At 41.5% G+C, this 246,494-nt stretch overlaps 1 protein-coding gene across 1 annotated transcript; it reads right to left on the bottom strand.

The window, feature by feature from the left end:
• Positions 1-92,860: 92,860 nt before the first annotated feature.
• NRP2 (neuropilin 2) lies at positions 92,861-216,834 on the bottom strand. Its single transcript, XM_042463439.1, has 15 exons — positions 216,818-216,834; positions 199,018-199,199; positions 190,555-190,785; positions 189,288-189,443; positions 184,578-184,747; positions 182,169-182,324; positions 162,938-163,082; positions 160,062-160,411; positions 156,955-157,099; positions 148,525-148,641; positions 143,674-143,826; positions 119,264-119,526; positions 116,793-116,889; positions 108,736-108,780; positions 92,861-95,783 (listed from the first exon to the last, which is right to left on the bottom strand). Coding segments are annotated over exons 1-15 (2,493 nt in total). The 5' UTR covers positions 216,820-216,834; the 3' UTR covers positions 92,861-95,502.
• Positions 216,835-246,494: the final 29,660 nt, after the last annotated feature.

The following is a 246,494-nucleotide window of genomic DNA, read 5'->3' on the forward strand; positions in this document are numbered from 1 at the left end:
ATGTAAGCGGACTGCAAAATCTGCAAAGTGTAAGATGACTTCTGTCTTTTCTTTGGTGACGCATGTTCCCTCTTTTTCTAGCAACGCCATGAGCATGCAACCTATGCCTATTCCGTTGTTCAAACATCACACCTGCCAGATTATCCCTGTTTGAATGTTCTTACAAGAAGGAACTTGGCTGTTGACTGTGATGTGGTGGGGGGCAACCCCTACCCTGAGCCAAAGAGCTCAGTTTAGAGAGTGGGATGGACCTGTATTCTGTGCTGGTCCTGCCTCAGCACCCCAGCTAAATCAGTTTAGAATCCATAATATGATATAAAGGCAGAGAGCTGCCGTCTGCAATTTTAATCTCTCATTGTCATTTAATGTATTTCTGGCCGTGTATTTTAGTGGCATGGTTCAATGGGTTGGACATGGCAGAATCAGCTTCTTTTTCCCTACTACCAAGCCCCGCAAGGTCTTGGATCTTGCCCTCTTTTGTGAATACAGTAGCATGAACTTATTTTTTTAAGTTATAGTATTTGCGTTAAAACAAAGGCAACAAGGGAGTCTGGATTCCTGCCTTCTTTTGTTAGGTGTACACTCAAGTGCAGGTTGTCCCCAGTAACTCCTTGTGCAGAAAAGGACTCCTCATCAGCAGTTTCAGATGAAAAGTAGGGCTGGCTGTGTCAATGACATGAGTACCCTCTCTTCGGCTAATGAAAAGTCCTTATGTTGTCTGATGATCATCGGGTGGGAGTTGGGACAATTATGTGTGATTGTGCACTTGCCCTCTCTGCTGCTGCTTAGAGAGATAATGATATTTTTCAAAATTATTTTGAAAATTTCACACCACCACTGCCAACTTGATTGCATGCCCTTAATTTAGGCTGGGGCTATGCCACATGAATTCTGTGACCCCCTGTTGTCTGCTCACTTGCATCAGGGCTAGCATGCTACAGGAGCTGAGTTCACTGGGCTATGGATCAGGAAATTCTATGTCCAAGTCCTGCTTTTGCTGTGAACACACTTGGTGGTCCTGGCAAAGTTACTTCTTCCCTGCCAACTACAATTCAGGCAGTGTGATTAGATGTCATAATACAGATCTACCATGTGTTTCAAGGATTACTGAAGGAATGGATTACTGAACCTTTAAACACTCTGCATCCAGCATAGAGTAATGGTTTGAGTGTTGGACTATGACTCTGGAGACCAGGGTTTGATTCCTGGCTTAGCCATGAAACCCACTAGGTGACCTTGGGCAAGCCACATGCTCTCAGCCTGAGGGGAAGGCAATGGCAAGCCTCCTCTGAACAAATATTACCAAGAAAACCCCATGATAGGGTTGCCTTAGGGTAGTGATGGTGAACCTTTTCAAGGCCGAGTGCCCAAACTGTCACCCAAAACCCACTTATTTATTGCAAAGTGCCATGTCTCTCTGGCTTTCTAGCAACAAACTCTGGCAAGCACTGTGCTGGGGTGACGGCACATGTGCCCACAGAGAAGGCTCTGAGTGCCACCGCTGGCACGCATGCCATAGGTTCGCCATCACTGCCTTCGGGTCTCCATAAGTCGGAAATTATTTGAAGGCTCATAACAACAACAACAACAACAATCAAGGGTGAGAAATTTGCAGCATGTGGACTATATGCAACTGCAGCAGCACATACAAACATGGCTGTGGTCCTCCTTCTAAAAGGTTTTGATGTGTTTTAAAACATTGCCCCCAAATGTCACAAACTCCCCTTGGGGTGTATGGGAGCCAGCTTTGCCATGTTCTCCCTCCAGATCATTTGGGGCCCAGAAGAAGTATTTTTTCCAACAGAAAGTGACTTGGAAACTAACCAGAGAAATGGCCTGCAGAAAGCTGACATGCGGGTGATGATGATGATCAGCCAGAATCCTGTTGGGGAGTTACAAATGCATAAGTCACTAGTAGTGACTCCCACTCCAATCTCTCCAGTTCCCACTTACTAAGAAGCAGCTACTGTAATCAACTGGAGTCTGTTCCCATGTTGCTCAGGAAGCATCTGATTATCATTCCCACCCCTCCCATGGGCAATCTAGTGCAACAGTTAGAAGCAGCATATTTGTTGCATCTCCTCTTAGCTCCAGAGATCACTCACATGAGGGACGTTTAGATTGTCAGTCATCTGCTTCCCAGCTGACAGAAACAGAACCCAATTAATCACAGTGGCTGCTGGCCAGGAAATGTGGATTAGGGAATTTTATGGTCCCTATATATCCCCCTCTGAATAGTCCTTGCCTAAGGAAACCCTATGAAATTAATATGGTCTCCATATGTTGTCAGGTGACTGGAAGGCACACACACAAACACACACTCATCCCCTAAACTAAGTGCTACATAGGGATCATGAATACAAAACAGTCATCATGAGTGCATAACACTATGCTACACAGTTGTAATTGTCCAACAGGATTTAGGAAGATGATGATGATGATGATGATGATGATGATGATGATGATGATGATGATGATGAATATTTACATCCCACCCTTTTCCCAGTTTGGGAATCAAGGAGGCTTACAACAGTTAAAGCAAACCATGTTAAAAATTAACAACATACAAAAATTTAAAGGCATCATAAAAACTGAAAACATTGAAAACAAACTAAAACAACAACAAATAAGAGTCCAAATTCTGGCCTATTTCCCCTGAAAAACCAAGTCTTAAAGGCCTGCCAAAATATAATGTTTATCTGCTGGCAGAAATACAGTACGGAGAGTGCCAATCCAACCTCTCTGGTTCCCCTCAGAGGACCTTAGGGAACATTGGGGGGGGGGGGGTTCAAAGAAATACAAATCCCTTTTGGGGGTGCAGAATGGATAGCCAATGATGATTGGTAAGAAAAATGATATGGTAAGAAAAACAGACAAAAGAAAATGAAAGAGAATGAAAAAGAGAGAATGAGAAAAGGGGGAAAGATTGGAAAAGGGATCCCATATTGGTGCTAAAGATACTCTTGAACCTGGCAGATCCTGAGGCATAATGCTGCCCTTGGATCTGAAAAGCCAGGGGCTTAGGTCTTAACTCACTGGCAAACATATTGTCCACAGAAATGAGTTTACCCATTCGTTTCACATGCCTCTAAACCAGCAAAGCTACTCCATGCGCCCCAGGAAGCAGCATCTCCATGCAGAACACTTTCTGGATCAAGTCCACCACTCCACATGTATGCAAGAGCATTCTCCGTGGTTGTTTCCCTTTGTTAAGTGAGGACCGTTTGTGCAACTGGAGACAGGCATCTAGCCATTTCAACGCAGACCCCCTGCTGCGGGGGTGGTGTGCATGTGTCTGTCTGTGCGTATGTGAATTAAAGCTGACATCTGTTCAGCACTTGTGCTCAGAGTGGTCTCTACCTTCTGGAGTTTTGTGCTACAAGTGAGAAGGCAACAGAACAAGTGTGAAGCCTCACTTCAAATGTAACAACTAATAAAACAAAAGCCAGACAGGAAAGCAACAGTGGATTGTACAAAATAATACTCCATAAGTCTAAAACAGCTTTGCATAAATTTCTGTCATTGTAGATGCTTTGTGAAAGCCTGGATCACCATAGGGGACATACAAACATGTTTTTCATTTTCCTTTGGTACTGTGGGCCAGGCAAACTTTGGATAAGCATTGAGGAGTAGGATGTAATCTGCATTAGGTTTAGCTGTTTCAGGTTATGGATGTGGTTAGGATTTATGTTGATTTATGTACAGTGGTTTTTTTAAAAATTTGTACTTATAAAACAAATAGTATTTAACACTATATGCAAATGAGAAGGGCAAGTGCCAAACAATATAAAGAGAGGAAATTATTGGGAAGGTGGTGGTGTCAACAAGAAGCAAATCCTAATCCTTTGAACCACTGCATCCTTCTGTCATTGCCTTTTGAGTTGCCCTGACCTCTAGGAGGAAAAGAAACAACCACCTGATCTGATAAACAGGCTTGGAATGATTCCTTCACAATGAAATTTCCCTGCTTTACCTTGTGGGGCCATTTAAGTGTGCTCATTTTAAACTCTCTGCGTTCATCTTGTTAAACCTCCTCTTATCACCCCAAACATTCCAGATACTGTAGAAACTTGGAGATTTTCTTTTCATTTAGTTTGAAATGCTCTGTTTTAACCTAACTGCATTATAGCCTACCTATCCAAAGGTAGCCAAGTTCGCCATCTGTGTAGGAAAGTACAATAACACCCAAAATCCACAAAACAGTGATACCTTTATTGGCCAACCAAAATGCACAAAATACATGTTGCAATATTTTGAAGACTAAGAGCTTCATAATCCCCCCGTATGATTTTTCACATCTTTGTCTTATGAAGAAGCCCAGTAGCGCTTCAAAAGCTTGCATCATGTGTTTTGTGCATTTTGGTTGACCAATGAAGTTATCGCTGTTTTGTGGATTTTGGATCTTATTGTACTATATCCTACATAGAGTTGTCATTGTGGTACACATTTACCATGCTGTGACTAAAATACACAATATAGGCTTGCCAGGTCAAGACTATTCTAGACACTCGGATTTCAAGACCACAACCTGGAACCTGGAGATGATGAACCTGCAATGTCACAAGACACAGGCTGTGGTGATGCTACAAATGGGGAGCCCCTGGTGATGACATTAAGCATAACACATTAAGTATCAACTTCAGTTGAACCACAAATGTATATACTACACACTATACAATATTTATTTTTTAAAAACCCATAAATCTAATGAGGAAAGTATATAGATACACATTTTCACTACAGTCCCCTCTCCCTGAGATTCCTTCCAACCATCCCAAGAACTGTCAAAGAGGCTCTAGTAGGCCCTGGAACCCAAGATGAGGCCGGGAGATCTAGGAAGCCTATGTGCAAAGCATAGTCCACTGAAAGCACACCTAGAAGATCAGCGAATGTGAAAATAAAGATAAAGGGAAGAGATGTGAAAAAACAAAAGTCTGGAGTCACAATACATTTGTCAGGACACTGTTCAACCAAACTGAAATGTGAAATAAAGCACAATAATCTTCTATATGTCTACTGAGAAGTCACCTCTAAGTCTGAGTTTTTAGGTAAGTGAAGACAGCATTGCAATTTTAATCATTGCAACACATTTCCATTGGAGTCAGTGGGATATTAAAGGCTACGATCCCATTTTATGTCTTTTCAGGAGCGAGGCCAGCTGAAGTCACTGGCTTTCTAGGACATATGATTCATCTGCATCACTTCATTCCTTCAAACTTTAACCTAGCTGCAAGTTCCATTGACCATGGCAGCAGGACTCAAACTACTCACAGCTACTCTTCTGAGAAGGAAAAAAATGTATGCCCTAATGAGTGCTTGTTCTCTTTCCCCCACCCCATGCTTTTTTAAAGACTTGAGAGCATTTCCTTTGTTCATGGAATAGAAGAAAAACTGGCCTCAGTTCTCATCTCCCTTGACACCTTCTGAGCACTAGTGATGCTGTCAAGCCGCAAAAAAAGAGCGAAAGTATCTAGCGCTGCAATTTAAAACCTAGTCCTTAAATGGCTATAAACTGCCCCAAATTAAGAATGCTGAAAGGTGAACAAGCTGTTCAGTGATTTAATTATTAGCAGTGTACTTCAGCAACTAGTCTGCAACACAAGGAAGCTTCATGCTGGGCTGTCATTTCTCATTGTACTGGAACATTTGGGGTCCCCCATCCTTCAATCAATCCCCCCCCAAAAATCAATGATACAATTTTAAGCTTTTTTTTAAAAGCACAAACTAATACTTTATTGCAGTGGTACTCAAACTGCGCCCTTTAAGGGATTTTGGACTTCAGCTCCCAAGAGCCTCAGCCAGGCAGTGCCACAGTAAACATGGAAACAGAACAATACAAACAAAAAATCAAAGAATTCCTGGATCCTGCAATATACAAAAAGCTGAAACATTGAGCCACCAAAATCACCAGAAAAATGAACACTTTGATCAAAAACTGTGGCCCCAATCCGCCGCTTCTCTTTGGCCTGGAAAAGGGGTGCCCTTGCACCTTAGGTGCCAATGGCACTCAGGTGCTAAATAGGAGAAAGGGGTGGCCGCCGTGGCCCCTTTCTCTTCTGCATCATTGGTGCAGCCATTTGGTTGCCATGCCAACGATGCGCAGGCCCAAAAGGAGCTCCATTTTGGAGCTCCTTTCTGTGCCTCCACCAGGCTTCTGTAAGCGGCCTGGGGCGGCGCGGACCCATCATGCGAGCACTGTGCCATTTGGATGTGGCACATGTGTGACATCATCATTATTCACGCTGTATGGATGGCACCACATAACGATGGCACCCTCCACATGTACTAGGGTTAGGGAGTGTGTGGTTGGTGCGTGCTCCCTAACCCTAGTATCGGCAGGAGCACGCTGTATTTGGGCAGTCTGTACTGTTAAAGAGTTTGGCTACCAGTCCTGAAAAACTCCAAAATCAAGACCCAGCAAATGCTAATGAAAACAACCCAGGGTGAAGGAGGTTTCCCTGAAGACAATGAATCATTAAGTAAATGGACACCTGAGGCCTTGCCATTCAGCAACAGAACAATACACAGATCAACACGTAAATCACTTCCCCTCAACCAACAGTATATATACCCAACTTTCTTGCAAGCCAGCATTCTCTGAAGATGCCAGCCACAGCTGCTGGTGAAATGTCAGGAAGAAACTGTTCTAGAACATGGCCCTATTGCCTGCAAAACCCACAAAACACTACGTCACCCAGTGGATTTACATGGCTGAGCAGGGATTTGAACCCTGTTCTCCAGGGTCCAATGCTCAAAGCCTTACACTACACTGGCTCTTACTTGGCATACAGTATATACCATGTCAATTGGAACAGTGTGGGGCAATGGGAGATACAGCGTTAACATGAAGATGAAGTACAAGGGAAGATGAGTTCGATGCCTGAAATCTATCTCGCCTTCCATTCACCCTGTTATCCCAAAAGAACTGAGGGTCGACCCAACCATACCACAGACCCTCATATTGCTCCTTTGCAATGCCAAGTTTACAATCTGTTGGGGGATGAAAATGCTGACCTGGTTTGTTTTATGGAAACCTGGCTGGGGGAGGATAGCAGTGTGACCTGGGCTAAGGCCCTCCCAGCCGAAGATACCATTAAGGAGCAGGTGAGGGAAAGTGGGCGAGGGAGGGAGTCACCTTGGTCCACAAATCTATCTTCACCCTGACCAGGAGACCTATCCGGATCACAGATCACATCAAGTGTATCTACCTGACTCTGAAGGCTAAGGACAGTCTGGGGATTCTGTTGGCATACAGTCCGCCCCATTGCCTAACAGACTCCCTGGCCGAGCTGACACAGCTGGTCTCAGTGCTGGTGCTTGAGTCTCCCAGGCTTCTTGTCCTGGGGGACCTCAACATCCCCTTCGAGTCTGGCTTATCAGATCTGACAGGTGTAGCTCAGGAGTTCATGGAATCCATGACTACCATGGGCCTGTCCCAACTAGTCTTTGGTCCAACACATTGTTCTGGTAATACATTTGATGTGTTCTTTAGTATGGATCAGGAACATCCATGGGTAGAGGTAATTCATACTTCTGCCCTGTCATGGATGGATCATTTTCTGGTCAAGGTGGGACTGAAGGCCACTACCCAGATCCCCCTCAGGGGTGGAGGACCTATTAGAAAGGTCCGCCCTTGAAGGCTGATGGAATCCAAAAGGGGTTTATGCTTGGTAATGATGGCGATTCTGTTGACGCCTTGGTTGATACTTGGAGTAACGATCTTACCAGGGCTATAGACATTATCACGTCCTTTCTAGCCTGCTTGAAATAAAAAACCATGGTACACACAAGATCTTCGTAAAATGAAGTGGACTGTGCAACGACTAGAGCGCCACTAGTGGAAACATCAACACTTATCTGACAAGACACGCCATAGAGACTGTTTAGATTTTTATGGAATGGCAATAGATGCAGCTAAGAACTTGTCCTGTGCGGCACGTTTTGTGTCTGCAAGGTCTTGTCCAGCAGAGCTGTTCAGGGTGGTTAAAGAGCTAAGACAACTGTCTTCCACCTTGAACCTTTTATTGGAACTAACTAAAGCCTATTGTGATGCATTTAATGACTTTTTCTCAGATAAAATCTCTCAGATCCGCATCAATCTGGATATGGGCATTATAACAGAGATTATAAGAGAGGTGTCCAGTGACTCCAAGGACTATATTAGACTGGATCATTTTGAGTTTGTAAATACCAATGAAGTGAACAAGCTGCTAGGAAGTGTAAGGAGGACAACGTGCTCTCTCAATTCATGCCCATCACGGTTGACTGCCCAGGGTGGGGATGCAGTGATAACACTACTGCAATCCATAATTTATACATCCTTCAGGGAGGGGAAATTGCCATCAAAATTAAAATTGGCAGTGGTTAAACCGCTTTTAAAGAAACCCTTCCTGGAACCCCTGGTGAGAATCAATTATAGACCAGTCTCCCTTTTACCATTCTTGGGCAAAGTGATCGAGAGGGCAGTTGCCCTCCAGCTCCAGGCAGTCTTGGATGAAGCTGATTATCTGGACCCATTTCAAACTGGCTTCAGGGTGGGATACGGAGTGGTGACTGCCATGGTCACCTTAGTCGATGATCTCCGTCTGGGTATCGATGGGGGAAGTGTGACCCTGTTGGTACTCTTGTACATCTCAGCGGCCTTCGATACCATTGACCATGGTATCCTTCTGGAACGCCTGAGGGAATTGGGAAGCAGAGGCTCTGCTTTGCAGTGAATCTGCTCCTACCTCTCAGGCAGATTCCAGATGGTGATGCTGGGGGACAGTTGCTCTTCAAAAAGAGAGCTGACATCTGGCGTTCCTCAGGACACCATTCTGTCCCCCCTGCTGTTCAATATTTACATGAATCCACTGGGTGAGATCATCTGGAAACATGGGGTGCGGTGTTATCAGTACGCTGATGACACCCAAATCTATTTCTCTACATCTCCGACTGTTACAGTGACTAAGGATAGCATCTCTCCTCTGAATGACTGTCTTGGGTCAGTAATGGGCTGGATGAGGGAAAAGAAACTCAAGTTGAATTCAGAGAAAATGGAGGTACTTGCGATAGATACCCCAAGTCTGGGGAAGGAGATTTGCCAACCAGTCCTGGATGGGGTCATACTTCCCCTAAAGAACGAAGTTTGTAGTTTGGAAGTACTCATCGCTACAGTTGTTATTTCAAGTGGATGCGATGGCCAGGAGTGCTTGGTACCAACTCTGGTTGATACGCCAACTGTGTCCCTACCTGGGCCAAAAGGACCTTGAAGCAGTGGTACATGCATTGGTAATCTCTTGTTTAGATTTCTGTAATGCGCTCTCCTTGGGGCTACCCTTATACAAAGTTCGGAAGCTGCAACTGATTCAAAATGCTGCAGCCAGCCTGGTCACTGGTACATCTAGGTTTGACCACATAACACCAGTGCTAAAATCTCTTCTGGCTCCCAATTAGTTTCCAGGCACAATACAAGGTGTTGATGATTACCTTTAAAGCTTTATATGGCTCGGGTCCGAATTACTTGTGGGAACGCCTCTCCCTAAATAATCTACTCCGCACACTCAGGACATCCGGGAAGAATTTGTTGGAATACCGTAACACTTGATTAACCACAATTTCCCATAGAGCATTTACTGCCGCAGCCCCTAAATTGTGGAATAGTCTGCCGGAAGAGATCCATCTTATTACCACCTTAGATGCCTTGAAGAAGGCACTTAAGAGGGATCTCTTCCGGCAGGCTTATCCACCGGATTTAGTATAGGAGACTATGCTTAAGGTTCCACCCTGATTATGATTGTATAAATATTTAATGATTGGATATTTTAAGGAACTAATAGGAATGTGTAATTCAGTATTAGTATTTTATAGATTGCTTTTTTGGATTGTATTGTATTATTTTAATGATGTAATCCTGCTTCGATCTTTGGGAGAGGTGGGAAATATAAATAAAAATTATTATTATTAGGAGTACTAGTAGTATTAGTATAGTATAGTATAGCAATTATACTAGATGAAGAAGCGGTGGTTAAGGGGGATGATCACTTCCCTCCATGCTTCATGCAGCCCTGCTTCTCAAATGTGAGGTTCACCCAGCAGAGCTTTGGGAAAGTTTAGTCAGGGAGAGGTTTCTAGATTCTTTGCCAGGGGCCCTTTTGTAGTTGAAAAACAATACCCCTCTCACTCATTCTGTATGATCAAGGCAGCTTTGTTTGAATCTCTCTCTTTCTCTCTCTTTCAGCGTGCAGAAGGCCAAACAGCCATTTTGGGTCCTTCCACCTCCAAATGAGCCACCATTTTTGCAGAACCAGAAGTGATATTCCTCTCTCATTTTGTTTTGTTGTTGTTCTGTGCCTTCTAAGTCTATGTTGACTTATGGTGACCCTCTCATTAGATTTCCTTGGCTAGATTTTTTCAGAGAGGGTTTGCTATTGCCTTCCTCAAAGAGCCTGAGAGTGTGTGGTTTGCTCCCAGTGGGCTTCCATGGCTGAGTGGGGATTCCAACTCTGGTCTCCCTAGGTCCTAGCCCACTCTCAAACCATTAGCTATCTCTGTGATGACCAAAAATGTACATTTTCTAAGTTGCAGGGACTAAAACATTAATTGCCACATGTTTAGATGTCTAAATATGTGTCGTTTGCATTCTTTTTGTGTATGTGTGTTTATGTTTATGTATTTAATTAACTATTGGATAAAATTATTTACAAAAATTGAAATTATTTTGCAGGGGGGGATACATTTGCAAGCATGGTGGAAACACACTTGCATGTGTCACTACACTACAGTCACAAGATCCCACCAACAAATACCAGGTGCTGTAGGAAAGAACTGCCAAAACCACATCTGAGGATTCCTTGCCTAAGAAAACCTAATGAAATTCATGGGTGGCCATAAACTGACAGGTCACTTGAAGACAGATGCAGACACACACACACACAGAGAGACACTACTAACAGCCGAGAACAGTTGTGTAGAAGAGGAGAGTTCAACAGATGTTGTTTGCCCTGCAAGATGTTGCTGTGGAAATCCCATTTTCTGGGAAACATACTATTACATATGCAATGGTTCTGTTTTGTCCTCTTATATCTTGCCATCCATTCATTTGTTTATTTGTAAATAAATTTAAATATTACACCTTCATTCTCCTGTCAAGAAAACCAACGCAAACCAGGATAAGCCTTGAACCTGAAAATGTAAAAATTTCCTTTTGTGGCACATAATCGGCTCCCAAAGGAATGTATAATCTTAATTGAAAACAGGGTGTGAACATGCATGCAGTTCTCTACCTCCAATGTGGGGCCAAATGCTAAAACCACAGTTTTTCCCTGTTGAAACAGTTGTTGGAGCTTTTTTGCAATAGTTGCCAGGCAACCCACCAGGAGCTGGAGAGGACAGCACTGCACAACCAGCTCTAAAGGAATGGCTTCCAAGCTGAGACTACCCAAGTCAAAAGATGGGAGATCACTGGCCTCAAAAATTATTTATCTGTTTCACAAGTACATGTAAGCACAAAGGAAACCTTTAAACATGGGGACCTGGTGGAAAGATGAAATCCCTTGGAAAGATTTGCTTTATGATGTACCCAGACAGCTGATGAGCTTCTGATGAGCTTAATGAGGAAGGGAAAAAAAATCAGAAGAGGCTGATATTGATAAATACCCTCTGCATAAATCAATATGGCTATTGATTCAGCATTTTCTGAACTTGGAAATGTGGAACCATAACCTTGAAAGACGGCGGTCAGTCTGGCAAAGTGTGGAAGTTTAAGACGCCTTTCTTACCTGAGTTGCATCAGTTACTACACCTCCCCTAAATAATTTACTCTGCCATTTTCTGAATATGGAAAACAGCAGCACACAGCAGACACTGCTGTCTTTGAGTTTTACGAGGAGCACAGAAAATGTAATAATTCAGCCCCTGGTGAGAGCCATTGTAGAATAATGGTTTGAATGTTGAACTATGACTTTGTAGACAAGGCTTCAATTCTCAGCTTGGCCATGAAACCTTGGGCAAGTCACAGTCTCTTGGCAATGGCAAACCTCCTCTGAACAAATCTTCCTAAGAAAATCCCATGATAGATTTGCCTCAGGGTTGCCATAAGTCGTAAATGACAACAGTAGGGTCACCTGAAGTCAGAAATGACTTGAAACACACAACAACAAAAACAACAACAACAACTGATACAAAGACTAATCCTGGCCCTGAAGCCTAGGGATAGTCCCCCTAATGATACCAGAAGGAGGCTAGAATGGCTGAAACATCTGAAACATGGAAAGGTTAGGCATTCTGTGGATTTGTTTTGGCCCTGTTAACAGCTGACTCCCTAAATATTACTATGGACTTTATCACACGGTGAAAATTGGGGAAAATCGAGGGTTTAAACAGATATTATGTCATGAAAATCAGAAAATTGTGTTGAAGATTTTCACACACGTTGAGATTAAAGAGGACTTATCCCGGCAATAACCAGGTAATAAGCAACAAATCATTCACAGGAAAATCCCATGAATGATTTGTTGCTGGTTATTACCTGGTTATTGTCGGGATAAATCCTCTTTAATCTCAATGTGTGTGAAAATCTGCAGTATGATCGTGCGATTTTCACACGATAATGTCTGTGTAAACCCCCGCTTTCCCACCAATTTCCCTCTGTGGAATAAAGTCCTATGTTTTAATAACCTTTTAAAACTGTTTAAAACTAATCAATGAAATGTTTTTAAGTTAATGTTTTTAATACAGTTGTTTGTTTTGTTTCATTAGAAAATCCTTTTGTATTAGCCATTGTCTTTACTGTATTCTGTTTTAATTCATATTGTTGGCCACGTTGAGTTCCATATTGGGAGAAAGGTGGGATACTACATACAATGGGCCCTTGGTATTTGCTGTGGTTCCAGGATCTCTCGTGGATATCAAAACCCATGGATGCTCAAGTCTCATTAAATAAAATAACATAGTAAAATAGTGTCTCTTATATAAAATAGCAAAACCAAGGTTTGCTTTTGGGAATTTTAACTTTTTGGAATATTTTCAAGCTGTGGATGGTTGAATCTGTGGATATGGAAGGTTGACTGTACATGCATACATATATACACCCCAAAAGGATTTCTACCTCTGACTTGTTTATATGTTCAGCCAAGGTCTGCTTCCGTTTTACATGGTGTATGCATTTGCCATATTTGCACCTGTGTTTCCAGTGAATAAGGTAAGGTGTGAAGGAAAATGCCTAGCACTTTCCAGGCAGCCCAGGGAGAGAGAGGATGGTTGGTGTTAGCAAGGTCTTGTTGCCCAGGGAGCCCAGTAGCACTTTTTAACTTTCTATTGACTGAAATGCATCTTTCCTTCATGCTTTACGATTTTCACCATGGCAACACAACTGTACACAAAGTTTTCACAAAAGTGGGAACATTATGTACAGGTGGGAGTTCATATTATTGACTGTTCTCACACAACAAATATTTCTAGACACAGAAAACTGGTACGTTACAGTCAAGATTAGGTTCAAACAGAATCCCTTTTAACTCAAAATACCAATTTCTATGTGCAGTTGGAGACTTTTGTTGTTGCAGTATTGTTGTTGCTGTTGTTATGTAGTAGTTGTTTTGTTAAGAATTCAACCCTATCACCATTCATCAGCAGACATAATGAAGCCAGATATATGTACTACCTCAATAGTGGCTAAATTTAACAAGACGGTGGGAGATACATGAAAACATCTATTATTATTATTATTATTATTATTATTATTATTATTATTATTATTTAAATTAAAAACAGCTGAAGGGAAGGAGGAGCTTATTTCAATCTAAATTGCCCTCCCCAGTTTCCATTTGTCCATGGGGAAAACATACAGGTAACATATAACACCAACAAGCTCTTAAGGCTACAATCCTACTCACACTCATGGGATGAGTTTTTGTGTGGAGGAGATGTAGAATCATAGGATTTTATCACATGCAGGGCAGACGTGGTCAAAATGTCATCCAAACGTTGTAGAAGTGTCAGAGTCTGATTATGCCTGATGCTTCTAAAGTGTAATTGAGGCTTCCCATCATGGAATGGTTCACAGGGAAGCCATTTTCTTAAAATGACTCCTCCTGGCTTCCTTGTGAATGGTTCCATGATAATTCCATAGCGGGAAGCCTCAATTACACTTTAGAAGCACCAGGCATGATCACATCCCTGGCACCTCTGCAACATTTGGATGATGTTTCAGCCATGTTTTGCCCTGCATGTGATAAGGTCCATAGAATCATAGAGTTGGAAGAGACCTCAAGGGTCATCCAGTCCAACTAACATGCAAGAATAACATAATTAAAACATTCCATCCAGCCTCTGTTTAAAAGCCTCCAAAGAAGGAGACTCCACCACTCTTTGATGTTCCACTGTCGAACAGCTATTACTGTCAGGAAGGTCTTCCTAATGTTGAGGTGACAAGCCTCCTCTGAATTAATCGTGCCAAGAAAACCCACAATAGGTTGAACTTAGGGTTGCACACAACAACAGCAACAACACTGAGATTTCCTTTTACATATTATAGATCATATACATCAACACATCTTGCACACTTACATGTATAAATGGGGAAACTTTAAAACCAACCATGGTTGCCAAGGTAAGACTAAACCAATGGTTTTGCCAACTAAATTAAGGGGAGAGAAATTACATACGAGAGAGTGTAAAAGTTGAACAGTCATGTGTGTTCCTAATAAAGTTTACAGGGATGGAAAGAACCCATTTATTTTATTTGTATTGATATGAAGTTGCTTTAAACACCCAGCTTCTGTACACATGGCTTTCCTCTAACATAGACATTTTTCTGTATGCTTTTCTTTAATATCTCCCAGGGTTTTTTTTACCACTTTTGAGCCTCAAACAGCATTGCAACATTTGAGAAGGGAGAAGCAGTCACCAGGATCACTGCTCAAATCTGCACAACAGTCCAGGAAGTGCAGATTAGGTCGGCACACTTAAAAATGCAGCCAAAATGAAATTCTCTCCCATCTCCTGCTATTACATTTCCTTGCTAAATATTTTCAAACCAGAAAAAAACTCCCTCAAATACTGATTCAGTATCAAGCAATTAAAATTGATTAATTTATGCAAAACAAGCTGATTTTATGTGCAGTTTGTTGATTTGTGTGTAATTTGTTTCGGAGGCTGGATTTGCTCTCTCTCCCTCTCTTATTGTGCACGCGCATGAGTGTAAAAAGAATAACTGTGGCTGTCTGTAGTTTCCTGATTCTGCCTCTTCAGGAACACCCTTCAGGTATATTGCAAACACCCAAGAGTACCTGACTGAAACTTGTTAATGTATTTTCCTAGGCTTCCCAATCACAGAGGCGGCGGCGGTGAGTCAGTGCCTCTCCATGCTATGCATTTTATCAGCATTATCTCTGCTTCATCCTGAGTATCTGGGGGAATCATCATAACTTATTCCAGAGTCAGGATACTGAATCTGTTCAATTTCAGCAACATTGCCGCATTCATAACCTTGTCATTATCCAGGAGACGATAACGTAAGGCAGAGTTGTTCATTTTTTAAGTCATTGAGCAATGTCTTGGTTATCATACTCTGCACTTCCATAAATATCACATGCAGAGAAGTCTTCTTGCCTCCCCAGAATCACCTTCTGAATTTTCTGCTGGAAGGGTGGGTGGGGTGGAGTGGATGGGGGGGGGGGGGTGTGCCATTGCACAAGGACAGAATTCACTGTCAGCACCGTCCCTGAAAGAGGTCACAGTTTTCCTTGTTTTTTAAAAAACAGCTTGGCCTCAAGATTCCCACATACTGTGTTGTTTTCAAAAGGCACACTTTGGCATATTTTGAAGATAGCATCTCTCCAAGATGACAGATAGGGTGTGTTGAATGTTTTTTTTAATCACAGTGCCCCAAAGCTTAGAACCCACCCCAGCCCCCTCCACCCTCTCCACTTTTGTGTATGACATTGGTGTGCTTTAATGAACTTTATAGATTAGATCACTGATGTGAAGCTGGATGTTTGAAAAGTGGTCAGCAAGGCTAATTAATCTGGTCCAGGTACAGAGCCCGTTGCTGATTCTGAGCCCCTTCTGGATTAACTTTGATAGCACTCTTGGACTTCAGTCAAGTGCTGAGCCTGTGAGCATGGTGTGCTGCTAGAAGAAGCCTATGGGGTCATTCAGATGTCATTTTTTTTAGCGTGATGATGCAAATAACCTTACTCATGCATTCCAGGCTTGTTATTCACATTATAGAACCACATCAGTGTGCATCTCTACGAGTCCAGGTGCTCACACATGGAAGCATTTGAATAAAGATGGAGTTGATGATGTGAATGCATTCAGAACACATTCAAGGCATGCAGTGTTTTATCTCGGGTCTATTCACGTTAGTTATCCACGCTACTGACAATGCGGATCATTTTTAAAAACTCAGAGAAAACCCCGATATCGATTATCCTGGATTAAGTGGGTTTTTGCAGCCCCCTTCCCCCCAAAAATCTTAAACAGGTGCATTTGGGATGCATGTGAACAATGGAGATTCAAGCCCGATTCATCCTGGATTATTTTCACAGTATGAATAACCCCTAAGAAAGGTATGCCCAACACTGCTGCTCTCACCTTCAATACAACAGGCACTATTTAGAATACAAAACCCTCACATCCAGCCCTGGTTTTACACGCATGTGCACAGACACACACACATGTATGTGACAAAAAAGTTTACATTTGCCAGTCAGAATGGCAAATTTGAAGGTGCATCCCCTGTGTTTCCTTCATATCTCCCATCCCAATTTCCAGGTTGGTCTCAACAACAGCCCTTGTGAGTTGGAGGAAGCCTCCCCTCTGGTCTGAGTTGGAACTGGATCCAATTCCAAGCCTCTTCATTTGGTACAAAAAAATAAAAATAAAAATCTGACACACATAACTGCTATAAGATAAGCTTTCTTGATTGTAAATTGATGCAACACATGCTCCATAGCAAAGCGTCACAGACTTTCGCTGATAGGTTCTGGCAGCCTATACTTTCCAACATTTCACACATGAAAACTGGGACACATGTGGGCAAGTAACATCAGAGTGCAGTCGAGATGCCAAAGGCTATTAGTGAGGAAGAACACCCAAGCTGGCAATGGCTGCAGCAGTTTGTTTTGCCCTGAGCTTACTGGGAAAGGCAAGACTCTGCACTTTCTCCTCCTCTCCCCTTGGATGAATTAACTGAGTGCGAGCTCAGTTTTGCACTTTGAACTCAGTTTGCAGCAATTGAAGCAAGCTGAGGACAAAGGGGGGGGGGGAAATGGGAGGAGGAGATAGAAAACAGGGCATTTTAAAAGTAGCTGCAAAGTATAGTGACAGAGGACTAATTAGGACTGTCCCTGGCAAATCGGTTGGAGGCTATAGCATCCACTACAGCAAGCAGTAAAATCAAACCACCAAATCAAAAATTCTACCCAGATTATTCCAGGGCTAGTACTGTGGGTCTCTGTGGCTGGATAATGAATCCTCTGGGCTGGGATGCGCTTACACACACACAAATGTACATACTGCAGTACACCTCCAGCAAGGCCCCTGAAAAATGAATCCTTGAGGTTGTGAAGGGAAGTAGAAAGTGAATTGCTCAGGTGTGATCCTACTTTTGTACAGATAGCTATGAAAACAGTATAAGTGAGTTGTTAATAGGAAGGTTTACTCCTCCAATCAGTTTCCAGTAGCCTCTGTATCCTAGATCTTCCAGGCTAAACTGGAAGTACAGTGGGCCCTTTCCTTATGCAGGGGATCCGTTCTGGATCCCCCCATGTAAGAGGAATTCCGCATATGCTTGTGACCCATTGAAAACAATGGTGTGTGTGTTTGTGGCGGCGTATGCACCATATGTTTGACTGTCATGCAGCTTCAGTGTAAGCTTGAAGCCATGTACAGTGTGCCCATGTACGGTGTAGGCACACTGTACTGAAAGAACTAAACACAAAGTATATTGAAACATGTAGAATCAGGATTAAACATGCAACATGTAGAAGACATGCACATGAAACAGGAATGCTACTGGAAAGTCTCTGCTGTATAGCTCTGTGCAGGCTGCAAAGGAAAAATCCTCTCACACAGAAGCTGCCATCCACATAAACAACTGCTGAACTGCCAAGTACTCACAAAGAAGACATTAATCTTGGTTCTGATATATTCAATAGACTATCAAAGTGCTTCGCTAAACTCCTATATACAACCATCACCAACCTGAGCATTCAGCTTACTCTTATACAGTGTGCCCGTGTTATATGCGGGTGCAGTTTATGTGGATTCCAGCATACGCTGGAAGCCATGATGGAAATGAGGGAGGTGTGCGCTGGAAGAAAACAATGGCGTGTGCTCCCGTGCCATGCGCCCCGTGCGCCGCCACCACACCTCCACAGGTATGAGCCCCATTCATTTGAATGGGGCTTGAGCATCCATGTTTTTTCCTTTACGCGGGGGATCCGGACCGGATCTCCCGCCTAAGGAAAGGGAGGACTGTATACACATCCCCTCTTGGGGTTTTGAGTCCTTCCCCCTCCTGAGACATCATCCAATTTCTTGTCACCTGACAGCTGTGACTCTACAGAATTGAAGCCTGCTGGTTTCACCTCCTGCCCCTTGGTCATCAGCTTCCTGTGACTCCGGATTATCCAAATGCTGAGTCATCATGTCAGCCACCTGATTTCAGGTTACATTGTCATCTTTGTCCCATTTCCATGCTATAGTTATATCTCTAAAATTTTCTGTCCTTCTGGTGCCACTGGGCATCTGTTCATGTTTGGCCTTGACAAGGCTAGTGGCATTCCCATAGCTGATGTCACCCAGTGGAGGGCTGCTGGAGGAGCAGTGGTGGCCAAAAGGGTGCATTTGCCCCTTCTCCTTCGTCACAGCGGCAGCCTTCTCCTGAGGAGGGAGATGCTGATACAGTGAAACCAGGAGGAGAGTACTCACTCATTCTCATCCCATAGTGGGAGGAGGCCCCAACTGGGTGTCACCCTTCTTCTGAGGTGTCACCCAGTGAGGTCTGCACTCTTCATACCCTGTAGTGATGCAACTGGACTAGGCTGACAAGGATTCTAGAACTGAGCTGCCTGATAACAGAGGGTCACATCCACGTGTACTCTTCATCTTTCCCAAATGCTCCAGCACACTGAGGGATGTCTGGGGATTGCACAGATCTGGCACACTTTGGTCATCTGAATGCATATTCTGCATGACTGTGGATATCATTTTGGAGGGTTGACCCAAAGCATTTTGCTGCCTGAGTCAGAGCAGCAACTGACACCCCTCTCCCAAGTTATGATGCATCATTGTTTCTGAACACAGGTGAAATTGCTTTAATCTTTAAAGTTTAAAAGGACATTTTGTTCTAGATCAGCAAGCAGGGAGAACATAATTCACATAACATAATTCACATTACTATGTCTCTTGCTTGGTTTTGCCTTAGTGCTAAAGGTATAGGATCCTGAAATTCAAGGAACTGAGATAAGGCCAGAGATAAATATTTGCAGTTAGATGGAGAATGTCATGTGGATTTATGCATGTTTTCCCCCCCCCCCCCCCCTCTGCTTTCTCAATTGACAGATTTAGCCATGAAGAATTAACTCATCTTGCTAACTTGCCTGCTCTGATCCATGTTGGAGGAACTCAAGAGGAAAGCTGGGGCAGAGACTACTGTTTCACCCACCCATTCTGCCATCCATTGCCCCCAGCATCTGCCACCACCTTAGGCAGCTACCTCCCTTTGCCTAATGACAATACCTTCCTAGGTGGCATTCCAGTCCAAGTTCATTTTTGAGACAGAGAATCCCATAAGAGGGAGCAGGCAGGAAACCCTGACACTGCCTATCTGCATTCATGCCTGCACAACATAGTGAAACAGGCAGACAGGTCACAGTATTCTCCGTTAGACTGAGATATATTACCTTTCTATAGGGATTATAGCAATTATAGATAATGTTTGAATCTGTACGTATATATCAGGACATGTTAATTTTAAACAAATTGGTTTAATCGTTTGTCCTCGTCTTTGGTGGTACATTAGCTCTTTGGGGAGGGCCTGAAGAAATCTCAGAATGGGAGTTTTTCTCCAGTTTTAGTGGCTCATCTCTTGAAATGATTGTGTGCAAATCTCTAGCTCACCTAGTAGAGCAGCATCTTGCTCCATTATTGCAAGGTTTAACTGATGTGTTGCTGCAACTTACAAAGACTCTCTGGGAGAACTGATGTATTTACTTACTTAGCCCCCCCCCCCCACCTTATTCATTGCAGTGCCAGGGTCTTCTCTCCACTCTGTTCTGCATCCACCTTTTGGCTAGAAGCAAGTAAACTAGATTGAATGTTCCTTATTCTGCCTCCTTAAGCAATTAAGAAGGAATAGTCCCCTTGTTTCATCTTGAGACTTGTTTGCAGTTTAGATCCTAATGTTTGATGACATCACCAGGCTTCAACCTTGTTAGCCTGGGGACCATCCCTAGATTTCAGGTTTTGTCCCAGAAATCTCAAGGCATGGAATGATCCCAACCTGGCAGTCTTACCTATACATGCATGCTAGTTTCATTTGTCTTAAGCCTTTTCTGCTTTACTGCCAAGGTGATTTCCTACCTAGGCAGTGCTCAGGACTACATTTAGCTAACAGCTGCTCAGAAAAGGTGTGCTGTGCACCTTCAGATCATTCACAAGGATGGGAGAAGGACCACATGGTTTCCACCAGCTTTTTCCTGTGATCAGAAGCTATTATAGCATTAGGCACATATTCAACAAGAAGCATATGCTTCTCTTATGTCTGGTGTATATACAGCTGCATTCTCATATCTCATACTCCTGTTTAGTTTTTCTGGAAGAGCAATCAGCCTAATGGTTCTCTTTTCACAACCAGCAGAGCAGAATAGAATATTTTCTTCATCAACGTTCCCACCTTTTACCACTTTCTAAAATGACCCTGATCATATTACAGTACATATTGAAAAGTATGCATGGAGTGCATCTATTGCAGCTACTGAATGAAGGTTAGCCAAAAGGTCCTTCAAACCCTAAAGGCAGGGTAATTGCATGGGTCATCCCCAGTTATTCCTTGCTGTTGGAGAACAGAGCTGTCTCTGTTCCACACAACGCACTAAGCCTCATAAGTTGTTCTTCTGCCTTCAGGTGTGGTGACACATACTGCCCATACTGCTTAGTTAAAATGCAACTGTCCTTTCCAGTTGGATTCTGTAGATGGAACATGGTGGGTGCCACCTTGTCCTTTGTTTCATGCAGCAAAAATGTCTTGTCCTGAGCGTGACCAGCTCCAGGCTTTAATACTACCTGGGAGGGATACCATCTTACTGTAATATAAGTTACAAGACCTCTTTGAGGGCTCTCATTTATAAGGTTGCCATATATCAAAGCTCAACTGATGTCACATAAAAACACAAAATCTAATGGAACTCAGAAGGGCTTGCTTTTGAGTATACAGTACTGCACTGTAAAAGCCTAAATATCATAAAGGCACCAGATCTTGGAAGCTAAGCAGGTTCAGCCCTGGTTAGTACTTAGAAGGAGGATCGCAAATGAATACCAGGTGCTTTAGGCTATATTTCTGAGGAAGGAACTTGCAAAACCACCTCCAAGTATTCCTTGCCTAAGAACACCCTATGAGGTTCATGGGGTCACCTGAAGGCACACGCATGCATGCGCACACAGATATCAGAACCTTGTTAAGTTTCAAGTTATATACAGGCATGTTGAAGTAAATATCCTCTCTTCCTCATATCACAGTGGTGTATGTGAGGTTATTTGATCATCACAAGAGCCTATAAAATAGATTCGGCTGAAGGTCAATAGCTTGCCTGGTTAAAATAAGTTAGGCTGAAGCTCAGTAGCTTGTCTGGAGCCCAAGGTTGTATGAGTTTGATCCCAGACAGGGCTTCAAGGTCCACTCAGCCTTCCATCCTTTCCTAGGTTGGTAAAATGAGTACCCACCTTGTTGGGGGCAATTTGCTTACACATTGTAAACCACTTAGGGAGTGCTAGTTAAGCGATATAGAAACGTACTTGCTATTGCTATTGCTATCTTCATCTGAGTTGAGATTACTGAGATCCATTGTTCCTTCACTCTGACATCTGCTTTGCAGAAACTGCTGTGGCCAAGCCATAATCTCCAGGATGGTTACTTACCAAGTCACCAGAGTCTGTACTCGAGAGCAGGTGGGAGCCTCACATGTAGACAAGTATCTTGGCAATCCAGCTCCTAATGCTAGGAAGTTAAGGGGCATGAGAAGCATAAACATGGAGTTTTCTTGGCAAGCTAGCAAGGAAGGGATTTAGAACAGAACTTCTGCCCCACTCCTCCAAGGAGTGCCAAAGAAGGCACTCAAAAAGTACAAGTGGTCATGTTTTGCTTCCTCGACACACGATCAAGGACTACTGACAGGAGGAGAGAAGAACAGTACTCACACTATTTTGCTTAAGAGTCTACTTTGAACATGAACTAGTTCTTCTGCAGTCTTGCCCAACTTGTGCCTGCCCAGATGTTTTGGGCTGTATCTCATACCACCTTTTGGCATTCATCTTGCTGTGTGTATGTGTGTGTGTGTGGGGGGGGGGCTTCAGGGCTTGGGACCCAAAACCTCTGGAAGGCTGCAGGTTAGTGGAGGATGCTCCGCTGCATACTTATCATCAGGTTACATCCACCCAGCTAATGGCAAACATGCTTTCCTGCATTGGCTACTAGTCCCATGCTGGGGCTAAGGGTCTCTTCTTGTCAGCAAATCCCTCCAAAAAGAAGCTTACCCAGTGGAACTATGAGCTGAATATTTTAAATTATTCATTGTGTGTATTTCTGCTGCAGGTTTCACTCTGCTGCAGTTTGTTGTTATTATTCCAGATATCCTTGCAAAGCAGCAGAGTTGCCTGTTGCTGGTGAACCGTGCTAGGAATGCCTAACCATGTCCCTTTATCACTGCAGGATCTAAAAAATTTCCAGTGGGCTGAGGATTTAATTGTGCAGCCGTATCCCTGTAATGCAGAGAAGTGGTATTCCCAATGTACAGAGATGGGAAGCCCAAGTATTCAAACTAGCTTTTGTGCACATAGAGCGCATGGGGATTCAGCCGGGTATTAGAAACTCTGCATTATTGTTTTTGAAAGGGTATTTTCAAATTCTGTTAAAATAATTGGCATGAACACACCCAGACTGGCTGAAATGTCCCAGCTTTTGTTCCTGTTTCCCCCCATTTTATACTTGGTTAAAATAAACCAATCTGAGGAGCTGGTATAAAAAGTCTCTGATCATATTGGGAGCTGGCAGAAAATATTCTGGTATAAACAAAACATGCATAGAACTCCAAAACAAATTCAGAATAACAGGAACAAAACCTGAGACTATCTGGCCTTTGTAATCAGTCTGGATGCACGCTTATGCAGATTTAAAAGAATGGCCTCAAAGGTCAACACTGCATCTACAGTGCATCTATATTGTAGGAATAATGTGGTTTGACAGCACTTTAAGTGTTGCAGAACTAAACTATGGAATCTTGGAATTTGTAATTTTACATAGTCTTTAGCCTTCTCTGCCAAAGAGGTTTGTGGTACCTCATGAAACTACAAATCCCAGGATTCTGTAGGATGGAGCATAGCTATTAAAGTGGTGTCAAACTGCATTATTTCCACAATGTAGATACACCCAAAGACTTTTGGTCTGGATGCAAGCCCTAGCCTTCCCAATCAGTACAGTTCCTTCTTTTCTTCTGGTCTAAGTGATAGAAAGACCATGGCCAAAGATCCAGTGATGGAGCAGGCAGACTGAGGATGGAAGTGCATTATATGATGGAAAAGTGGGGGCAAGAGAGGTGAGAGAGATTATCACAGCCAGGCTACCAGTGCCACTACCACCAACATATTAGGTTTCCTTGCTATCAGTATGCTAGGGGTACCTCCCTTTGCCTGAGTCTTGGCCGAAGTGGAAAAAGCCCCATCCTTCTTTTTTCAGATGTAGGTACATATTTGACATATGGAGTCCATGAAAGTTTGTCAATATTTCTCTGGCACTACAAACCATACCGAAACATAATCCTACTGTTGCAGCCACACAAACCTTCATTGCCCTACTGTTAACAGCCCATTAGGTAAAAACTGGGGGCCAGACAATATTTAAAAATAATAATTACAGAACAAATTAATAAGGAGACCCAGCAGGACTGGTGGGCACCAAAGTCAATATAGGCACAGTAACATCTAAAAAATCCCACACAACCCAATTGAGAATAATCCTGAATTTATATCTGGTGGAAACCTAGTAGTAATGTGATAGCAGTTTGCAACAAGGAAAGCCCATAGTTGGCAGAAAGGGCAATATATGGCAATATTAGTTCCACTGAAGACAGTGGCGCTTACATCTGAGTAGACAGTGTATCAGGTAGGATTTCATAAAACCTGAAAGGGTAAAAGTCATTGAAAAACCAGCACTTCCACTGTTGTACCTTCATGTTGGACTGCCCCAAAGTCCTTGAACCCCTAACAAGCCCCATTGTAAGAAAATTGATACAAAGAGCTTGTGAGTTAGTGTCCAGACATCTGCATCTACACTGCAGAATTAATGCGATCTGACACCATTTTAACTGTGATGGCTCAATGCTATGGGATTCTGGGATTTGCAGTTTTGTGAGATATTTAGCCTTCTCTGTCAGAGCGCTCCAGTGCCACAACAAATTACATATCCCAGGATCCCATAGCATGGAGCCATGACAATTAAAGGGGTATCAAACTGTATTAATTCTGCAGTGTGACAGCAGCCCAGAAAGGGAACTTTTTCTCAGAAGCAATGAGAAGTAATGCGAATTGTTGCATCCACCTGATACGAAACAAGGCAATCCTCTTCACTCCCCAGGTTGAGGCATCTTTTGCAACTACATGAAGGGTATTGTGCAGAGTATCACCTGGTTGGATGTGCCCACTGTGTCGGTGTCTGTGTCTTCGGCTGTTGCAGGCCTTTGAGGAAGTTGTCTCAGCTCTGTGTATTTATAGGATCCTGTCTTCCAGCTACCTAATGCTAATGATACAAACAAGCAGTATTTATTGATTTCTCCCCCACCCCTTAAATAAATTCCCAGCGTGCGTTTTCATGCAGAATGATGCCATTTGCAATTTACTGAGAGGGGTTAATGGAAGAGGAGACCCTTTCCCCCTCTTCTTCTCCCTGGACTTATAATCGCGCCCCCCCCCTTCAGTTTGTTTACGCTTCTCTATGCAAAAATTGGATTTGCTATTGGAAAAGCAAAAGTGTTTGTGTATTTGAAGTTCAGAAAAATCAGCATTCAGGTCTATATCGCATTTCCTTCGCCAGTAAGCATATACGCCAGGGATTGTTTTCTTCATTGTAAATGTTTTTCCTTCTGTTTTTCAGAGCATTGCAGATGGAGGCTAAAGATCTCTTTCCAGCTTAGATTCAACTAGAAAAGGGGCTTAGCCACAGCCAATTTTTAATGCATCTTAGCCTGTAATTTTTCATGGTTTATTTTTATTTTGTGGGTTTTTTGTTTGTTTAGGTTATTCAGGCTGCATCTGCACTGCAGAAATAACACAGTTTGACACCACTTTAACTGCCATGATGCCTTCTTATGGTATCCTGGGATGTGTAGTTTGTTGTGGCACCAAAGTTCTCTGACAGAGAAGGCTAAATAGCTCAAAAAACTACAAATCTCAGAATTTCATAGCATTAAGCCAGGGCAGTTAAAGCGGTGTCAAACTGCTTTATTTCTGCAGTGCAGATGCCACCTCTGTCATCACATACGTTGTGGTAACATTGAAGCCAGTAATTCCCAAAAAGTGATACCCAGGAGGCTCCTGTCGCAGAGCGGTGATACTGGGGTGATGGGAGCATGGCAGAAGGTAAGTAGTGTGATAAACTCCATAGTGAGGCAAGTAGTTGCAAAACCAATGAATCAAATCTTCTATCAATTTATTTTAAAAAAATATATAGTTCCCAAGCTGGGCTTCCCGGGCTGCCGCTTGCATCACTGATGATGTACAGATGATTGACGTGCATTTTGAAGTGGTGCAAACTAGTGGGGACGACAATTGGGCCAAAAAACATGTGATTACAAGGGGATAATGAAATTTACCAACACAGAGCAAAGGCAAATCGGAAACCGGTTTAAATGTAAGTGGGAATGAGACCCTCGTCTAAACAAGTCTTGCCAAAAAAGCCCCATGATAGGTTTGCCGTAGACAAACTGGAAATGAAGGCACATAACAAACAACAATTCTTGGCTTAAAGCAGATTTACACATAATGGTTGCAGATCCGTGTCTTCAAATGGAGATTTCCACCAAACACCTCTAAACTCTGTGTGTGTGTGTGTGTGTGTGTAAGAGAGAGAGAGAGAGATATTTCAAGTGGAAAATGTTGTGTTTGTGTGTGCAAAATGTTCACCCATGAGTCTCCCTCCCCCAAGCCAGGGTTACATCTGAACATAGCATGAAAAGGTTACTCTTTGGACTTCGGCACTCAGAATCCTCCAACCAGTGTAGCCAGTGGCTATGCTGGCTGAAGATATCCGGGAGCTGAAGTACAAAACAGTAACTTCCCCAGGCTCTGCTTGCGGTTTTGAATTGGGAGAAAAAGTATTTGAGAGGTAGGTCTGGGCAGGAAGGAATGGATGGGGGGTTGTAGCGCTGGCTTCCCATCTGCCACTTCTCTGCTTGCAAATACTCTTCCCCTCAAACCTTACAAGTGTTTAGCCCTAACCCATGTTGAAAGTTCTTGATCTGTCCTCATCCTAGCTCACTCCACCTTCTGAGAGGCTCAATGCACTCAACTGTTCTCATTTGTTTCCTGGGCCAACCTTCGTAGACGTTTTGACCAAATATGCACTCAAAAGCAGTTCAGACATTTGACTCTCTATTGTGGCTTTCTTTGCACATAGCTCGCTCTTGTATGGTAATCAAACGCCCTGCCAACATTTCCCCCAGTTCTGTACACCAGCAAAGGGAACCAGATGCTTCTTGTTTTCCTTCAAAATATATTTCAGTGTTGGTTTTGTTTAGTGTTTCAGGGGATTGGCTATAAGACAGCTTTTAATAAACCTGGCCTGGATTGCACTGCATTTCCCAACATACTAATAGTTTTGGCTGCAAGTTCCCCATCTTGATTTAAAATCTATCCTCATCCTTCATACAAATGAGCCTCCCAAAAAATAAAAACCAGGCCAATTTAATTCATCTCACGTGTTTAAATCAGTTTTCATTCAGAATAGATGGCTACATTTTTAAACAGGAAGGGGATGTGGAAATAACTAAGTTTCAGCTTATTTCTCTTACACATCAGCCAACCAGCAACAGGGAGAGACAGAGAAATCTTTCACCCTGCTTAGATTTGTTTCTAACAGCAAAAATGGTGATTGTTGTAAAATCGTGTAGTATAAATTCTGCTAAACTGTGTAACATTTGGTAAAGAGTTGAGAGCCAGTGTGGTGTAGAGTACAGGACTATGACTCTGGATAAAGCAGGGTTCTAACCCCCACTTGGCCATGGAAACCCACTGGGTGACACTGGGCAAATCACACTCTCTCAGCCTCAGAGGATGGCAAAGGTAAAGCCCCTCTGAACAAATCTGGCCAAGAAAACCCCATGAAGGGTCCACCTTAGCTGCAGTGCCATTCTATGGAATCATGAGATTCATAGGGTCTTTAGCCTTCTTTGCCAAAGAGTGTTGCTGCCTCACAACACTACCAATACCAAGATTCTGTAGGATGGAGCCATGGCAGTTCAAGTGGTGTCAAACTGCATTATTTCTACAGTGTAGATACATTATGGGCTACCATAAGTCAGAAACAACTTGAAGGCTCACAACAGCAACAACAAAGAGTGGAAACTAGGGACTGGTGATACTGATTGACATTTATAGACTCACTTTCTGACTTTCAAACTTCTAGTCAAGTGTTAACTTTGGATGCGATCATAACATAAGGCTTCACCATAGTGGAACTACAAAATATCTTCCTCCTCCCCTCCCAAAGGGCTCACCTTCCTCCTGAACTCCCCATAGTCATGTAGTGGCCAGTAGAGAGTAGATGACAGCTGAGAAGCATTTGACTGTTTGGCCACAGGCAGACACACAACTATGTCATCTTCCAGGACCTCTGAATGGTCATCAGGAAGTCGTGGAAGATGCCTTCATAGTTATATGTCTGGTTAAAGTCAGATACCCAGATACTTCTCATCCCACTGTCTCCACTGATCACTTCATGGTGGGCAGGGGACGCAGCAGCAAGATGGCTTGTTAGGAAGGTTTAGTGATTTCGTGGGGGGAGGAAGGAAATTCCAGCATTGACAATGACAGCAAGAACAAAAAGTGTACACAGGTGTATGTTGGATTAAGGCTGCATCTGCACTGTAGAAATAATGCAGTTTAACACCACTTGAACTGCCATCATTCCATCCTACAAAATCCTGGGATTTGTAGTTTTGTGGGGCACCAGCACTTTATCACAAAGAAAGCTAAATATCTTGCAAAACTACAAATTCTGGGATTCCACAAGATGGAGCTACAGCAATTAAAGTGGTGTCAAACTGCATTATTTCTACAGTGCAGATGCACCCTTAGTCTGTTAATGTCAGCAGCAGGATGCCAGCCATTGTATTATATTAACAGATGTTAAAGGTTGCAAGGAGCCATGTGAAAAATAAAGCATGTAGTCTATGAGTCTTCAGGAGCCTAAACCCTGGTTCAAGAGAATACCCATTTTTCTTCCTTCTGCCAAAGACTTTCCTGGCAGACTCTCCTTCTCATAGGGCCATATCAAGAAATTCTGAACTGGAGTGGCCTGAGTTTAATACAGGTATCCACAGAATAGTTCAGTGAAAACTAGCTGAGCCTCTATCCCTGCAAATACATTGCTAAATAGCTTCCATAGCCTTCACCAAGAAATTAATATGTGTGCAGGCAGGGCAAGTACAGTGCAGGAAGAAGACCCAAGGCCAATCTGTATCTGCTCTAGAAAGGAATGCCATAATCTTCACAAATAAACATCAAGAGAAAGGAAATCCTTCTCAAACATGGAGATCAGGGATGCTGGAAAGATCTGTCATGGAATCTGCTTGTACCAGATTTCCTTTATTCCAAAGCAAGGAGCCTCCTCATGATGCCACTGTCTTATCTCACTGGAATCTGTGACAGAGCAGGAAGGCTCTGCTGCCCTCCAAACATATGGAGATATTTATATCTATGCCTGTGGAAAATGCCACATTAATTTTGAAAGTTATGGAAGATGATGAAAGAGATGCAAATAAGAGGGAAAGGAAAAGAAGCACATTTTTACATACACAAAGGGCTTTGTTTTTCGTGGCATGTAGAAAAAAACATATTTATTTGTGTATTATTTTCTACCCAAAATTGACTAGCATGGAGTAAAAGATTCAGAAAGAGCACATAACACACAACGAAGTGGATGAGAGAACTTGACCTGCTGAAACTAAGTGAAATGGATTGTAGTTGTTTCGTTCATCTTTAACAGAGACTCTTTCCAGGCCAAAATAATTATAAGGGTGAAGAATTATCCCATATTACATTCTTAACAGGGACAGTTGTGTTTCTGCATCCCCCCAACACAAAAACACATTTTATTTTTCTTGCATTATCTTCTTCATTCCAAATTAAGATGTGTTTGTATTCATGATGGTTCCCCAAATACAGTGTTTTCTTTACACGAAGCAGCATTTTCTGTGCACAAAATAATGGCTGTGATCCTAGATCAGTTAGGTAACTATCTTAGGTGGGGTACAGACAGGCAGAAAGAAACAGCTTCAGGCAGCCTATGAATGAACCATCCACACTGAGCAGATAAAATGCATCTTCGAACCGTTAAATCGCTGCATTAATTTTTTATGCTTCCGTTCTGTGCCTGCAGATGATCGCAGAGACACCGGAACAATGCTACAAAGGCCATATTCCTTTGTGCCTGCACATGATCGCACAGACACAAGAACAATGCTACAAAGGCCGTGTTCTCACCCACATCCCTATGACCCTATGCATTATCGCAGTGATATCATTCACATCAGTACCAGGAGCTAACTGATAATATGGATGCCATGTCAGCTGTGTGGCCTGCACTGGCACTAACCCTACAATCTATAGGGAAAACAAGCAGTCAGCACTACACTTCTCCATTATGCCCAACACGGAGAAATGCTGGCAGTGCATAGAGTAAATGGTGTGCAGATGCACAGGAAGAAGAAGAAAATGGCGCTGGAATTTGAGTGGGAGTCCAGCTGGGAAGTGAACATCAAATTTATCACTATCCACTGATGTAACATCCGGTAGGTGAACTTTCAGCATCCGTTTATTCATACTGTGCATGCTCTTCCTCTCATTATAAAGTAGCCACACCTCTTAAAATGCATCCCTGTGACGATTCATTCACACAAGGAAATATGAACCTTTTCAGCTTAAGAAGCATCTTTCTAGTCGGTGCATTTAGATATACCTGCAAAGCTGCGCATTTTCCAGGAAGGGGCGATAAAACCAGTTTCTTTTTAATCCCGCTTCCCCCCTTAAATCACATTCTATCTAGATTCAATCCCACTTTGAGACATGAGTTGTCTAAATGCCCTGCCTCCAGGTGGGATTGAATCCAGCTTATTTTGACTGTCTGTAACCCCCCCCCCCCAGTTACATAACTGAGTAGCAGCTCCTGGCTTAAACCCCCACAGTCCCAATTTACTGGGCAACAACTCCTGTGAGAGAGACAGGCCTGTTCTCCTGTCAGTTGGGAATGTGGCAGACTGGTGTTTCCACTCCCCCTTCTGTGAACAATCTCCAGTGCAACAGTTAGAAGCAAGATCCTTGTAGTAATTCCTCCTCACACTGGAGGTTGCTCATGGGGAACATCAGTTGGCTACATCCCAACTGACAGAAAAACAGACACCTGTTGCTCACAGCAGCTGTTGTCTGGCACATCTGGATTTGGGGATTTTCATGATCACCTATATATTCCCTACTCTACTGAATACAGAAAGATCATGAATATGAACCATTTGCTAATGTGTAATTCTAGGTTACCCATTCATAACTGCAATTGTGGATTCTTGCTCTTTTTCTATGCAGAAATACTATTTTCTGTGCAGAAAAAAAATGAGCTGCCTAGGTAGAAACCAAATGGTGTGGCTTGCACAAAAATCTCATGTGCAAATTTTACACAGTGTAAGTCCTGAACTGTGACTTGCCTTTGAAAACTGCACAGTTCTTAAAGGCTTCCTCACAGCAAGAAGAATATTGCTACAGTGCGTCACTGCTAGGAATGGGAATACTGTATATAAAGGATAGACTGAAATGAATCAGACATCAGGAATGGGAATTTACAAAAACAAGTTGCAGAACATGTTAATCTTCCTGGATATTCCATCTTAGACCTCAGAGCAGTGATCCATGAACAAAAATACTACAAATGAAGAATGGAAAGAGAAATGACAGAATTGGCATAAATCAACAAACTGCAGTCCATCAGCAGTGGGTTGAACAGGGAAAATGGCTTCCTGGCACACTACTCATATTATAACACTAGTTAAACTACCCCAGGCTCATGGGGGCTCTCTTGGCCAGTTCATCAAATCTTCTTTCTTGTTCTCACAATACATCCCAGTACTCATTCATATGGTTATCTACTAACTTTGGCTTTAGGCAACATCCTTGCCTTGTCTAACAACCACCATACAGTAGTTAAAACTGAAATTGCCTCATCTCCATACCTACAGAGTTTTGCATTCCTATAGACATTCTCACACACAGCTTGCTGTATAGGGTCTGTCCCTGGGCTAGCCACTCCACCCCATGTATCTGAGGAAGTAGACTCAAGTCTATGAAACCTCACACTACCAAGCTCTGTCTTTCAGTTAGTTTCAAAGGTGCTGCCAGATCCTTTTGCATTCTGATTTTCAAGACCAACACACCTATGTTTTTAAATTCAAAAATATATTTAGTGAAGAATAATATCCCTACATTGTAATAAATAAAACCAGCCAAAACACATTAAGACATATGCAAAATGACCAGAGATAGGGGGAAGGAATAAGAGGAAGAGAGAGAGAGGGAGAGAGAGATTCCTCTCAGTTTCTATTTTACTCATAAAAAACAGGAACACACTACTGACCTGTTTGGTTCAGGTACAGCAGAGAAGGAGTGGGAAATTTTAAACATCAAAAGGAGCCTTTAAGATCATCCCGTCCCTCTGATCTCTCAACCAAGCCCTTCCATTTCATCTCAGTGATTTCCACATTCCATCTGGCCCACCCAAGAGAGCAAAAACAGTTCCTATTTCACCGGAACCAAAGGGTCAGGAAGCAGCCTCTTACTTGCAAACCCTTTAACAGTCACCTCCCCACCACAACTAGGAAGGGATTTGCCCCCGTTTCCAGCCCATCCGGCCCAAGTTAGCTGGCCTTGTAAGGTCAAAGAGGGCCAAACATGTGTGTTGTGTTGGGGTAGTCTTGTACTGCATCAGGCTAGCAACTACTGAATGAGACTGTTGCCACTATTTAAGAGACGTTTGTGATGCTCTGAAGGTGTACCTCCTGAACACATACGCAATAAAAACTTCAGAAGAGGTGGTTTTTTAAATATATATATATAAATGGCTTGTGATGAATTGAGAAATCTGCACTTAACTCTTTTTTTTCTTAAATTAGAGATTTACTATGAAAAACTTTGGAAACCCTTATTCTGAAGGCCAATGCAATTTACCATTTCCCAAACATCAGCACATTTTTAATAACAGCCTCCCATAGAAAGTGGTTTTTTTTTTATAAAAAAAAAGACCTTTTCTTTTTTAAAGACTTTTTCTGTAATTTCTCTTGAAGAAGGTTGATTGGGTCTTATTTCTGAGAATTAGATACATTATGAAGAACTCCCTTTATTTTTGTCTTTCCTTGATCACAAACCTCTCCCACACTGGATTCACTGATGCTCTTCACGGTGCTGTAATATAATATTTTATTACCCTGAATGATAAATTTGGTTTTCCTTAAGCTTCTGTCCCTCCCTCATTCTTTTGAGATGCTCAGTACACTCCCTTACTTTTTATCTAGTAATGTGGAGCTATTTTTCAGGAATCATTTCACAGTGGATGCGTGTTCAGTACAAGTTTGGCCAACAGGAAGAAAGGGAAGTTTACTTACACACACAGACACACAGACACAAACACACACACCTTCTTAAGTTCAGAAATTTCTTCGTAGCGTAACAAGAAATGACCTCCCCAAATTCAAAGTCATGATTTGCTGTGTCCTTGTTGTGCTTTTTATTAAAATGGTATCACAACAGTGCTTGAAAAATCTGGCTTTACTGATGCTTCACTTTTTCCTTCAATAAATGCATTTCAGGCTTATATTCCCTCTCCCTTCACTGGATGTGTAAACTGCGGGACATGTTTCCATATACATTCTCTCTCTCTCACTTTCTCCCTCTTAAATCCATATGGCCTTTGCTTAAATTGCCCTCATTTCTATCTAGGCTAAGAGATGCTTTTGCTTTTAGAAACTTTTCACGCTGTAAGTTCATAAAGCTTCCCTACTGGAGAGGTCTGGGAAGGACATGATGGTCAGGATTTCATGCTACAGTGCTGGATTATGCTGAGCTATAAAGGGCTCCTCAGCCCAGTTAAGCACCTTCCCTGCCTTTCTAAAATATGGCTTTGAAGTCCGCTTGGCTGTCACTGTCCTTGAAGAAAGCTAAAGGGCATTGCCACCGCTGCTTCCTTATTCAGCATGGCAGAGGGAATTGATGATGCCTCCTCATATTTCTTTTTCAGACCCTCACGTAACCTGAGCTGTCCTGTCAAAGGTATACAAGGGGTTCTAGCATTTCCAGATACGAAAATACTTCTTTCTGTGCATTGAATGCTCATGGCAGTATACATTAGATTCAGGAGCAAAGCTTGTGCAAATATGCTGGATTTTCTCTATGGCTCGTGTGGTGGGGCTACATATGGTCTATTTTGGTGAGGTCTAAATCATTCCAAGACTGTTGCCACTATGATCCCGGTGATGGATGTATTTGTGAGGAGGGGGAGAAAGAAACAAGAAACTTTACCTTCCTGGAAACCTTAAGAGCAAAGTAATTCTTTTGGAAATATCTTTTCTATAAAGAAAGAGATGGAAGGCTTAGTTTTAGTGAAAAGTTTCTCTGTGAGTGTGAGTTCATTTCTAGTCACTTCTGGTTACCCCTGCTCTTGGGTCTAGAAGAGAACCAAACAATAATCCAGGGAGCAGAGAGAGATTTTCTACATGAGACGGCTATGGCTGCTCCAGCATTATACCAGAATTAACAGATCTGCATACCCATTCATTCACTGCCACCAATCTGATCTTTCCCATTAAACAAATGAGGTAGAATCATAGCATTGAAGGAGATCTTGTAGGCCATCTAATCCAACCCATGCCCCATCACTAAAAATCTCTATAGCTTGTGGAAATCCCACTGTACAGTTGTCCCAGTGCTTGTTTGTCTAGCCTCTACTTGAGGAACTCAGATGAGGAGGAGCTCACTAAAGCCTAGGTAGTTGTTCCCATCGTCAAACTGTTGTTACTGATAAGATATTTGTCCTAACATTTCTACCCACATTTTCTGCAGAAAAATACCACATGCAAGGTGGTATCTGAATATTGCAGAAAATATTCAAAGTGTAAATAGTCTTTGAAAACTGCATTGTGAAGAAAATTCCTAACGTTATGTGTTGTTTCCTTCAAGAACAAACCTAGTGAAGGACTGCATTCCTACTTTGGACATATCATGAGCAGCATGATACTGGAAGGTAGTAAGAAAAGAGGAAGCACGCTTTAAAGGTGTGTTCATTCACCCAAAGCAGTCACAACCTTGAACTTGAAAGACTCATGCAAAGCAGCTGATGAATGGGGCTCTTGGAGGTCTGTAATTCAAATTGTCACCATAAGCTGGATAGCAAGTAACAACAAAAGTCTGATACTATGTAGATATTTAAAAATTAACTATTAGTGTGAATTATTAATGGATTGTTTAATCTTGGTATATATTTACAACTTTGAGACATTGAGACCATTGTATGATGGGTTAATTAATCAATTTATTAAAGCTATAACTGTTGTGGAGTTGTAACAATTAATTAAACTGCAACTGTAAAATTATCTCAAAATATTGTTAATTTGTATTATGTGGCCTTTTTCTGATGCTTTTGTAAATCACTTTGAGTACAAATCAATACAGTGGTGCCTCGGGTTACGAAATTAATTCGTTCCGCGGCTAATTTCGTAACCCGAAAAACCTTCGTAACCCGAATTGCCATAGGCGCTAATGGGAAAAAAAGCCGCGGCTCTGCCGCGGCTCCATTTAAACAGCGCCAGGGTTTTTTCGTAACCCGAAAAAACCTTCGTAACCCGAAACAATAAATCCCTATGGGATTTATTCGTATCCCGAAAAATTCGTAACCTGGGTAATTCGTATCCCGAGGTACCACTGTATAATATTGGTGCTGATGAGGCTGACCACAGACACAGTTGCTTAATTGTAGATGCAGGATGCCAACATTTGTAGAATCATATGAAAGCTGTACTCATTGACCATCTGCAGCCAGTGCAGCTGCTAAAGGCACAGAAGATTTGAGTAGATAAAAGATGGTAGAGAAAGGGATAATGAAGATGCACAAAACATCTTGGACTTCAAGTTGTCACCTTTGCATTTGATACAAAGAATCTAAGAAACCCAACAGTCGGTTTTCTATCTACCAAGCAATTTTGAAAGGAGTGCTTTGCATATGTGTGTTCGTGCATATGCAGGTGCATGAGCATACCCATTCATGCATGTGCATGCATGCACACATGTGTGAATGTACACACACACACACACACACACACACACACACATTCTGGTCAACACTCTCTTTGTTCTACATTTAATTTGGGTAATATGCAAACATGGTTGCCTGAATTTGGAAAACTAGAATATGGCAACTGAGGGGGTGATGGGAAGAAACCTGTAGTGCCTAGAAGGGTCATGAGAAGAATCAGCAGACAGAAAGACAGAATGAACACTGAGATGGAAGTTAAGACCAGTGAGAAAGAAAAAGATGTGGAGGATGGAGAGACGTCGCATTGGACTTTGGGGGCAAAAGAGGTTGCCAAATGAGTACAAGGGTGGAGAGAGAAAGAAAAAACAGCGTAAGAAAAAAAAAAGAGTTGCTGGGGCACAGCTGGGACTTTGGTTGTTGTTTTAAAAAAATAAAACTCAAGCAAAGCAGGTACATTTGCTAGTGATCTCTAAATGTATTACTGAACAAACTCCACCAGCATGGCCAAGGGTTCAGATTACAGAGAACATCTGGTAGACACCAGCTGTTTACTCATGGAATTACTTCATGTGAATTGGAAACTATATGTTTAATGTAGCCAGAAACTGCATTAACCTTGTGGTGCAGTCACATGCCCCTGTTGCCTCTTCTTCGGCTTCTGACTGACTACAAATCTGGAGATGTTTTACGCATGTATTTATGGCTGCTTATCTGGATATGCCCCCTGCTACAATTCTGTGAAGGTCCTTTAAATTTTATTCTTCCCTTCTCAAGTCTGTCCCTTCTTGTTGTTGTGCACCTTCAAGTAATTTCTGATTTATGGTGACATGAAGGAAACCCTATCACAGGCTTTCCGTGGCAGAATGTGTTTAAGAGGGGGTTTTTCCTTGCCTTCCTCTTAGGCTGAGAAAATGTGTCACCCCATAGGTTTCCATGACTGAACGAGGATTTGAACCCTGGTCTACAGAGTCATAGTCCAGCATTCAAATCACTCCACCATGCTGGCTCTCAGTCTATTCCAACCCTGAACTATCCCTCCCACTTTTGTGTCATCCACATATATAAGGACTTAAATTAAGTCATTCATAGAAAAAATTAAGAGATCAAAACCTCTTTCCAATTTGATGACAAAGTATTGATGAGGAATCTCTGATTTTTCCAGCTAGCTCTGAATGACAACATCATCTACTACCCTATACTCAACGGGTTGTTAACTAAACTATTATGAGGTACTTTGTCAAATGCTTTGACAAAATAAAAACATATCTCCACAGTATTTCCTCAGCCCACTAAACTGCTGACACAGGCTAGTACCCTATTCAGTAATTACAATGTAAGTCTGACATATGACATAATTATTCCAGTTCACATTTAATGCTGTTACATTATTGAAACATCTGAAAATGCCCCGCAAATCATACATTTAAAGGCTTTAGTTTCTTCCCCCAAAGAGTCACTTCCAAGATGCTGGGGATGTGTGTTCAGCCCTCACCTGGTCATGGGTGTGCTGGACAGGCATGTGCAACTGGATCCAGTTGGGCCAGGAGAGGCCTGGACACATAAGATTTTGGAGGGTAGCATCAGGAGATATCATAGCTATGGATCCTGTTACAGGATTCCATTTGTGATTGTTTAAAAAAATGAAGAGATGCAAGTAATTTGGCAGGATTTAGGTAGAGGAAGAACAACATTTAAGGGGTTCTGGACAGAATATTTCTATCAGACATAAAGTATAAAGAATTGCCCTCCCTCCCTCCCTACACACACACACACACTCACACACACATTTCAGGGGTTATACGTAGCTCTCATTCATTTGAGAAGAAAAGGAAAAGTCCCCATGAGAAATCTTAGAGCTGATCTTAATGAATATTTCTTCCTTTCTCTTCCCTTCCACTATAATTTCTACACAAGTTCCGTTCTTGATCTGATAATCTCCAGATATGTTGCAATTTGCCATTCTGTCTGGGGATTATGGGGAGTTGTAATCCAGGAAATCTGGAGGAGAGAAAATGAGAGAAGGCTACTCTATGGCCCTGTTTCCACTGACCTATAACACGGATCAGGAGGAAGGCCATCTATATACAATGGTCTCACCGTATCAGTGGGCTAGCCATCTGTGGACTCGGGTTCATGTGGATCACCCTGTCCCATATTAGCTAATGGTGGCATGCCTGTGGGCATGCTGATGTGGGCTTGTGCACATCACCACCCATTGACTAATATGGCTTGAGCTCCTGCATTTTTCCCATACAGAGGGATGGCGTCGGATGGGGCAGAACCAAACCCCTGTGGATGGAAAGGACCCATGCTGTACATCATTAGAGGCAGCAAGGTAAAAACTCATGTTCCTTCTTGATGGATGTTATTATATTTGGAACTTTCTTTGGTCATCTGGCAAAGCCTGATCCTGATCATGTTTCACATTTTATATAACTGAAACAATATTTTGTTTGGGTAAGTATTTAACAACTAGAAATAAGCACAGATCTTTCTTAATTTGTCAAAGATTAACTCTCTCTCTCTCTCTCTCTCTCTCCCCCTCCTCTATATATAATGAACAAGAGGCTGATACTCTTTGAACAGTAGATTGGCTTTAAAAATACCCCCAATACTATGTATGTGGTTCAAATTGCATCTTTTGGAAAATGTTATGCAAGAAGAGGAAAGTTAAATAACAAACTCTTCCTTTACTGCAATTAACATGACCACACCTCTGGATATTATTTAAAAACCTGGAAGTGGTTTGTAAACTATTCAATGCAGTCAGGCTACAACTTTAATCATAGTCTAATCAGATGGTCTAATCACATTATACATTTGAAAATGCTGGTCATTTTGGATGGGAGGACTTAAGATCCAATTTTTATTTATTTTTTATTTTTCTGTCAATGAACTCTATGAAGGAACCGGTATGATTGACTCAGTGGTCACTAATGATTTATTTTGTTCATCATACATACTAATGGCATTTAGTATGACTGAAGTGCACAACAATGTTTATAACTGGACAGTAGTAGTCTGTGCAGTATTATGTGTTGCAACATATAAATGAGGTGAAAATAATAAAAATGTGTATATCTTCAAGCATCCATTGGCGAATGCTTTTAGCCAGCAAAATACTGTTTATTTAGAGTGGAGTATTAATGAACAAAGTAAATTTTAAAATGCTGCCAAAAAGGGCTAAATTTTTAAAGAATCACACACACACACACACAGTTGCAGCCTCTCTTGCTCTTCCACAGTCAGCTGCTTTCTTCCCTCAACCTTGCAGTGTGTGAAAACTTTAAAACAGGAAAAGAAAGAAAGGAGAGCGAAGTCATTCGAGAGCAAGGAAAACAAATAAACTTGCCAGATCAAGAGACGGTTGTAACAAAGTAGTCAACCTCCTCCCCTTCCTTTAAAAACAAAAGCTGAAATGTTAGTAGGAGCAAAGGGGAATCAGTTGCTGTAACAAAAGGTAGAAAGGGTGCTGAGGAGGCACATGGGTGTAGCTTTACTCTTCAGTGGATGTTCCACAAGGCTCCTTTCTCTCCATGGCCTGGTAAGCAAACAACAAGATCAGACAATTCTTGTGCCAAGCAGGAGGACCTACAGTGTCTGCCCCTAGCTTCTTCCTACGTCTCTATGAGAATGGTTCCTTGTTTGTTGTTGTGTACCTTCAAGCCCTTTTCTGACTTATGGTGACCATATGGCAAACCTGTCACAGTGGTTTTCATGACAAGATTTGGGCAGGGGAGCTTTGTTTTTCCCTCCTTCTGAGGCTGAGAGACTGTGACTTGCCTAAGTTCAACTAGTGGGATTCCACTGCCAGGCAGAGATTTGAACCCTGCTCTCCCGAGTCATAGTCCAATGCTCAAAGCACTACACCACTCTGGCTCTCTGAGAATGGTTTACCTAGGGACTAAAAGAGGAGCATGGACAAGGAGATCCCACTGGTTGAAGAAGTTCACAATCACAACTGATACACCTGCAAAAGTGGACCTGAAACCTTCCATCTACAGTTAGCTTTCCATTGCTGTAAAACTGATATCAGTTCAGTTGTTGGGCAAGCAAACACCAGATCTCATGCTCAGAGCATTTGTTTGCTACCTGTGTAAGAATATTTGGTATTTATTTCAGCAGAATGGAATAGGCTAGTCTGTTGAGCTTGTTGTTGTATGCCTTCAAGTCATTTTTGACTTATGGCGTCCCTAAAGGTAAAGGTAAAGGTATTCCCCATTGACAAGCTTGTCAAGTCGTGCCTGACCATAGAGGGGGTGTGCTCATCTCCATTACTAAGCCAAAGAGCCAGCGTTCAGGGACTACTCTGTGATCATGTGGGCAGCATGACTGCACAGAATGCTGTTTATCTTCCCACTGAAGTGGTACCTATTTATCTACTTGCATTTGCATGCTTTCGAACTGCTAGGTTGGACTAGTGATGGGAGCTCACCCCATCATGTGGCACTCAGGCCTCAAACTGCCAACCTGCCAATCTTGCAGTCAACAGAGTCAGCGTCTTAACCACTTGAGCCACCCTAAGGTGACCATATCATAGGGTTTTCTTAGCAAATTTCTTCAGAAGGGGTTTGCTATTGTCATCCTTTGTGTAAGTAATTACTGTGGATGTCTGCAGTAAGGTAAAAAGGAAGGAACTAACACTGAATGTTTTGGGAAACCAGTCAGAGATAGAAGATAGATCCTTGAGCTTGGTTACAAAAGCAAAAATTATCCTCTCCTGTGCCTTGTTCCAGTTCATATTACTTGTTATGGATGCCCATGCACTTTTCTTCCACAACTAGCTGAGATCATTCCGTCTATTTTTTAAAAAGTGTTCAATTAACTATATGGCTCTTTTTAATTTATTCAAATTTATTATTTTTATTTACTTATTTATAATTTAAGGCTGAAATCCTGCATCATCAGGCATAACTATGGTGATGGAGCTCCACTGTTGTAGTTACATCTGATGACCCACCTTGTCAGCCTGCCAGCATCTCAGCTGAAGGGTTTCCAAGGTGCTGCAGATCCAAGGCATGGCAGATCACCACAATCCTATATGATGTATTACACTACATAAAAGTTTTTCTTAGTTTTACCACTGAAATTGGATATTTCTGAACTAAGGGAGTCACTAGATTTGGCAATATGTCACAATATGACATGAGATTTGGTTATCCCTCAAGGGCAAAGAAATACTGGCAGGAAAGAGGAGAAAGAAGGGAGGTCACTGAACAAACCCATTAGAAATGAAGTCACTATGAAGGAAGAGGATCAGGAGACTTGTGTTTTGCCCAGAGATTATCTACGGTCCAAGGAGCCTCTCATCATCAAATGGTGGGTTGAGGTTCCTCCCCCTCTCCTTGGGTCATAAATCTCCAGTTAGCATAGCCATCAAAACAAAAACCCACCTCCAACATACTGTTGCAGCACAAAAAGTAAATTTCTCAAGTGTTGGCTTCCATCCGTGCTCTGTATTTTTATTGCAGATTACCTCAAATGTCACAAAACACCATAATCCCACCAAATCTGCCCTGTATAGCTTTTTCTACTGTTTTCACTGTATGGAACGATGGTCTGAATCTGAAGTCTTATGAACACAAAGAATGGACCTTACAGCTACTAATCTAGACAGAGTCCTTTGCTCTGCAGGCTAGTTTCCAAAGCAACACACCAGTAGTAGTAGGATACTTCTTATCAAATGAAAAGTGACAGGTGGCCCTACCCCCTTTTGGAGGGGTACTTCCCTGGTTTTGGGGGTCCCTTTCATGGATTTTGGAGGTTCCACTCCTATTCTCTGCTAGTGGTCGAGGGACCAAATTCTGAGAGGGCCACACTTGATTTCAAAAACCACATTTTGCACAGCAATGGTGGCCACTAATTTTTTTTGGGGGGGGGAGTTTGGAGTGCAGGAAGGGGTCCCACAGATTCATGGGACACCCTTAGGGAACCCACAGAATCCTCACAATCTAGGGGACACCAGGAATGGAACCCACCCACCCAGAATCCCTCAAAGGGAAACCCAAAATATGTGCAAAATTGGCCACCCTTTTTGAATATGGGGTTCTGGAAGGGGTTCCACAGATTCATGACAGGTTCCCAGGAAACCCCAGAAACCTCAGAGCATAGAGGAGAACATGAGAGGAGCACAAAAAAATCCCTAAAAGAGAACCACAAAACTAGGACTAAGACCAGTGGTGTCACCAGGGTTGGTGCCACCTGGTGTAGTAACTCATGGTGTCACCCCTCCATTGACTTTCTCCCATACCACATCGTACAGAATCCTTAGTAACTCATGAATTAAGTTTAAATTTAATTTTTTAAAAACAAACAAACCCGGGGCCTCTCATTTTATCTCCCGCTGAGCCTCAACCCATCTCTTCAGTTTTAAAGAGACACTGGTGAATGCTACAGCCGGTTTCTGCCAAAAGACAGATGTGGGGGAGCAGTGGTGTCACCCCTCTTAGGGTGGCACCTGGTGTGGGCCACAGTCTCTGGACACCCTTATTGACGGCACTAAGAGTGTGTCTCAAAAAAGATGGCAGGGTCATCTGTCATTTTTTGTTTTATGAGAAGTATATTCCCAATGCTGCTCATACCATATGGTAGGCCCACGCCAAGGTATATTGCTACCAGAGGCAATGGAAAAGACAATACCTTTCTGTGTTCCTTATGCAAAAGACAAGCAGGCTGGCTGTTGAAGCAACTTCAGTGTTGGTGACAGTGTCCTCCACTGTACCTTCAGACAGCAGACTAATTCAGGGCTCTGTTCAAACAACAAATTTACAGCACTATGATTCCACTTTAACTGCCATGACAACATTCTATGGAATCCAGTTAGACTTCTCAGCCAGGGAGGAACTCTAATGCCTCACCAGACAACATATCCCAGGATACCATAGGATGGAGCCTTGGCAATTAAAGTGGAATCATAGCACTATAATTGTATTGTATGGGAGGGTTGCAGAATGTGCCATATGAAACACACAAATTTGCCATTCACAACTGCTTAGCATGAGCATGAGGCAGGTGCCACTACTTAACAGTAAGACCAATTCTGCTAGACAGATATAACTCTTCACTACTGTAAAAAGAACAAGATAAATCTGGAACCTATGACCACTACAATTGAATCACTGAACCATGCTAACAAGTTGTGCAACATCAGATAGTTAGAATTCCACAGATAGTAGTGGAATAGTAATAGAATTCCCATAGTAGAACAGTAAGCACCAAATCAGTAAGGAACCCTGCTGTGCTGTGTCTAATGTATTTACAATGTATTTACTAGCTTACTTGCTAATTAGCTTACTTGCTGTTCACCGCTATGATCTTTGGAATAGCAGTATATAAATAAAACAAATTCTTAAAATTATTACTATCACTGGCCTAAATCCTCTAAAGGCACCAGATCCCATCTGATCTTGGAAGTTAATCAGGGCCAGCTCTGGTTAGTATTGGTATGGGAGACCACCAATGAATACCAGGTCCTATAGGCTAGATTTCAGAGGAAGGAACTGGCAAACCACCTCTGAGTATTCCTTGCCTATGAAATTGAAGGGGTTACCATAAACTGACAGGAGACTTTAAGACTCATAAACACACAGTACCAAGACATCACAGAAAGCAAAAAGCAATCAGAGATTTTGAATTTGCCCCAACTGGATAATCCAACTGGCTCTACAAATGAACCGGGCAAGGGTTTTTATGGCAACAAGAAATCAGAGAAGCAAAGCTTGCATTGCTTGTGTGATGTTTGCCGTGATGGAAACCATGGCTGGATTTTTATTATTATTATTATTTTATTTTTTTAGGAGGAAAAGCCAAGTGCTGCCACTGTTTGTTTGATTCATTTGAATATTTGATACGATTTCTTGCCTAGGTGACAAGGAACTAATTAAAATGGGAATGCGACAAGATCTTAGGAGAGAGGAAGCGAATGAGCACCGAAGAAACACAGGCTGGTCTACCTGCACCTGCTAGCAATTAATTACTGCTCCTTTCATTAAACCAAACCTTGGGTTTTCACCCATTGTCAAGTTGTGCGGTTCCTGGTATTTGGTTTCATTTTAAGTTGGGTTTTTTATATATATATAAAAGCGAAAAACACACTAATCTTTATCAGGTAAGAATCTAAACAGTTAAAGAAAGAAAAAAGAATGTGTTTGTTAGATCATAATCAGCCGTTGAGGGTGCTTTTTAGGGAACAGAGCCGAGTCTCAGAGCAATCTGAACACAGAGAAATTGCTTTCATTAAAACGTTAAGCCTTTGATTACTGTTGTATCACATAAAATCAGCTCCTATCATTTGGCAGCTGGCATTAGGAGGCACTGGTGGCACATTGATTCCTTCCCTCCCCCATTGCGGGTAAAAGTTCTGTCAGTTGAGGAAGGAGGGCATAATGTTAGAGGGCTTTTAATTTTATTCCTTTATTTTGCTCTCCCCTCTCCTCCCCCCCCCCCCCCCCCGGTCAATGAACACTAGCACAAAGTAGAAGCCAATTCTGCCTTGCAACCTAAATGAAAAAGCTTTTAGGCTTCATGAAGTGCAGATATCGCTCCTCGACACTTCGCCCAAGCCATATCCGAATCTATTAGACTTTAAACAGAGCCAGCGAACACAGCTGCTTTGCCTCTTGTTTTTCTATTACCTGCCTTTTAGCTTTCCCGTATAGTGGTGAGAATCCTGAGCCAAAGTGATTTACAGGCTGTTATAGAAGGACAGGTCTGACACTGATTGAGTCGCTTATCTTCCTTTTTGTGGCCGGCCTGATGACAGGCCTTCCCTCAGGTATCAATCAGCACATCAATTCTTGCAGCCTAGGTGAGGGGGAGAGCTGTCGGGGTCACATTTGACTGTCATATTCATCTAAACCATCAGCTGCCCCTCATTGCTTAAAGAGTCCCTCTTTTTGCCACATACAGGCAAGAGGAAAATGGAGAACATGGCTGCTCAGCTTCCAGCGACTGTCCTGTATTTCTTTGCATATTGTGGATTCCAGCTAGCAGGATCTCCTTTCCCAGGACATTTATGCTTTCCAGTTTGCACTCAGTTAAGTCAAAGTGGAGAGAGAATCATATAATCATGGAATCACAGTTGGAAGAGATCCGAAGGGCCATCCAGTCAAACCTCCTGCCATGCATGAACACAGAATCAAAGCATCCTTGACAGATGACCAACCAGCCTCTGTTTAAAGACCTCCAAAGAAGGAGACACCACCACCCTCCAAGGGAATGTGTTCCACTGTCAAATAGTTCTTACTGTCAGGAGGTTCCTCCTAATGTTGAGGTGGAATCTCTTTTCCTGTAGCTTGCATCCGTTTCAACAAAGAATCTTTGTCAGTAGTCGGAATAGGCTGTTATTACAGCATGGTAGATATATCAATATATGTGGATACACCCGGTGAAAGTAAGTAATTAGTTGTCCAAGATGGATAGTAACCTGGATGTCCCATAGATGAATATATGTATCCACATATATTGATATATCTCCCATGCTGTAACAACAGCCTATTCCGACCACTGACAAAGACTTTTTGTCGAAACGCATTTGGTCCTATTTTATGAATTTACCACTTGTAATGGGATTTCTATGTTATCCCTCCTATTTGTGTCCTTGGAGGTGTTGAAAACTTCAGTTGTATTTGTGTTTGTATTTTATATGTATGACATCTCCAATAGTTGATTTATTCATTGGGATTTATAGTTCTTAAGCCTAGTTTGCTACACTGGCTCTTTTACTCATTTGTTTCAGAAGCTTTTGATTTTATCTTTGGGCTTTGCACACAGACCACAGCATTTTTGTCTGTTTGCAGGATTGAATACATTTTACCTATTCCTTTCATTTTTTATCCAACTCTTCCAGTTTGTGATGCATTTAACAACTACTTTGCAGGTAAAATCTCTCAGATAAGAGCCCACCTGGATGCCAATGTTGGGGCAAAATCAACTGATCAGGTGTCCAGTCAATCCGTTAATGAGACTAGACCAGATCAATTTGAGCTTGTGAGTACTGATGACATGGACAAGATCCTTGGAAAGGTGAGGAAGACAACATGCCCTCTTGACCCCCTCCACGTCATGGCTGGCCATCCAGGGGGGTGATGCCTTGATGGCATTTCTTAGACATGCCATCAATGCATCCCTTAGGGAAGGTTATGTACCATCTGCCTTAAATGAAGCAGTTGTTAGACCGCTTCTGAAAAAACCTTCCCTGTTTCCCATCTGCCATTTTTGAGTAAGATGATCAAGAGGGCTGTCGCTCTTCAGCTCCAAGTGGTCTTGGATGAAACCGATTTTCTAGATCCATTTCAAACTGGCTTCCGGACAGGATATGGGGTGGAGACTGCCATGGTCGCCTTAACTGATGACCTTTGTCTAAGCATCGACAGAGGAAGCATGACCCTGTTGGTGCTATTAGACCTCTCAGCGGCATTTGACACAATAGATCACGACGTTCTCTTGGAACGCCTGAGAGAGCTAGGAATTGGAGGCACTGCTTTGCAGTGGTTCCGTTCCTTCCTCTCAGGTAGACTCCAGAGGGTGATGCTCAAGGACAGTTGCTCTTCAAAAACAGAGCTTAATTGTGGAATCCCTCAGGGCACCATCCTGTCCCCAATGTTATTCAACATCTACATGAAGCCACTGGGAGAAATCATCCGTAGACATAGAGCGAGGTGTTATCAGTATGGTGATGACACCCAAATATACTTCTCCATGTCTCGGTCATCAGCAATGATGACAGATGAGATTTCTCCCCTCATTCAATGTCTTCCAGCAGTAATGGATTGGATGAGGGAAAACAAGCTCAAGCTGAATCCAGACAAAACGGAAGTACTTATGGTAGGGGCCCCCAAACCAGGTATCGGGCTGCAACCTCCAGTCCTAGAGGGGTTCACGCTCCCCTCAAAGAACTGTGTTCGCAGCTTAGGGGTGCTTCTTGACTCGTCACTTCAGTTGAGAAATCAGGTGAATGCAACGGTCAAGAGTGTCTGTTATCAGCTCCAGCTGATACGTCAGCTGCGCCCTTTCCTGGAATGGAGTGACCTTGAAACTGTAGTACATGCACTGGTAACCTCGAGACTTGATTTTTGCAATGCGCTCTACATGGGGCTACCCTTGTGCTTAGTCCGGAAACTTCAACTGGTACAGAATATGGCAGCCAGATTGATTACAGGAACTACTAGGAGTGATCATATTACACCTATATTGAAATCATTCCACTGGCTGCCTATTTGTTTCCGCTCACAGTACAAAGGTGTTGGTCATTACCTTTAAAGCTCTGCATGGCTTGGGCCCAACCTACTTAAGGGATTGCCTCCTTTCATATAATCTGCCCCGTACCCTCAGATCCTCTGGGAGGAATTTGTTGCAGTCCACAAAGACCAGATTGACGGCAACCTCCCAGAGGACTTTTTCTGCATCGCGCCCACTTTATGGAATGGCCTGCCAGACGAGATCCGTCAAATTGCCAACCTTGAGAGCTTCAAGAAAGCTGTCAAGACGGATCTCTTCCAGCAGGCCTTCCTGGAATAGACCCCAGCCATGTAACGCTCCCCCCACAGACATATATAAGCGAAGACTCTGCCCACCATTATTTTATTATTTTATTATCGTATTATTGTTTTTAGATTTTATCGTTTGTAATTTTAATGGATAGAACTGTTTAATCCTTTTTTAAGGGGGGAGAACTGTAGATATTGTATTTTTTAAAGGTTGTACGCCACTTTGATTGTGGTAACAAAAAGCGGGATATAAATTAAAGTTTTATTTATATTTAAGTTTTTATTTATATGAGAAAGCTTTGCCCTTCCCAGAAGGCTCAAGCAAAAGCAAGGTGCTGCTGTGTTTCCCAGCTTGTGTGTTCTTCCTTATTCATAACCTTTGCCATCTTGACCACATTCTGATGTCACTTGGCTAAACACATCCCATTTTTCATCAGTGAAATATTGGAGAGTATGTCTGTCTCCTTCCCTACTTCATATATATTTACCTCCCTGCCACATCAGCCTGTCATCACAGTCTTTAAAAATCCATAGTGGTAGTAATTTGTGCAAAACAGATGAGTTCTTATGCCAGATATGAGAAGAAGATTCAGTTGGCATGCCATGGGGTGAAGGGGGAGGATTTATCTTGTTAACATGCAAATATCTTGCCATAAACCAAGCAAGTGGAATGATTAAAATATTAACAAGTAATTGTCCCCGATTTTCTCTTACTGATGAAAAAGAGGCTGATAGAAGAGAAGGCACTACAGTGATACTAAACAAGGCTGAGGCCTGACCACTGAATCTATTTCAGGCTTGATTTTCTTCTCACGTCCCTGGGGAATAAAAATGATAAAATTGGGATGTGAGCAAAATGGTGGTCAAGATGGATGGCTTTTATGACAAACTGCATATTCTCAGGGTTTTTAGTACTGCGAAGGCAGCACAAATTGCTTTGTTCCTGAACAGATGAGATCTCACAAGAGGCGGGAGAAGGTGACATGATCGGAAGAGTGCATATTTAACACTTTCCTGAATGATGAAAGCCAAGAGAAGAAAAGCTAGGCTGAGAGGGCTCAGTAACTCCAAAGAAAGTTATGTGTAGAACCAGGATCATACAGTCTCACAAAGCTGGTGTTAAAATCATCAAGTATAGACTGGCTTTATACTGAGACCTAAAGATATTTTCTTGTGTACATCTAACAATGTTGCCTTATACAAATCAGCTCAGAAGCAACTCCTATTGGGAGCTTTTTTTTCCAGACAAATATGTTTGGAGTTGCAGAGTAAATGCCCTTACGATAAACATAGTCCTAAATCCTACCATTAGTCTTAGGGAGAGAGTAGTCCCATTGAATCAGTGGGATTTACTTACATATGGCAATACATATGTATTCAACAACTGATTCAGCAGACCTACTTTAGTTGGGACTAGGCAACAGGATTCACACAATAGTATATAATGTAAGCTTTCACCATCAGAAAGAAAAAAATATCAAATGTCAGTACGTATGGTTGTTGTATAATGCATCCATCAAAGCTGGGGGATTCTGGGAGCTGTAGTCCATAAAGGCCACCTTCCTGTGCTCTGTTGTTACCAGTAGTTTGCCACAGATATAGCTGTGATGTTCTTAGTTAACTCTGAGATATCCTGTCATAGCTGGAGCACTAATCATGTGCCATCTGCTTTGGTACACCTGTAGTGAAAAATATATATAAATGCCAAAAATCCATATTATAATAATATTTTAGGACATCAAACAAAAAATATCCTGCATGATGAAGAGACTTTGTATCTAAAAAAATTTGCACACATTTTTGTACCATTTTGGTTGGCCTTATACAACTCTTCCCTCACAATATCGAATTTGAATTTTTTCTAGTGGCCAATGCAGATACTTCTGCTTTTTGTAGCGGAAAAGTGCCCTCTTGGCCTTTTCCCACAGATATAAGACATGGTATGCATTACAGAGACCTGGTATGCATTACATAATTACAGGAACAGTTATGTATTATTTCAAAACTGTTAACACCTGGTATGCATTATGGAGATCTGGGAGGGTGAGTTGGATGGAGTGGTTCTGTTCTGGTTTGATCCAAACAGGTATTTTATGCAGCAGACAGTGCACCACCTCCTCCTTCTGGGCAGCAAGCATGAGGGATGTAATTCTTCACTAAGGGGCTCGGCAGACCACCATTAAGAGGCGGCGGTGCACTGCCCCTGGAAACCCTGCGTTGGGGATGCAGCAACTGCACACCATGCTCCCAACTTGGCACAAAAAGAAGCTGCAAAAAGTGGCTTCTTTTTGCACCATGGAAAAGGCGCACTTTCTGGTGCCACCACAGCTTTTCTGTGGCTCCTTTGTGTAGCGTGTCTTTATGTTGTACCAAAGCTGACTGCTGTGTGGTTGGTCAGGCGGCATGCATCAGCATGATGCTGGTGTGGTGATGGGCACTGGGCGGTCACTCTGCCCTCATACTGGTGTTTTTTGTTGGTCTGTTGAGGGCCTGAGTCTCTTCTCAAAGGAAGCAAAAAGTAATTTTAGCCATTTTCTTCCCACTCCAAAAAGGGTTGGAAAACCACACAGTTTTCAAAGCCTATTCAAAATCTGGTACACATTCTGTGCAAAATTCGCAAGTGGTTGCATAGGAAATGGCATCGTCTGTACTGAAAATAATATTCCTAAACAGAAATCTTATTTTCTGCATGGAAAATACTGTTACCTGTGCAGAAAATGCTATTTTCTGTGCAGAAAATGCAACCACATGTGAATTTGCAACAGAATAAATCCCAAACTAGAAAAATTCTCATCAGTCTGGGATTCTTCTCATAAGGGCTTCTTGATACTTGAAAAACATATTTTTCAACAATATTTTGAATATTTTCAAATATTCTTTCCATTCCTAGTATGCATATCCTTCAGCACAGTGAGACATTTGGCACCTCTTTGACCAACCTGAACAAGCTACATATGTTTCCTTTTATTAGCCAAGATGGGAAAGGCTCAAGTTGACATGTGGTGGGATGGACCAATTCAAGCATCAGGGCACAAGAAGGGGAACAACAAACGTGTTGAGATCTACACAGCAACTTGTCCCTGTTGCATATTGGAGGAGCTTTCTAAAATGTTTGTAAAACTTTAGAAGGATCTTTCCACCTCAAGCACATTGCCTAATATGTTTGCTCTTCCTCTCTTAGAAACATGCCCCATTCTCTGGGCTTGAGGTGAGGGTTGAGGTCTATTCAGCACCCTGTCCCTTCTGAACATTGGCGGATCATGCTAAAGCTTTTCCTAGGAATAGCAGGCAAGACTCAACCCCTTGGCAAACATATTAGGCAATGGGTTTGAGGCAGGATTCTACAAGAAGCAGGGGCTTCCTGTTCGGTAAACATAAAGTACATCTTCCATCACATGACCAGTAGGCAAAAAAACAGCCATTCAAAGGACAAAAATTGTTTTCCATTCCATAATGTTTCTGGATGAAGTTAGACCAACAAGTCGGTTGCTAAAAATATACAAGCTGCAAGTTGAGTTGGGTCAGTACATTATTTATTGTGGAGTCAAGTCCAAGTTATGTCACTAAAGTGCCTTGAGTCTGAGTCAATCAACTCTAGTCTACATCACTGCCAAAGGGCACACAAAACAGCACAATCTTCATTGCTTGCCAGAAACTCAGAAGGGATGAAACTCCCTTGTAAAGGTGTTCCACAGTTGGGAGTGCTGCTTCAGAGAAATGCCTGCCATGTGTATCCACCAGCCAAGCATCACTGGGTGGTAGAACATGGAAGATGTCCTTTGCTGATGGTTTTAGATTTCAAACAGGCTCTCATAGAAGCAGCAGATATCTTGGCCCTGGGTGATCTAACTGAGGAGAAGAAAAAATAATTTGAAAATGTTCAAAGGAGGGTTTTATTTATTTATTCACGGTCAGTATTTATACCCTGTTCTTCAGCCCTAAAGGCTCTCAGAGCGGCTTACAGATAGTTATTCAGACGGTTCCCTGCCCTCAGGCTTACAATCTAAAAAGACATGATACAGAAGCAGAAGAGAATGGTGGTGGGGAAGGGGATCAGATTTTTTTGAATGGAGTTCAGGATTATCAGGTTTTCAAAACCTATAATGTGTGCAAGGGATGTGTGTAAATGGCCTATCATTGAAGAATAATCTAGCTTTCCATACTTCAGTTGAAGCCCAGTGGGAGATATTGTGAGGAATGTCATCATGAATATCTGGAGACAAAGCCTTCTTATAGAACTTCTTGAGATCAAGTGTGGGCAGCCAGTGAGGCTGAAGTATAATCAAGAAACATTTAAAAGAACGAAAACATTGATTGAGCCAATTGCTAGAAACAGGAGACCATTGAAAGATGTTCTCCACCATTTTTTCTGATAGGGTGGCTGCCTCATCCTGACCACCATCATGCACACTATCTAAGCAATGCTAGGTTTGGGGCACTGTAGAATCAAAATTGTGGCCATTCACTTGGGAACAAAGAAAGAAGATTTGTTACTTTCTAAAGTAACGCCCCTGAGAAATTGCTGGAGATTTTCTATTCTGCCTGGAGCAGTTCTGTGAAATTGTTTCCACAGTTTCTCTGCCTCCAAAAAGGATGAAAAATTTCAAGAGGTTATTAAATTTAGCTACAGACCTGATGTGTATCAAGAAGTTGTTCATGTATTACAATAAAGGTTAGGCATACTTTTGCTTGTTCTATTCATAGAATGCAAGAATTTAGTTTAGCTCATTTCTTTCCATAGTCATTAAGTTTACAGATTTCTTTTTAAGGTTCACAGAAAACTTAAGATTAAAAAAAAAATGAGCACGGGAGAAAGCAAAATGGAGAGATTTACTTGACTGGATAGATGGCTCTTAAATATCTGGCTTTGAATTGCTATGTTCTCAGCCACAATTGTGCTGCACAGTTAAGGTTGCTATTTCTTCTCTCCTGTCAGATTCTGCATCTTTAACAATTACGTGTCGGACTGGTCCTAAGCATACTGGAAATAAGCTGGATTGGTTGACTTGGGCCATTCATTTTAAGTACTTTCCAAAATGTGTATACACTCATTTATTAGAGGGAAGGAATTAGAATTTGAGATTTTTTAAAAAATTAAGACATAGGAGAAAATAAAACTGACATCTTTGTCAGTTTCTAATACAGGTATGTGCAAAGGTTTGGGCACAGCAAGTTCACCACCACTGAGATGACTGGGACATCCCAGACCTTATGGAACATGAGGATTTGCAACCTGATTACAAACAGTGCTATCTCATCTCCCATTCTCTCCTTTGGAATGCAATTTAAATTTCTCAGGAAACTGCAGTTTCTAAACCGCTTCAAAGTGCAATCCTATGTGTGTTTCCTCCAATATATGTCAAGCTGAATTTGTTCCCAGCTAAGTGTGCATGAGTGTGCAATGGTAGTCTTGTGAGTGCAGAGAGACATGCAGGCCTTCCAATGGTCCAATCAGTGCTGGGGATTATGGGGATGAAAGTCAGCTTTCTGTCCATGACACAGAGAGTACTGAAGAATAGAGGTGTCTATTTATATATTTATTAAAACCAGGACTCTACTGCACACAGGGCAAAGGATGGAATTTGATAGAAAGAACTGAAAAGTACCAGGAGTCCTGAGGCTTGGCACCGGCTCGTTCCACAGAACCTGACAGAACAAAGGGTCGGCTCCCTTCCACACAGGCCTTGTATTTGATTTTGACACCAGAGCGGACTGATCAGCTTATGTACACACAAATGATATTTGAAGAAGCAAGAACAGGGGGAAAAAGTAAAAAGAAAGAGAAAGAGGCCTTTTAAGGAATAAGGCTTGATCTCTCCATCTGTCTGTTGCTGGCTTGCTGTCCCTGAACCTGCCACCCAGGGCAATCGATTCTTTCAGCAATAATCTGGGGAAATGCTAATGCAAGGAGCAACAAAACTTGCCATTCATGGAACAAAGCACTTGATATTAGATGCCAAGCTGGAATCACAAACGTGTCGGGCCTACAAAGCCAGTCTGAGATCAGGGAGAACACATAAGGAGTGGGTCAGATCACATGCATGGTTATATTCACTGGAAAATTTTTCAGAAACCTGTGAAGGATACTTGTAAAGCAGATCACTTTGTTCTGGACTTATAATTCTTACCAGCTCCCACTCCTCCTGATTTTTATAGTGGTCTCCCTTTGGAGCCTGGTTTATTGTACATACAGCTTTGTCCCCTCCAACAGGTGTCGCACTTAGAATACTGTGTCCAGTTCTGGGCACCATAATCCACGAAAGATGCTGACTGGCTGGAATGTGTCTAGAGGTGGGCAACCAAGATGATCAAAGATTTAGAAACCAAGCCATATGAAGAACGAGTTAGAGCTGGAGAAGAGAAGACTGAGAGATGATATGATAGCTATCGTTAAATATCTGAAGGGATGCCCTGTAGAAGATGGGGCAGCCGCAGGCTTGTTTTCTTTTGTTCAGAGATAAAACACGAATTAATGGATTCAAACTGGAAGAAAAGAGGCTCCACCTTTACATTAGCAAGAACCTTGTGACAATTTGATCTGTCCAACAGTAGAACAGAGTGACTCAGAAGGTGGAGGAATATCTTTCTTTTGAGGTTTTAAAGCAGAGGTTGGATGGCCATCTCTCAGGAATGCTTTAGTTGCATAGTCCTGCGTGGCAGAGGATTTTACTAGATGGATGTTGTCTTCCAACTCTGCTTCTATGATCACATACTTTGTAATAGTCCCATTTTTCAAGGAAAGCCTTGGCAAATCCAGGGGATTCCCAGTCTTGTCCCAGTTGTGGAAAAATCATCACTCTGTCTTTTAAAAAAAATGTTTTATATTATGGACCTTTTAAGTAAAATAAGGCTGAGTGAGCTTGAGGGAAGGAGAGACAATAACAGTTTAGGGCTTTGGTGGTTCAGAAATTACCAGTGCTGGCTTCCTTGCAGGTAAGGGAGAAAAGAGGCCAACATGAAAAGGTTAGTGGGTGGTAAGTATGTGTATATCCTTTTTTAAAATATAGGATAGCCTAAATAGGATGTCCTAAAAACCACTTGTGGGTTGGAAATGTCATTTCCCCCAATGTTGGGTAAGGCTGCCCCCACACTGCATTTTAACTGTCATGGCTCCATCCTAGGGAATACTGGGATTTGTAGTTTGTTGTGGTACCAGAGCTTTTGAACAGGGAAAGCTTGATATATCACAAAACTACAAATCCCAGAATTCTATAGCATTGAGCATAGCAGTTAAAGTGGTGTCAAACTGCATTCCTTCTGCAGTGGAAACACAGCCCAAAATTCTTCATCAAAAGCATAGTTACGATTATCACAGCTACATTCCTATCTCCTGATTGACCCCTGAAACCCAATAAGCCATCCTGAGTGATGGCATTCTGAGGTTCTGGCAAGCCAGGTCGGGCAAAATGACACAACCAGGCCTCTCTCACCTGCAAGTTAAGGTGTGATGAAGAGTGGGAACAGAAGCCCACAGACATCCCTGCATCTGCTTTTTGCATCATCATTTAAGGTTGGCCATTTGTCAGCAGTACAGACCTCCATCGCTCATGACAGCTGACTGACTTTTAAAATGGGTTTCAGAGACAGCAGACATGAGGACCATGTGCAGCCTGATTTCACACCATTCTATGCTTACATTCTGACCAGCACTTTCATTCCAAACCCATGTTTTTGGGTTAAGCTAGCTAGAACTACACTGGGATCCAGTTCCCACCTTGTACATGCACAGCAGTTGAATTCTGATGTTTTCACTATACAGGGATAAAAATGTTAATTGTGTGTGAATACCTTGTTAGTGAGATGATGTGATAAACAGGCCAAAGAGGCTGCTGAGTCTCTTTGTTGCAGCTCTATTTGCGATGACTTGTTTAATGAGGTGCTGGTTACTGTTATGTGCGGCTGGTTAACAAGGAGTTTGTTTTTTTGTCCCCCCCCCCAAAAAAAACAACCCTAATCTCTGATAACACAAATCCATTCTCTAACCTTTAAACCCAATCAGTTTGTATTTGCAATGAAAGAAAAAAGATGTTTCAGAAATGAAAGACAGCTCAGGTGTAACTTTATTCACTGAGTCTGTATGGCTTAAGGCTACATCCACATATGGGAAAACTGGCTGACCTGACTGGAAACGTATTGTCTCTGGGCTCTGATGAGACTTGTGCAGTTGGGGTTTAATTAGCAATGAACCTATGATGAGCCAAAGCAAAACTTGAGAGATAACAAAAAAGGTGGAGAAAGGTGCTTGATACCGGTTTCCCTCTCAACTATTGCCAAAGCAAGCTGGGTCAAAGTGAAGATATGCAGCACCATAATATGTTGCCTGGCTCAAAAACAGTACATTCAGGGCTTTTTCATGATGACCACAAACTACCATAACAAACATGGGCCTGTCCCAAGCAATATCTGATGCCACCCATGCTGCAGGGCACAGTCTAGACCTGGTTTTCTTTTGCTCTGCAGGATTTATTTTATTTTATCTTTATGTTGCCTTTCGCCCAGAGTTTTGTGGTGCAGTGTCACCCAACTCTATGTATCTGTCTTTTCCATCTGAATCCAAGAAAGCTGTCTGTTTGTTGTCAGTAATGGACTGGATGAGGGCAAACAAATTGCAGCTTAATCCACACAAGACAGAAGTGCTCCTGGACAGTCAGAAGGAAGAGCAGAGAATATGGATTCAGCCTGTGCTGGAGAGGGTTACATTCCCCCTAAAATCTCAGGTTCACAGCTTGAGTGTTTTCCTAGACAGCTCTTGTGCTTGGATGCCCATGTTTCAGCAGTGGCCAGGAGTGCATTTGCACAGTGAAACTGCACCAACTGTGCCTATTCCTTGAGAAGTCTGATCTGGCAATGATGACCCACATGCCTTGGTTACATCCTGTTTGGACTACTGCAATGCATTCTATGTGGGGCTGCCTTTATTAAGAAATTTCATTAGGCCTAAAATGCAGTGGCCAGAATGCTGACCAGGGCCTATTACAGGAAGTAGCTTCACTGGCTACTTGGTTTGTTTCTGGGCACAATTCAAAGTGCTGGCCATGTCCTATAAAGCCCTATATGGCTTAGTTCCGGACTATCTGAAAGACCATATCTCCTCATACAAACTTGCCAGAGCTTTAAAATCATTGGGGCTTTCTCTCAGTCCCGCCACCATCACTCCACTTGGTGTGAACACAAGAGAGAGCCTTCTCAGTGGCTGCTCTGCAACTACTGTCTGCAGGACAGGTTAGCCTCCTCCCTGCTTTCTTTTCATTGACAGGCAAAAGACCTTGTTTTGTGTACGACAAGGATGGGCAATGCCTCTACATAGCATGATTAACTTTTCTTGTAAATTGTTTTATTTGTTCTTATATCCTCGCATTCTGGCTGTTTGCTTGTAACACCATAAATTCGTCTCCCTATTTGTTTAAGCAAGCTTTTAGTGTGTAAGCAGGGAAACCTTATACTGGAATGTTTTATTTATCTTTTTAAACTTTTTATGTTTTTTAAATAATTATACAGTCGCCCCTTGGAACTAAATCTCGTGCATATTCAAGCCCCATAGGCTTGAATGGGCGTGTGCATGTGGGGCGTGCGCCATGGGCATGCACCCCATTAAGGTTAATAGCAGTCGTCCCTCCACAAATTTCCAAGTCCACAGATTTTAAATCTGCAGACTTGGAGGGGCGACTGTATATTGTTTATGTGGTGACTTCAGTTGTTGTTGTTTTTTTAATTTAAAGGTTGGGAGCAATTTGGTTCCATTCTGGGAGAAAGAGGGCATACAAATGAAATAAACAAGCAAACTAATGAATAAAATAGTTCAGCATTGCTAGGCACATGTACAGCCAAAGGATAGCCATCTTTATTCATAATTAAACCCTCCTTGAGCTCGATATGGTTTGTTTCCAGGCAAGTACAGAGGAGCTGTGTCTGTGTCTGGTGGTTGGTTGGGATCAAGAGTTAGGCGGCATCTACACTGCAGAAATGATGCAACTTGCACTTCTTTAACTGCCTTGGCTCAATGCTATGGAATTCTGTGATTTGTGGTTTTATGAGCTATTTAGGCTTCTTTGTCAGGGAGATCTAGTAACACAACAACTACAGATCTCAGTTTCTATAGCACTGAGCCATGGCTGTTACAGCAGGCTCAAGCTGCATCATTTCTGCAGTACAGATTCAGCCTTCATCAGGCATAGACTAAGCAACTCTGCTTCTGGGATTTCCATATCAGCACCTGGTTTGCCACCATCTTGACAGAATGGAAGACCAATGTTCTTACGTATGTGATATATTAAATTGCAGCAGGGGTTTTCAACCTTGGTCCTCCAGCTGTTTTGTACTTCACCTCCCAGAAGCTTCCACCAGCATGATCAATGAGTACAAGTTCTGGGAGCTGATGTCCAATACCTCTGGAGGTCCAAAAGCTGATATGCACTGATCCTTTGTTTAGGACACTTTCTTTGTTACTTCTGAGTAAATGCATGGTCCTTCCTCCCAATTTTAACTACCACACATGGGTGGAGGAAGCCCAGAATTTCAACTTTTGCCACCACTTTTTTTTCTTTTTAAAACTCGTGGGGGCGGAGAGGATTTGGAAACTGCAGAGGGAAACGGGAGTGAGCGAGTGGGTTTTAAACTTTCTTTAACTATGATACATGGTGTTAGACTGAGCCTCAACACACCTATTTGGGAATGAGGAAGAAATCATAAAATGCATATTGCATATTTAATCTGTATGTTATTTAAGATTTCTGTATTTTAATATTTAATCTGTATGTTATTTAAGATCCATGTATCTGATGGACTTAAGTACCCTTGTATTTCACTAATGAGTGATATAATTTTTATTTCAAATGGGCTATTCTAATCATTAGGATAGAAACCTTTGAAATACAGTAGCGAGCACTTAGGTTAATCTCAACTAACCTAAATTCTAGGAAGGTGATGCATCCAAGAGCACCATCTATTTCTCAATTCCGTTAGGCCCAGACTTGCAAGTGGACTCAGTAGCTCAACTCAAATTGAATCTCTGGTCCTAGAATCATAGAATCATAGAGTTGGAAGACCGCAAGGGCCATCCAGTCCAACCCCCTGCCATGCAGGAAATCTCAATCAAAGCATCCAGACAGATGGCCATCCAGCCTCTGTTTAAAGACCTTCAAGGAAGGAGATTCCACTACACTTCGATGAAGGAGTGTGTTCCACTATCTGCCACGAAATTCTTCCTAATGTTGAGGTGGAATCTCTGTTCCTGTAGCTTGAGCCTTCCATCCAAATTACAGAAAGGGGAACAAAGCAAAGCCCTTACTTTTGGTGATGGACATCTTAGCTACTCTTAAAAAAAAAGATTACTCTCTGTGTGTGCATGTGAGAGGGAGAGGTTGTCAAAAGTGTGGAGAATTGGGAGGTGCAGCCCTGTGTGAATGGTCTTCAAAGCTTCTTTCTCAATAGCTGACACCCTGAAGGATCTTGAACTGAAGCAGCAGTGAAATCCTGACCAGTGTGCATGGCCAACCCAAGATATGTTGTCTCCAGAGGCAAAGGACCAAAATAATGCTCATCTCCATGGTACCTGCTGTCACCACACACAAACACTGGAGGGGAAGATGCTTTTTGCAGTCTTGACCCAGTGATGGGTCAAGCTTTATCATGGAGCAGACTGAGGCAACAACCTCAGGTGACAGGGAAGTAGAGGCAGTCCTCCAGCCATCCCTTCTCAGCCTCTCAGCTGTTTATTACTTATGAAAGACTGACGAAATTGTGCCATGCATCCTGATCGACACTCTTAAACTTGTTTGCTGTCCTCTAGCATAGAAGTGGAAGGCCTTATCCCATTACTAATACTGTAGTGAGCTCCAGCTGTTAAGCCAGTTTTTCATCTCTGAATGTTTGCCTTTGAATCTGCATAAATGATGCTGTGTAGGTTAATAAACAATCATCCGGCTGCACAGTTTTAGACTGATGTGTGCCATGGGTAAATAAGAGAAGGGGAAGCAATATTCAAGAAGATGTATTGAATTCAACCATGGTAGAAATGCCTTGTCCAATGTGCCTCCTGTCAAAGGCCAGAGGAGCATTCTGCCCAAAACACACAACCATTTCACCAGGTTTGATTGGGTTCTGGCTGTGATAAGGCTGGATGAAAGATATGAGAATGGAAAGCCAAGTGTCATTTCTAAACACAACAGTGGCAACCCAAATGGCCTGGGGATCCAGATGGCCTATGCTTCTTCTTCAGCCACTGCTGCCTGTGCCTCTTCCAGTTAGAGACCTTTGCCATGCCTAAGTCTGGCACCATTTTCCATGGGCCTGTGTAAACATATATAGGGAGAGGAAAAGATAAGAGGGAAAAGTTCCCTGTAAATAAGAGACTGCTGGATGCCAGCAGGCATTATTAATCCATTAGAAATGTCAAATATTTTGCTGTAAGGATGCCATCCCTTCCCTGCAAAAGGTAAAGCATGAACATTACAACTTCTTTTCCAGACCTAATTGTAATGCTCTGAGTGATACACAATGCTATGAAATCATGGGGGCTGGAGGGGAAACACAGTGGGATTCAATCACAATTTTCTTATTGGGGAAAAACAGACACCCCAGCAGATAATGGTGGAGAGTGTTAAGAAGGAAAACCTGGGATCAGAATGCCTTGAATGGAGCAGCAAGGATATTGATTAGGTGTGCTTTTTTTTGTAGTTTAACCTCCAAAACATGGTTGGATGTAGAATGCAGTTTCCTATGTATCTCTGTTTTCAGTTTTGAAAATCATGCAAGGCTCTTCTATTTTATTTACTTACTTACTCATTTATTTACTTACTTACATACTTTTTATTTTACTTTTTCTTGCAGTCTTGAAGAGAGGTTTGAATATGGCTAAGGAAACATAACCCCTGAAAATCCTCCGATGGCTGAGATGTGGCTGAATAAATCTGTTGGATTCTGGATTGGGTTGTTGGCGCAGGGCTATGTCTGTGCACATCTATGTCCTACCTCCCTATTATAGCATGGGGTATAATAAAACATATTAAATGAACATGAACAGGTATAGTTACCTTATTTCTAAAAGTCCCCAAATTCAACTGTTCTTGCTCAGAATTTGGGGTACTTTGGCTTGAAAAATAGATATTTTTTTAAATTAGTGGTCACCTGGACATTTATGAATTTAAGGTTGGATTTAAGATCTCCCTTCTGCCGGCAAGTTGCTTCTTTCTGGATTTTCAGGGATTCACCTTTCCCCATTGCCCCACTCTATTTGGCAGGGTCCCCTGAACTTCTGGGTAGCATTTTTAGTGTGATGGAGGGGATTTCATGGGGAAGAGTGGGCAAGGAAGCTTGCTTCTACCAATTGAGCCACATGTCTAAATCTGATGCCACATCTTATGGAAACACAAAGCCACTCTAGCTCACGTTGGTCTTGACTAAAGCCACAGTCCTATGTACACTTAATAAGAGTAAGCTGCATTGCAATTCATGGGGCATGTTCTCAATAAACATGAATAGGTTTGGGCTATGTATCTTCATCCCATCAAATGCAATAGGGACATCCAGCTCAGCTACTTTGTCCCCCCCCCCCCCTTCATTTCATTGAAATACTCACAGTGGTTTTCACACAGCCTAGAGACATAAAACAAGCAGTTTCAGCACTACATACGTCTATTAAATGTTCCAATGACTATAGTTCTATAGATTCACATCTTGATCCATCTCTTACTGTGTGCAACTAGCTCTGAGGCACAATTAATAACCCTGGCTGGGGAGTGGAGCAAAATTATTTTTGAACTACACCTCCCTGAAACCCCATGCTGGCTATACTGGCTGTAGGTGTTAATATCTATAGAACGTGAAAGCTAACATGGGGGCGGGGGGTATCCTAAGTTTTGGTAGGGAAGAGCATCCCATCTACACCAGACGTTTTATCCAGCTAGTCTGGTGGGCAATTAATACCAGGAACATGTGTGCCACCTCTACTCCATGTATGTAAGCCTGCTCCTTCAGCACAGAATCAGAGTTGGAAGAGAGATCTCTTTTCCTGGGTTGGATTGACAAGCCGAAACAGTAGCCCAGCCTGCCCAGCCACAAGAAAAATGAACTAGGAGAAAAGATCTCTACTATAATGTTTATTAAATAGTACTTTTAAAAGGCTTTTATACAAATCATAGAAACACAGTTTGATTTTGTCTTTTCTTTAAACACTGAAGAATCACAGTCAAAGCTTTAAAGTCCACATGACCTGGCTCAGCCAGTAAATGGTTGAACTACCATGAGCTGGTAAAAATGTGAGAAATTTCATTCATTAAACCCACCCACCCCCAACCCCACAATGGGTCTTGGGTTTGTTTGTTTTTAAATCCCCATGCTTCCTTGTCTACACCTCCCCAATGCAAGGATCAAATGACACTGCAAGCCCCACATTCACCATAATTCAGGCGCCCTTGAAGGGTAAGTGGGAGTAACACATATTTCAACAAAGGTGTTAGAAAGGCCCAGGGGGTAGGGTTTTTATATGCGTGTATTTTAGAAAGGGGGTAAAACTCTCCAAAGAACATGGATCATCAAATCCAACATGTATGTGCTGATGAAGATGCAATGATATGAGTATATACGCACCAATAGGCTTTTAAAAAAATCTTTGCCCTGTTAAAAATACAATCAAACACAGTTTTCTGCATTAAACAGTAAAGCGCCCAGCAGAGAGGTAAGTGAGGTATCAGCTATGCAGCATTTTGGCCTGATTCTGTTCCTTTGAGCACACACAGCCAAGTCCCTGCCATGCACCATCAAGGCATACAAAGAATAGGACTTTCCCCAGAGGGAGCTGGTTTCACCATGCTGGTGTTTTGCACTGAACTCCTGGTTAAATTCGCACCAAGGGCAGTAGAATCCTCTGGCCTCCAATTCAACATACAAGTAGTCCCACATAACCACTCACAGATATAATACATACAGAGAACTCACAAGCACGCGCAAACACATATGTATTGAAATATATGTATACACGAACTCACCCTCTCTGTATGTCTACTATAGACAGCAATTTTAACTATATCTATTACTCCTGTCCAGGTGACCTTCACAGATATGGCCTGCCTTTCTTCATCCTTCACACAAAAGTAAGAGAAATAAAGTTGGGATGCAATCCAGCTACAGGTAAGCCCATGCCGAACTCTCCCACCAAAGTCCACTGAACTGACAAGTGGTTAACTTTGGCTGAGCTGTGGCCCTTCCTTTCATGACAGTAGCAGCAATCCTGTCTTCAAAATGATACTATAAAACTGATGATCACTCTTTGAATCTCTTTAAAATTGGGGTTGGGGAAGAAAGGGATTGGGTGTGCTTATATTGTATATGACATAGGCTGGATAGAAAACGCTTTATCTATCAAAAGGGGCATGTGTATGGTGCTATTTCTAGACTGCTGGAAAGCAGGGCTGTTTTTAAGGCAGTTTTCCCCAGGTTTTTCACTATCAGGGAATCTTTCCTACCTCAGTCTTCATCAAGGAGCTGCCTGAGGGTCTGCCATGGGATTTATGGTTTACAGTTTGCAGGAACCAACTGGCTTGTTTTCTGCTTGTTTTCACTATCAGGGAATCTTTCCTACCTCAGTCTTCATCAAGGAGCTGCCTGAGGGTCTGCCATGGGATTTATGGTTTACAGTTTGCAGGAACCAACTGGCTTGTTTTCTGCTTGTCAACACCCCCCCCCCCCCCCCCGCAAATTGATAATATTCTCTATAACAGAGAATATTGTTGGATGGGCTCCAGTTCCTCTCATACTCAGTCAGTGGCCAGCTGTCAGGGATTATGGGCATTGTAGTTCCATAACATCTGGAGGGCCAAGAGTTCCATACACTTCATCTAGAATGAACCAAAAACTTAAAATGCTGCTGTTGGTTTTAGGAATGGTTGGCAGAGGTATAGCCAGTGGTTTTTTCAGATATGGAGGCCTATTATCCTTAGTGATGTTAATGATGAACTCCTGATCTGCTTCTGAAGAACCCCAAGGTCACACAGAATGTAGAATGAAAACCTGTATGCTGCTTTAAGGCCATGATTCATCACAGTTAAATGCATTGAAATCAGTGGTGCACTTAAGTCTGTGTTGGATTCTGGCATGTAACTAAAAGTAAATCCTTTGCTCATGCACTCATATACCTGGCAGGCTGCAATGCACACGCTAGAAGCTAGGAATATCCGGCATGGCAAGCATACACACAAAGCTGCTCTGGGGTCTGCCGTACACATTGCCCTTTACTGTTTACACATTACTACCCAGTGTACTCATGATCAGGAGCAGCAGAGAATCCTTAGTCCACAAATGTGCATACAAATATTATGCACATTTGCACCAAGATATGTTTGTTATACTCACAAATTACAGTTTTGAAGTGTAAACAGTGTAATGTGTAAAGTAGCCCCAAGACTTGCTTGATTATTCTGTATATGCATTTAGCAGAGAGCGTATCAACAGCTATGCCAGCGGAACATCACAAGACATGATGCCAATGTGACAACAAGATTATACCAGCACCAATATTTAGTACAAGGCTGTTAGGTGTCACTGCTCAAATGACCACAGGTTTTTGAAATTCTGGTGTAGACCCCATCTGCTTAATCTGAAGATCACCCCTACAAAGCATCACTTTGATTTCTCCTAAACGTGTGACTTGAAGCTTGCTGTCAAGAGCTGAAATAAAAGGCATTGGAAGTCGAAACTTGACATTTGTAAACTTTTCTTTTACTGGTCTGCAACACACCTCAAGCATGGCACAGCAGTACACGTGACAGAATTAGAAATATATCTGACCACTGGAAAGGACAAAACTCTACCCAGTAGAGATCCAATGATGGCAATGATAATAATATGAAGAAGAACAAGAAGATGATAATAATGATGATGATGATGAAAAGAAGAGGAGCTGAGGAAAGGGTGAATGCCTCCCTTGTAGTTCCATACATCACACATCTCTACATAAAGGGAAAAATACTTTTCTAAGGCACTTGATTAAAGGAAAAAAATACATACACACACAAATCAAACCCTTCAGTAATGAACAATTTGCTTTCCAAATTACAACAAAGCAAGTTGCACTGTTCTGAAGGGATAAGAAGTTGACAACAGATTGTTCCAGACCTTTTATTCAACGTCCACACTAGAATGTTAGCTAAGATTCGATACCCTGCAATGTTGCCATAGCAATGGTATTGTTGGGTTCCATCTAAGGACCTGACACGGCAAAGAAGTTATACTTTTGTCAGACAGAAAGCCATCAGCATCAAGTCACTGATGCCATACAGTCTGTTCAAAGGGCATACCATGCAATAACTCTTTGCAGAGTTAAGCCCTTAGTACTAGCTAATAAAGAAATTAAATCCTGCCTGTGAGAGGATGCTGCAGTGAGCTGGATAACTGTATTCATTCAACCCACTCCTCTTCACACTAGTTTTCCCATCAGAGTGAGAGTGGCCACAGTATTAACCTCTCTCTCTCTATATATATTTATATATATGTATATATCAGCCTGTCTTTCTCTTAAAGCATACAAAAAAGCCATCTCCTGAGTTCTTGGGCATCTTATAATTGTGTCTTTTGTTTGCTGCAATTTTCTTATAATAAAAGAACAGGATTGTGGAGGTTCTTTTTTAAGGGACTGAAAGAAAAGTAAAAGAAAGAGCCCTTGTGATAAAGGCCTCTGCTGTTTCAATCCAAGATCTGGATTTAATAAATGGCTCTTATTCACAAATCACTTTAAGGCTCTTCAGCTTCTCTTGAGGAGGCGCTTCTTTCGACTTTCACACCTCAGGCCGCCTTTTCTCTTTTGCTTTGTAATCTGGAAAGAAAGCACTGCTGCTCCCATTGACCCACAAATTTAATAATCCTCTCCCCCACCCTTGCTTGACCCTTCCAGATCAGAAAAAGATAAAGGCAACATTATACTTTCACTTGGGGTCTAGAAGCTGCATCTCAGGCTTATATAGCCTACAGCAAAAGGAAAAACCCTTTAAAAATTAGGGATTTTTTCTGAATGGTAATCAGCTGGATGGGGCATTTATGTGTGTGTGTGTGTAATTTCTAAAGATAGAATGGCCACCTGAATGGAGAGGTGTGGGAGCGAAGCGATCTGGAATTCTCTGCCATCTTGTCAGAGAAAGAAAGTGGAAAATAATGATCAACATTTTGTTCCCCACTTCCTAAATGCAAGCCAAACACTTGGACTCTTGTGGATGAGATTGGCTCATGTAAGACATAAAAAGTAAAGCATCACAGCTCCCCTTTGCTTTTCCCAACCCAATTCTTCCCATGAACATAATTAGCCATAGTTTTTGCAGCTCAGAGTTTATGCCTGGCTTTCTTTCTTCTTCTTCTTCTTCTTCTTCTTCTTCTTCTTCATTTGAAATAAGAGGCCTGGCAGGGACTCCTCGCCACTTCAGTATTCCAGCCCTGGCTCGTGTAAGATTATGGCATTCAGTTCCCATATAAAAAGTAATCTTCACCAGCCGATCTTGCTGGAATGAAATGTCAAATGTGATTCTGGTGCAATCAGTCATGCCTCAGAACAACACTTTTGGTGGTTCATTTTGACCTTGTGCTTGATGCCATCATAAAGCTCAAAGTTGTAATTCTCCAGGGTTGTGGAGCTCCGAGAGGAAAGGCCAGTGTAGGAGCAGGTACAGTACAGCAACAGGCCAGCACAAATGGCCCCTAGCAGGACCCCAAGGGAACTCATAGCTATGATGGTGACCAAGATGGGATCCAGGGTGTACAGCCAACTCTTCTCCTTGTCTACCTTTGGGGTTAGTGGGGAGTTGGTTGAAAATAATGTATTGTTCCTTGTCAGGCCCAAGTAGTCTGAAATAGATTTGAAGAAAACTGTTAGAAAAGGAAGCATCCCCCCTTTGTGCCTTAGCTACCTAGAACAGGATGATGGCATGCAAGGAGCAAAGGGGTTCTGAAAATGGCACACACATAGAGGTGTCACTCTGGAGAACCAGTCTCTCTGCACTACTGGAATGCATGCAACCTCTTCCCATTGCTTCTGTCACAGAAATCAGAGAGGTCATGTGCACAGTTACAGGTGAGTTCCCCCCTCCTCCCCAGCATATAGGTGTTGTGTTTTGGGGAAAGCTTCATCAGCTACTGAATTTCTGCTCATCACACAGCTATTAAAATCCTAGACGCTTTCCCCCAAAACAGTAATAAAACCCCTCATAGGTGATTAGAGTTACTAATGGATCCCACAGTTGGTGATGGTGGCTTGTTTTTGGCCACTGTGTAAGTCTGCTGCAGAGATGGGACTTATTATTTCCTTAATCTGAATGTATCTTTTTAACCTCTTTAACACTGGTTCTTAGCATCAGTTTCATCACATCAATTTGAGCCTTTTTGGGGGGATATTAGCTTATTAAATTGAATAAAATGCCTTGGGTCTTTAAAACAGGGCTCAAAAATAAGAGATCAAAAGAGAGAAATACATTGGATATGATTGTAGGCAATAGGTAACATAAATGAAATAGTCTTATGTTGCACCCCACCCTAAATCTGTGAGAATACACATTTGGGTGTGGCTACAGCACTAGGATCATCTACCCATTGAGCAATGGATCGTGAATATTTCTTGTTCTGACCTTGGCGCATGCAGCTATGGTAAGAGTTGTCTTAATGGGTGTGATTGCATGGGAAAGTCTATGGGGACAGTAGAGGAATTCCCATGATCATCTGTGCTCCTTTACATAGATGCATGAGCCCAGGCAATGTCACGCAACTCTTCAAATTCTCTGTAAGATTTTCTTTCTGCTTTTCTCAGTTCTTCTGTGGTTTTGGTTTAGTGAAAAAGACTGTAAGATAGCCTTTCTACAATGAAACAAACAGTATCTTGAGTTACCAAATTTCCATGCCTAATTTGTCTCCAATTTATGCTCTAGCTAAGAATTAATGCTTTGCATGCAATTCCTGCTATATCTCTTAACATACAAAACTGTATTAAGGCCTTGGAGGGAATGTGCTTCTGGTATCAGCTCGCTATACTTGGAACTGCTCTAGATACATAACTTCTCCCATTTACTACACTTGATCTTATCCAAAAGGCCAAGAAGTGGTTTCCCATTTTCTAGTAGGGTAGACATGACTCTGCATTTCTTTTTTTGTCTTCTATTGGATGATTGTAGCTCTCTGACAGCCTAATTACCATATCTAATTTCATTACTATATACTTCCCAACAGTAACAGATAAAGGTCCCAGTATTTATGTTGTACTGATGCTAGTTATACTTAGCTACTTCCTAAGAGTAACAGATAAAGGTCCCAGTATTTGTGTTGTACTGATGCTAGTTATACTTAGCTACCTGAGAGCTGTCATTGAGGCACACATGTTCTGATGGCTCACAAAAGATAATGTGGATGGTGAGATGAGGGATTTTTAGACAACTTCTGGTGCAACTTCCATATTCAGCTTCTGATGCAAACCAACCTGATCCACAATTTCTGAAAAGCCCTGTTAGATTAGACCAAACTGATCTAATCAGTATGGCATCCGTTTCCCACAGTGACCAACCAGATGTCTATGGGGAGCCCAATAGAAAGACAGAAGACAAATGCAACCTCCTCCTGCTGTTTCTCAGCAAGGGGTATTCAGACAAATACTGTCTTTTATCTTGGAGGTAGCAGAGCAATCAATATTATTAGCCAATATTTATTACATGCATACAGTGAAATTCTGAGGAAAATACTGATGCCAGAACTGAGATTAGATAATGTGAAAATCACTGTCTCACTATGGCATTTGTGATATGAGCCACATCCCATACTCACCCTCTTCAGTGTCTTCTCCAAAGTCTTCCCCATGAATTGAAATATCACCCTCTAATGCTGGGAAATCCACTGGAACGAGAAAAATATTTATTGTTGTTGTTGACAGAAACATATTTCAGAAAGCAGCAACAACAGACATTTTCCATACAGTATGTATGCTTGTGAAGCAAGTTTTTCGTGCCTATTTACAGCAAGACCAACTTACGTTAATATTCTTGAGCATACAATGGAAGACATGTGTATCACAATAATTCTTAATTCAGTTCAACTAAATGCCCAGCTTTTAGGGGAAATGAGAGTTGCCACAGATAGGCCGAAAGGCCTGGATGAAAATAGATAATGCTGATTGCCACTCAAACATTGTCAGTAGAGTCTTCATAATGTCTATAATTCATTACCAGGAAGATCACTGGTATTATCTTTGTAACCTTCAACAGCACCCATCATTAGTCACCATTAACATGACATACATTTAGTACTCTCTGCATGTCATCATCTCACATGCATCTCAGTAGATGTGAAGACCAAATGACCCACCTCCAACTAGGGTTTCAAAGGAATTCAAGGTGATATATGGAAGCTGTGTATCATCATTACCTATCTGTTAATGTAAAAGATAGACTGAGCTAGTAAGACAGACAATTCCATAAAAGGAGTTCCATATTTGGGTATTTGTGATCTAAACCCTCTCTAAGAAGATATCTTTCTTTTTGTTCCTCAAAACAGCCCCCCAGAACACTGTGAACTGGCCCAGAATTCCGTTATAATATGTATTTCATTTTATCACTCCTTGGGAAGTGGTATTGTACAAGCAGTTGAGACTTTTCCTAAATAAAGAAAATGAAAAGAAATACTTCTAGTATGTATTCAGGGTTGTTTTTTTTTAATAGTAAGTTTCCCTATTACACTGCATGTGGAGTTCCTGTGTTTTGAAAGGCTGAGTTCCCAGGTGCTGGTCCATCACTTGTTTGCTCAGCACTTGATGGCTCAAAAGCTGAGGCCAAATGAGATGAGATGGAAGGAGCCTGGCCACTCGCTATCATCTTAAAGGACATAAGCAGGATGGTCCACCTCAAAAAAAAAGAGATGATTAAGGGGGCTGATTTATCCCCTTCATGCCTCCTGCAGCCCTACTTCTCAAATGTGGGGTTCATTCAGAAAAGCTCAGGGAAAGTTTAATCGGCTAGGTGGGGGGAAGTTTTACACTTCTTTGCCAGGTCCCCTTTCATAGTTAAAAAAAATACCCTCCTCATTCTTTCTATATATGATCAAGGCAGCTTTGTTTGAAACATTCTTTCTCTATGTAGGCAGAGGGCCCAACATTCATTTGGGGTCCTTCCATCTCCAAATGAGCCACAAGCGACCATTTTTGCAGAACCTGAAGTGATATTCATTTGACTTTTGTTGTTGTTACATGCTTTCTAAGTCCACTCTGACTTAATGGTGACCCTCTCATTGAGGTTGCTTGGCCAGAAGTGTTTTAGAGAAGGTTTGCCATTGAGAGACTGAGAGTGTGACTTGCTCCCAGTGGGTTTCTGTGGCTGAGGGATTCAACCCCTGGTGTTCCAGAGTCCTAGTCTAACACTCAGACCGTTACACCATACTTTGGGCTGTTTGGGTGTGGGGCTTGAAACAGTGAAACAAAACCATTTCTCTAGTGGGTTGTTCTTTTTTCAAACATTGAATTTTCAGCCACCTGTTTTTGAGGCTGGGGTTTTTGAGGCGAGGGCCACATAAGAGTCCCCAAGCTGCACAATTTCCACTACTGCTTTAAGCCTTTAAGCTGCCATTATGCCTGGTTTGGACCTAGATATTTCTGTCTTAACTGGAATGAAAAGTCTGATATAAGAAGAAGCATCTATCTGCGGCATCTGATCTGTGACATCTTTCAAATATGCATGCCTGTCATTAGTCCATCAAGCCTCCGACACAGATGTCTGAACCAGAACCAAAAATGACTGAACTTCAAGTACCTTCATGATAAAACCAAAGAACAGAATTGCTGGTGGTTTGTCCCAAGTTATTTTCATTTCACTGCTGAAAAATCGAGTTACACAATGTCATTCTGATCATTCTAGGTGTGTGTGTGTGCATTCTGTTGCTCAGTGTCTTTCATACACATTGAAACACAAACAAAAAACAAACAATCAGCCGACAATTTGTAAGGCCAATGAAGTGAAACATGAATATGTGCCTGACAAGCATTGCACAAACAAATGCCTCCCTAGCATATAACATCCAGGAATTACAAGCAATTATTACAACTACAGATGTACTTGCCATGAGAAAAACTAGACATGAAATGCTTTCCTGAAATTTATCAGGGGCTCTGCTGCTGGAACAGGTGCCTCCTAAGTGTATCTCTAAAAAAACAGCCGTCTGGTCAGGAGGCACAAAAGAATTGGCTCAGCACCTTGTAGGATTAGATTTTCTGGATCCAATGCCTCCTAGATTGTGAGAAAGTTCCCTTTAGACTATAGTTCCCTGGATCCCAGCTAACAGGGCCAATCGGCATGTTGCCTGGGGGATTTTGGGAACTGTAGTGTAAAAAAAAAGTCTAAAGCTCTGGTGCCAATCCAAGATATATTGCTCTCTAAAGCTCTGCCCCAAAATTACTTCCCCAGCTATGGCTATGACTGCATCATGAGTCCAGCCTTCATTCACCATCCCCATGCCATGGTGCAGCCTGAAACATATGATCACCAGTCCCTTTTTGCCATCATGAAAATGACTCCTTAACATGGAGGGCAGTCCAGGGGTGCAGCCCCATAAGATTTCTGGTCCCCCAAATAAAACTCTTATTCAGTCCAGTGGCACCACTAGGGTTGGTGTCACCCAATACAGTAACTCATAGCATCAGCCTTCCTTTTATTTATTATTCTTTTAAAAGCTTGAGGCCCCTTCTTTCTGCTCCCACTGATCCTTGCCCCATTCACACCATATCTTTTGTATTTTAATGGGACACAGGTGAATGCCAAAGCCTGTTTTTGCCAACATGCAGCTGTTTGGGGACCAGTGTTGTCACTCCCTCCTTTGGGTGTCACCTGGTGTATTACGCATTCCCTGCACCCTGTAATGATGCCCATGATTCACATTTTTAACACAGCAGTACATTAAAACTTATGTCAAACACTTAGAAATTGTGCTTAGACATCCAAAGCAAAGGGGCAGACAAAGTTACCAAGAGAATGCAAACATAGCAGATAAAAGTGGGCAATGTCTCATTGTCTACAATGCTAAAAACTTGGCATTGGAAGGAAAATTTCATTCAAGAGTGAGCAGAATTCTGCAAGGTTAATGTTCTCATTTTGTTCCCCTCCCAGAAGTTAAACCCATGGAGAAGTGGTTGGTTTTTGGTGCTGCTGTACTGGTACAGTGCCTTAGGACTTAGGACCTATAACCTGCTCAGGCAAAAGGATGCCAAAAAGAGACTGTCACCGGTATTTGGAATACCGGTCTTTCTAGGGCTATACACAGGATCGCTCCCAAGTGCCCTCTCAGGCCCGCTTCCAAACGTAAGCCCTGGTATACGGAAGATCTCCGGGCGAGGAAGCGGGTTCTGCGACGGCTAGAGTACCGTTGGCGGAAACACCTTTGCTTAGACGACAAGACTCTCCTAGACCAACTGTTAGAGGACTACGGAGAGGCAATACGCGCAACAAAGAATTTGTTCTATGGTGCCCGTATTGCGTCCGCTGAGTCGCGTCCAGCAGAGTTGTTCAGGGTGGTCAGGGAGCTAACTCAGCTTCCTCCCACCCTGAACCAGATCCTTGAACCTTCTAAGGCCTGCTGTGACCTGTTTAACGACTTTTTTGCGGATAAAACCTCTTGTATAAGCGAAGGTCTGAACGCTGACATTATAGCAGATCCCAGGGTAGAAGTGTCCAGAGCCTCCGTGGACTATGTTAAACTGGATCAGTTTGAGTTGGTGAGTACCGAGGATGTGGACAAGATCCTTGGAAGTGTTCGGAAAACAACCTGCTCTCTTGATCCCTGTCCCTCGTGGTTAGCGGCCCAGGGGGGACCGGCAGTAACAACTTTGTTACGCCGGATAATTAATACATCTTTCAGGGATGGGCTATTTCCATCGGTTCTTAAATTGGCCATTGTAAAACCGATCCTAAAAAAAGCCCTCCCTTGACCCCCTGGTTCATAATAATTATCGGCCTGTTTCGCTGCTACCATTCTTGGGAAAGGTGATCGAGAGGGCGGTTGCGATCCAGCTTTAGGCGGTCTTGGATGAAACGGATTATCTGGACCCATTTCAAACTGGCTTCCGGGCGGGTTACGGGGTTGAGACGGCCATGGTCGCCTTGGTCGATGATCTCCGTCTGAGCATTGACAGGGGAAGCGTGTCCCTGTTGGTGCTCTTGGACATCTCAGCGGCTTTCGATACCATAGACCATGGTATCCTTCTGGGACGCCTGGCAGAGGTGGGAATCGGGGGCACTGCGCTCCAGTGGTTCCGGTCCTACCTCTCCGGGAGGTCCCAGATGGTGCAGCTGGGAGACGTGTGCTCCGACGAGCGGGCCCTTAAAACCGGGGTCCCTCAAGGAGCCATTCTGTCTCCCATGCTATTTAACATTTACATGAAACCGCTGGGAGAGATCATCCGGAGACATGGGGCGCGGGGTTATCAGTACGCTGATGACACCCAAATCATTTTCTCTATGTCTCTGACTGATGCAGTGACTGGGGATGGCGTCTTTCCTCTCGTGGCCTGTCTAGAGTCAGTAATGGGCTGGATGAGGGAAAACCGACTCAAATTGAATCCAGAGAAAACGGAGGTACTAGTGATAGGTTCCCCTGGTCCAGGAATGGCGGTGGTTCCACCTGTCCTGAACGGGGTCACGCTCCCTGTGAAGGACTCCGTGCGCAGTCTGGGGGTGCTTCTTGACTCGTCGCTTCACCTGACTGCTCAGGTGAATGCGACGGTCAAGAGCACCTGTTATCAGCTTCGGCTGATTCGCCAGCTGCGCCCATACCTGGCCCAGAGGGACCTAGAAACTGTTTTACATGCTCTGGTAACTTCGAGATTGGATTTCTGCAATGTACTCTACATGGGGCAACTCTTATACCAAACTCGGAAGCTGCAAATGGTGCAGAACATGGCAGCCAGGCTGGTCACTGGTGCTCCCAGGACCAGCCACATAACACCGGTTTTAAAAGATCTCCATTGGCTGCCCATTCGCTTCCGAGCTCAATATAAGGTGTTGGTAATTACCTATAAAGCCCTAAATGGCTTGGGCCCAGGATACCTAAAGGACCGCCTCTCCCCGTACATTCCGCCTCGCACCCTCAGAACGTCTGGGCAGCAGCTACTGAAGGTGCCTGGGGCTAGGTTAGTCGCCACTTCCCGGAGGACGTTTTCCACAGCTGCCCCAGCCCTTTGGAATGCGCTGCCCATAGAGCTCCGCTCGTCTACTACCCTGGCCCAATTTAGGAAGGACCTTAAAACCTTCCTATTCCAACAGGCATTCCCCGAATAAATATCCTGTGGGCCTCCCTCCTCTTTCGTGGCCAAGAGTTTGGGCTATGGGGCTTTTTACTGTTGGTTTGTTTTAATGGGTATTTTTATTTTATGTGTACTGTGTTGACTGTATTTTAATGTGCTGTGAGCCGCCCTGATCGAAGGAAGGGCGGCATATAAATAAAAATTTTATTTTATTATTTTATTTATTAAATGGATTTCAGGGGGGTCCTGGGGGTGGGTGGGTGGGGAAGGGGTCTACCCTTGAGGCGTACCTAGGGTTTTCACTCTTACTTGTAAAGTCCTGTGATGTGGGTGGGAGTGATGTGAGCCCTGTTACCCCAGCACCAAGTTCCCTCAGCTTGCCTGCCAAGGGGCACCGCCACAAGAACATCAGTTGTGCAATCCATTTTACCACAAGCTGCTGAGTGGTTTCCTGCCCCTGGAAATGAAGGTGACCTAACAGCCCACAAATCCAACTTGATCCTGGTCAACTGTACCCCCAGAGACCCTTAAGAGGTGATGTCCCACCTTCTTCTAACCTTGACTACCCATCTGACTGGCTGACCACTCAGAGCCTGTGAAAACAGCACAGGAAGGAAACAGTGTCAAAAGAAAATGGTGGTTCCAAGCCACACAGCTTATACTGCACCTCAGATACATATAGTGACCCACCGAGACCAGTTAACTCTCCAGTCCTATCTGATCTATTTGTAATAATAATAATAAAAAAAGCAAGTGGCTTGTCAAAGACCTGTCAGACCACATGACAGATGAACCAAGTCTTCATCTTGGCATATCTAACCCATTGTGCAGGCATGGTATATGTACTTCAAGAACCAAGGATTGCTGGGGCTCCCCAGCATATTTATAATGTAATACGTTGTACCTTTCATGTGTACATGCAACACAATACATATATGGGATGATCATCAAAAGGCACATAGCTCACTCATGCTATTTTCTACCTTCCGGGAATTAATATCATCAGGTGAGAATTTTTGTGAGTTCAGGGACTTTTGGAGGTGTTTAAAGTCAAGCTCTAGCTACTTGCCACAGTAGTCTGGAGTTTTAATTAATGCACACACATTCAGCATCGTGTTGTAAGTCTGTAATTCTGAAACATTTAACATGAAAGTAAAAACAATTTAAAACAATAGAATTTATAAGCACCTTTAGGGACAGGTCCTTAGTAGTGGCCTCTGCCTTATGAAATTCCTACCCAAGAGATGCTTTGTTGCCCCTCTTATAATTTTAAATGCTTTCAAAACCCATATATTTCAAGTGGCTTCAATGTGTTTAATTGGTTATACTGATGTTTTATTGATATTTTATTTGTGTGGGTCTGGACATGTTCATATATTCACAGAATTATCTTATAGTGTACTGCTTTTTTAAAAAATATTTGAACTATAAAGGTTTATAAGACATTATGATTGCATTTGTATTATTATATTCTTATTTTGTTCTTTGTCTTGAGTGAACTTGAATTGCAAATGTGGCTTATAACTATTAAAACAGAATACATGTAGAGTATAAGCCTAGTCTAATATGTATGTGTAGGAGAGGATTGTAATTCTCCAGAGCAACCTGAACTTTTAGCCATTATCCCAGATTGAAAAGGCACAGCTGGGAAGTAATGTGCTTACTGTTTTTATTCTGAAAGTGCAAAGTAAACATGGCACCCATTATTGTGTTTCAATGAGATTTTACAAAGTACATCTCGCTCCCACAGGAAACATCCAGAAACCAGCATATGAGAAACCAATTCCCTCCAAGATGGCCAGCATCAAGAATCAGACTTGATTACCAAAATGGTAGAGAAACTATTGCTGATGCAGAGAGAGAGAGAAAGACATTTCATTCAAGGATCTGCTTTACCAATAGTATGTTCTTATATCCAATGACAACTGCAATGAATTTCCATATTACAAATTCTAAATTTTATACAGCAACTAGGTCCAGGAGGAAATTTCCAGTGGTGGCTTAGACTCTCCAACTCTAGATTTGAGTCGTCTTTAAAATTGGGAGACATGAGACACAGACCCTGAAAGCCGGAATTGTTTGTTTCAGTTGGAATCAGAATAGGGTGAACGGTGGAATTACTTTTTAGATCTCTACTACCATAAATAATAAGAAAATATTCCTCAACTCTCTGTAACATTTGTGGAAAGTGATTATTTGAAAAGGGAATTCAGATGTCTCAACTCACATCAGGATTGACAGACCGAGATGGTAACATATCACCTCCAGACATGGACACAGAAGCAAATCCTGTAGGGCTTTACTGAAGAAGAGGGTTTATGTATACAGTCGACCCCTCCAACTCACGGATCTCAGATATGCGCCCTCAATTACCTGCAGAGGTGCGACCTCCGCTGTTTCCAATGGCATGCATGCCTGGGCCACACACATGGGGGCACGTCTCATTCAAGCCTATGAGGCTTGAATATCTGTGAGCCTCCATTTGAGAAAACGGGGGGCCAACTGTAGTTCCACTTTGCAGGCAGCAGGCGGGGGGAGGTTATAAGAATTTCAGTGCACACCTTGGCACCCTTTTGGTGTAAGGAATGGCTGTGGAACTGCCTCTTTAGGGTCCTGTAACCTAGGAGAGGGGAAGGAGTCTACTTTTGAGGCGTACCTGAGGTTTTGCTCACTTGTAAACTCCTGAGACTCCAGTGGAAGTGATGTTCACCTTTCTGAATCCATGGGAGCCAAGGGGATGGGGATCCACAGAAGGAACACAATCTCTCTCCAAAGTTGCATTTTTTTTTATGAGAGGATGGGAGAGGTGTGTGCTGAATCAATGGGACTGAAACTTGCTTCATTTGGGCTGGATTAATTCCAGGGTTTCTTACACACAACCCAGATAGTAAACCCAGATAGGTGGGTAGATGTGTGTGTGTTTCTGTGTGGTATATAAACACAATCCCCCAGTTGCTTACAGAAACACAAGCTTTATCAGCACATCTCCAACAGATCTGCTCCTCATCAGACATGTACAAAACAAACGGTGGAAATGGCATGGCATTTAAGCCTGTGTGAGCCAGCTATGCTCCCCAAAGAGAAGGACTGCAGCTGTGAGGATGGGAAGCTTGATGAACCCCCAGTGTTGCTTGTTGTATCATAGAACAGCCTGCATTTCATCACAGCTTGGAAAAAATATGTTTTTGGGCGATATGTCCCAGAATACTCTAGTCAGCATGGGGATTTGGGCTGTGGTTCGTCCAAAAAGGTAACATTTCCATGCTGTGCATTCCAGGACTGCCTGCAGATGCATTGCATGGTAAAGAAGTATTTAAAAGAAATGAATATACTCTGCACTGCCAAATGCCAAAGGCTTACACTCTGGGAATTCATGTTTAAAGTCTTACTCAAAAGGAAAGAGTAAACAAAACGAAAATTAAAGAGTGGCTTTGTGAAAAGGAGGAGACCAGGCCACTGATCTGAGTTCCCTGCATAACTACAGAGTTGTGCACTGATGAAGCAGTTTTCTATGCTCTCAAAAAAACATGCTTTTAAAAAAAACACCAGGCATTACAAGGACTTGGAAGCTGTTAGAACTGAGTTTTCCATATGGATCAACATAGCTGCCTGCAGTTTTGGATTCCCCTTGAGGGCATGAAGACTGTCATGAGAAGCCTGAATCGTATTGCTTAGTCCTAACTAGAGTAGACTCATTGAGTCAACTGTTGAATGGTGAATCAATTCATAGATTAGTTAAAGACTACCAATAGGATACCAACCTATGAGTGGAAATGTTGCAACATTTACCACTTCGTTGCCAGGCATGGCATCCAACTCCACCAATTTCTCAGTTACTTTTAAATAAGTCAACAGCTCAACTTTAAGTTCAAATAACTGGTCAAAGCATGATTTGCTTATGGAACAGTTTCTACCCACATATTTCCAGAGGATACTGTGGGAAAATATAAATTCTCCTAACTGAGCCTGAGGGGCTGATTTGTTGTGAAAAGGATCACATGGTGCAGCCTAGATACCCTTCAGAGATTGTTACTGTGGACCTGCTGCTTGGGATAAGTAAATAAGTTTTTCAAGTGCAATCCTATTTGTACTTGACTGGGGCAACTGACTTTGACACTCTGTCTTTACTTTACTTTCTTTTCCACACTTTGTGTGTGTGGAAAGTGGCAGGCAACTTAGAGCAGTATCAGATAATCAATGATTTCTAAAGAAAATTCACTCTTCAGACTTTAAAGGAAGAAATGTACACTGGGGAACATTGGAATAAAGGGATCATTTATACAAAAAGCTATTTACTCTGCTAGCAATTTTCTCTATTCCCCTTGCTAATATTGCTAATATTGCTGGTATTTGTGTTTGATCAAAAGCTTTATACAGCACAATCCCATTTCCTTTCCCAGTCCAGTCTGTAGTCAAGCCATAATCCCACTGAGTGGGGAACTGTTTGGGGATTCAGGCACTAGCCCTGATGAGGAAATCTCACGATTTTAAATTGCCATCAGCTGAAGTGACATGCAACGTCCTTTAGCAGAATGATAGCGGTGCCTTCTAGCAGGCTTCATGCCTGTCTTGCCTGTCTGCCCACCCACTGCTCTTCTCTTTAAATGTCCAAACAGCAGCTGTCCAATGAAAAATACGTTTGGTAGCCCATCAGCTTGGTTTTTAACTTCTGTGTACAGTGGCTGGCTGGCTAGCATCATGAAACACACGTGTTGGCAAACCAGAGCGGAGATGCTAAGAACTGAATACAACGTGAAACCTGATCTCTGGAGAAATGGAGATAGGGAAAAGATCCCTCCAGGTCAGGATACAATTACACTGTGAGGCACACATTTCCACTGCTATCCTCTGGTGTGGTTTCCTTTTTAAATAAGAGTGCTGCACTCTCTCAGAAGCCACTACAACCAGAGCGCTTGCATATAAAGCTAGTTTAATCCCACTGGCTTCACTGTAACTGACAGGCCAATTTGTAATACAGCTGGAAGGAGCTCTGCTGCTACCACTAGGCTCAGCTAAGCTATCTGTATAAGCACACAGTGATTCACAAGTTGATGTAGGTGTCACACCATCTAACAATATACAGTGTTATACAGAAATGGGAGTTTACACAAAGAAACAATTCACCCATTGGATTCTTTCTCAAAATGAAGCTTCTGGGAACTGCTATGCTTTCAAGTGACATTAATTCCCACAGAGGCACTTATTTTGGGTTTTGCAACTGTGAAGCAGCTCTTTTGTGGGTTTCCATTCCCAATATTCCATATTTATTGATTTGCAGAACAGGTCTCTCAGGCAGTCTCTATTTGTAGCTATCAAATCTGAAAGGAAACGAACACTCCTACAGATTCACATAATCTTGTTTTTTCTCATCAAGATATAGAATTTAGTACCAGCATTAAAATCATTTTTGGACAGTTTTCTAGCATATTTCAAACTTAACTAAAAACATCAATTCCCATAAATCTTGTTGGAAGAGTAGATATGTTAGTTCTTTTTATAAAAAACCACATCAATGGCAAATACTGTAGGTTAAACCTATGTTCTAATATTTATACTTGCTTTAACATGTGGGATACCTCCCATGCATTTTAATCAGTTCGTTTACACCACTAAAAGTTTAACTATAAGGTAATGCAGTAAGAAGAACTCTGTAATAAATATCATGCTTCTGAAAATTCACTCCAACAAGCTGTGTGCTTCCTAAATAGGTTGTGAATTACAGCTGGGAATATCAAACTATCTATGGCAAAAAGCAGTAAGAATAAAGCCACTATCAATGATCCCTTATGAAATGGGTGGCTTTCTCCATCATTTCTCTACATGATAGGAGGTTAAATTTATAAATTCTGAGTTTTAATCGATGTGCTTGACACATTCCAGTATGATTCACATAAAGTATATTGGCTCAAAATGGCTTGGAAAGCTAAAAAGAAGAAAGGCTGGTATCTGCATGAGGGTGGTATTAATCCAGAGTGCCATAACATGTCCCTATGAAAGATGTGAAAGGGACGCCTCTTTGCTGACCTTTTGAAATACTTTTCTATGGTTTAGGTTTAACTCATATACGCAACTAGCATAGATTATAGCAGGAAAGGTGGTATCATCTCTACCTTGGGTCTAGATCACACAGGGTAATTTCACCATGATGCTTTGGTATTCAATAAAAAGAAAGAAAATGAGGGATGTTGGGTCTCCTGGTCCCCACCCACCCTAACTTAAAGCAGTCCCAGTAGAGCTTTGCTTTTGAACAGAAGAACAGATGGGTGGGCTGATCTTTCACCCTCTAAACACCCATTCACACACACAATTTATCCAATCCAAATCCCTCCTTCACAGATGCAATTGGTCTTATTGGAGGTTCAAGAACAGTAGTAGGCAGGCAGGCACAGGTAGGTACCTGTGCGTTCTCCGCTTCTGGCAGAATTAATAGCAGCTTTGATTTAGGCGTGAAAATGGTGGGGGAGGGAGTCCAGGAAGGATTCACCACTTCTACTTTACTACCATGCCTTTGAACACGATGTGAAATCCTCCACAGAGGATTGAAGGAAAAGGGTAGATGCCATCTGAGCATCACACATTTTTCTGCATTATATTGACTCTGGTTCTTATTTTCTTTCACTTTCCAGTCAAGGATTGCACTGTGATATGAGGCTGGTCTGGGTGTAACCCATGGCCCTCCAGCTGGCCATCCTCTGTGTCATGCAAAACATTTGAGCCTTCCCCAAATTCACAAATTTCAGGGCCTAGTGAGCAACAAGGTTCACTGAGGATGTTTTTCAATTCAAGGACCTGTCTTTGAGTTAACAGGGAGGTGTGATAAAAAAAAAGTAGCTCTGAGAATGAAGAGTGTCTTTACCAGACCACACCATCAGAGTATCTGTTAGCCCACATGAGTACAGCTTTCCACAGTGTATTCAACTGGATTGGGGGACAGTGGCCATCCTGTCTAGGGAATACTGGGAGCTGTAATCCAAAAATGAGATTTCCAGGGTCAGTACTGAATAAGAAGTGATATTATGTACATGTCTTTCTCTGCCAGGAAGACAGTGCCTGAAGATTCCCCAAATCCCAGGATTAGCCACCCAGTTCTCCACATATATTTTGAATCCAGTGGGAAAGTGGAGAAGTGGAAATCATCTTTATCCAGGGTGGCACAGGATATTTACCCTGACATGATACCACTGCTCTATGATGGAGCTGGAACCAAAAAGCTGAGAGTGCCACTGGGACGAGGCCCTGACCTGAAGCAGCCTAAAAGCAGGGCTCTCATTCCATTTTGTGAGTTGCTATACTGGCTGTGCTCAGCAGTGACAGTTCATAAGTAACTACTGTGTGCACTTCATTCACTACGGTGAGCTGGCTTAATGTGGTTCACTCTCTTCTCTGCGCTTATTTGATTAGCCTCAGCTCCAGCAGAGAGGAGAGCATTACTGTCTTAGTCCAAGCGAATGAGTCAGACAAAGGCAACCGGTCTCCTAGGCCCATCACTGCAGCTCCGGCTGCTAGAACAGCTTGGGTTTAATCACACTCATGTAAAACACCCTCATTCGCTGGAGAGAAGCTTTATATGTGGCCAACATAATACAGAAGAAGCTGTAAAGGAAGCTGACTGCAATGCCCTTGAATAGCCATTGGTGGCTGTCAGGGCTGATACATTTAATCCCAAACTTGAGCATGTAACATATATACTCGACTATAAGTCAACCTCATGTATAAGTTGAGGGCAGGATCTGGGGCCACAATTATGGATTTAGATATGACTCATGGATAAGTCAGGAGTAAAACTTAGGGGTATGTAACAAAGGATGCAAAGGAGGATGGAAAGGAAAACAGTACCAGAAAACATACACAATTTCAGCAGGCATAACTGTGTTCATACTAAAGGCTTCATGGATGAGAGAATATAAAGGGGGGTGTTATTGCTTCCAGAACAGATGATACGCTTGCCTTTCACCAGAGGACAGTTCCTTTTTTTAAAATAAGAATTATAGTACAGTACAGTACTTACATTTACCCGTGGATAAGTCGACTCAGGTTTTTGAGGTTAATTTTTTTGACTAAAATTTCTAGACTTACATGAGTATACATAGTATACTCAAAAATGCAGTTGACCCAAGAAGCTACCATACCACTCTGAGACATCTACTAGGAGAGCCATTTAAATTAAGTACAATTAATATAATATATTGCTCTAGAGATTAATGGCTGAAGAACAATGCTTTAGAGTGGAGCCTGAAGCCAAAACTATTTTGCATTAGCAGAAGGATTGGCTAAGGAAGCTTTTGGCATCAACTTTACATCAGGAAAGCAAGAGACCTTTGTCAAGTCCTAAGAGAGTTCTGGGAAGATGAAAAACTGAAGGAAACAATCCTGCAGAAGTAAGCAGAAGAAAAAAAAAGCTGATACACCATCATCACCGTTCCAAACATACCCACTGCTATTACAGATGTTGTTTTTATTTCATAGGCAATGGAAAGAAATAGTGGAAAAGATGCCAGCTTCAGAAAAGCCAGCTTCAAGTTTGTAATGGCATCTGTGGTTGTAATGAAGGTTGCAGTGACACCTTCATAATAATCTACTCTTTGGCCAGGTGCCTGAAGAAAAGGCATCCCACTTTTGCCTAATGGTAGAGCTGGACCTGCCAGTCAGACAGGCTGAGAAAGAGTGAAGTCAGTGACAGAGCAAGTGCTCTGTGGGCAGAAGGTCCCATCAGGCTCCATCCCTGCAAGAGACTCCTTCCAGAAAGCTTGGCTAGCCAGTCAGACAAGACAATGCAGGGCTGGATGGGCCAATGGCCTGGCTCACCATAAGGAAGCATTCCATGGGCAAAATACATTTACTGATTCTATTCCATCTTCAATAGACCCAAGAAATAAATGCAAACTTGTATGTCAACACTTACATAAATCCATTTGATTCAGTGGGTCTACTGGCACTGATCTAATAACCAGATGCATACGGTGAGCTTTATAGTAGTGCTGGCACAAGAACTCACTGCTTCACCTACTCATGAACTTGCTTTTTATGTTTGTGTTTATATGTTTCAAGTCACCTGTAGACTTACAGTGACTCCATACATTTCATAGGGTTTTCTTAGGCAATGAACATGTCAGTTCCTTCCTCTGAAATCTAGCCTACAGCACTTGGTATTCGTTGGTGGCCTCCCATCCAAGTACTAACCAGGGCTAACATTGCTTAGCTTTCAAGATCAGATGGGATCTGGTGCCTTCAGGGTATTTAGGCCTATTTTATAGATGCAAGGAAATGTAATTTTGGAAATTTGGGCAGCTTGATTCAATACATATGCCAAGCCCATATTCATACCCTATGTAGTCCTCCTTTTTAATTTTTTTTCTTTATTTGTATTCATACTGTTCCATCTCTACTAAAAATATTTTTTTAAATGGGGGAAATTATGGCGTTAAGCCCAGAAGACCTTTCTATCCCTATCCCTGTAGTTACTGACTGCCTCTGTGACTGTCTAGGCTGGATTGCAACTGTAAATATATTGTGCAATGCAACACTGCTGCACAGATATAACATTTCAATACTTAAACATTCAGAAAAATGAGAAACGAGCTCTCCTTTTCCTGCAAAAAAGAAAAAAACCTTTCTAAACTCCTGCTAGTTTACATAAGAGCTAATCAAATTCTGCCAAGCTGCAATGCTTTGGACTGAGCTTCAAAAGCTCCTGGTGTCCGCCTAACAACCTGGCTATCTGGCAACTAACTTCTTGCACACTACATGGAGGTATTTTCAGATGATCAGCTCCTGAGGAGCACAGATGCAACATGCCAACTATATACAAAGTAGCCTAGTGTGGACAAAGCAAAATGGGTCACAAATGACAATGGTGGTGGCCCAGAAACTTTGCCTTATAAGGGTCTACTACATAACAGGTAAGACCATTTATACAAACAGCCTAGCAACTCTGCTCCAACTGGGGATGGCACTGTGGGGTCTCAGGCAGAGGCAGGTCCTTCCCATGACTTGCTTTCTGAGATTCATTTAACTGAAGAGGTCAGGGATTGAACCCAGAACTTCCTCTCTACATCACATGCCCCCCCCCCCAAGCTCTGATCTCCTTTTCCCAGCTGATGTATGAAACTGTCTAGCCAATTCCACTGAAATTTACCACCTCTTTCCCCCCAAAAAAACCTCTTCTACACAATACACACATGAAGTATAACCAAACACCTGAGGCATTCTAGACGCTGGCTAGCTATTTAGCTAGCTGAGGATTTGATTATTTCATCTCTTAGCTACGCTTCAAGACTTCAGGCTCCCCATAGTCTTCTTGGGTGAGGTTTAAAAGCAGCCCTTACTTGAATCCACTGTTTTGACATCAACATTCCCAGAGGTTGAAATACACAACGCACAAGAGTGGCTCTTTGTTCATTTTGAATGTTTGATTGCGGGGTGCGGGGATCAAAGAAGAGTCCTGTTGACACCTTAAAGACTAATCAATTTATTATGGCATACGTTTCATGGACTATTAGCTCACTTCACCAGATACAGAGAATGCTATCCAGAATTTCAACCCTCTCTCTCTCTCTCTCTCTCTCTCTCTCTCTCTCTCTCTCTCTGTGTGTGTGTGTGTGTGTGTCACACCCAGTTGGGACTGGGATTCTTGGCAGTGAGCACAGTGGGAAATTAAATGCTGAAAGCAGATGTGTTAACACACGTGTTGGGCTCCTGATTGGCTGAGACCCCTTGTTGTGTGTGTTCAGGAATGTATTCTGCCTTTTCAACATTTTCACCTGCCAAATGCAATGTCCTTCTTTAGGTCCCTTTGCCCACTGACCTTTCCCACTTGCTGGAAAAAAAGGATCCTCATCTTGTCCCATGGCAGCAGGAAGCAGTATCTTGTTCACACTCTGACACAATATCTGATTTCCCCAGTGCTTAAACCAAGACACCTCCAGATGTTTTCGCCAAGACATGCTATTAAAGCAGTGACTGGGCAACTGTACTGATGGAGGCAAAGTGACGTCCCATGCCCCTTCCCTGGGCTGCCCTGATGCCAAAAATAAAACTAACACAAAACAGGTAGTCAGTTCCAAGTTTACTGCAGTTTTGTTTTCGGCCAATTTCTTCATTTTTGAACAGGGTTGAAGGCAAATAAATACCAATGACCCTCTAAACTCCCTCTCATAACAAGAAACAGCCCCAAATTGGCCAAAAATAAGGCCAAAACAAAGTCAGAAGTAAATACTGATTTATTGGTTGATAAGAGTGCAGTCCAGGGCTTTAGAGGTGTTCTTAGGGCTCAGCTGCAGGCTGCATATTCCCCACCCTTGTTTTAAGCAGAGGATAGTGGTATAAATCCAATATTAAGCCCAACTAGAAGGGATCCAGTGAAATTAATGGAACTTGTTAGCTACCACTTACACAAATCTAGTTGATTCCATTGGGTCAATAGCAATTAAGACTAACACTAGTGATTTACTTCACTCTCCTTACATGCAGGCCAAACCTGTTTCAAAAGAGTAAAACTCCTACAGAATAAAAACACATTTGTCGAAATCCCATTGTTAATCTTGAACAGAGTAGGCCCATATAATCAATAGTATCAGTATGTTGACTATTCAGCAACTGAATGAATGTGTCTACTCTAGCTGGGACTAAACAACAGGATGTCAACTGTTCTGTGTGAAAGGGGGAATGGATACCTTTCCTAACATCATCACCAGCATCAAGTCTTACATTCTAGGAATCTGGTCTGTTTTTTAATGAGTGCCAAAACCCACTAGACTCCTAGGTTAATCTTGTGCTGGATGAAAAGCATTCTCTTGCCTTGTTTTAAACCTACCATGTGAATGTACTACACATGTACTATAACCTGATCATTCAGTCCTAGCACCACCTTGCCCATCTGAGCTGACACTCTTAATCTTTTTATTCCACCCTCATATGGAAAGTGTTTTGCAGCCCTGAGCTTTGCCATTTAAAAATTATAGTCGCTTGAAGTCTGACCCTAACAACCCCCTTGCCATTTTGACTTCTAACACTCCACCACCAGAATTCCTTTAATGACTTGCATTTGTTCCTCCAGGCTGTCTCTATCTCCAGAGTAATCAATCAAGCTCTTTTGGTGAATCTGTCTAATGTGCCTGAAGACAGGAGAATTATGAAAATTGATCTCTACCAAGAAACACGACCATTTTTGTTCCCCATTACTGCTTGATCCAGATTAAGACAATACTAAATCTGAAAGCTAATTGCTCTGATGAACTGATATAGTTCACTGAGCATGGAGAGGGAAATTGTGGATTTTTAAGAAGACATTAACCTTTAGAAAAGGCTGTTATATGTTGAAACTTCATTATGAATTACCTAGGTGCCTTCAGTTAATTCAGCCAATATATTCAAGATGACTTTCATAAAACTGGGGGTGTACATTGTGAGGATTTCTGGGAGCTGATGGACTCTAGGTCTGGAATGATGGGAGCTGCAGCCCAGCAGTATCTGAATGACCACCACATGCTCCCCACCTCTGTTCTAAACAATTATCCATTTGCCAATGGATACCTGCAGCTTTTCTCAAATACCAGTTGTGGGATTAGTGGTAAACCAGGAGGTGTTGATCACAGGGCCAATTTTTTTTTAAAAATGTTTGTGCATGTACGTTCAGAATTCTATAAGGAGAATTATACGCAACATTTTCTTGCGCCTAACTTGACCTGTACCACTGGTGATAGGGGTGGAAGGTCATGCTGCCATCTTGCAGGTCCCTATCCCAATCCAGCTTAATGTGCTGAACATGCAGAGTCAAGCACAAGTAACCCCTTGGCCACAAACTCTTCCACTTAGAAGCAATAAGCTGTGAAATTTGTTGTCTCTGCTAAAAACTGGTATCATGTCCAGAAAAAGTATAATGGTATGAACTGATGATGGTATCATCATCATCATCAAGAAATTTTTCATAAATTAACAACCTGTAATAAATGCCATAAAATTTTAGATACTGCATCAAGCGTCCAGTGCTGGGAGAAAGATGTGAAACAAATAAAATAAAATTGATGCTATGTTCTGCTGAGCATGGAATCAAACGGCTGATATTCCTGGAAAGCCACCTATTCCAGGCCCCTTCTCCTGAAGGAAGGAGCCTTCAAATGTTAAGTAGAAATGTGCAAGCTCCTCGGAGGATTTCACTAATCTTATCAAAACTTTCATGGCTCCCTTGAAATTCCTCAGCTCTTTTTTGTCTGACAAGAAAACGTCAGATTCACTTCAAATTTTACTTCAGGCATAATTCCAATGGCAAATGTACCCTTAAGCCACTTTCTCCCCCTATGGCAGAATCCTATCCCATGTTCCCATCACAGTACAGTGCAAGTTAAGGTAAATGGGTTGAGCTCAAAGCAAGTGATAGATGAGTTAAGACCCTATTTTTCTCTGTGAATGTATATAAGCCAATATGAAGAAGTCAAACGTTGAGACTAAGCTAATTCCCTCCTCCCTCAGCGAACCTCTGATGGGCAAGCTGGCCAGATCCCCATCCTAATTAGCAAAGGTATTCCAAATGTGCTCTTTGAATGGCAGTTTCTTGCACTGTTTTGCTATAGCTGAGCTATCTCAAACCCTGTGGGATGTTTTGAAATGATGTGTCTCATCTCTTGGGTATGTCCTCCTGCGAAATCTGGTATAATCACACTCAGCAACTGAACACTTTAGCAAAATCCCAAATGAATCATATGAGTTGGCTTAGCTGATCAAGATGATTACGTTCCTAACAAGCAATGACAGGAAGGGGAAAAAAGGGAGGGTTGGCGGCGGCGTATGCGGAGGAGTGATCATTAGGGCTGAATCCTGTGCATAAATGGAGTTTGATCCTGAGATCAGTCAGTAAAACCCCAAAAGTATGGATTATCAACAAACCCATCACTATCTTAGGTACATTGGATATGATTATTCATTGGTAAGGGGAAAGCACTTTGCATGGGGTCAGAGCAGCTCTTTTTCATAAATATAATTTCAATGACACAAAACTGAAAAGCAGGGTTCAGAGGCAGAATGCTAACTGTCCTGGGCTCAAATGCGTTTCTGATGTTGTTGTTGTTATTTTCTTATATCCCATCTTTTTCCCAATACAGGGACTCAAGGCAGCAAACAAGTCCTGTATTTAAAAAAAAATCTGGCCAATTTAGGCTTCTTCATACTAAGAGTTCTATAGTAGGCACATATATTATTTCTGCCAATATTTACAACAGGAGGGATTTGTACAACAGGAGGGATTTCTTATAGCTGTTTCTGGCTTTCACCAAACTCTGCTAGTAATGGATGATAGGGTGAATGTCAATCTTCTCTAAATCAGCACTTCTCTTGCCTGGAATTCAGATAGCCACAGAAAGGTATTCTGCTCTGTTGAGTTACAACCAATACAGGTGTGCATGAATGTATTATGGGCATGAGTGGTAGGAGATAAGAGGTGCTGATCAACTTCCATGAGGAGGATATGCAATAAAACCAGGCATCCCTCACCCAGAAGTTGATCTACTGTAGTGTGTGTTTATGTGGGGGTGTCCTCTTCAAATGATAATGTTGTTCCTGTGAGGAAATACTCCTGTGAGTTGTTAAACATTGAACATAACATGTTAATCAAGCCTTATGAAGATAAGTCTGTAAGGCATATGGGGTCCTACATGAAGACTATTTGTGACACCAAGTGCCGATGTAGCCTATTTTTTAAGAAACTACAGGATAAATGATATTGTTCAGAGGAGCTACAATTAAGGGCTCAGCACATGATTGATCAAGGGAACTTGCAGAGCTCCACTTAGTCTACTGAGACTCTACCCAGGTCTGGTCTTCAGCCTGAACAATTTAGGTCCCAATGAGAAGATTTTTCTCATAGTCTCTCCTGTTTCCAGAGATTTCTTTGCTTGCATTGTCATTAGCTACCATTTTGAAGACTTGCCCCGTGCTTGTCTCACTTACCTGACAAAGGGCTTTGCTGATCTTGGAGTCCTTTGTGTTTACCACTCAGAACTATAACCTCTAACTATACAGCAATAGCAATAGCACTTACATTTCTATACCGTTTTATAGTGCTAAGCACTCTCTAGGTGGTTTACAATGTGTTAACCAATTGTTCCAACAAGCTGGGTAGTCATTTTACCGACCTAGGAAAAGATGGAAGGCTGAGTCAACCTGGAGCCCTCTGGGATCGAACTCACAACATTGTTGCTGCAATACAGGCATTTAACCTCCAGGGCTACATGTTACAAGAGACATAAAGCTGCCACTAGTCTGCCTCACCCAAATAGCATTTAGCTGTTTATCAGAGCTTGAAAAGTTGTTTTTTTACAAGTTATTAGCTATTTGTTAGCAATTTCTTTTTACAAAGCAGGCCATTAATGTTTCTTGTCATTTTAATTTTTACTTTTTGTAAAAAGTGTTATTTTTGGATATACAGATCTTGCCAAAAGTGCTCCCAAATGACCTCCGCATTTAGAAACAATGACTAAACATTGCCTGTTATGCCAAAGTAACAGCATCATCAGTCATGGTTTGCAAAAAAGAAAAAGAAATTATAATCCTCCCGCCACCCACTAGCTTGGAACAAATGAAGTATTAATTCACATGCATAGTTAACTTTTAGTCCGATGAAGCCTAAATGTCAGGACGGTCAGTATCTAATTTAATGTATACTAAAAATTCTAAGACCAGAAATGCAACTTTAGCAGATAACTGGAAAAAAGATTATTGCTCCATTTGCTCAGGCTGCTGTAAACAGAGAGAAAGAAAGAAGGAATCCACTGGCCATAGGACTCTGTTGCTGGGCTGCTCCCTTGTAGTTTAGAACAGGTCCTGGCCTTGGCCTAAGCCTTGTGGGATAGTTATACTGTATTCTCCAACTGTCCCAATTTGAAGGGACAGCCCCTATTAATCCTCTGTTGCCCCACTTGTTCAGCTGCTTTTAAAAGTCTCCGTTTCTTTCTCCTCCTACTTTCCCCCTTTGTCCTTACTTTACTTCAATTACTGCAAAGTGAGTGCTAAATGTAAAAGTAGTTTGCACTCAGTTAATTCAGCAAACAGCTAGTTTGTGTGTCCTTCTTTGTTAGTTAGTTTTGCCATGTTGATCACATTCCTATATTGCTTGGCCAGATGTGTCCTAGTTTTGATCTGTGTAATGTTGGAGGGTATGGCTATATTCTTTATGGCTGAGGCAAGCAGCAGTGTGAAAAAGACGGGAGGGCTGAGGAGTCAGATTTCACCTGAGGAACTCAGGCATCAAGAGACCAGGAGGTAGAAGAACATAACTGTGGAGCATCCTATGGAGGTCTGGTCTAGAAACAAGGAGGAGGAGGAGGAGGAGGAGATATCAATATGGAAGAGGGGTAGAAATGTACTTTAATTTCAGGTCCCTTGCTTCCTGGCTCAGAGATCCATTTTATTTATGGTTGACATTTTTCTTGCAGTAGTACAGTTAGTTCAGCATTAGATGTTTCCCATCTATAAACCAGCTGATTGATATTTCCTTATGGCTAATATATAAAACACTAGGCAAAAATTGCTATTGTTCTACAAAACCAAGTATTTCCCCTAGAATTATTCGATACAATTTCTTCATTAAGAACTTGAGGGCGGGGGGGGGGGGGACTTTGTGATTTCCATCCCTGCATTAAATTCAAGCCACACATTTTATTGTTGCCATTTAGTGTTGTCTGCTCTATTTAGGACTAATTATTATTAATTATTGCACTTGGCCCTTTTAAACTTCTGTAATCAGAAAACAGTCCATATTATTTTATGGATGAGAAAATAGTACAGATTGGGGAGTGGAGGGATGAAGAGACACAGATCAGTGATAAAATATAATTGATAGTACAACCTTTGGTTAGCACAATGTTTCCCAACTTGGCAGGTTCCAGATATTTGGAATGAGAAGTCCTATTATCCCTGCCCAACAACTGAATTGTTGGTCTTGTAGTCTAAAGCACCCAGAAATTGTTAAATTGGAAATTGGGGACTTAAAGGTACAACAGCCAGTTTAAATCAAACAGACAATATGTTGGGCCAATACTAGAAAATAGTGACACCCACAATAACTTGTCAAACTCTCCCTGAACCTCTTTCAAAACTTATCACTCAGCAATCAAATTAAGTGATTACTAAATTTCTCTGCAAATAATAATAATATACACTGAATTTTGAAATCTCTTAACTAAAATCTTAAGGAATCAAGGAATATTTTTTGTTGTAATGCTCTCAACTCTGCTTTTGTGTAATTTAAGTGACCTCTGAAATTTCTCAGAAACAAAGAACTATCCCTCAATTTGTTGTCCTGAAAACATAAAACCCTGCCAGCAGACTGAGGAAACCTTTAGCTCAGAGACAGAGCAGATGCTATGGATGCAAAAAGTTAAAATCCAAAAAGCATCCTTCCCTCCAATAAAAACACAATATATAATTCAGAAATACCTCACAATCTTGTGGGATGCTCACAAATCCTTATTTGCTATTGGTGTGAAGAGAGATGTGAGTAGACTGCTATGGATAAGGGACAGGTCCAGCAGCAGAGTAAAAGAGTGATTTAACTGGTTGGGGGATAATAAACAAAGACTAAAGGAATAAAGGAGAAATGGGGCGAGGATAAAAAAAATTCCTCAGAAGATCAACAGTACAGCTGTGTTTTGTCCTCACAACAAACATCAGAGAGAGTCTTAAATATCTTCTGACGTCTCAGGCAGAAACTCCAAACTCACACAATATTCTGCTTTTTAGGAAGAAAAAAACTGCAGGGAAAAAAAAATCTGCATTAGGAAGCAGAAGAAAAAAGCTTATACACCATCACCACTCTTCCAAACATGCCCACTGCTAATTACAGATGTTGTTTTTATTTCCTAGTGGAGAGAAATAGTGAAAGAGATACCATGAAGCTTCAGAAAGGCCAGCTTCATGGTTTTAACGTCATCTGTGGACACTCCGAAAACGCACTGTTGTTTGGCTAGCTCCCTGAAGGAAAAAAAACACCCCACTTTTGCTTAATGGTAGACCTGGGCCTGCCAGTCAAGCGGGTTAGACTAAAAAATAGTGGAGCTCAGTGGCAAAGCATGTGCTCTGCAGAGAGAATGTCCTACCAGGCTCCATTTTTGGCCTCTCCAGGAGAAGGGCTGCGGGGAACAACTCCTACTGGAAAGTCTGGACAACAAGCCAGATGAGACAATGTGGGCCTGGATGGGCCAATGGCCTAGCTCACCATAAGGAAGCTTCCAGTACCTGTGTGCTCCTGGAATTCTGACACACGCATATGCTCTGCAGAGGGTCAATCACGGTTAGACCTGTGCAGCCCAACCCAGTGTTGCTCATAGATTGGCCAATAAGTGATGTCATTGCTCCGATGCAAAGTTAAATGGGCTATGCTTGGAAAGCAGCTTCTGGGTTCTGAATACATAAGCTGCACTTTCAAGATCAATTAATGTAGGTCACCTGTCATATTAACCTACTCTAGTCACTCTGTATGCATAATTTGAATGGATTTCAAAATGCTCAGTGTATGTTTAGCATACAATGATATTCCCAAACTGTCCAGTTTTTCAAAATATAGCTGTGAGGGATGAGGAAACTCTACCCTATGGTGATTAGCATGGAATTAGGAGTTGTTGGGTTCATCCTCCCCCCTTGGAATAAAATTAATTCTGATTTTTTTAATGTGTGCAATCTTATGCATATGATGATAAAATCCAACCCAACCCCACTCTCTCACTTCAAATGGCTGGCTTTGACGTATTAAGATTTAAGCTTCAAATCTCCAAATTGGAAGTGATCAAAGTGTTTAATTTCAAGTCTTTCTGGCAAGGCAGGGGCCTCATAAACCTTTATACTCCCCTACCTGGGATATAGAAATCCACAGGCACACATTCCTGTGCTTTTTACTCATCTTATGTGACCTCCTCCCTTGAATTTTTTATGTTGCCACTTGCTCAGATCATAATCAGAACAGTCTGAGTAGCTACAGTTTTTAGCAGACAGTCTCCCTGCTTCATGCCCACTTCACCCCCTATGCCTACCTCAGCAACCCTTGTCCTGGACATCTAACACTGACCCTGCTGTCAAAAAGAGGCGGAACACCACACCCACATTTGGAAATACAGTGGGCCCTTAGTATCTGCTGTGGTTTGGTTCTAGGACACCCCCCCCCCGGTGGATACCAAAATCTGTGGACACTCAAGCCCCATTAAATATAATGGATTAGTAGAACGGTGCCCCTTATATAAAATGGAAAAATCAAGGTTTGCTTTTTGGAATGTATATATGTATATTTCCAAGCTGTGGATGCTTGAATCTGTAGATAAAAAATCTTGGATACGGAGGGCTGGCTTTTCAAAGTATAGCTCTTGTGATTCAATAGGGAGAAGAAGAAACAGATCTATGTATAAAAATATCATCATTTTATTACATTCCACACAATACATTGTCAAGAATTTCAAAATTCCACAAGATATTTCCACACACAGGCAACTGGGTGATGCTGACGATGTCACAGCTCTAAGGGGAGGGTTGAAAGGTGGCAGTAAAAATTGAGGTGGGCAGGGCAGTTTTTGGCAATTTTTTTTTCTCTTAAAAACCAAACCCGAGTATCTCAATCAGGTTAAACACACACAGACTGAGCATATGTGACTCAGGGTGAAATCTGAAACACTACTGGATATATTTACATTTGACTGCTGTTAGGGACAGGACCAGGAGAACTAGTAGGAAGGAACAGTCTCCATGCACCATTTTCTTTATTTCATGTTGGGGATTTCCTGTCATGAGTACCGGTGGTGCAGAAATCGAGGTACAGTACTTGCTAACAAATTATTTCCACACTGAAATACATTTTCCTAGGACCCACAAAGCTAACAGAATACATCTTAAAGGGAACTTCCTGATCACTTCATCACATATGCCACCTTGCTTCGAGGCCCTTGTTGAAGAGGAATGCCTACTCCTCTCCCCATTTTTTGACAAGAGACATGTGATTGCTCTACTCTCACACATCCCTTCTTTCTAGGTGCAGTTTATCAGCACAAAACACTTATTGTTGGTTGGTTTTTTCCATATAAACTTTGCACTTTAAAAAACAGCTTCTCTACTAAACAGCGCTGTGTGGCATTAACCCAGCTAAGCAAGCATCTTGGCAGAGCAATTTTGCTACATGCACTAAAGCATGCTACCTGAATAACACAGGGTGGAAGGATGCGACATACATCCCCACACTGAAGTGTTCCTCTTGGGAACTGGCAAAGAATCTCCTGTGTTTTGCATGACCCACGCCATCTCTGTGCACACATGGGATCCAACCCACTGAGGATTTCTTCACATAATTTAATCAACTAGAGTTCCTGAAGAGGGGCACTACTGTTTTTGCACAAGTTCATTGATTTCAGCCAAGCTTGCAAAATAGATGCCCCCTCCCAGTGGAATTCCTTCCTTCCTTCTCAGTACAACAATGCTACTGTTCTGAATTTCTCTTATCACAAGGGAGAAAGGGTGAATCGACATTTTCAGAAGGGTATATAACTAGTCATGACTAGATTTTCATTAAAAACCAAACAACGCTGGAAAATTGTGTTCAGTGGAGATGTATTTTGCCTGAAAATATATCAGATCGAACGATTCCAACCACCTTTGTGTGTTATCACTTGTTAATCTATATAAGGCATTTCCATTGCATTACTTCAGAGCAAATCAATAGATAGAGGCTTATCACAGACTCCATTATGCCTCCTTCGTTAAAAGATGCAGAGATATCTGGATTTTAGCAGGCCCTATTCTTGGGGCTTTGGTTGACAGATGTCATTACCAACATCTTAAGAAGCAACATGACCAACAAATGTTTAATTGTGTCAGCCAGCCATTTATGTGAACTTGGAGAGAAAAACTTGAGGGGGGGGGTGTTCTTTATCTTTTGTAAATTACTAGTAAAAAATACAAGGAAGAATTTTCCTTACTCTCACAAAAAAAAAATAAAAAAAAGAAAAGAAAAGAAAAGAAAAAGAAGAAAAAGAAAAGAAAGCTTTGCCAAGTTTATCTCAACAAATAAACCTAATATTTATGGAGCTACAGCATTTTCCAAAACCTCCAATGTACTGATGTCTGTGCATTATTCTAAGGCTGGGTTTAACAGATAAACTGAACATTCAGAACATTCTCCTTCATAAGGCAACTTGCAAAGGTTTTGTTTTGTTGAGGGATTAATTCCACTACCAAAACGATGGCTATGCTTTTGTGATGTCTGGGGAAAACATACTATAAAATCTTAGATTGGACCATCTCCAAGCCTTTCCCCTTCTTCCCATCATCCAATGTGGCTTTTTTTCCCCCTTTCTTTTTCTTTTATTGGCCTGCCATTTTTAAACATTTTCCTTTGGCACAGCCTCTCCTTTTCTTTCTTTCTAACTCCACCAGTTTGTACCTGCTGACATTCTTAAGGATATCAAATATAAACCCAGCCAGAGCTAGATAAGGCAACAAAAAGCATCACTCACTTCTCCAAGTAAACAAATTAGTGTATTTGTCATTAAAAAGGTATCCCAGGCCTTCCATGAGGCAGAGCAAGAAAAAAAGCACTCCCTGTGAAAGTCTTAGCAGGACAAGCAAGTCCCAAAGGACCCTTCCAAATAGCCATCCAGACGATATCTCTCACACACATGCACACTTACATACATATAGATATAGATACAGATGTATAAGCACACACACCTATTCTCTTGCATACCCCTCCTAACTTGCTATTGCGATTTCTTGCAAGTTGTCTATTGAGGGACCAAAAAGAGGGGAAAAAATAAGTCTTTGAAAAAATAAAAAATAAAGGAGCATTCACTTTCAAAGAGACAGGGAGAGGTGAGTCTCTTCTTGCGATCCAAGATGCAGCATTATAGTTAAGAGTTTGTCAAAGAACAAAGGGGCCGGGGAAGGAGATGTCTTGAGTTCACATATATGCTGGGTAAGGAGAAAAGTGCAAAATTGAGGCAACGTATTTGAAGTCTTAAATTGTTTGTTTGTTTTGTGTTCCTGTTCCACTCTCAGCAATGCGAGCTGCGGTCTTGCTCTAGTTTTATTGTTAAGGTTGGCTCCACAGCCAGAGGGGCCCCGTTGGCATAGTGGGAGGTTTTGTAGGTGATGGAGTGATCACTCTTCTTGGCCGCATAGCGGAACCGGTGGTAGTGGAGCACAAGGGCCAGCGCGACGGAGACCAGAACCAGAACAGCACCTCCGGCGGCCATAACGTAATACCAGTAGGCTGGGATGGGCTGCACTGACACCGTGTCCACTGTGGGCTCGCTCCCTGGCAGAAGGGTGCCCCCTGGGGGAGAGACAGAAGAATGTTGCTAGGTGGGATGCATGCAAGCTAATAAAAAAACCACACGCGCACACATATGCAAACAGATAAAGATATATGAGTGTGTGCATATACACACACGCACATGCATTTTGGAGGTTTGAGTGGCTTCAAGTCTGCACAACAGAGCTTTCCCTCTTGGTGGGAATGTAATTCAGATATTTGACAAGCAGGCAAATTAAAGCACTTCATTAATTAGGCAGAGGGAGGGGAGGTAAATTTTGTTAATAGCCATTATGCTTGGTGGAAACAGCCCCCCTCCCTTGCCAACCCCCCCTCTCCCAATCAGCTCAATCTTGTTGCAATGTGGCACTTGTTTGTCAAGCAATGACAAAACACATTACATTTTCAAACAAGTGACAAGAGTTTAATTGCAACATATGAAGGAGGTTGTGACAGGATCACAGGGAAGATACTAGAGAGGAAAAACATGCTTCATTCCTATGGGAAAAGAAGGCAGAGAGGAATCGGCAGGCAAGATTTTGATTTTCCACAGGCCATCATGCATGGAGACCTAGAGACCTTAAAACTGTTCCTGTTTCCCATCCCCAGTCCAATCTTTTGAACAGAACAGGCCAAAGGAGTCTCTGGTATCACTTTTCATACCGCAGCTAAATCAGATTGTGACTTACAATGTACTGTACTGTACTGGGGCTTACTTTTCAGTATGTAGATCTAGGATTGCAATCTAATTGTATTTGGTAGCCACAATGGTCATTTCAGGCCTAATAAATACTAAAGACTAAAAATTCAGGGTTTACAATTGTCTTAGAATCCCATGATTTAATTTTTCTGGAATATTTAAATTATCCCTATACTATGCCCTGAATGATACATACACAGGCTGTAAACCTATTAAAGATTTTTACATAAGCTGCAATTCTCTACCTATTTATTTGGGAGGAAAGCCTCAGTGAACTCATCTTGAATTATTTTTAGGTAAAGAAATACAGGATTATATTGTGATTATTCATCATCTGGCATTTAACTAATTGATTTAGATTTAAATCAAAGTGTAGATCACCAGCATCTTGATTAAATGCCTTTTTGAGGTACTAAAGAACGTATAAAACAAAATGTAAAATTTAATAATAGAAAGCAGCATTTGTCAAAAGGAAAACCCTTCTTTAATATAAATAAAATAAAACACCTTATTTTCCCATTTCCTACAGCCAGTGTCTCAAAAACTGGTATGCCTTTAACTCACATTTCTATGTCATCACTGACTAAACCATAATTAATAAACTAAAGCATTTATAGATTAATATACCAATTGAATCCTAAAACTTCAATGTATTTCTATTTGTGTACAGCTGTCCTTTTCAGAAAGGATTCTTCTCTATGCATCCAGTATGGCAGGCTAGAATAATGTCCACATGGACATCCAGATAAGTGATAGTTCAAATCTTTCCCAGCATCACCTTCCTTCCAAAAGAAACATGGAATTCATTACCCTCACAGGAACATCACTTATCCCCCTCCCCAGAGTTGGCAATAACTTGGGGGATCATTAATATTATTACTAGTGGTGGCAATACTATTAAAAGTATTTGTTTATCACCTCTCAGCCCACCAGAACTCCCAAGAAACTTATCCTATAATCTATTTCTTTCAATCAATCAATCAATCAATCAATCAAGCAGTCAATATCTACAACCTAGATAATGTATTTCTACTTTGGCTCAGTGGCAAGTATCTTAGGCCTGTTACAGACAGGCCAAAATAAAGCTGCTTCGAGTCACTTTGGAGGTATGGTATTTCAATGATGCATGCGTCCTAAGAGTCCAAAAGCCGCACCAAAGCCACGCTCCAGTCCTAAGGACTTGAGTGCAGCTTTGGTGTGGCTTTTGGACTCTTAGGACTCATGCATCATTGAAATACCATACCTCCAAAGTGACTCGAAGCAGCTTTATTTTGGCCTGTCTGTAACAGGCCTTAGTTCTCCAGATGAGGTGTAATCTAGCTTGATCATCTCTCCTTTTTTTGCGGAACATTAAGTGCTTTTAGACTTCAACTCATCAAGGATCACAAATCAAGATCAAAATGGTTTCCTGGCATACTACACAATTTCAACACTATATAACCTCTCCATCCTCGTAAGGGCACCTTTGACCAATTCATCCTATCTCCTCTCTGGTTTCCACATTACATTCCACTACTCATCCATATGGTTATCTCCTCTCTTTGGCTTTAGGCAACATCCATCCTCCTGCCTTTGTCTCCCAATGCCCATCCTTAAACCTGAACTTGGAGAGGGTATCATCTCCATACCCTCAAGGGTTTGAATTTTAATTGCCATTCTCACACACAACCAGCTTATAGAGGTCTGTCTGTGGACCCTCCACTCCACCCCATGCATCTGAGGAAGTAAGCTCAAGTCTACGAAAGCTCACGCTACCGGTTTCTTTCTTTCAGTTAGTCTCAAAGATGCTACAAGGTCCCCTTGCAAGATCAAACCTGTTTCCAAAGCACATAAAAATTATAGTTTGCCAGTTGAGATAAAACAGTGAACTAGCTTGCACACACAAGAAAGTATTTTGTGTGAGGTGGAGGAGGAACCACATATGTTTTCAGCTTTTCACTTTTCATTCATATACTACCAATAAACCATGGTTAGACATCGGCTAGAATCCTGCTGGTGCAGTTGCCTAACTTGCAATTGCCCTTTTTTAGGTTCATGTAGTGGTGACAAGGGAGGACAGACAGAATTCAGGTAGTGCCAATCAAAGCAGACCCACTGAATTGTAAGTGATGACTCACTATTCAACAATTGATTTACTGGGTTTTATTCTAGTTAGGACTACTGACAGAATTCAGCCCAAAATCTGAAGCTCCAAGCAGCATGCTTTTTCAATGCCTCACTTCCTTTAGGGCCACCATGATCATGGGCCTTTTTTCCCCTGCTGCTGCCAGCATCTATGCCAGTGCTCTTAGGCCAATGCAGTGCATGTCCACAGTGTCAAGTAATAAAATATGGCATCACTTGCAATACGTTATTGTTGGTACTAACAAGGACATTGTTGTGGTCCTTTCCTCACAAGGTAGAAACACATCTTGTATGTGTGGGCAACAATAACTCTTTACTTTCTTTGTAGATTCCTTGGGACTAAAAAAATACTACCTTGTGACATTTTGAGGAGATTTCTATCACTGGTACAAATTTTTCTGTTCAAGAAGTAAGGAACAAATTTACTTCTTTGTTAAATGTGTTATAGCTGTCATTTTAACAAACAAAATGGCCCTACCACTTGATGGATCTGAATCTCCCACCTCTACCACTAAATCTACTCCAGGATCTTTCCCCCTAAGCTGTGATACCAGAACAGAAACCATTTTGAAGGAGAAAGAGCTTGAAGCAACTGAGCAGACCTTTGGTGGTGCGGCTGGTGGAGGAAGATCTCCTCACCCCTTTCATAGTAAAAATCAGACACATGTACACATGGTAAAAATCAGATATACGTACACAGACAGATAACAGGAGAGAAACATGAACAAGCCAAACATAACTTCCCACTGTTTTATGCCCTGTTTTAATCAGAAAGGCGTATGTTCTGGGCTTTTCATACTTCCTGTTTTTCATATGTGCTCACAAAGTGTGAAACATATGTAGCTGTATTACTGGCAAGCTGTCCTCACCATCTCTAGCCCATTTCAGGTAAAGGTTAAGTAATATGAAGTCAGGAGGACCTTGACATGTTTCTAAAAGTGGCTCACTCTTTCTACATGGGTGGGTCATAGGACAACTCTCACCCACCCTACTTCTATACTTGCAAAATATATAGTTCCCTCAAATGTCTTGCTTCTGGGTCCATTTGCTACTGGCGGTAGTTAGTTGCTGTGTGGCAACTATTTCTGTGTATGTTTTATACTTTAGGGAAAACCAAAACAGACAGAAAGATTATGCACAACTATAAACTCAGCAATCCATTCTGGTGGGGCCCATAAAAAGGTTTTAAATAACATCCAGAGCCCATGCCTCTCTAGGAAGAAAAAAATAAGCATCCACTCAGGCATTTGTGTGAGAGAAGAAAGAACAATTCAATTTGTATAATCCCTCCTCGCATAAGTGAGCTAGAAGCCACCATCACAGCCATCAGCATGACCTCCCATTTCCATTGAGAGGCCATTTATTGGAGAGGGTAATGGAAAGGTGACCTTTCTTATTGCCCTCCACCAGAAACTACCAGAGATGACCCCTAAGAAGCAAAGTGGAATGACCCAGATGCATCGAACCCTCCACCGAACCTGTTCCAGACATAACTAAAGAGCGTTCAACATTAAGGCTTTCTTTAACAAGTATCAGCTTGCAGGAGCTTTCTTCTACCCCAACCAAGACAATATAGAACGCTGAGAAGAGAGAGGTGCTCTATTGCTGCCCATCCTCATCTTTCATCCGCATACAATACTCAGTAGCAGAAAGTTTGGTCCTTTTCCTCCTCTCTTACCCTAGATAGTTCTGTAAAGAGGCTCATTGTGTCTCAAATAACATGGGCTCAGGGTGGGCTAGCTTTCATTTCCCTCAAGAATGTCTGTTTTCTCCATCCCTCTCCTCTTCCTCCCACTGTATTAATAAGTATTTTAGCTTGCATTTTTATTGGAAATTCTGGGTGGATCTGTATAGCTGGGAAGAATCAAATGCCATTTACTTCCATTCTCCACTATCCCTGACAAATCTCTCCAGATCACAGTAAGTGATAAAACAACCTGGTTGAGTCACCAAGTACTTCTGTCACTGCAGGGTCTTGTGGAAGTATAACCATCCCACATAGTAGGTACATGGGGTGGTTATACTTCTAGGAAGCTATGCAGCAACAGAAGCGCCAGATGACTCAGCCAGGTTATCTTATCCTGAAGCAAGTGGAGGAGTGGGGAATGAGGGATTGCCTAATCAAAGGGCCACAGTGAATCAACCAGCTGGGAGACTGCCCAGTTCTGGGCTGGCAACTTGCTCCAGTGGAATCTGGAGTCACAGTGACCCTTTATTTCCTTCTCTGGCCAGCCTACCCATCTCTTCCTGCATCCCATCTCTGGGATGCAGGAAGAGATTGAAAAGGGTAGTGTGCATGCCTGGGGCTTTTCATATTTTCATTCCTCAGCCAGGTCTTGCTGGGTACATGGGCTTCACAAGATGAGGACTGGACAGTGGAGAGTCCTTAGGATTGGTATGGCTCCATGTGTGTATGAAACAGACAGACTTGTTTTTCAGGGATTTCTGGTTGAGAGCGATGCCTTCTCTGGTAGTTTTGGTTTGAGGGGCTCCATTTGAGGGAGTTCCTGATTGTTAAATCCTGGATCATTATCAGAAGCTATGCTACTTGGTCCAGAGCTGCTCAGAATTTTAGAGTGCCATCCCTTCAGGGTGTACTGTCAGGCTGGTCACTGTTTGGCCATAAATACAGGAGGCAGTCCGATCATGATAGAGAGTGAGGGAAGTGTTATTGGCTGTTTTTCAAGGCCACCCAACATACCATCTGCACCCAACATCTCCTACATACCTGATGCCTGAGATAATGGGAAGGTGCAAATTCTTAGCAATTATATCTTTGCAATAAAGACTGTTAGGAAGAGGTGTAGTAGGCAATGTAAATTCATATCCTTTCTGATCAGCCTCACCCTCAAGCACCCTTGCTGTCTGCCTAGGTTTTCCTTCCCAAATGTATCCCAAGCAAAAGGTTTGTTTAATTCTCCAGCCCAAATGGTGCCTTGTTTCAAACACAGAGACAAAAAAAGTTTACAGAACAGCCCATAAAACAACACTGAAGTAATAAAGCTGCCCATCTCCTTTGGGAAGCTGAGCAAGTACAAACTGTCCTGCACAGTGACAAATGATGTAAATATCTCCAGTTGATCTCCCTGCTTTGCCACCCAGGCAGCAGAGGAATGAAAAACACAAATGACAGTTTAATCACCAGCCACTTGTAGCTAAGTCACTGGCACTTCAAGGTCTGGATTCTCAGATAGTGCAATTCAGCATTACACCAAGAGTGAAGTGCAGAGGACATGGGTGAATCCATACTGATTAAAAGAATGCGGGGGGGGGGGGAATCTATCCAAAGCCCACGCAAGCTTGTGCTGGATTGTAAACAGACATTCCTTGGAGGGGTGCCGCCCTTCCCCCCATCACACATAGTATTGCAGATACCAGAGGAACAGGATTATGTCTAATTGCATATTTTAAAAACTAGAACAACATATGTAATGCTTGACTCAGCTGAAGGAGAGAGGGGTTTCAACTGAAAAATATGGCCTTCTGAATCTATCAAGGAAAGGAACAGTTTAACACTTTGTGAGATCCCAAGACAGATTGGAGGGGAGGATACCGGAGACTTTACTAATTAAATTCTATGTTAGGTGGGCTACGACTGAACTTTTTCACTGGACTACAATTTGGCAAGTTTTACCTATATAGCACAATAAAATGTTTTCCAGATGTGACACCATAGGGAAATTGAGAAATTGAATGTTGTCTGTCTAAGAAAGGAGACATTAGCTTCACACAGGACAGGGTCAGCTGGATCTCAAGAGGTTAGTTTTCTGTTGCCAACAGGAGTTGAAAATTTATTGCCTGTCTTTTCTTGCTCTTTCTCACTAGTCCTCACATGGCTAATAAACGGAGTGGCCTCTGCTTGCACTGAAATCCCTTAGTACCATCTTAACTAACAACGCTTCAAACAGAATGTTAAACCTGAGACTTTAACATGGTCATCATGATTCTCCTATATGATTTTAAACATCTTTGCCTGATAAATGAAGCCAGTATTTTGTGTGAAGTCTAAGGCTTTCATGACTGACATCCATAGTTTTTTTGTGGGTTTTTCGGGCTATGTGGCCATGTTCTAGAAAAGTTTATTCCTGTTTTGCCAGTATCTGTTGCTAGCATCTTCAGACAATGCTGGCATGGAAATGAGTGGGTGGTGTATATGTGTACACCCCCCCCCACACACACACACTGTGTGACTCTAGGTTGTGTGCACAGATTAACATGTAAATCACTCCTCTCAATCTAGAGTCAAACAGTATATATATACCCCACTCACTTCCATGCCAGCATTCTCTGACGATTCCAGCCACAGATGCTGGCAAAACATCAGGAATAAACATCTAGAACATGGCCACATAGCCCGAAAAACCCACAAAACCCCAGTATTTTATGCTTTGGAGCTGCTTGTGAATTTTACTGTATTTTGCTGCCACTGCATATTTCCCCCCCACTGAACAACACACTGATCCTGCAAATGCTACAGGGATTGGTGGTCCATATTTGTACCACAGTCTTTTCTTTAGATGAAGGGATGTGTGCAATTTTGTCTATCAATCAACCAACCAAAAAGACAGAATAGTTCCAAATTAGCTCTCTGGAGTAGCTTTAGAGAACATTCTGGCAAGAGAAGAAGAGGAAGTTCTGCAACTGATGGACAACCTTCTCGTATACAATATTGGGCAGAACCTAAAGTTACATGTGTTCTTTTCCTATTTGTCATTTTTTGAAGATGGTATCAGCTGGTATATATTTTTGTATATATTAGTTGCTCAAATACACAGAGATTGTTCCTTCTATTTCAAGTATTTTTTCAAACCTTGCTCAGCCACGTCAGGTCCTGTTTCTCTCATTCCAGGATGTATATAATATAAATTCTAGAACTTCTAGTGCAATGATCATGCTACAATCTGCCCCAATTCCTATCTTACACTTCTTCAGAGTCAGCTGTGGTGACTGATGATATCTAACAAATCTGTTCCAACAACTGATGTTTCTTAGGTAGTAAGAGTGGCTCAAAACATTTTCTTGCCTGAGTGAGCATGTCTCCTCCATCTACTTAAGTTAAGGTACAGAGCACCTAAAGACAGCCAATCATTTTGGCACAGGAGACAAGAAATCTCCCAAGTGCCTCCCTACCTTCCCAGCCAAACCAACACAACACAAATGAATTAAAGATGTAACCATCTGTTGCTCTTTTATGAAACTCCAAATCTGCTTCCTCAGATTTTCTCACTCTGCTAATGGTAGAGACAGTCTTGTTAGGGTGGTTTGAAATATGTATTTCTCCTGCTTATACTGTATTTTTTTTTGTGTGGGCTGTTCCCCTTCCTCGGCAGAGACATCTAGAGCAGTGATTCCCAAACTTTGCTCCTCCAGTCGCCCCTCCGTGGATATCCAAGTCCACAGATCTCAAGTCTGCGGACTTGGAGGATGACTGTATATCTCATTATGCAAAGAACCAATATAGAACAATGAACAGGAATATGAAAATTCCTGTGACATGTTTATCACTATATGATGTGGGAAACATACCTTATATTGAAAATGTCTGGAAATTGCCCCTGTGCTTTGAAATTTGGCAGTGACTCAGGAGCATAGGCAGCTAAAGTTTGTTCCATGTGTCCCCCCCCACCACCTCTGCTGTGCAGCACACCTGGAATATTGCTATGAAATGGGACCCATGCATAGGAGGAGAACAGGTGAGGAATGACAGGAGGGAGGGTCTGGGAATCATGGCAGTTTTGTCTCCTGATTCTCTGGCAGGCTTAAAGGTATGGGGGATGGGAGGAGGGAAATCTTTGATGCAGCCTGGCAATTTGATTCCTCTGTCAAAATGTATGCATGATCTTTTGTGACATGGAAATGGCCTGTGGAAGTCATCCAGTGTCCTTCAGTTGCAGCATGTAAGGCACTGCATATGAAGCGCTCAAAGCTCTGCTGATGTGGAATACAGCACTGCCTGGATTCCTGTCAGGTTAAGGTGCTTCATGCAGTAAACACACCGGAGCGAAAGCACATCCAGCTAGTCTCATAAAATCAACCCCTCAGGCCATATACAATCTCATATGTTCAACAAAATTACTTTTAAGACAGAGTTCCCAAAACTCTAGTTTCTATAAATGCAAGGCTATGCTGGTGTTTTCTGTTTACTTTTGCATTTGCCTAGCTTTTTATTCAAAAAGCAAGGACTACCCAATGAAAGGGCTTGGTAAACACAAGCTAAAATGCACACTGGCCCTTACACTCTGGACTTGTGCGTATCATTTCAGACTGAAAGCCAGGTTTATATGGCTGAATACTCCATTACAAGCAAATAAATGACTTCCCTTACAAGACCATGGATTAAACAGGGTTAGAATCCCATTTCCTGACATTTGTGCTGTTGTTGTTTTCTCTGTAAATACAGACAGCAAGCATTTATAAGTTTGAAGGGATGCAATCAAGATAATGGTTTGCCATCACAGCAAGAACTAGTCTACAATTGTATGTAGGTGTTGTTATTGTGTGCCTTCAAGTCATTGTTGACTTATGGTGACCCTAAAGTGAATCTATCATAGGGCTATCTTGGCAAGTTTCTTCAGATGGAGTTTGTAAGTATGTCAGCATTAAATGCAGAGATTTAAAGTGAACCCCTCCCTCTCTTCTTCATAGCAAGGCATTTATGAGGAACAGGGGTGAGATCATGGTATTATTTAGAATATAAAGGTGACAGAATTGTACCTCGGACCATTTTCTCAGCTGTTTTTTTCCCCAGCTTGTGGGGAAAGAAGGCAAGGGGTATGTCTGAAGCAGAATTCTACTGTTTATCAATACCTCTGCAAAAAGCTATATCCCTGACAGATGTACCTAGGACAGGAGCAATGCATGCACCAGTGCAGCTACTGCCTTCTTGATGCTTCAATGCAAGAAGCAGTCCATGCATTGCCTCTACCATGATCATACTAAATGACCAGGGCATTCATGATCAACAGTGCTGCTATCTGGATCAGTTCCTTGCCACATCTGAGAATCTTTGCTGAAAAAAACAAAGCAAAAAACCTGCCAAACACTTGCGAATACAAATTTTAGTAGCATCTACCAATAACCCCAACAACTCTGCTTAATATGGGCAGTGAGATTCTTAATCTTCCCTTTGATGTGTCTCTGATTTCCACACTGATTCACACTACAGATTTATAGTGATTCTACTGTAACTGCTAGCATTCTAGAGCTTCATCAAACTACAAATCCCAGGATTCCATAGGATGGAACCATGGCAATTTAAAGTGAAATAATAATTCTGTAGTGTGAATGGGCTCTGAGATACATAAAGGCAGTGGAAAGAGAGGCAACAAATGCAGAAAGAGTTCCACCTTTAGCATAAACACAGCAAATATAGAAAGGGCTTGAGAAGGGGGATCTGTACAGCCGGATTTCAAGTGCAATTGTACTATTATGCGCATGTTCAGTGCAACTATCACAACACAGGACAGCTTAGCTATTTGCCATTAATCAATAAAGATAAAAAATGTTCTATATGTATATTTATAATGCCCATGCTGCATCTCTGAAATATCAGCAGGAGTTGGTGATGCTTGTTTCAATGTAGAAAAACTTAGGATTGAACTTTTAGGCTACTTTTCAGTCAGAAAAATAACCAATGTGATTAAAAGAAGCACGGTTAAATTGCTACACAACTTCAGCCGTTTAACTTCAGGGCGAAGCATAATTTTATAGATATCAGTGTACCTTTCACCCTTAGCTACAATGGATTATCTCCACGCCTTTTCGTTTTAACGCCAGAGGACTTTTGCTAACTATTTTTCACAGAGACACCAACTTTTCCCATCTGAAAATTCATCTCTTGTGGAAGTTAAAGCCAGCAGTTTCTGCCATATGTCAGCAAAAGCTTGAGAGATGGCTCGAGGAAACTCAGCCTATCCACTAATAAATAGAAAGAGAATGATTTAATATAAGCAGAAAGCTTTAGGAAACTGATGCTTCCTGCTTTTTGCTACACTGAGGTTTTCCATCCCACAGGTGAAAGGCAGAAAGCATTACACAATGTAACAAAATTAAAAATCACTCTAGATAGAAAGGAGCTGCCTGGCTCTTCTCCCCACCCCAGAGCATCTCCAGTGACTCAGAAACAAGTTTAATGAGGAGGACAGTCTCTCTCTCTCTGAATTCCTCTCCTCTTTTGTTTCCCTCTACAGGTTTTATCAACTCGAGGCATCCCATTTTCTTTTCTTCAGGCCAGCATTAAGCTATTAAATGCACCATTTCACCCTGCTTCTCTTTTACTAAATGTCAACCTTCAAATTCAGGGTGACAGTCGTTCCTGCATTTTTCAGTCCCTCCTCCCCATCATGGTCCCTCTCCAAAAAGTCCTGGCACAGCCCTTGCTTTGGCATTTGTGGGTTGAAAAGGAAAAAAAAACTCCACAAGAAATATTCATCATTCCCACCTCACTGCACTTCTAATTTGTGCCTGATTTTTGGGTTAAGCTTCTCCATGGCTGCCATTATTTCCCCAATCTTACATCTCAAAGCTTCACTGCTCCTCCCTAGGCAGTGCAAAGGCAGAGGAGTTCATCTGCATCCTTATTTATCTCTATTATTAGTTGGCCTAAATCCTACTAGGTCTGGGGGTAGCTTTACAGTAATATTCTAATGTTCTAATATTATTTTTGAGCCACTAATTATAAAAGACTTTTGACTGGGCTCTAAGCCAAAATGAAATGAGAGGTGTGGTCAGGAAACCAAGAGCTTTGCTCTAGCTCTTCCGATTTAAATAAAAACAAGATGGCCACTCCTCACCTGATAAAGCAGGGATGGGAAACTAAGTGTGATTGGACTTCAATTCCCAACAGCCCTAACCACTATAGCCACAGTGAAAAATGCTGAGCAACGCAGTCCAAGAATATCTGGTAGGACCACCTCACCCCTTGATTGAAGCTACATAGTTGACGAACTGCAGAGTAACAAAAGGCAGTCTGTGAACTCTGAATAGATGGCTACCTTTTTGCAGAATACTGGTGCCTTCAACATCTGCATCACAGGCACAAATACAATGCATGAAGCATTTCTCAATGTGGAGACATAAGAGGGTGGGAGAAAATGCACCGCTTGAAATTTTGCCTCTCAAACAGCTAGTAGAGGCATTAGAGCAACCCATATATGTGTGTATACGTATGCATGTGTGTTAAGCTTCTCATACAAAGCAGAAAGATGAAACCCAGGTTGATATGATGTCTGTGCTTGCCAAGTCAATTTGTTCAACCCCCACAGAACGTTACAGTGCATAGGGCATCCTACAGGAGAGGATAGGTTGGCCTCTATAATAGGGATGGAACGAATATCCAAAAAAGTTTGGAAAATTGTCAGAGAATGTGTTTCTCATATTATGAAACCCTTAGCTGGAGAATCCTAAGCTTCACAACTCAGGGCTTATTCTGCGCCAAATTTGCACATAGGCTTTTTATGTGGAAGACAGCCTTTTCTGTTTCCTGTGCAGAAATGCTGCCTCATGCATGTGGGCACACACAGACACACACAAAGAAGCAATTTCCAAGGTATAACATTTTCTGCACAGGAAACAGCACAGAAAATGCTATTTCCTGCTTAGAAAATGCTGCTTTCTGCACCACAAAACCCCATGTGTGAGTTTTGCACAGAACAGGCCCTAAATTGCAACTAGTCTTTGGAAACTGCAGAGTTTTCAAATACTTTCTTGTTGCAAGAAGAAAATTGTTGAAATTACTTGTTGCTTCCTTTGACACTACTGAAAAATTAGCTCCTACTCTGTAGGCACAGCTGTTTTGATTACTTGATTAACACAGAAACTTGAACAGTTTTAAAAGAAATTTTCAAGCAGCTGAAAACTATTTCAGGAAAGGTTACTTTTCAAAACCTTTTCTTTTTTCTTTTTTAATTTACAAAGGACTGCACTATGTTTTTAACCCTCTCATCCAGGGACCACATCTTGTCTAGTGCCACCTGCTGATGTTAAAGGCATATTGCAAATTTAAACAGCTTGCATAGCAGCAGTCATGTGTTAGTCTTTTTCTTTTTTTTCTTTGCACACACATTCACGTTTAAAAAAAATTAAAAATGTTAAAAAATCATAAATTAATTCATGCAGTAACAAAAACTGCTAGAATAAATGCATTTTTACCTGAAATTTCATATGTGTGTTCACCGGGAAAAGCTGCAATAGGTTCTGTAAAGAAAAAAAAAAGAGTTGGAATTTAGTTACCTCCAAAACAGCAAATTATAGATCTTCAAGATCTCTTAGACTGTGGTGATTATGCAGACATGTGCAAACCCATAGAACATCTTTGTTTAGCTTGTCCCAAACTGAAAGTCAATTATTTTATTGCCCCCATTTGGTGACAGTGCAATCCTAAACAACTGACAGTGCAATCCTAAGCATGGCTACTTAAATGTAATGCTGCTCTGAGGCCTTATTCTCTAACAAATGTACTCAGCATTGCATCTCCCCCACTCCACAATAACTGTCATGGAAGCATGTTTCCGAGTAGTCATTCCCTAGACATTTGGGAGTCCAAAATGATGGCAAGATGCTTATTTATTCTTCCCAAAGATAATTTAATGAAATTAATTTAAGTGAAACTTACAAATGAGGAACTGAAACAATTCCCCGTATCTTGTTTTTGGCATAGTCAGTATAATTTCAGTTGACTAGTGTTTGGATCGAAAGCTTATTGTGTGGTCCTGAGAAATCCACCCATCTCTCGACCCACTTACATCAAGTTGCACTGGCAATCCAATGCATGCTTTCTAGTATCCCCAGGAGATAGATGGGGTTTAACTACATAGACTTTAGGAAGTGATGGATCACAGTACTCAGACGCTGAAGTGAGCAATGCTCTTAGCTCTTGATCTGCTGTTGCACTGTCCCAATGGTGAACATATGCAACAATGCCTATTCTTGACATAAGTTAAATGGTGCAAGTAAGTTTTGTGTACATTAAACAAGAAAGTGTTAGAATGACACCCCCACACCACCCACAACTTCTTTGAAGACTGCAGACTAAGTGGTTGCTTTAGGTTTTTAAAAAGAGAAGAACATTGGAGGGGAGACACATGTGGTCATAAGTAGTTCCTAAGTGGAAGGGGAGAGCAGAGTAAGATCCAGCTCTTTCTGAAAGATTTCCATAAAGAAGGGGGTAAAAAGATTTTTCCATTATTTTAAATTCTTTTAAAGAGATAATGGCTTGAATCCTATTGATAATTCCAACTACAGTAGTAATTTGCTGAATGGTGAGGGAGCACTTATGATTCAACAGGTCTGCTCTTATTAGGACTACCAACAGTATTCAAGCCAATATTACCAATTTATGAGGAACACCAGGAAATGCTTTCTAAGAGCAACAGGAGGTTTTTAACAGCAGAATGGCTAATATGTCTCAGAGATGCTTAAAGTACTGAGGATTTCTGGTTTTTCTTGCCTTTTCTTTTCTTTTCAGGCACTGGAATCAACACCACTTACAGTGTTATGTCAGGAACTCCATGAATGTGTATAGATTTTCCTGCATCACTGAGGCAGAGCTGTAAAGATAGACTTTACAGTCAAGGGGGAAAATGCACTCAAGTTGAGACATGTCTGCATACGGACTCCTGAGTGTATGCTATCAGCTCCAGTTGATGCATAGACTTGTAGGTAATAAAAACTCTTGCCTTTCCTTCTTATGTATTTCACACAGTCTGTGATGAGCAAGTATACAGCTATTCAAACTGGAGAAAACTCATCCCAATTTCCCAGTTAGGGCCAAAGTGCCATGATATGTTACAGTCATTAATTTTTTTTTAATATTCCACCCTTTCCCCTAACATGGGACCCAAAGGTGCATTACAGGCCGCCCAAAACAGGCGGTCTGGCGCAGCTGCTGGTTGCTGCATCCGGGAACCGCAGCGGCCAAATCGCGCGGCTCTGCGATGTCAAAATGGCGGCCCCCATGTGGATGGGAGCTGCCATTTTGTATGGACTCAGTCCGTACTAGGGTTGAGGGGCGTCCGAAAGGGACGCCCATTCTCAACCCTAGTACGCCCCTTCGGCGCGTCTGTAATGCGCCAAAGTTTCTTCCATCTACACTTTCTCCAGTCTCAGCCATTCTCTCTTCACCTTCCCAAATTGTATAGGTTTCCACAACTAGGAAGAAAGATTAAAAAAATATAGCCCTCTCTCCCTTTTTAAGGAAGAATAATCTGTTACAAATAAATGAAAAAGAAAAGTAATGTTCAGTCTGGTTTACTGTTTAGAAAAAAGGAAAAGCCTTTCAGATTTTTAATTTTTTTCATGATTTTTTTTAAAGGTTCTGTATTTTGCCTGAGCATGGGAGTCTCTTGGCTCGATGGCAGTCACCCTGTCTCAGAAAGCAGGTGACAGATTTGTCAAAAGGGAAAAATGATAGTATTATGAGTTATTACATCCTTTCCTCAAGTTGAAAAGGAATTTGATTACTTCTCTAAATTACAATTTTAAAACACAAGCTTGCTACTTCAGTCGCTTCTCCCTCTTTTATATTCCTAAGGGCCGTGGGGTTTTTTTTTATACATGATATGAAAGTACCCTTTTATTATATCATACACTGAATGATTCATCAGAAGACCTCACTTCACAGCCCAGTACTTGAGCTTAGCATTTTCCAAAATCCTACTACTATTTCCACTGGAAAACAGGAACTCCAGTTGGGGTAGCTTGTATCAGAAACAAACTGGCAGAAGGAAAACAATTCAAGCCTCACCTACTAGTCCAATGCCATGACCTCAGTCTGAAATCTCCCTAGCTGCTTTTACATTAAAACAACAACAACAACAACAACACAGCATCAAACCATGAAAGTGCTTCTCTCACATCTATTTTGTTCCTCAAGGAGCTCTATTATGTTACACACCAAGCATGTAACAGTCATGGGTATACAAGTGCAACACTAGCCTTTTCTGCAGCAAACATGTCAGTGTGGCTGTTGTATTCACATCTTTAAATGTGCATGCACTGGGGAATGTTAAACAGGTTCCCAGCTGTGCATAAACATGTATTAAAGGAAACACACCTTGTTGTTCATGGCTGTAAACCCTAATCTATCCTCAACACTTACATCTTTTATGTGAAGTGCAGAACTGTCCTGAAACATTTCTAATAGTGGTGCTATTTTAAGTACCTAATAGCTAACAGTGAGAATTTCTGCACCCCACACTTGCCTGGAGATCACATGCTTTCCTCCCCACAATCCCCCAGTTACACTGCAATTATACAGTCGAGAGGGAAAGAGACTCTGCATATGTTCAACAGCAATCATACTTATTTCCGACCTGTTCTAGGGTGAAACCCTGAAGAGCTGTGGCTATTAGACCTTGAGATGTCTTTCCCTAGATTAGGTTATTCATTTAGCCCAGTATCATATACTTGGATGGACAGTCATCCTCTGGGGTCTAAGGCAGAGGTCTTTCACCCTGATCCTTTGACTAGAGACACCAAGAATTGAACCTGGACCTTTATGCACGCAAAGGATTGGTCCTCTTAGGATGTATCCATACTGCAGAAATAAAGTTGCTTGAAACCACTTTAACTGTCATAATTCTGTCCTACAGAATCCTGATATTTATAGTTTGGTGAGGCTCCACAGCTCTCTGACAGACCAGGCTGAATACCTCACCAAATCACAGAGAGGAGCAAAAGACAGTTAAAGAGGAGTCAAACTGATTTGTTTTTGCAATGCAAAAGAGCCCTCACTGAGCTATTGCATGGACATTTACTGCATATCTGTTTATCTGAAGTGGGCCAGTGTTCTTGGGTTTGCTAGTAGTTTTGACTCCTCAACCACCAGTGACTATATTTAAACATCTCTGCACAAGCATTTATACAAACTGAGATTGTTTTTGTTCTGTTCGTTTTAGGGGGGCTTCTCCCCTTCAAAAATATTGTCAAATGATGGGGAACTGTTATTAGTATCACAGGGGGTGGTGTTATGTTGTGGAAACAGGGAGATTAAAACTGTTTGTCAAACAGTGGCAGATAATATTTTACCATATGAAGCATTAACAAATTAAACGGCCCCTAGGTAGGTAGCCAGCACAGTTCAAAGAATATTCAGAAATACAGAAAAACAACATGGCAGGCTCTGTTCCTAGAGTAGCCATGGCTAAAATAGTGGGTATTATTGAGCATCACCTTGATAAACTGCTAAAGAGTATATAACACAGTCTGAAGAGGACAAGCACTGCAGCCCTCATCTTCTGTCCCAGCTTTTTGGGTTGCTAGATTTGGCTGGTGTCGGCTGTAAACCAATTCCAGCCTGGTCAATGGGAAGGATGCCACTGCTTGTCACAATTGGCCTGGTATGAGTGGGACAGGAGCTAACCTTGTTTCATGGGCTCCTGGCAACAGCAGAACAAGAGTAATTTGCAGGACCCATTTCCAACTGCTCCTTCAATGTTGACATGCTGCTGTGCTATTAAAATCCACACTAACAGGCATCATGCTGGTGGAACCAGCATTGGCTTCAGGCCTGTCTGTGGGACAGAAACAACTCTGGTTGCCTTGGTAGATGACGTAAGAGAGGAACTAGATGTTGGAGTATTAGCATCAATGCTTGTTTTGTAGATCTATGTTTTCTTTCCTTGATAAGGTGTGCGCCTTCTATGTAGGAACACTGTACATCTCTATGGACATTTGGTCAGTGTTGCTTGTGAAGAAGTCACTTCCCATACCCTCCCTGACCTTTTCTGGGGGTCAGTAAAGTTCTCTTCCTCTCTCTGCTGTCACCAAGCATGGAAGCAGAAACCAGGTTATGCTACTAAAGATGTTTCTTCTTACTTACTTACACACATGAGAGTCAGCTCTAGGGACTCTTCTACCAAGTATAGTTTTCTCTACCGATTACCGTAGTTATTTTTGTTGAATCTAAATGTAGCAATAAAGTAAGTTTCTTTTTATCTACCAATGTATTCTAATTATCTGTCAGAAGCTCAGATCCTGTAGATTTTTACCAAACACCTGTGGAGTATATGCTTGTTGTTGGTGCTGCTGCTGGTGCTAAACTTTCTTAACTACAAATATCCAAAACCATAAGCAATTTTCCAACACCAAAGAGGGGGAGTGTTGGTTCTGCTGGACCTTTCAGTGTCTTTCAGTACCACTGACTATGATATACTTCTGGGTTTCCTCTCTGAGATGGGACTTGGGAGCACTGCTATTCATGGAGGGATGAACTCATAGGGTGGAGTTGGGGGGCTCCTGTTCAACTCCTTGGTTATTGGCCTGTGGAGACCCTTGGGGTTCTTTTCCATCCTTCATGTTATTTAGCATCTATATGAAACTGCAGGGAGAGGTTATCTGGAGTTTTGGGGTGTGGTGTCACCAGCATGCTGATTACACCCAACTCTATCTCCCCTTTCCACCTGATTTCATGGATGCTGTTTCTGTATTAAACCAGTGTCTGCTATGAGACACTGATAGCACATCAGTGAGCATATTGAAGCTGAATCCATAGGCAAGACGTGCAAAAGATACACTGAAAGTTGTAAGTAGGTTTCTAGGTGATCTGAAGTGAAAGTAACCATTTCTGAGTTTCAACTGTTTAACAACAGCAGCCACAACATGACTCACCTCCTACATTATACTGCTGAAATTGGGAAAGTGTAAGGTAAAAGAAGAGCAGACATTTGTATTGAATAAGATCAGTTCAAGTACTGAAAACAAATTCCTGGGCTCAAGTGTACATCTTTCGAACCAGGCTCCAGCTGTGGGGTGGGGGAAGTCTCAGGTTTCTATCAGAAAACCAAGTAGATCTGTCAAGCCTGAAGTCTTCCTCCACCTGAGCTGCAAGAGACAGCCTCCTGTGGCACACTAAACATTAAAGGCCCAGAGGACACCAACATGGCTGTCATTCTGGTGTCAAGTAAAAACATTGTTACTTTGGAGCCCAATTGGTTTTACCTACCACATCTGTACATGGTTTCAAATTGTTTTAGACCAGTGGTTCACAACCTGTGAGTCGTGATCCCTTTGGGGGTTGAATGACCTTTTCACAGGGGTTGCCTAAGACCACTGAAAACACATATTTCTATTGGGAAACACAAATAATTTCATAGTTGGGGGTCACCACAACATGAGGAATTGTATTAAAGGGTCATGGCATTAGGAAGGTTGAGAACCACTGTTTTAGACTATGTTAACCAATTTTAATCTGCCTTCTTTTCACTGGTGACATTGTTTAATGTTTTTAGCCTTTTATTATTTACACTGTTATAAACTGGTAACGTTGATTTTATTGTACCTTTAGACAGAGTGGAGAACATAAATATTTTAACAATAAGAACAGCGGTGGCAGCAGCAGCAACAACAACAACAATAATCTCAACAGCAGTCCTGGGATTTGCTCAGAAACACCTAGGCTGAAATCCTTACTCAAATGTTGATGTCCCTGACAGACCCTGGGCCACTTTGACCCCATTTCTCAGTCTAACCTCCATCACACAGTTAATGTGATGATAAAAATGGGGATCGCCCCAGTCATATCCCCTCCTCAATATCTCTGGGGTAAGGGTGGGATACAAGTGAGATAACTGAATAAAATCTACAGCTCTTTATCAGCTTCTACAGACAAAAGTAACAGATGAACAGAGAGGCTAATGACAGAGGAAAAACAACATTTTTGTATATAACATTTTTTCTCTTTCTTCTTCTTTTTTGGCTTTAAATCCCAAATCAAAACACTTCACAATGCTTGCAGCAAAGTTTCCTATCTGGCTTCCATCCCAGCTCCCAGACTGATGGATTCCAGAGCAAGAATCTCTTTTGTTATTATTAATAATGCTCTAAGACTTCCCTGCTGATTATTTCTTATTAATAAAAGGGTCCTATTGCAAGGCACGTAATACTAACTGATGCCTGGTTTTTCTTCTCATATATTTTTCCTTAGTAATCTTTGGACTAGAATTTTGGCCATCCCCTGCCATCACATAGACATGCTTTACTCTTTCAGTACCTGTCTTTCCAGAAGGAAAGAGAAAACGAAAAGAATTCCTGATATTTGCTACAGTGGAGACCAAGGGATTCTGCTTGCTTAAAAACACCAAGAGAAGATTGCCAAGGTTGTTTTCTGACCCATTGACCTCTGCTATACAGAAATTATTCTCACATAAGCTCAATTCTATTGCAATGGCTTTTACTATAAGGCAATTCTACTGCCCCATGTCTCCTCCCCCTTCTGTTGCAATGAAAGCCAGTGATGTGTGTATTGCTGCAAGAGTGGTTGCTATATCTCTTCTTCTTTTTCTTCTTGTTTGTGTATCTTCAAGTCATTTTCAACTTATGGCAACTCTAAGGCAAACTTATATTGGGGGTTTTCTTGGCAAGATTGGTTTAGACGAGGTTTGCCTTTGGTTTCCTCTGGGGGTGAGAGAGTGTGACTTGCTCAAGGTCACCCAGTGGATTTATATGGCTGGTCAGGGATTTGAAGCCTGGTCTCAAGAGTCTCAGTTCAACACACAACACAACACACTGCAGTGCATACTCAGAGTAAAAGAGAGAAAAATCTCAAAACACAAAACATTCTAGAGAAAATCTACCAGCCTAGCCTTGTCCCTAAAATGCTAGGGCTGTATATGCAAGATTTTCCTCCACTGCTTGGAAAGGATGTAAATGCCTTTCATGCAGGGATGTCAAATAGTGGGACTGTTGGTCACAGCCACTGTCCATCTCCTCTGTGCTAAAGAGCTCCTAAAGTATTCTGAGAACCATTTTGCTTTGGTAAAAAGTTATGGATTATCACAACAGGGGCTGGAGATTTTTTTTTGGGGGGGGGAGAAAGGATCATCTCAAGACTGCTCCCCATGAAACACCTGCTGGCTAGTGGCCACTTGCAGTTGCATCCATGTTATGGCTACACTATGAAGCAAGAAGGCTTGCATCAGCAGCCCATCTATATGTGTCTTGCCACAGACAGACACCACAGAGATGCCATTGTTTTTGTGTGTCAAAAAAGGTACCAGGAAGAACAAGCCACAAACATGCAACTAACTCCAGCTACCTGTCTCATCATGCGCTCATCTGACATCCTCAATGTCTGTTATGTGGAAGATGGGGCATCATAATAAAGCCTTTTATACAGATGGTCCCTTTTAAACATGACTAGCCTGCTTCATGAAAATAAGTTTTTTCTTTCCACTGTCAAAGTGATACAGATGAGAGGCATATTTACATACCCATACAGTTCTCCAAGGAGGTATCAGTGCCTATCCGGACATCATTGATGGCAATTTCTCCCGAATGTCCTTTGCTTATAATTCCCTCAAACACAATCTAGGAATGAATATAACAGAATAGAGAGTGTCATACTTCCACAATCCCCAAACCGCCCCTGTGCCCTTCAAAGAAAGTATGTTAAAATGCATGGTATGCTTTTAGCAAAAGGTGGTTGTATTTGTCCTTATTGTGGCTGCCTTCATGTGACAAAGGAATTTGTAGGTCAAGAAAATCACCTGAACCACAACATTTTCTACAACGTCCAACAACAGCTTATTTGATCTTCATCACCAGAGAAGCCAGGAAGGGAGGGTAAATACACTTTGTTTGTGCAGCAGCCTTCAGATTCTCTCCCAGCGTCTTCCAGTTTGACTTGCAAGTGGTTGAGGAGAACAGACATCATCTACAAACCATATATATACTTACCAGCTCCTCTCTTTCTGTCCAGTACCAACAAGCATGCAGGAGAATATGTCTATCTGACTGACTGACTATCTAATGACAGTTACATTTTAATTTGATTTCAAAATTTTCTTACTGGTTTTCACCAAAGAACCAGTCAAAGATGCATGAACCTTGAATATAAACTTGGTGGGGGCAAAGTGAGAGAACACCTGTTTGTATTCATTGTATTTCAGCCTCCACTTGCCTGTTTTTTCATCTTCCTTCTAGGACACAATACTAGTCCTATGGATTGTTTCTTTTCTAGTTTGGGCAGCAAATAGGACTCATTGATTAAATAAGCTAGAAGAGCAGCTTCCTCCCTTTGGGATGCTCATCATCCTGGGATGTTTGATTTTGTTACCCAGGAATAGCTGATCTATTCCTGACAGACAGAATATGTTGAGGGCCACTTGGTCCCACACATTCTCCACTCAGGGACTTCACACAGAGACTTTGGCAAACAAGTGAGTACTCCAAGGACAGAATGGTTGCCAAATGACCCAGAATGTCTCGCCTGAGGTCTTGACGATCTCTACATATTCTCAGTGGCCATGAAGAAGTGCGGCTGTTTAAACACCACATGAGACACAATCCACACTTTGGTACAAGGAAATGCAAATGCTGGATGAAAACAAAATGAGCTCCATGCCTTAGCTAAATTATGCAACTCTGTGCAATGTATGCAAATGTGCTTGTCAGGTTTAATTTCCGTGCTTTCTTCCAAAGTATTGGCATTTTTGCCAGATTTTCTGACAAGCAGCAGCATGGGGACTAGAAAAGAAAATATGGAGAAGTGAGAAGCCATGGGGAAATGCGGCCAGGAGAGCATACTCAAAGCTATGATTTGGAGGCAGGCAGGTATGCACGTGCGCGCGCACACACACACTGGTTGTGATGCCACCTTTGTGCAGATTCTTCTATGCTCCGAGCAAAAAAAAAAAAAGTATTGCATACTGAACATATATTTAAAAGGCTGCAAATATATTGAAAAGTTATAAAATCTACACATATGGATGACTATAATCTTCTGGCATGGAGTAATGAAAATATGAATATCACATTGCCTGCATGTAGAGTGATTCTTGTATTTTCCCTAACCCAGCTTATTCACATTGCAGACTTAAAAATGTTTTAACAGTCACTCTCTATTCCCAAGAAAGCCAGGGAGCTGTAGTTTTGTAAAAGTGAAGCTAGAACCTCTCCAAAGAAAATTCAAAATGCCAAACCATACTGCATTTTTTAACAAATCTTGGGGGGAGGGGGAGCTATGATGGTTCAGCTGGTATAAAACAGATTTGAATGTGAGCTACATCCTTACTTTCTCTGGGACTCAATTTCTGTGCTGGATTTTGAAGATAATTCTGCTTGTGCAGAGGCATAATAGATATGTGCATTTTAGTTCTCTTTCCTAAATTATCTATTTATACACAGATTTCTGCTGTTGTTTAAGGGCTCTGAGAGCACTGAATTCACACCGGGAGCTCATTTTGCGCAAACCCATCTTCTTCCAAACCAAGGAAGCACTAATTGCTTCCTTCTTTCCCCAGAACAGTTTAAGAAAGAAAGAAAGAAAGAAAGAGATTTTTTTAAAAACAAAAATCTTAGGTCTGTTCTTGCACCCTCTACCTGGTTGCAAGAGGCACTTTTTTTTTAAATCCCTTGTGGCTTTGTGGCTTCTTGACACAGAATACCTGATAATCATCTAAAGGAAAAATGGGAGGGGGGACACATTTACAAATGAGAGGAATATAAAAGGCAACAGTATGAACAAAGACCTAAACCTATGTATAAAATAGGCAAATTCTGAATAACAAACACACTGTCTTTTAGTTACTATAGCAACATGGAAAACACAATGAAGGAGAAAAGAGCCCTGCTCAACAATGTTCTCTAATGATGAATGAAACAGGGTCTGTTGATGTATTTGAAAGAAGTACAGCTGAAATCCACATGAATCTCAACCTCTCAACCTTCTCAGCAAGCTCACCTGATACTCCATATCATAGCTCGGGAGAAGGATCCGCCCTTCTCTCCACTCTTCCCCTTGATCCTCCCTGATGATCCACAAGGCCTTGTTCTCATGTGATGCTTCCCGTCGCACCTGCAGCATGGTCCCGCTCCCACCAGAGACCTGGTAGCGGAAGATCATGCACACGGCACTCCTGGGCAGGAAGATGGTAGGGCTGACAAGGCGGGCATGCTGTCCTTCTCTTCTGGCACTGCTCTGCAACTGCAGGTAGGTCTTGCCATCTAGGGAAGGAGAAGACAACATCTTGAATCATCATTTGCAATGGAAGCGGCAACTTGTTCTTATCAGCTAAGCTCAACCAGGATCTGATGCAGCAAGAGACTGATGATCACTGCTTCCATCTCAATGATGACAACACAAGAGTAATAGGGATGCTTATACTCCCCTAGCAGATTGGGTGGTTGTGTACTGTGATCAATTACTGAAGAAAGTCAAAATTCCTGATTATGGAAGTTTATGTCAGGAGGATAAGCCTGTGGTTTTGAAACCCATGTTTGTTTCTTGACACTCATGTAGGGCAGAGGGAAATGAGCTGCCTCTTCTCTGCTGAGGGCAGTTTTTCCATACAGCTGTCTCAGCCTGGCAGCAAATCAGGATCCTGGGAATGATGGCAGCCATTTCAGAGCAGAATTTGTTGGCAGGGAAAGGATAAAATACCTGCACACCAAAATTTCCTTCTGAAAATGCCCCTCTCTTCTTCATATTTATATTAATTTGACAACCAGGTTCAGGACTTGCATTTGCTGGGGAAACATAAAATTACACCACAGTAATAAAACTGACTTTTCAGAACATTTTCATTCCTCATGTTTACAAAGTTCACAGGGTACACCAAGCAAGTATCATGCAGAAGAGCACTCATGCTGTAGTACTCTGCACTGATTTGAGCCTTGCTTCCAGCTTTTGACACAAAAATCTGTTTGGGCCCTGGATATTTCAAGAATCATCTGTTTCCAGATGATCCTGCTCAGTCTTTTAAGATCTTTTGGGGATGCTCTGCTTTGTGTCCTGTCACCACTAGAATTTGAAATACTTTTTTGGACTGTCAGTTAGATTCTCGGAGTTGTAGGCCAAAAAAAAGCTCTATGAAGTTTTGTCTCTGACATCTGTAGGGGCATATGGTAGAGTGGGAATCCAGAATCTCCTTGTTTTGTGGGCTCCTTTAATTCCCTCCCCACTAGCTTCCTGTAGATTAGCGAAGATCATTTTGTTGGGGGGGAAGCATTCAGTTTAGATTAATTCTTTGAGCATCTGTTTCTTTGCTGGCTGCTTCATTATTGACACCACTAATTTGATGATTTCACAATGTTAATTGATATCTCACTGATTTAGTATTTTATTGTTACCAATAAGCATCTTTGCAACCTTTTCCTGAAAAGCAGCCTACACATTAGTTAAGTAACTACAGTTAGTTAAGTAACTACAGCCTACACTCTGGGTCCCACATGGAAAGGGGATATTAAATAATTAGCTGGGATATGAAATAAATAAATAAATATTCCCATCTTGACCATTGTTTAGCCTCTCTTATTTCATTTTTCACTTGGATTTTGATTTTTTAAAAAATCAATCTGATCATTTATATTTTAATCTATTCCTCAATGTTCATTTATTCAAGGCCTCTCTGCAACTTTGCACACGCCTAATGTTTCACAATCCTTTATAAAGACATCTAGAAAAGTCACCCATCTATCTTTGTCCAGATTTTGCAAACCACCGCAAAGTCAGTAGAGTATAAAGGGGAGCATATTTTATTAAACACAGTTTACAAAAATAACTGCACTAAGCTTCTCTTCAAAATACAAAGAACAAACCACTTGTCATTGGAGGAAAAAACCAGGCTGTGCTTGGAAAGAGATGCAATGTAAGAAACATGTAAAACAGGAAAGCAAGAAATAATGATTAAGAAAGAAAACACTAAGAATTTCAATGCTGATATGCACTAATACAGTGTATTAACTGAAGAAAACAGCCATCACACTTGACCAATAATACCTAAAAAAAATTAGATGTCCAGGTCAGAATAAAATATGCTACCTAAGCAGTCAGTCACCGAAGCCTGGAAAAGGGGGTGGACTACAGTTCCCATAATTCCCAAGTTAGCATCTGGGAACTGTTGTCCAAAAATGTGACTTTTCCAAACTGTGACTTCTGCTGCCCCCTTGAAGCCAGGGGCTTGCCTTCTGCCAATCAAGGAACCTCTGGCTTCATCTCCTTCTCATAATGTCCCTGAGCTTTTGGCTACAGTGTGATACTACGCAAAGAGAGTGGGGAGAGCTCACACACCATGCCTTGAATAGTTGCATAAATGAAGTCATTTTAACAGTGGAAATCGACCATGCAGAGTTCAGATGTTCTGAAATTTCTCCTTTTGAATAATCATTTAAAAAACAGGAAGCCTGTTGGATTTTGCACCAGGTTCTCCTTCCTATCCTTCCTTTAAAGCCCTATATGGCCTAGGATCGCCTACTTCCATACAATCCACTGTGCACCCTCAGGTCCTCTGGGAGGAACTTATTAAAGCCAAAAAAGACTGGCAGCAACCTCCCAGAGGACATTCTCTGCGTCTGCTTCCAGACTGTGGAATGATTTGCCAGAAGAGATCCATCAAATCACCAACCTGGATAGCTTCAAAAAAGCTATCAAGACGGATCTCTTCCGGCAGGCCTTTCTGGAATAGTTTTCAACCAGCATGAAAGAACCCTCCATATATGCTGCATATTTTATATCATACCACCACTCACCTGTTAGTTATTGGTTTAAACAGTTTATTTTAATAGAGTGATTTTTAATAGTAATATATTTAATTCTTTTTAAGGGGGGTTACGCTATATCGTATTGTGTATTGGATGTTTTTTATACTGTAAGCTGCTCTGATTGCCCTATGGTAGAATAGTGGGATAAAAATAAGTTTTATTTATTTATTTATTTATCCAGTTCAATAAAATGCAGCCCCTACAGTGGCTTTCCTACAGCTAACACTTGGGGATAGATCGTACAACATGCAGTTTAGAATTGCAAGCTTCTATATCTTGTCTGACTGCAGGGTTATCCCAGAATTTCCTGCAGCTTCTTGTAGAAGAAAAATTGGTAGCCCAATGCCACTGGCAGTCCCATAACTAGGGTTGCCAAATTGCGTCTGGGCATGCACCTGTAGCGTTAACCCTTGACAGACCCTTGGAGTAGGATGGGCTACTCTATCAAGCAGGATGAAGGAGGAGTGCCCAGCTTTGTCCTTGTCACTGGATTCACAGCAAGTACTGCCACTGCCATTGGGCTGTCAATAGCAATACTCTATTGCTGTGCATCTGGCAACAAGAAGAGATCTGTGTACTCTTCCACATCCCTTCTCCCTGAGCTCTACCTGTAAGACAATGGCCATTTTGGGATGTGATGGCTAAATCTGAAAGATGAGCTTTGGAGGTTGAGGAAATAAAAGTCCTTCATTATACTTGGAATTTTACTATATCTCCTGCTCCAAGATGTGTTAAGGTTATCAAAGAGCCCCATCCCAGATCCACTCTGTCCTTAACACAATGCAACATGCAGTCTCTCTGCTTCTTGATTTTTCCTCACCACTTTAACTACATGCTAGGAAAAATTTCATCTGGTAAATTTGTGCTGGTTGCACTGGCTTTGAAGACATGTGAGTTCTGTTTCCTCCCTCTTCCCCCAACCCTACAAAGTTATCAGTTCTATAAGCTAGGTACTTGTAGCTAGGAGCAGAACGGAAGGAAAATCTCACGCAGAAGGAAGAGTGAAAATATTTCCCATTATCTGTTGGCAGTGGAAATGAATACAGATTAAAGGTAGAATCCTATGCATATTTCCTAAGAGCAAGACCCACTAGTCACAGATAGAGACACTTCTAAATAAACATGCATGCTGTCCACTTGTAAATAGCATCAGTGTCAGTTATGTTGTTGTTGCTGTTGTGATAAGCCTTCAAATCATTTCCAAGTTATGGCAACTCAAAGGTCCAAGCTCACTGAGTTGCTTTCCATGGCCAAATGGAGATTCAGACCCTTGTCTTCTGGAGTCCCAGTCCATCATGCAAACTATTACACCATGCTGATTTAAAAGACATCAGTGTTCTAAGGAAATACCTTTCCTACCTTCACCCTGGTATTAGCAAAACAAGCCCAATATTTCATACCATACACAGAAGTTGCTAATATGTAGAGAGACTAATCACAGCAAGAGGAGAGTAGGTTCGCTGGATAGAAAGACAGTATATTCCATTGATGGAGACAGATCAGTAAGGAGGATGTCTATTTCACCAGCAGCTACAAGCATGGAACTCTGCTGATTAAGATACTGAAAAGCTTAAGGCAAAAGATTGACATAATTAGGACAAGTGAAAGTGCTGTAATCGGTGAGGAAAAATTGACTCTGTAATCATGACATTATCAGAGGTTGCTGGCGGAGGGGGGGACGACAACTCATATTTATTCTCTCTTAAATTTGCTTGTCTTATAAATCAGCAGCTGATCCCTACCACTCTCTTCACCACCCCGCCACCTGTCAACCTTACAGACTCTTCTTAGGACTGGGAAGACAAACTCACTGTGTGTGTGTAGGAGGTCTTTTTTTTCCTTTTGCTTTCCACTCTCTGCCCCACCCCACCCCACCACCAGGTAGTAAATACTTTGCAATCAGAGCCTAGCTGACAATTTAGTTGATGATAAGCAAAGCAGAATAGTACTCATCATCTTTCTCTTTTTCTTCTTTCCCTCTTTTCACACTGCAGATGATTAGCCCTCGAGCACAAACAGTAGGATGAAGTTGTTGCTGTCAGTGATCTAAGTAAAGATTATTCAAAGACATGGAGCAAATATTCAGGCCATAATGGGGATATTGGCATATTTTTGGCTGAGGGTAAAGCTCTGTCCTTGAGCTTTCTATGGCACCCTTGGAAGGCTAAGGATATGTAGTAGTATCACGTTGCTACTTTTTCTTCTGTCAGTGCCCACCCCTTCATAGGCACAACAATGGGGAATGATTGGCCCATTCCACTTGGCCTCTTGCAATGCCATGAAAAACTTCCCTCTTCCCTTAACCCTCAAATTCTGCCAACCACTGAACAAGACAGCAACTGTGCTTCCCTTTTATAGTACAGGTTGAATGTCACTTATCTGGAATTCTGAAATCTGAAGTACTCCAAAATCCAAAACATTTTTGAATTACAACACAAGTAGCGTAGAATGTATCTGTATTATATCTGAGAGGCTGGAGAGAGACGCAGTAGGAGAGAAATGTGAGAACCTGTGAAACAACAGGGATCCATGTCTCCTGCCATTTCACAGATCTTCAGTCTCTCTCTCTCCAGTTTCTGGAGAAATACAGGTATTCCAAAATAAAATAAATAAAATTAACCCTCCCCCCCCCAAAAAAAAAACCCAGCCTGCTTTTGGTCTCAAGCATTTTGGATAAAGGATGATCAACGTTAGACTGGAGACTGGAACAAATATATTTAGGTGGTAAAATGTAGACTGGTTAAATGTAGTTTATTTGAAGAGAAACAACCACCTCTTGGCCAACTCTGTAAGCCTGTAAGAACAAACCACCATTCAAGAGAAAGTCTTTTGGTTTCCAAACATAGGGTGGGTGGGTGGTGGAATACCTAAAATGCCTTCAAATGTGACAGAAAAAGGCTTATGAGGGCTTCATATCATTAGCCTGCTTTCTTATCTTTGCCATAGACAATGGATTCCATAACGTAATTTAGTGAGAAAGAAAGGTAAGCAATTCATATTGTTGTTAGGAGACTAACATGGCTCAAATGCAGTGGGATTATTTGTGGTTGATTTCATTAGGGCACAAAGAATAGGATGAGGCAATTGGGGAGTTGTGAAGATTTACCAAAGGGATGGGGAAATTCAAGTGTTCTATAATTTCAATTTCAATTTTAAAATACGTGTGTGTGTGTGTGTGTGTGTGTGTGTATATACATCACCCTTTGACACAATATCTAGGATTGTTTATAAAAATGAGATTACAAAACTCAATCAATTCTGCCTTTTAAGCAATAGGGAAATTATCTGAGCAATTAGTATCACTTTCAGTTGTCAACTGATGTCTTTTTACAAGGTCTAGTGGTAAACCTAGTGACAGGGCTGTACCTCTCCAGACTGCAGGTGTGATTCACATTACTGAATGTGTCTCTGTACAAATAAAATCCCCCCAACAAAGAAAACTAGATGTCAGGGGAAAAGGGATTAAGCCTATCCTTTCTCTTCACAAGCATGTTTACCACAGACAAGAAGTCTCTCTCTCTCTCTGTGTGTGTGTGTTTTGCATTGCTCAAACTGCTATTACAAGTCTTCCAATTATTGACCTTCTCGTACCTTACATGCATTGGACACAATCCAGTACAAAATTAGATATGCTTAAGCCTAATTGAAATCAATTGGATTAAGTGCACCCAAATATGTGTTGGATTGTGGCCATTGCCTTTTGAACTATCCTTTACTGCAAAGGAAAATAATTATGCTCTGCTTTAAACCATAGAAGACTTGGTCTTTAGCTCAATGCCACTGCTATGCAGGTTTTTGTTTTTTTAATGTTCATATTCAAATGAACTGACATAGGCTATAGAGCAGTGGCCAGATTCCACAAAGTTGCAACAGTAATCTTTCCTTTAACATCAGGTTATTAAATATGTTGTACCTTCCCTCTTTTCATTTTTAAAGCTTCAAATTAGAATCCTTCAAACCAGCCTTCACAGCCACCCTTGCATTCTAAATGCTATGGTATCATAGTTAGCCATATATATACATGGCTAACTATGATACCATAGCATATATCCAGAGATCGCTGTGTTAGCCTTATAGCTAAGTATAATAACATCCAAAATTCACCAAAAACAGTGATACCTTTATTGGACCAACCAAAATGCATAGTATACATGTAAGAGTATTCATGCAGGTGGGTACTGGGAGATTTTTAAAGTCCAGAAAATAAACTTTAAATTTCATTAGCAAGACAAAAAATTACCGGTTTTAAGATCCAGTTTGTCTCAGATCCTTTGAGGGGCTGCAACCTCCTTTGTTAGGAAGAGAACACTGAATTTCTTAGGAAGCCTCCATGCTTTTTCATCAGGACAACTTTTAACTGTTGCTAAGGCAAAACATGCCAATGCAGTCCCAATTTAAAAGAAAAGAATGGTTTCACCTTTGTTAGAGGTAGAAACCTCAAATAGTAAAGTCCCAGTCCATTGGCCCTTTATGATTATTTATATATTTGTTTGTTTACTTGGCTCAACTATGAAGGAATTTCAATTTTCTTAACAGTATGGGTTTTATTTACTTAGAATTCATGTCTTATACGATGGACAAGAAACTCATGCAAGAATGCAGTAAATGGTCCGGATACATTCACCCTGCTAGATTTCAGCAAGACAGACTTGAGGTCCATTATGGGAAGGCCAGTGCATTTAATCTTCTGAATGATTCGTCGCACTAACCCTTTCCAAATGTGTTGCTAGGTCTGAACTTCTATCAGGAACAAACTGATTCTCCATAGCTGTACCTGCTTCAATAAGCTGAACAGCTCATGGTGGCCCTTTGACTCAAGCTATTTTTCATAATTCCCAGACTTGAAAAGTGATTGACATCTAGTTTGATGAGAACTCAGTTTGAAGAAGTAGATTTTCAAAGGCAAAATTGCTCTTAGGCACTTATCTTCCATAGAAATTAATAGGTGTCAGGCACTCGAGTGTCACTTTGGCACCAGAAATTCTACATCCACACAACTAGTATCATAATGTAGCCCTCTTCATTAAAAACATGTAATCAAAATGTCACTGAATTTAGAGGAGCTACATCAAGGGAATCAGAGTGAAATTTGTCCGGACACTCCACCACTTCTTTGGCTTTCCTGCCAAAAGGACCAATAAGAGAGGGACACTTATAGGCCCTCAAAGCAGCCATGCAACTGGAGAATCCAATGATATTTCACATCCCGGGGTGGTGGTGGTGGCGGCGGCGGCTGTATAGCTGGGATCCCGAAGAGTTTGTTCCAGTAGGAAGTAGCATCCTCTGAATGGACTTCCACTTACAGGGTAAAAGGGAGCTGATTCTCCCTTTTCCCTACAGCCTATTCTATCCTTGGAAAACCTACTCTGGGGAGATGGGGAGCACTTTGGAACAGTGGGTGAGTGGGGCTGTGGGAAGAGGGAGAATCAGCATGTCCATTATGTGATTCACCGCTGAATCACATAATGGACAAAAGGAGTCCCATTCACCATAAGTTAGGAACTTATTCTCTATCGTGTAGGAAAGGAAGATGACATCTACCCAAGTGGCACAGCAATTTTCCATCTTGTGTTTGCTAACACTCACATATGGAATGTTAGTACATGTGCTGGGCCTATGTGTATGGGGTCCAAATTGCTTGGTTAGTTTTTAAAAGGCTAACTAAAAATGGGTTTGAGGTAATGCACTTCCTCCTTCTCAGCATTTAAAGTGAGGTAACAGCTCATCTTGAACGTGTTTTCTAGGTTTTATACTGCAGGGTCCCCCAGAGACAAGTGGTCCCCTCTGGGGTAAGCATGAGCTGAGGAAGCAAAAAGAATTGTTTGTAGCCTCTGTGTGAAAGTGGCAAGGAGATAGAATCAATAAGCAACGGTTCCTCCATTCAAGAGCTTTTTTTTAAATGATACATTAAGAATAGATAAGAACAGATAAAATACAAGAAGAATCCAAACAACAATCATACAGTTATCTTGAAGACAAAATTGCTTCGCTAGCCAGTCCATCCAGACACCAATTTCAAATGCTATATATGTTCTAAAACTATTAAATATATCTGCTCACATCTTTGTTCCTCTTCTTCCTATAGTTGTTGGTTTTCACGGTTAAAAAGGAGATACTGTCTTTGATTCAAAAGGAATTAGTCAAGCAAAGACTAAGCTTTCTGAAGCAGAAACCAATGTCCCATAAAGTCCTTAACAATACCTCTTTGATTAAGTATCAACACAGATGACATTACACACACATTTGTTTTAAAACAAAATTATTCCAGATAAACCCATTGCTTAAATCAACTATTTAACCACTTCCCACCCTTTAAAAGGGGAGAAAAAACAACAGTAACAACATTCTGATGAATTGCTTTAAAAAGCATTCTAGTATAATTCCACAAGATCTGAGACAGGACTATTCACAGGTATGCATTCGCTACTTGATGCTTGCTATACTATCAAGTAGCTTTCTGAGCATGTAAATTCAGATACAGCTTCACAAACAGAATTTTCATATCAGCACCAACAATGCTTTTCAATGGATCAGTTCATTTATGCAGCTGACAGCCATCAACTGTAGAGGAGCTGTTATGTATGCCAATGCATGAGCCAGCCTTAGGTTGCCATGTTATGGAAAGTGGAATGGGAATGAAGAAGACACCCTTATTTTTGTCCAGCACTGACCATGCAGGCCATGTTTTGCGTAGGAAGCTTTTCCAATTTTAAGGAACATCTGAAAGACACTATCCTTCCTTGAGAGAACTGTCAATTTAATCTTACACTCTTCTTTGTGATCTTCAGCCAGTTACTGAACCATAAGATCATCTCTTCTTATTCTCTGACTGCTAGGTCTGTTCACCAATCTTTGGTAAGGAACTCTGTCCAAGGCCCTTTGAGCATGCAAGTAAATAATGATGGGTACGCTGGAAGTTGAGTACAGTGGAGCTAAGGGATAGCAAGCAAGTCTGGTTTCTGTGGTCATTCCATTAACTAGGGACAATGTTAGAACATCTTTATTAGATGGACAGAAGAGAGGGATTCAAGTGCATCTTCCTCCCATTGCATTTTTATCTTTTATTTATTAAACAATTTTTAAATTGCACTGATAGTGTTATAGCAGTGAGAGAGGCCCAGCTGATTGAAATTCCATGCAAAGGGTCAAAGCACAGTCAACTTTATATCTGGGTTCCATGGCTCCATTACAATAACAATTAGCTCAAAGAAAAGAAAGGGAGACTCAGGCTGTCCAAAATTAGGGAGACATTTGTTGCAAGGAGAATAAGGAACCAAAGGACCTTGAAGGAGGTGTTTTGTCCAAGGTTACTATGACCAGCCCAAACCACAGATGGAAAGTATACCTGCTTACACTCTGAGCAACTCATGAGCTGCCACCCCACATATGACTATGGATCTGGTCCAGTGGACATCAGGGTTTCTTCATCTTTGTACTGTAGATATGAGTACACAGATATGAGGCAGTAGGCTGTACCTGCTCCTACATGACTTTAAGATTTAATTGGCCAGTCATTCTAATGTCTGGAAGAATCTCAGGAAAGTCTTGTGGTCAAATAAAAAAGGCCTGCCAAAGAACTAATTGCCAAGGCATCTTGCTTCAGCCCAGCCATTCCAGTCATTCTTATTTTATTTTGCAGTTAATGGAAGGATAGAAACAGGCAGCAAAAGAATGGAGGAACCTGAAGCAAAGCAATTCACACACACACACACACACACACTCCTACTCTGAACTGTTTGAAGAAAAGGGGATTTTGCAAAAATCTTTGAATAATACCTTTAGGATAGAAAAAGTGTATTATCCCCCTTCTTGTCTCTTTGATTTTAAGAAGAATTTGGTTCTAGCAAAGAGGCAGTGTATAAAGTTGATACTGAACATCATCAGGTGTTCAAAAGATGGTTTCCTCAAGGGCTGAGGGCACCCCACTTACAGAAATTCTGTTTGCTGCTGCTGTTGCTTTGCAAGGAGATTTATGAGGCTATCTGGCTTCCACTGAGCAAGAGCAGCAGGAATGTTCCACTAAACGATGCTCAGGAAGTGGCAGCACAGTGTAAGCACCTTGGTAAATCATGGACTGAGCTTCCCAAACAGCCATCTGGAAAGCTAAACAAATCACCTGGCTAACAGGAGAAGGTTTCACAGGTAACATTAAGTATCTGTTTCTTTCTTTCCTGCCAGTGGGGTGTCCTGGAAAAATATAGTTTAACACAGTGTGAACTGGGAATCCCACAGATTACAAGCTAGTGGGGCTTTTTATATATTTTAACAGCACATTGTGTAAATCTGCCACCCTTCCTCTGTCAAAGTCAATTTCCCAAGGAAGATGGTTTCTGAAGCACAGATGGGATTGTTTCCAACAAAACAGATCATGTAAGATGCACAGAAACCAATAACCAATCTCAACAATGGCCCTTAGGTGCTGCTTTTTCACCAGACATCAGTTATCTTGCAGGCGATCCACCCAAGACAATTCAAAGCCAATATTTCTGTTTATTCACATTGCTTCTTCAGGTCAGCATGCTTTAAATTGCAGAGTTAGTAGAGACAGTTCAAGAGTTAGCTTGCAAAAGAAAAATAAGCTCCATATTCCTGCCTCTTTTTTTTAAAAAAAAGAGAACAAATTACATACCTATCCTACAAGTCTTAATGTCCAACTACTGCCTACAGAGATTTGCCCTGAGTTTTTCACAACTGCTTCATCCTGTTCAGAACTGATTCTTACAAAATCAAAACTAGCCTGCCTTTAGCTCCTTTGCTTTGCTTAGGAAATGAAATGGAAGCTTTTGATAGTGGCGCCAGTTTCTGGTTATTCCAAGGGCTTTGTCTGTGGCATAACTGAAGTCTTTAACAGTGCTTGGAAAGTTTGCTTTCTTGAGTCTACAGCTCCCAGAATCACCAGCCAGAATGGACAGTAGTTATGATGGCTGAGGATTCTGGGAGTCTGATCTTGCTGAGCATTTTCACACACATCCATTACAAATGCTGCTGACTTTCTGCTACACAATTTGTAAACATGCAAGACTCCTGCTGGCGTAGGACAGAGCCACTCTGTTAAATCTACGTTCCAGCCAATGCAGAGTTAAGGTTGCCATTTGTCCTGGGAAACCCCGGATTGAAGGGGTTATAAAATGTCCCAGACAGCTAGGCCAGTTAAAGCAGTAAATCCTTCATTACAGCCCAACGGATATGTTAAAATGGGGCTGTAGCAATGAAGTAAGAAACTGTGCAAGAAGACTGACACTGGGGAGAGCCTCATCCCACCCTGCTATTACACAAGCATGAGGGGGGGAGCTCTTAGCTTGGTACTAGTACTGAGGTTGAAACATAATGGTAGAAAAAGTGTAATGGTTAATGTGTTGAATTTGCATAATCAGAATGCAAATTAATAACATGCATAATTATAATAATTTGCATAACATCAAATTAGATGCCTGGATATGAGGGATTGGAATATGGCAACCCTATGCAGGGTATATGTTCATGCTAGAGGGGAAAAAGTTGCAAAGAATGCAGCATCAACATCTGAAAAGACTCATCCCCAACCTCCCATTTCTCTGGAATGTTAAAACAGAGGAAACCAATGCATAACTTGTGGTTTCTAGGAGGATCAAATCCCTTTCGACTGTAAAGATCTGACATAATAAACATATAGTTAAGCCAATTTGAGTCCATGCTACTAAAACTCTACCCAGTTTCCATGATATGCTTCTTACCCTGCAGAAGCCTTGTTTGGCTAAAAGAGAAATCAATCCACAATAAATGCAATATTTATACCAGGTGGGCATCTTGTCTCACAGGAAAGAACCTTCTCAATTTGATTACCTGTTAATTTACTTGCCAAGTCATCACTATTTTATTTTCTAAATAAAAATCCATCTATCAGCCAAATCAATGAAGACTTACAACACTGCAAGCCTGCACAAAGTCAAGCCTTTAATGTAATTTGGAGGAGCCAGTAAGATGATCTGGCCCATCGCTTCAATCTCTTTTAATCAAGCTTGATTTCTCTGAACAGCGCAGTGACTGCAGTTCCCACTAAGTTTATCTGGAGTCCTGTTATTGTAACCTACTGAATCTCTCTAATAATCAAGCTAACAGCCTTTTTGTGTAATGTTCACATGCAAAGCAAGAGGCTAGTAGGCTCTGCATACATTTTTGCTTGTATTTGAATTGTGCATGTGTAACATGTAGGATTCAGTTCTGGCATTATCTCTTCATCCTACCCTGGAACACAAACACACACACATACACCAGGGAGGTTTTCACTGCCTTGTCCCATACTGAGTCCACTAAATGATGTATCATTTATCATTGTTAAGTCAGTTCAATGGCTTCTATGTTACACCTAGGCAAAACCAGGAGTTTTTTCTTCACCTTCTTTCCCAGACAACAGAAGAAGTGCTCAAATCCCATCACCCCCATGGGTTATTGGAGAGCTATTACATGACATGCAAGCCTGTCTGGGAGATGCCAGTGTGTAAAATGTGTGGTGGTTGTGTTCAAGAGATGATAGGCCCAATCATCTCTTATATCTACCGATAACCATGGAAATCCCTGGTTTTGGTTTTGCTACAACTGTCACCAGTAGGATAACACCTCACAGAATTCATTAATTGGGTCTTAATGTTCAGGTCTGTAATGTAACTAGGGTTGTGGGGGGGGGAAAGGGAGACAAAGTTGCTAGCTTAACTTTGTCTCAGTCTTGAAATCACTAGGCAGCATAAGGGAAGCCACTTGCTGCTCCTACTCTCCTCCCAATCTACTATAAAGACATTTGGCTTTAATTATATACTTACTTTACTAAGCAAGCAATCCTAGTGATTTTAACAACAGACTGCAAGGAGCAAGGAGTAGTTTCCCTTATGCCAGAGCTGCCTGAGTCTGTATCTTACACCTGCAGAAATCTCCATGTAGGATACAGATTGACATATACAGGTGGGGGGGGGAGGCATGCTGATGTGTTTTATAAATGCTCTTTAAAGGCTAACATCAATAACAGTAATAATCAAATTATAATTAGTTATAATTATATAATTAATTACTTAAGTAATACAACTAACAATAAAGGCTGCCTTGTCATTTGTCAGACCATTAGTCCATTTAGCTCAGTGTTGTCTCCACTTACTGGCAACAGCTTTCCAGAGCTTCAGAACAGGGTCATTTTTCCAGCTATACATGGAGCTGCCAGAGGTGTAACCAGGTACCTTTTTCATGTACCTCCTACCACAAGACACTGACTTGGGCTGCATGAGCCAAAGGCCTGGCCCCAAACATTTTGCTGTTGTCCAATTTAGACAATCCACATCTCAATCTCCAGTTCTGGTGCAGGCTGACTGGATGATGTCCGGCACATTCTGCACTAGAAATATGGGTTAAAAGCTTAATACAATCATAATAATTTACTTGGAAGATCCGAATTCCTCTCTTTCTGTATCACAGCAGCTGTCTGCATGGATGTCCCACCAAGCTGCCTGGCCAAGCATCCACTGCAGGTTGTTCATTCTAAGGTCAAAATTAGGTGCTCCACCTTGTGCTCATCACCTGGATGCCTCATTCTGACTTCAGGAGTGAGCAACCCATGACAGCAGTGTACATGCTGGGTGACTCAGCCATGGCATTGTGGAAACAGAGGTCATGGTAACAGGGGCATGTTAGGGCAGTTATGGGGCCAGGATACTGTGGGCTGTCCACAGAATATCCTGGCCAGAACAGACAAGGCCTAGATAGATCCAGAGTACTGGTTCCTCTAGCTCACTATTGCCTGTTGTCCCTGAAAGTGACTCTTAAGGCTTTCAGACAAGAATCTTTCATAGCCTGTACCCTGAGGAACTAAAGAATGTATCTGGAACCTTCTGCAGAAAATCACATGTTCTACCACTGAGATCCAACTTTTCTCATCATCACCCCCTTCCTCTTCCCAAACATAGTTAAAGAAAAGGGTTCAATTCATCATCTTCCATAACATTCTGTATGCTTCATAAATATTCATCTAATTGGTTCAGTGGCACAGCCTTCTTGCCTGGCTGAAGTCACAGTGTTCTACTGCTTGGCCTCCCAGTGGAGAAATTTGGCTTCTGAGTAACAAACCATGCAATTCTAAGCTCCACTTAAGGCTCTTCCAGGCTGATGCGAAGCAGCAAGTGCTCCCCACTTGCCATCAGGAATTGCTGGTTTTCTCAGTTTGTTTCCAAGTTTGAGCAGTGTTCTTGCTGCTGTTATCCTATATCTAAGAAGTAATCCATATTTACTTTCTAATTCCTTGTCCATAATACCCAACAAAAACATTTCTGCACCTCTAAAATGGTTTGAATTAATATATAGATCTCAGGCCAATATTTTCTTGCTTTCTTGCAACTTGATCGCATGTGAAAAAAGGCCCCTCCTTATCTTGATAACCCCAACATTGAACTGAAGCATTCTTAGGCATTTTCAACAACCTATTTGAAATTAAATATCATCTGTACATCATCTTATGCTTATTTTCTTTTAAATTACTACACAAGATACATTTTATATCGTATATACATCTATTTGAATATTATGCCCCAAATTTTGCACCCACCTTATCATATAATCTTTGATGGATTTATTTTCTGTTTCTAGTTTCAAAAAGTGCGTATACACTTTTTAAGTTACATGATCTTCATCCTTATACAATTCCAAATAAAACCCATTTTCTCTTGCCTCTATGGCTAGAGCTCTCTAATCTTGATTAAATCTCTCCTTAAATGAACCAGTTAAGATCTCTGCCTTCTCTGAGAAGGGTATCTCTTGACTTAAGCTTTCAGCTTCTCCAATTTTTAATGTATCCATTCCTCAAAAAAGCTTCCTGTAGTGTGTTGCCTAAAATTATCTTAGGAAATAATATCTGCTTCTAGTTGTACCAGATTCACAAAAGAGTAATACAATGATTTTAAAACCAGCATGTACCTTACCTTTATCATACCAAAAGTAACCATGCCACCAAAATTGAGGCATTGACAATGGAAGAATGGATTATAAAGGTTGATGAATTAGCCGAAATTGCCAAATTAACATGGACTTTAAAGGATAAGCTAGTTGAAGAGTTTTTGAAAGAATTAGAATGATTTATGGCCTTTTTGAGCAATAAGAAATCTAACGATGTAAAGTTACATTTGTGGTTAATGTTACTAGTAAACTCAGTAAAATTATTTAGTTGGTTCTGCAATGCTGGAATAATATATTCCTGCTTTTGGATTTTTTTCCCTTTCATTATCGTTTGGACTGGGGGACCAGAGCCCTTTTGTGCTATAGCTAGATAATGTTTAATGTATCAGTTTGTATTATTTAGTTTAGTGCAATGGTTCTCAAGCAATGGGACAGGACCCCCAGGGGTGTGCGAGAGTTGCTCAAGGGCGGCACGGGACGTGGAGGTGCTGATCCTTTCTCCTCCTCCTCCTCCAAACCTTTTTATGTGTAAAATTTACGTGTGCTGAGTTAAGTATCAATTTTACTTAAATAAACCTGTTCTAATTTGAATGATGTTATTTCCTTATAAAATGTTAAAATATGAATATACATGTGTAAATGAAAATGCCCAACTGAATGAATAAAATGTTTTTATTCATATACTATGGTGCAGGGGGCAACATTTGCATGTAGAAGTAAGGGGGGGGGGTTTCCCCATGGCTAAAAAATATATATGAGAACCACTAGTTTAGTGTATTAGTTTAGTGCATTAGCATGCTGTTTTAGATTTAGCGTGTGTGTGTATGTGAGAGAGAGACAGAGAGAGGGGGGAGCACACACACTTGTATGTATTATATCCTTTCCTTTTTTTTTTCTTCTTTTCCTTTTCTGAATGTTTTATTATGTTGGTATTGAATTAGATTGCCTATATCAAAACAAATTAATAAATAAATAGCTGGTTGGTGCTGCTTGTGTGTCTGTTTGCAAACTAGAAAAACAAAAACTACTGATACAAATACTGCAACCTCCAACAACATTTGCCCTGTCTGAAGGAGCCCTTAGTTCAACCAGATACACTCCCAGGTAAACGTGCAGAGGCAGTTGTAGCTTAAGCCTGGTTTGACTGGATGATGTATGAAACTCTGTCACCGCAGCTAACGGGGGAATCTATTTGCCTATGGAAGGCATGTGAAAATCCATAGGGAAAAAATGTTTGCAATCTCTCCACATGGCTCGAGGACTGAAGGATGCATGTAACAGGAGCTTTCAGGGGATGGCATGGAGATAATCTGTGAAGCTGGAGGTACAAGGAACATGGGGCTAAAAAAGGAAACATGAAGCTGCCTGAAAGACTATCTTGGAAAAAATGGAATGAAAGCAGTGTGTGTCTGGAGGAGTCATCCCCAATGTCAAAAGAGAGAGCTGTAAAACTGTGTGGGTGGACACCCACACATGAAATGGAAAGCAAAAAGGCATCAGGAGACCAAGTGCTTCTTTTGTGCGGATTTTACTAATTAAACTTCTTTCAGGTGATATTGCTACACCAACACTTTCTCTTCTGTTTAGAAATTTGGCAAGAACCTGATCTTCTCTTTCATTCCACTCTATTTAAAGTTTGTTTTGTATGGCTAGCCTACGAAGAAGCCAGAGCATTATCCATGCACTTCTTAAGGAGCACACCATGCTGCCTCTATGGAAGTATCCTATTTGTAGCCACAGGCCTTTTACACTGAACACAGAGGGACCATTTTTTGTTTCAGAAGCACAGGATCTGTCCAGGCCACAGAATGAAAACAGTTGCCCAATGACTTTCCAGTGAGGGAGGGAGAGGGGTGAAGCTGGGGCTGCCAGATTTCAAGACTTCTTTGAAGAGAAAGCAGGGGTTTATTTGTCTTCATCCTTTATTGCCTGAGGCCTAATGCTGTCTTTTAGATATGGCAGGGGTGGGTGGGGGTTGGAAAAGTATAAGGGAGTGGAAATTGGACAATATGACAATTCTTCCGCATAAAACAAGAGAGTCTGTTTTGAAGGGGGAGTGTTTGGGTTTTTTGTTTTAATCTAATAAAATGAGCAAACAGTTGCCATGAAAGAAGAAAGCATTTTGCCCCACCATTTCTTTAAGAAGAGGTTTAACGGCATATTGGTTCTTCTTGCCCTCCCAAATAAAAATAAATATATATTTAAAAGTTTTAATAGGGCAAAACATTTCAAATGTTTTCAGAACTGCTCTTGTAAGGGTGGCATTATATATCATAATTCCAGGGAGTTCTGTAAGATCTTACCTCAGAGGCTCAAACAAGAAAGAGCACATAAGCCTGGCTCAAAGTTGAAACAGAGGGCCTTCCAAGAACAGTCCAAGAATCTCAAAGCAGTGTAGATAGATATTAGAAACAAACTTCCTATGGCAAGGAAACTCTGGCTACATTGTTTAACAGCCACTTGCCACAACAGCTCACCACTATGAGATTATAAATCTTCATGTCCCTGAAACCTATTCTTTCAGACTACAGACAAGCTGGTGGTTATTCACAATGGCACAGGCGTGTGCCATTGTGCTTCTAAACGCAATGCATTCTTTCTAATCCAGAATGGTCTTCCCCAATTTGAAGTCTTCCAGATGTGTTGGACTATACATCTCACCATCCCTATCTGGAAGGGGTGAGGATTTTAGTTCAACACATCCGTAGGGTATGTTGGTTAAAAGGCTGTAACAGTATATGTTATAACCTATGGAAATGACACACAGAATAGTTTTGTTTCTGCATTTAATTCATACATGACACAAAGGTCCACAGATGCACCAATGCTGGATCCTTCTCTATGCTGTGTCACCAGCATGCTGCATAAGAGAACTGGCAATAACACAGTTGCTCAACACTCATTTGGCTTGTCCAGGTTCTCAGTTCCCTGCTTGGTTTCAGAAACAGGAATTCATGCAATAGGTCAATAGTACAGTGGTACATCAAAATGAAAATGTCAGTTGTTAAAACCAGGGCCCTTTACAAGCACACTGTGTTCTACAACCGAGCCACAACATGCTTCAAGTATGTAAACTATGCATCACTACTGGTAATTCAGCCGCAATGATTTACTCCCAAATGACTGTTCAAACCACTTAAATTACATACACTCTTACAGGGAAGATATGCACTGGATTCCACTGCAAATCTTTAAAATGGGAAGGATTTTGTGGTGTGGGCCAGATCCCACCTCCACTTGAAACCAAGATGAAACTGGGGTATGGCTATAGTCTTGATATCACCAGATGCCTGGATGAAGTGTCTTGGAGAGTTTATCTTCCTGGCACTTTAGCTGGAAACAAGGTTCAGTCCCTTCCCACCCACCTACCCAGTCCCTTGCTACTTCCCTGCCAGCATCAGCAGAAAACAGGAAATGGCATCCCCATGATTTGCAGTCATTGATTGGAAATATCAAAGACTCCCGTTGTCTAGGCAAGAGGGAAGGACATGCTTTGGAAGCTTTAAGTGAACCTTTCTTTCCATTGTGCCTACATTACATCCATCTTCTCAGAAAAAAATGAAGTCAAATGTCCAGCTAAATATCTATGCAAACAACAAACAAGCAGCCCCTATGACAAATAAATTCAATTTTTGTTTGTTTGTTTGTTTGTTGTTTGCTAGGGCTCAAGGTATAAAACTTAAAATCTGTCTGCAACGCAAAGGTGACTCCTAAAATACATGACCATGTGCAAACTGCATTTTTTTTCACTTGAATGACAACATATGCACATCTACCCCCTAACATATTTGCAATTCATGATGTAGTTATACAGATCCTTAGGCATTAACTCTTATACTTCACTAAGGTACAAAAAACACCATCCTTCTCTGCAAAAAAATTAATAATTAAAAATCACACCTAATTGCTTCCTTCCCTTTTTTAGCAGCTCCTAACAAAAGTTGATTTAGCTCACAGTTATTTGCCCTCCCACATGCATCTTCTTCTGTTCTGAGATCAGGGTAAAAAATGATTCCATTCCTTTCCTTTCCTTCAACTAAATGCCTACTGGTTTACCTTCCCTTCTCCCAACTTCTTTCCAGCCATTTCTTTCTCTGCCTCCTTGACAGATGAACTCTTCTTAAGATCCACCACCACAAGCATATTACCAGTGAAAAATATGATTGATGCATTGAGAGATATTCACTGGAAACTCACCATACACAGACCACAGAAACTGTTTGAAGTACCATGCCCATCAAGAGTTTATGGGTATCACACAGAAGAGGCTAAAATGCAGGTGGAGTGCTCTTTGACTGAATGGGCAGAACAGCAATCCATACAGGAGCAATCTAAAGCAAATTGCTTCTTTACCAAACATATGCAGTCATAAATTCTTATGGAAAGAAAAAAGAACAATTAATTATAAGCAGCATCAGGGGAGAGGAAATGAAATGAAAAATTGAGTCTGAGTTATAAAAATAAGTAATTTTTGCCTACTTGCAGGAGGCTTATTATATTAATTAAACATTATTACAGTGAACGAGTTGGGGAGGGCTATGAAGGCTGGGGCTGCCTGTAAGTGTTCTCTCCTGTTGCCTGAGGCCACAGTCACCCTCTGATGTTAATCTTCTAAAGCACTCTAAATGCTGAAGAGATAAACACTTGAAATATGAAAATGTTTCTCCACCCCTCACCCCACTGTCACAGACACCATGACCCCACATCAACCCGAGATATTCACTAGATGCCCAGACAGTCTGGTTCTTGCTAAATCAGAATATTCTGTAAGTGATGTGGCTGTATCAAGCCTCAAGAGGAGAGTCTGTGAGTGGACCAAACCAGGCATGTACAGTGGTGGCTTATCTCTTCCATGTCAAAGGGATAATGAACCTGCTTCCGGTTTATTCTGGCCTCAAAATGAGCTATCCAAGATTGTGAATGCTATCCCCTCAAAATAAGTTCATATTAAAACCCAGAGCAGATTAGCCACACCATTGACAAGGGAGCCACCAGCTACTATGGATGCATCCGTGTCCATCAAATGTTGCCTTTCCTGTTTGGCTAAAAATGTGAGGTAAAAAGAGAGGATTTGTGTGTTGTGAATATTGTTATACTCTGGTAGATTCCTGGGCTCAGAATATTTTCTTTCTAAATTCATTTTTGGTACCAGACTCCAAATGATGGATTTGGGTTATTTTATTCAAAAGTAGATCCCATAAGCCTGAAGTCTGCTGACCCCAGGACACATGAATGCATATACAAACATGAGCCATGTTGCACCCATCAGTTCTTTGTGTAATCCTCTCACAAATAGGTTGTGTGCAGCAACCTTCTCAAATGCACTAAACAGCACAATCTATAGATGATGCATTTACAGGACACATTCTGATGTGCGCGGGGCAAGGAACCACTCCATCAAAATGATACATTAGAACCTGTAACAACAGTTTCAGGAGCCTAATATTATGAATCTGCAAATTCATTCATGTACACATGCTTGGAAAGCCAATAACCCAGAAGCACTGGGGATTTAGTTAGAAAGCAAATCCTTGCTGCCAAAGCCACCACTACAAAAGGTCATTCTCTGCTCAGATCAGTGGTTTCCACAATGAGTTTCAAATAAACCTGAACCTGTTAGAAGATGGCCAGAGCTTAGTACCTAAGGTGTTGAAGATAACTATTGCTGTTTCTCCTGGGAGTGACAAGATGTGATGATATGCCACTGCTCTCAGAAAGATAGCAGAAGTACAAATGTGGCTGCCCCTACTGACCCAATGGGTGGGGAGCCATGTTTCCCCACTATGCAATGAGCTTGAAAGTGACAGCACATCAACTTCAGTTATCTTTTTGGCCTATGTAGCAGGAGCTCCACGTTCTAGCTGCTACGAATATGGGAAAGGAAGGGAAATCAGCTGCCAGACCATCTTGTCATGGAAGCTGATATAGTACAGACTAATCCTTTTATTAAAGAATATTTGTAAATACAGTATAAAAACCATAAATAATACATGTCAGATCCAAAGAATGCAATCACAAATAGAAATAATAAGACAGTATATTAGTAGTAAATACAAAGCAAATGTCGTTCCTAGAATAGGTTAAGTTCTTAAAACATATTTTAAAAGAAATAGAGAATACTAAAGGATACTAAAAGAGACCAAAAATATATATTTACTTTTAGATCACAAGCAAGTCATTACTAATGTGCCTAAACAGTAGCATGCCACATATAGAATATAAATAGTTTCTATTATTGAAACAAGATGGAAATTAAAAAAAGAAAAGAAAAGAAAGAGAAATTATTTCCAAGCTTGTCCCTCTCTACAGGAACAGCATCTGACTCTTCATACTTCAGGTGGTGGCCTGAAATGTGTTCAGTGTAAATATCTCAAGACCATCTAATGGTATCTGACACCATTAGCTTGAACATAAGTTTGGTATGGCGCTTTCCTACCCCACAGACTCTTAGCACAGGCTCATTTGCTGGATCCCAGATACCCAGGACTCCAACAAGTAACACATGGACAGAGACCTCATATCCCCTTTGTCTCAGTACATCAGCTAGAGGGGCATATTTCTTATGTTTATGTTCTGTAGCCTCCCTCATGGCTGGACTCTTGTTTTCAAAGGGTATTGTGATGTCCACAATTGTTGTCTTCTTCTGGCCTTTGTGGCTGATGACTACATCTGGTCAAAACATCTCAGGCACAGTTCTGTTTATAGAAATGGTGCCCACTGAGGCAGGGATGGATTTTGCCATGGATCTTTACAATAGGCCTATATCCAACCATGACATTAATCTCGAAGGTATACTTTGGAATTTAAACTCACCACATTTCTTCCTCATCCCTAGGGTTGTTCAGCTGAAATATGAGTGAGAATAGTCAGAGAAGCCTTGCTTTAAAACACACTCACATATGCACGCGTGTACACATACATTTTGCCACCACTTCTGATCATCCTGTGCTGTAGGCTTTGCTTTGGGGAAGTCCTCTGGGACAACAGTTCTATGAAGCCCCACAGTCCCATCCAGGGCCACACATGAACTGACTACATATCCTATAACATACTCCAGAATCTGCTGTATTGCTCTGGGAAACTGGAACAAACATTTCAGACTTGGTTTGCAGCATGTTTGATAAAGGAAGTGGCCTCTAAAAGACAGAAAGTTTAAAAGCCACTACTGTACACAAAGACTGATATTTAACTAGCTAAAAGTCACATTAATCAGCAATCCATTGTTCTTATATCATACAAATCCCCCCTTTCTGGTTTGCCTAATAGAGGTACACCATCCTTCTTTTCAAGAGCCTCTTAGATCAGTCAATCCAGTTATCAGCAACAAGGAACAGCTATCAGGGAGAATAAATTGCTAGTTTTCAAAACACTGTCATGTTAGTGAAGACCCACTGGAAAGCAGAGGGGGAATCAATTGGATTTATTGAATATCCATGCTCATCACACACAGATGTTACTGTGATTGGTGTTAGTGCACTCAGGTAGCCTTAAGGATAAAATTTAACCGTGTGAGAGATCCCCCTCAAACTACAGGCCCACTTCTAGTAATCCCTGGATTTGTGGTGTGAAATCTTAACACTTGTCCACGATGCAGGGAAATGTTTCTTCAATGCTAGCAAAGCTTTCCTGTTTTCTGCAAGTCTAATGAAGAGGCTGGGGGGAGCATCAGTTCCAGGATCTGTTGCAAAAGCAGAGGAACAGGCCTCTTTTTTGTTGTTGTTGTCTACATTTGTGCCTGATGTAGCATAGCAGCAGGGGCTGTCCCTCCAATGTGTCAGGAAACGGAACCATATTTGGGCCTGTTGGTTACCACTCTTCCTTTCTTTCCTGGAAACTTCCTATGGACTCTCAACCCAGTACCACTCCACAGATCCCCCCTTGAATAGCAATGGTCTACACCACACAAAGGCTCACATTTAAAAAACCTCAGTGTGTTCTTACATTCCTAAAAAAAGGCCACCAATTCTTTTGTCTGAGGACACAATCCTCTGTCCCAGTAGAACTGTCAAAGCACCAATCTCAGGGGTCTTTTTACACATGTACGGGTGCTGGTCTCAGGAATAAATGTGCGAACACAATGCAGGAAGCTTAAGAACTACTCACTGCCAGATTCAAGGATGATATATGCGCAAGAAAGTGAATACAGGAGCAGAAGAAAAAGCAAGGGTGTTTAAAGTAATAAGGCTCATATATACCAAGGTTCAAATAGGGACTGAATTATTCTAAAATAATGGGAGATTCCCTGGTTTACAACTAATTCAAAGCCAAGCCAACCAAAGAGGAAAAGCTCTCCCTCAGGACAGTACCATTCAGCATACAGTAGGAAAGAAGACTGCATGTTATTTTGAATTCATTATGTATGTGAAAAGCTGGAACGTTATCCAAATCGTCTCTTTGGGGTGTAAGCAATAGCAGCATGATTTTAGCCATGAGTCAGCATTCACATTTGGTATCTTAGAAGGTCTTGTTTTCTGAAGATATGAATCTGAATTACAATCTGTTTCTGACTGGAAAATGTGTCACATTTCTCTTAAAAATGGTAAGTGTAGAATTACAACAGAATCACTAAAAAGACAGTACAGTCACAGAATTGTTAACATCATATTTTTAAAGAGATGCTTCAGGAGCTTGCTTTTTTACTGCATTGTTCATGAGTCATACATAATAGGTCTGTTCCTTTAGAGATCACATGCACTGGCTTACCTGGATAGGCCCCAATCCCTGGTCCTGAATGGCTAGTCCAAGTGTTTCTAGAATGGAAAGCCCATGTAAATCCTGTTGACGTATCATGCGTCCAACCACAAAAATCCCCAGGAATATCAAAGTTGCAGTTGAATCCTACAGGGATCTGGAAATCTTACAAGAAGAACAGAACAACATAAAAATGGCATCAAAGAAAGGGCAGGCACACAGAATGCTAGCTAATAACTAACATAGCTAACAAATCATAAATAGTTAAGGAAGTATGAAGTCTCTGGCATGCACACGTGCGTGCATGTTCTCTCTCTGGCTGCCTCACGATACTTTTAACATATCTCATGTTTCAGCAGCAGATCAGTCTTAAGTTCCAAATCTTCAAAATGTACATATGCACATCCCTCAGCAAAGTCTTTCGGTCTCTGAGGGAGAGAGTAGGCTGGCCCAGTTCCATCAGGGGCTAGCCTGAAGAAGAAGAGCCCTCCCTCCGGTCCATCTGCCTTGGTCCAGGCCTCAGAGGGAGAGAAGAATGCTGGACCTGATTCCCTCCCCCCCTCACCATTCCCTTCTCCTTTTGTGTCGTGTCTTTTAGATTGTAAGCCTGTGGGCAGGGAACTGTCTGTTATCCCCTCTATTGTAAACCGCTCGGATTCCCAGTGATTGGGCAGTATATAAATAAAACCTATTATTATTATTATTATTATTATTATTATTATTATTATTATTATTATTAAATAAAAAGCACTACATGCTTCTCATTTTTCTCTTTAACACTTTTTTTGAGTGTAAACCCTGCTAATTAATGATGAATTGCTATTTTCTCCACCTGTGCTATATCACTCCATGATAGTGGGAAAAGATGATGATGATGATGATGATGATGATCAAGAAGAAGAACTCAAAGAAGTATTGACATTTGTAGACTATAAATAATCAAACCAATAGGCAGCTAGGTGACTAGAGTGAGGTTGTTCTGTCAGGGTCGTGTCTTAAGAAACACTGACCATAGTTTTAAACATCATTTTATATGTGTAATTCAGAGTTGTAACTCAGGGCTGTTTCACATGCACAATAAATACCTCACTGTGAAACTCCAATGAATTCTGTTGTTTCTAAGGTTCTAACAGACAACTGGAAAGCTTTATTGGTAGCATTCATTCTGTTAACTCTTTCACATCTGTTGTGTCACAATAAATGAACAACGTGGACTCACCACATGCGGGTTCAAATCAATGGGTACTAATGCTAACGGGAATGGTTTCAATCAGGGATGGGGAACTGTGGCCCTCTGGTTATTACTGGACTACAACTCCCATAAAGACTACTACTCCCATAAAGACTGCTAGCTATGCTGGCTAAAACTGATGGGACCTCAAATCCTACACATACTTTAAAAGTCGTAGTTTGAATCCCATTGATTCCAAAAACATTTTGGTGTCCACAGCCTTTTCTGTACTGTGCTTTGAGTCCAGCTGTGTTCTAGAAGACTCAGTGTGAAGGGTAAGAGGCCCTGCTGATACTCTGTATTCCAGCCTTGGATTTCCCTGATGTATACAGTTTATCAAAGACTAAAATAGTGCCCCAAACTGGCCATTCCAGGGAGGATGGAACTGAGAAAGAAGAAACTTCATGATATGAGAAATCTGGAGGAACTTTCACATGGGAAAGCTGAAAGAAAAACTGCTATACTGTATTCTATTCCAAGCAACAATAGTGATAGCATCCCTTCACATCAGGAAGGGCAATTCAGGACAAAATATTACAGTGCCAGCTGCAGCCAATTTGAAGTTTTCCTGAATCAGGAGGAAGTTTTAAATCACTAAACCTACAAAGATAATGATCACTAATTGAGAGGTTGGGGACCTGTGCATGATAGCCGTCAGGGCAGCCATTAATACAGAAATGGAAACAATCCACCCAGGTTTAAAAAAAAATAGTAATACTCATAACTAATATTAATAATGGACATAGTTCCTTTGGATTTATGATCTAATCTAATTATCCTCCTGAGAGAAGTATTGTTTCTTTCAGACTACCATAAATCTGACTGTCCAAAGAATTGTGAACCATTGTTTGCAGAGCCTGAAAAGGAAAACCATAGCTAAATCAAGCGTTTGTGAATTCTAAGCATGAAAAGCACAGCTACATCAAAGCAAAACAATCTAAACTATCCACAGTTGTCCTGAAACATATAATTGGTAGAAACTACTATTTTCTTTGTAAGTATAAAATTCTATAGTAATTCAGTGAAACATAGTGGTTAAGACTAATTTCACATGAGCAAATAAACTTGAGGTCTGGACTATGTTTCTTGAGACTGCAGGTGAGGTATTGCTGGACAGAATGATTTTTGTTATTGTTGCTGTGTGTCTTCAAGTCATTTCCAACTTATGGTGACCCTATCTTAGGGTTTTCTTGGCAAGTTATTTCAGAGGGGTTTGCCATTGCCATCCTCTGAGACTGAGAGAGTATAACTTGGCAAGGTCATTCAGTGGATTTAAATGGCTGAGTTGGGATTCAAACCTTGTTCTCCAGAGTCATAGTTCAATGCTCAAACCACTAGACCACACTGGCTCTCACAGAATCATGTATTTATGAATGACTATTTATGGGGGGGGAAACCCTTCACAGAAAAAAAAAACCAGAATGTCAGGAAGAAGGTTATGATGAAATATGGGGATCAGGCCTCTTGCCACAAGGTGACTATGGAGGCCCAACCACCCCAAAGCTCTTCCTGGGCTTCCTTCCTAAAGCAGGAACTAGTCATTGGGCTGCACCTGTTCTGACTTGCACATGCATGTATCTCCTGGTGGGAGATGTGCAATCTATTTAATAACAGATTTATAACCAGCACGACTCAACTATTTTTCCTAGAGAACTATGAGAATCACCCTCTTTACAATCAGGTTATCCCAACTCAAAGTTTCTAGGGGTAACCTTATGAGGATTGCTCCCAGCCTATTTGAATAAAGGAGAGGAGAAGTGAGTCCTCTCTTGGAAGCTACCTAAGGCAGTCTCTGGACAGAACAAACATAATTACATCAGAGTTGGTCCTCTTTTTTTTAAAAGGACAAACACCACTCTTAACTATACAGCAAATCAATTGTGAAGGCACTCACTCCTTGATATTAAATAAGCTCAGACTTGTGTACAGACCTCTCTACAGCTTGGGCTGTCACTAGTAATATTATTCTGCAATCCCCAGTTCCCTTGTCTGGGAAACTAGAGGAGAAAGAAGAGCAATCACTTAGCTGCAAATACATTATTGACAGCAATATGACTGGACTGGCCAAACTGCATCTCAAGACAAATTTGTGGCTCCCAAGCAGTACAAGACTGGCCCATATCCAACTCACAGAAGATGAAGTTCAAGGAAGAGAACTATCTGACTCTGTCTCTCCTGGTCAAAGAGAAGGGGAGGTGGGAGGTAGTGCACATAATACTATACTTCCCACAGTGATGCTGCCAAAAACTGTACCATTCATTCTCCACAGTAAGTATCTCTAATCCCCTGTTGTCGGATTTGGATGTTCCAACTGCTTTTCTGATATGTGCTTTAAGCCCTTACCAGCAAAGCAGACTATTGTGTGTGTATGAGCGAGTGAGAAGGGTTAGAATATGAGCCTGATGCCCGATGCATAAAGTACTACGTGTCACTGTGTGTGTGTAATTGTATGGGTTTAGTGACCTTGGCCAATTCACTTTCTTAACTTCACAGGATGGCAATAGAAAACCCTGCTCTGAAGAAACTTGCAAAGAAAACCCTCTGATAGGTTTGATTTAGGATCTCCATAAGTCGGAAATGACATGACAGCACACAACAACAACAACAACAACAACAACAACAACAACAACATGTAGACAAGATCCTAAAGTGCAAAGATAGAACTTTGAACATTGGAGTGTGGCTTTGGTGCAGCTTCCGGCCTTTTATGATGCATGCATCATTTAAGCAGCATATCTCCAAAGTGACTTGAAGCAGCTTTATTTTGGCCTGTCTGTTGGGGCCCTTAGAGATGTCTCATCCACGGGATCACTATGAGTTGAAGTCAACTTAAGGGCAGTTAACAACAACAAACCAGTGGTTCCCAAATTAGGCAATATGCTTCCCTGGGGGCAACTGAAAGCTCCAGGGGGGCAGTAAGGGGGGAAAGAGGATGGTGAGAGGGCAGTTAGGGAAAAGGGGGTTGCAGGGGGGGCATCAGAAGTCATTATCAGCATGGGCAAATAATATAACATGCTCTTTGGTTCTGGGACTGAGCAAGCCTAACAAGTCAGAGTTATTGGCAATGGCTGTCAGCAGCAGATGCTTTAACTATAGCAGGGGATGGGTCTGGGAGTCCCTTGAGACCATGAGTTGGACAAGAGGATGCTAGGAAGCAGGAACAGTTTGGTGAGATAATCTGTAAGGGGTTGTGGGAAATCTGAAGATTAAAGGTGTGAGAAGCAGTGTGAGAAAAAAGGTGGAGGAGTGGGCAACTGGCAACTAAAGCAGGTACTTATGTACACCTGTGGGAATAAGTTGGACCTTGGAGAGCATGAGTTGCCTTCTGATTTCAGCATGTGGAAATTAACTTTAAATACTACATTTGGATATGGCTGAGAATGAGGAACACTTTCTAGAAAGACCGGGCATGGGGTGACTATGAGATTGGGTCAGATTGGGTAGGGTGGGGTAAGGTAAGGTAGTGTGAGTGGAGGGCATATAAGACACTTCTGTTTTGCTTGCCTCACAGTAGCTGGCTTGGGCTGGAGGTAGCTAGAAACCTCCACAAGGGGCAGATGCTGCACTGTTGGGTGCAGCAGCTCTTTTTCTACACAATTTGTGCAATACTGATAGGCCAACCCAGTGAATACCTCCATTCTCCACACAGCCATCGTTACACTCAGTTGCCTCCTCATCTGTGGGAAACTGAGTAGTGATCTCCTCGCTCTTCAAGGTAGGCTTCAGGGTCTCTGCAGTGGACTTTACTTCTGCAATTAAACAGGGAACAAAAGGTCAAAGAATGAAACATCTGCTCAGATTAAGAAAGGACATCAAATTGGGTAGCAACCCTGTGTGGCTGGAACAGAAAACCGTCCTCCCCATGTAGCATGTGGTTTCATTCATTCAGTGGAATGTTTCAGGGAATGTATCCAAACCCCAGTCATGGCAGACACTTTAGCAGAACAAAAAAGGCCCTGTATTTTGTGAAGTTGTTCATTTCATAGGCACTTCACCCAGGTTTCTATGCTAAATTATTTCTCAAAAACCTCTGGCATATATGGCACCAAATTCACCGTTGCTTTCTGCCTGTGCATGCTGCAACCATGACATGGCAGATCATTCAGTGAAAAATTTGAATGTGGTTTAGTTTTGTGCAGAATTCCTCTCTTACACAAGGAATTGAACTAAACTGGTTTTATTTAACTAAACTGCACAGTCACTGGCTCTTCATTTGCTGTCACTGAGAAGACTAAGACCAGCCTAGTTCAACTTCCTTGTGTCCAAGTACTTGATGCTCTTGGTGGCTGCTAACATCTCCCCTGCTGGCCATGTTTCCTTCAGAACCTGGAGAATTTTCTTTGGTGGACTGTTTCTTGGACTATACCTGCTGGAGACAAGTGACCATGCTGGCTAGGAGATTCTGGGATTTGTACTTCAAACAGTAATTTTCCAAGCTCTGATTTCCTTGGAGAGCTCTTCATGTGGTGCATCATAAGGCAACACAGTGACTAGGACAATTACAGTCACCACTACATGTGCAAGAAAAGGAAGAGAAGGAGACAGCCAGCCCATAGGACAAGTTGAAAGTGAGTTGGTGGATCTGAAGGCTTTGATTGGTAAAGCTTATAATTCATTGAAGGATACTGATACTTAGGAATGCATATCTACAGTGCAGGAAATATGTACTGGAAGTAGTGTGTGTATTTGCCTTCAAGTCACCTGCCAACTTTGGCAACCTCATGAATTTCATAGGCTTTTCATATGGGAGGAATACATTTTGCCAGTTCCTTCCTCTGAAATATCTCCTATAGCACCTGGTGTTCATTGGCAATATCTCATCCAAGTACTAACCAGGGTTGACTCAACTTAGCTTCCAAGATCAGATGGGATCTGATGCCTTTAGCTGCCCTGCCCTGGATCTAAAGAAAAACTAAAAGAGAAACAAATCTCCAGAAAAAAAGTTAAATGAATTGCCTAAGTAAAGAATCAAGGCTCACAGCATCTAAGGCATGAAATGTAGCAGAAAGAAACCTTCCTTTTGTATAGAGTAAGAAGGTAAATGGAGGTGAACTGGGGGAAGGAGAGCCATGAAGTTTCCCATATGCTACAGATGTCAACATGGCTCAAATTGCTTGTAAAGCTTGATTTACAGATGCAGAGGAAATAAACGAGGCTTTCATCTTTGGACTCCAGTGGAAAACAATCTCCTTTATACTTCAGGTTCTTACTGCTTTCATTTTAAAAACAAAAAGCAAGGATAGTTCTGGAGAAACTGAGATCTCAAGCAATATATTATTTTTTTTCTGCATAAAAGGGATGCAACCTAGAAAAGGCAGATATGCCTCAAATATACCTATGTATAAGAACAAGTTATTCAACATTACAAATGATGCAATTACAGTAAAGGACTCAAGAATGTGATATGGCTCTTTGCAGACAAACATCTGGTTTTATGCTTTGGCCAATCACTTTATCCTAAGTCCCACTGCCACATGGGGGGAAAAGACTCCTGGAAACTACCGTACTCAAGAACAGGTATCAAGGGCAATTTAAGGGACAAATAAATGTAACTAAGCCATCCATAATTCGTAATGTAGTCACAGGCTGTTTTATTTTTAAGAAGAAGAAAACTAGGTTGGAGTGGCACATAAAGAATGCCATTACACTCACAACTCTGAAAAATGTTTGTGTGACATATGAAAGGCTGTTCAAATGCAGTGCCAGAAGAAAGATCAAAGATGTTGTGATAAGGAGACAGAAACTCTGATTCAAGCAAACTCCAGATCTGCGCAAAAAATAAGCTATGAACACCAATGTATCTAGTGAGAATTTTATAATTTTGCATAAATTTGTTCAGTGCTATATCTTGAGGCCACCTTAACTGAGCTTTTGTGGAATATGAAAGTTCTTGGTACAGATGATAGAAACAGAGAGATAGGTAAGTCAGGGAGAAGTGTGGTTTAAAGAGAAGAGAGCATGATGGACCCAAGTGCTCTTTTTCTTTTTTCAAGATAGGTAGGTGACAGTGTGCTGCATTTTTTTTGGGGGGGGGGATGTTTATATCCCTTTGCTTCAAATAACTGTTTAGCACATATCCTGCAACATGAAAGGAGTACTATCAAGTCCATTCTGTCCACACATTACTATGTGCAAAGGATTGCTTCAACATGTCCTACTATAAGGGCCAGTGGGAGAATATCTGATGTATAAGGATGTAAAACATCATATAATGAAAAATTGTTCCTTTTCATAGAGTACATCAACAATAATTTGTGTCAGACAACCTCAACCACAACATCAAGTGTTCTGGAAATACATTCTACATGAAGATTCAACCATGCCAGGATCTGATTAACATTAGAACCTCATTAACGCTGTTGACCTTTAAACTTTCTTCCACACCCTTCTTTTACATTATCATATCCATATAATTATTGATTTATTATTTTGTCATTAATCATTGTTAGACAATGCTGTTTTTATATGTTGCCATTTATACAATTCCTGAATTGTAATAAAAGGGGAAAAGCTGGTGTATACACATGTATAGATTCTGCTCCCTGAACATTGAGCTTCTTTGTAATATAGTGGACATTTTGAAATGCGTATCCATAACAAAGAGGGCTACCAACTTGGTTCTAGAAGCAACAAGGGGAGGAATAAATTCTTAAGAATGAAAATCCAGAAGCAAATAGCAATTTCCCACAGATTCTTGCATGAAAAGAGTTGGCAAATATATTCTGATTCTATTGAGCTAATAGTTATATAAAGGCAAAAGCAGGAAGAAAAAGTATTAAACACTTTGCCTCTCACCTTTCCTTCCAAGCTTCTGCTACCAAACTATATTACAGAATAGACTTCAAGAGACTATTCTGGATCCTGGCAGAATACCCTGCAACCTGATAGCTGCCTGATTTGTCGGTTCAAATTTGTTATGGTGCCATAAAACTCCAAAGGCGTCTAAGAGTAAACGGCACTGAAGAAACTGAACAAAATGACTAATGAAAAAGACACAGTAAAAAGTACAAAGCTGAAAGTCTTATATAGAAAATAGTTTTCCCTTGTGCTCAGAGATTTACAGTAGGAACACACATGACTGTGTGAGAGATCTTTGAACAGGAAAGCCTCATCCTGTGCTGCATCCTTTTCTCTTGTCATTTAGAGGTTCTCTAGTGTCTTGTATGGTCAATTGAGCTGTATGGGTTTCATGCCAGAATACAGCGAAATTGCCACAGCAGTGGCAGCTGCAGCAACAAGCCAGGCAACATGCTCTCTATGATGGGGAAGCAAGCAAAATGGCCTCACTCCTGCTGGGCAGGGTATGTGCTGCAAGAGGCATCTGTGGATCCTCTTACAAAGCTGTTAGCAATGGAAACCAGATGTTGGTAAGTTCAAAGGAGGGAAGAGCAGTCACGAGCTAATGTTCGTCAATCTTCAGAAAGGGGGAAAAATGTTGGCAGGACTTTGAAACAAGCCAGCTGTTGACCTACTGCTTCTATTCTGCCCCACCCCACCCCACCCCTCCCTACTAACCAACTATAAATGGCAAATTATGTCCTGAAACTAGCTTCTATTGCGGCTCCTTCAACTATTATTCCTTGCACTCATAAACTAATCTTTCAGCATAACGCACAAGCATGCAAGTTAAGTCTGAAGTGGTCATTGACTGCCTGCTCCAATCAATTAATAAGATTTATTCATGGTGTCAAAAACAGGGACACAGTATTATCGCGGCTCACAATCCCTTGAGGGTAAGAGACACACAAGAGTGAGAGGCAAAAAGCATGTTCTTCAAACAGGCATAAGAGCTTGGGGATTTGGAACCCAAATTGATTCCCCTCCCCACAAGGTGGTTTAGTCAATTAATAGGCCCCATAGGGTGAGGTGTAATAGGGATGAAAGCCAAGCAAAGCATGAGTACCTCACTGACTCTACTCTGAGTGTATTTTCATTATACCAGAAGGCAGAATATTGCTCTTGTCTCTCTCAGTGATACAAGGCACTGCCTCTAACCAGGATGGCCCACCTGTGCCTGGGCTGCACCATGAGACTGCAGGATGGAGCTCAGTTGACTGAATAGTATCCCGTGGTGGCAGTCATGGGTTGCATCCTACACATATAAAACTAAAACGTAGAAGCGCAAATTGATCTAGAACCTTTCTCCTAGATATCTATTAGTCTACTTATAGGGTTTGGGTTGGGTTCCCCACCACCACCCTGGTGGTTCATTCAGTTATGGCAGCTCTACCTTGCACCCTGAAGTACAACAGTCCATACTCAAGTTTATCAGCTCAGTGAAAACTAAGCCAGAAGTGGTCCCTATGTTTGCTAACGTGGGTGGTGGTGGTGAAGCATCCTTTTGTCCACCACACATTATTGCTGTTTGTTGGATTTATATCCTGCCTTTCCTCCCAAGAGTTAAAAACAGAACATGTACAAGGATCTTCTCTACTTTATCAACATGAAAATCCCTCATGAGGTAGGCCAGGCTAAAAGGGAGGCTGCTCAATGAATTTTATGGCTCGGGGGAACTGGAATCTGGACTTCCCAAATCCCAGTCTAAAGCCTTATCCATTTGCCGCACTGGTTTTCTGTTCTATCAGAGTTGTTCTACCTAAGAATGTTAAAGACGACAATGCACCCACCCTTGTCCCTTCCCCATCCCTATTTATTTCCACTCCCTGCACTATTATATGGAATGTTAGGCAACTTGCTTGTTCTTGTTACATGAAATACCTTACTCTAATATTTTCAAAGTTTTGTGGCAACAGCCCCCAAACTCTTTCCCTTCTGAAATGCTTCATACTATAGCAATAATATGTACCCATGGACAGTTCATGTGGATAGCATCACATCTCAATCAGGACCGCATGGGAGGTATACACAAATAGCAAGGGACAAGCTTAAAAAAGGCTTGTGGTGCAGGCATTATTTCAGAAGAAATGAACCTATCAATACGCTGACAATGGAATGTATACTGTGGAGCTGGGTGGGTGCTAACCTTTTGAAATCCCACTCTGGGCAGTTTTATCAAATCATTTAAAGCTTTTAAGCATCTTGCTATTCTTTTTGTTTTATAATCTGATGATGAATGTTTGCAGAATGATATGTTGTGTGGAGTAATTATCTAAGGGGTAATAACAATCCAGTGAAAGGGTAGGCGTGGACTGCTTCTTTGAGCTTCTCACAGCAGAAGCCCATACAAAATGCTTTTTACAGATGTGGTTTCTAAATGGAAATCAAGCCTCTTTTACCAGCCACATCTGGAAAACAGATTGAATGATAGACACAACTTAACAAAATAAAGGAGAGAAAATATTCTCTGGCTTTAAATGATTTTGCTGTTAGTATACTGCAATTGTGTGTTTTGTCATTTCAGATTTGCACTAAAAGCTGGTGGGGAGGGTTAAATCCATTTCATTGTTTCCATAGTTTATAACTGCATGTCAAAGGCAAAGATGAGCTATAGTATTTTACTTATCAAAAACTATGCAGGTAACACTTGGATAACTTCCACTTATAAATATTAGAACTGTTATCTTAAGCAGAACTTGGAAACTTTTATTATATTCATTATTCTTAAAATAATGAAATGCTGAAGCCCATACAGAATACCATCCTATCACTGCTCATTAATGGATGGGTCTTCAGAATGCTATTATTACATTCATTCTTCTTAACTCTATTCATAGAAATGAAAAGAAACTCAAATGGGGAATACTGAGAAACTAGTATTTGGGGGGGGGGAGTATTGGCATGCTCTGAAAAATCCCAAGGTTTGTTGTAGAAATTTTAAAAAAATGTAAATGGAAAATCCTCTCATATCCAACAAAACAAAACAATGAGGTCTAAGCAAGATGCATAGCTGAATGTCATTTGAAAAAGGGAAATGGAAAGAGCAGACTAGCATAGAGGATTATAGGAGGAGGTAAGAGCAGGCAGGCTGGAACCCTGAACAGGAAGACCTTTTCTCAGAAAAGGGATAAATGGTAACTTTTTGTTGAAGGTCTCACTTGTTAAAACAATGCCTAACAGATATATAAATAAATCCAGGAATTATTACGTGAGCATTTCAAAGATGTATACAAGAAGTATTAAGAAATTATATGACACCTATTACAAATTCATCCAAGCTGTGCTGTGTTAATAACAGACAAAGAGAGATCAGAGTTGATCTTCAGAACACAATCAAAACTTTAATGAAGTCCAGATTGGAATAAGTAATAACTATGGGAATATGCTGTTTCTAATGGATCCAATATCTTAAAGTACAGTAAATGGAAGTACAGTCAGCCCTCCGTTTTCGCGGGAGATCCATTCCAGACCTTCCCACGAAAATTGAATTTTGCATATATTCAAGCCCCATAGGCTTGAATGAGTTGTTTGATTCCATGCTTTAGGACATCCTTCCCCAATTTAGCACTCCTGAAGGCACCACAGCACAAATCTGAACATCCCCAACCATTGGATTGTGGCTCTGTGTGAGGCACAGGAAAACAACTTAAAAATTATAAAAAAGAGCATTTTGAAGGAGCCAATAACAAAGTGAAACTCTAGGGGGCAACAGAGACAACCAAACATGCAATCTATAAAACCCAGGTTTTCTGCTTTTTTAAAAAAATAAATAAATTGATAAATAAATAATCTAATTAACAATAACACAAGAAATAAAATCCCACTCCTCCCAACATTAACAGCAACAAATTGATTTCCACTTTCCATCTTATCAACAATTATGGATCGATTCTTTAAACCCAACATTCCATGCTCTGATTATAAACAAGCGAAAAGTTTTTCTAACAACATTCTTCTAGATTCTGTCACCTTGTTCTGACTAAACTCTCTTTCCTGGCTTTAACTAACTCTCCCCACTGGCTCAGGAATATTCCATTCATAAGAGGGATCTCTTCACTAACATTATAAAAATTATTCTGTGTAGCTTCATAAACTTGGATTATGCATTTTGTGCTTTTTAGCTGGTCCAATAAAGGTATCACTGTTTTGCAAATTTTGGATTTTGTTGTATTATTAAAAAAATGTGATGTACAATCAGCCCTCTGTATCCATGGACTCTTCATTCATGGATTCATCCATTTTCTATAAGGGGCACCATGTTATCATTTTGGTATCCACACAAGGTGAGAGGGTGAGTCCTAAAACCAAACCCCAGTAGATACCAAGGACCCACTGTACTATGAAAATAAGAGTTCCAAAGTCAAATAAGCCCTTTTCTTGGGATAGATTCTCCAGCATTTTGATGTTGTTTGTTTTCAAAAATGAAGTTTTCAATGTTTTAAGGATTACAGAATTACAACTCATTTGGTTAATGTGCGGGTGGGAGGGAAGATAATCTTGTTGAGGTGCTGGGCATTTCAGCACTAGTGGCTAAAGAATCCTCAGTGGTTGGCGAGGAGGGCCAAGACAAAAGGTAATGGCGCAATGGTGATGTCATTCCTTTTTCAGTGTTTCTGTATTTGTAGTTTAGTTGCTTTTGTCACTGCAGGTGGTCTGGCCTCACTACAAAGATATGGTTGGTATCACAGGGACTTTTAGCATTTTGATGTGCCTTTTTTTTTTTGAGAAACTAAAATCTCCAACTATTTTATTAAGGTTGTGTCTGCACTGGCCAGGACACTCCAGGGGCAGCCCAGAGTATCCTGGCCCTGGAGCTGTCCAACTCCTCCCATTACAAAGTCATCCATTCTGTTACTGGATGGCTGTTTGCACACACATCCTACTGAACCAACTGGCATATCTGCCACCTCTGTAGGTCATTTTGCTTTGAGGTCACAACAAAATGCCCAGCATTGATCACATGGTTGGGTGGTTTCTTCTGACCTTAGAGTGAGTGACTGGCAGCATCAGCACCGGATGGCTCAGGGGAATGTGTTTTAAAGGTAAGATTTTTTAAATACATTATAAGGGGGGTATATTCTCATTCTACTACTGGATGGTCTGGACAGTATCTGGTCTGTTTGCACTAGAACCAGGGTTTTTGCTGTGTGTTGTCTGGTCTCCCTGCCAAGTGGAGACAGGACAACAGTTCATTATCTTTCTTTCTTTAATTTAAGGAGGCTTACCTGTCCAATCACACCCAAGCACCTCCAATCGCATTCCAATCCCTGCTGGAGACCATCTTTCTGGGTGAACCCTGATGTACTGTGCAGGAACAGGATCAAACCGTCGAACTTCAGGGGTATCGTAGTGCATGTTTCCTTCGAAAATCTTGGAGACAAACAGAAGTTAAGCATGAGTCTTCTTGGCTGCTAGCCACTAAAAATAAAGGGTTAGTGCAAAAAGTATTCTGAAGGGGGCTGCATTATTCTGGGACAGCTGTTGCTCTTTCAAGTTTGTTTGAACTTCTGTATTTTATTGGAGCAGCAAATATGTCCCCGTCCCCCCCAAAATAATAAATCAGAACAACCTGGAGAATGCAAGTGGTTACAAAGCAGTAACTGGAAGGAGGGAATGTGAGAATGCTAAAAAGAAACTTCCCAACTTTTGTCTGTTAAAAAAAGGTTTTTCTATCAGTTTTCATCACACAAAATCTTCCTATCAAGCACAGGCATTTTAAAACAGAAACCAAACGACACAAGAGTCCATGTTATTTGCTTAGTGATAGTGTTCTCAGGTTGTCTTGATGAGAAGAGATGACTTGAAAGCAGTTTTTCAACTGCCTAAGTAACAACAACAAGAGACTAACATAAAGAAGAGATGGCATACCCATTTACCATCACCTCAAAGGGAAGGTCAAGAAGCAGGGCCGCACAGTTTATTAGCAAACATTCCCTAATTTCAAGTGCACTGGTGTTTGACCACTGAAATCAAAGTGCAAAAGGTAGCTGCAGAATCTCCTTTCCTGATGCTTTTAAAAATCAATCTTGAAGGGAAAGGGTCCCTTAAAGTATATTAGCCTGTAAAACTGGGGGAGGGAGGGAGCCTATGTTAATTTGGTGGCAATAGGCAGCACAGTGTGACACACAGTGTTGCTCAGGATTTTCTGAAAAGCTCCAGATTAAATGATGAGCCTTTTAAATATGTTTTAAAGCAGGGATGGCCTGGATTCACTTTGGGACTGCCTTTCCTATGTGTAGACAGTCAACCATCAAACTGGACCTTGGACCCTGCCCCATGTGTACCAGATGATGTGAGGAGGGGGGGGGAGGTCTAGGTTTTCTGACCTTTGGGGAAGCCCTTATCTTTGTCCAAACACCTACACAGTCATGTCTAGTAAGAAGATGAGAGAAGGTCTTCTTGGCAACTTCTCCCATACTGTGAAATTTGTGGCAACCTCATGGGTAAAACCGTGGGGTCGCGACCTTCTCTCAGGATAGCAATGCTCATCAAGATTGAAACGTGGCAGTTCTACTGGCAAACCATAGGACTTCGACCTTCTCTCGAGATGACAATGCTTTATCCATAATTAGATAGATAAGCCCATGTTGATTCGGCTGGCTTAGCTGGTCTCCATATCCTGCTTCCTTGCCTCAAGAGCACGCACCAAGCATGCACTGATCACGCACCTGTCATGCCAGTCCGGTGACCTAGGAGCAAGGCTATCATCAATGATTGTAAGGAAGACAATGGACGGAAGTAAGCAAGATGACAATAAAAGGCCCAGCCAGAAGCCTGGCTGAGAGGCAAGCTTGAGGGAAGCTTGTGCACCCCCATTCCTGTCTCTGCGTCTCATTGCCGCGACAGAAATTCCCTTCCATGGGATGCTGGGTTGGCTCCTTCTATGCTCTGCTCCTGCAGGCAAGCAGAGAACTTTTGATTTATGCAGATTTTGGCCACTAACTGGTGATTGCAGGAAGGTGTTTTAGTGGGAAGTACTGCATCTTTCTCATATTTGCTATATGTTAAATGTGTTTTCTAATTGTTTAATATTATGAGTAATTTTCAGGTGTATTCTGTTATAATCTACTCTGTTAACTGCCTACACTAGGAGAAGGACACACAATATAAAATAAATACATATTCAAGTATACTTTTAGATACAAAATCTTTCCTTGATTCAGAGGCTCTCTAAATTGCTATGGAGTTCAAAAAAAGCACAAAAACAAAACAAAACAAACCACCCCTCTTAATGACCTTATGTTAGCTACAACAGACTCATGTGAAAAAACCCCAAGAGAGGGTATTATTTGCTGATATCTCTGCTGGCTGCAGATAGAAGGACCAAGAAGAAAACTCCCCCAGAGATCTTCCCAAAATAGATAAAACAGGAGGTCCCCCCCTCTAGAAAGCAAGTACCTGAGAAGCAGTCCATGTGGCCCAAACATGACACTTCATCTTGCTTCAGAACTGGGCTGGGCTACTCCCCATCTCCTCCCCCAAAAGAGTTTCTGACCGAGTTTCACACAAGAAAAAAGCATGTTGCTGTCAAACGGAATGTAATCCATCTGACAAAACCACACAGCATGCTTTGGCACAAAATGTGCATCCTCTTAGCCAGACCCTGATCCCAGATACACTGACTCAAATCTGGTATGGCTCTACTGACTTCTTGTGTAAACACAGTCAGTTTCTGTCTCTCTTCCCAATTTCTTTCTACATCACACAGAGGCCAAAGCCTGGTTACAAGGAAGGATGGACCAATCAGTGAACCTCTACCTGCAGTCTGAAATGAAAAAACCCAAACATAGACTGAAGTGTGTGAACAGGAATCTCTTCTATTTGAGTCCCATCCATTTTCTGACCATAGGAAGTGAATTAAAAATAAGTCTCAGCTGGAGAGCACTGGACTAGGTCCCGAGACCTCTCCCAGCTTATAAATGCTTTTCAAGTGTTGGGATAATCATGCAACTTCTGTCCAAGCAGGAACTTCCTATGGTCAGAAAATGGATGTGACTCAAATAGAAGAGATTCCTGTTCACACACTTAACCAGTACTGTTATCTAATCAGACACACTGCAAACAGTATAGGATGCAACTCATTACTATTCAAGAAGAGCAGTGAGGGTGGTGTATGATACTCAAGGAAATACTGTGATTTACACAAAGATTGTGAGCTAGTGGGATTATTCCTGAAAACATATATTTTTACTGAAATGTGTCCAGCCATAGTAAAATTTCCCCACGAAGAAAGAAACAGATTTTCGGGGAAATACACAAGCAGGAAACAAATGAAAGCATCAGTGAAAAGCAATTTCATATTCCCTGCTGCATTCCTGTGGAGACTTCCTACCTTAGCTTGTATTGTTTTGGGGTCCTGTATATATTCCCAGTCTTTGCCATTCATGCTGTAGGCCACTTTAAACTTCTTCACGAAAGCACGGGCCTCTGCCACATTGATGCTGTCCCCACCTCGGGCCCCTTGGACAATCACTCCTTTTACATTCTTAGGGACTCCCAGGTCCACCTGCAGCCACTCCTCTCCAGGCTGTGCTTGAGGGATGCGTGGGAACCATCCAGAGCGGCTGCTGACCAGGCGCGCAACACTGGGAACCCAGTGGTATTCTCTGGTAGAGGAAGCCGAGATCTGGGAGTCTGGGATGAGGCCCGAGAGCATCCCAAGCATGTTTGAGCAGGGTGAATCTGCGTGAAAAGTGGAGGATGGGAGAAAAAGAAATGAGTATAACACAAAAAACCCAGATTTATGATGTAAGTAACAGAACAGCACAGGAGGAGTAACATCCCACTGCGACTAACTGCTAGGTACTGAAATGTCAAAACACTTAAACCAGCTGTGCTTTGCGTTATAACAGTCATCACAGGCTGCAGGGGCCCCTCAGTGGACGTTCAGAACATCCTCACTATTGCAATCTTTGTCCAAATTGCTCTCCACTTCCATTACTTCCAGCTAGCCTTGTCTTCCCAGCCCTCAAATCTCTCAAGTCAGTAGAAAAACAGCACATCCAGTCACAGCATCTTGGCTGGTACTCCAGTTCTCTTGAAAAAACAAATATCAGTTAAGTCCATTCAAATGAGAGATAAACCATAAGTGGAGACCATAATATTAAACAATGCAAACAAGGGCTTGGCTCATATGGTCTTTTTATGTGGCAATAAAATATCACTGGAGCCACAACTAATGCGAGTATGTGTGTATATTTGGGGAGGGGTATAAGGAGAGAAGCTGGCCTACAAATATTCCAGCAAATCAGGGAACTGAGTTATGGGCATGTCGCAGAACATTCAGGGAAAGTTTTTTGTGAGTTTTTCAGGTATGCAGCTGTGTTCTAGAAGAGTTTATTCCTTACATCTTGCCTACACCTGTGCCTGGCATCTCTGAAAATGCCAGCCACAGATGCAGGTGAAATGTCAGGAATAAACTTTTCTAGAACATGACCACATAGCCCGAAAAACCCACAAAAAACTACGGATGCCATCTGTGAAAGCCTTCGACATCACATTCTGTGAAAGATTTCAAAACATGGGTTGAGCTAAGAAATGCTGAATTGCAGTCTTGGTACCTCAGAAGTCTCATTGGCATATCAAAGGAAGCAACTTACGGTGACCTTAAAAATCACCAGTGTATATCCAAATGGTGCATGAGCCAGGGCTTCTTGGTATATGCATGCACATTGTTTGATTCCCCATCAGTTGATAACTGCTGCATCCAAGTATTGATTTTCATATGAAGAAACAATAATTTTTAAGAATCCCCCCCCCCCCCAAATTGCTTGGCACAAGCCAGTAGCATTGATAACAGACAAGATAACCAGTTGGGTCATCCCTTTTGTTAGCCACCAACTATGCCAATCCCATGATTGGAGCAGCATAATACGGCACTTTCCCATCCATCCTCATTGCCTCTCCTTTGTGAGTTTATTTTATATATCCCACTGTGAGTCATTAAGCACAGAGAAACTAAGTGACAAATGTGAATGTGTGAAGAAGTGCTGAGTAAAACAGTAAAACATGCAGAATATTCTCTTTCCCTCTTTTCAGAAGCTGGTGGTCCTTGGTACACATGCGTCTCTTTCAATGTCACTGTTGGATGGTGCCATATTTTAAAACATGGGGGAATTTCAGCTTTTATCTGTACCTGCTTTAATTTTTCAAATCAAGTCTCAGCATTGGGGGAGGGGGAGATAGAAATAAAATATCAACCCCCACCCCCACTTAGGTCAGGTAGGAAGAAGAAAAACATCATTCCTTACCCTGAAGGTACTTCTAGCATCGTCCACCTGACTCAGATGGACTATATACCATAATCTGGATAATATTGATGTGATATGGAGCAATGGCTAAGAGCCACACTTAGCAATGTGGGCTTTGTCTGGGCTATCAAGACCTCCTTCAATAACTTAGCCGAAATATCTCTGAACTGTTAGTCTGAAGTGTCTCAAGGTCAAAGTAAATATGAGATTTGTAAATGCATTTTACAAATAAGTATGCGCTTTGAAAAATGAAAACAGCCACTGGGGAGATACTGTTGTTGTTAGTGATAATTCTAAGTTCTGTACCAGGTACTGTATAAATGGAGACTTTCCTCTCAAGACAAAGATCAGCTTCAGAGGGACTATCTTCATTAGGATTTCAGTGGGGAAGTAAAAAGTTAATTCCCTATACTGTTTACTGCAATTCAGATCACAATGAATCTGGGAGAAAGGACCAAGAAAGCACCTCCTTATTCCCTCAGAGGACACAACTTCAGCACAGCCATAATTTGAGAGGAAGGTGGTGGTGGTGGGCAAGCACTTGTCAGCAGCCTGGTCTCATTTCTGTCTGAATTTATATCCATTGAGAACGGCAGGTGCTGGGACTATAACCTCCATCAGCCTTAGCCAGCATAGGCATTGGTGAGGGATGATGCGAGTTGTAGTACAAAATCTGGAGGGCTGCATGTTCCCTATTCAGAGGAAACTTCTTGGTAGACTGAATGTAGATTACCTTTGGATAAGACAATGTTTAGGTGCCTCCACATTTAGAATTCTATACTGCTCTAAAATAAGCCAGCAACATTATCCTTAGTGCACTATAGCTGCCTCTGCACAGGAGGTTCCTCTGTTGCAGTTGTGGAGGTAGCTAAGCTATCTTCCACATTTATATGTAGAGTCAAAGGCTGGTGGGAGTCTCTTATTCTACTTTATATTGCAGCACCTTAAAAATGAATACCTGTGATCCGACAGCCATAGAGCTCCAGTCGCAGAGCAATCCCACTATGCCAAACTTGGGGGCGAATTCGCACAAATCTAGTCAACACTGGAGCATGGATTTTGTTCAGAACTACCTCTGAAGCATCAGTATTAGCCTGAAATACCTGGAAAAGAAAGAAGGCGGGAAGGAGAATGAGAGGGTGTCAGTATAGCTTTATAATTTCTTTATCCAAATATAAAGGGATGGAATGAAAAAGAGGAGAGATGGGAATGGGAGGAGTAGAGAAAAGCAGAGAAGATCATGGACTGCCAACTTTTTAATTAGCTTCTCCTCCTATGCCTATTCAGATATTTTCATGACATGGAAACCTTCACCTCCCAATTTCTTCTTATCCAGCTACTGCTGAAGGCAGTGAGCATCCTGAATGGATTTGTTTTCCTGGCCGGTTGACAACATGAAGGAGGAGTCTTATGAACACAGTTTTTCCCCCTACTCTGTTCTGCCAGATATTTAAATGCAATCTCAGACAAATCAATTAAATAAAAAGAGCTTCTAGTTTGGGATGGACAATTCTGAAACTCCTTGGCATAATTCCCAGGAGTGCAAGATGCTCAAAACACTCCTAAAATCTAGAGCCCACTTGCCTGAAATAGAGCATACAAGCAAAAATTAGCAGTATTATTTGAACTACTGACTTTACGCATTTGTGCTTCGGTTTCAATATTTACAAAGTGGGCGTATTAATGATTATTCTCTTTTGTAAACCTTGCCAATGAAGATTCAAATTGCCCTGTTAATAATTAAGGAATTATTGCTGCTATTGGAATGCTTTGGTTTCTGCCATGTAAATAACCCTCTCTCTAAAACAGAGGCATGCCAGTCACTTCCCTTCCATCCACACTCACTTTCATACATGCGTGCATACACAGACACACTCTAAAATAAAAACATTTTTTAACAAGACCTTAATTTGGTGTAACGTATGTTGTAGCATTATTCAAACAAACTCCTGTCTTACCAGATGGTCATAATCAATAATTACCATATGGACCATCTTCTCCCACCCTCTTCCTTTCACTACTTTAGTAGCTTGGGTAAGTGTCAGCAAATTTTGTTCCAGGCTTTGTCTTCTATGTGGAACAAGAGGAAAAGACAAAGAGTGCCTAGAAAGAAACAAAGCCCCATTTCTACCCTAGGGAACTTGAGAAGTTGCTTTTGAGATATGTTCTTTACATGCCAGGAGACTGGGGGCCTTGTGACCTAAACTACCATAGGTTTTCCAAACCAGAAAATTCAGTTTTCATTTGATTTTCCCTTAGTATGGTTAACTTAGTGCTGAGATCTTCACTGAATTTGCATCTGGCTTCCTGTGTATCTCGTTCAGTGCTGGATTAAGTAGAGCTGAATCTAACTAACATTGACTGCAAAGGGGAAAAAAGTTAAACCACTTAATCTTAGAGTCCTGGGATTCAAGACAAGGCATTGTTTGAAGATCCAATGGCATTTCCCTCATATTTCAGGAGAACCAGCATTAAAGGGATAATACAGATGTTTCCTGGGTTTGAAACAATTAACTTTTAGTCATCTTGGGGCAGAAAGAGTTTGCCAGAGTCCATGTATCACAAGTGCAGTGTCCTCTATAAGAACCTACTCTCCACAAGAATGCACGAGATGGCCATTCCCCAGCATGAAGCGTGGGAAGCAAAGCACTGATGCAAACCATGAAAAGTCACAGCATGCTAACAGAATGTTTGTGAGCCTTTGGGCAAAAGGCATTCATAGGCCTTGCTAGTCTCATGCTGCTCCTGGACATTTTAAAGCAAGGCTGGTAAGAATATGTGGTCTTCCTTTCTGGTGTTGTTCAACTCTAGTTAGCACCAGCCCAGCCAATGGTAAGGGACAATGGGAGCAGGAGTTCATCAACATCCCTAGTTCTGTTATGAAGGGAAGACACTGCCCTCAAGGGTGTACAAAGTACATTCCTTTTGCACTGCATAAACATTGCCAGTCCTTTTTAAAAAACAATTTGCACATACCCAGACTTGGCTTCCTTGATTTGATCACCTGCAATATTTTTGTTCCCCTTGATCTATTCTATTCTCTATCAATTAATAAAATGTGTGTAGGAGGGGGCAATGGCCATCATGAACGGGAGGTGTTTTGTGCAGTTTTATTTTTCATTTATTGCTGTAACTGGCACTCACAGAGATAAAAATAATAACAGCCTTATGCACAGATATTGGCAGAAGTAGGGGCTGATTTCAGACCTCTCAATGGTACCTGGGCCCTATGCTTGACTGAAACTGCTGCTGACATTGGTCATGCACAAGAGATCAAAAGGAATTATTACAATAGAGAGAGTGTGCTAAAAATGGGGAGATTCTGGGAGAGGTAGTCCAAAAAATGAGCCTTCCAAATCTTGGAGAAGAGATAATTCTAGCATGTAAAGGAGAGTACAAAATATATTAACAGATGTTTGGATGATTCTGCAGCTGGGTTGGGATTTCGGATGTTCTTCTATTCAGATGAATAGTTTGTTATTATTTATTATCTTATAATTAGTGTGGGGGAGCAACAATTTGTGTGAGAAACATTTAGCTCTCCAGATATTTGGCCTACTTCTTCTGCAGAGAGCCAGTGCAGTGCAGTGGTCGGAGTGTGGGACTATAAGACAGAGGATTAGGGTCTGAATCCCTTCTTGGCCACAGAAACACATTGGATGATCTTAGGTAAGTAACACTCTCTCAGTCTAAGAAGGAGGCAAATGAAAGCCCTTTCTGAACAAATCTTCCCAAGAAAACCTCATGATAGGGTTTGCCTTAGGGTTGCCATAAGTCAGAAATGGCTTGAATGCATACAACACTATCAACAACCTCTGCAGTGCCTTCCTTGCTAAGGCTGGTGGGAGTTGTATGCCAAAACCTCCCAAGGATCAAAAATTCCTTGCTCTGACTTAGAAGGTGAACACAATTATCTTGCGAGTCCAGTAGATCAACTCCAAGAGATTGTGACTACAGCTGAAGAATTCCTCAGACTTTGTATAGTGGTGAGGTTCTTGCCTTTAAGAGAGTGAAGTCAAGTGTGAGCGTAGCAAGGAAGACTTTGCAAATCTGTGTTGATAATTGTGATTTGGAGTAGATTTAATGTGGAACAGAAATGCTTATCCAGAGAATATAGATCACGCTGGTAACGTTTAGAAACACAGCATGGTTGATGTGATTTTAATATCCTACTTTATCCCAGCAGAACCCACCCACCCCCATTCCCTGATCCTTTCCCTTGTTCAGCAGCCACCAAATACCCTCTTCCAGCAGGAGGCCTGGAAGTATCAGTATCTGCTGAGACTGGCCTTCTTGTGCACCAATAACTGAGAATACATGCGGGAGGATATATTTCGACACTGCAGTAAAGCCAGCAGCTTTGTGTCAGCTCACAAAGCTGATCTGCAGCATGTCATCTAAGAACCTAAGACCAAAGAGACCAATCTGGTCCTCCTCATGCCTCCCTTATTCCAATTTCCCTCCTAATCTGTTTTTGCTGCTTTCTCAACTTCTGCTACAACCTCTTCCTTCTCCAAACTCCAATCTAGGTGTCTCTGAAATTTATTTATATTTTCTCTTCCAGCCACCTACTCCTCTGAATTGTTCCATATGGCCATCACTCCCTGTTTCCTTAGTCTGCACACACTTGTTTTCTTTCAAAGCTTTATTTGCCGTATGAAGGGGGGGGGCATTGTTTATCTCCAGCGGTGTGCAGTGTGCCAATAACTTTGGCAAGTCTTGTTTACACTCTAACAAGAGCTGGTGGAAAGAGGGAGTAGGGTGGGTTATGGCTGTACATCTTTATCAATCCTTTCTCCAGGGCCAATAAACAGCCCTGAGATACAACTCTCCTTTCAAAGAGAAGAAAAAAAGTGTTAATAACCTTACTGGTGCAACACCACTTCAGGCTACATTCATTCATTAGATACCCCATGATTCAGCCAGGTGCCTAATTCCAAACAGATGGGCAAAGCCTAAAGGTTTCTGGATTCTTCTTGGCCAGGCCTTACCTTCAGAAAATTGCAGGATTTAGGTTCTGTGTAACTTGTAATAACAATCAGACAGAGCTCTCCTGGACAGATTGTGCCATTTCAAAGGCCAGGGAGCAACTGTTGTTAGCCTGGGCTTCACCCTTTCCTGAGCAATAATTGTCTCCCAGCTATTGTACACAGACAAGAGTGATACAGAGCACCATGTCCAAACTAAATTACTTGTAGTATTTCTTCCAAGGGCTTTAAATGGTAACAATATTATCTCTTAAATTCTATACAGCTTCAGTGTCTTTGTTGCTCTTCTTAACAATGCTTTTTTGTCATGAACTGTTGCCACTAAAAGCCCCCAAGATGCTGTCTTGATCAAATTCCCTAAGTTTGTTTCCAAAGTTCAAAATATAAATGGCTTCACGTTATCACTCTCCTTAATATTTAGCCTGTCCAGCTAAGAACACTTCCCAGCTGAAAGGATGTGTGTGTGTGTGTGTGTGTGTGTGTGTGCGTGTGTGTGTGTGCGCGCGCACATCTTTTCAGGCTTGGGGCATTATCAATTCAGGGCAGCTGACACCTATCCTACATGCCATGAAGGATCTGTGTCAAGCCCTGTGCCAATAGATTTTAGTCCAACTGGTCTAACGGTGACAAGGTGCACAAGTGGAGAGTTACTGCTATCATCAAGAACAAAAAGAAAGTTTGACAATGGCTAATTTTCTTACCACTGCAAAATTTGTCTGTCCCACCACAATGCCCTCTTCTACTGATGGGAGTCTTAACTTCATTTGCAGCAGTGAACTCTACTTGCTGGTACACTCCTACCCACTCCTCAACTCCTCCCCCATTCTAGTTTGGTAAAAACTCAAACTTGCTACCTTGATGTAAAGGCAAGAGCAACTGAGTTATGTGCATATTCTGAAACAAACTGACTCACCTTGCAGTTCCTGGACTAACGAATACAGTAGAAAATAACTAGTTTACCATATAGATTTCATACCTCTCTAAATTCAGTAATTGGGTTCAACCTTAAAACTGTTCTGTGCAAGTTGCGTGCCTGCATCCATGCCCAGCTGCTGCCATGACCACCTTAAAAAGATGGGTCCAAATTATTTTCAGACCAACATGATGTAATAATGGGTGCCAACCATTCCAGGGATGTCATATGGGGGAGGGAGAGAAAATACAGTGGTGCCTCGGGTTACGAAATTAATTCGTTCCGCGGCCGCTTTCGTAACCCAAAAAGCCTTCGTAAGCCGAATTGCCATAGGCGCTAATGGGGAAAAGCCGCGTTTCGTGCGAAAAAGCCGAAAAAAGCACCAAAAATTTTCTTCATATCCCGAAAAAACATTCGTAACCCGGAACAATGATTTCCTATGGGATTTTTTCGTATCTCGAAAATTTCGTAACCTGGTTACAGTGGTGCCTCGGGATACGAAATGATCGCGTTACGAAATTTCCGGGATACGAAAAAGTCGGATTGGCAAAAACTGTTTCGGGTTACGAAATATTTTTCGGGTTACGAAATTCATTTCGGCGCGAAATTCAAATGCTGCTATAGGCTTTCCAGTGCTAACGGAGTATTTCGGGTTACGAAATTTTCGGGTTACGAAAGGAATGGCGGAACGAATTAATTTCGTATCCCGAGGCACCACTGTATTTCGTATCCCGAGGTACCACTGTATGGTTGCATAAGCAGCCACCTAATTTCCATGCAAGGTTCATCATAGCCTGGCATATTGGCATGTTACATCACTCCCAGAGGCATTTTCAGCCCCTTTAAAATAAGTGTGGTGGCAGTCGTCCTTTTGAGCAGCATCTGTTATCATTTTTTTTTTTAAACCATCTTACAAAACTAGACTTATTCAGGAATGTAAAAAAGCACCACTGGCTGTGCTGGCTGTGGGGTTTTAGGAGCTGTAGTCCAAAATCCCGATTCTCCCAAATTCTGCTCCATTTATATCATGGTGCACAGCAGGGACAGCTGGTACCTCCCTTGCATGTGCTAACCTGCTTCTGGATTTTAGGTCAAACTTTAACAGAGCTGTCCAAGGTGCTGGACCTATTTTGGGGAAAGGGATAATGTTTTTAACATTTGGATTAGAACCCAAAGTGGACTCACTGGCCCACTTATGTGGAAACCCCCAGCAACCACTGATACAAAGGACATATGCACTTATCATCTGCCTCTAGCTGGTTGGAGTCAGCATTTCTGAACAACAACAAAGCAACTCATTCCTGCTCTACAGGATGTGGTACCCCAAACTGAGAATCCATACATAATCTAATATTCACAGGCATAGTACTCAGTGCATTCAGGACATCGGTACCATTTTATGTTTCTTCAGACTGACCTCCAAAATCAAAACATGTTTGAAAAGCTCAGAGTTTGCTTCCTCCTTCTGTAATCCTTGAATCTGATCTATTTCCTGAGAGTCTGAATAACCTCCAGGTTTTACTGAAAATAAATGCACAAAAAAGCAGCTTCCCAAGGCATAAAGGACATCACTGAGCTACTATACTGAAGGAAAACATAAAAAGTTCTGAGTTCCCAGAAAGCAGCTTTTTGTCATTGTCTTCACATAACATTACTGAACTTCACACTCTTGCACAGATTTGATCTATTTCATCCCATACTATCTCAGATACTTACAGTGGTGCATAGGCACTTGCTTAGTGGTACCGTAGCATAACAGCATTCAGTGCAGTTATGCTGGCCGCATGACCACTGGAGCCATCCTCGGATGACACTGGCTCTTAAGCTTAGTAATGGAAACGAGCACCCCCCCCTACAGTTGGTTATGACTAGACATTCATGTCAAGGGGTTCTGACAGGGACTACCTTTCCCTTTACTACCCTAAGGTACAAAAAAATCTTAACAACACTCATGCTCAATTCTGGTCCATGTGCTTTTTGGAAAGGTGTGGTTTCTCCTTCAGTCCAAGGGCCAAACTGAAATTCAGAGGAAGTCTTGAGAATAACACCCTAGTAGAGGGCAGGGTCAAAGAAAAACATGTGGGATCAAAAATATCCACAGATTTCAGCTTAACATTCTTACTGCCAGCAATTCAGTTAAGAAAGGCACTTTGGTTTCTTTTAGAATGAAGAAAAAGCTGCACAAAACCACACTTTTGGGAAACCACAAAGGGATGGCATAACGGGAAAGAGTTGCTGGGGGAACCCTGGTGTTGGACTGGGAGACGAGGAGGATCGGATTTGGCTCCAGAGCCTGAGATTCTTTGTAGTTGCTGTAGTGCAAAGGTGGGCAAAAATGTAGCCCATGGAATCCCCACCAATTTCCCAAAGCTTCCAAACTCCATAAAATATATATTTTTTACAATACTGGTGGGATTTTCAGCAATTTTTGCCTTTAAATCACTCTGAAAGCTCTTCCAAATGCATGAAAACATGAAAATACTCTCAACCGCACCCCAATCTCCTAAACTACCTCCAAATGCCAACATTTTCTTCAGAGATATGCCTTCACTTCCTGTTGCCATCTTGAGAAAGACTGCAGAGGAAAAATTGAGGCATTTGGGGCTTGTTGGGCCAGAGGGGACTGTGGAAGGGGACTGGGCCCTGGCCTCCATCCAGTTAACCACCTCTACTCTAGTGGCTCACTCCTGGTTAAACTACTCATGAGCCACATGAAACTTGCAAATGGTTCACATATGACTTCTAGAGAGTTTACAATGCTACATACAGCAAGCCTGCTCAGCTTGTAAGAGGTAAGGCATGCCTACTCAACTTATCACAACACAAGTCAAAGCAAGACACCAGCCATATACTGTCAGCCTGTTAGGACCTGATCAACTTCAGTGTGCTTCTGGCCAATGCAGCCAAGTTTATGGAGCCCCTGGTAGCATGGTAAGGACCATTGTGTCCAACAGAGAAAGATCCTTTGTCATTCTGTGTCTTCTCTCTCAGAATACATAGGCCTATGTTGATGTCATGCATAAGATCTCCTATTGAACTGACTGGACATTTTTGTATAATGTGTAGCCCCTGCATTCAGTTAAAAGCCACGGAATTAAAGTTGCACTGGTATGTAAACAGATGCATGATGCTGGTTGATGCATATCCTCCCTCCCTACCCTGAAACAGCATCCTTTGGATATACATTCATCTATGCACAATCAGTCATGCATTTGGTTGCCCATGTTGTTGAGCAATTTTGCCACTGATTGCAAGCATTGCATAGTACTATCGATGTGTGACTCCACAAGTGGAGGTTTATGCTACAGAACTCTGGTCACTGTGATCAAGGAAAGTGCTGGGGAAGGGAAGGAGGTGGGCACACAACAGAGAACCCTTGCCTTCAGGTTTGAGGGTTTGGCTTTGGGAGGATCAAAAGGAACAGAGTCTAGAAACTGAAAAAGGAGTGTACAAACAGCACGCACACATGTATATTCATTCCACATCAGCCTAAACAGAGGAATGTGTGCAAAGTTGGCTGGTCAAAGGAGTAACACTTATTTATTTATTTTGATATTATATAATACATAAAATCAAGCATGTTGGCATATTAATGACTTTCCATTTTCTTTTTCCATCCAACGAAAAGCCATTTTTGACTGCAACTGTACCGAAGATGCTACCCAGCTCTCACCTCACCCCATGCATACACTTAACATTTACCTCTTGTTTTAGGCTACAGGCAGAAATGTTATTGATAATCAATAAAACCCGACTTACATAATTAATTTGCTTTTAAGACACTGAAGGACTGTGGAGACATGAGGCGGCTCAGTGATGTGAATGTACCCCTCCCCTCTTCCTTCCCATCCCCTCCAATTCTCCTCAAGTGTAAATCAAACTCATGCTGCTCTTCATGTTAAAATGTTCCCTTGTCAGCGCAGCCCTTTTTTTAAAAAGTTGCATTAGTTCCAGTGGATGTGGGAACTCTGCCAGCTGCAGTGTCAGAAGCGAAAGCCAAGGAAAAGAAGGAGGGAGGGAGAAAAGCGCATTACATCCAAGAGGCAGCTTATGATCCCAAAGACCCTTCACCTTTATTTATTTTTAGTCCTGGTTTTTGTTGCCAAGAGTTTTTTAAGGACGTTAAAGGGAGAGAGAAGGGGATGGAGGGAATGGGAATCCAGAAGAAACTTCTCTCCCTCTGTGCGTGCCTAGGTCTGTCTCCCTGGACCTCTCAGATTTAGCGTTGGATTACATTATCCCCATGGAGACAGGCAACCCAAACAGGATTAGGGGTTCATGACTCTGGGTGAAGGAGAAAAGGGAGAGGAGCCTTTCTGACAGAGAGAAAGGATTTCAAATGGGGAGCAGCAGAATTTTAGGCACACAGAAGGGAAGACAAGCAAGGAATAGTACTGATCAGGCCTTGGAAAAGTTACTTTTTTGGACTGCAACTCCCAGAATCTCCCCACTAGCCTTGCCGGCTGGAGAACTCTGGGAGAGGTGGACCAAAACAAGGAACAGTTCCAAACAACAGTTGTTGAACAAATTTGTATGTGATATTTGGATGCTGAATGTGCATTCCATATGTGAGATTGACTCATATATAAAATGAACTCATTAGCTGTCAAATAAGGGTCTTGAGTGTGACATCTGAACAGGCCTTTATCCACTACAATAGACATTCAAGATCCTAGAGTAAATGTCCATCCCCAGCCAGTATGGTCAGGGATGATGGGCTATGTAGTCCTCCCAATGCAGACCCAGCATTGTGAAATCTATACTAGGACTATTAAACTATGCACATAAAATAGAATCCCCCCCCCCGCTTGCAACTACACTTGTCCCTCCCTTTTTGCAGACATGGAGTCTGAAGTTTTGCTCCTTTGTGGATAGTAAGCGGGTTGGGACAAAATGGCATGTGCGAGCTTTTGTTCCTTCATTTGACATAGATGTTATAAAACTCACAGAGAGGGGAGGGAAGAGGAGAGAAGAAGAGACAATATTAGGATCATATAGTCTATGTCTTGTCTTCAGGTGGTATCAGAGGAAAGGTGTGTGGACTTTGTAAATGCTCAAGTAGCTTCTGACCTTGGAAATGTCATCCTAGTTCTTTGTGTGCTGCACAGCCTTGTACAGTTAAATATTAATTTGCACAGAAATTGTTTTAAACCTGTGAAAGGAATATTGTAAAGGCTGAGCATCCGTAATGTGAAAATCCAGGATGCAAAATATTCTAAAATCTCAACCTTTTGAGCACTGACCCGACACCCCAGGGAAAATTCCATACTTGATCTCATGCTGTGGATGATGAAGTACTTACATATAAAATGACATAGGGCAGCAACAGTGGTGGCAATAAGCTCCAGACACCAGGTGTACATTCTTTGGGCTCCCCCATTTTCAGAGAGCTCACTAGTCAGCTGCTTCTACTTTTGAGGTAGCAGCTGTGGTGCTGCTGCTCATTTATTTGCAAGGTGGAAATGGGTGACTGGTGGGCTCCACAAAGGCCAGGAAGCCTGAAGAATGTTTGCCGGGTGGTTGGGGCTTTTTGCTGTCTGTTGCTGCTCTGGAGCACTTCTTCACTAGGTTGCACCAGGTCTCCTGTGATTATTTTCCTGAATATTACCACAGTTGGTTAAATCCAATATTTAATATTGTTGAAAATGTGGTGTAAAGATTTTATGTTTACATCTGAGTCCCATCTCCATATCTTATTATGTATATGCAAATATTCCAAAATCCCCCCCCCCAAAAAAAATCAGAAACACTTCTGGTTCCAAGCATTCTGGATAAGGAATACTCAAACTGTGTGTGTATCTATATCTATATACACTATCTTACCACCAGCCAGCACCACCTCAAATTAAACCCTAACATTTTAACCTTTTGAGGTGCAAGATGAATAACTTGAATGGCTCCCCCTTCTTTCTCTGTCTGATAGACATCTATGAGATGGGCCACTAAACTCTTTTGCAACAACTATCAGAAAGTTGAACTAGACCAAGTCCCATCTCTATACTGGCTGGCCTCAATTCCCTTCTCCTTTTTTTAGCTCTTTGCGGTGGTCCAGCTAAAGATCCTTGTTATCGTTTGCTCCACCAGATACCTGTTAAGTAAAGATGGTGCCCTAATATAGGTAAAAAGTTGAGTTTTGTTGATATATATGGAAAACCTGTGGTTTGTTTGTTTTAGTGTACATGAACACCTCACTTCTCAAAGCCAGCAGGTGATAAGCCCTCAGCAGAGTCTGAAAAAAAGTTATTGTTTTTGGGCTACAACTTCCAGATTCTGTAAGGCAGGTTGGAGAACTCTGAAAACCTGTACTCCAATAAAGTAACATGTCCAGGCTGTGGCCCTCATAGGCTGGAAGTTAGACTGAAGCAAAACATTTCTAATCTGGAGTGGAAGGAAAGATTTTTCTAAGTTTGGAGAGACTCATCTCCTTACGTACCACTGTTCCCCTTGCTCCAGTATGGACTTCTTAGAAAGTAAAAGTCTATTCAATACATGCTGCCAGGTTCACTTCCACAGAGCCAGAAGCTAGGAATGTGGGGCAGAGATTTTCCCCCTTCTTTGTCCTGCTTCTGTCCACCCCTCATCCTGATCATCTTTTTCACAGATTCCTGCACACTTGTTGCAATGTACATATTAAGCCTTGGTTTCAGGAAGATTAAAGGTTGACTGTTGAAAGAAAGAAAGAAAGAAAGAAAGAAAGAAAGAAACTCTCTCCTTTACGCTAGGAAAAAAAAAGGAGATCATTTGGCATTGTTGAGAGTGGAACATATGTTTGGAGAGTTCAATCACTTCCGGCCAAGTATCAGGTATATAAATGCCCTTCCATGGCCTTCTGTGCCATCTCACTCTCTTCCTTGCCAAATCCAACACTGCTCTCTATGAAAAGCAATGCAGTCATTCCCTACTGCTATAAGCTCTCATTAATCTTGTTTTTTCTCCTCTTTATCCAACTTATCCCTATTCCCTTGCCTTTGGTGCACAGTATCAATGCTGACAGCAGCCAGGGACCTGGAAGTCTACTAGCCTTCACAGCTGACAGAATTTCCCCCCTCCTCATGTCTCAATCTCCAAGGGTGTGTGTAAGGCAAGGGAGGGGGAAAGTGGCCTCTACTTTTTGAAGAAAATATTATCTTTCCTCTCCAGCTATGCTAGACACAGCTTTGGTGCTCTCTCTCGCTTTCTCAATTCTTTTATGAAGATGTAGATGTTAGCTGACCTGTTGGTAGCACTAGTTAAATTTGGCTCAGAGCCCACCTTACAAATTCAGCTGAGAAGGGACTTGCTGCAAGATTTAGCAATATGTGTTCATGTGCATAAGTGGGATTTGACAGAATCCTCTTCTATTCTCTTTTCCTTCCCCTGCATTCTATGGCACCAAATCAAACTGCGGCAGAATTGACAAATCTATTTGGCATGACATAGTTACTTGAGCCATGCAGTGTGCTGCACTCCCACATCACACACCCCTTGTGGATTCTGAGCATTAAATGCAGACATTTGGGGGGTTTATGAAGGAAAGCCCCCTTGGAGAACGGAGGAGGACAGGTTGCTCCCTCCTTCCTGCCGCCAAGACTTTCAGTCAATACAATTTGGTCATTCTCACAAGTGAAAATGCTTTTGTATTTCCCGCAGATAAAACTTGCAATGGCACAGAATGAATATGCCCCCACACACATCCATTTTCACATTAATGAGACCCATGCAGAGCTCAGCTTCTTGATGATTTAATTGATAAGAAAGACTGACATCTCATTCTTCCACTATTATGTTATAGCTCTCAGTAGGGCTGTGGAGTTGGAGTCAGAAAAGATTTTGGATGAAGCTGGACTCAGAGTCAGTAGAAATGTACTGATGCCGAACCTGGCTTCAAAATAAAAACTTGCAATATTAAATACCTAGCTTGATGCCTATTTACCTTCATAAGAATTTAGGAAAGTTATGCTACTCAGAAATTTGAATTGAATAAAGTATACGTATTTTATGTCCTATCCATTTAAGTAGCCTGATCATTCACGTGGTGGTGATAAAATGCCTTGTGCTACCATTTTACTACAGTAAATTTGTCATTGCTAATTAATATACATTTGCCATTTATAACAGTCAAAAAAATGGATGAGTTGAAGTTGAAGGTTTGGCATACTGACTTCATAGCCCTGGCTCTCAGGGCAGCTTTTGTCTGAAAACTATACATATTTAGCAAAGAAAAAAAAAGACAAAACAAAAATAGCAACAGTAATAAAAATACTTCCCAGAGAAAACATTCTTATAACATAGGCATGGCCACAGAAAGTCTCCTTCCTACTGGGGAAAAAAGGAGATTATTTGGCATTGTTGAGTGTGGAAGAGATGTTTGGAGAGTTCAATCACTTCCAGACAAATATCAGGTATATACGTATAGCTTTCTGTGGGTTTTGCAGACTATGTGGCCATGTTCTGGAAGAGTTTATTCCTGATGTTTTGCCAGCAGCTGTGGCTGGCATCTTCAGAGAATGCTGACATGGAGGTGAGTGAGTGAGGTATATATACTGTGTGACCCTTGGTTGAGAGCAAGTAATTTACATGTTAATCTGTGTGTTGGTCTGTTGTTGAATGGCAAGGTCTCAGAGTGTACATTTAATTAATGATCTATTGTCTGCTGGGAAAACCCCTGACCCTGGGTAGTTCTCATTTGCACTTGCTGGGTCTTGATTTTGGTATTTTTCAGGACTAGTAGCCAAACTTCATTTACTTTCAACGTTTCTTCTTTCCTGTTGAAGTTGTCCAGGTGTTTGTGGATTTCAATGGCTTCTCTGTGCATTCTGACCCAACAGTTGTTGACATGGTCCAGAATTTCACTGTTTTCAAATAGCATTTTATGCCCAGGATGGTTTATAATGTGTTCTGCTACTGCTGACTTTTCTGGCTGACCCAGAATGCAGTGTCTCTTGTGCCCCTTGATTTGTGTTTGAAAACTGTGTTTGGTGGTCCCTATGTAGACTTGTCCATAGCTGCATGGTAAGCGGTAAATTTCTGTGGCCATAAGAAGATCTCTCCTTTCCTTTGTTCAGTGAATCATTTGTTGGATTTTTTTGGTCAGTTTGTAAATCACTGGAGGTTGTGTTTCCTTACCAGTTTACCTGGTAGATCCTTTTTGCCCAGTCTATCAGTGTTTTTATTGTGTTTCCTTTTTGTCCTGGATGATGGTTGGAGTTCCTATATAGGTATCTGTGTGTGCAGGCTTTCTGTAGGCTTTTTGTATACTGTGTGGCCCAAATGTTGGTTCAGTTTGCAAATGGCCAGGATAGTTTGTAAATGACCAGGACATCCAAGAATGGCAATGTTCCTTCTTTTTCTTTTTCCATTCTTATTTGAATGTTCAGATGGATATTGTTCAGATGGTTCAGAAACACAGTCATATCTTCTTCTCTGTGGTTCCAAATGGTGAAGTATCATCCACATATGGGAACCATGTTGTGGGCTCTTTTTAGTGCTGTTTCCAGGGTTTGCTTTTCAAAGTGTTCCATGTAAAAATTTGCTATCAGATATATAAATGTCCTTCTGTGCCCTTCTCTACCATCTCATTCTCTTCCTTGCCAAGTATCTGCAACCCGACTATTTGTACCTCAGCTGCCAACGGGATATGATAAAGAGCCTTCACAGTATGTCTGTAGGGAGATGCTCCCATAGGCATTCCTGATTTGTGCCTGGATTTTTTTTTTTAATGGTGTGTTGTGTGGCCCTTCAACAGTCACATCTAGGATCATTGTTGGGTGAGGAACACAGGATAGGACTTTCTCAGTAGCTGCTCCCTGGCTTAAGACTTCCCTCCCCAAAGAAGCTGGAATTGCTTCCTCCTTGTTGCCATTCCATCAGTAAGTGAAAAAAAAAATTCTGTTCCAACAGGCTTTGTAGGAACTGCCTGTGATAGCTTTTAGTGGTCTGCTGTTACATGGTGTGCTGCTCCTGACCTGCTGAGTTTCCTCTTTTTCCCATCTTCTTTGATCTATCTTAATAGTAACTTTTAAAGTGTTTTAGGCCTGTTACAGACAGGCCAAAATAAAGCTGCTTCGAGTCACTTTGGAGATATGGTATTTCAACGATGCATGCGTCCTAAGAGTCCAAAAGGCACACCAAAGCTGCACTCCAGTCCTTAGAACTGGTGCGTGGCTTTGGCGCGGCTTTTGGACTCTTGGGACGCATGCATCATTGAAATACCATACCTCCAAAGTGATTCAAAGCAGCTTTATTTTGGCCTGTCTGTAACAGGCCTTACTTGTCTTTTTGTAACTGTTTTAAACCATATTTGTTTTAACTTGGGTCCCCATAGTGACGTCACTAGAGTGTGCGGTGGACTACAAATGTAATACAGTCAGTCCTCCATATTCATGGATTCCTTATTCACAGATTCAACCATCCACAGCTTTAAAACACTCAAAATACTGTATATAAATTTCAAAAAGCAAACTTTTATTGTGCCACTTTAAATAGGGGACATTATTTTACTACGCCATTGTATATAATGAGATTTGAGCATCCATAGGTTTTAGTATTTATGTGGTGTCCTGGAACCAAATCCCAGTGGATAACAAAGGCTCACTGTACTAATAACATGACAGATAGGTTGGAAGGGACTTGAAGAACACAATTACAACGATGATGACGACAACAATGATGATGATGATGCCATGTAATGGAGATCTAGGATACTGTGCCTAGTAACATCTTCGGCATTCAGCCCACAATTGTTGGGCTACTTTGGCTGCTTAATGGGGTCGGTGAACAAATGAATCTGCCTAACTTACATACCTATGTGAGGGTGCCCTGACTTCTGCTTCTCTTCTGCAACTACTTCATAACACACTCAACACCAACACCCCAGTCTAGCTTGAGACCTGGCTTTCCAGTGAAGCAGGGGTGGGGGTCCAAAAACATCCTCAGTTCTACCTGACTTCTCTCCTGTAAGCCCCACAGTGTACCCCCCTCCATACTTGCATATCAGTGGGAACAGTGACATCACTAGGGGCCCGCCCCAGGTGACACCTGAGTTGGGCCTTCCCTCTGCACTCCCCCATGCACGATCCCCATACATGCCTCCTCCCTTCCCCTGCACATGCTCCCACCCTCCCATGCCATCCCCATGCCCCCACCACACCATCCCAGATGGGGTGGCATCTGGGGGAACACAGAGATGACGTGGGAAGTTGAGAGAGTGCATGGGGAAACCCTGCCCCTTGCACCGGTGACATCCAGTGCAGGGACACCACTGAGTGGGAGACAGGATTCTGCCTTTTCATCATGTGTCTATTTCCAGCCTGACAGCACTGTGCACAAGGAAAAAAATCTTAGTAGGTGGGGATAAGAGTAAGTAAAAGGGGACCATGGGCATGGAATCCTCTGATGTTCTGGCTGAACATGCCTAGAATATTCTCTGTAGTTAGGAAAGACAGTCACAAGGAGTTCCCAAAAGGTAGGTTAGCAGATTCTTGCTTCAGACCATTCTACTCGATGCATAAAGGTTGGGAGTGTAGCCAATGGGATCAGGTGACTAGAGGTGGGGCTGAGATCAGCAGATCTTGGAAAAGTTAACTTTTTTGGATTGTGAATCCACATATCCTCATAGTCTGCATGGCCTCATTGGCCAGTGGATTCTGGAAGATGTACTCTAATAAAGTAATTTCCACCCCACTTTGATCAGGACACATGGCTCCACCACTATATGGGGAAAAACACTTTTGAAGGGGGTTTATATTTCTGGATTAATATGAAATGATGTATTGCTAGCTGGTGTTGATCAGCAAAAAAAGAACAACAACCACTGACTTGCCTACTGATGCTTCAATATTATTTGCTTCAGATGAGGACCACTAAACTTCCATGTTATATGGGTTCAACAGAAGAGAACCAGATGTGACAAGAAGGCCTTATCAAAACCCACCTCACATCTCAATTTGCTGTGAATGGCAAATTTACTGTAAGTGACAATCTCAAGTAATTTACTGCCTTTTCTTCCTGCACATGATTTTTAACTGTTCTCCAGATCCATGAACACTGCAGATATAATCTCACATGAATCATCTCCCTCTGAATCCTGCTGGAAGATGAAACTTGGCTGAGGTTCATCAAAAGCACTGCTGCTGAGAGCTCTAAGGATTTTGATTTTCTTCCTTCTTTTCCCCTAAAGAGACTGAAAAATGCTTGGCTTCCTAAGTGTAACTAAGACAACACAAAGTCAGGTGGGCTCAGTGCAAAGCTTGGAAAAGTAGCTTTTTGGATTAGAGTCCCCAGAATCCCCCAGTTAGCATGTCCTTTAGGGTTGTGCTGGCTGTGAGAAATGTAGCATTTCCAAGCTCCGTCTCAATGGCTAGTAATTCAGATGGGTGGGGATTTTAAGAAGCAGAAGACCAGGGGGAACCCAGTCACATATGAGCTAGCCCTGCCTTTTTCACATCAACCAGGATGGTCTGGAAATAGATCCAATCCAGTTAAGAGTATTGCATGCATGACCATCACAGTCACGAACCCTGTTTGTGCCAAGGAGTGTAACAGCATTTAGTAGAACTGTTGTATTCCTTTGTCAGACATTACCGCTCAGACTAGGAAGACTTGGGGTCAGAGGGAGCTGGTGCATACATCCCTATGTCCATGTCTTGCTTATAGTGCCATCATGCCTGCTGAAGTGTTCAGGTCCAGCCCAAAGCAACCTAGCATTCTAAATGCTGTAAATATTAATACTGAGGGCATAAAAAAGAATCTAAGCAACCAATAAAAAGTAGGGTCGCCCCAGAGGCATATGGAAACAGCAGAACTGAAAACAGACACACAAATATGTGGAACGCAGGGTGTGTATGTCGCAATCCTGCAAGCAACACTAGGCCATTATAGGAATGTGGACTTTTCACCTTTAGAAGTATGGTATGTTTCCATCTGCCTACCACCATACCATCCTGAAATCTTTGACTCATTTCAAATGCAGTCCCAAGCAGTCTTTGGATGGGAGACCAGCAGGAAGGGCTAGAAAAAAAATCATGTCTGACAGCCTGAGTTGATGTTTCTGCTGTCCTTGGTGTTAGAGATGATGTTTCAGGAGTAGAAGAACCAATGATCTGACTAAGCTGTGGCAGCTTTCAATGTTTCAGTGCCAATATCATCACTGCATTTAACTGATAGAACTAAGCAGGCACGCCAACCTCTTAACCCTAGTAAAGGAAGGGAAACATCAGCACTTTTTCCTCTGGCAGCCAATGAAAACCTCCCCAGCTCTGGATTCCAAATGGGAAGAGGAGTCAGTAAAATACTGCAATTCACAGTTACTGGCCACCTTGCTTGGACACAGCAGAGGAGGAATAAAAGAGGGACCCACAAAGCCCCTAACATTTGCAGTGTTTCCTTTAGGGAGGGTTGCCAGTCAGGGCAGAAGCTACCTTCCCTCTCAGGTCAGAGCTATCCCCTTTAGTCAGAGTCCTTATTTCAAAACATGTTCTCCACCCCACCCCGCCACCCTTAAACTTTTGGCTTAACATGGTTTGCAAGTTAAAGAATTCTTGTTCCACAGTATTCTGTAGTAAAGCACAAGGGTCAGTTCAGGAAAGCTCACATGACTGATAGCTCTATTACCTTCCCAGGAGCAGCTATGGCTCTATTATACACAGCTGCACTCCATACAGACAGAACTTCCTCTCTCTCTCTCGCACACCTGCCCTCTGCCGACTGCCCCTGGCCCTTCCATCACCCCACTCCCACAAAGCACACGCTAAGCATTCAGAAGTGGAGGGATCACCATGGGTAAACATAGGCATATTTAAAGAGCCAGGCCCAAGCACAGAGTGCTCAATGCATCACTGCCAACCACTGCTGAGGCTACAGATCCCCTCTCCTTGACAAACCCAACTGTTCCTCATTATTTATTGTTGGGCTTTATACTCTAGGACATTGTGATCCCCTCTCAGGATTTGTGCCCTTTCATTTTCCAGGCGTCAATAACTCCTAGACTACAGTTTCATGTGGTTTTGTGATTGTTAACCCAGCATGTGGACGAGGCTCAGGCCATAAATGCTCAATGAATCTTGTATGACAAAAACACAGGCTTGCAAAAGCATTTTCTACTTCATTTACAGTCAAAAGGCATACCACAGGCACTCCCTCCACTGAGCAAGACACAGCAGCAGCCAGGTTTTCCAAGGAACATTTTTCTCCTCATCATGAAAGATGATTTAGGGATGGAGGGGTGAGCAGGCTCCATGTTTATATAGACTCTAGCTGATTTAAACCTTCCATCTCACAAACAGAATTATTGCAGGGAAGAAAACACTTACCTTGTGATTTTTTCCATGCCGGTACATCATCCAGTCCTCACCATTTGTGCTGACCTCCAGTTTGTATGTCCGAACATAATATCCATTCTGTGTTTCTCTGGAAATGGCACCTTGTGTCGCAATGGCTGTCAGCACTGTGAGAAAGCGGAGATCCACCTACCAGTATTGGGACAAGTATGAGAGAAAACCAGCAACATAAGGGAACCTCTTGTGACAGGAAACATTTAAGGCACTGTCAAATATAACACTCCTGAGGCAGCTTCAGACCTAGGAAGCTATTCAGAACTAAAAAGCCATTGGCATAAAACTTGCCCCATGAGCACATCATTTGAATATGAGATCACGGAACCCAGTAGATCTCTGACAGTCACTGACATGACAGTACACAACAGCAGCATGTTGTGCTCAGGGCACCTGAGGACTCATCACACTGGGCTACAGCTGCTCTAAGCAAGATACGTCTGAAAGCAGACCTGAGGATCGGGTGCTCAGCTGGTATAAATTAGCATGACAGTATTTCACTTTTAGCACATTGCTGTGACACAGCTGAAGCTTTTGCCACTGGCCGTGTTCAGAGTTGCCTATTCCGTCTAAGCTCTGTTCCAGTGTAAGAACTTAATAGGATCAATTTTAAGACCAGCTGAGTTAACATTCCTGGATGTGCAGCATGTGAGCCATAGAAGGAAATGTTTTTAGCCTGCCTGGGTTTGTTGCAGTTCTCATAACTGAGAAGAGTAGCACATTTTGGAATTGCTTACCCATCTGCTTGTCCCCAACCCCCACTCCCCCTTTTTTTGGCCTCACTGGAATGATCTGTAAATATTTCTGGTCAAATCCTCTCTATGCTACAACAACATCCCCAAAACAGTGATATTCCTATCTCAGCTGCATGTCACAATAAAACAAACAAACAAATAAATAAGCATTGGAGGGGAAGTAATCTGAATGGAAGCAGGCTGTGTGCCCCTCTACCAATGTGCTATTAATCAAACAATAGAACATTCCACCTCATCCTTATGTTTTGCTAACTTTGTTGGAAGGAAATGCTGAGAGATCTCAGTGGGGGAAAGGCATTTTACTGATTCAAGCAGGCTTCCCTCTTGAGGAGGAGAAACCCATAAGAATTTGGGAAAATCAAATCTTCTGCACTTCTGCAAAGAATCCTTCAGTGTAATACTAGCCTGGCAGATTCTGGGGAGTACAAAAAAAAGGAACTTTCCTAATCTTTATGACCCTCAACAAAACAGCTGAGTCTAAGACTTCAAAACTTTGGCCCCTGGCATTACTGACATCAAATAAAACCAAAGCTCAAGCAATAGAACCTCTACCAAAATAATTTCTAGTAGAAGGAGCCTGGAACACACTGGGGGAGGGTCAGAGCTCTTTCACACATAAGATCAAGTGATAATATTCCAGCTCATGCTTAGTGACTCCTTTGCCATGTCGATTACAAAAGGTCACCAGCATGCCGGCCTAGTAACTGTGCTGTGAGGAATTGGACATCTGTTGCAGGCCTTGACCTTCTAGGGCTTCTCATGTTGAATGTCCTTTAGCACTTGCCACTCCAGGACTCTTTGCTGACATGAACTGGTCCTGTGTAGCCCCCACGGAGTCCTTTTCCCTTCATACTTTCCTGCTGGAATTCCCAGCTGCTGACTCGCATCACCAGTTCCCCAGCAGAATAAATATTATTCTAGCTGTACTTGCCCAACACATGCAAAAGAGTCCCACTCACTCACTATTTAGAGCCAAAGGGGCTCATAAGTGGTTGGCTGCTCCCTCTCTTGGCCTTCTGGAAAGCCCATCAAGGTTGGGGGAAGGCAAGGGCACCAGGTCAAGCCACAACGTCTGCAGGAATGTTAATGGTCCAGCAGGGCTGCCTTCAGTTCATGAAGACCATAGTCACACTGCCTTTGCCAATCGGCAGTTCAAGCGGCTCCTGCTGGGTCCCAGCAGGCAACAAGAGTAACAGAAGATTCTACAAGCTTCATGTTCTGGGGTCAATTGCACAGCATGATAAATCAGTTTGGTTCAAGGGTAAAGTGTTTGTGTGAGTGGCTGCGGGGGACGGGGGGGGGAACCTGAAGGCCTGGAGGATAGTGGCATTCCCTTTGCCAAGAGAAGCTAAAAAGATGCTTGTCCCCCAAGCATTACCCTGCCAAGGCTGCTTCCATGGACACACAGCGTGCTTACTCCTGCCAAGCCAAGCCAAGCCTTTCACAGAGGAGGATACTGGGGGGCAAAAAAAAGTGGATTTGGCAAAAATGACTCAGACATCATAGCACAGCACTTATCTGGCAACACAACTGTTGCTAAGCCTCATAGGATGGCTTCAGTCCCAACCTTTCCAAACTGTGTTGGTCTCTCTTTTTAGCTAATGAGTGGTATTATATTAGCAATTGAAAATACCTGTAGGAATTCTTTGTTGCTATCCACATTAGGCGTCCATCCATTGTCATCGCTGTTGAGTCGACTCTGCTGTGGGGTCCACCTGCCATCAGAGTAAGTGGAGGAAGCAGTAATCTGTTCATTAGAGATTCGGCCAGATTCCATCCCCAGTGGGCTGTTGCACTGGAAGTCTAGAACAAGAAGAGAGTAAAAGATAAGAGGCATCTCTCTCTATAATTCTCTCATATTCCGTTGCTACCTAAATCCTTCATACATTTGTCCTGATTAATACAGGAATGCCTGGGTAATCCAAATGCATTTAAGTCTCCAGGACCAAATGAACTACATCCAAAGGTATTAAAAGAACTGGCAAATGTAATCTCAGAGCCATTGGCAATAATTTTTGATACCTCCTGGAGAACAGGAGTAGTCCCAACAGACTGTAGGAGGGCAAATGTTGTCCCCATATTCAAAAGGAGGGGGGGGAGAGAAGATCCCAACAATCATCGTCCAATTAACCTGACATCAATACCAGGAAAGATTCTAGAGCAGATCATTAAACAGAGAGTCTGTGAACATTTGGAAAGCAATGCCATTATCACAAAAAGTCATCAGGGGTTTCTGAGAAACAAGTCATGCCAGACTAATCTGATCTCCTTTTTTGATAAAATTACCAACTTGGTAGACAAAGGGAATGCTGTAGATATAGCATATCTCGATTTCAGTAAGGCCTTTGACAAGGTTCCCCATGATGTTCTTGTAGACAAGCTAGTAAAATGTGGGCTAGACAATGTGACTGTTAGGTGGATTTGTAATTGGTTAACTGGCCAGACCCAAAGGATGCTCATCAATAGCTCCTCTTCATCCTGGAGAGAGATGACTAGTGGGGTGCCACAGGGTTCTGTCCTGGGTCCAGTGCTGTTCAACATCTTTATCAATTACAGTACTTGGATGAAGGAATAGAAGGCATGCTTATCAAATTTGCAGATGACACCAAATTAGGAAGAACAGCTAATACCCTAGAGCACAGGATCAAAATTCAAGAAGACCGTAATAGATTAGAAAGCTGGGCCAAAGCTAACAAAAACAATTTCAACATGGAGAAATGTAAGGCCCTGCACTTATGGCAGAAAAATGAAATGTATAGATATAGGATGGGGGACACCTGGTTGAACGAAATTACATGTGAAAGGGATCTAGGAGACCACAAGCTGAATATGAGTCAGCAGTGTGATGCAGCAGCTAAAAAGGCCAATGTGATTTTAGGCTGCATCAATAGTATTGATGCACCACACTATCTAGATCAAGGGGGGGTAATAGTGCCACTCTATTCTGCTTTGGTCAGGCCTCACCTGGAATACTGTGTCCAGTTCTGGGCAGCACAATTAAGAAAGGATGTAGAAAAATTGGAGCGTGTCCAGAGGAGGGCCACCAAAATGGTGAAGGGTCTGGAAACCATGCCTTATGATAAAAGACTTAGGGAACTGGGTATGTTTAACCTGAAGAAGAGACAGTTAAGAGGTGATAAGATAGCCCTATTAAAGTATTTAAAGGGGTGTCACTTTGAGAATGGAGCTAGCTTGTTTTCTGCTGCTCTAGAGACTACAGAACAATGGACGCAAGCTACAGGAAGAGAGATTCCACGTTAACATTAGGAAGAGCATCCTGACAGTGAGAGCTGTTCAACAGTGGAACACAGTCCCACAAAGTGTGGTGGAGTCTCCTTTGGAGGTCTTTTAAACAGAGGCTGGATGGCCATCTGTCAGGGATGCTTTGATTGTGATTTCCTGCATGGCAGGAGTTTGGACTGGAGGGCCCTTGGGGTCTCTTCCAACTCTATGATACTCCCCACTGGGAACGCAAGGTATTTGGGCACATACCGTATTTCCTGGCGTACAAGACTACTTTTTAGCCCAGGAAATTCTTCCCCAAAGTCGGGGGCCGTCTTGTATGCCAGAAAGCCCCTGGGTCCTAAAGAGAGCCCACAGCAGGGAAGGCAAAGAAGCATCCTCCTCCGTTCCTTCCCTCCTTTGATTTTTCCCATTCCTTCCTTCCCTCTATTTCTTTCCCCCTCCTGCTTTCTCTCTCTCCCTCCCTCCCTCCTTCCTTCCTTCCCTTTTCTTCTCTTCCTTCCTTCCTTGCTCCCTCTCCTCCCTTCCCTTCCTGTCCTCCTTTTCCTAGCAGCAGACGGCAGAAGGTCTCTCTACCTTCCCTCCAATGTGTGACTTTCACACGAAAATGGGGACCTTTAAGAGCTTTTGGTGTGATTTTGGTGCCTGGCTCTATTTCAAAGCAGATTTGGTGACTTACCCATTTCGGCTCCAGCCTGATAGCAAGGCTGGCTACAGAGCAACCAATCCTGTGTGGATGGAGTCACACTAACAGCCAATCAGAGAGAGGACAGTGGTGCTCCTCCACCCTCACAAAACTACAATTCCCAGGGTTCCCTAGCACTGAGCCACAGCAGCTAAAGCGGTCTCAGACTGGAGTATTTCTGCAGTATGGATCGGACCTTGAGCATTTTTAATAATGAAAGTCCAAAACACACTGCAGAAATAATCCAGTTTGTGACCATTTTAACTCTCCTGGCTCAGTGCTAGGGAATCCTGGGAATTGTAGTTTGTTGTGGCATCAGAGCTCTTTCTGATAGAGAAGGCTCAATGTCTCACAAAACTACCATTCCCAGGGTTCCCTAGCACTTAGCCATGGCAGCTAAAGCAGTCTCAAACTGGATTATTTCTGCAGTGTGTCTTGGATCCAACTCAGGCTGCATCTTCATTCCAGAGACAATCCAGTTTCATACCATTTTAACTGCCATGGCCCAGTGCTATGAAATCCTGGGAATTGCAGTTTGTTGTCACACCAAAGTCTGCTGATAGAGAAGATTAAATGTCTCAGAAAACTAGAATTCCTAGGATTCCATAGCACTGAGCCATGGCAATTAAAAGGGCGTCAAACTGGATTATTTCTGCAGTGTGGTTGCAGCCTAACACGTTTCGATTTGGCACAAAGCTTCCTGGGCTTTGATTCCAATAGGAGCCACTTGAACTGCCACGGCTCCATCCATACAGAATCCCTGGGGTTTGTAGTTTGGAGCAGTGCCTCCCCTGGCATTCTTTGGACAGAGAAGGCAAAAGACCTTATAAAACTACAAATCCTAGGATTCCAATAGGATGGAGCAGCAGCTCTTAAAGTGGTGTCAAACTGCATTAATTCCAAAGTGTAGATGCACCAAGAGGAAGGGCGGGTGGAGTTGTCGAGGCGGGTGAAATAATGTTGTGTATGCTGTTATTTCAAACGTGGAACACACTCCTTCCTCAGAGGGTACTCGAGTCTATCTACCCCCTTTTTTCTTCTTTCTCCTTCTCCTTTTTTCTCCTCCCCCCTCTTTCTCCTCTGTCACTGCTGCTGCTGTTGTTGTTGTGTGCCTTCAGCTCCTTTCTGACTTATCGTGGAAGAGAGGGGTGGTCTTATACGGTGAGTATATCCCAAACACTCTATTTTAAGTTGTAAAGTTGGGGGGTCGTCTTATACGCCCGGTCGTCTTATATGCCGGAATATACGGTACATCAGTGTATTGTCTCAAAATGGTGATGCCAGAAAACAGAGGGATTACAATCTAACTCACTCATCCTCTCCATGAGGAAGCCATGTAAGGTCAAAGGCATTCAGTGGCACTTTGTCAAGCTGGATTGCAAGTGAAAAAAAGGTCTTTTGTAAGGCTGTTCGAGAGAGCTTTGGTGTTGCTTACCTTTCCACAAGTGTAGAAAAAGAGCAAGCCAGGTGCTTTCACTGGGTGTTGCTAACATTCTAGATGAGTCCCTGTTAGGACTCAGCAACAGAATTCCATACCACATTGAGAGGATTTTGTTCTATTGACCTTTTCCTGAGCAAGGAAGAGCAAACTCAGTGGTCTCAAAGTGTATGGCTATGTGTCTGGTCTCAGAGGTGTGCCACACACCCTTGATATCATCCAGCCAACAGAAGTCTGTGGATGAGAAACCAACTATAATTTCCCACCCCTGGCTTGTGAGTTGCTGGGTAGGCGACATATGCACAGTGCTCTGCCCTACAACTCCAACACCAGTCCACTATCTGATGCATAAAGCAGCTATCTCACTTTGAATGGATGGGATAAAGACTTTAGCCACTGACCTCCTTATATTTTGGCATTGGTGAATATGGAAGTTCCACTTTTGGGCTACTGGAAATTCCATTTCAATATTTGCTGTCTAAGCATGATACAGAAGCTGTCAAATAGCAGTAAAGAAAGATACAGACAATATTCCTCACAAGCAGAAGAGACTTTACATATTCATGGATTCTTGACATGACTCTCAAGTCTTTTATCAAATCTTCTATACAACTTTTAATGTGGAAGTTGAAAAAAAGATCTGAAGATAACAATTTTCAAGAATTGTGAATTATAAGTATGGCTTTAGATTTTCCACAGCAGTGTTGAGATCTAGCACAGAATCTTGAAACTTAGTGAGGGCAAAACCTCAAATCTGAGATGTAACATATCATATTGGGGAGGGAAAGTACAAGCTATGCCTTGAAATTCAAATGCTGGAACTCAAACTGTCAAAACCCAAAATCATTTGAATATTGATTTCCATGTCATCGCCATTTCAGGGTTGCAATTGTGCTCAGCAATGAAGAATTAAGAAATGTCACACAAAGATGGCTGTATTTTGGATACAGGCAAACACTTAGAACTTCTTTACTTACTCTCTGGCACTTCCTGCTGGACCAAGTAATAGCGGGCAGAGAAGCCATCTTTAGCCACTGCCAAATCTGTGTGGAAAGTGAGTGACAAAATGCCAGTTGTTGAGCGTATCTCTGAAGGGGTTTTGGTGCCACAGTACCTGCCAATCAAGGGACTCACTACAACAGAAACAGAAAGAAAGCACAATTTAGCTCTTAGTTAGACCACTGCCACCTTGCCTTCTTTCCTTCAAAAGCTGTAGTCCTGTATACTTTACCTGGAAATAAGTTCTGTTGAACTCAGTGAGGTTTACCATATATATGCAACTATAAGTCAATCTCATGTATAAACCGAGGACAGATTTTGGGGCCAAAATTATGGCTTTTGATATGACTCGTGGATAAGTCAAGGGTAAAACTTAGGGGCATATAAAAAAGGATGTAGAGAATGAAGCAAAGGGAAACAATGCCAAACAACTTACAAAATTCAAGCAGACATCACTGTTTGTGCTTACACTAAAGTCTAGATGAATGAGATAATAGAGGGGAATCAGTGCTTCCAAGACAGATTAAGTTCTTGCCTTTCATCAGAGGCTGGCTCATTTTTTTTGCTAAGAGTTAAGAGTATGATACTTACATTGACCCATGGATAAGTCGACTCAGGTTTTTTGGGGGTCAATTTTTTGACTAAAATTTATAGACTTATACATGATTATATACAGTACTTCAGTGTACCAAGGTATACAACTATTGTGTGAAGCCTAGAATACATTTATCTATACTTCTAATGCAGCCATTGTTTCACTGACATGCATATTTATGAGTGACAGATTACAAAATATTTTTTCATTCACTTCCCCCAGAAATTGTGTTTAAAGTGACATACAAAGCCTTCTTGAATCTTACATATTTTTTATTTTATACTTTAAAAGGCTTGCTGAGATCAGAATACTTCTGTACTTCTGAGTACTTCAGATTCTACTTTCTGAGTTCCATGACGTGATTACATAAATCAGATTATTCAAAGGTCTCAGTGTGCTGCAACATCACCTGCACAGTTATACTGAACTAGAAAGGGTGATGCTGGCACAAGAAATAGAGAAAGGAACTCCATCACTGTTCAACTTAACTTCTGCCCTCTACTAAAACCAAGGCAACAATATATGAGATTGGATAGAGCTGTAGAGTGTTAGCAATTTATGACCTTTATGGAATTCTTCAGTCTCAAAATTGATGCTGTTAGCTTGACAAGAGCCAGATACGGAAGACAATACATCACTTTAATCCTTACCTTGAGGAATACCATCCCAGATGTCCAGCCAATCATATTTGCAATCGCCCTCCCCAACTTGCAAGGGGTCATGCTCGAGGTCAAAGGTTAAAAATTGAAGGATGATCTCCATCTTTGGCTTGGCCATGATGGTGAAGGCACAGTCCAAATTGTGAGGATATTTATCAGGAAATCCAGGGGATTCAATAGTACCATTTGAACTGGTGAAGTTTCTAGAGCAGTCTTCAGAGCCTACAACAAGAGATAAGACAACTAAGACAGGAGGACATTAATATACTACATTGTCAGCCACCTCATTCACAGTAGCCAGCCCTGTAAGGTGTAATTTATAATTGTTTTCTTAAAGCACTTAAATCCCTCATGCGGAAAATTGCTACAGCCTTGCAAAAGTATTAATTATTAATGTTACTGTCCTTGTTTTATTTTCCATCAGAGCAGCAATTAGCAAAGCAGTTTCACTGAAGTGACACTTGGAAGTTTTGCATCTTAAGCACTGAAAGAACAGCACATGAACAGGAGCAGCTTTCAGAATGGTAAAATAATAAAAAAAATCCTGTGGGGAGGAAGGATTGGGGGCATGCACGAGGGATTCTGTCAAAGGGAGAAACAGAGCTGCCATTCTCATGTGTCCATATTAACCATCACACCAGAAATGTAAGCAATTCCATTCTGCAAGGAACGCCTTCCTGACTGCCGACAGCGCAGACAATATTACCACTTATTTAGGGATGACCCAACACTGGCTTCTATTGTGCCCCAGCCTGCTAAGTGCCTTTCTATTTCTTGCCGACCTAAGGTGCCTTGGGGGGGAAAGGAGGTTGCATTCTGTTCAGGCTATGACTTGCATTAAAACTATTGCTCTGTGGGGAACAGACAATTGACAATTGAATTCTCTCGGCTACAGGTCACTAGGAGAGAGGAGGGAGAGAGTGAGGGAGAATGTTACAAGACCCCGTGGCTCCCGGCTGTAACAGAGGATCTCTGGTGTTTCATTATGAATAGGTTTCTTCAAGGGGACACAGTTGTAGTCCTGAGCAATGGCTAACAGACAGCCTGCAACTGCCAGCACAAAAGTGGATGTGCGCTTGTGCTTATAGCAAACCAAATCAAAACAAAAACCCTGGTTCCTTCAACGGGGATGGTGGGGAGAGAATGAACAATGAAGTTACACTAATGGATATGGAAATCTATTTAATCTGATGACTTCCAAAATGAGTGGGACTTAATTAGATCACCTGGCAATGTAGACTTTGATTGACCAGCTCAGATGAAGGCAGTTGAAAACAAATCACTGAATTTGCTAACACAACAGACAATATGTAATTGGCTCTTTCTCATCCTCATTCCATTTAAAAAACAGTTAACAGAGGACGCTGAACAAAAGACCCTGAGAATAACAACAGACAACTAATTTATTTAGTTTTTGAAAACCTGACAGGTTTTTTTTTAAAAAAAGTATTTGCCTGCCAATGGAAGGACAGTAAGTATGGGGTCATTCTATCCTTCCATGGAAGATACTTCCAGAGTCCAAGAGCAGCTTCCAGGGACGCCTTGTCTTCTGTCCCCACCAGACAAAACCATGAGGGTGGTATGACTGAGAGCAGTGGTTTTCCTGCAGCTTTCCAGGTCCAATCAGGTTCAAATGGGAAGACAGCGACTGTCCAAACTGCTTGGGCCTAAGCTATATAGGGCTTTATAAGTCATAATCAGTATTTTGAATCATGCCCAAAAAGATGGGCATTGTCACTGAAACATACCTTAGGTGCTTAATGGCAAGAGTTTTAATCAGATTTCAATTAAGCTGACTTACATTTTCATGTAAATAAACCAACAGTTCTGAAATGAATCAAACTAGCTTTATATTTAGAGACTAAATACATACATCAAAGCAGTCACAGAGGCATTACCTTACATATGAGACAGAAAGCAGAACACCTCTTACAAGATGCATTTTTATAAACCTGATGTTTTGAAAAATCATGGGCACCTATCAACAGGTTTTTAAGCAATTCGTCTACCCAGTTAAACACTGCAGTCCCAGTTAGCGTAAAGTGAGGCTGAATAGATTGCATGTACAGCGCTGTGTAAATTTACAGCGCTTCATAAATAAAGGATAATAATAAATAATAATAATAATAATAATAATAATAATAATAATAATAAGAGCTGTCAGTAGTTCCAAAATCATGATAGCATTTGTAATTCCACAATCATAGTGGAAACAGCCCCTGTTTACTCCATGATAACATTTCTCTATGCCACAAAGGTGAGCTCCCAGCATGCCCATTGGTAAGGGATTGTGGCATGTACAATCCCAAGCATCTGGTAAACTCAGCCCTGACATACTAGCTACATTCAAGGAACTGGAAGTAGCTGCTTATATGCAATGAGGAAAACTAAGTATTAATTAGCTCCATAGAGAAGAGAGGGAGTCAAACTCTGGCATTATAAGCTTCTACAGTTCAAAAAAAGTCAACGTTTCTGTTCCTAAGTGTAATTGTAAGTCAGGCTGCTGGTTGCTGCTATTAAAATCATTCATTAGCTGCCTCTTAATGTGGTGCATAGTGACAAATAAAACAAAACAAAGGAAGCAGTAGCCAGGGAAATAGGAAAAATACACAGCAACAGCAAAAACAAACAAAACTAGTCAAAGAGATGTGGTGGCTTGTGCACCCCACTCCAGAAGGCTGCAGAAGATGTGATCTCTGATGGGAAGACTGTGCCTTGAAGCAACTGGTGTGAAGGCTCATTGCTATGATGGCCCTTCCTCAGTGCTTACTTCAAGTGTTAAGAGCGGTGCTGAGAGTAGAGGATAGATGTAGAGAAGCATTCTTTGTACATGAGACCCAGACTATGAAAGGCTTCTCATATAGGTGAGCACTGACACCTTGAATCGGACCCAGAAGCATACACTACAGCTGTAGAGACACTGGCTGGATATGATTCTGACTTCTTATGTCCATAAGGAAACACATGTCAATATATGGGACAAGCTGAAGCCTCCAGGTTGCTTTTCAGGCTAGGTCCACTAGACCTTATTATATTAGAGAAGCCTGAAGTTTCGTGATGCACAAGGTCCACTCTAACTATACAGAGAAAGAGAGGCCTCCACATGAAACAAAACTGATGAACAAGGGCTTTGGATACTACAGCTACCACCTTCTCAAAAAGCAAGGCTCAATCAAACAGATTCAAAAACCGTTTCAAAATTTTGCATTTTTAATCTCAGAATCATGTCTGTGATTGTCTCTATACTTAAATACCACAGGAAACATGGAACATGTTAATAAGGGATCCTCTTCTCCCTCAGCCCTTCAATAGGATTCCAGAGGTTTGCATACAAATCCAGGCCTGCAGCCAAATGCTTTGAGTTGGGATGAGGGTGAATATAAGGAGGCTGACATGGGTAAATGAAAAGTAGGTGGGGTGTGACAGCTTGTAGTTACATTACTAAATAGGATTTGTAGACTTCATTGAGAAATGAATATGTGTACAAGTAAGTCTCAGAAAATCCAGAAGATATAAACTCCACACAAGCCAGATTACTCTGGGAGCATCCCAAAATATTCTAGCCCTGAAGCTGACCCAACATCTACCTCTGTTATCTTGGACACTGTTGCAGCTGTTCACATGTGCATCCCACTCTTCCACCCAATGCCACTGCCGCTGGTGGGAGTTGCTTACTCTGAGGTGAGAATGAGGAACCCAGCATCAATCACAAGGCTGAGTGCCTCATTCTGACCTCAGAGCAAGGACCTGCATCAGTGGCACAGTGGGACACATCATAAATTTGCATTGCAAGGGAAAGCTCTGGAAGAACCAGAGCAAAGAGTAACTTTAAACAAAAACAGTTTAAGAAGGCGGTGGCAGCGGGGGGGGGGGGGGGAAAAAACAAACAGTTTGGTGCTGAACTGGTTGGATGATGTCCAGACAGTTCACACCAGAAGTGGGGTTTGGGCCCTGCAAAATCGGGACACCTTGCTAAGAGGACAGGGGAAGGACATTTATTTGGCCCATGTGGACAACTGCCAAATCTCTGCTCATATGTGAAGCTGACTGGCTAAACTATTTATTTGATGATATAACCATGGCAGTCTGTAGAATCAGTATGTGGCGAGATCTTGTAGCACTTTTGAGTCTAACTGAAAGAAATTGATAGCATGAGCTTTTGTAGATTTCAGTCTGCTTCCTCTACTTCATGCAAATGCATCTGAGGAAGTAGACTGAAGTCTACGAAAGTCCATGCTACCAATTTCTTTCTTTCAGTTAGTCTCAAAGGTGCTACAGGATCTCTCCACATACTATTTATTTATTTATTGCCTCTCAACCTACCAAGGCCCCTGTGGCAATGCAAAATGAGTAAATGCATTTGAAACATTCAATACATAAATGAAAACATTTTAAAACAAACTAAAAGCCTGTCTTTAAAATAGCAATTCACTCAGAGACAATTAAAAACCACCTCTCATTATAGGAGCCAAAGGCCAAGTGAAATGGCACAACCTTTGTTGCCCTCTGGAAGAGAGGTTCCAGCCTGACCTCTCTTGGGAGGGAACTCCACACTTGGGATGCTGCTACAGAGGAATCCTTGCCATGTGTGCCCCTCAGCTGAGCCTCATAAAGTGGTGGGTACACAACAGGGTCTCTGCTGAGGAACTTAAATATCATGCAGGCTCATGCAGGAGGAGGCAGTTTTTCAGATATAGTGGCCAAAAGCAATTTAAGTTTTTATAGGTCATGACCACCATCCTCAACTGACCTAGAAACAAGAAATCAGTGCAGTCCTTGTAAGACCAGGATTATGAGGTCTCTAAAATGCACACCTGACAAGAGTTTGGCTGCAGCATTTTGTACTACCTGAACATTTTTTAAGGGCAGCCCCACACATTACTGTAGTCTAAACAGGAGATAATTAAGGCATGAACTACTGTGGCCAGGTCTGCCCTCCCCAAGAAGAGGTGCAGCTGTACTTCCCTACTGCTGTTGTGTGCCTCTAAGTTGACATATGATGACCCTAAGGCAGATCTATTTTCTTGGCAAGTTTCTTAAGGGGGCATTTGCCATTGCCATCCTCACCCTAAAGGTAAAAAAAGAAGGTGCACACATTTGTGTAAAATCTGCTGCTCCTGTGCATTTTTGAACATCTAGCTACAAATGGACTGTGCAGATATGACTCTGTGTATGTGTGTGCGCTTGAATAATCAATGCGCTCCTCTGCCTTTATGCTTCCATACCTCATTAAGCCGTTTGGGTAAAGTAAGAGAAACTGTTTCTCCCCCTCCTTGCTACTTCCCCCTCCCCTTTTCTGGTCAGTTCCTTCATGGTATTTATTTTCTGTTCCAGAGGTGATGTAAATCTTCTATGTGTTTCCATCTGAGATGTTAACAGTGGAATTTGGGCTGGCAGCTAGTTCATGTGACCAAGAGCTTGGCCCCACTCTCCTCATGCAAGACACAGCCAGGCCTCTCCAGGAGCACACAAAAACATTGTCTCGCCTACGCCTTGCCAGTGCTAAACAAGACCTATTTTTATTTCTCTAAAATTCTCATCCCCACACTCACCAATCTGACAAATATTTAGACAGGGCAATTTTTTAAAAGGCTTCTAAATTATCTCCCACCCCCAACCCGTACTTTTCCCCAAGAATAGTTTTGTATTTTAAAAGGCATTATGAATAGTTCCTCTTGTGTGGCGCTCAAGAGGCGCCCGTCTTGTTCCCTTGATGGCACTGCCAACAGCAGCCCGTTTAAGCCAGCATTACACCAGTTACAAAACCCTTGGCTTCTTGAAAAGAGGAAACACAAGGCTATTGATCAGTGCTTGAATCACATATTCACAGGAGGGGAGAGGGGGCAAGCTCTGTGCAGATCCAAGAGAGAACAATTTTCACTTAGCCTTGGCTTTAACAAGCTTTTCATATATGCAACAGAGAAAAAGATATACTGTGTGTAGTTGTGGAATATATGAGATCATTTAATGAAGAAGCTTGCCTCTTATGCCAAGGCAGAAATCAAAATATAGTGTCAGTATGGCACTGAAATGTTTTACCTTCTCAGAAGTGTTGATGAAACAGTTTTGGAAATGGGGCAAAGCATGGGGGCGGGGGATTTGTACAAGGAATGTTAGACTTAATAGCATAAGGAGATTCTTTTGTATGGCAAGGAGGAAAAAATCTCAACTTTGTTCAGCCTGAGCTCTTGTTATTGTTGTTATTGCTGTTGTGCATCTTCATGACTAAGGCAAGCCTATCATGGGGCTTTGTTGCAAGATTTGTTGCAGGGAAGTTGCCTTTACCTTCCTCTGAAGCTGAGAAAGAATGATTTGCCTACAGGCACCCAATGGATTTCTATGGCTGAGTGGGGAGTTAAACCCCTGGCCTCCTCTGGAATAGTATTGCCTCAGCCTACCAATGGCCAACCAAAACCTTCCTTAGTCATCAGATACTGCAGAGCCATCACTGATACACAACATTTGCTTCAACATTCCACAGGGCTTCTAAACAGCTAGGCAGTGTTGAGACCCAGGCTACTGCCATACTGCAGAACAAATGCAGTTTGACATCACTTTAAATGGCATGGCTCCATCCTATCAAATCCTGGGATCTGTAGTTTAATGGGGCAGCAGAGCTCTCTGACAGGCAAAACTAAATATCTTACAAAACTACAAATCCCCAAATTTCATAGTATTGAGCCACAGCCATTAAAGTGGTGTCAACTCCATTAATTCTGCAATGAAGATGTTGTCTTTCTGAGCAAAGACTGAATTTTTAATCTAACCTATCTACCTATGATATTTAAATGTTACCTTTCTCCCAAAATGAGATTCAAAGTGGCTGAACAACTGAGGACTTAAGTGGTGCATAATCTTTGATTTTGTAGCTCTCAAAGTTCCCTTCTACTACCTAGGGCCTGCATAAATATGGTGTGCTGGTTATGGGACAATTGGCATTGGTCTGCTCAAAAGCATCTGCTAGCTTCAAACTGAAGTGAATTTCTAGGGTCAGACTACCAGCTCACCAGCTGAGTCAACAACAAAGAATATCTCAAGACACAAAGCTTACACTTCCCAGGACACTAAAAAGCAGATATTTTTAAACAAACAAACAAAACAACTTTAGCTTGTGACATACTTTAGGGCTTTCTTTAAGAAAGTAAAAACAAACAAAAAAACTGTGGGGTGGGGGAAAGAGTTTTATTTCTTTACTAGAAAATTAAATGGAGTTTCCTAGTTTGATGTTGATGATTTCACTTACAATTTGAATGAAATAAAAGCTTGACTGGTACAATATTTGTAGCAGTTTTCTGGGAAAAGAGGCAAAGGTTGCTGATCAGCCTCAAATTTGCACAAAAAAATAAGACGTCAGTATTAAGTCCAGGTATCATCTTTGGTCAAAATCAGTTCATGAATGTGTATTCGAGGGCAAAAACATTACAGAAATCTGTAGTGTCTGTTAGGAAAGTAACCAACAACGCTGATGGACTGGCTCTATAACCTTCCTAATCTTTTCATTTTTATCCTTTTGAATAACACATCAAGTCTGAAGTTCTGTTATCAGATTTGATAATTTACCAGACACACAGGCACTCCTTAGAAATTATTGTGGAAATTACATTAGAAAACTACATTTCTTCCATGAGGTACTTCCATGAGGAATAGATAAGGGGATCCAATATAGTCTTCCATCCATACGCTGGCCAAAGCCAATTCCTTAGCTTCACAAGGGTTGCTTCATCACATGCCTTCAATTCAGACCAATAATCTCTCCTACTGACCATCAGTACAAGTTTCTCATTATGAATAGTTTTATCTTGTTTTATCTTGTTTTTAATTGTACTGTTATTTAATTTTTAAACCTTTTGTTTACCTTTAACTGTATTTTGTTTTTTAAGTGCTATAGAATGCCATGGCTCCTGCATAAGTAGAAAAGGCAGGCTATATCATATGTACTTGACTATAAGTTGATTTCATGTATCAGTTGAGGGCAGGTTTTGGGGCCAAAATTATGGATTTTGATAGGACCTGTGAATAAGTTGAGGGTAAAATCTAGGGACATGTAACAAAGAATCTAAAGGATGAAGCAAATAAAATCAACGTCAACGAATGTGCAAAATTCCAGCAGGCATAACTGTTTGTGTTTACACTAAAGGCTTCATGGATGAAAGCGTAGAGGTGGGTCAAGACTTCCAGGACAGATTATGTTTTTGCCTTTCGTCAGGGGGTGATTCCATTTTTTAAATCAGAGTTTAAAGTACAGTACCTACATTGACCCATGAGTCAATTTTTTTCACTAAAACTTTTGGACTTACATATGAGTATATAGAATAAATCAAATACATACATATAGTTATTCCATCAGCACAAAGAAAAGGAAAAATATTTTAACACAAACAAAACATACATTAAAAACTCAATAGAGGGTAGACAATAAAAGAGTTGTGTCTCCCTTTACATTTAGACACTTACCTGTTTTGTAGATCTCATAGCGCAGAGAGAAGCCAGCACCCTGACGGGCATAGTCTGAAGTAAACTTAATATACAAGGAAGGGCCGGATGAGGTGATGGTAGGGGGAGCAATGTTTCCACAGTGCTTGCCCAGAAGGTCGGCAGTTTCACTGTCTCCATCCCGGATCTCTATAAAATCATACCTGTCAATGTAGGGAGGAAAAGGATGGATTAATAAGAGATACAGAAAACACTGCAAATGAAAATCTTTTTGACAATGTTCCAGAAACCTTACACAGTTCGCCCACGTCATATGCTGGTGTACTATACGTGGCTTCCAGCTTACATGGAAGCCACGCTACAATGAAAGTAATGGCGTGCCTACCGCCGTGAGCCACGAGCACGTGCCTCATTGTTCCCAATGGGGTGCAAACATACGTGGATTTCCTCTTATGTGGGGTGATCTGGAACAGATCCTCTGCATAAGAGGAGGTCCCGCTGTATTTTACTCATGGTAAAATATGTGGCACAGTGGTTAATTGCCTGTACTGTAGCCACTCACTCAAAACCATAAAGTTGCAAGTTCAATCCCAGCTAAGGGGGCTCAAGCTTGACTCAAGCTTGCATCCTTCTGAGGTCACAAAAATGAGTACCCAGATGTTGGGGCAATTATCTTACAGTTGTAAACCACTTAGACACTACTAGTTCAGTATGAAGGCGTATATAAATGAAGCTGTTTGTTTCACACAATAGTCCCTTTTCTTCAAACCCAGGCTCAATCCGATACACATCAGGCAAGAGGCACAATATTTTATTTAATTAATTAGTGTCCTGTTATGTAACCTCCCAATTTCAAATTATCCTGCTAATCGGAATTCACTACAAACACCAGCAAAGAAACAAAGCTTGGAGGAAGTTCTGCTCATTTATCAAAAGTATTTTGTTATCTGAATGTTTTAGATGTCCTATGAGCCTCTGAGATAAATAAAGTTTTATAGCCATCATAATCCGTAAAACACATACAACCATAGAGATTTCCCTGCTTTTCCAGCAGTTCATAAATCTTTTGTCTTTCCACCTACTTATCTATAAAAATCATGTTTGGTTTGCTTGTTTTTTGCTATAATCCAAGCTGCTGGTCTTTGCTGGCTCTTTGTGTGGAAAATTAATAGATGCAGCAGAGGTGCCTTTAAAGTGCACATATTCAGGCTTCGTGACACTACATTTTTAGAAATGTATACATCTGTTTGTTTTACTTCTTACTTTTTTTGTTCTAAGAACGGCCCTAAACACTACAGTAACATGAAACTGTGCTCAAGGACCATATGGAAGTTTAGCTTCTCTCTCTGAAATTAGGAAGTCAAAGTGAGACCCACACTCTGCCCCTCATAGAAACTTACACCAACCTTTGTGTTTTTTACTTTGCTTTTAAAGGCGGGGGGGGGGGCTATGGATGATGTAAGTGGACCAGACATTTCCCCTCCCAGTTCCTGATCACACCAAAGAGGCCTGAAGTGACCAACAAGAGGGAAATAGCTCAGAGGAAAGGATAAGAAGAGCAGCAAATATTGACTGTCTTTTCCTTTCCTCCACAGTCTGGATATATTAGACACTCCAACCTTGGAGAACTTCAAGTGCAAATGCAAGATTAGGATTGCTTTCTCTTGTGACTTAAGCCATCCTGGATCAAGCAAACTTGATCCAGAGATGTGTAAATCTGGACTGACAATTGAAAAGGGATGCAAATTTAGATCACCCTCCCCATCTCCCTTTTCAAGAATGTAAACCACAGTGGAAAGATAAAAAGGAGGAAGAGGGGGGGAGAAAAAATGTGGCAGCACTTATAAAACTAACAGGTATTTATTTTAGTATGGGTTTTTGTGGATATAAACCCACTTATTCAGATACAATACAGAGTGATATTAAAGCTTCGGGTTATAAAGCATATTTACACAGTTGTGGCAGTGGGACAGAATGTAATAGGATCTAGAAAAATGCAAATCATGACCCTTGCCTTAAATTTTCAAATGGATGAATAATGTGAAACAGGTTTTTCACATGTTTACAGTTGTCAGTTAGGTTGCATGCACACTGCAGAAATAATCCAGTTTGATACTACTTTAAGTGGTGTGGCTCAGTGCTCTGGAATTTCGGGATGCTCTGGAATTGTCTCCTGAAGCATTCTCAATTCTCAGTGCTCAAGAATTCTCAGTGCTATGGAATTGTTGGTTGAAATGGAGCTCTGGTGCCACAATAAACTACAATTCCCAGAATTCCATGGCACTGAGCCATGGCATTTGATGTGGTAACAAACTGGATTATTTCTGCAGTGCAGATGCAGCCTTAGTGTTGATGTGTGAAAGCAATAAATCTATCTGCTTACCAAAAGTGAGCTTCCCTGGGTTCAAAACTCTCTCTGAGAAAATCCCTTTTGTTATATGTGCAGTAGCAAGGAATCTAAGTAGTGTGCCTTCAAGCCATTTTTTTTTCATATGTTTGCTAAAGGATTGGCATTAGAGAATATAATTCAATTCAGCTGTTTCTCTTTCTAGTCTTGTTTGTAATTTTCTTGTTTAAGGACAGCAATATGTAAATCACCTACTGTATGTCCTGAAATGTTCTGTAACTGGTTTTTGGATACAGCCATTTCTAATGTCAGATTTATGTTCATTTATCCTCTTGCATAGAGACTTTCCTATTTGTCTAATGTGGAGTATAGAAAGACATTGCTGGCATAGGATGGCATATATCACATCTTCTGCATGGCCCTCTCTGCAGGAGAAGGCCAAGCAGCCAAAGAGCCTTGATATCATTCCACATCCTTGCAGGCTGATCAAAATCCTTTGGCAGGCCACATGCGGACCCTGGACCATATGTTGTGCAGACCTGGTGTAAGCAATACATCAGGCTCAGGCTGATGGTAGGGTGGAAGTTGTTGAGTTCCCTAGCAGAACTTCTCAAGTTATTGCTTTCCATGTGGCCAAATTATAAAGTTGTCATCAAGAAATCATAGGCAGAAGAGAGGTTTCGGGTTGCATGTGCTGAGGAATTGTTGTTCTAGGTCAGCTAGGAAAATGCATCCATAATGTGATGTCAAGCAAGTGTCATGGCAGTGCCATTGACTTGGAAATATATATTATTCTATAAAGTAGTCATTAGTCAGTTTAAAGTGGGAGGCGTTTGGAGGCTTGGTTTTGTGTAGCCTCATTCAAGATGGTATTCATGATGGCTGGTAGTCCATCCTGATGTGGGATGTTAGTGTATAGGGATTCTACATCCATAGTGGCTAGGATGGTGTTCTCAGGGAGGTTGTGGGTGGGTTGCATTTACCTTAGGAAATCAGATACATTCTTAACATAGCTTGGAATATTGGTGACATTTTATCTAAGAATTGAGTCCCCTTATCCAGAGAATTGAGTCCCTATATCCAGATACCCCAACAGTGAAGGTTCTAATGTGTGAGATAAAAGGTCTTCCTGGATTCCCTTGTGTATTTTGGGAGGCAGATAAAGGTGCCCAGTTTGGGGTCTCTGAGTAATTTTTGTAGTTCCTTCAGATATTAATCAGTAGGATCTTTAGAGAAGATTCTGTAAAATGTGGTAGTGAACAGTTGTCTCTCAATCTCCTGTATCTAGTCTGAAGTTAGATTTTTTTTTTTTGAGGATGGCATCTTATTCTATATAATTGATCTTTTATAGTAATTTGTGTCTCTTGTTGTTTACTCAGTTTGGGTACAACAACGAAAGCATTCTATGTAGAAATCTAATTCCACATTCCAGACTTTTGGAGGGGTCCAGAACATATTTTTGTACATTGGTGCAGTGCCCACTGTCATGTGGGTGCAGGCTGAGGTGATTCTTGTGAGCTGTTCCTGACTAGTGCCACTCTGTCTGAAATATTCCTTGAGTCACAAGCCAGCTGATCATCTCAGCCAGATCCAGGAAATGGTATCTTAGTAGTATCTTTTCTTCAAAAGATTCAAGATCATAAATTGTTCAGTTTTATCCTGGGATTTTGTTTCTTGCATTTCATTGTCCTGTATATCTATGTGCACACATGCCAGATCCCTGCATCAGATGAAGTAGACTGTGGTACATGAAAGCTTATAATGCAATAGATTTATTAGTTGTATGTGTCCCAGAAAGCAACTGGGGAGGGGGTATTGTGTTTCTTGTAACTTGGTTACTAGTGCAGTCACCATTCATACAACTGCATGCCTGGAAATGGATCGCAGCAGGAACTGGTATTTTTGGGTGTACTCACTAAACCGAAGCCTAATTTCAAATTCTAGGGAGCTTGTTTATCTGGAGGACTGTGCCACTGCTCCCTTCTTTATCATGTCTGTTACCCCTTGCAGATGTAAAGGGTGCTTCTTTTTTGTCCTTGGCAGGAAGGGACAAAAGCTAACCTTGTTTTATAGCCATTGCTTGCTGTTCAAACCCCTGACATTTTTTGACTACTCAGGAAGAACGATCACAACATCCAGGTAGCTTTGAAGCAGGAGGCTATTTTCTATGCCAATTATCTTGTTCTGCTCCTCTGCCTTTCACCAAACTGTTACGGATCAAACATGGAGATAGCCAGGCTGTATCTATCCTCTGGCCTCAGTTGCCAAATAGAGTGTGGAGGGAGCACTGACTAGAAACATTGGGATTTCCTGGCAGTCCACACTGGGGACGGGGGAGGGAAGTGGCACATCATGTTCCATCCTCTCTTCAAAGTGGCTGTCCCATAAAACTAATTGTCGACAAGGGTATTAAGTTGTAGCTCTGGCTAAATGTCTGGTCGTCAGATTGTATAAATTGAGTATTTAAAATCTTTGGTCTCCATGCTCCATTTGATACCAGACAGATGTCTCCAGAGTTGTGACTTTAGAGTTAGCCAAATCTTTACAAGATCAACTCATATAAGTGAAATATTTAAGGCACAAAGTTCCATCAAAAATGAAGACAAAGCCTTTAAGTTATGCTTACTTTTTTCCTTTCTGGATCATCATATTTAATATCAAGTATATGGAGTTGTGCCTCTTTGGGTGCTGTTATTAGTTGTGATTTGTTTTATTCCTTGAGAGTTTTATGTTGACTGTTTTAAATTGATTTGGTTGTTTTTGAGAGCCAGCACCAAACAGTGGTTTCAGTGTTGGACTAGGACACTGGGAGACCAGGGTTCAAACCCCACTCTACCATGGAACCTCACTGAGTGACCTTAGGCAAGTCACACTCTTTTAGCCTCAAAGGAAGGAAAGGACAAATCCCCTCCAAGCACCTTCTGCCAAGAAAACCCTGTGAGAGATTCACCTTAGTGTTGTCATAAGTCAGAAATGACACAACAACAACAACAACTCATTTTGAATTATTTTGAAATACATTCTAAATTTGTAAAAGTAAATAAATACTGAGTCCACCATCCAGAATAATCGGAAACTGCAGGCTATACTAGCAGGTTAGATTTGGTCACATTATGAGAGTGTCAGTGAAAGCATATGGTTTTCAAGAAAGGACCTTCTCTTGCACTTATTTCTTCTCTCAATTAATAGAGGCACTCCTATAGCATGTTGGAAGTGTTGAAAGTGGTTCAGGTTAGTTCAAAATTATCCTGACAATATTCTTGTAAAGATAGATTACTCTGTAAAATAGTTATTATTCTTATTCTTATTCCCACCCCATCAATTACACATAGGAAGGGTTGAGGCAGTACAGTTGGCCCTCTGTATCCATGCATTCAACCATCCACAGCTTGAAAATATTATTTTAAAGTTCCAAAAAGCAACTCTTGATTTTACGATTTTGTAGAGAGGAATTCATTTTACTATGCCACTGTTTATAATGGGACTTGAGCATCCATGGATTTTTGTATCCATGGGAGATCCTGGAACCAAACCACAGTAGATACTAAAGGCCTACTATAATGGCTTGATCTAGGACTCTAGCAAATTCAGTACTGCGGTAGATTTTTAAAAGAGTTTAGCAGATTACACACTACACTAGCATATTGTTTAATTGTTCCAATTTGACAGGGACAGTCCCAATTAATCTTTTGCCAACTTACTGTTCAGAGAAACAGTTCCACTTCTGTCTTCTCCTCTCATTTTCCTCCTTTGTCCTCAACTTGTTTCAATTGCTACAATTGAGTTTATAGTGCTAAATTGAAAATATTTGGTGTTCAGTTAAATCAGCAGGTGGGAAAAGAAATGTTCTTCAACATTAATACATTTTGTCATCTTGACCATGCTGCTTGGTCACATGTCCCAGTTTTCATCTGTGAAATCTTGGAAGGTATGCCCTGTTTTTCCCTCCATTTCTTTCCTCTCTGTATAGATCTGCTCTTGTTGTTCTCCTTGTGTGGCTCTGCCTCCAACCACACTTCTCCCACTGACTGACTGGTCTTTTAAGGTCGTCTAAAGCAACTCTCATTAGATTTCAGTTTGCTGAAGTATTCAACGAAATCCAAGCAATGGAGAGACTATGGATTTAGAATAAGAGTGTCTGTTGCAAAAATCTGGACTTATTTCTTAGAATAAAGATTGGGCCTCAATTGTTTTTCATATGTGGAAGCAAACCAAGCCTGGAGAATACTCCCATTTAAGCATTAAGAGACATATCTGTGTTAGTCTGGGATATCAATATGCAAAGGGATCTTGTAACACATTTGGGACTAATTGTATGGAAGATGTTGTAACATAAGCTCTTGTAGACTAGGTCTACTTTCTCAGTCATGAAGTTTCCTTGAATTATGGCAACTCATTTGACACAGTTTCATTCCTGTCTAGCAGTCCCAAGTCTGAATGTTCTCTCCCATCTCCCTCCCACACCAATTTGTACTAAAGTGTGGATGTGTATTGTGAGCCATCCTGCACTCAGGATAACACCATCTGTAGAAAGCAGCAGCCCTGTCTCCTTTCATGGATTTATTTGCATTGTGTCAACCTGTTAAAACAGCATGTTACCACTTTGCTCCTCAAAGGGGCAGAGGAGTAAAGAAAGCATACACTGACAGGCCTCTGGCTTTGTCACAAGATCCTCTATTTGTGAATCAAGAGTTGAAAGAAAAAATAGCTTGTTGGACACAAAAGGACTCTCATGTGACTCATTCCTTTCATTGCAAGACTTTCCTGCAAACTGCTAAACAACCACCCTAACCAAACTTACAAGGACTCAATGTGCTATAGCAAGGAGAGCTACTCCATAGTTCCCATTTCACTCCTTTTCTGGGATTTAATCAGGTTTTGCTCCTGGAACAAATACTGGAGGCAAAGATACCTTCTCTCTGGATTGTTGTAACCCGATTTCTCTGAATGCGCTGGCCAGGCTTTGGCCCTGGGCCTACAGAAGCAGAAGCAGGGGTCCATTCAGAGTTGCAAAATGGAATCTTCCACCAGTATTTGTCCTTCGTTCCTCTCTCTCATCCTGTCACTTAGGACAACAGTCTGAGAATTAAGAACCTAAAGAATGGGGAACGGAAAGCCAAGTAGCAGATTACAGGGGTTTTAATTTAAAAGAAGTGCCTCTCCTTTGAGAGGTAGCATGTGAATTCAAGGCAAGGAGAAGGAAGATTGCTGGAAGGTCTGAAAGATGACTTCAAATCTGGGTTTGGAAACCTAAGGAGAGTTTATGTGACCACAAAAAGATAAAACCAGCCACCAACAGAGTCAACCCAATACCCCAACTCATCATATTTAATATTCTAAAATACATTCTTATTTCTGTGTTGCGATCACGCAACTTGTGACCTCTAGCCACTGTTTAGAATCATCAGAACCCCATCTTTTGTTTCTTCCTAGACAGCACTTCTAGGACAGATAAGCTTAAAATCTACTAACAAAAACAGGGAAGCAAGAACGAGAAAACCCACAGCAGTATCTCCAGTCAACAGAAATAACAGCATACCTAAATCCCTTTAAAATCCCTTTAAACTAATTTGTCCCACTGATTTTAAAAGGCCTTAAGATCAATTTAATGAGGGCTCCGCTAATTTTTCACCCATCTGAAAGAGATTTATTTCCGAAGACAATGACTTTTTTTAATACCCTGAAGAACAATAATTTCAGAATAGCACTACTGTAGAGTGGGTTCAAGGTGATTATCTGTTATACTTCTGTGACTTTACTAAATTACATGTAACTGTATTAATTAGATCCAGATACAGCATATTCATATCCCTTATCTGGATATCGGAAATTTGAAATACTCCTAAGTCCAAAATTGCCCATATGGGTGGCTGAGATAGTGACACTTTTGCTTTTTGCTGGTTCAGCGTTTACAGCGTGCCCGTGTCATACGTGGGTGCGCTATACGCAGCTTTCGGCATATGCTGAAAGCTATGCGTGTTAAGAGGAAATGGTGTGCCCGTCGATGGCATCCGCACTGTGCCACACCGCAGGCACAATCCCCATTATTTTTAATGGGGTTCCACCATACACGGTATTTCCCTTACATGGGGGGGTCCAGAACAGATCTCCTGCGTAAGGAAAGGGCGCACTGTACAAACTTTGCTTCATGCACAAAATTATTTAAAATATTATGTATAAAATTGCTTTCAGGCTATGTATATAAGGTGTATATGAAATATAAATGAATTTCATATTTAGACTTGACTCCAATCTCCAAAATATATCATTATGTATATGCAGATATTCCAAGCTCAGAAAAAAAACCCAAACACCTCTGGTCTCAAGCATTTTGGACAAAGGAAACTGGACCTCTATATATTTTTATTTAGTGAAAGTTGAGCATATACTGATGAAGCATTTCTTTGTGATGCTGCTTTATCCATTTTAATGTTTCCAGAATACTGGCTTCTGTTGCATGTTTAATTCTGTTGTTTTGGGATCATCGCTCAGGGTGGGGTTTCACATGCTAGTTGTTCATTTACATTGAGCTATTCGGTCTTCCTGCTCAAAAATGAAGCTAAGCAGCAGCTGTTTTTCAGGAACCCCAGTGTCATCTCTAACTATTAGCAAAGCTTGCTTGCATGTAAGTGCACCAGGTTGTCCTTTGGTGTAACCAATTGCCACATTCAGCTGCAAGTAAACATGGCGCCATGTTTCATGAGCCACACAATGCCTCACCTGTCAGCAAGTTAATTCACTTATAAACAGACATGGAGGTTCTCTAGAAATGCTATATGTCAATAACTAGATTAATTTGCAAGTAGGCACGCTGTGGTGATACTTGCTAAAAGAAATAAGATGTAAACTTGTGGTTATTTAGAAATCACATGATACAATACAGAAAGCTCAAAAGCTCTTTAGGAAATATTACCATATATACTTGACTATACGTTGGCCTCATATATAAGTCAAGGGCAGGTTTTTTGGAACTAAAATTATGGATTTTAATATGACCTATGGATACGTCAAGGGTAAAACGTAGGGGCATGATGTAAAGAATGATGCAAAGGAAAATGATGCCAAAGAACTTAGAAAATTCTGGCAGGCATTACTGTGTGTGCTCACACTAAAGGCTGGCTGGATGACAAGAGTCGAGGGGATCCATGCTTCTTTTTTGTGTTCCCAGGATGGACTAAGCTCTCACCTTTTACCACTCTATTCAGAGAAAGGTGATGGCTGCTTTATCTCTCTCTCTCTCTCTCTCTCTCTCTCTGTGTGTATGAATAAGTTAAAGTACAGTATATCTACATTGATCCTTGGATAAGCCGACCATGTTTTTTGAGTCAATTTTTGACTAAGATTTCTAGTCTTATGCATGGGTATATACAGTAAATTTCCCACAGTATAATGTGGAAGTGTTCCTTAGTAACAATCAGATGTCTACTCTTAAAACTTCTTCCAAACTAGAAGTAAATCTACTCCTTAAGAATCAGTCCAAGAAGAGTAACAGTCGTCCTTTCTCTTGGCTCTCTGTGGATGGATAGCACAGAAGGTCTCTAGGGCTGATCTGTGTTGATGGGCGACATGTGTCCTCACACCAACACTTAGGAAAGTAAGACTGGCCCTCACAACTGCTCTAGCAGTGCATCAGTGCATCCGTAATGTATGGATGATGATTGCTGTCATTTTAATGTTGATTGTCATCACAATATTTTCAGCTGCTCTGAATGCTTCCACTAGGGAAGAGGAAAGAAGTACAGTGGTGCCTCGGGTTACGAAATTAATTCGTTCCGTGGCACCGTTCGTAACCCAAAAAGCCTTCGTAAGCCGAATTGCCATAGGCGCTAATGGGGAAAAGCCGCGATTCCGTGCGAAAAAGCCGAAAAAAGCACCAAAAGTTTTTTCGTAACCCGAAAAAACATTCGTAACCCGAAACAATGTTTTCCTATGGGATTTTTTCGTATCCCGAAAATTTCGTAACCTGGGTATTTCGTATCCCGAGGTACCACTGTATAATATTTTTAAAAAGATAAGTAAGAGAAAACTTATAGGACAGCACTGTTAGCTTGTAGCACAATACCTAGTTACCTTGGGAACACAAGAAACGTGAATATAGTGACATGCTGAAGCCATTCATAACTGAACACTGGAAGGATCAGAGCTTAGGAATGTTAGTGAAAACAGCCAACAGTGCTATTTGTTTCAGTTTTTTTAAAATAAAATATGATTGCAGAAAAGAAAGAAACAAAAAAGAGAAAGAAAACAAAAAAGGGAAGGGAAGGAAATGCATAGAATATGGATAGGGGCTCTGGATATTCATGAAATGAATAGAATATTAATAGAGGTTCAGGATATACATGAATATATGCTGACCATATTTACAAAAACACATTTTTAATTATGTGTGTATATCTGTGTCTGTGCGTGTTTATGTGTGTGTGTTCATGAGTAGCTAAAGCAGTGAGATCTGACCATAAAAATAGATGGTTAATGTTTAGCTTTTCAACCTTAGAGTATTATTATTATTATTATTATTATTATTATTATTATTATTATTATTATTAACATTTATTTATAAAGCGCTGTAAATTTACACAGCGCTGTACATACAATCTTTTTAATTAGACGGTTCCCTGCCCTCAGGCTTACAATCTAAAAAGACACGAGACAAAAGGAGAAGGGAATGGTGGTGAGGAAGGGGATGAGGTCCAGCAGTTCTTCTCAACCTCCAAGGCCTGGACCAAGGCAGATGGACTGGAGGAAGTAGAAGTCTTTTTGCAACAGTAAAAGCACAGAGGATCCAACATGCACACACAACACACATGTTAATACTAATCATATTAAATGGGCTAAATATAAGTTGTAATTATCCTTCCAAGGCCAGGCACCAATGTTTAGAGGAACAGACTAATAAACAAACTCACTGCTAAGCTTGGTTTCTATTTTCAGAAAATTTCTTGCTTCTCTATCAGTCAAAAGTACAAGTAGACAAGACAAAATGTGATAATTTGCTTGTGCTCACAGATGCCCATTTATCCTTTAGTAAAACAGAATGTCCAATTAGTTGTACTGCATAATTTTTTTCTCAACATGAAATGGAATTGGTAAGTACTACAGAGAATGAGTGAAGTTTAAGGTACTACAATTATACCTTGGTAAAAGAAAGTTAAACTGTTTATTTAAGCTGTATCAGGAACAGGCCTCTTCCGATACTGACTTTATTCTTTCAGGACTGGTCTTTTTTGTTAATTATAAGAGATATACATATTATTCGCTTTACATTATTACAAATACTCCAATAATATCATTCTCCCATGATGCTCTGAATGTGCATGAATATAATATGTATACCAAGCATGCTGATTCAGATAACATTATTCAAAGCACTGTGAAATTTTCCAGTTTTACTTTTTCCAGATAATCCAGATCACCGGCCACAAAGGAATATTACCTGCATTACACTGCCAACACTCAGTTGAAGGAGACAGGTTATTTCTACAAGGACATTATCATGCCCAAAATATCAATTTTTGCTGGACAAACATACTTTAGTTCTAAAGACGCTTTAGTTGTTGAAGCTGGGGCAGTTTTCCATTGGTTAATTTACAGTCTCTTTGTTCCTTTTCATGAACATCAAAATTACTGGTTTCCAACAAACATAACCTAGACTTGCCGATTACAGTTTTTCCAAGGGTATGATTAATGTTCTGACACAACATATTTTTAATTAGCATATGCAGAAAAATGGCCAAAAGCTTACTCAGTTTCCTAAAAGCCATTAACATGTTAGTGGTATAACAAAAAAAGGTGGTATCATTGTGTATTCAAGAAGGAAAAAAAAAGCAAGACATTACTACTAACACCACAGTGATGCATTACTTCTAGCACCTGGGTAGATATTCATCCTACCACTACAGAGTTTAATGATGGTCTCAGCACATCATTATATTCATTCTTCTTAAAAGTAACTTGCCAAGCTGAGCCTGTTAGTAACCAGAGAACAGACAGAGAGCATTGTGTGATCATTTATTTTGCATTTCCATTAAGGTACATAGAAAATTGGTCTTTGGACACCAGGCACATTTTCAAAATCTAAAGTTGTCATTATTTTTGCTTTCATTAAACACTAATAAGATGAGTCACCATCTGCTTAATCTTCTGACTAATTTTATTCTTTGAATGTGCTTCTTGGACACATTGAAGTTGCAACATATATGTCAAAACCAGCAGAAGGAATTATTAGATTTTTTTTCCCCTCTACAAATCAGCTGAAATATTACAGTTTTAGCAATCTGTCAATGAACAAGATACATGAAGAACAAAAGTAGCAATGTTTTACTAATTTGTTTAAAAAATTACTTTTTTTTACTAGTTTGGCTCCATCCACACATTTTAAGAATTTTCTCTTTCTGCCACCTATCCTTAATAACAAACATTGCATGCAAAACCAGGGATGAACTTGAAATAAGGGTTCCAGAGCCCTGTGTCAATGTCACAGTTCAGCACAGGAAGATATGAAGCACACCAGGATGGACAAAATACCTCTTCCAAGATTTAAGGAATCAAAGATAAATTTAAACCAAGAGTGAGGCTACTCTACAATCAGCAAGGGAACACATTACATGATGAAGTAGAAATAAAAAGATGATGGAAACAATACATGGAAGAACTATATAAAAGAGATTAAAGGTTAATAGATTAATTCCAGACAGTATTGTATAAAGATGAATTTCCAGTTTTAAAAAGAGAAGTGGATGGAGCTTCACTCGGAGTTAGGGTTGCCATAAGCCCTCCAAACCGGGACAAATATAGGACAAATGTAGGACAACATTTTCAAATGTAGGACATGTTTTTATGAAAATGGAGGACACGCGAAAAAATTGATGATTTTTAAAAAATGTTAATGTAAATGCATGTTTCTAAGGCATGATCAAAATGGAGGACATTTTGGCATTCTTCCTAGACAGATGGCAGAAATGGACTTCCCTTTCTGGCCATATTTATATATTTAATAATAAAAACAATGAAAAAATAAATAAAAAACGAGACAGGGGTGTATATATTTAATAATAAAAAGAATGAAAAAATAAATAAAAACAAGACAAGGGTGTATATATTTAATAATAAAAATAATGAAAAAAGCAATAATAAAAATTAATAAAATAAAAACAAGAAATAATTAAAATTAATGAAATAAAATATAAAACAAGCAATAATAAAATTAATAAAATAAAATAAAATAAATATTTTATATTTTTAAAAATTAATTAAAAAACCAAAAAACCCCAGGCAGACCTAATGGCCACTGACATACCTTTCCTCCTTCTGCTCCCCCCTCCTCCTCCTCTTTAGGCTTGCGGGGCAGGTGCATGCGTTGCCTCTAGCCCCCGCTGAGACCCGGGCAGCGCGCACTGAGGAGCCTGTCCCCTTTGGCCTGCTGGCCAATGGCTGGCTGGCCAAAGCAGGGGATGAGCCCTGGTGCAGGAGGCACGGTGGCGGCACTGCTGCCGCCGAGGAGGAGGAAGGCGGAGCCGGAGGAGGAGGTGGGTTGGCACTGCACACCAGTCAAGGAAGGGAAGGAGAAGGTGGGTTGGCGCCACGGCCAGCCGCATTAGCGGCAGCGGCCACAGGAGTGGGCCCCGGACTGGGACAAATGCATGGCTGGGGGCCAAACCGGGCCAGGACCGGGAGGGGCCCCCAAAAGCGGGATTTTACCGGTGGCCACCGGGATATGGCATCCCTACTCGGAGTACTTGGGAGAAATAAATCACCAGGAATAAATGACATACCAATAGAGCTGCTACAGTCTATAGAGATGGGATTTACTTTAGTTCTAACAAAAATCTGTCAACAAATATGAAAGACAAAACAATGGCTCACAGATAGGAAATGCTCAATATACATTCCAATGTCCAAGAAAGTGGACACCAGGGATTACAGTAATCACATTGCATTAAATTCACATGCAAGCAAAGTGCTCAAAATTCTGCAACAAAAACTTTTAACATTCTGTATATGGAATGAAAAATACCAATGTCCAAGCTGGGTTCAGGAAAGGAAGAAGCACTAGGGATCATATTGTTAACATGTGTTGGTTAACGAAACACACCAAAGAATTTCAAAAGAAAATCAGTCTGTGCTTTGTAGATTATAATAAACTCATTAGCTATACAGATAATGAAAAACTACAGATCCCTCTTAAAGAAATGGGTGTACCACAACTTCTGATTGTATTGATATGTAACCTGTACTCAGGACAGGAGGTTACTGTTAGGATGAATATGGTGAAATGGAATGGTTTCCAATATGCAATTGGCAAGGGGGTCAGACAAAGTTATATCTTATCATGCTATCTGTTTAACTTGTACAAGCATGCTGGAAATATCATATAAAAAGCAGGATTAGACTCAGGGGAACGAAGTGTGAAAACTGGAAGAAGGAACATCAACAAATTAAGATATGCAGATAACACCATGCTACTAGGGGAAAATATCAAAGACTTGGAAAGATTATTGGAGAAAGTAAAATAAGAAAGTGCAACGGCAAGTTTACAGTTGTTCACAAATAAAACAAAAATAATGACCACAGATGACTTAAATAACTTCAAAGTAGATGGTGAAGACACTGAAATAGTTCAAGATTTTCCATACCTTGACTCCATCATTAATCAGAATGGAGAATGCAGTCAAGAAGAAGACTAGGACTTGGATGAGCAGCTATGAAGAACCTGGACAAAATCTTGAAGTCCAAAAATATATCATTGAATACTAAAGTTAGAATTGTCCATGCTATTATATTTCCAATTTCTATGTATGGTTGTGAAAGCTGGACAGTGAAGAAAGCTGATAGGATGTGGTGCTGCGGAAGAGTTCTGCAGATACCATTGGCTGCTAAAAAGACAAATAGATGTGTTCTAGAGCAAATCAAACCTGAACATTCCCTAGAACCCATGATGACTACACTGAGGCTGTTGCACTTTGGACATATCATGAGACAACATGACTCACTAGAAAAGACAATATTGTTTGTGAAGGTAGAAGGCAATAGGAAAAGAGGAATACTGCATTCCAGATGGATAGACTCAATCAAGGAAGCCGTGTCCTGAGTAGGACAGTTGAAGATAGGGGGACTTGTTGGAGGTCTCTCATTCATAGGGTCACCATAGGACAAGATCAATGTGAGGGCAATTAACAACAACAAAATTATGAAGAGAAACTATTTTGGGCAAGATTCTTCACCATGAGACAAACACAAGGGATCTGAACCTACGAGTTAACAGCATTCAGGACCCATTGGCATCAAGCAGTCTGAAATTATACACAACTAACTTTTACCATACATTCGAGACAGAGCTCAATAACACTTCCCCACGAATATCTCTGAATGGAACTTCCTTAGGAGGTATGTTGTCTAGGGAGGTATATGGTCCTTCTTTCTTTCTTTCTTTCTTTCTTTCTTTCTTTCTTTCTTTTTGCAAAGCAGCCCAAGTGAAAAAGAGATAGCAAGAGGGGAAAGAGATACAGCAACAAGTCAGACATACTAAATGTGACATAAATGCTAACACAGTTCCCTTTGCCCTCATTTTCTGGTGCACCTCCAGCTGTCTTCATGTATGCAACAATCTCCAATATATATATTACCACTCTTCTAAAGAGATTTGCAAAGTGAGGGATAACCTATATCATGATATTGCTGCTGCCAGAATACACTATCTGGGCATTTGGCTAGAGATTATGTACTTTCCTTTAGAAGAAAAATGGGGAAAGGGAGGAGAGAGAATGATTTCATTCCAAAGGACTGGGCGTTCGGACAAAAATCCCTGTTTGTTTTAACTATGCAGTGACTGCTGTTTTTTCTAAATTTCAGTTCACACACACCTCACAATCTTTCCAGTGTGTCACTTTTCAAATCACATTAAAACAGGATTTTTCTAGTACTCAGATGGTCTGGTTTTTGTTCTCCAGTTTGCAAAAGAAAAACAATTCCTAGAATTCCTAGTTTCATTTCCAATAAGATTCTGTTTGTCTGTTGCTGGGTGGAGCCCTTTTGTGCCATGATGGCATCCAAAGCTACTTCAGCCAATCATCAGATGGCTGTTTTTCGAATTCAAATACACACAGTGGTGCCATGGATTCAAACTGGTGCTTTCTTTCCCAAGGAAAAAAGTGCCCACAACTCAATCGCAGCTATCACACAACAGGAAAAACTTTGGCCGGGGGGGGGGGGGGGTTCCTGGAACCAAACGTTAGGGCCCACTCTACTCTTGAAACCTAAGGTTGTGATCCAGTGGGGTTCTTCTTCGTGACCTAAATACCCTAAAGGTACCAGATGCCATCTGATCTTGGTAGCTAAGTAGGGTCAACCCTGGTTAGGGCCTGGATGGAAGGCTGCCAATGAATACCAGGCACTGTAGCTTATATTTCAGAAAAAGGACCTAGCAAAACCACCTCTGACTATTCCTTGTCTAAGAAAATCCTGTGAAATTTATTAGGTTGCCATAAGTTGACAAACAACTTGAAGGCTCACCCCACACACACAAGGCTCTTCTTATGCTCCCATGGCAAAATGTATGTTCCGCGTCTTGTGAGCAAAAACTGCTATGTTCCATGGGCAAACTACGTAGTCAATTATTCAAACTGGACTTAAATAAGACTGCTTATTCTTCATTGCTAACAAATAATGTAATTGGGCTACTATGTACTAATAAAAGGAAGTAGAGGATGAAATTGCTTAACAATGAGCCATATGGTAAGAAGGGCCTTAGTTATGTCACTACCCACCCATATCAACGCCTATTCTCTGAGAAAGCAAAATATACACCAGCTGTGTTGGGAGAGGTCACAAGGCAAGGGACAGTGTACCTTTCTCTGCATGCATACGATATTGGGTTTTCATGGGGCAGGGAGCTATGGCACTGCAAACTGTGAAGGACTTTTAATTTGCAGTGCCTTTCCATATCCTTTTTTTATTAAACAAGATATTTTCTTCAAATCAAACCATTCTAATATTCTATTTTGTTCTTATTCAGAATAAGCCACTTCTAATGCCTTTTTGGTCTCTTGTGGCTAACACTTATCCATTTCCCAGAAATTCATTTCCCTGTTTTCTCCATTAGCCCTGAAAACATTATAGACAAAAATGAAGGAAACAAACAAACAAACAAACGGTCTATTTGTTGCTCTAGTTTATAGCACTCAAGAGAAAAGCTGTCACTTCATTTCTGTCCTACAGTTTGGTTCTAGCGCACCAACCAAGAAAAATAAAAAGAAACACACTATTCTCTTGTGAGTGAATGAACTGAAATTTTATTCAGGGATTGTTGGCAAGATTACTTAGCCAAGCACAAATGCTAAACTACTGCCCTATATATGCCGGGACAGCCCAAATGGAAATCAGAGCTTGAGATGCGTTAAATATTGAGATGAGTGGTCCAGATATTGAGGGCCCCTTATCTCTGTTCCAATTCTGGACAGGTGACCAGATGAAACGTACATCACAGAGAGTGTCCCAAGAAGCTCATCATCAATGGAGTTCACAATTGAGTTTCACAATGCACTGAAAGACTTCATGTGGGATCAATATATTAGACTCGCTGGAGGGGGAAACTTTAGGGAGAAGTGTCGTGTGATTTTACCTAGGAGCAGCTAGTTGCTATGAGATATGAAAAATAACCACACAGAGAACATTTAAAAGTGACTGGGCAGTGTTTTTTCTTCCATCTAGATCCAGAGAGTGAAGCGAAGCGGGGGGGGGGGGGAGGGGGAGAGAGAGAGAGAATATTAAAATAGCCTTTTGAATCTTGCTGGAAATTTCCTCTCCTTTCCCACAATGTAAAACTGGTCCCATGATTGTCTTCTTCTCAAAACAAACATGTAGTAAGAGGCCTGAAAATATACAATCACTCCTCCTTACCCATGGCTCTCGGATCCGCGCCCTTGAAAATCCGTAGAGGGGTGACTTTCACTATTGTCAATGGGGCACGTTCCCCACTGAAGCCTATGATGCTCGAATATGCGTGAACCTCCATTTTCGCAGGGGGGTCCATGGAAACGGAGGGCCAACTGTATTAATATTTTGAACCATGTGCAGCATGAAAAGGAATTATGTGGTTCTCCAGATGTTGTTGGATTGCAACTCCCAGCATGCTTCACCACTGGACTCTTCACTTCCCAGGAAGCTGCACTCCAACAACATCTAGGAGTTTATCAGACAAGGGAAATTGGAAGTATAATCTGATAGACTGCCACATGCAATTTTGGGCAATGGCAAGCTATTTTGGGGCAATGGGAAGTCAGTTCAAATGCAACTCAAATTCACGTAAATTCACTTAACTACCGAATTCACATCAATGCATTCTGGCCTCACTTTCTTTTCATTCAAAATTAAGAGAAATTCCTCCCAGTGTGATAAATTCACTAGAGGGTCGTACATTTCTCATCCCTAGTGTAAAGAAGGCCCAGTTATATCTACCGTTCCCTGATTTCTACCAAGCCCTGAACTCACAAAAGTTAATTATTTAATCCAAATGCATGAGGATCTTTTCTTCAGTTTTCCTCAAAGGCAACTACAGCCACACAGGGAGTTTGGAAGGAAGGTCAGAAGCTCTTCAGAGAGCTCTTCCTCATTCTAACAGGTGCTGCTTCTGCTCACACTGCCGAACCAACCAACCAACCAACCAACCCCTTAATTCTCCTGCCATTTTACTTACACATGAAGCTCCTTCGAGGAATGGCCTCACACTGCTGCCCAATGCAAAATGATAAGCCATCAAATGTTTGATGGATCTTCACTTCCCCTCCTCTCCTAGAGAGTCTCACCTTGGCCCACTTCTCTGAAAAGGCAGCAATAAGGAAAACCAAGGGACACTAAATGGAGTTTAATGCAAAACAAACCAGGTCTTGTTTAAACTACTTTCCCCCTATAGTCTTAACAAACTGTTCCCCCACTTTCCTTCTCCCTGCCTCAGTAAAAGGATAAATGCACTGACTGCTTCTAAAGATCACCCATGAAATATAGCCTTTTCTAGTGTGCTTCACAGTTTACTGCTCACATGCAGGAAGGAAAATGAGATAAGATGTGCACTATTATTTTAGCTAGGCTGTCTGCAGAAATTACATAGCCTTGTTATCTCATAGAAAGGAGGCAGGCAAAACACAAATCTGGATCCAAACTTTTCCAGCCATTTATTATTATTACTTTTATCAGCAGGCATTTATTTCTGTGGCACTCATCACTGCCTTAACTGAGCCCTTGGCAAATACAAGCAAGTTTATCCTCACAAGACCCCTGTCAAGTGAGAAAAGACGAAGGGGAGGGTCAGCATTTTGCCCAAGGTCACACAGGAAGTTTGCAAGAGAGACAAAAATAGAACAGAGCCTTGGTTTGACATATATTGTAGGAGACTAAGCCTATGTCAGATAAGCAACACAAAACAGAAAGATTAAGGTACTAGGTACCAGTTAAAACCTTAATCTTGCAAGCTTCAGATAACTGTTTGCACTTTTCAATCCTGTAGTCAGAGCTGGGTCAAAGGACACAATCTGATAACAGGCCCAAACACTATGTGGTGTGTTTTCCCTCAACACTTTATCTAGAGCTGTGTATGTTCCGTACAAAGGTACATTATGGTGCAAGTATCGTGTAAGACTCTGGCCAACATCATGAAATATCTTAGTGTTTACTTCTTTTAAAACTAAGTATCTAGTCCTCATAGCTTGTCTGTACTATCATGGCGATATATCTGGTGCCATCTCAGATATATCTGAGATTGGAATTTTTGTCAGTTTGCATAGCTTCTGAAAAATGCTTCCGGCAGGTTGGGAGAAATCAGAATAATTTACAGAAAATTAAGCAGACATGTGTAATTCATTCAGGGCTTGGGATATGATGCATTTTGTCAAAGAACCTGAAGCATGATCCTTATCCTTGTGGACATGTGTGAACAGAGAGATTGTAATAAAAGAGCCAGCCTTGTTTCCTCATTTTGCCACACATAAATAAGACCACAAGCAAGCCCTGATTCCAAGCTTTTAAGAGGAGTGGCAAGCCTTTGTGTTCTTTCCATATCTCCATCTATCCTACCCCTCTGCTCAGCTAAGGACACACAAGCACTGTGAAGAATCTGGAGATGAACATACCTGAACACCAATAAGATCATGGTATGTTGTGTTCAGAGCTCTCTGCATGCATTCATGAGGCAAAGGAATGTACCTTGCCCATACATCATTCAATCCTGGCAACTTCCTACTAACACCATCCTGCAGGATGATAGGATACCTGGTTCTGCTCCTTAGCTATACTGGGCATGTGTAATAAGGATGGGGCTGTATTTCACACCCACATTTAATTCCCCTGACACCATTTTATTATATCCCTGTCACATCCAAACTTAAAGTCATGTCATGTCACTTCCAGTTTTGGCTATTCTGTGGCCATAGAAGGCAGAAAGGGTATTCACATTTCCAGCTATTACCATGTATTTTATTCTGTTTTGTGGCCAGCGCCTTCTATGTACAATGACATGGACTGTGGGAGCAATTTTTTCAAGCCTCACTCATTTTAGAATGGAAATTTCTTTGTGGTATGCCCTCAGCCATTCCTCTGAACCATAAAGGAGCAGGGTTGCAATGGGAAAGACAAGGGTTGAACCAAGAGAACTGAGGAATAAATGCACACCATAGTTCCTATCTTTGATTTCAGGACAATCCCAAGAGATGCTTTTGTTGGCCACCTCTTGACTCAGATGCTGTGAGATTACAAGTTGCAGCAACCTCAATCCAATATGGCAGATGGGAGGAGTTCTGGAGGCTGCAATCTAGCAACTTCTGGAGGGACACTTGATTCTCAGCCTAAACTTCTCTTAGGCGGGATACAGACCGCCGCTTTGCGGCGGTCTCCCGCCAGCGCCATTTGCTCCGCGCAGGAGCCGCAGCAGCCAAACCGCGCGGCTCCCGCGCGGAGCAAAAAAGAAGCTCCATTTCGGAGCTTCTTTTTGCGGCGCCTTTATGTCGCGAGGTGCCGCTGGCACATTTGCGACGTCATAGGCGCCGCGACACGTCTGGATGCTATGCGTCCAGTACGTAAACATGGCGGCCCCCATGTGGAAGGGGCGCCACCATGTTGTACGTATTCTATACGTACTAGAGTTAGGGGGGTGCGGAAGCACCGCCCCTTCCTAACCCTAGTATGCATAGAAGACGTACTATATGGCGGTTTGTATCCCGCCTTACTTAACTTAAGTACCAGTACCAGTTCTGAGAGCAGAGCAGAGCAGAACGTGCACACATACCAAAAATTGCTAGGAGGGAGGAAAACAAAACAAAACCAGGCCACCAAATTAAGAGATTTAAGAGGGAGAAATCCTTGTCCATCCATTCAGATGTCAGCTAACATCTGCTGCATAGAAGGACTTGAGAGGAAAAAACAAGTCCATGTGTTTGAGGGTGGAAGATGGTGGGAATGCAACCACACCAGGGAGTTGTCCAAGAATCCAGGAGAGGATCAGATAGTATAGGTAGCCTGAGTCCTTCCCCAACCCCATAGTGGCCTAAGTCCATAGATGCTAACCACTGGGAGGGACACCACTAGGCTTCCCCCTGTCACCCCTTGTGCTCCAGACAGAGAGAGAGGGGGGCAGAGATACCATGAAGCTGAGAGTGGAAGATGATCTTATTAAGGACCACTAATATTAATCTAAAAAAGCACTCTGCAAAATAAATTAATTCCACATAAGAACAGCCGATTCAAGACTGAACAGCACAGTATATTTTTTGTGTAGTATGTAGCACAGTCCTCCAGCTCAAACCTAATGATTAGCTCCACTAGAGGAGACCTGTTAAATCAATGATAATTACACAAATGATGATTTAGCATTCAGCACTCGATTCAAAAAGTCTACTCTAGTCAGGATTAACAACTGAATTCTGTTTAGAGTAAGCATGCAAAGGCCTGTGCACACTGTTGTTATTATCTGCCATCAAATAGGCTTTGACTTATGGTAATGCTATGAATGAGAGACTACCAAAAGTCACCATTAACAGCCCTGCTCAAATCCTGCACAGTCATTTTTTAAATAAAATGTAAATAGAAGACACAGCTGCATGCTATGTATTTAACATATTGTGCTGTGTAACCCTCAATGTTATCTTCATTCTTGTGTCTTACTGCAGAAATATCATATGTCGTCTTCAGTGGATGCAGAAACAGAGCCAACAGTTCATTTACCACAATATACCTCAGTAGCCACCGGATGTACCACTCCTCTGCATCACTCCACCAAGTGGCAAGGAGTCATTGCTTTTTAAAGTACATTTCTGCAAAAATGTGAGACGCAGCTGAGAAACAGTAAAATTCCCTTGATGACTCAGAAGGACAATACAGGCCAACTAGCTGCTAAGTGGTTACACACACATTTTAGTAAATTACATTAAAGAATAATCACAGAAAGTGCATGCAGATTCAGGTCTGCTTATCTGTTGATGATAAAATAAGGATTGTTAAAGATGTTTGTTAAGCACTGTATCAATTGTATCTCAAGAAACATCATTCTCAGTGCAGTTTAAGACAGAGTGAGAAAATCACCTCCACTTTTCCTAATTCTGCAAGTTGAGCACCACAGGAGAAAACAGGTTTTGTTTTGTTTTAAACAAACAAACAAATCCCAAAACAGTTCTTCTCAAATGGGCCACATTAGGGAATCAGTTCGAAAATCCCCAATAAGGAAAAACTAGTATATTAAGCAAATGCCTTCAAGGTTTTCAGCAATTTGGAATTCCTGAGTCATATCTTGGCTGTTTAATTCTATTTGCATCCGTAGAAACAATCTCTCTAAAGTCCTTTGACCTTCTATTTTTAGCCACAGTGCTCTTTTGTTATTAGCATTCTAAAGAGGAACCCAGAAACATTAAAAAAAAAAAAAAAGAATTGAAACAATTTTTAAAAAATGCCCACATCACAAAACCTTATTACCACATTATCCTACATTCTGGTATCATGTTATAGTATAAAACACACTAAAGAAAAGCACAGCCCCCATCCTCTATTTATAAAATGTGCGACTTGCAGGGACATGTGGGGCCTTAAGAAATGATATTCACACCTTCCTAGGGCTACTACAATCCATTTGTGGAGAAAATTGGACTTTGCTTTCTATTTCATTGCGCTGTCACTGCTCGGTGGCACTTGATCACTAAAGGGAAAAATATATATCATAAAAGATATTACAAATGTTCACTTCTGAACAGTACTAAGGCAATGGATCGATGACAAGCCAGGCCAGAATAATGTCCTCATCCTATGCAGGCCGAACTCCCTATTGAAGAACACCTCAGAGTAACAGGTAAGTTTGGAGTTGGGTGAGAACATTACAGCATCGAGGACCTTTGGGGCATATTTTCCACATTAAGGGGAAAATATACAAGATATTTCAATGTGCAGATTTGGGCAGCCTTGGCACAGGTGGCATCACAGATGCCACCGACGGTAACAACTCCTGTGACTGCTCAAGTTGCTCTCCCCCCTACATTTACATAACTGTTGAGTTGCTACCATCTATATTGTACTCATTTATGTATTATAATAGTCCATGCAACTCTATATACCGAGGGAGAACTGGAACTGCTCCCATTACAGAAGAAAACACCTTGTGTGAATTGGCACAGCATGAGATGGCACACTGTAAAGGTGATGTTGTTGACTGTAGCACTTCAGATGGCACAGTGGGAGGGAGACTGTTCTCATTTCTGAATGTTCCACCATAGGTAAAAACAAACATACACACACACCACCATCACCACCCTGCATGCAGTAAATTAACAGTAGTAAGGTGTAAAAGGAAGAAAGGAAGGAGAGATTTAATGTGTGCCCATGGCTGGTTGATGCAAACAGATTTAACTGGGTCCAAAAGCCCCTAACTTGCAAAGCTTTGGATGCTGCCCTGAATGCTTCTATACAGGGTTCCTAGTTCTATTGTTCAAAAGACATTGTACATCTATGACATATTTTCCTATTCCAAAGATCCTTTTTGGTGAGAAACAAGGTGAAACAAAAGACATAGTGATGTTAGTCTGGACTATCAGTATGCAAAGGATTCTTAAAGTACCTTTGAGACTAACTGTGTGAAAGCAGTTGTAACATAAAGTTTTCAAAGACGTAGGGGCTCTTCAGACTGACTGGGGGGGTGGAGTCAGGGTGTAGTGTCTCCACGATGCATATCCCAGCTCTGTGCCCAGGGCACCATGATGTTGCACACCGCACCATATGGCATGTGGTGTCACAGCACTCCTCCGGTGCAGAACCGAAGGAGCGCCATATAGCTATGGCTATCGTGCTCTTTCCAGGGCACAAAAAGGAGCTGCTTTTTGCGGCTCCTTTTCACGCCCTGGAAAGGCCAGATCAGGGCTGCAGCATGTGGTTGCTGTGGCCCCAATCTAGCTAAAAATGAGGCGGCTGGAGGCTGCCCCTTTGGGGCTGTTTGTACAGCCACTTGTCTACTTCCTCAGAATATGTTGTGTTTAAGGAAGAACAACTGGAAGATAAACACCTCATCTAGAAGCAAATCTAAGCAAGTCTCTGCCTGGATCAAAATAAAGTATTTAAAAAATGTTTTACAACATTTGATTTTTATTGCAGAATGTGACTCTGGACATTGCTACAAACTGATTACCAAATATAGACTATTACATAGCAATGTGAAATTGTTAGAGTAAAGTGAGAAATAAACTACCCACTCGATCTTATATAAGGATTATCAGATTGAAATACTCGACCCTTGACTATCATGGTATGACTATTGGATGATTAGATGATGATTTGTTATTTTATTAAACTAATAGTAATTTTAGTATTTTATTGATTATATCTGTGTATTGTACTGTATTTTTACTGATTTAATCCCGCCTTGAGAGGCAGGAAATATAAATAAACTATTTGTTATTTATTTTTATTCAAACACATACCAAGTCAGAGCAAGCTGATAGGGTTGACTTCAAGTCAACAGGTGACTTGAAACATGCACACACACACAAACAAGCTCCTTCATGTAATAATAACATGTGGTGTATGTCTATCATCTTGAGCTCCATACAGATAAAAAGAATAATAAATATAACAAAAAAATAAGAAGCCAAAAAATCATGTTACAGAAAGATAAAATAATACTAAAAGTAAATTAATGGAATAATAAAATGGAACTGTATTTTTTTTTTTAAAAATGATAGGATGGATGGATGGATGGGGAGGTAGATCAGATAGATAGGCAGAAAGGTAGGTAGGCAGGCAATGCCACTCCTATGGCTTGCAATAGAACAGTCTGGAATTCTACCATTCTAAGTGAACACCTCATTCTGGGTAATATATTGAATGAATCTTCTATACAACTTAACTGAAGTTCCTAAAAACATTACTGAGCTGTATCATCCTATATAAAAGACATGAAACCCATCACTGCACATTAATTCTTAGAACCGTTTATTTCTCCCATTTCTCTTAACAGCAGAACATTAAGGATAGGGCAAGATATCTCCCGGTGGCTGGTTTGCTGAGGCAGCCTGTTTCCTTCAGTGATTTTTTAAAACTCTCTTCCAGTTCACACTCTGGCACCTCCCCTGTCAGATGAATTATGAAGACATTGTTCTGGCTGGGCTTAAAAGGCAGCCCTGACACAATGAGGCTGGATTGAAGATTGAATTTTTCCTTCTTTGCCTTAGGGAGATATAAAGCCTGGTTGTGTTTCAAGTAGAATATGGTGTCAGGGTCCAAACAAGAGTAGAAACCATTTGCTGCACTAGGCTTTGCAAAATAAAATCACATCTTAATATTATGCATAATTCTTTAAAATAAAAGAATGATACTGGCCATTTCTCTGTCTCAACGAATGCCAGACTGACTGCAGAGCTACAAAAATGACTAATGCGTCTGCTGAAGGCATTCCTCTGGCAATATGATGTTTTCATTTTTTTCTTGACTAGGCACAGGGCTCAGTTATCCAACATAACCAAGTAGCCAGAGGCACAGGCCACTAGTCAGAGAGAAAAGAAAAGGACAATGAGGTCTGTATCACTGAAGGAAGCCAAAGAGCAAAGAACCAGAATAATAATAATAATAATAATAATTTGTTTTATTTATATACCGCTATTCCAAAGATCAATGCTATGCTCTTAGCTCTGCACTCTCCTGGTTACTATACCAATTTTTTGCCCATTAATCCACTGGTATCCATCTGTCCTTGAAATCACAAAGGAGCTGGGGAAAGTCATCTTTGCCAACAACCTAGTGCAAAGCAGAGATATACTTACCAGGTATACTTCCACTATGCACTACGTATAACTTCTTTCAGACACCACAAACCTCCTTTGAGTCAGGAATTAATAATATCACTGTTAAGTAACATGGCAATGATGTGGTGTAGTGGTTTGAGTGCTGGACTACAACTCTGGAGACCAGGGTTTGATTCCCTGTTCAATCCCAGAAACCCACTGGGTGACCTTGGCCATGTTACACACTCCCAGTGCCATAAAACCCTGTGATAGGTTCATCTTTAGGTTGCCATAAGTCACAAACCACTCGAAGGCACATAGTAATAACCAGTAACATAATCAATAGCATCATCAACATCAACATCAACATCATCTTTTTCTGATTTTTTCTGGGCCCTTCTCCAAGGCCTTCACACCTCTGAAAATATGAAGGCAAAAGTAATAATCTATTGTGACCCAGCTTCCTTTATCATGCCCCAGGTTCCAACAAGCTGCTCTGAGCAGGTACAGATTCCATATGCATGTGATAAAAAGCGAGTATAATGAGGAATAGATAATAAGAGTCGTAGGACAAGACTTTTCTCTATCCACTTTCTCCAAACTATGCATAATTTTGTCCACCTCTATCATGTTCCCCATTTTTCCCTCTTTCCCCCAACCCCCTAAACAAATCAAAGAGTTGCACTTCTCAGATAGGAACTAGCTGGCATAGAGACACTGGTTGTCTTTACATCCAATGCATTCACAATTGATTAATGACTGATAAAAAGAGCAAGCGAATCATCAACATTTCATTTTTTAATGGGTAAGTTTCATTTTATCAGCCTCCATACAACATATCACTTTCAGGCAGGCATCTCCTTATCCTAAATGTCAAAGTGACTTTCCCAGTAGTTTTATGTAAATAGGAAAGCTCCTGCATGTGGAAGAAATGGACAAATCAAATATATACAAATGATTACTAGGCTGGATCCCTGGTATGTTCCTTTAAAAAGGTGCATCAGATACTAAGAAAGATGTATTATTTATTTATCTCTTCATTCAAAACAGTAATGGAGTATTACTGCCAATTAAAGTAGACAATACTCAACTAGATTCCTAGTAGTCTGATTTAGTATCAGTATATTCTCTTAATACAGTTGGCCCTTCATATCCATGGGGGTCTGGTTCCACCCCACTCTCACCCATGAATCCCAAAAATCATGGAGACCTCAAGACATGATAGAAACACGACGAAGAATTACCACTGACACCATGGTAGGATATCAGGATCAGTGGTATCAAATACTATCAAGTGGTCCAGTGCATCTACAAGGTCCTCTTCCCATAACTCTTGGCAAAGGTGCTCTGTCAGCAACCTTTGGGTTTGTAGCTTAAAAACTATTTTGAAAGCTAACTGAAAAGGAATTCATAACATGCTTCATCCAGAGATCCATGTGGCTGAATCAAGAAACCCAGAGATATTTTGCTCAGAAATTTCAGTCCTGAGGCCAGCCTATATTTTTCCAGATTCAACAGGGCATCACAATCCCCCTTTAAAGGACAGTGTCCACTCCCTTCTCCATGAGGCACTCACTTATAAAAGTGGCCATTCTTGGCTAGCTTTAACCAGTTAAACAAGGGCAAGGAGCTAAGCAGAAGTGGCAGGCCAAACAGCTGCCATGAGGTGGCCCACACGATTTTCAGGCATGAAAAAATGAACCTCATCCAAAGCAAATCACTTAAGTGCAGGCCAAGAACAGGAACTGTACTCAAAGTAGGTGCCTAGACTGAAGTGGATGGGAATGATTTTATCAGCAAAGTGCTTTGCAAATGTGTCAAGTGGGCTGCGAAGTACTCCATCCTCCTCATCTTGAGGCGTAGACAGAACAAAGCCCACAGCTATAGGGGGAAAGCTTCCCTGGATGGTGCTGTGCTGTCATGAAAATGAGAAACACCCCACTACCTTCTCTGACCCCACACAGGCCTTGATGGGGGCTTTTGCCTCTCTTTTGCTAACTTCCTGGCTCACTGATCACATCCAAATCCTTCCAGCCTTTATACAGTCTTAAGAAGCAGGATCATTCATTCAAGCCAAGCACTTGTTCTCTCTGACTTAGCTACACTGCAGCTTCTATGCAGGTATCATTGTTACCACTAATTGGTGAAAATGGGCGGGTGGGTGGGTGAATGGGGGGGGGGCATGAAGGAGCAGGCAGACAAAATGGAAAGGCAGGCATGGATTGGCACATACACTCGATAATTAGGGAAGAGGCAACCTTAAGCAGCCAATTCAGACATCCCTATTATATGTGCCCTCACTCTCCAGCTTACAATAAAGAATCCCTGACACTGAGAAATCTTCTGCATTCTCTCTCACTTTCTCTATCTTTGGCTAAGTCAGAGCTTTGTTTCAGGATGTCTTTTTCTCCCAAGAGGCCTTCTCTCTTTATTTTGCTCCATTCCATTTGTTCAATTCTCACACAATACAAGAATTATAATCCCCTGAGGGAGGGAGGGAGATAAGAACAAATTATTTCCTTTGATAACCAGGTCATAGTGTAGCATCTACAGTCTCCAAGGGCAAGACGTAAAGGGAGAGGGGGCTAATGCTAGAGAAAGCCAGAGCTAGGCTCAAGAGAAACAGGGAAACCTGACAGAGGTGTCAGCAGGTGCTACTTTCTTTTGGCTTATCAAAAAATCATGGTGGTGCTTTGATCCTGAAAGTCCTTTTCTTACCACACTACCTTTATCTTCTCCAGGCATTAGTCAACAGTTCAAAAGGCAGGTGTCCAAAAAGAATATTTTGACAATGCTAAAAACTCTAGGGTCACCTTAGGGTCGCTATAAATCAAATATAACTTGGAGTCACACAACAACTATAAATCAAATATGACTTGGAGTCACACAACAACAACAACAACATTTTGGGATAACAACAACTCCAAAGTGTCTAAACTGACTGAGGGATTCTAGAACAGGACAAAAGATAATTTTCCCAAGCTCTGAGTAAACAGATCCCCCATAAAACCAGGCTAAATCAAACACAACCCAGGCCAAACTGTCAACCAGCATCTGTTTCTGTTGAATAATATGACAGCACTTTTACAATCAACATCTTGCTTGTGGGGTTCCCAGAGGCAGCTGCTTGGTCACAGAGCTAGCAGAATGCTGGGTTCTATAGAATTTTGGTACATTTCTTCTTACTTTTTATCTCAGCAGTCATAGCAATCTTGTGTGTACTCTGGAGGTAAGTCCAACGTTTTTGTTGTGTGCTTTCAAGAAATTTCTGACTTCTGATGATCCTATGGGAAACCTATAACTCCAATTTATTTGTTGTTAACTGCTTTCAAATCAACTTCAACTCATGGCAACTCTGCAGATGAGACTTCTCTATGTCCCCTTGTCTTCAACCTCTGTGTTCTGGTCCTACAGGCTCAAACCTGTGGTCTCTTCGACTGAGTCTTTCTCTCTTTCTACTGCTTTCCACTTGTCCTAGCGTCATTGTCTTTTCTAATGATTCCCTTTTCCTCATGGTGTGGCCATTGATAGCCTCAGTTTAGTTATCTTGGAGCGAGTTCAGGCTTGATCTGTTCTAGAACCCACTTGTCTGTCTTCTTGGCCATCTTGGTACTTTTCTCCAGTATCACACCTCAAATGACTTAATTTTCTTCCTACCCACCCTCTTCACTGTTCAGCTTTCACATTCACATATGGTGATTAGGAATACAATGTCTTGGACCAGTGGTTCTCAACCTGTGGGTTGCGACCCCATATTTCCGATGGTCTTAGGAACCGAGACACCACTTCTCTATGGTTGGGGGTCACCACAACATGAGGAACTGTATTAAAGGGTTGTGGCAAGAGTTATACCTTGACATTTTATTATCTTGTCCAGTTCTTTTATAGCTGACCTTACTAATCCTAGGGGGCATTCACACTATGGAAATCACCCAATGTGACACCAGGTTATTTCCTTGCCATTCACACTTGTCCTGAATGCACTTGGTGCATTTGGTGCAGGGGGTGGGTGGGGGGGAGTTACACAAAAACCTGGGCTATTCGATACCTGGTTCTTCCCCGTGGCTTTTTGAAAGAACCGCATTGATCTGCACCTTTGCAGTGTGGATGTGCTACCAAAGCAGTTCTACTCACTCTGTATCATTCAAGGGAATGGAGGAGACTACATTTTATCCCCAAACTATTGCATGTGTGAATAACAATGGGATAAAATGACGCAGAGAGAATCGGAAACAAAAAGCTTAAAGGGAATAACTATCCCAATATGCATTGGCATGGCGATTTGCATCTCCTTGGGACAAAAAACCTAGTGTGAATCCTCCCCCCCCACACACACACACATCTTCTGATTTCTTGGCCACAGTCTCTGTTCTGATAATATTTGAACCAAGGTATGGGAACTCTTTGATTGTTTCAATTTTCTCATGGTCCAGGATGAATTCTTGTAGCTCTTGTAGCTCTTCCATGGTCATTAATCCACCTTGGTGCTTTCCTCCTTGGCTTTCTTTAGTAATTCTTCCAGGTCTTTGTTTCTGACAGTAGTATTGTGTCATCTGCGTATCTTAGGTTGTTATTGTTCCTTCTTCCTATCTTCTCTCCTCCTGCCTCTGAGTTCAAGCCTCTGCGTATAATATTTTCCACATATAGATTGAATAGAGGGATAGCATGCAGCCTTGTCTGACTCCTTTTCCGACTGGGAACCATCCTGCTTCTCTGTATTCTGTTCTGACGGCAGCCTCTTATCCTGACTATAGGTTATGCATCAGGACAATCAGACATTGTGGCAAACCCATTACTCTAAGTGCAAGCCATAGATTTTAGTGATCTATGCTGTCAAAGGCTTTGCTGTAATAAATAAAACACATGCAAATTTTCATCTAAAATTCCCTAGTGTGCTCCATTATCCAACGTATGTGCAATGTGATCCCTGGTGCCTTTTCCTTTCATGAACCCAGCTTGCACCTCAGGGATTTCACACTCCATATATGGTAGGAGTCTTTACTGCAAAATTTTGATCATGACTTTGATTGCATCAGACAAGAGACCAATGGTTCTGTAATTGCTGCAATCTTTTGTGTCTCCTTTTTTAAGGATCAGAATATATATTGATTGCTTCCAGTCTGTGGGACACCACTTTGTTTTCCATATTTGTTGGCAAATTTTAGTTAAAACTAAGCTTGATTCTGTTTCTGTGGATTGTAGCAGTTATACTGGTATGTCATCTGTTCCTGATGATTTGTTCTTTACAATTACTTTGACTGTGGCTTTCACTTTGCTTTCCAAAATCTTCTGTAACTTAAGCAGTGATGTGTATACACCATCAAGAATGCACAGCACTTTCTGGAGAGACCTTCTGTCCAGATCCTTTACTGTGAATTTGCTTCCTAGGTTAAACTATAACAGATAGCTTGGCATCAAGAGGTAGACTCAAAGATTTTTAGCTTTGTTTGGTGTCATTTTCTGGGGAGGGAGATTATTAATGTATCATTGCTTTTATATTTGCGTAACATGGTGTTTTTTCATATGTTTTCTATTACTTTGTGTGGAGTTCTGATACTGTACTTAATAAAGCTGTTTATTAAAAAAGGAGATGGCTAGAGATTGATCAGATCATTGCAGGCTAAGATGAGTGGTCCCTTCGTCCAGTGTAAAATGAGTGAGCCCCTTCTCCTCACCCACTGGCTCTCATCAGCATCCTTGGATAATGATCCTCTCCTGTGGAGAAACCTGCTGGTTCCTTCTGCTTCTTTTTTTATTCTTGGGACTCCAGGGCCATTGGAAGGGAGGGAGGGGGAGTCTACTGCCTACCCAAGGGACAACTTTGGCAGAGCCTGACAAGGACAAAAGCTCCAGTAACCACTTTCATTCAGAACCTGCCTGGTTTAACTTGTCAACAAACTATGAAATCAGTATTTGACACACTGGTGTGGCAGGGTGGGACAGGGACCAGAAGGCAAGGCAGGCAGGGACAGGCAAACTCCCAACTTGGGATCATGACAATGGCAGTCCAGTGGTAGCCAGGCCATTATTTGATAGCCTTTTCTTAGTAAACCCCCAGCATCCAGTAATCTGGATGAATGGGGAAAGCAAGTAAAGGGAGTAGGTATAAGAAGACGTTCCTCCTGCGGCTGGAGTCACTGGTTATAAAAAAAAATTCCCCAAGATCCCCTGTTTAATTATGCAAACAATCATCTGTCTTGGATCATATGCTATCAATTCAACTATGAAGTTATGACAGAATCCTTCTGATGAAATATTAATAATTTGCTAAGTGAGTCATAATCAGCTACATCTATAGGATCTGTACCAGGGTCCTTAGAGTTTCCCCCATCTAGCCACAGCAACATCTCTCTCCCCCTCTTGCTTCCAATGAAGTGATCAGAAGCAGTAAGGCAGGCAAAGTCTGAAAGCTGCAAGAGACCTCTCTGTTGCTGTAGTACACCCACTCACTGCCTCTGGTACCTAATATAAAGGAGTTGGGCAGGGACAAGTATGTATCCTGAAAGATCTAGACCCCAGTCTGAAGGCTGAGTTCAATCTGAACCCATGGCAAAATTACCACTGCATATTAATACAATGGACCAGTCCAGAGCTCAGACTTGAACTGGATTAATCTTCCAAATGTCCAGAAAGTATCTGGGAAATCTGTCCTATTCTTCATCCCATTTTTAAGGAAACATCCATCTATCTCTGTTTAAGAAGTTTAAATGCTACAGTCTGAGCTTCTGCCGGTTGTATGCTTTACTTCCAGGAAACATGCCATTTTTTGCCATTTTGTGTTTTATGTATTTTGTTTGGTTTTATTTTATTTGTTGCTTCCTGCAAGCTTCCTCCCTGTATATATATCAAAATATTCATATTTTGAACAGGTGAACTGCAGCAGCCACTTTTCAGGGATGAAAGGTGAACTGAAAAGACTATCCATATCCCTTTTGTGAAACACACATTGCTAGACACTCATAAATAAATCTACGTACAAACCAAAAGTCAAGTGTTTCTCTCAACACATACACACACCCCAGAAAAACCACAACACTCCACAACACAAACCCAGTAGATATCAGAAACCTGTATTTGCAAACTGCAAAAAAAGAACATTCATCAGAAAGATAATAATCTCCGTGCCAATATTTAAAAAGCTCCTTGAGTTAAAGCCACTTAATCCTCAAGTAGCTAGAAAAGAGCAATGTGCTAGGATTAGATGAGAAAGAATTCTATTACAAAACTGCCAGAAAAGTTCTATTTTACAAGGAGCAGAGGATAATAGATACCAACAACTGCCAACATGAACAACAGCAGATTTCTCCAGTGACATTAAATAATCTCAGTAATTGGCCATATACTACTTGAGGGTTATGACATCTAAGGCTGTGCATGCTGAGGGGTTTTTGTGGGATTTTTTAGTATGCTGCATCTGTTGAAATTTGCCTGTTCTACTGCGTGTTTTTCTTCTGATAATGCTCCAAGAATCTGGATTACCTCATCATTTCCACATCAGAGACCACAAGTAAGAACCACACATGGCTACCACCAGAAAAAAGCAGCTCCCATACCTCTTCTCCCCCCCCCTTCCTACAACATTTAGTAAAGCAAAATGTGTGATGATGTCACTATGTTGCACATTGCTCCACGCTTGCTTGCAACATAATGATATCACATTTGGCATTCCTAAGCATTAGTGACAGAAGAGGCAAAGGAGGCTACTGACTTTGGTCCAAACATGGGCTGCCTATAAAATGTGTCATGATTGTGGGATGAGGAGTTACAGAAGCAGTAGCCCTTAAGACTATTTTCACATATGACAAAAATCTTGCAGGTAGAATCATAGAGTTGGAAGAGATCATGGAGGCCATCCTTCAGTCCAACCCCTTTCCATGCAGGGATACACAATCCATGCACTGCCAATAGATGGCCATCTGGCCTCTGTTTAAAAACCTCCAAAGAAGGAGACTCCAGTATGCTCTGAGGCAACACAGTCAAGAAGTTATTCCTTACATTTAGGCTAGACCTCTTTTCCTGTCATTTGAATCCATTGTTCTGAGTCCTAGTCTCTGGAGAAGCAAAAAACAAGCTTGCACCATTCTCAATGTGACATCGTTTCAAATATTTAAGCATGGCTATCATGTAACCCCTCAATCTTCTCTTCTCAAAGTTAATCATACCAAGCTCCCTAAGCCACTCCTCAAAGGGCATGGTTTCTGGAGCTTTCACCAGTTTGTCCATCCTCCTCTGGACACACTCCAGACTGTCAACATCTTTTTTGAAATATGGTGACCAGAACTGGCCACAGTATTCCAGGTAAGGCTTGACCAAAGCTGGACAAGGTATTTAAGTAAAACCTAATGCTTGGATTGGAAGAAACACCAATCTTGTCTAGCACTGAATTCCCAATCTGGCTCACCAGATGGCTGTGAGAAGGCCACAAGCAGAACCGAAGAGCAACAGTTCTCTTCCAGTCAAGTTCTAATTTGACATGTTACCTCTGATACTGGAGATAATGTACAGCATGACTAGTAGCTATTGGTAGCCTCCCTCCAACCCTGCAAATTGCCTAATTTAAACCTCCCCACTTTGTAGCACTGAACTCCATGGCAGTGTAAAGAAGGACTTTCTTTTATCCATCCTGAATCATCTTTCCTGAAGTTTATAAAATGTGACAGACCAAACCTTTCAACTTATGGCAGCCCCATGAATTTCACAAGGTTTTCTTAGGCAAGCAATACTCAAGAGTTGGTTTTGCCAGCTCCTGCTTCTGAAATATAGCTTACAACACCTCGTATCCATTGGTGGTCCCCCATCCAAGTACTAACCCACCCTGTTTAGCTTCCAAGATTAGACAAGGGTCTTCTACCTTTACATGCACCTATACATACCAGATGTACATGAACCCCAATCCAGCTATCAGAAAACGTTGACAGGTAAAGTGCATTCACAACCACATTGCCATGAGGAGGGAAATGTACATGCTCATTGATACTCTTTTATGTGTCAGAAAAGAAACTGTAGTGAAAAACTGGGAAGAAGACTAGGATTGAGAAGGGCGGCTGTGTTCTTTTTTAACTTTTCTTCACCCCTGCTACTGGGTAACCTTGGACAAGTCATACATTCTCAGCCTTAGAAAACACAGACAAACCCCCTCTGAACAAATCTGGCCAAGAAAACCCCATGACAGGATTGCCTTAAGGCAGCCAAAGGCTGGAATTTATTTGAAGGCACACATCAAGAGCAACAAATTTTACAGCAGCTCCATTTCTAAATTTGCATGGAACTCACAAATTTAAAAGGAACAATTTATATTTGTGTGTGCGTGCGTGCATGTGCGTGTGTGTTAATATTAGTAATATGTAAGCACATTTGGACAAGCTATGCTTTCTTTATCTTAAGGGTTTGGCAGACTCAAAAACACTCGTGGTTGGCTGCCTTCCCAAATGAAATTACAAAACATCTTCTGCCAAGATTTCAGTGTTTGGTCACCACTGAAATTGGTACATTCCCAATAAACAAATAAAAACTTTTGAGAGGATATTCATTTTAATAATGGCAAGAGAAATTCAACTTCAACCATTTGTCTAAACTGATCCTGAACAATACGGACAAAATGTTCTTTTTTGCAAATAAGTTTTATGAGTTTTGTCTATTAGTTAACCATTTCCCTCCCTAAGATTTACATACCAAGAAATGTCCATCTATTCAAAACACTGCAATAAGATAAAAAGATATTGCCCACTCCACCCTATTGAAAGCTTTTTCTGCATCAACGAACACCAATGCAGCATCTTCCTTTGTCTCACTACACTTGTTAATTATGCATAAGCCTCTTTTAGTGTGACTAGATAATTGTCTTCCTGCTGTAAAACCAGGCTGATCCTGATGTATGTTATTACCAATTATCTTATTTAACCTACTGGCTCACTGAAACATATGTTGAAATCCTTACTTGGAAGTAAATTTTGTCTATAAAAGTTTATTTTCTAGTATCTTTATCTGCCTTATAAACACCCTCATTCTTGCATCATTTGAAGAGTTGGGACTATGTCCTCTTTCCAAGCTTTAATAAAATATACTTGTTAGTAATTGAATCATTAGAAGTTGTTTTATAACATGCTGCTGGCAAGTCAAAGAGTTCTGAAATTATGTTTGGTTTGAGCTTTAGAGTGATCTAATCAATCTGTGTCTCAATTATTGTTGTCTTTGGTGATCTTTTTTCATATGTTCTTGCAGAATGCTGCTAATATTTCTGCTATCAGGAGCATCATTTCAAAACTCTATACAAAGCATAACAGTTCAATGATAAATTCTGTATTATTTTGTGTTTGCTTTGGCATCTTATTTCTCACAGACCGAATGGCTGTCTTTTATTTCCTTTTTTAAACATTAATTTGCCGTTTTGCTGGTAAAACTCTCAATTTGTTTGCATTGTTTCCTTTTTTGAATATTTGTATCACAGATTCAATCCCTTGTACTAGGGTTGCCATTTGTCCCGGAATACCTGGAAAATCCTGGATTAAAAAGTTACGCCGGCTGATGGGCCAGTTGAAGGAGTAAATTTCAGATTTCTTTTTCATTGCAGGCCGATTGGTAGGTCAAAATGTGACAGTGGCAATGAAGCAGGAAACAATGCAAGAAGACTGGCACTGGTGGGAGCCTCATCCCACTCTGCAGGCTCTGGATGCTACTGCGCAGGTGTAGCATTGCCACCTTATTCTTCTATTACCTCCTCCTTCCCCTGGCAGGCCCAGAAGGCAGGAAAAGAAAAGAGGCAAGCAGAGACTGCCTTGTGTTCTGTGATTGTATCAGGGTCTTAAGCTTAGGGCTAGGCAGCATGGTGAAACTTCACTTCCAAACTGCCTCACTGCTTGGAAATCTCACTCTCTTCACACAAGCAAGAGGAAAAAGAAGAAAAAAGGAGCTCTTTGCTTGGTACTAGTACTGAGGACGAAACATAATGGTAGAAAAACTGCAATCTTTAATGTGTTCAATTTGCATAATCTGAATGCAAATTAATAATAGGCATAATTTTAATAATTCTCATAATATGTAAATTGGATACCTGGATATGTCAGACCAGAATGTGGCAACCCTACCTTATATGTCTCAAAGAAGTCTACCTGTGTAGTACATCTGAAATGGGCTACAGCTCCCAGTATTCAGTATTACTAGCTACTCTAACTGATGGCACTTCAGTCCAGCAACGTCTGGAGGACTACACTTTGCCCACTTCTATCTTACACAAATCTAGTTTATTAAGGAAACGTACTATTTTTCTAAGAGAGGGGCTTACTTCTGAAAAAATATGTGTACAATCTCTAAACTTCCAATTTTATATATTCAGTTTTGTTTGTTGCTTATTCAAATAGGCCTAGTTTGTAACCCAAATTAAATTCCTCTTGAATCCAGAAATAGAATTTGACAAAAACAACAAAATTCATTCACTTTTCCAATTAATGCCTGAACAAAATTCTGAGCTTTTAACAACAGTAACCAGTAAATAAACAACTTACATATTTATTTCTATACCTGAAATTGGAAACTGGACAGGGGAAGTAAGGTTCCTGTCCGACACACTTTCACCTTGTTGGTCCTACTGGATCTCTTGATGGCAATCAGTACCATTAACTATGGTATCCTTCTCGGCTGCCTGTCTGAGATCAGATTTGAGGGCAATGTTATACTGTGGTTTTGGGCTTTCTTGAAGGGGCAAACTCAGAAGGTGGTGCTGGAGGACTGCTGGTCGATTTCTTGGCTGCTGTTCTGTGGAGTCCCACAGGGTTCTGTTTTGTCCCCATGTTACTTAAAATCTACATGATACCACTGGGAGAGGTCATGAGGAGCTCTGGGATGCAGTGTCATCAGTATTAGGATGACACCGAACTCTAGCTCTACATTCCATCTGACTTCAAGGAAGGTATCTCTATACTGAACCAATGTCTGCTGTCAGTAATGGACTGGATTAGGGCAAACAAACTGAAACTTAACCCAGACAAGAGAGAGGTGCTCCTGGTTAGTCGTAAGGCAGATCAGTGAATATGGTCTTTCTCTGTGCTGGATGGGGTTACACTCCCCTGAAATCTCAGGCTCGCAGCTTGGATATGCTCCTGGACTCAACTCTGGGCCTGGATGCCCAAGTTTCACCAATGGGCAGGAGTGACTTTCCAGTTAAAGCTAGTGTGCCAGTTGTGCCCATTCCTTGAGACGTCAGATCTGGCTACATTGATGTATGCCCAAAATAAAGAAAAAACTCAATTTCCACCAAAGTTATAAAACAAGTGGTTTTAGTTTGGAAACACATAGGGTACTAAAGAACAGATGTTTTGTTAAATAAGAGAGTGGGAAAAGGAAATGATATGCTTACATATCTTTGGTTGTGTTGTTTATATTTATATCAGCATTCCCTGCTCTAGAGATAAGTTTGTATTATGTTCCAAACATTTATGCATGAGCTAATTATTCATCAATTTTCAAAACACTGACTAATTATCCGCCAGTAATTGCTGCCTCAACTGCTCTTTGACCTCAACTGATGGGAAAAAAGACAATGTACTACACTGGGTTCCTGCCTGGAAGGACACAGCCAAGGCTGGTGGGTCCAAAAGTAATAAACATCAGCTGGTGTTTGGTGAGCATACTGTCAAGTCATAGCCATTCCCCTCTGACTCACTATTTTCAATTCTGCTTTTCTTTACTGAAACTACAAGGGGGAAGTGGGGAGGTAGGGGGAAAAATTGGATTTATATAACACTCATGGTCCCTCCATGGTATTACAAAACTAGCATGCATCAGTTCTTATTTCTAAAACATTTGGCGTATCTTCATATAAAGTTAATGTCTATTCAACAAAAAAAAAAAAAACTCCCATCCATCATGAGCACCCTCAGCTTTGGAGAGTTCACAATGCTGAGCAGAGATTATCTCAATATTTCACATAAAAACCCACTTCAGGTAACCCAACTCACAAGTAGTGGAGTGGGACTGCGAAACAGTGGTGTACTTGATATCACTTGGGTGGGATACAGATCACCAAAAAGGGCAGTCTCCTGCCGCCCTGGTTTGCTCCGCGGGGAAGCCGCAGCCTCCAGACCGCAGGGCTTCCCCGTGGAGCAAAAAGAACCTGCAAAAAGCAGGTTCTTCTTGTGGCGTGTTTGTGATGCCGCAATGGCCAATGGCGCACTTGCGGCGAGACAAATGTGGTGGGAGGTGCAGACGCTAAGCATCTGTTGCATCAAAATGGCAGTGCCCGTGTAGACAGGGCACTGCCATTTTGCGCTGCCAGTATGTACTAGGCTAACCCTAGTATGTACTAGGGTTAGGGAGCATCTGAATGGTGCACGCTCTCTAACCCTACTGCCACCGCCGCCACGCTATATTTTGCCGGTATGTAGATACAAATTGGTGTCTTCCCCACATGTAAAAGGTAATGGCACTATAACAAGATAATCAAAACTCCAAGTCCTGCTCCTCAAATCTCTTGTTAACCCTGACACTTTTAATTATTTTCAAAGAGTTCAATTTCTATAAGGCAACTGTGCATTTGGGTGTGGGGATGAATTTTATACTACAAGCTATGACTGGAGTGTCCCAACATCCCACTGTGGAAACTCATCCTATGCTGCTCAGAAACAAGAAAAGAAAAATGCTGAATTGTGGTTTGCCCCCCCACCACACTTTGCTCTCCTTAGACCTGAAGGAGAGACCTCTCACTAAAGGAACAAAAGGAAGAGACCTATTGCCCACAGGCACTATGTGCATGTGTGCGTGCACACACATGCACAAGCATGCAAAAAAGAGAGAAAGAGAGATTGGTCCTTAAACAGAATAAAATGGTATAAATAGGCTCCAAGACAACCAAAATTTAACAGCAATTGGCAGAAAATGGTCTGCCAGATTTCTTGTCATCTGGAAAGTAGTTTTGATGTTCCCTTGGAGGGACCATCAACATTTTTTAACAAAAAGAGCCAACCAGAAATTACCACCTCATTATACAAAGAATGCTACTGTGAAATGTTAAAACATTCACTGGTTTGTCTTGATTTTCTATGAATCATATTCTTTGAAACGTTTAATAACTAACAAAGAGGGAGCAGTTCCATCTGAAGCCTCCACTTTTCAAGGCCAACTGTCACTTTGCTACCACAGAACAACCTTAAAAGTAACTGGTTACAAATATATACCTATTTGGAATTTACCCATTCCTCCCATGATAAGTTATATTAAAACTGCAACTTGACACAGGATAATGTCACTCTTGTAATGCAGCTACAGCTTTTTAATTTCCTTAAGAGTTGTGAGTGTGGCATCACTAAGTGGTGAAGGCAGAAGATCACACAGGTCAAGTGCTGGCTTGTGCTGTGTTTCACATTCGGGTGTTGGAGATCTTGAGACAGAAATGGAAGGAATGAGTGTTTTGTAACCAAAGTGCTGTGGCTTGTAGCATTCCGATGTTTACTTAGTCACTAGAACAGCGGTAGGCAATCTTTTTGAGCCGGGGGCCGGGTTGCTGTCCCTCAGACAACTGGGGGGGCCGAAGCCAAAAAATAAATAATTAAATATTTTTTAAAAAAATTAAATATATAAATAAGCCAGGACAAATGGACAAAATTTTCAAATGGAAGACACTTTTTTTAAAAAATGGAGGACACACGAAAAAATTTGCTGATTTTTAAAAAAATGTTAATATAAATGCATGTTTCTGAGGCTTCTATAGAGAATTGCCCCCCAAAGGCCCCGGCGGCAATCGGCGGCAGGACTGGGCTGGGGCCGGTCCCAAGGCCTCGCTGGGCCGCATCCGGCCCACGGGCCGCAGGTTGCCTACCCCTGCACTAGAACATAACAATATTAGCTAGTCTGGAGAAACAGGAAAGCAAATAGATACTTTTCAAAAATTGCAACTGTAATGGCAATTAACTACATGAGATGTCAAAAATAATTACTTTTTAAAGGTAACATTTCTAGCTCAAGCAGTCACTGACACACTAGTCTGTTTAACTATTGTCTCAAGAGTAGAATCTTCAAATCCTGGCCTACCACTTCTTGTTGCATATAAGGTCTGATTCTACTTGGCAGAAAAAGGACTAAAAGGGGCCAGAACAGTCATAGTGGGCAATAAAGGAGAGTGAAAATTGTGCCCTTTCATCCTTCACTTTACTTCAAAGAAGCAGGCTAGGAATATATTTGGCGGAGGCAGAGCATGTAGTGACTGTCAGTTTATGCTACTCCCAACCTTTCTGGCTTTTTCTGGGCAGAAACATCTGTTAGTGAAATCAAGACTATAGCAACAATGGTGAAAAATGCTGTACTCTATCAGAAGCAGTCCTGATGGTATATGGGTACTTTGGGGGAGGATCCATGTTTTTCTGCCCTTAACCCAACTTTGCTCTGAACTAAGCAAAACCGGGATTAAATCTCAGTGTTTCCCATAAATCCTAGAGTGAAATTCTTGGCATTTGGACAGCTAGATCCAGTCCAAACTGGCCCAACCCAGTTGTTCACATACTAAGAGCCACACCATCCACCCTCTCCATGCTAAGCAGTGGAAAGAAAGGGGATGGCCTGTTTTCTGAGCTTCCGCCACCACTTCTATACGGGCAGAAGCTATGTGTAGAACCTGCATGGCATGCCACTGCTTTTGCAGAGGGCAGAAATGTGTACCTGGACTCCTTGTTGATCACATGACCTCAGCAGAAGTGGCAACACACTGGGCAGGCTTTACACTGAGCTTCTGCCTGTAAAGAAACTGTGGTAGCAGCTCTGAAAATAAGGGGTGACAGCAAGGCTGATGCCTTGTTGGCCCAGCTGGTCTGTGTGTACAATGACACAGCCCAGATTCGGCCCAGTGAAAGTGCTCGTCATTTTGTTCAGCCTAGGGCTGGTCTGGGACATAATGTTCTGGACTCGCCCCAGATTAAGTGGCTAGTGTAGATGTACAAGTCAACTCAAACATTGTGACTTCAACCAAGGAAAGATCATCCAGGGCTATTTCAAATATTGGCGCATGAGAAACTTTTGACTCAGCCTGTTTAATCACAGACTTCATTGCAATCTGGAAGAAACCATTTGTATACATCAATGCTGAACATGTTCATTTAGAGGTAGACTTAGGGGCTATACAGACCGCCCTGCTTTCCTAGCTGGATCAGGGTCATGGCAATCTCACATTGTGGCCCCGATCTGGCCTATGGAGGGCGCAAAAAGGAGCCGCAAAAAGCGGTTCCTTTTTGCGCCCTCCAAAGGGCACCATTGCCGCGGCAGTGCGGCTGTATGGTGCCTCTTCAGCACTGCATCATCTGGACTCAGAGTGGAAGTACATCATGATTCCGCGTGCCATCTGGAGTGGCACACAGGATCATGGAGCCCTGGGGGTGGAGTCAGGACATGCATAATCAGGATGCTGTGCCCTGACTCTGCCCACAGGCTGGCCTTTCAGGCCAGTCTGTATAGGGCCTTAACTACTTTACTAGAAGTTGGCCTTACACATATCAGTGAACCTCACTCGCATGCAACACTGCTAAGTTTCACAACATCTGCCTCATTTGGATTCCATTTTATGTATAAAAGTAAGCTAGCAGTAGAGCATAACCCAAGGAGTCATCAGTGAAGCTTAGGGACCAGGAGTCTATACAGCTGCTCTTTGGCACACACACACAGTTTGGAAATATATACATGAGCACACATAAAGTCCTCTCTACTACTCTTGATTCCCTGCCATGGACAGAGGAAAGAAAAAGGGAAGTAGATGGGGGACAAAGTCCTTTCCTCTTTACATGTGCAATTGCTGTTTGAATTCCCTCCACCACATTTCTCATTCTCCCCTCTTGCTCCTGATCCAAGCATCTTGGGTAAAAGGTGGGAGCTCAGATGGATGGATTTCTGGACTGGCATGACAGCCCAAAATGATTAAAGAGGTTCCAGGATGACCACAAGCTTGCTCTCAGAGAAAATCTCTTCCCTTCTGTTTCTACTCTTCCCTTCCCCACCTTTAGAAGGCAAACCACTTGTTTTTCCCTGTAGAGTGTTGCACACCATCTACAATATCTTAAACAAGATAGGATGGAGTAATTAAGCAACAACATGAGCACACTGAAAGAAAGAGATAGGGTTTTAAATCAATACTGTTAATATACTCTTGAGGCAAGCTGATCTATTTTCCAGGATCAAGACAGCAGTTTTAAAGCACCATACATGCAATGACTAATGCAGGCCACATTTAAGGCTGCTTTCTGAAGCTTTGCTATACTGGCCTTTGGAGATTTGTCCACTATGCATGAATTTCCTGCAGTAATTTACAATGCTTCCTTATTTTTGTTTTAAAAGCCAGAGAGAGAGAGAGAGAGAGAGAAATTTAACTCCAGGGTAAATACTTGCATGTGAAATTACAGATCCTTGAGCCCTCTGTTCATGGTTTCACAGCATCTTTTTGGCCACTGTCACCAACCTCAACCACCTTATCTCCAAAGCAACATCTCCAGAGATCATGTGTCCTCTCTGACATGTCACCACCAGAGGGGGCTCCAAGCTACTGCTGCTCAATGCACACAGATGCACACACGCGAGTGTGAGTATGCCAGAAACAGGATGTCCGCTGGATTACTCATAATTCAATTGAATGTCATGTCCACTAAATGTTGATGGGGAAAACACACTGGGTTGGCTTTTTAAGGGTATTGCTTAGAAATGTCTTTGTTTAGAGGGGGAGAGAGAGGCTGTTCTGCTGTGATGAGGGAGCATGTTTACGCAAAACAGACTTGGAATGAAAAGCTTTGCTTAACACTCAGTACGATCCTCCAGAGTGACAATAAGCCTAGTGTAGAACAGTGGGTGGCACATTTCAGCAGCGTTCATTCAGAAATTGGACAGGTAGGGGGTTGGGGAGGAAAGCGCTCGCACATGAACTCCAAAAGCAAAACCTGAATTTGAAATGCTGAGAGACGGAGTGGGTGAATGGAAAAGATGGGCCTTCTGTGCAGTGATTCAGATACTGATGAGGCTTCTGAGTGGGACTTTCCAGCTGCAGGTGGTGGGGCAAAGAGGCTGAAAGAAGTAATTACAGATGAATTGGGGAGGACAGCTACGTGACCAAGTGGCTCTTCTTTGGAGGTGTGAGAAATAAGTCATCCCCGTCATCATCACTCAGCTCCAGGAAGGCTGCCTCAAGTCTCTCACTCTCAGATCAAAAATAAACCTTGGCATGGGAAGGGCAGCAGAGCCTCAGCCGATGTAATGTGACAGAATGGCAACCTTTTAGAGAAGCAGCATGCTCTTTTCAAACTAGATGCCGCTTCCCGGTTCAGATAGCAGATACCCAATCCCACGGCATGGGGGGCTGAAGAGCAGCAATAGGAAAACAGCAGCTGCACTCGCAGTGCTGAGAGGAAGAAATGGCAAGCAGACGGGGGCTATTACAGTTATTTCCGAATAGTTTGGCACGCCTCTAATCAGAGAGCTTCTGTTCCCCCTTCCCCTTTTGCTCTTGGTTTACTGCTGTGTCATTGCTTCTGAAGGGCAGCAGAGCAGACAATGGCACAGCTTCCAACCTTCATTTCTCAAAAGTGCCCATCCTGCAAGTATTCAAGGGTCCCGGCTGTGCCTATCACAAACACACACAGGGCACAGTGACGGAAGGAAGCCAATTTTCTTGGATTCTGAAGGGCTTTCCAAAACTAAGGAGCTTTCCTGGAGCAGAAATGAAACAGTGGGGGCCAAAGATGCCTAAATTGTGCCAAGTGTTGCCTTTCATACTGGGGAAGATAAAGGCAGAATCTTTTCAGAAGAGGTTTGGGAGCACTTGTCTGTGTGTGTATATGCATGCACACACGCTTTCTCTCTCTCTCTCTCTCTCTCTCTCTCTCTCACACACACACACACACACACACACACACATGCACACACACAGAGAGAGAAAATGAATGAACTGGCTGCATGAATGAAGGTGCCTCCATGAAAACTGGGTGGAAACAGGGCAATGCATATACTTCATTTAGAACTTTTTAACACAGTTTTTTTAAAGTCACTGCAATCCTGCAAATCACAACACTGTCCAAAGATAAGTAAAATACGGTATGAAGACTAGATTTGTTTCAAATATTTATTCATTTGAATTTTCTACTAGCCATCTGGGAGTGACTTTTTGTAATGAAAAGCACATTTTTTAAAAAGATAAAAAGTACTTTTATGAATATCCATTTTGAAAAAATAACCCCAGCACCCTCCACTACAACCATTTGATCCCTGCTACTTCAGTGTGCAATTTCACTTCTTGGATGCTATTAATTTGTTCTTTTTGAATTAGTCAGATAGTTAATCCCTCCCAATCAGAATGAGTTAACAGAGGAAAGACAACTTTGCCTGTTCCCCACCCCACACCCTATGCAGGACTACAGCAGAACCAGCTATTTTCAGGTTTTTTTTAAGTGGGGGGTAATATTCTGTTCAAATATAAAATGATCATTCCTGGAAGGTTATTTTTAAGAACCTTTTTAAAATGTGTATATGGGTATGTGTATTTGTGCTGCACCTGCGGTGATAAATGTGGCCTTGAAAGCCACATGAAGCTCACAGATGGCACTTTGCCCACCTGTGGGCTAACATCATAATGGTACCAAACACAATATTATCATGTAGCCCTGGGACTGCAGAGCAGAATGCAAGCACACCCTGGTCTCAGTCCCTGGGCAGGAGATCAAGAACTGCTGAGCTGTCCTGATCTAGGGTTGTGCATATGTATGAGCTTTATTACAGTATTATAAGTTTCCTTCTGGGTTGCTTGCTGAAAAGACAGGATATGCATCTTCTAAATAATTAAGAAATTATGTTAGTGGAAGCATTAGAACTGCTGAGAGTAAATGCAAAGTAAACAAATAAGCACACATTCTCACAGAATGGGCAGCCAGAAATCATGGGGAGGGTATTTTTTTGTCTCTGTTGAAAATATGGGTTTGTTTTTAGCTCAGCAGAAGGAAAAAGTACCTTACAATCACCTCTCTTTGGAAGATGAAGATTTCTACATCGAGACATTATGCAAATTATATACTATCCAATTAAAACTCCAATGCAGCAAGGCCAATTACATATATACAGTACAAGTGAATTTTACAGCAACTTACAATGCAGAACAGCATGCTGCTAGTATGTTTTAAAACCACTTTGCACATGCAGTCCTTGTACTTCAAGATCAGATTCTAATGCTAAGGCCTATTTCTGAGCAGGTAAATCCCATTGCTCCTAGGTATTTGGTAAGCAGCCATAGTCTTTAAAATGTCAACACAGGACATTTAACAAAGTTTAAATCCTGTAAGTTGAAGCTGACAACATTAACCACAGAGAAATTATGCAGGCCTGGTGTAGTATGCCTTTCTTGCTAATGTGATCACATCAGTCCTCTTCCGACAGGTATTTCTGAGTAATGACAAGGACAACAGCTATGATGATAAATAACTTGCAATACCAGCAAGGCTACAACTTTTTCCACAACACTGCCTCCACCATGTAATGAAATCTTTTATCTCTTTTGCATGTTGTTTTTAGTTTTCTTTTAATGCTCCATGCTCTTCCTTTCCAGTGAGGGGGTATATTTTACTTTAATGTATCTGGTGCATTAAGAAAATCTTTCAGTTTCTCTCCATTTCTAATTTCTACACCCTTAACATTCATTTTATCATGTAACCATATCAGTTTGTGATCATTTTCCTGTGAACACAAATATTCCCAAGCATTTTTCGACAAGTTTCTTATCTTTTCTGTTCCTTTAAAAATCTGTAAATATTTTGTAGACCTTCTCATCTTCTCAAAATTTATAGGCAGTTTTGAATAAGTTACATATTTATGCAAACAATTTCTCTTCATTTAATGTATTTATATGCATCAGTGTCATACATAAATGCATTTTGTGCAATTTATTTCAATTGGAAAATTGCATCAACAAA

This window comes from Sceloporus undulatus, chromosome 1 (assembly GCF_019175285.1).
Source record: "Sceloporus undulatus isolate JIND9_A2432 ecotype Alabama chromosome 1, SceUnd_v1.1, whole genome shotgun sequence".
Taxonomy (NCBI): domain Eukaryota; kingdom Metazoa; phylum Chordata; class Lepidosauria; order Squamata; family Phrynosomatidae; genus Sceloporus; species Sceloporus undulatus.

Coding starts and splice junctions, on each gene's coding strand:
- NRP2 (XM_042463439.1), bottom strand. Junction 119,527..143,673: donor AGGGATTGGGGCCTATCCAG/GTAAGCCAGTGC, acceptor CTCCTTCCCTAG/ATGGCAAGACCTACCTGCAG. Junction 108,781..116,792: donor CTCCTTGGAGAACTGTATGG/GTATGTAAATAT, acceptor TTTTCTTTACAG/AACCTATTGCAGCTTTTCCC.